This window comes from Salmo salar, chromosome ssa03 (assembly GCF_905237065.1).
Source record: "Salmo salar chromosome ssa03, Ssal_v3.1, whole genome shotgun sequence".
In the NCBI taxonomy this organism is placed as follows: Eukaryota; Metazoa; Chordata; class Actinopteri; order Salmoniformes; family Salmonidae; genus Salmo; species Salmo salar.
The window spans coordinates 557,215-789,714 of record NC_059444.1 but is presented as its reverse complement, the minus strand read 5'-3'; the positions used below and the strand labels follow the sequence as shown (position 1 = coordinate 789,714).

The following is a 232,500-nucleotide window of genomic DNA, read 5'->3' as shown; positions in this document are numbered from 1 at the left end:
TCACACATCTGATTATTAACCAAGGCCCCGTGTACACATCACACATCTGATTATTAACCAAGGCCCCGTGTACACATCACACATCTGATTATTAACCAAGGCCCCGTGTACACATCACACATCTGATTATTAACCAAGGCCCTGTGTACACATCACACATCTGATTATTAACCAAGGCCCCGTGTACACATCACACATCTGATTATTAACCAAGGCCCCGTGTACACATCACACATCTGATTATTAACCAAGGCCCCGTGTACACATCACACATCTGATTATTAACCATGGCCCCGTGTACACATCACACATCTGATTATTAACCAAGGTGCAGAGAAAATCTAACTATTCTCCAAGGTACAGAGTACATCTAACTATTTTCCAAGGCCCTGTGTTCACACATAACACATCTAACTATTCTGAGTGTCTGGGTAAACTATTCTGAGTGTCTGGCTAAACTATTCTGCGTGTCTGGGTAAACTATTCTGGGTGTCTGGGTAAACTATTCTGTGTGTCTGGGTAAACTATTCTGGGTGTCTGGGTAAACTATTCTGTGTGTCTGGGTAAACTATTCTGTGTGTCTGGGTAAACTATTCTGTGTGTCTGGGTAAACTATTCTGGGTAAACTATTCTGAGTGTCTGGGTAAACTATTCTGTGTGTCTGGGTAAACTATTCTGTGTGTCTGGGTAAACTATTCTGTGTGTCTGGGTAAACTATTCTGGGTAAACTATTCTGAGTGTCTGGGTAAACTATTCTGTGTGTCTGGGTAAACTATTCTGGGTAAACTATTCTGAGTGTCTGGGTAAACTATTCTGGGTAAACTATTCTGAGTGTCTGGGTAAACTATTCTGTGTGTCTGGGTAAACTATTCTGTGTGTCTGGGTAAACTATTCTGTGTGTCTGGGTAAACTATTCTGGGTAAACTATTCTGTGTGTCTGGGTAAACTATTCTGTGTGTCTGGGTAAACTATTCTGGGTAAACTATTCTGAGTGTCTGGGTAAACTATTCTGGGTGTCTGGGTAAACTATTCTGGGTAAACTATTCCGAGTGTCTGGTTAAACTATTCTGAGTGTCTGGGTAAACTATTCTGAGTGTCTGGGTAAACTATTCTGTGTGTCTGGGTAAACTATTCTGGGTGTCTGGGTAAACTATTCTGGGTGTCTGGGTAAACTATTCTGGGTGTCTGGGTAAACTATTCTGAGTGTCTGGGTAAACTATTCTGGGTGTCTGGGTAAACTATTCTGAGTGTCTGGGTAAACTATTCTGTGTGTCTGGGTAAACTATTCTGGGTGTCTGGGTAAACTATTCTGTGTGTCTGGGTAAACTATTCTGAGTGTCTGGGTAAACATCATCTAATATTTTTATGTGGATACTTTCTGTTTTTGATTTTGCTACTGTGCAAATATGTAAGTAATTCCACTGTACTGTTTACACATTCTGTATCCTTCGCATGTGACAAATAAACGTTGATTTTATTTGATATAGTGTGTGTTTACCAGAGACGGTAATGTGAAGAACAGCATGACCTGCACCAAAGTCAGATTAGGATCAAGGCCAAGGACTAGATAAACTGTATTTTAACCTGGAGTTGTTCCTTATTGTAAACTACTACTTTTACCACTTTTAGTCTTGTAATCTTTGGTTGTTTACTACACTGCTCACTCTGTTTAGCACATGGCCTCACATGTGAATCCTTAAAGAGATGGGTGGGGCTAAGGATTAACAGGATGTGAATGATGCTGAATGGGTGGAGACAAAGAGCTCTCCAGTAGTAGGAACCAAAACATTCAAGGGCCATTTTCTCAAAAGTGCAGTTACAAGTTTATCAACTTTCAAAGTAGAATTACTTTCCCATTGTACCTCAGATGCAGTGTATGATGTACAATTGTTTAGGTCTGAGTTTCTACTTTTATCCAATGTAAAAAACACAATTTCAAATTTTGCTAAATAAAACCAAATTGAGGAGGTAAATCACAGGTGTAGAATATTGTAACTCTGGAAAGGGTATGTGTCAATACGCTGACATATCTAAGCCTTTATATTTAGCATGAACAAATCCACATATTTTCAGAAATGTATCATATCTGTAGTCATTACCTGATCATTTACAGTGGGGGAAAAAAGTATTTGATCCCCTGCTGATTTTGTACGTTTGCCCACTGACAAAGAAATGATCAGTCTATAATTTTAATGGTAGGTTTATTTGAACAGTGAGAGACAGAATAACAATGAAAAAATCCATAAAAACGCATGTCAAAAATGTTATAAATTGATTTGCATTTTAATGAGGGAAATAAGTATTTGACCCCCTCTCAATCAGAAAGATTTCTGGCTCCCAGGTGTCTTTTATACAGGTAACGAGCTGAGATTAGGAGCACACTCTTAAAGGGAGGGCTCCTAATCTCAGATTGTTACCTGTATAAAAGACACCTGTCCACAGAAGCAATCAATAAATTAGATTCCAAACTCTCCACCATGGCCAAGACCAAAGAGCTCTCCAAGGATGTCAGGGACAAGATTGTAGACCTACACAAGGCTGGAATGGGCTACATGACCATCGCCAAGCAGCTTGGTGAGAAGGTGACAACATTTGGTTCGATTATTCGCAGATGGAAGAAACACAAAAGAACTGTCAATCTCCCTCGGCCTGGGGCTCCATGCAAGATCTCACCTTGTGGAATTGCAATGATCATGAGAACTGTGAGGAATCAGCCCAGAACTACACGGGAGGATCTTGTCAATGATCTCAAGGCAGCTGGGACCATAGTCACCAAGAAAACAATTGGCAACACGCTACGCCGTGAAGGACTGAAATCCTGCAGTGCCCGCAAGGTCCCCCTGCTCAAGAATAAATATACATGCCCGTCTGAAGTTTGTCAATGAACATCTAAGTGACTCAGAGGACAACTGGTGAAAGTGTTGTGGTCAGATGAGACCAAAATTGAGCTCTTTGGCATCAATTCAACCCGCCGTGTTTGGAGGAGGAGGAATGCTGCCTATGACCCCTAGAACACCATCTCCACCGTCAAACATGGAGGTGGAAACATTATGCTTTGGGGGTGTTTTTCTGCTAAGGGGACAGGACAACTTCACCGCATCAAAGGGACGATGGACGGGGCCATGTACCGTAAAATCTTGTGTGAGAACCTCCTTCCCTCAGCCAGGGCATTGAAAATGGGTCGTGGATGTGTATTCCAGCATGACAAGGACCCAAAACACAAGGCCAAGGCAACAAAGGAGTGGCTCAAGAAGAAGCACATTAAGGTCCTGGAGTGGCCTAGCCAGCCTCCAGACCTTAATCCCATAGAAAATCTGTGGAGGGAGCTGAAGGTTCGAGTTGCCAAACGTCAGCCTCAAAACCATAATGACTTGGAGAAGATCTGCAAAGAGGAGTGGGACAAAATCCCTCCTGAGATGTGTGCAAACCTGGTGGCCAACTACAAGAAACGTCTGACCTCTGTGATTGCCAACAAGGGTTTTGCCACCAAGTACTAAGTCATGTTTTGCAGAGGGGTCAAATACTTATTTCCCTCATTAAAATGCAAATCATTTTATTACATTTTTGACATGCGTTTTTCTGGATATTTTTGTTGTTATTCTGTCTCTCACTGTTCAAATAAACCTACTATTAAAATTATAGACTGATCATTTCTTTGTAAGTGGGCAAACGAACAAAATCAGCAGGGGATCAAATACTTTTTCCCCTCACTGTATGTATCTGCTGGGTCATGCAGCAAGACAATGTTCCTAAACACACAATCAAGTCTACATGAAAATGGCAAAAAAAGAAACACATTTGAAGTTTTGGAATGGCCAAGTCAAAGTCCAGACCTAATCCCAACTGAGATGTTGAGGCAGGACTTGAAACGAGCAGTTGATGCTTGAAAACCCACAAATGTCGCTGAGTTAAAGCAGTTTTGTATGCAATAGTGGGCCAGAATTCCTCCACAGTGATGTGAGAGACATATCAACAACTGTAGCATAACGTAGATTACAATCAATGCAGCTAAAGTTGGTTAAACCAGTTGTTGAATGTAAGTGAGCAATAACTGTTTCACACAGTTTGTGTTTTTTGAAAACTCAGGTTAAATGGATCTAATGTGAGGTTTTAGTTGAAGATCTGAAAACATTCTGTATAAAAAATATGCAAAAGTTGAGAAAATTAGAAAGGGGGCAAATACACAAACCCTTACTACACCCAGCTAACCCTAACCCTTACTACACCCAGCTAACCCTAACACTAACTACACCCAGCTAACCCTAACCCTAACTACACCCAGCTAACCCTAACCCTTACTACACCCAGCTAACCCTAACACTAACTACACCCAGCTAACCCTAACCCTTACTACACCCAGCTAACCCTAACCCTTACTACACCCAGCTAACACTAACACTAACTACACCCAGCTAACACTAACCCTTACTACACCCAGCTAACACTAACCCTTACTACACCCAGCTAACCCTAACCCTTACTACACCCAGCTAACCCTAACACTAACTACACCCAGCTAACACTAACCCTTACTACACCCAGCTAACCCTAACCCTTACTACACCCAGCTAACCCTAACCATTACTACACCCAGCTAACACTAACCCTTACTACACCCAGCTAACCCTAACTACACCCAGCTAACCCTAACTACACCCAGCTAACCCTAACTACACCCAGCTAACACTAACCCTTACAACACCCAGCTAACACTAACCCTTACAACACCCAGCTAACACTAACCCTTACTACACCCAGCTAACACTAACCCTTACTACACCCAGCTAACAGTAACCCGTACTACACCCAGCTAACACTAACCCTTACTACACCCAGCTAACACTAACCCTTACTACACCCAGCTAACCCTAACCCTTACTACACCCAGCTAACACTAACCCTGACTACACCCAGCTAACACTAACCCTTACCACACCCAGCTAACACTAACTACACCCAGCTAACACTAACCCATACTACACCCAGCTAACACTAACTACACCCAGCTAACACTAACCCTTACTACACCCAGCTAACACTAACCCTTACTACACCCAGCTAACACTAACCCTTACTACACCCAGCTAACACTAACTACACCCAGCTAACACTAACCCTAACTACACCCAGCTAACACTAACCCTAACTACACCCAGCTAACACTAACCCTAACTACACCCAGCTAACACTAACTACACCCAGCTAATACTAACCCTTACTACACCCAGCTAACACTAACTACACCCAGCTAACACTAACCCTTACTACACCCAGCTAACACTAACCCTTACTACACCCAGCTAACACTAACCCTGACTACACCCAGCTAACACTAACCCTGACTACACCCAGCTAACACTAACCCTAACTACACCCAGCTAACACTAACCCTCACTACACCCAGCTAACACTAACCCTAACTACACCCAGCTAACACGAACCCTTACTACACCCAGCTAACACTAACCCTAACTACACCCAGCTAACACTAACCCTTACTACACCCAGCTAACACTAACCCTTACTACACCCAGCTAACACTAACCCTTACTACACCCAGCTAACACTAACCCGTACTACACCCAGCTAACACTAACCCGTACTACACCCAGCTAACACTAACCCTTACTACACCCAGCTAACACTAACCCTTACTACACCCAGCTAACACTAACCCTTACTACACCCAGCTAACACTAACTACACCCAGCTAACACTAACCCTTACTACACCCAGCTAACCCTTACTACACCCAGCTAACCCTAACTACACCCAGCTAACACTAACCCTAACTACACCCAGCTAACACTAACCCTTACTACACCCAGCTAACACTAACCCTAACTACACCCAGCTAACACTAACTACACCCAGCTAACACTAACCCTTACTACACCCAGCTAACACTAACTACACCCAGCTAACACTAACCCTAACTACACCCAGCTAACCCTTACTACACCCAGCTAACACTAACCCTAACTACACCCAGCTAACCCTAAAATGGTCCAATTCACACACTTATCAAGAGAACATCCCTGGTCATCCCTACTGCCTCTGATCTGGAGGACTCACTAAACAGAGAACATCCCTGGTCATCCCTACTGCCTCTGATCTGGAGGACTCACTAAACAGAGAACATCCCTGGTCATCCCTACTGCCTCTGATCTGGAGGACTCACTAAACAGAGAACGTCCCTGGTCATCCCTACTGCCTCTGATCTGGAGGACTCACTAAACACACATGCTTAGTTTGTGTTGGAGTGTGAACCTGGCTATCCGTACATTAAAATAACAAGAAAATGGTGCCTTAATATAAGGAATTTGAAATTATTTATACTTTTACTTTTGATACTTAAGTATATTTAAAACCAAATACTTTTCGATTTTTACTTAAGTAGTATTTTACTGGGTGACTTTCACTTTTACTTGAGTCATTTTCTTTTAAGGTATCTTTACTTTTACTCAAGTATGACAGTTGGGTAGTTTTCCTACCACTGAGTGTGGTAGATAGGTCTCAGTTTGACTGAAAGGAAATTCACTTTCTACAGATAAGCACGTTAGCTATAACCTTCTATGTTTGGTTTTGGATCTGATCCCTTCACACCATTGTACCCACCCCCATCCAAACACCCTCTTACCCAGGGTAGTCAAAACTGTGGAGACATCCCAGCTCCAGGGATGCTTCCTCTGTCATGACATCACAGCTGAGGAGAGAGCATCTGGATTGGGGTGTGGAGCCATGAGTCTCCCCTAGCTGGAGTGGTGAGGGGAGCAGAGAGAGAGTTCAGGGAGAGGAGGAGGCTGGAGTGGTGAGGGGAGAGAGAGAGAGAGTGCAGGGAGAGGAGGAGGCTGGAGTGGTGAGGGGAGAAGAGAGAGAGAGAGAGTGCAGGGAGAGGAGGAGGCTGGAGTGGTGAGGGGAGCAGAGAGAGAGTTCAGGGAGAGGAGGAGGCTGGAGTGGTGAGGGGAGCAGAGAGAGAGTTCAGGGAGAGGAGGAGGCTGGAGTGGTGAGGGGAGAAGAGAGAAAGAGAGTGCAGGGAGAGGAGGAGGCTGGAGTGGTGAGGGGAGAAGAGAGAGAGTGCAGGGAGAGGAGGAGGTTGGAGTGGTGAGGGGAGCAGAGAGAGAGTTCAGGGAGAGGAGGAGGTTGGTGTGATGAAGGGAGAAGAGAGAGAGAGTTCAGGGAGAGGAGGAGGCTGGAGTGGTGAGGGGAGAAGAGAGAGAGAGTTCAGGGAGAGGAGGAGGCTGGAGTGGTGAGGGGAGAGAGAGAGAGAGTGCAGGGAGAGGAGGAGGCTGGAGTGGTGAGGGGAGAAGAGAGAGAGAGAGTGCAGGGAGAGGAGGAGGCTGGAGTGGTGAGGGGAGAAGAGAGAGAGAGTGCAGGGAGAGGAGGAGGCTGGAGTGGTGAGGGGAGAAGAGAGAGAGAGTGCAGGGAGAGGAGGAGGCTGGAGTGGTGAGGGGAGAAGAGAGAGAGTGCAGGGAGAGGAGGAGGTTGGAGTGGTGAGGGGAGAAGAGAGAGAGAGTTCAGGGAGAGGAGGAGGCTGGAGTGGTGAGGGGAGAAGAGAGAGAGAGTTCAGGGAGAGGAGGAGGCTGGAGTGGTGAGGGGAGAAGAGAGAGAGTTCAGGGAGAGGAGGAGGCTGGAGTGGTGAGGGGAGAAGAGAGAGAGGGAGAGAGAGAGTGCAGGGAGAGGAGGGGGCTGGAGTGGTGAGGGGAGAAGAGAGAGAGTTCAGGGAGAGGAGGAGGCTGGAGTGGTGAGGGGAGAAGAGAGAGAGAGTTCAGGGAGAGGAGGAGGTTGGTGTGATGAAGGGAGAAGAGAGACAGAGTTCAGGGAACAAGGGGAGACTCATGGCTCCACACCCCACTCCAGATGCTCTCTCAGCTGTGATGTCTCCACAGTTTTGACTACCCTGGGTAAGGGGGTGTAGATGGGGGTGGGTATAATGGTGTGAAGGGATCAGATCCCAAACCAAATGATGGCGTAAAAAAAAAAGGAAAAGCACACTGGCACTACACCACTGCCCCAACAGAAAACCGAAGGGAAAATAAAGTATGTTTAAATGTGAAGAAATGTTTTCCAATTGTCACATCCCTACCGTGGGCCTCTACTAGAGAGAGCTGTGCCAATGATGGCTGCAGGGTTGAGGATGACGTACTGCAGGGAGGCATGACAGCCCCAATGACCTCAGCACGGCCCTCTCCTAGAAACACCCTCAGGATACACAGACAGGGGGACAGGAGGAGACCCTCTCTATGAGGCCCAGCAGGACAGGAGGAGACCCTCTCTATGAGGCCCAGCAGGACAGAGGGACAGGAGGAGACCCTCTCTATGAGGCCCAGCAGGACAGGGGGACAGGAGGAGACCCTCTCTATGAGGCCCAGCAGGACAGGGGGACAGGAGGAGACCCTCTCTATGAGGCACAGCAGGACAGAGGGACAGGAGGAGACCCTCTCTATGAGGCCCAGCAGGACAGGGGGACAGGAGGAGACCCTCTCTATGAGGCACAGCAGGACAGGGGGACAGGAGGAGACCCTCTCTATGAGGCCCAGCAGGACAGGAGGAGACCCTCTCTATGAGACCCTACAGGACAGGGGGACAGGAGGAGACCCTCTCTATGAGGCCCAGCAGGACAGGAGGAGACCCTCTCTATGAGGCCCAGCAGGACAGGAGGAGACCCTCTCTATGAGGCCCAGCAGGACAGGGGGACAGGAGGAGACCCTCTCTATGAGGCCCAGCAGGACAGGGGGACAGGAGGAGACCCTCTCTATGAGGCCCAGCAGGACAGGGGGACAGGAGGAGACCCTCTCTATGAGGCCCAGCAGGACAGGGGGACAGGAGGAGACCCTCTCTATGAGGCCCAGCAGGACAGGGGGACAGGAGGAGACCCTCTCTATGAGGCCCAGCAGGACAGGAGGAGACCCTCTCTATGAGGCCCAGCAGGACAGAGGGGACAGGAGGAGACCCTCTATATGAGGCCCAGCAGGACAGGGGGACAGGAGGAGACCCTCTCTATGAGGCCCAGCAGGACAGGGGGACAGGAGGAGACCCTCTCTATGAGGCCCAGCAGGACAGGAGGAGACCCTCTCTATGAGGCCCAGCAGGACAGGAGGAGACCCTCTCTATGAGGCCCAGCAGGACAGGGGGACAGGAGGAGACCCTCTCTATGAGGCCCAGCAGGACAGGGGGACAGGAGGAGACCCTCTCTATGAGGCCCAGCAGGACAGGGGGACAGGAGGAGACCCTCTCTATGAGGCCCAGCAGGACAGGGGGACAGGAGGAGACCCTCTCTATGAGGCCCAGCAGGACAGGGGGACAGGAGGAGACCCTCTCTATGATGCCCAGCAGGACAGGGGGACAGGAGGAGACCCTCTCTATGAGGCCCTACAGGACAGGAGGAGACCCTCTCTATGAGGCCCAGCAGGACAGAGGGACAGGAGGAGACCCTCTCTATGAGGCCCAGCAGGACAGGGGGACAGGAGGAGACCCTCTCTATGAGGCCCAGCAGGACAGGGGGACAGGAGGAGACCCTCTCTATGAGGCCCAGCAGGACAGGAGGAGACCCTCTCTATGAGGCCCAGCAGGACAGGGGGACAGGAGGAGACCCTCTCTATGACGCCCAATAGGACAGGGAGACAGGAGGAGACCGTCTCTATGAGGCCCAGCTGGACACACAGACAGGGGGACAGGAGGAGACCCTCTCTATGAGGCCCAGCAGGACAGGGGGACAGGAGGAGACCCTCTCTATGAGGCCCAGCAGGACACACAGACAGGGGGACAGGAGGAGACCCTCTCTATGAGGCCCAGCAGGACACACAGACAGGGGGACAGGAGGAGACCCTCTCTATGAGGCCCAGCAGGACAGGGGGACAGGAGGAGACCCTCTCTATGAGTACCAGCAGGACAGGGGGACAGGAGGAGACCCTCTCTATGAGGCCCAGCAGGACAGGGGGACAGGAGGAGACACTCTATGAGGCCCAGCAGGACAGGGGGACAGGAGGAGACCCTCTCTATGAGGCCCAGCAGGACAGGGGGACAGGGGGACAGGAGGAGACCCTCTCCATGAGGCCCAGCAGGACAGGGGGACAGGGGGACAGGAGGAGACCCTCTCCATGAGGCCCAGCAGGACAGGAGGAGACCCTCTCCATGAGGCCCGGCAGGAAAGGGGGACAGGAGGAGACCCTCTCCATGAGGCCCAGCAGGACAGGAGGACAGGAGGAGACCCTCTCCATGAGGCCCGGCAGGACAGGGGGACAGGGGGACAGGAGGAGACCCTCTCCATGAGGCCCAGCAGGACAGGAGGAGACCCTCTCCATGAGGCCCTACAGGACAGGAGGAGACCCTCTCCATGAGGCCCGGCAGGACAGGGGGACAGGGGGACAGGAGGAGACCCTCTCCATGAGGCCCAGCAGGACAGGAGGAGACCCTCTCTATGAGGCCCAGCAGGACAGGAGGAGACCCTCTCCATAAGGCCCGGCAGGACAGGGGGACAGGAGGAGACCCTCTCCATGAGGCCCAGCAGGACAGGAGGAGACCCTCTCCATGAGGCCCAGCAGGACAGGGGGACAGGAGGAGACCCTCTCTATGAGGCCCAGCAGGACAGGGGGACAGCAGGAGACCCTCTCCATGAGGCCCAGCAGGACAGGGGGACAGGAGGAGACCCTCTCTATGAGGCCCAGCAGGACAGAGGGACAGGAGGACAGGAGGAGACCCTCTCCATGAGGCCCAGCAGGACAGGAGGAGACCCTCTCTATGAGGCCCAGCAGGACAGGGGGACAGGAGGAGACCCTCTCCATGAGGCCCAGCAGGACAGGAGGAGACCCTCTCCATGAGGCCCGGCAGGACAGGAGGAGACCCTCTCTATGAGGCCCAGCAGGACAGGAGGAGACCCTCTCCATGAGGCCCAGCAGGACAGGAGGAGACCCTCTCCATGAGGCCCAGCAGGACAGGGGGACAGGAGGAGACCCTCTCCATGAGGCCCAGCAGGACAGGGGGACAGGAGGAGACCCTCTCCATGAGGCCCAGCAGGACAGGGGGACAGGAGGAGACCCTCTCCATGAGGCCCGGCAGGACAGGAGGAGACCCTCTCTATGAGGCCCAGCAGGACAGGAGGAGACCCTCTCCATGAGGCCCAGCAGGACAGGAGGAGACCCTCTCCATGAGGCCCAGCAGGACAGGAGGAGACCCTCTCCATGAGGCCCAGCAGGACAGGAGGAGACCCTCTCCATGAGGCCCGGCAGGACAGGGGGACAGGGGGAGACCCTCTCCATGAGGCCCAGCAGGACACACAGACAGGGGGACAGGGGGAGACCCTCTCCATGAGGCCCAGCAGGACAGGGGGACAGGAGGAGACCCTCTCTATGAGGCCCGGCATGGAGCTTCATATTAACCTTTAAAAACCTCTTCATCAGTTAAACCAAGCAGACTACATTCCTTCCCCGTGGCTAAACACAGCCCTTTGGCCTATTCCTTTCATTTGGCCATTTCCTCAAATCTAAACCAATCAGATTTAACCTCTCCATGTCCAAGCGCTCCATACAGGGGATTACTTTCAGAAAACAGCTTCTTCGGAGCGGAAACGCCGCTGGCTGCATATTAGTTTTCCAGTTATCCATGTCTCTGATATTGCTTTCTCTCCATAGCCCATATTGACACAGCTGTCTGCAGGTCACAGGATTAAGGAGGAGCTGAGAGTGGAACAATGAGACTAAAACAGACTCTGTGTCTTCCAAACGGAGGTAATTTTCCCTGTTAATTATCTAGAAGGTCTAGGACCCAACACCCTAATTAATTAATGAATCCCTCCATCCATCCACCCAAGCAATACATGGTGCCAGGGGCCAAGCTTCCTGCCATCCATGACCTCTATACCAGGCGGTGTCAGAGGAAGGCCCTAAAAATTGTCAAAGACTCCAGCCAACATAGTCATAGACCGTTCTCTCTGCTACTGTACGGCAAGCGGTACCGGAGCGCCAAGTCTAGGTCCAAGAGGCTTCTAAACAGCTTCTACCCCCAAGCCATAAGACTCCTGAATATCTAATCAAATGGCTACCCAGACTATTTACATTGTCCTCCCCCTTTACGCTGCTGCTACTCTCTGTTTATTATCTTTGGATAGTCACTTTAACTCTAACTACATGTACATATTACCTCAATTACCTCGACTAACCGGTGCCCCCGCACATTGACTCTGTACCGGTACCCCCTGTATATAGCCTCCCCATTGACTCTGTACCGGTACCCCCTGTATATAGCCTCCCCATTGACTCTGTACCGGTACCCCCTGTATATAGCCTCCCCATTGACTCTGTACCGGTACCCCCTGTATATAGTCTCCACATTGACTCTGTACCGGTACCCCCTGTATATAGCCTCCACATTGACTCTGTACCGGTACCCCCTGTATATAGCCTCCACATTGACTCTGTACCGGTACCCCTGTATATAGCCTCCACATTGACTCTGTACCGGTACCCCCTGTATATAGCCTCCACATTGACTCTGTACCGGTAACCCCTGTATATAGCCTCCACATTGACTCTGTACCGGTACCCCCTGTATATAGCCTCCACATTGACTCTGTACCGGTACCCCCTGTATATAGCCTATACATTGACTCTGTACCGGTACCCCCTGTATATAGCCTCCACATTGACTCTGTACCGGTACCCCCTGTATATAGCCTCCACATTGACTCTGTACCTCCACACTGACTCTGTACCGGTACCCCCTGTATATAGCCTCCACATTGACTCTGTACCGGTACCCCCTGTATATAGCCTCCACATTGACTCTGTACCGGTACCCCCTGTATATAGCCTCCACATTGACTCTGTACCGGTACCCCCTGTATATAGCCTCCACATTGACTCTGTACCGGTACCCCCTGTATATAGCCTCCACATTGACTCTGTACCGGTACCCCCTGTATATAGCCTCCACATTGACTCTGTACCGGTACCCCCTGTATATAGCCTCCACATTGACTCTGTACCGGTACCCCCTGTATATAGCCTCCACATTGACTCTGTACCGGTACCCCCTGTATATAGCCTCCACATTGACTCTGTACCGGCACCCACTGTATATAGCCTCCACATTGACTCTGTACCGGTACCCCCCTGTATATAGCCTCCACATTGACTCTGTACCGGTACCCCCTGTATATAGCCTCCACATTGACTCTGAACCGGTACCCCCTGTATATAGCCTATACATTGACTCTGTACCGGTACCCCCTGTATATAGCCTCCACATTGACTCTGTACCGGTACCCCCTGTATATAGCCTCCACATTGACTCTGTACCGGTACCCCCTGTATATAACCTCCACACTGACTCTGTACCGGTACCCCCTGTATATAGCCTCCACATTGACTCTGTACCGGTACCCCCTGTATATAGCCTCCACATTGACTCTGTACCGGTACCCCCTGTATATAGCCTCCACATTGACTCTGTACCGGTACCCCCTGTATATAGCCTCCACATTGACTCTGTACCGGTACCCCCTGTATATAGCCTCCACATTGACTCTGTACCGGTACCCCTGTATATAGCCTCCCCATTGACTCTGTACCGGTACCCCCTGTATATAGCCTCCACATTGACTCTGTACCGGTACCCCCTGTATATAGCCTCCACATTGACACTGTACCGGTACCCCCTGTATATAGCCTCCACATTGACTCTGTACCGGCACCCACTGTATATAGCCTCCACATTGACTCTGTACCGGTACCCCCCTGTATATAGCCTCCACATTGACTCTGTACCGGTACCCCCTGTATATAGCCTCCACATTGACTCTGTACCGGTACCCCCTGTATATACATTGACTCTGTACCGGTACCCCTGTATATAGCCTCCACATTGACTCTGTACCGGTACCCCCTGTATATAACCTCCACACTGACTCTGTACCGGTACCCCCTGTATATAGCCTCCACATTGACTCTGTACCGGTACCCCCTGTATATAGCCTCCACATTGACTCTGTACCGGTACCCCCTGTATATAGCCTCCACATTGACTCTGTACCGGTACCCCTTGTATATAGCCTCCACATTGACTCTGTACCGGTACCCCCTGTATATAGCCTCCACATTGACTCTGTACCGGTACCCCTGTATACAGCCTCCCCATTGACTCTGTACCGGTACCCCCTGTATATAGCCTCCACATTGACTCTGTACCGGTACCCCCTGTATATAGCCTCCACATTGACACTGTACCGGTACCCCCTGTATATAGCCTCCACATTGACTCTGTACCGGCACCCACTGTATATAGCCTCCACATTGACTCTGTACCGGTACCCCCTGTATATAGCCTCCACATTGACTCTGTACCGGTACCCCTGTATATAGCCTCCACATTGACTCTGTACCGGTACCCCCTGTATATACATTGACTCTGTACCGGTACCCCTGTATATAGCCTCCACATTGACTCTGTACCGGTACCCCCTGTATATAGCCTCCACATTGACTCTGTACCGGTACCCCCTGTATATAACCTCCACACTGACTCTGTAACGGTACCCCCTGTATATAGCCTCCACATTGACTCTGTACCGGTACCCCCTGTATATAGCCTCCACATTGACTCTGTACCGGTACCCCCTGTATATAGCCTCCACATTGACTCCTTACCCCCTGAATATAGCCTCCACATTGACTCTGTACCGGTACCCCCTGTATATAGCCTCCCCATTGACTCTGTACCGGTACCCCCTGTAAATAGTCTCCACATTGACTCTGTACCGGTACCCCCTGTATATAGCCTCCACATTGACTCTGTACCGGTACCCACTGTATATAGCCTCCACATTGACTCTGTACCGGTACCCCTGTATATAGCCTCCACATTGACTCTGTACCGGTACCCCCTGTATATAGCCTCCACATTGACTCTGTACCGGTACCCCCTGTATATAACCTCCACACTGACTCTGTACCGGTACCCCCTGTATATAGCCTCCACATTGACTCTGTACCGGTACCCCCTGTATATAGCCTCCACATTGACTCAGTACCGGTACCCCCTGTATATAGCCTCCACATTGACTCTGTACCGGCACCCACTGTATATAGCCTCCACATTGACTCTGTACCGGTACCCCCTGTATATAGCCTCCACATTGACTCTGTACCGGTACCCCCTGTATATAGCCTCCACATTGACTCTGTACCGGTACCCCCTGTATATAGCCTATACATTGACTCTGTACCGGTACCCCCTGTATATAGCCTCCACATTGACTCTGTACCGGTACCCCCTGTATATAGCCTCCACATTGACTCTGTACCGGTACCCCCTGTATATAGCCTCCACACTGACTCTGTACCGGTACCCCCTGTATATAGCCTCCACATTGACTCTGTACCGGTACCCCCTGTATATAGCCTCCACATTGACTCTGTACCGGTACCCCCTGTATATAGCCTCCACATTGACTCTGTACCGGTACCCCCTGTATATAGCCTCCACATTGACTCTGTACCGGTACCCCCTGTATATAGCCTCCACATTGACTCTGTACCGGTACCCCTGTATATAGCCTCCCCATTGACTCTGTACCGGTACCCCCTGTATATAGCCTCCACATTGACTCTGTACCGGTACCCCCTGTATATAGCCTCCACATTGACACTGTACCGGTACCCCCTGTATATAGCCTCCACATTGACTCTGTACCGGCACCCACTGTATATAGCCTCCACATTGACTCTGTACCGGTACCCCCCTGTATATAGCCTCCACATTGACTCTGTACCAGTACCCCCTGTATATAGCCTCCACATTGACTCTGTACCGGTACCCCCTGTATATAGTCCACATTGACTCTGTACCGGTACCCCTGTATATAGCCTCCACATTGACTCTGTACCGGTACCCCCTGTATATAGCCTCCACATTGACTCTGTACCGTTACACCCTGTATATAGCCTCCACATTGACTCTGTACCGGTACCCCCTGTATATAGCCTCCACATTGACTCTGTACCGGTACCCCCTGTATATAGCCTCCACATTGACTCTGTACCGGTACCCCCTGTATATAGCCTCCACATTGACTCTGTACCGGTACCCCCTGTATATAGCCTCCACATTGACTCTGTACCGGTACCCCCTGTATACAGCCTCCCGATTGACTCTGTACCGGTACCCCCTGTATATAGCCTCCACATTGACTCTGTACCGGTACCCCCTGTATATAGCCTCCACATTGACACTGTACCGGTACCCCCTGTATATAGCCTCCACATTGACTCTGTACCGGCACCCACTGTATATAGCCTCCACATTGACTCTGTACCGGTACCCCCCTGTATATAGCCTCCACATTGACTCTGTACCGGTACCCCCTGTATATAGCCTCCACATTGACTCTGTACCGGTACCCCCTGTATATAGCACATTGACTCTGTACCGGTACCCCCTGTATATAGCCTCCACATTGACTCTGTACCGGTACCCCTGTATATAGCCTCCACATTGACTCTGTACCGGTACCCCCTGTATATAGCCTCCACACTGACTCTGTAACGGTACCCCCTGTATATAGCCTCCACATTGACTCTGTACCGGTACCCCTGTATATAGCCTCCACATTGACTCTGTACCGGTACCCCCTGTATATAGCCTCCACATTGACTCCTTACCCCCTGTATATAGCCTCCACATTGACTCTGTACCGGTACCCCCTGTATATAGCCTCCACATTGACTCTGTACCGGTACCCCCTGTATATAGCCTCCACATTGACTCTGTACCGTTACCCCCTGTATATAGCCTCCACATTGACTCTGTACCGGTACCCCCTGTATATAGCCTCCACATTGACTCTGTACCGGTACCCCCTGTATATAGCCTCCACATTGACTCTGTACCGGTACCCCTGTATATAGCCTCCCCATTGACTCTGTACCAGTACCCCCTGTATATAGCCTCCACATTGACTCTGTACCGGTACCCCTGTATATAGCCTCCACATTGACTCTGTACCGGTACCCCCTGTATTTAGCCTCCACATTGACTCTGTACCGGTACCCCCTGTATATAGCCTCCACATTGACTCTGTACCGGTACCCCCTGTATATAGCCTCCACATTGACTCTGTACCGGTACCCCCTGTATATAGCCTCCACATTGACTCTGTACCGGTACCCCCTGTATATAGCCTCCACATTGACTCTGTACCGGTACCCCCTGTATATAGCCTCCACATTGACTCTGTACCGGTACCCCCTGTATATAGCCTCCACACTGACTCTGTACCGGTACCCCCTGTATATAGCCTGAACATTGACTCTGTACCGGTACCCCCTGTATATAGCCTCCACATTGACTCTGTACCGGTACCCCCTGTATATAGCCTCCACATTGACTCTGTACCGGTACCCCCTGTATATAGCCTCCACATTGACTCTGTACCGGTACCCCCTGTATATAGCCTCCACATTGACTCTGTACCGGTACCCCTGTATATAGCCTCCCCATTGACTCTGTACCGGTACCCCCTGTATATAGCCTCCACATTGACTCTGTACCGGTACCCCCTGTATATAGCCTCCACATTGACTCTGTACCGGTACCCCCTGTATATAGCCTCCACATTGACTCTGTACCGGCATCCACTGTATATAGCCTCCACATTGACTCTGTACCGGTACCCCCCTGTATATAGCCTCCACATTGACTCTGTACCGGTACCCCCTGTATATAGCCTCCACATTGACTCTGTACCGGTACCCCCTGTATATACATTGACTCTGTACCGGTACCCCTGTATATAGCCTCCACACTGACTCTGTACCGTTACCCCCTGTATATAGCCTCCACATTGACTCTGTACCGGTACCCCCTGTATATAGCCTCCACATTGACTCTGTACCGGTACCCCCTGTATATAGCCTCCACATTGACTCTGTACCGGTACCCCCTGTATATAGCCTCCACATTGACTCTGTACCGGTACCCCCTGTATATAGCCTCCACATTGACTCCTTACCCCCTGAATATAACCTCCACATTGACTCTGTACCGGTACCCCCTGTATATAGCCTCCACATTGACTCTGTACTGGTACCCCCTGTATATAGCCTCCACATTGACTCTGTACCAGTACCCCCTGTATATAGTCTCCACATTGACTCTGTACCGGTACCCCCTGTATATAGCCTCCACATTGACTCTGTACCGGTACCCCCTGTATATAGCCTCCACATTGACTCTGTACCGGTACCCCTGTATATAGCCTCCACATTGACTCTGTACCGGTACCCCCTGTATATAGCCTCCACATTGACTCTGTACCGGTACCCCCTGTATATAACCTCCACACTGACTCTGTACCGGTACCCCCTGTATATAGCCTCCACATTGACTCTGTACCGGTACCCCCTGTATATAGCCTCCACATTGACTCTGTACCGGTACCCCCTGTATATAGCCTCCACATTGACTCTGTACTGGTACCCCCTGTATATAGCCTCCACATTGTCTCTGTACCGGTACCCCCTGTATATAGCCTCCACATTGTCTCTGTACCGGTACCCCCTGTATATAGCCTCCACATTGACTCTGTACCGGTACCCCTTGTATATAGCCTCCACATTGTCTCTGTACCGGTACCCCCTGTATATAGCCTCCACATTGACTCTGTACTGGTACCCCCTGTATATAGCCTCCACATTGACTCTGTACCGGTACCCCCTGTATATAACCTCCACACTGACTCTGTACCGGTACCCCCTGTATATAGCCTCCACATTGACTCTGTACCGGTACCCCCTGTATATAGCCTCCACATTGACTCTGTACCGGTACCCCCTGTATATAGCCTCCACATTGACTCTGTACCGGTACCCCCTGTATATAGCCTCCACATTGACTCTGTACCGGTACCCCCTGTATATAGCCTCCACATTGACTCCTTACCCCCTGAATATAACCTCCACATTGACTCTGTACCGGTACCCCCTGTATATAGCCTCCACATTGACTCTGTACTGGTACCCCATGTATATAGCCTCCGCATTGACTCTGTACCAGTACCCCCTGTATATAGTCTCCACATTGACTCTGTACCGGTACCCCCTGTATATAGCCTCCACATTGACTCTGTACTGGTACCCCCTGTATATAGCCTCCACATTGACTCTGTACCGGTACCCCCTGTATATAGCCTCCACATTGACTCTGTACCGGTACCCCCTGTATATAGCCTCCACATTGACTCGGTACCGGTACCCCCTGTATATAGCCTCCACATTGACTCTGTACCGGTACCCCCTGTATATAGCCTCCACATTGACTCTGTACCGGTACCCCCTGTATATAGCCTCCACATTGACTCTGTACCGGTACCCCCTGTATATAGCCTCCACATTGACTCTGTACCGGTGCCCCCTGTATATAGCCTCCACATTGACTCTGTACCGGTACCCCCTGTATATAGCCTCCACATTGACTCTGTACTGGTACCCCCCTGTATATAGCCTCCACATTGACTCTGTACCGGTACCCCCTGTATATAGCCTCCACATTGACTCTGTACCGGTGCCCCCTGTATATAGCCTCCACATTGACTCTGTACCGGTACCCCCTGTATATAGCCTCCACATTGACTCTGTACCGGTACCCCCTGTATATAGCCTCCACATTGACTCTGTACCGGTACCCCCTGTATATAGCCTCCACATTGACTCTGTACCGGTACCCCCCTGTATATAGCCTCCACACTGACTCTGTACCGGTACCCCCTGTATATAGCCTCCACATTGACTCTGTACCGGTACCCCCTGTATATAGCCTCCACATTGACTCTGTACCGGTACCCCCTGTATATAGCCTCCACATTGACTCTGTACCGGTACCCCCTGTATATAGCCTCCACATTGACTCTGTACCGGTACCCCCTGTATATAGCCTCCACATTGACTCCTTACCCCCTGAATATAACCTCCACATTGACTCTGTACCGGTACCCCCTGTATATAGCCTCCACATTGACTCTGTACTGGTACCCCATGTATATAGCCTCCGCATTGACTCTGTACCAGTACCCCCTGTATATAGTCTCCACATTGACTCTGTACCGGTACCCCCCTGTATATAGCCTCCACATTGATCTGTACCGGTACCCCCTGTATATAGCCTCCACATTGACTCTGTACCGGTACCCCCTGTATATAGCCTCCACATTGACTCTGTACCGGTACCCCCCTGTATATAGCCTCCACATTGACTCGGTACCGGTACCCCCTGTATATAGCCTCCACATTGACTCTGTACCGGTACCCCTTGTATATAGCCTCCACATTGACTCTGTACCGGTACCCCCTGTATATAGCCTCCACATTGACTCTGTACCGGTACCCCCTGTATATAGCCTCCACATTGACTCTGTACCGGTGCCCCCTGTATATAGCCTCCACATTGACTCTGTACCGGTACCCCCCTGTATATAGCCTCCACATTGACTCTGTACCGGTACCCCCCTGTATATAGCCTCCACATTGACTCTGTACCGGTACCCCCTGTATATAGCCTCCACATTGACTCTGTACCGGTACCCCCTGTATATAGCCTCCACATTGACTCTGTACCGGTACCCCCTGTATATAGCCTCCACATTGACTCTGTACCGGTACCCCCTGTATATAGCCTCCACATTGACTCTGTACCGGTACCCCCTGTATATAGCCTCCACATTGACTCTGTACCGGTACCCCCTGTATATAGCCTCCACATTGACTCTGTACCGGTACCCCCTGTATATAGCCTCCACATTGACTCTGTACCGGTACCCCCTGTATATAGCCTCCACATTGACTCCTGTACCCCCTGAATATAACCTCCACATTGACTCTGTACCGGTACCCCCTGTATATAGCCTCCACATTGACTCTGTACCGGTACCCCCTGTATATAGCCTCCGCATTGACTCTGTACCAGTACCCCCTGTATATAGCCTCCACATTGACTCTGTACCGGTACCCCCTGTATATAGCCTCCACATTGACTCTGTACCGGTACCCCCTGTATATAGCCTCCACATTGACTCTGTACCGGTACCCCTGTATATAGCCTCCACATTGACTCTGTACCGGTACCCCCTGTATATAGCCTCCACATTGACTCTGTACCGTAACACCCTGTATATAGCCTCCACATTGACTCTGTACCGGTACCCCCTGTATATAGCCTCCACATTGACTCTGTACCGGTACCCCCCTGTATATAGCCTCCACATTGACTCTGTACCGGTACCCCCTGTATATAGCCTCCACATTGACTCTGTACCGGTACCCCCTGTATATAGCCTCCACATTGACTCTGTACCGGTACCCCCTGTATATAGCCTCCACATTGACTCTGTACCGGTACCCCCTGTATATAGCCTCCACATTGACTCTGTACCGGTACCCCCTGTATATAGCCTCCACATTGACTCTGTACCGGTACCCCCTGTATATAGCCTCCACATTGACTCTGTACCGGTACCCCCTGTATATAACCTCCACATTGACTCTGTACCGGTACCCCCTGTATATAGCCTCCACATTGACTCTGTACCGGTACCCCCTGTATATAGCCTCCACATTGACTCTGTACCGGTGCCCCCTGTATATAGCCTCCACATTGACTCTGTACCGGTACCCCCTGTATATAGCCTCCACATTGACTCTGTACCAGTACCCCTGTATATAGCCTCCACATTGACTCTGTACCGGTACCCCCTGTATATAGCCTCCACATTGACTCTGTACCGGTACCCCCTGTATATAGCCTCCACATTGACTCCGGTACCCCCTGAATATAGCCTCCACATTGACTCTGTACCGGTACCCCCTGTATATAGCCTCCACATTGACTCTGTACCGGTACCCCATGTATATAGCCTCCGCATTGACTCTGTACCGGTACCCCCTGTATATAGCCTCCACATTGACTCTGTACCGGTACCCCCTGTATATAGCCTCCACATTGACTCTGTACCGGTACCCCCTGTATATAGCCTCCACATTGACTCTGTACCGGTACCCCCTGTATATAGCCTCCACATTGACTCTGTACCGGTACCCCCTGTATATAGCCTCCACATTGACTCTGTACCGGTAACCCCCTGTATATAGCCTCCACATTGACTCTGTACCGGTACCCCCTGTATATAGCCTCCACATTGACTCTGTACCGGTACCCCCTGTATATAGCCTCCACATTGACTCTGTACCGGTACCCCCTGTATATAGCCTCCACATTGACTCTGTACCGGTACCCCCTGTATATAGCCTCCACATTGACTCTGTACCGGTACCCCCTGTATATAGCCTCCACATTGACTCTGTACCGGTACCCCCTGTATATAGCCTCCACATTGACTCTGTACCGGTACCCCCTGTATATAGCCTCCACATTGACTCTGTACCGGTACCCCCTGTATATAGCCTCCACATTGACTCTGTACCGGTACCCCCTGTATATAGCCTCCACATTGACTCTGTACCGGTACCCCCTGTATATAGCCTCCACATTGACTCTGTACCGGTACCCCCTGTATATAGCCTCCACATTGACTCTGTACCGGTACCCCCTGTATATAGCCTCCACATTGACTCTGTACCGGTACCCCCTGTATATAGCCTCCACATTGACTCTGTACCGGTACCCCCTGTATATAGCCTCCACATTGACTCTGTACCGGTACCCCCTGTATATAGCCTCCACATTGACTCTGTACCGGTACCCCCTGTATATAGCCTCCACATTGACTCTGTACCGGTACCCCCCTGTATATAGCCTCCACATTGACTCTGTACCGGTACCCCCTGTATATAGCCTCCACATTGACTCTGTACCGGTACCCCCTGTATATAGCCTCCACATTGACTCTGTACCGGTACCCCCTGTATATAGCCTCCACATTGACTCTGTACCGGTCCCCCTGTATATAGCCTCCACATTGACTCTGTACCGGTACCCCCTGTATATAGCCTCCACATTGACTCTGTACCGGTACCCCCTGTATATAGCCTCCACATTGACTCTGTACCGGTACCCCCTGTATATAGCCTCCACATTGACTCTGTACCGGTACCCCCTGTATATAGCCTCCACATTGACTCTGTACCGGTCCCCCTGTATATAGCCTCCACATTGACTCTGTACCGGTACCCCCCTGTATATAGCCTCCACATTGACTCTGTACCGGTACCCCCTGTATATAGCCTCCACATTGACTCTGTACCGGTACCCCCTGTATATAGCCTCCACATTGACTCTGTACCGGTACCCCCTGTATATAGCCTCCACATTGACTCTGTACCGGTACCCCCCTGTATATAGCCTCCACATTGACTCTGTACCGGTACCCCCTGTATATAGCCTCCACATTGACTCTGTACCGGTACCCCCTGTATATAGCCTCCACATTGACTCTGTACCGGTACCCCCTGTATATAGCCTCCACATTGACTCTGTACCGGTACCCCCTGTATATAGCCTCCACATTGACTCTGTACCGGTACCCCCTGTATATAGCCTCCACATTGACTCTGTACCGGTACCCCCTGTATATAGCCTCCACATTGACTCTGTACCGGTACCCCCTGTATATAGCCTCCACATTGACTCTGTACCGGTACCCCCTGTATATAGCCTCCACATTGACTCTGTACCGGTACCCCCTGTATATAGCCTCCACATTGACTCTGTTCCGGTACCCCCTGTATATAGCCTCCACATTGACTCTGTACCGGTACCCCCCTGTATATAGCCTCCACATTGACTCTGTACTGGTACCCCCTGTATATAGCCTCCGCATTGACTCTGTACCGGTACCCCCTGTATATAGCCTCCACGTTGACTCTGTACCGGTACCCCCTGTATATAGCCTCCACATTGACTCTGTACCGGTACCCCCTGTATATAGCCTCCACATTGACTCTGTACCGGTACCCCCTGTATATAGCCTCCACATTGACTCTGTACCGGTACCCTATGTATATAGCCTCCACATTGACTCAGTACTGGTACCCCCTGTATATAGCCTCCACATTGACTCTGTACCGGTACCCCCTGTATAGCCTCCACATTGACTCTGTACCGGTAAACCCCTGTATATAGCCTCCACATTGACTCTGTACCGGTACCCCCCTGTATATAGCCTCCACATTGACTCTGTACCGGTACCCCCTGTATATAGCCTCCACATTGACTCTGTACCGGTACCCCCTGTATATAGCCTCCACATTGACTCTGTACCGGTACCCCCTGTATATAGCCTCCACATTGACTCTGTACCGGTACCCCCTGTATATAGCCTCCACATTGACTCTGTACCGGTGCCCCCTGTATATAGCCTCCACATTGACTCTGTACCGGTACCCCCCTGTATATAGCCTCCACATTGACTCTGTACCGGTACCCCCTGTATATAGCCTCCACATTGACTCTGTACGGTACCCCCTGTATATAGCCTCCACATTGACTCTGTACCGGTACCCCCTGTATATAGCCTCCACATTGACTCTGTTCCGGTACCCCCTGTATATAGCCTCCACATTGACTCTGTACCGGTACCCCCCTGTATATAGCCTCCACATTGACTCTGGTACCCCCTGTATATAGCCTCCACATTGACTCTGTACCGGTACCCCCTGTATATAGCCTCCACATTGACTCTGTACTGGTACCCCCTGTATATAGCCTCCGCATTGACTCTGTACCAGTACCCCCTGTATATAGCCTCCGCGTTGACTCTGTACCGGTACCCCCTGTATATAGCCTCCACATTGACTCTGTACCGGTACCCCCTGTATATAGCCTCCACATTGACTCTGTACCGGTACCCCCTGTATATAGCCTCCACATTGACTCTGTACCGGTACCCCCTGTATATAGCCTCCACATTGACTCTGTACCGTAACACCCTGTATATAGCCTCCACATTGACTCTGTATCGGTACCCCCTGTATATAGCCTCCACATTGACTCTGTACCGGTACCCCCTGTATATAGCCTCCACATTGACTCTGTACCGGTACCCCCTGTATATAGCCTCCACATTGACTCTGTACCGGTACCCCCTGTATATAGCCTCCACATTGACTCTGTACCGGTACCCCCCTGTATATAGCCTCCACATTGACTCTGTACCGGTACCCCCTGTATATAGCCTCCACATTGACTCTGTACCGGTACCCCCTGTATATAGCCTCCACATTGACTCTGTACCGGTACCCCCTGTATATAGCCTCCACATTGACTCTGTACCGGTACCCCCTGTATATAGCCTCCACATTGACTCTGTACCGGTACCCCCTGTATATAGCCTCCACATTGACTCTGTACCGTAACCCCCTGTATATAGCCTCCACATTGACTCTGTACCGGTACCCCCCTGTATATAGCCTCCACATTGACTCTGTACCGGTACCCCCCTGTATATAACCTCCACATTGACTCTGTACTGGTACCCCCTGTATATAGCCTCCACATTGACTCTGTACCGGTACCCCCTGTATATAGCCTCCACATTGACTCTGTACCGGTACCCCCTGTATATAGCCTCCACATTGACTCTGTTCCGGTACCCCCTGTATATAGCCTCCACATTGACTCTGTACCGGTACCCCCCTGTATATAGCCTCCACATTGACTCTGTACTGGTACCCCCTGTATATAGCCTCCGCATTGACTCTGTACCGGTACCCCCTGTATATAGCCTCCACATTGACTCTGTACCGGTACCCCCTGTATATAGCCTCCACATTGACTCTGTACCGGTGCCCCCTGTATATAGCCTCCACATTGACTCTGTACGGTACCCCCTGTATATAGCCTCCACATTGACTTCTTACCCCTGAATATAGCCTCCACATTGACTCTGTACCGGTACCCCCCTGTATATAGCCTCCACATTGACTCTGTACTGGTACCCCCTGTATATAGCCTCCGCATTGACTCTGTACCAGTACCCCCTGTATATAGCCTCCGCGTTGACTCTGTACCGGTACCCCCTGTATATAGCCTCCACATTGACTCATTACTGGTACCCCCTGTATATAGCCTCCACATTGACTCTGTACCGGTACCCCCTGTATATAGCCTCCACATTGACTCTGTACCGGTACCCCCTGTATATAGCCTCCACATTGACTCTGTACCGTAACACCCTGTATATAGCCTCCACATTGACTCTGTACCGGTACCCCCTGTATATAGCCTCCACATTGACTCTGTACCGGTACCCCCCTGTATATAGCCTCCACATTGACTCTGTACCGGTACCCCCTGTATATAGCCTCCACATTGACTCTGTACCGGTACCCCCTGTATATAGCCTCCACATTGACTCTGTACCGGTACCCCCTGTATATAGCCTCCACATTGACTCTGTACCGGTGCCCCCTGTATATAGCCTCCACATTGACTCTGTACCGGTACCCCCTGTATATAGCCTCCACATTGACTCTGTACTGGTACCCCCTGTATATACCTCCACATTGACTCTGTACCGGTACCCCCTGTATAGCCTCCACATTGACTCTGTACCGGTACCCCCTGTATATAGCCTCCACATTGACTCTGTACCGGTGCCCCCTGTATATAGCCTCCACATTGACTCTGTACCGGTACCCCCTGTATATAGCCTCCACATTGACTCTGTACCGGTACCCCCTGTATATAGCCTCCACATTGACTCTGTACCGGTACCCCCTGTATATAGCCTCCACATTGACTCTGTACCGGTACCCCCTGTATATAGCCTCCACATTGACTCTGTACCGGTACCCCCTGTATATAGCCTCCACATTGACTCTGTACCGGTACCCCCTGTATATAGCCTCCACATTGACTCTGTACTGGTACCCCCTGTATATAGCCTCCACATTGACTCTGTACCGGTACCCCCTGTATATAGCCTCCACATTGACTCTGTACCGCTACCCCCCTGTATATAGCCTCCACATTGACTCTGTACCGGTAACACCCCTGTATATAGCCTCCACATTGACTCTGTTCCGGTACCCCCTGTATATAGCCTCCACATTGACTCTGTACCGGTACCCCCCTGTATATAGCCTCCACATTGACTCTGTACTGGTACCCCCTGTATATAGCCTCCACATTGACTCTGTACCGGTACCCCCTGTATATAGCCTCCACATTGACTCTGTACCGGTACCCCCTGTATATAGCCTCCACATTGACTCTGTACCGGTGCCCCCTGTATATAGCCTCCACATTGACTCTGTACCGGTACCCCCTGTATATAGCCTCCACATTGACTCTGTACTGGTACCCCCTGTATATAGCCTCCACATTGACTCTGTACCGGTACCCCCTGTATATAGCCTCCACATTGACTCTTTACCGGTACCCCCTGTATATAGCCTCCACATTGACTCTGTACCGGTGCCCCCTGTATATAGCCTCCACATTGACTCTGTACCGGTACCCCCTGTATATAGCCTCCACATTGACTCTGTACCGGTACCCCCTGTATATAGCCTCCACATTGACTCTGTTCCGGTACCCCCTGTATATAGCCTCCACATTGACTCTGTAACGGTACCCCCCTGTATATAGCCTCCACATTGACTCTGTACTGGTACCCCCTGTATATAGCCTCCGCATTGACTCTGTACCGGTACCCCCTGTATATAGCCTCCACATTGACTCTGTACTGGTACCCCTGTATATAGCCTCCACATTGACTCTGTACCGGTACCCCCTGTATATAGCCTCCACATTGACTCTGTACCGTAACACCCTGTATATAGCCTCCACATTGACTCTGTACCGGTACCCCCCTGTATATAGCCTCCACATTGACTCTGTACCGGTACCCCCCTGTATATAGCCTCCACATTGACTCTGTACTGGTACCCCCTGTATATAACCTCCACATTGACTCTGTACCGGTACCCCCTGTATATAGCCTCCACATTGACTCTGTACCGGTGCCCCCTGTATATAGCCTCCACATTGACTCTGTACCGGTGCCCCCTGTATATAGCCTCCACATTGACTCTGTACCGGTACCCCCTGTATATAGCCTCCACATTGACTCTGTACTGGTACCCCCTGTATATAACCTCCACATTGACTCTGTACCGGTACCCCCTGTATATAGCCTCCACATTGACTCTGTACCGGTACCCCCTGTATATAGCCTCCACATTGACTCTGTACCGGTGCCCCCTGTATATAGCCTCCACATTGACTCTGTACCGGTACCCCCTGTATATAGCCTCCACATTGACTCTGTACCGGTACCCCCTGTATATAGCCTCCACATTGACTCTGTACCGGTACCCCCTGTATATAGCCTCCACATTGACTCTGTACCGGTACCCCCTGTATATAGCCTCCACATTGACTCTGTACCGTAACACCCTGTATATAGCCTCCACATTGACTCTGTACCGGTACCCCCCTGTATATAGCCTCCACATTGACTCTGTACCGGTACCCCCCTGTATATAGCCTCCACATTGACTCTGTACTGGTACCCCCTGTATATAACCTCCACATTGACTCTGTACCGGTACCCCCTGTATATAGCCTCCACATTGACTCTGTACCGGTACCCCCTGTATATAGCCTCCACATTGACTCTGTACCGGTGCCCCCTGTATATAGCCTCCACATTGACTCTGTACCGGTACCCCCTGTATATAGCCTCCACATTGACTCTGTACTGGTACCCCCTGTATATAACCTCCACATTGACTCTGTACCGGTACCCCCTGTATATAGCCTCCACATTGACTCTGTACCGGTACCCCCTGTATATAGCCTCCACATTGACTCTGTACCGGTGCCCCCTGTATATAGCCTCCACATTGACTCTGTACCGGTACCCCCTGTATATAGCCTCCACATTGACTCCTTACCCCCTGAATATAACCTCCACATTGACTCTGTACCGGTACCCCCTGTATATAGCCTCCACATTGACTCTGTACTGGTACCCCATGTATATAGCCTCCGCATTGACTCTGTACCAGTACCCCCTGTATATAGTCTCCACATTGACTCTGTACCGGTACCCCCTGTATATAGCCTCCACATTGACTCTGTACTGGTACCCCCTGTATATAGCCTCCACATTGACTCTGTACCGGTACCCCCTGTATATAGCCTCCACATTGACTCTGTACCGGTACCCCCTGTATATAGCCTCCACATTGACTCTGTACCGTAACACCCTGTATATAGCCTCCACATTGACTCTGTACCGGTACCCCCCTGTATATAGCCTCCACATTGACTCTGTACCGGTACCCCCCTGTATATAGCCTCCACATTGACTCTGTACTGGTACCCCCTGTATATAACCTCCACATTGACTCTGTACCGGTACCCCCTGTATAGCCTCCACATTGACTCTGTACCGGTAACCCCTGTATATAGCCTCCACATTGACTCTGTACCGGTGCCCCCTGTATATAGCCTCCACATTGACTCTGTACCGGTACCCCCTGTATATAGCCTCCACATTGACTCTGTACCGGTACCCCCTGTATATAGCCTCCACATTGACTCTGTACTGGTACCCCCTGTATATAGCCTCCACATTGACTCTGTACCGGTACCCCCCTGTATATAGCCTCCACATTGACTCTGTACCGTAACACCCTGTATATAGCCTCCACATTGACTCTGTACCGGTACCCCCTGTATATAGCCTCCACATTGACTCTGTACCGGTACCCCCCTGTATATAGCCTCCACATTGACTCTGTACTGGTACCCCCTGTATATAGCCTCCGCATTGACTCTGTACCAGTACCCCCTGTATATAGCCTCCACATTGACTCTGTACCGGTACCCCCTGTATATAGCCTCCACATTGACTCTGTACCGGTGCCCCCTGTATATAGCCTCCACATTGACTCTGTACCGGTACCCCCCTGTATATAGCCTCCACATTGACTCTGTACCGGTACCCCCTGTATATAGCCTCCACATTGACTCTGTACCGGTACCCCCTGTATATAGCCTCCACATTGACTCTGTACCGGTACCCCCTGTATATAGCCTCCACATTGACTCTGTACCGGTGCCCCCTGTATATAGCCTCCACATTGACTCTGTACCGGTACCCCCTGTATATAGCCTCCACATTGACTCCTTACCCCCTGAATATAACCTCCACATTGACTCTGTACCGGTACCCCCTGTATATAGCCTCCACATTGACTCTGTACTGGTACCCCATGTATATAGCCTCCGCATTGACTCTGTACCAGTACCCCCTGTATATAGTCTCCACATTGACTCTGTACCGGTACCCCCTGTATATAGCCTCCACATTGACTCTGTACTGGTACCCCCTGTATATAGCCTCCACATTGACTCTGTACCGGTACCCCCTGTATATAGCCTCCACATTGACTCTGTACCGGTACCCCCTGTATATAGCCTCCACATTGACTCTGTACCGTAACACCCTGTATATAGCCTCCACATTGACTCTGTACCGGTACCCCCTGTATATAGCCTCCACATTGACTCTGTACCGGTACCCCCCTGTATATAGCCTCCACATTGACTCTGTACTGGTACCCCCTGTATATAACCTCCACATTGACTCTGTACCGGTACCCCCTGTATATAGCCTCCACATTGACTCTGTACCGGTACCCCCTGTATATAGCCTCCACATTGACTCTGTACCGGTGCCCCCTGTATATAGCCTCCACATTGACTCTGTACCGGTACCCCCCTGTATATAGCCTCCACATTGACTCTGTACTGGTACCCCCTGTATATAGCCTCCACATTGACTCTGTACCGGTACCCCCTGTATATAGCCTCCACATTGACTCTGTACCGGTACCCCCTGTATATAGCCTCCACATTGACTCTGTACCGGTACCCCCTGTATATAGCCTCCACATTGACTCTGTACCGGTACCCCCTGTATATAGCCTCCACATTGACTCTGTACCGGTACCCCCTGTATATAGCCTCCACATTGACTCTGTACCGGTACCCCCTGTATATAGCCTCCACATTGACTCTGTACCGGTACCCCCTGTATATAGCCTCCACATTGACTCTGTACCGGTACCCCCTGTATATAGCCTCCACATTGACTCTGTACCGGTACCCCCCTGTATATAGTCTCCACATTGACTCTGTACCGGTACCCCCTGTATATAGCCTCCACATTGACTCTGTACCAGCACCAGTCATTTAGAGATCCTCCTGATGTGATGGAGGTAATTGTAATGGATAATTGCCTCTTGATTTTTTTCTTCACATTTTCAAACAGTCCATTTATATGTTCCAATGGGGTTATACATTTGGGTGAGTTTTTTCTCTCGCCTGAGTAGCCTCGTTTCACTGCCCAAAATAAAATTAAACCATCTAGTGTTCAGCAAAATAACAACCCAATGTCAAATACAGGTAGTCAAATAATCCAATCACATTAACCGTTACTCTCGCGGGAATTCCACTAACGGTCCGTATGTAGCCAAACGTAGCTGCTGCTGATGTTGGTATATGTACTGATGGAGCAAAAGCCATGACAGGGAGACATAGTGGAGTGGTAACGCACGTGCAAGCAGTTGCTCCAGACGTCACTTGGGTCCACTGCAGCATCCACCGAGAGGCTCTTGCTGCCAAGGGAATGCCTGACAGCTTGAAAGACGTTTTTGACACTACAGTGAAAATGGTTAACTTTGTTAAAGCAAGGCCCCTGAACTCTCGTGTATTTTCTGCATTATGCAATGATATGGGCAGCGACCATGTAACGCTTTTAAAATTGAGAGACGAGCATAAAGGTTTCTTTACTGACCGTAAATTTCACTTGTCTGACCGCTTGCATGATGACGAGTTTCTCACACGACTGGTCTATCTGGGTGATGTTTTTTCTCACCTGAATGATCTGAATCTAGGATTACAGGGACACTCCGCAACTATATTCAATGTGTGGGACAAAATTGAGGCAATGATTAAGAAGTTGGAGCTCTTCTCTGTCTGCATTAACAAGGACAACACACAGGTCTTTCCATCATTGTATGATTTCTTTGTGTGTAAATGAACTCCAGCTTACGGACAATGTCAAATGTGATTTAGCGAAGCACCCGAGTGAGTTGGGTGCGCAATTACGCAGGTACTGTCCCGAAACAGACAACACAAACAACTGGATTCCTTATTCCTTCTACATGAGCACCAATACGGTTTTGGCAAAAACTGCTCCCAGATATGGCTCTTTTGCAACTTGTGGATCAAATATTTACAGCCCTCAACAACATTGAATAAGCTCTCGGCATCTTTTTAGATTTATCCAAAGCGTTTGACATGATTGATCATGAAATCATACTTTCTCAATAGCATTATTACTGATTTCATGATTAAACATATAATTGGCTATAAAGTTGTGTTTATGTTAGAGAACAATGTGTTTATGCAAACAGCTGTGCTTCTACCAGGGCCAAGATATCCTGTGGTGTGGCACAGGGTTCAATACCAGTCTAGTTCTGATAGTGGAGGGTTAGTGGTGAGGGTTTAACCAGTCTAGTTCTGATAGTGGAGGGTTAGGGGTTTAACCAGTCTAGTTCTGATAGTGGAGGGTTAGGGGTTAGGGGATTTACCAGTCTAGTTCTGATTGTGGAGGGTTAGGGGATTTACCAGTCTAGTTCTGATAGTGGAGGGTTAGGGGATTTACCAGTCTAGTTCTGATAGTGGAGGGTTAGGGGTTAGGGTTTTACCAGTCTAGTTCTGATAGTGGAGGGTTAGGGGTTAGGGGATTTACCAGTCTAGTTCTGATAGTGGAGGGTTAGGGGTGAGGGTTTAACCAGTCTAGTTCTGATAGTGGAGGGTTAGTAGTGAGGGTTTAACCAGTCTAGTTCTGATAGTGGAGGGTTAGTAGTGAGGGTTTTACACGTCTAGTTCTGATAGTGGAGGGTTAGGGTTAGTGGTGAGGGTTTAACCAGTCTAGTTCTGATAGTGGAGGGTTAGGGGTTAGGGGATTTACCAGTCTAGTTCTGATAGTGAAGGGTTAGGGGTTAGGGGATTTACCAGTCTAGTTCTGATAGTGGAGGGTTAGAGGTGAGGGTTTAACCAGTCTAGTTCTGATAGTGGAGGGTTAGTAGTGAGGGATTTACAAGTCTAGTTCTGATAGTGGAGGGTTAGTGGTGAGGGTTTAACCAGTCTAGTTCTGATAGTGAAGGGTTAGTGGATTTACCAGTCTTGTTCTGATAGTGGAGGGTTAGTAGTGAGGGTTTAACCAGTCTAGTTCTGATAGTGGAGGGTTAGTGGTTGGCTATATAGTTGTGTTCATGTTAGAGAACAATGTGTTTATGCAAACGGATGTGCATTTACCAGGGCAAAGATATCCTGGCGTACCACAGGATTCGACAATTGGGCCTTTGTTATTCCTCATCTATATCAACGCACTTGCTGCTGGGTCTTCTACCGTACTTCACATTCTCTTTGCTGATGTTACCAACTCAGGCATGGCCACACTTTCTGAATGGTTCCAGATAAACAAATTATCTTCAAATTTTAAACAATCCAACTTTATTGAATTCACTAGTAAGTATAATAAATATCCTAACTCTATGCTATAGCTTAATTTACCCATATCTCATTTACTGTAATATTGTCTGGGCCAGAACATATGCCTCCTACCTACACAAATTACTCATCATACAAAATACATTTACAAGACTAGTCACCTCCTCTAATTCCCTGGCTCCATCTGCACCTTTGTTTAAGAAACTCAATATCTTGTCTATTTACGACATTAATGTACGCCAACTATGCACTTTCATCTACATATACTCATACCTCCCAGACAGTTTACCTAAACCCTTCAATGGATTCTTCCAGGTCCCAGTTTACCTAAACCCTTCAATGGATTCTTCCAGGTCCCAGTTTAACCTAAACCCTTCAATGGATTCTTCCAGGTCCCAGTTTACCTAAACCCTTCAATGGATTCTTCCAGGTCCCAGTTTAACCTAAACCCTTCAATGGATTCTTCCAGGTCCCAGTTTAACCTAAACCCTTCAATGGATTCTTCCAGGTCCCAGTTTATCTAAACCCTTCAATGGATTCTTCCAGGTCCCAGTTTACCTAAACCCTTCAATGGATTCTTCCAGGTCCCAGTTTAACCTAAACCCTTCAGTGGATTCTTCCAGGTCCCAGTTTAACCTAAACCCTTCAATGGATTCTTCCAGGTCCCAGTTTAACCTAAACCCTTCAATGGATTCTTCCAGGTCCCAGATAGTTTACCTAAACCCTTCAATGGATTCTTCCAGGTTAATTCTGAAATCCATATATTTAACACAAGACACTGCGATAACCTTCACCCTCCCCACTGATGCACCTGACATACTGAAGCCAATTGTCTATCAGATACAGAGTTACCATACTCTGAAATTCTTATCTTCACATTGCCAAAACATCATCTTCCCTCAATAACTTCAAGCGAAGACTGGGGGTCAGCCTGATGATCCAAACTACTCAGTAATCTCCTCCATGAAGACTGGGGGTCAGCCTGATGAACTAAACTACTCAGTAATCTCCTCCATGAAGACTGGAGGTCAGCCTGATGAACCACACTACTCAGTAATCTCCTCCATGAAGACTGGAGTTCAGCCTGATGAACCAAACTACTCAGTAATCTCCTCCATGAAGACTGGGGGTCAGCCTGATGAACCAAACTACTCAGTAATCTCCTCCATGAAGACTGGAGGTCAGCCTGATGAACCAAACTACTCAGTAATCTCCTCCATGAAGACTGGGGGTCAGCCTGATGAACCAAACTACTCAGTAATCTCCTCCATGAAGACTGGAGGTCAGCCTGATGAACCAAACTACTCAGTAATCTCCTCCATGAAGACTGGGGGTCAGCCTGACGAACCAAACTACTCAGTAATCTCCTCCATATAGCCTAACTCTGACACACTCACATTTATCAAAACAAATTTTAACAAATATTTGTGATTACTGATCAGTTAATTTGTACATTTACAATTAGTAGGTTTTGTTATCTGTTTTAACAAAGCTTTTTATTTTTGTACTTACAGTTGATAACACACTATAGTTTTGGCAAGTCGGTTAGGACATCGACTTTGCACATGACTCAAGTAATTTTTCCATCCTACACAGACATATGGCTGACGGCTTGCTTCACGCTTTGAGTCTGTACCTGATGTTCAAAAAAAAACAAAACAATGGATAAACACCAACAGCCATCATACCGCTCAGGAAGGAGACGCGTTCTGTCTCCTAGAGATGAACGTACTTTGGTGCGAAAAGTGCAAATCAATCCCAGAACAACAGCAAAGGACCTTGTGAAGATGCTGGAGGAAACAGGTACAAAAATATCTGTATCCACAGTAAAACGAGTCCTATATCGACATAACCTGAAAGGCCGCTCAGCAAGGAAGAAGCCACTGCTCCAAAACCGCCATAAAAATATTAGACTTCAGTTTTCAACTGCACATGGGGACAAAGATTGCACTTTTTGAAGAAATGTCCTCTGGTCTGATGAATCAAAAATAGAACTGTTTGGCCATAATGACTATCGTTATATTTGGAGGAAAAAGGTGGAGGCTTGCAAGCCGAAGAACACCATCCCAACCATGAAGCACGGGGGTGGCAGCATCATGTTGTGGGGGTGCTTTGCTGCAGGAGGGACTGGTGCACTTCACAAAATAGATGGAATCATGAGGCAGGAAAATTATGTGGATATATTGAAGCAACATTTCAAGACATCAGTCAGGAAGTTAAAGCTTGGTCGCAAATGGGCCTTCAAAATGGCCAATGACCCCAAACATACTTCCAAAGTTGTTGCAAAATGGCTTAAGGACGACAAAGTCAAGGTATTGGAGTGGCCATCACAAAGCCCTGACCTCAATCCCATAGCAAATTTTTGGGCAAAACTGATAAAGCGTGTGCGAGCAAGGAGGCCTACAAACCTGACTCAGTTACACCAGCTCTTGTGGGAAGCTTGTGGAAGCCTACCCAAAACGTTTGACCCAAGTTAAACAATTTAAAGGCAATGCTACCAAATACTAATTGAGTGTATGTAAACTTCTGACCCACTGGGAATGTGATGAAAGAAATAAAAGCTGAAATAAATCATTCTCTCTACTATTATTCTGACATTTCACATTCTTAAAATAAAGTGGTGATCCTAACTGACCTAAGACAGGGAATTTTTACTAGGATTAAATATCAGGAATGGTGAAAAACTGAGTTTAAATGTATTTGGCTAAGGTGTATGTAAACTTCCGACTTCAACTGTATGTATTGTATATAGTTTTTGGTGGTGTGGTTTTTATACAAGCCCCTGAGCTTCTAACTACACCTGCACACCGTTTATTTATTCATTTTTATCTGTATTGTTGTTGACCACTTGTTTTCTTTGGTGCAATTTTTTTTAACTACACAGTAACAAATCCATCCATTCATTCACCCATTCATCATCCGCAGTATAATACTGACCTGTCTCCCTGGCGTTGGTGTCAGTGCTCCTGGTCTTTAGGGTGGTGATGTCAGCAGCCTGTCTTTCCAGCATGGTGTTGACCCGGCTGACGTGGTGCCACAGCCCAGCGATGTGCTTCTCCAACCCCTCCTTCACCCCCCGCACCCTGGCCGACACCCCGTCCAGCTGAACACACACTTTCTCCAGGCGCTGGACACGCCCCTCCACCCCAGACACACCAGAGCAACGCTGAAGCACCTAACAAGAAGAAGAGCAATCTTAATGATGTCAATGAAATTACAACAAGATATCAACACAGATAACAGTGTTAACCACTAACTAATAACTGACCACTAGACTACTAGATAACTAACTGGTTAGTGACATAACAGACTACTAGATAACTACCTGGCTAGTGACATAACAGACTACTAGATAACTACCTGGCTAGTGACATAACAGACTACTAGATAACTACCTGGTTAGTGACATAACAGACTACTAGATAACTACCTGGTTAGTGAGATAACAGACTAATTGATAACTACCTGGTTACTGAGATAACGTACAACTAGATAACTACTTGGTTAGTGACATAACAGACTAATTGATAACTACCTGGTTAGTGAGATAACGTACAACTAGATAACTACTTGGTTAGTGATATAACAGACTAATCGATAACTACCTGGTTAGTGAGATAACTGATTACTAGATAACTACCTGGTTGGTGAGATAACGGACTTCCTGATAACTACCTGGTTAGTGAGATAACGGACTAATCGATAACTACCTGGTTAGTGAGATAACTGATTACTAGATAACGATTACTAGATAACTAACTGGTTACTGAGATAACAGACTACTAGATAACAACCTGGTTGGTGAGATAACGGACTTCCTGATAACTACCTGGTTACTGAGATAACAGACTACTAGATAACTACCTGGTTAGTGAGGCTGTCCAGTTTGGTTCTCAGCTCCTCCATCTGGCTGCTGCTGTTTCCCTCCACCTCTCCTCTGGGGACCGTTACACCCTCAGACGCACTCTGGATCCTGCCTGGACTGATGGTTGTGGCACCAAACCCACCTAACCCTTCCCCTGGCCTGGCCCCTGCTTTGACCCCTGCCCCAACCTGGCAGCAGGTGTTGTAGGTGGTGTTCATCCTGGTGAGGTCCTGGGTGTACCTGCTCAGAGAGTCCCCCAGCCCTGTCACTGCCCCCCCCAGACCCCCTACGTTGTCCTGCAGGATTACCATCCCCCTCTGGAGGTCCTCCACCGTCTTCACGCTCCACTTCTGCCCTGCCATTTGCCTGTCTATAATCTCCTCCAGCTCTCTCAGTTTGTCAGAGTTGACCGTCACATCCGTGTGGAGGATATCCAGGTCGTTACGACAGAGCTTCAGGTCCTTCACCACACTGTCCAGAACTACAGGGTGGGAGGAAGCTCCAGGGTTGGTGTTGGGAAACCCTCCGGTGTTAGGTCCTCCACCACAGCCGGTAGCACAGAGCTCAGCCACAGTGGTCACCTTGTCATCCAGACCCTGCAGAAGAAACTTGTTGTTGTTCAACTCAGCCTGCAGGAGAGAACAAAACAGAATCTGTTACCATGGACACATAACACACAAACACACTGTCATGTGCAGTGCAGCGCTCCTCAAGTGTACAATGGCTGGAGATGGAACCTAGGATCTGCAGTGCAGCACCCACAACGGCACAACGGCTGGAGATGGTACCTGGGAACTGAGACCAGCAGCCCTCCGGTTGCCAGATCATCTCCCACTTTCTATCACCAGGTCTGGGATTAAAACCAGCAACCCTCTGGTTGCCAGATCATCTCCCACTTTCTATCACCAGGTCTGAGATTAAAACCAACAGCGTTCTGAAAACTGGTCCTCCTCTACCCTAGTTGTCTACCTACAGTACCTGAAGGTCCACGCTCCTTCCTCCTCCAACAGGATATGACTCGTTGTTCATCTCGACCAGCATGGTGGTAAACTGGTCTTCCAGTACGTTTACTCGTTCCTCCAGCAGCTGTCGTAGCTCCGTCCCCTGCTCGGCTAGTGCCCGGGTCAGCTTCTCCTCCACGTAGAAACAGTGGACCTCAGCGTTCTGCTCTGTCACATTCAAACGCGCCTCTAACTCCTCCATCCGAGACCCCACCTCTCCCTCTAGTCCTAACCCCTCCATGTCTAACCCCTTTCCCTCTAGCTCCCCCCGTGGAGAGGACAGGTACTGCAGCTCATTGTCCATGCGGGCATTCAGGATGCGATGGGCCTCCGCCACACGCTCCAGCTCCCTCCACAGGTCAGATAGGTCACCATGCTGGACAGCTGGTAGGATACCTGGAGGCTGGTTATCCTGTCTAGCCAGGTCGGTCTGTCTGGCAGGGGCAGTTTGTCTAAGGCTGGGTTTGGGATCAGTCTGTCTGAGTGTCCGGCCGGGCTGGTCAGAGGCAGTGATGTCCAGTCTCAACCCCCTGATCTCCTCCTTTAGCTGCTCCTCCTTGTCCACCATCTCAGTCCGACTGAGCAGTCCTCTCTCCCGCTCCTCCTCACACCTCCTCTCCATCAACTGGATCCTTCCATCACAGGATTTCTGCAGCTTCTCCACCTCCTTCCCTATCCTCTCCTCTATCGTTCTCTCCATGCTGTCCTCCATGTTCTTCCTCAGGAAGCCCAGCTGCCTGTCCACGTATTTCTCTAGTAGCACCTCCAGGTCAGCGGGGGCTCCACCCCCAACAGGGTTAGGGTCAGGGTCTTGCTGTGTCTGAGAGGCATCAAGCAGCAGGCGGATATGACCGCTGTGTGAGGTCACGGTACCTCTCAGCTCCTCCAGAGCCTCCTCTTTACTCTTCAGAGAGGTGTTGACATCATCCAACCTGGCCAGGATCTTTTCCAGCCCCCTGTCCCCCTGGACTGGCCCCCTGGTGGCCTGGTGCCCGTCGATCACTGACCCCTGGTGGTTGTCTGATGGTACTGCGGCCTGCTCTATGTCGGGGGCGTAGACACTGTCAGGGGTCACAGGGCGGAGGTTGTTGAGCAGGGTGACCAGCATCTTGGAGGTGTCCTCTTGCAGGTCAGATCTCAGAGTGGAGCTAAGCCCAGTCATCGCAGCCTGCAGCGCCCCCACTGTTTGGGAGAGGCGCTGCACTTCCCCCTCCAGGAGACGCACCCTGTCTCTGTCTGCTCCTCCATGCCTCCCCTCGTACACCCCCGTCTCCCTCCTCTCTGGCCCTGAGACAGAGGACACAATTAAGTCAATACAACACATTAACACACATATACGAATCCATCTTTAAGAAGAGGATTGAGAAAGCAGCAACATGTCATGTTGTCAAGTATCTTACTCTGTGGGTGTCTGGTCTGTCCAGGGATGGATCTGGTCTGGGGGTAGAGTGGTGCTTCCCCAGAGTTTTGGGTCTGGTGGGGCTGTGACCCTGCTGTCACTGTCTGTCTGTTTGGGTACTGGGTTTGGGGTGGCTGTGACCCTGCTGGTACTGTCTGTCTGTTAGGAGCAGCCTTCAGCTCAGAGCAGTCTGGTCCCTGGTAACTAGGGCAACACCTCCACTCCAGGTCTGTCACCGTCTTATAGGCGATCTTATAGGCCGGCCGGAACCGCGTCCGATACCTGGGAGAGAAGGCAGGACAAACCTGTAAGTGCACATACACACACGCACGCACGCACGCAAACACACACACACACACACCACACACGCGCGCGTGCAGGCACGCACACACAAACACACAAAGACAAACACATGTCTTCAAAGTTTCTACTTAAGTCTATGACATTATTTCTCTTTTGATAATATAATCTTTGTTGAGAATATTACAAACTGATGCTAACCTTAAAAGGATAGACATGTTGCAAGCCCAACATCAGATGCAATCGTTATGGTAATGTAGGTGTAGGAGAGGATGAAACAGGGTCTGTGCCACCAGTAAGTACAGAGAGTAGCTTGGCTCTTGACTGGTCTAAGACACTGCATCTCAGTGCAAGATGCGTTAGGGTTAAGCTGCATCACATCCGGCCATGATTGGGAGTCCCATAGGGCGGCTCACAATTGGCCCAGCGTCGTCTGGGTTTGGCCGGGGTAGGCCATTATTGTAAATAAGAATTTGTTTCTTAACTGACTTGCCTAGTAACTAGATCCTTGACTTCCCAGGTGGTAAATGTAGGCAACAACACGTCTGCTACGCTGATCATCAACATTGGGGCCCCTCAGGTGTGTGTACTTAGTCCCCTCCTGTATCCCCTGTTCACCCACGACTGCGTGGCCAAACATGACTCCAACACCATCATTAAGTTTGCTGATGACACAACAGTGGTGGGCCTGATCACCGACAACGATGAGATGGCCTATAGGGAGGAGGACAGAGACCTGGCAGTGTGATACCAGGACAACAACCTCTCCCTCAATGTGAGCAAGACAAAGGAGTTTATCGTGGACCCATTACCATCGACGGGGCTGTAGTGGAGCAGGTCGAGAGTTTCAAGTTCCTTGGTGTTCACATCACCAACAAACTATCATGGTCCAAACATACCAAGATAGTCGTGAAGAGGGCACGACAAAACCTTTTCCCCCTCAGGAGACTGAAAAGATTTGGCATGGGCCCCCAGATCCTCAAAAGGTTCTACAGCTGCACCATTGAGAGCATCCTGACCAGTTGCATCACCGCCTGGTATGGCAACTGCCCGGCATCTGACCGTAAGGCGCTACAGAGGGTAGTGCGAATGGCCCAGTACATCACTGGGGCCAAGCTTCCTGCCATCCAGGACCTATATAATAGGCTGTGTCAGAGGAAAGCCAATAAAATTGTCTGAGACTCCAGTCACTCAAGTCATAGAGTGTTTTCTCTGATACCTCTTGGAAAGCGGTACCGGAGCACCAAGTCTAGGACCAAAAGGCTCCTCAACAGCTTCTACCCCGCACCCCTAAAAAAAACAAAAAAACATTTGTCACAAGAAATTTGCTTCCTGGTATACAGAAAATACCTGAAGCTTCCATAAAATACCTGAAGCTTTCAGAAAATACCTGAGCCCTGAAGCTTCCAGAAAATACCTGAGCCCTGAAGCTTCCAGAAAATACCTGATCCCTGAAGCTTCCAGAAAATACCTGAGCTCTGAAGCTTCCAGAAAATACCCGAGCCCTGAAGCTTCCAGAAAATACCCGAGCTCTGAAGCTTCCAGAAAATACCCGAGCCCTGAAGCTTCCAGAAAATACCTGAGCCCTGAAGCTTCCATAAAAATGGAACAGAAATGGTGCTTCACCAAACTGGAAGTCTTCCAACTACATTGGAAAGACAGTGGCGTTCAATATCAAAGAGCCCTCACTCCTGCTCGATCATCCTATTTTTCCAACCTATTTGAGGAGAACAACAACATTCCAAAATGTATTTTTGATACTGTCTCAAAGCTAACTAAAAAGCAGCGTCCCCAAACAGAGGATGGCTTTCACTTCAGCAGTGATAAATTCATGAACTTCTTGACAAAAAGATCATGATCATTTGAAAGCAAATTACGGACTCCTCTTTGAATCTGCGTTTTTCTCCAAAACTCAGTTGTCCTGAACTGACAGGACCTAGGATCAACGGAGACACACACATCCTGTATCTCTACGACACTGTTAGGTTCTAATTCTCAGAGTAATTAACTCAATGGACACTATGAAAGCTTAACCAAGTTTAATTCTTCCCAGAGGATCAATACAGCTGCATTAGACAAAACATGTTTCCACCACCACAAGTATATATACTCAAATGTAGGAACTCCTTCTCTCCAATCCTTACATCTATTATGGTTCGACAGGAAGACGAAGTAATAGGGTAATAAACCATAATTTCTCCCTTAAGGGGATCTGATCTGACCTCAACCCTTCATTTGCCTAATCCACAGATGTCCATCCGTATCCCCCATAGCGGTCCTGTGACTTCCTCCCGTCCACCCAGCACATTCCAAAACCATCTGGCTCCTACAGATAACCATTCACTTCTGATGTAAAAACAAGTCTCTAGGATAGCAAGGTTCCAAGTTTAACCCAGAATCCAACAACACATTCATTAAAAATAGTCACGGCCTCTAAACCTTCAAGCTGCATACTGGACCCTATTCCAACTAAACTACTGAAAGAGCTACTTCCTGTGCTTGGCACTCCTATGTTGAACAATAAATGACTCCCTATCCACAGGATGTGTACCAAACTCAGTAAAAGTGGCAGTAATAAAGCCTCTCTTGAAAAAGCCAAACCTTGACCCGGAAAATGTACAAAACTATTGGCCTATATCAAATCTCTCATCTCTTGGTGATGTCATTCGGAAACACAACTTTCACTGCTATGTGGACAACACACAGCTGTACATTTCAATGTAACATGGCGAGGCCACAGAATTTCCTACACTGGAAGCCTTTGTTTCGGACATAAGGAAGGGGATGGCGGCAAATGTTTTACTTTTAAACTCGGACAAAACAGAGATGCTAATTCTAGGTCCCATGAAACAAAGATATCTTCTGTTGGATCTGACAATTAATCTTGATGGTTCTACAGTCATCTCAAATAAATCTGTAAAGGACATCGGCGTTACTCTGGACCCTGATCTCTTTTGATGAACATAACGAGAATATTAAAGGACAGCTTTTTTTCCATCTTCGTAACATTGCAAAAAATCTGGAACTTTTGTCCAGAAATGATGTCAGAAAAGCTAATCAATGCTTTTGTGACTTCTGGATTAGACTACTGCAATGCTCTACTCTCCGGCTACCCAGATAAAGCACTAAATAAACTTCAGTTAGTGCTAAACACGGCTGCTAGAATCTTGACTAGAACCCCAAAAAATGTATCATATTACTCCAGTGCTAGCCTTTGGCTTCCTGTTAAGGCTAGGGCTGATTTCAAGGTTTTACTGCTAACCTACAAAGCATTACATGGGCTTGCTCCTATCTCTCCGATTTGGTCCTGCCGTACAGGACCAACTCTACTGTCCTGTAGAAACTATGCTCTACAATAAAAAAATACTTTACTCTACTGTAGAAACTCTTTAGGCTCGGCCCTAATTTATGTGCTCTCTGACACCTGGAGTTGGAAGACAGAGGACAATGCCAAAGGACTAGTCAGCCCTTCCCCCATCTGAGGGGCCAACTGTTTGCTTGCAGAGGACTACAGAGACGAAGTGGCTACTCTTAGCAAAGAGGTATCGAACCTACATAAACGACTGGGGAATCCACGCCCACCTACTTCCCTTTTTGTTCTACTCCAGTAGCTGGTCGCCTCTCTGGCCTGGTGGGAGTGTCGCTACTGTGTCGTCTCTCCACAGCCAACTGGCCGGTGCACTGCAGGGATCCCTCCCTGAAAGGGTCTCCCCCTTCCCTGAAATATGGAGTTAGTAGGATGCTTCTGGATGACTTAGTGGATGTTCCTGTTTTCGGCCCTGCCAACTATTTTTTTTACATTTTACATTTTAGTCATTTAGCAGACGCTCTTATCCAGAGCGACTTACAGTAGTGAATGCATACATTTCATTTCATACATTTTTTTTTTCTTCTGTGCCATGGAGGTACTTCACTCGTCGTCGAAGTCAAAAGCAGCGGCCTTTGGCAATAGGGGCTTCCTTAGTGGTGGGAAGCCCGGACCTGATACAGACTTCAAACAGCATCGCTGCCCTGGATACAGAGATTCCAGCAACTTCATCCCTTGGGGCTTCAACTTCGTGATCAGATCCGGAGGTACCTGTGCCTTCGTCCCCTGTTCTGTCTCCCTCTCCGGTGTCTTCTACGGTCAATGAGGCTCAGGAGGTACCTGCGCCTTCGTTCTGTCTCCCTCTCCGGTGGCTGCTACGGTGAATGAGGATTCATTGGTTATGGGAGGCTTCAACCGGGTGCCAAGAGTTGCAGCTGTGCGAGATGGCGGCTCTCGCCAGTCCTCGACGAGTCATCCTGAATCATATGAGGTGTAGGAATGGGCGTATTTCCTCTCCCATCTCGCCGGCTGTTCTTTTAGGCAGCTCTAAGGTACCAAATGTCTCAGTTACTGGAGAAAAAACATGATCTTCCCGAGGGAACAAGAACAGGATATTACTAGGTTCCCCACCGTCTACGTCAATACACAGAGGTTGATGCTGTTGCAGTCCATGTGGGATTTAATTCCATTAGGAATGGTAGCTCGGAATGGCTGAAACAGAACTGATTGGATCTCTGCTGGACACAAAAAAATATTCTATAATTTCTGTCTCTGTGCCCTCACTGGGTCGATGTAGTGAACATTTTAGCAGGCTACTAGCGCTTCACAACTGGCTACGTGACTACTGCAGCTCCATTGGTGTACCTTTTGTAGACAACTTTGACACCTAATGAAGCAGAGAATGCTCTATAAGGAGGATGGAATCCACCCTAATCATCTAGGTGCCTGGATCCTATCCAAACACTACATGGCAGCTCTGAGGCAAATGACTGATCAAATCACGCTCCTCAAAGGTATTTACTCCCATTAAATCACAGCGATATCATTCCACCACAGCTTCCCATGTTGATTGGGACATTGCAAATAGTAATTCCGTGCCTGTTAATTTAATTTCCATTGACATCTGTTAGCTCCTGGAAAGAATCCACCTATTAATAGTTTAATATCAAGCTATCGTTTTGCTACATGTGCTCATAAGCATAGGGGTATTGGAAACAGTAATCTTGCGCACATTGACCGGAATTCTACTATTAGAGCTGCAACTTTGAATCCAATCAGGAAGCCCACAGTGGCTAGCTCATTCAGTTCTATTGACTCACGCATCACCATGGATACTCCTGCTGTTTTTAAATCTCGCAGAGGGCTTGGACTTTTACATATAAAATGGACAAAGCCTCATGTCTGGGTGCATGACACTAGCCCATCTCAGAGACCTGGCTGAGGATGTTGACGTTGTGGACCAGAACATTTTCAGATGTGATAGATTAAAAAAAAGGGTGAGCATATAAGAGACTGATGGCATCATGGATAAGAGAGATCTACTCTGATGGCATCACGGATAAGAGAGATCTACTCTGATGGCATCACGGATAAGAGAGATCTACTCTGATGGCATCATGGATAAGAGAGATCTACTCTGATGGCATCATGGATAAGAAAGATCTACTCTGATGGCATCACGGATAAGAGAGATCTACTCTGATGGCATCACGGATAAGAGAGATCTACTCTGATGGCATCATGGATAAGAGAGATCTACTCTGATGGCATCATGGATAAGAGAGATCTACTCTGATGGCATCATGGATAAGAGAGATCTACTCTGATGGCATCACGGATAAGAGAGATCTACTCTGATGGCATCATGGATAAGAAAGATCTACTCTGATGGCATCACGGATAAGAGAGATCTACTCTGATGGCATCATGGATAAGAGAGATCTACTCTGATGGCATCACGGATAAGAGAGATCTACTCTGATGGCATCATGGATAAGAGAGATCTACTCTGATGGCATCATGGATCATGGACTCTTAGCAGGATCAGGCACTCTTAGCATATCTGTCCCCAAAATGTGTGAGCTGTTTGTTGCAAAAGTGGGCATAAGCCAAAAGATGTATATATTTATTGGCGCAGTCTACTGACCCCCAGCCGCTTCGGCGGAGGCTGTTGGTATTATTTCGGATAATTTAAAACCCTTATCTGGTATTTGAACTGGTTGTTAGGAGATCTTTCACATGTCTCAGATCAATTTAAGAATATCTGTCTTGAGCTATACTCAGCTGTTAACGAAACCCATTCGGACTATTGTAAAAAAAACTAAAGACCTTATCCTGACTAACCATCCCCATAAGTATTTGGTGTTTTTGCAAATGATATCAGCGACCACTGCCGTATTGCTGGCATTAGAGAACCTCTGACCCTGGTGTAGTTGTTAAGATACATCTAAAAACAATATGGATCTATATTATATTAATGATATTATTATTATCATCAAACTACTTCCTTAGCGCTATGACAGACTGTCAGTGATCCCTCTAAATTCGGGAAAAACAATTCATTCCCTGAAGCGGGGTAATTCCTCGACTTCCCTGCCTGGCCTAAGCAAGTAGTTTTAGACTCCTGCATCCTTACTGAAAAAGTGAAGATTTATGATGCTTTTAATCAGGATTTTATATCATCAGGTTTCCTATGTGAAAGAAATGGTAGTCATACTGGTCTTGGCCAGTCAGCTGTCTGTCCTTCCCCCATACAGCCTCCAGGTGTCTGTTCTTCCCCCATACAGCCTCCAGGTGTCTGTCCTTCCCCCATACAGCCTCCAGGTGTCTGTTCTTCCCCCATACAGCCTCCAGGTGTCTGTTCTTCCCCCATACAGCCTCCAGGTGTCTGTTCTTCCCCCATACAGCCTCCAGGTGTCTGTCCTTCCCCCATACAGCCTCCAGGTGTCTGTTCTTCCCCCATACAGCCTCCAGGTGTCTGTTCTTCCCCCATACAGCCTCCAGGTGTCTGTTCTTCCCCCATACAGCCTCCAGGTGTCTGTCCTTCCCCCATACAGCCTCCAGGTGTCTGTTCTTCCCCCATACAGCCTCCAGGTGTCTGTCCTTCCCCCATACAGCCTCCAGGTGTCTGTTCTTCCCCCATACAGCCTCCAGGTGTCTGTTCTTCCCCCATACAGCCTCCAGGTGTCTGTTCTTCCCCCATACAGCCTCCAGGTGTCTGTTCTTCCCCCATACAGCCTCCAGGTGTCTGTTCTTCCCCCATACAGCCTCCAGGTGTCTGTTCTTCCCCCATACAGCCTCCAGGTGTCTGTTCTTCCCCCATACAGCCTCCAGGTGTCTGTTCTTCCCCCATACAGCCTCCAGGTGTCTGTTCTTCCCCCCATACAGCCTCCAGGTGTCTGTCCTTCCCCCATACAGCCTCCAGGTGTCTGTTCTTCCCCCATACAGCCTCCAGGTGTCTGTTCTTCCCCCATACAGCCTCCAGGTGTCTGTTCTTCCCCCATACAGCCTCCAGGTGTCTGTTCTTCCCCCATACAGCCTCCAGGTGTCTGTCCTTCCCCCATACAGCCTCCAGGTGCCTGTCCTTCCCCCATACAGCCTCCAGGTGTCTGTCCTTCCCCCATACAGCCTCCAGGTGTCTGTTCTTCCCCCATACAGCCTCCAGGTGTCTGTTCTTCCCCCATACAGCCTCCAGGTGTCTGTTCTTCCCCCATACAGCCTCCAGGTGTCTGTTCTTCCCCCATACAGCCTCCAGGTGTCTGTTCTTCCCCCATACAGCCTCCAGGTGTCTGTTCTTCCCCCATACAGCCTCCAGGTGTCTGTTCTTCCCCCATACAGCCTCCAGGTGTCTGTTCTTCCCCCATACAGCCTCCAGGTGTCTGTTCTTCCCCCATACAGCCTCCAGGTGTCTGTCCTTCCCCCATACAGCCTCCAGGTGTCTGTTCTTCCCCCATACAGCCTCCAGGTGTCTGTTCTTCCCCCATACAGCCTCCAGGTGTCTGTTCTTCCCCCATACAGCCTCCAGGTGCCTGTTCTTCCCCCATACAGCCTCCAGGTGTCTGTTCTTCCCCCATACAGCCTCCAGGTGTCTGTTCTTCCCCCATACAGCCTCCAGGTGTCTGTTCTTCCCCCATACAGCCTCCAGGTGTCTGTTCTTCCCCCATACAGCCTCCAGGTGTCTGTTCTTCCCCCATACAGCCTCCAGGTGTCTGTTCTTCCCCCATACAGCCTGTAGTTGCCTCGATGGATGATCAGTCAACATCACGTGACATGGGAAAATGGTAGTCAGGGTTTTTCTTTTTGGCAACTCACAGAAACAAAAGTTATTGTTGGCTTATTAGCTATTGACACCAAGAAGTCATTAGAGGCTGACAATTTGAAGCAAACTGAAGTGGGTCTAGGGTGGAGGTGATATGATCCTTGACTAGTCTCTCAAAGCACTTCATGATGACAGAAGTGAGTGCTACGGGGCGGCAGTCATTTAGTTCCGTTATCTTTGCCTTCTTGGGTACAGCAACAATGGTAGCCATCTTGAAGCATATGGGGACAACAGACTGGGATAGGGAGCGATTAAATATGTCCATAAACACACCAGCCAGCTGGTGTGCGCATGCTCTGAGGACTAGAGATCGACCGATTATGATTTTTCAACGCCGATACACCTGTGTTAACGAGAGAATCACTGACATGATGTCAGCTGGTCCTTTAGTGGCAGGGCTGAAATGCAGTGGAAATGTTTTGGGGGGATTCAGTTCATTTGGATGGCAAAGAGGGACTTTGCAATTAATTGCAATTCATCTGATCACTCTTCATAACATTCTGGAGTATATGCAAATTGCCATCATACAAACTGAGGCAGCAGACATTGTGAAAATTAATATTTGTGTCATTCTCAAAACTTTTGGCCACGACTGTATTACATACACCTTTGACCTTTAAGGTTGCAGTGACAAATCAAATCAAAGTTTATTTGTCACATGCGCCGAATACAACAGGTATTCAACCTTACAGTGAAATGCTGAATACAACAGGTGTAGTAGACCTCACAGTGAAATGCTGAATACAACAGGTGTAGTAGACCTCACAGTGAAATGCTGAATACAACAGGTGTAGTTGACCTCACAGTGAAATGCTGAATACAACAGGTGTAGTAGACCTCACAGTGAAATGCTGAATACAACAGGTGTAGTAGACCTCACAGTGAAATGCTGAATACAACAGGTGTAGTAGACCTCACAGTGAAATGCTGAATACAACAGGTGTAGACCTCACAGTGAAATGCTGAATACAACAGGTGTAGTAGACCTCACAGTGAAATGCTGAATACAACAGGTGTAGTAGACCTTACAGTGAAATGCTGAATACAACAGGTGTAGTAGACCTCACAGTGAAATGCTGAATACAACAGGTGTAGTAGACCTTACAGTGAAATGCTGAATACAACAGGTGTAGTAGACCTTACAGTGAAATGCTGAATACAACAGGTGTAGTAGACCTTACAGTGAAATGCTGAATACAACAGGTGTAGTAGACCTCACAGTGAAATGCTGAATACAACAGGTGTAGTAGACCTCACAGTGAAATGCTGAATACAACAGGTGTAGTAGACCTTACAGTGAAATGCTGAATACAACAGGTGTAGTAGACCTCAAAGTGAAATGTTTACTTACAGGCTCTAACCAACAGTGCAATTTCAAAAAATATATATAAAAAAAACAATAATAAAAAGGTATTAGGTGAACAATAGGTAGGTAAAGAAATAAAAACAACAGTAAAAAGACAGTGAAAAATATCAGTAGCGAGGCTATATACAGTAGAGAGGCTATATACAGTAGAGAGGCTATATACAGTAGAGAGGCTATATACAGTAGAGAGGCTATATACAGTAGGAGGCTATATACAGTAGAGAGGCTATATACAGTAGTGAGGCTATATACAGTAGAGAGGCTATATACAGTAGAGAGGCTATATACAGTAGAGAGGCTATATACAGTAGAGAGGTTATATACAGTAGAGAGGCTATATACAGTAGAGAGGCTATATACAGTAGAGAGGCTATATACAGTAGAGAGGCTATATACAGTAGAGGCTATATACAGTAGAGAGGCTATATACAGTAGAGAGGCTATATACAGTAGAGAGGCTATATACAGTAGAGAGGCTACATACAGTAGAGAGGCTATATACAGTAGAGGCTATATACAGTAGAGAGGCTACATACAGTAGAGAGGCTATATACAGTAGAGAGGCTATATACAGTAGTGAGGCTATATACAGTAGAGGCTATATACAGTAGAGAGGCTATATACAGTAGAGAGGCTATATACAGTAGAGAGGCTATATACAGTAGAGGGGCTATATACAGTAGAGAGGCTATATACAGTAGAGGCTATATACAGTAGAGAGGCTACATACAGTAGAGAGGCTATATACAGTAGAGGCTATATACAGTAGAGAGGCTACATACAGTAGAGAGGCTATATACAGTAGAGAGGCTATATACAGTAGAGAGGCTATATACAGTAGAGAGGCTATATACAGTAGAGAGGCTATATACAGTAGAGGGGCTATATACAGTAGAGAGGCTATATACAGTAGAGAGGCTACATACAGTAGAGAGGCTATATACAGTAGTGAGGCTATATACAGTAGTGAGGCTATATACAGTAGAGAGGCTATATACAGTAGAGAGGCTATATACAGTAGAGAGGCTATATACAGTAGAGGGGCTATATACAGTAGAGAGGCTATATACAGTAGCGAGGCTATATACAGTAGAGGCTATATACAGTAGTGAGGCTATATACAGTAGAGAGGCTATATACAGTAGAGAGGCTATATACAGTAGAGAGGCTATATACAGTAGAGAGGCTATATACAGTAGAGAGGCTATATACAGTAGAGGCTATATACAGTAGTGAGGCTATATACAGTAGAGAGGCTATATACAGTAGTGAGGCTATATACAGTAGTGAGGCTATATACAGTAGCGAGGCTATATACAGTAGAGGCTATATACAGTAGTGAGGCTATATACAGTAGTGAGGCTATATACAGTAGAGAGGCTATATACAGTAGAGAGGCTATATACAGTAGCGAGGCTATATACAGTAGAGGCTATATACAGTAGTGAGGCTATATACAGTAGAGAGGCTATATACAGTAGTGAGGCTATATACAGTAGAGAGGCTATATACAGTAGAGGCTATATACAGTAGTGAGGCTATATACAGTAGAGAGGCTATATACAGTAGTGAGGCTATATACAGTAGAGGGGCTATATACAGTAGTGAGGCTATATACAGTAGTGAGGCTATATACAGTAGTGAGGCTATATACAGTAGAGGCTATATACAGTAGAGGGGATATATACAGTAGTGAGGCTATATACAGTAGAGGGTATATACAGTAGAGAGGTTATATACAGTAGAGGGGCTATATACAGTAGAGAGGCTATATACAGTAGAGAGGCTATATACAGTAGTGAGGCTATATAGAGTAGAGAGGCTATATACAGTAGTGAGGCTATATACAGTAGAGGGGCTATATACAGTAGAGAGGCTATATACAGTAGTGAGGCTATATACAGTAGTGAGGCTATATACAGTAGAGGCTATATACAGTAGAGGCTATATACAGTAGAGAGGCTACATACAGTAGAGAGGCTATATACAGTAGAGAGGCTATATACAGTAGATAGGCTATATACAGTAGCGAGGCTATATACAGTAGTGAGGCTATATACAGTAGAGAGGCTATATACAGTAGAGAGGCTATATACAGTAGTGAGGCTATATACAGTAGTGAGGCTATATACAGTAGCGAGGCTATATACAGTAGAGGCTATATACAGTAGTGAGGCTATATACAGTAGAGAGGCTATATACAGTAGTGAGGCTATATACAGTAGAGGCTATATACAGTAGAGGCTATATACAGTAGTGAGGCTATATACAGTAGAGAGGCTATATACAGAAGTGAGGCTATATACAGTAGAGGGGCTATATACAGTAGTGAGGCTATATACAGTAGTGAGGCTATATACAGTAGTGAGGCTATATACAGTAGAGGCTATATACAGTAGAGGGGCTATATACAGTAGTGAGGCTATATACAGTAGAGGGTATATACAGTAGAGAGGTTATATACAGTAGAGGGGCTATATACAGTGAGAGAGAGGCTATATACAGTAGCGAGGCTATATACAGTAGAGAGGCTATATACAGTAGAGAGGCTATATACAGTAGAGAGGCTATATACAGTAGCGAGGCTATATACAGTAGAGAGGCTATATACAGTAGAGAGGCTATATACAGTAGAGAAGCTATATACAGTAGAGAGGCTATATACAGTAGAGGCTATATACAGTAGAGGCTATATACAGTAGTGAGGCTATATACAGTAGAGGCTATATACAGTAGAGGGGCTATATACAGTAGTGGGGCTATATACAGTAGAGGGGCTATATACAGTAGAGGCTATATACAGTAGAGAGGCTATATACAGTAGAGAGGCTATATACAGTAGTGAGGCTATATACAGTAGAGAGGCTATATACAGTAGATAGGCTATATACAGTAGCGAGGCTATATACAGTAGTGAGGCTATATACAGTAGAGAGGCTATATACAGTAGAGAGGCTATATACAGTAGTGAGGCTATATACAGTAGTGAGGCTATATACAGTAGCGAGGCTATATACAGTAGAGGCTATATACAGTAGTGAGGCTATATACAGTAGAGAGGCTATATACAGTAGTGAGGCTATATACAGTAGAGGCTATATACAGTAGAGGCTATATACAGTAGTGAGGCTATATACAGTAGAGAGGCTATATACAGAAGTGAGGCTATATACAGTAGAGGGGCTATATACAGTAGTGAGGCTATATACAGTAGTGAGGCTATATACAGTAGTGAGGCTATATACAGTAGAGGCTATATACAGTAGAGGGGCTATATACAGTAGTGAGGCTATATACAGTAGAGGGTATATACAGTAGAGAGGTTATATACAGTAGAGGGGCTATATACAGTAGAGAGAGAGGCTATATACAGTAGCGAGGCTATATACAGTAGAGAGGCTATATACAGTAGAGAGGCTATATACAGTAGAGAGGCTATATACAGTAGCGAGGCTATATACAGTAGAGAGGCTATATACAGTAGAGAGGCTATATACAGTAGAGAAGCTATATACAGTAGAGAGGCTATATACAGTAGAGGCTATATACAGTAGAGGCTATATACAGTAGTGAGGCTATATACAGTAGAGGCTATATACAGTAGAGGGGCTATATACAGTAGTGGGGCTATATACAGTAGAGGGGCTATATACAGTAGAGGCTATATACAGTAGAGAGGCTATATACAGTAGAGAGGCTATATACAGTAGTGAGGCTATATACAGTAGAGAGGCTATATACAGTAGAGGGGCTATATACAGTAGAAAGGCTATATACAGTAGTGAGGCTATATACAGTAGTGAGGCTATATACAGTAGAGGCTATATACAGTAGAGGGGCTATATACAGTAGTGAGGCTATATACAGTAGAGAGGTTATATACAGTAGAGAGGCTATATACAGTAGAGGGGCTATATACAGTAGAGAGAGTATATACAGTAGAGAGGCTATATACAGTAGTGAGGCTATATACAGTAGTGAGGCTATATACAGTAGAGGCTATATACAGTAGTGAGGCTATATACAGTAGAGGGGCTATATACAGTAGTGAGGCTATATACAGTAGAGGGTATATACAGTAGAGAGGTTATATACAGTAGAGGGGCTATATACAGTAGAGAGAGAGGCTATATACAGTAGAGGGTATATACAGTAGAGAGGTTATATACAGTAGAGGGGCTATATACAGTAGAGAGGCTATATACAGTAGCGAGGCTATATACAGTAGTGAGGATATATACAGTAGAGAGGCTATATACAGACACCAGTTAGCCAGGCTGATTGAGGTAGTATGTACATGTAGATATGGTTAAAGTGACTATGCATATATGATGAACAGAGAGTAGCAGCAGCATAAAAGAGGGGTTGGTGGGTGGTGGGACACAATGCAGATACCTGGTTAGAAAGAGAGCAACAGATAGGTGGATAGCAACAGATAGGTGGATAGCAACAGATAAAGAGACAGCAACAGATAAAGAGATAGACTCAACAAGTAAAGTCCAGTAGTGGAACAGAGCTGTCTAACCATAACCCAACGCCAGGCCTCCTCCCTATCTATCTCACGGAAACTTGGGTTCAGGTTTCTCTGACCTGCCTCCCAGGAGATTCTGGGATTTCCAGATCATTTTCTGTCACGCAGAGAAAGGAGTTAGGGTTAGAAAAAGAAAGCAAAGGCATGAACTCTAATAGTTTACCAGTCCCTTTGTCTTTCTCTTTCTCACTCTCTCTCCCTCCATCTCTCCCGTTCTCTCTCCCTCCCTCCGTCTCTCCCGTTCTCTCTCTCTCTCCCTCCGTCTCTCCCGTTCTCTCTCCCTCCCTCCGTCTCTCCCGTTCTCTCTCTCTCCCTCCGTCTCTCCCGTTCTCTCTCTCTCTCCCTCCGTCTCTCCCGTTCTCTCTCCCTCCCTCTGTCTCTCTAATAGTTTACCAGTCCCTTTGTCTTTCTCTTTCTCGCTCTCTCTCTCCGTCTCTCCCGTTCTCTCTCCCTCCCTCTGTCTCTCTAATAGTTTACCAGTCCCTTTGTGACTCTCTCTCTCTCATTCTCTCTCCCTCCCTCCGTCTCTCCCTCCCTCCCTCCCTCCCTCTCCGTGTCTCCCTCCCTCCCTCTAAGTGTCTCCCTCCCTCCCTCTAAGTGTCTCCCTCCCTCTCCCTCCTTCCCTCTCCGTGCCTCCCTCTCACTCGCTCTCTCTCTCATTTTATTCCATGAAGTCATGACCGTTTGAGAACAGATTTCACAAGACAGAGGTGTACTCAAGGGGGTAAAACGTCAAATCGCCTTATTTAACTTCACTCCAACTATGTGTCTAAAGTGTATGTTGCAAAACAGTGCTGCCACAAGTTCCAACTTACAATAAAAACCATGACGTCGCTGTAAACATGAATGTCACAGTGTTATGGCAAGACCGAGGTACTTATTGTTGGAGCCAAAGCACAGAGAGAGAATCTGGCCCAACATTTTAATTCACGGCTAATAACGATAAAACACCAGGAAAAAAACCTAGGTGTTATTTTAGATTCTGAACTACATTTCGAATCACACATTAGGAATGTGACCACAATAGCTTTTTAACATCTGAGGAACATTTCCAAGGTGTGGCCGTTTCTCTCTCTCAGGCTGATACAGAGACACTCATCCATGCTTTTATTACAAGCAGGCTTGACTACTGTAATGCTCTCTGGTCTACCTAAGAAAGCTATTGGTCATCTGCAAAACATACAGAATGCTGCAGCGTGGGTAAAGACCGAGATCACTACATCGGTTTTAACGTCTCTGCACTGGCTGCCTGTCAGTTTTAGAACTCATTTTAAGATTCTTGTATTGGTTTTTAAATCAATCCACGATTGTGCAGCCCAATACATGTCAGACAGGCTTTTAAGTTATGTCCCCAGTAGGTCCCTCAGGTCCTGAAGGAGGCCAAAACTGAGGACATATTTAAAAGAAATCTTAAAACATATTTTTAGCTTTTATTTTCCTCTGGGTGCTTTTTAGTCATTCTGTTTGTGTCATTATTTTAGTTTTTTTAATCTTTTGTTGTGTAGTAAATATTTCTGCTTTTATTTTACATTGTTTTTAATTGTTTTTTTTCCTGTAAAGCACATTGCGTTGCATTTCATGACTGAAATGTGATGTATAACCCCATCAGTGGAACCTGGGATGTCCAGCTATGGTAAATATAACTGGAACCTGGGATGTCCAGCTATGGTAAATATAACTGAGTGGAACCCCATCAGTGGAACCTGGGATGTCCAGCTATGGTAAATATAACTGAGTGGAACCCCATCAGTGGAACCTGGGATGTCCAGCTATGGTAAATATAACTGAGTGGAACCCCATCAGTGGAACCTGGGATGTCCAGCTATGGTAAATATAACTGAGTGGAACCCCATCAGTGGAACCTGGGATGTCCAGCTATGGTAAATATAACTGAGTGGAACCCCATCAGTGGAACCTGGGATGTCCAGCTATGGTAAATATAACTGAGTGGAACCCCATCAGTGGAACCTGGGATGTCCAGCTATGGTAAATATAACTGAGTGGAACCCCATCAGTGGAACCTGGGATGTCCAGCTATGGTAAATATAACTGAGTGGAACCCCATCAGTGGAACCTGGGATGTCCAGCTATGGTAAATATAACTGAGTGGAACCCCATCAGTGGAACCTGGGATGTCCAGCTATGGTAAATATAACTGAGTGGAACCCCATCAGTGGAACCTGGGATGTCCAGCTATGGTAAATATAACTGAGTGGAACCCCATCAGTGGAACCTGGGATGTCCAGCTATGGTAAATATAACTGAGTGGAACCCCATCAGTGGAACCTGGGATGTCCAGCTATGGTAAATATAACTGAGTGGAACCCCATCAGTGGAACCTGGGATGTCCAGCTATGGTAAATATAACTGAGTGGAACCCCATCAGTGGAACCTGGGATGTCCAGCTATGGTAAATATAACTGAGTGGAACCCCATCAGTGGAACCTGGGATGTCCAGCTATGGTAAATATAACTGAGTGGAACCCCATCAGTGGAACCTGGGATGTCCAGCTATGGTAAATATAACTGAGTGGAACCCCATCAGTGGAACCTGGGATGTCCAGCTATGGTAAATATAACTGAGTGGAACCCCATCAGTGGAACCTGGGATGTCCAGCTATGGTAAATATAACTGAGTGGAACCCCATCAGTGGAACCTGGGATGTCCAGCTATGGTAAATATAACTGAGTGGAACCCCATCAGTGGAACCTGGGATGTCCAGCTATGGTAAATATAACTGAGTGGAACCCCATCAGTGGAACCTGGGATGTCCAGCTATGGTAAATATAACTGAGTGGAACCCCATCAGTGGAACCTGGGATGTCCAGCTATGGTAAATATAACTGAGTGGAACCCCATCAGTGGAACCTGGGATGTCCAGCTATGGTAAATATAACTGAGTGGAACCCCATCAGTGGAACCTGGGATGTCCAGCTATGGTAAATATAACTGAGTGGAACCCCATCAGTGGAACCTGGGATGTCCAGCTATGGTAAATATAACTGAGTGGAACCCCATCAGTGGAACCTGGGATGTCCAGCTATGGTAAATATAACTGAGTGGAACCCCATCAGTGGAACCTGGGATGTCCAGCTATGGTAAATATAACTGAGTGGAACCCCATCAGTGGAACCTGGGATGTCCAGCTATGGTAAATATAACTGAGTGGAACCCCATGAGTGGAACCTGGGATGTCCAGCTATGGTAAATATAACTGAGTGGAACCCCATCAGTGGAACCTGGGATGTCCAGCTATGGTAAATATAACTGAGTGGAACCCCATCAGTGGAACCTGGGATGTCCAGCTATGGTAAATATAACTGAGTGGAACCCCATCAGTGGAACCTGGGATGTCCAGCTATGGTAAATATAACTGAGTGGAACCCCATCAGTGGAACCTGGGATGTCCAGCTATGGTAAATATAACTGAGTGGAACCCCATCAGTGGAACCTGGGATGTCCAGCTATGGTAAATATAACTGAGTGGAACCCCATCAGTGGAAGCTGGGCTTTTTTTATTTCACCTTTATTTAACCAGGTAGGTCAGTTGAGAACAAGTTCTCATTTACAATGTAAATCTTTAGGGATCTCAGACGATACGAAAGAGAGGTTGAACAGACTGGTAATAGGGGTTGCAACAATTGCGGTGGATAATTTTACAAAGAGAGGGTCCAGATTGTCTAGCCCAGCTGATTTGTAAGGGTCCAGATTTTGCAGCTCTTTCAGAACATCAGCTATCTGGATTTGGGTGAAGGAGAAATGGGGGAGGCTTGGGCAAGTTGCTGTGGGGATTGCAGGGCTGTTGACCGGGGTTGGGGTAGCCAGGTGGAAAGCATGGCCAGCCGTAGAAAAATGCTTATTGAAATTCTCAATTATAGTGGATTTATCGGTGGTGACAGTGTTTCCTAGCCTCAGTGCAGTGGGAAGCTGGGAGGAGGTGCTCTTATTCTCCATGGACTTTACAGGGTCACAGAACTTTTTGGAGTTTGTGCTACAGGATGCAAATTTCTGTTTGAAAAAGCTAGCCTTGGCTTTCCAAACTGTCTGTGAATATTGGTTCCTAACTTCCCTGAAAAGTTGGATATCACGGGGGCTATTCGATGCTAATGCAGAACGCCACAGGATGTTTTTGTGCTGGTCAAGGGCAGTCAGGTCTGGAGTGAACCAAGGGCTATATCTGTTCATGGTTCAACATTTTTTGAATGGGGCATGTTTATTTAAGATGGTGAGGACAGCACTTTTAAAGAATAACCAGGCATCCTCTACTGACAGGATGAGGTCAATATCCCTTCCAGGATACCCGGGCCAGGTCAATTAGAAAGGCCTGCTCGCAGAAGTGTTTTAGGGAGCGTTTGACAGTGGTGAGGGGTGGTCGTTTGACCGCGGACCTATAGCGGATGCAGGCAATGAGGCAGTGATCGCTGAGATCTTGATTGAAAACAGCAGAGGTGTATTTAGAGGGCAGGTTGGTTAGGATAATATCTATGAGGGTGCCAATGTTTACGGATTTAGGGTTGTACCTGGTAGGGTCATTGATAATTTGTGTGAGATTGAGGCCATCTAGCTTAGATTGTAGGACTGCCGGGGTGTTAAGCATATTCCAGTTTAGGTCACCTAACAGTACAAACTCTGAAGATAAATCGGGGGCAATTAATTCACATATGGTGTCCAGGGCACAGCTGGGGGCTGAGGGAGGTCTATAACAAGCGGCAGCAGTGAGAGACTTATTTCTGGAAAGGTGGATTTTTAAAAGTAGAAGCTCAAATTGTTTGGGCACAGACCTGGATAGCATGACAGAACTCTGTCGGCTATCTCTGCAGTAGATTGCAACTCAACCCCCTTTGGCAGTTCTATCTTGGTGGAAAATGTTGTAGTTGGGGATGGAAATTTCAGAATTTTTGGTGGTCTTCCTAAGCCAGGAGGGATATAATAGCCCAGGTGAGTGAATTGAGTGAAACCCCATAAGAGGAACCCCATCAGTGGAACCTAGGCTACCCAGCTATGGTAAATCTAATGGTGTGGAACCCCATGAGTGGAACCTAGGCTACCCAGCTATGGTAAATCTAATGGTGTGGAGCCCCATGAGTGGAACCTAGGCTACCCAGCTATGGTAAATCTAATGGTGTGGAGCCCCATGAGTGGAACCTAGGCTACCCAGCTATGGTAAATCTAATGGTGTGGAGCCCCATGAGTGGAACCTAGGCTACCCAGCTATGGTAAATCTAATGGTGTGGAGCCCCATGAGTGGAACCTAGGCTACCCAGCTATGGTAAATCTAATGGTGTGGAGCCCCATGAGTGGAACCTAGGCTACCCAGCTATGGTAAATCTAATGGTGTGGAGCCCCATGAGTGGAACCTAGGCTACCCAGCTATGGTAAATCTAATGGTGTGGAGCCCCATGAGTGGAACCTAGGCTACCCAGCTATGGTAAATCTAATGGTGTGGAGCCCCATGAGTGGAACCTAGGCTACCCAGCTATGGTAAATCTAATGGTGTGGAGCCCCATGAGTGGAACCTAGGCTACCCAGCTATGGTAAATCTAATGGTGTGGAGCCCCATGAGTGGAACCTAGGCTACCCAGCTATGGTAAATCTAATGGTGTGGAGCCCCATGAGTGGAACCTAGGCTACCCAGCTATGGTAAATCTAATGGTGTGGAGCCCCATGAGTGGAACCTAGGCTACCCAGCTATGGTAAATCTAATGGTGTGGAGCCCCATGAGTGGAACCTAGGCTACCCAGCTATGGTAAATCTAATGGTGTGGAGCCCCATGAGTGGAACCTAGGCTACCCAGCTATGGTAAATCTAATGGTGTGGAGCCCCATGAGTGGAACCTAGGCTACCCAGCTATGGTAAATCTAATGGTGTGGAGCCCCATGAGTGGAACCTAGGCTACCCAGCTATGGTAAATCTAATGGTGTGGAGCCCCATGAGTGGAACCTAGGCTACCCAGCTATGGTAAATCTAATGGTGTGGAGCCCCATGAGTGGAACCTAGGCTACCCAGCTATGGTAAATCTAATGGTGTGGAGCCCCATGAGTGGAACCTAGGCTACCCAGCTATGGTAAATCTAATGGTGTGGAGCCCCATGAGTGGAACCTAGGCTACCCAGCTATGGTAAATCTAATGGTGTGGAGCCCCATGAGTGGAACCTAGGCTACCCAGCTATGGTAAATCTAATGGTGTGGAGCCCCATGAGTGGAACCTAGGCTACCCAGCTATGGTAAATCTAATGGTGTGGAGCCCCATGAGTGGAACCTAGGCTACCCAGCTATGGTAAATCTAATGGTGTGGAGCCCCATGAGTGGAACCTAGGCTACCCAGCTATGGTAAATCTAATGGTGTGGAGCCCCATGAGTGGAACCTGGGCTACCCAGCTATGGTAAATCTAATGGTGTGGAGCCCCATGAGTGGAACCTGGGCTGTCCAGCTATGGTAAATCTAATGGTGTGGAGCCCCATGAGTGGAACCTAGGCTACCCAGCTATGGTAAATCTAATGGTGTGGAGCCCCATGAGTGGAACCTAGGCTACCCAGCTATGGTAAATCTAATGGTGTGGAGCCCCATGAGTGGAACCTAGGCTACCCAGCTATGGTAAATCTAATGGTGTGGAGCCCCATGAGTGGAACCTAGGCTACCCAGCTATGGTAAATCTAATGGTGTGGAGCCCCATGAGTGGAACCTAGGCTACCCAGCTATGGTAAATCTAATGGTGTGGAGCCCCATGAGTGGAACCTAGGCTACCCAGCTATGGTAAATCTAATGGTGTGGAGCCCCATGAGTGGAACCTAGGCTACCCAGCTATGGTAAATCTAATGGTGTGGAGCCCCATGAGTGGAACCTAGGCTACCCAGCTATGGTAAATCTAATGGTGTGGAGCCCCATGAGTGGAACCTAGGCTACCCAGCTATGGTAAATCTAATGGTGTGGAGCCCCATGAGTGGAACCTAGGCTACCCAGCTATGGTAAATCTAATGGTGTGGAGCCCCATGAGTGGAACCTAGGCTACCCAGCTATGGTAAATCTAATGGTGTGGAGCCCCATGAGTGGAACCTAGGCTACCCAGCTATGGTAAATCTAATGGTGTGGAGCCCCATGAGTGGAACCTAGGCTACCCAGCTATGGTAAATCTAATGGTGTGGAGCCCCATGAGTGGAACCTAGGCTACCCAGCTATGGTAAATCTAATGGTGTGGAGCCCCATGAGTGGAACCTAGGCTACCCAGCTATGGTAAATCTAATGGTGTGGAGCCCCATGAGTGGAACCTAGGCTACCCAGCTATGGTAAATCTAATGGTGTGGAGCCCCATGAGTGGAACCTAGGCTACCCAGCTATGGTAAATCTAATGGTGTGGAGCCCCATGAGTGGAACCTAGGCTACCCAGCTATGGTAAATCTAATGGTGTGGAGCCCCATGAGTGGAACCTAGGCTACCCAGCTATGGTAAATCTAATGGTGTGGAGCCCCATGAGTGGAACCTAGGCTACCCAGCTATGGTAAATCTAATGGTGTGGAGCCCCATGAGTGGAACCTAGGCTACCCAGCTATGGTAAATCTAATGGTGTGGAGCCCCATGAGTGGAACCTAGGCTACCCAGCTATGGTAAATCTAATGGTGTGGAGCCCCATGAGTGGAACCTAGGCTACCCAGCTATGGTAAATCTAATGGTGTGGAGCCCCATGAGTGGAACCTAGGCTACCCAGCTATGGTAAATCTAATGGTGTGGAGCCCCATGAGTGGAACCTAGGCTACCCAGCTATGGTAAATCTAATGGTGTGGAGCCCCATGAGTGGAACCTAGGCTACCCAGCTATGGTAAATCTAATGGTGTGGAGCCCCATGAGTGGAACCTAGGCTACCCAGCTATGGTAAATCTAATGGTGTGGAGCCCCATGAGTGGAACCTAGGCTACCCAGCTATGGTAAATCTAATGGTGTGGAGCCCCATGAGTGGAACCTAGGCTACCCAGCTATGGTAAATCTAATGGTGTGGAGCCCCATGAGTGGAACCTAGGCTACCCAGCTATGGTAAATCTAATGGTGTGGAGCCCCATGAGTGGAACCTAGGCTACCCAGCTATGGTAAATCTAATGGTGTGGAGCCCCATGAGTGGAACCTAGGCTACCCAGCTATGGTAAATCTAATGGTGTGGAGCCCCATGAGTGGAACCTAGGCTACCCAGCTATGGTAAATCTAATGGTGTGGAGCCCCATGAGTGGAACCTAGGCTACCCAGCTATGGTAAATCTAATGGTGTGGAGCCCCATGAGTGGAACCTAGGCTACCCAGCTATGGTAAATCTAATGGTGTGGAGCCCCATGAGTGGAACCTAGGCTACCCAGCTATGGTAAATCTAATGGTGTGGAGCCCCATGAGTGGAACCTAGGCTACCCAGCTATGGTAAATCTAATGGTGTGGAGCCCCATGAGTGGAACCTAGGCTACCCAGCTATGGTAAATCTAATGGTGTGGAGCCCCATGAGTGGAACCTAGGCTACCCAGCTATGGTAAATCTAATGGTGTGGAGCCCCATGAGTGGAACCTGGGCTACCCAGCTATGAAATGTTTCCAGTGACGCTCTAATGATAAAAACAACAACTTTCATTTGATGTTGTCAGAGCCAGTGTTGTCATTCATTCTGTGGTTGATCAGTCATCCCGTCAGTCTCATTACTGGAATAAATGAGCTAATCAGAGTGGATTAATCATTGCTGTTCACTGGCTACCTCATACATTGCTGTTTTCTCCCTTCTGTCCTCCCTTTCCCTTACCCTTCTCACGCCTCCAGTGGACCTGAGGTGACTGAGTAGTAAGGAGCAACTCCACCTAGTTTCCATCACATTGCTGTAACATCCCCAGCCCTCTCAGATGAGAAAATAAGAGAAGGGAGGGAATAATATTCTATTATATCCCTTTCTCTCCATCCTCTACCCATCCCTCTCGCTCCCTCCTCCACCCATCCCTCTCTCGCTCTGTCCTCCATCTCTCTCTCTCTCCATCCTCCACCCACCCATCCCTACATTTACATTTACATTTTAGTCATTTAGCAGACGCTCTTATCCAGAGCGACTTACAGTAGTGAATGCATACATTTCATACATTTAATTTCATGCATTTATTTTTTGTTTTTTTTCTCTCCCATACCTCTCTGTCATCCCTCTCTCTGTCCTCCACCCATCCCTCTCTCCAAGGAAACTTACATCACTTGTTGCTCACAGTCTGGGTCGTGGTTTGGGCACGGTGCCACCTCAGGCTCCACAAAGCTCTCCACATTCCCCTGGACGGTACAGCTCACGTTCTTATGGACCACATATGCACACCAGTTCCTAGAGGGGGGAGGAGAGCGAGAGAGAGATGTGTAAGCAAAACATGTCATTGGTAACCAACCATCAGGCAACAATTCCAACCCTTCCAGGCTTGAGAAATAAGATACAAATAGTCTATTGTCTGATAGAAACAGTTGAGAAAAAAGACAGAGAAATAAAAGTCAGCATCTGTGTGGATCGTTTAGCTGTAGCTGACTGGTGCAGATAACCAGCCTATCACGTTACAGGGTGACTGGGGCAGATAACCAGCCTATCACGTTACAGGGGACTGGTGCAGATAACCAGCCTATCACGTTACAGGGTGACTGGTGCAGATAACCAGCCTATCACGTTACAGGGGACTGGTGCAGATAACCAGCCTATCACGTTACAGGGTGACTGGTGCAGATAACCAGCCTATCACGTTACAGGGTGACTGGGGCAGATAACCAGCCTATCACTTTACAGGGTGACTGGTGCAGATAACCAGCCTATCACTTTACAGGGTGACTGGTGCAGATAACCAGCCTATCACTTTACAGGGTGACTGGTGCAGATAACCAGCCTATCACTTTACAGGGTGACTGGTGCAGATAACCAGCCTATCACGTTACACCTCCAATTAGAATATCTACTGATTGACATGTGATTTTATCATTATGGATTAGAGCAGATGGTTGATACAGACAGGCTGCATCTGGAGTGAACCGTAAATGGTCACGTGTCTATATAACCAATCAGATCAATAGGACTGTAGATGTTTTCAAAGTGTGGAGACACAGACAGGCTGCATCAGAACACAGGTTATAATGCTGCAGCAAACAGACAAGACTAGACACTCTCAGTGGTCCATTATTCTCCATAACAGAACTCAGAAACAACTCAATGCAACAACTTAGTGATAAATAACTGCAGTAAAATAATTCAAAATGTAAACGTATATTGAATTCATTCAATGTAATCACATTTAATCTCTCCATTTCCTGCACTAATTTAAGAGAAAAAGTCCTGCGAAAATAAAATAACGATCGCAGCGACACAGAACACAACTCGTTTGAGGCAAATGGAAATCAATAAAACAGATAAACAATAGATACAAATAATAATTGACCTATTCCTCTGTGACTGTCGGTGTCTTGCGCCCTGGTACGCAGCTCCTTGGAAAAGGTTGTAGTTCGGCGGATTCTGTCCGTTGGTGACAGAAAAGTTGAAGAACAGAGAAAACAATGTCCATGTCACCCCGAAATCAGCTGCTCCCCACTTCATCGTAGACAACAGATTAAATTAACTACTACGGAACATGGACAAGAAAAGTTCAGATATATGGATTTAAAAAAAAAAAGTTGGTATCCTATGTGCGGCCGCCCGGTAACTGAGCAGAACGGGACTAAATTTTGGAGATCTCTTTGCGGGTCGCTGTTGACTCCACTGGAATGACGTAGCTGTTAGACTAGGGTTCACTCCTTTTCCCCTCCCAACCTCCCTTCCTTCCTTCGACCCCAGATCCCCCCTCTCCACCCCATGAGAAACAAACACGCCCCGAATTATCCGCAGCTTGTACTGTGTACACACACACACACACACACACGCTGGAACAGCGCGTACTGTGCCCTGCAGGCAGACTGTTACAAACGTTTATAGCATCTACCTTCTTGCTGTTGTCTGTTTCCAATAATGATTCTACCATGTTGTGTTGCTACCATGTTGTTGTCATGTGTTGTTGTCTTAAGGTCTCTCTTTATGCAGTGTTGTGGTGTCTCTCTTGTCCTGATGTGTGTTTGCCTTTTGGTAGGCCATCATTGTAAATAAGAATTTGTTCTTAACTGACTTGGCTAGTTAAATAAAGGTTAAATAAAGGTTAAAAACATCTGCTATCGGTTCTGTCACATTGAAGACCAATTACGTGCCTGATTTTATATCTTATATTTATTTAACCTACTAACTACGATTTAGTAATATCCCCTCTAATTTTAGTCATAGACTATTAGTCAAAATGATAAGAGTGAGTCAAATACATTTCCTGGGATGTCCTTTTCGCCATGCATTCCCTATGCTGCTGAATAGTGAATCAAACATCAGCTATATGAGTTCTCTAGACTGCTATCATGATGTTGAATTAGCCAATGAATGGCCAGGAATATTTAAGGCCAGGTTACTATATTGCACTGCACTGTCCAATTTACAGTAGCTATTACAGTGAAATAATGCAATGCTATTGTTTGAGGAGAGTGTACAATTATGAACTTGAAAATGTATTAATAAACCAATTAGGCACATTTGGGCAGACTTGATACAGCATTTTGAACAGATTCGATGGTTCAATGAATCAATCTAAAACTTTGCACGTACACTGCTGACATCTAGTGGGCAATATCTAAATTGGGCCTGGGCTGGAATAATACATAATACATTATGTTTATTTCTTAGTAAAAAAAATTTCCATATCTAATGTGTTATATTCTTCTACATTAATTTCACATTTTCACAAACTTCAAAGTGTTTCCTTTCAAATGGTATCAAGAATATGCTTATCCTTGCTTCAGGTCCTGAGCTACAGGCAGTTAGATTTGGGTATGTCATTTTAGGGCCTGAGCTACAAGCAGTTAGATTTGGGTATGTCATTTTAGGGCCTGAGCTACAGGCAGTTAGATTTGGGTATGTCATTTTAGGGCCTGAGCTACAGGCAGTTAGATTTGGGTATGTCATTTTAGGGCCTGAGCTACAGGCAGTTAGATTTGGGTATGTCATTTTAGGGCCTGAGCTACAGGCAGTTAGATTTGGGTATGTCATTTTAGGGCCTGAGCTACAGGCAGTTAGATTTGGGTATGTCATTTTAGGGCCTGAGCTACAGGCAGTTAGATTTGGGTATGTCATTTTAGGGCCTGAGCTACAGGCAGTTAGATTTGGGTATGTCATTTTAGGGCCTGAGCTACAGGCAGTTAGATTTGGGTATGTCATTTTAGGGCCTGAGCTACAGGCAGTTAGATTTGGGTATGTCATTTTAGGGCCTGAGCTACAGGCAGTTAGATTTGGGTATGTCATTTTAGGTGAAAATTTTCAAAAAGGGTCCTATCCTTAAGAGGTTTTAACATTGTTGCAGCCCTGGAGGCAGCACACATACGGGCTCGCAGGCACGCAGGCAGGCTGGCAGGCACGCAGGCAGGCAGGCAGGCAGGCAGGCAGGCAGGCTGGCACGCAGGCAGGCTGGCAGGCACGCAGGCAGGCAGGCAGGCTGGCAGGCACGCAGGCAGGCAGGCAGGCAGGCAGGCAGGCAGTGGTGGGAAAAGTACCCAATTATTATACTTGAGTAAAAGTAAAGATACCTTAATAGAAAATGACTCAAGTAAAAGGGAAAGTCACCCACTAAAATACTACTTGAGTAAAAGTCTAAAAGTATTTTGTTTTAAATATATTTAACTATCAAAAGTACATGCAATTGCTAAAATATACTTAAGTATCAAAAGTAAAAGTATAAATCATTTAAAATTCCTTATATTAAGCAAACCAGATGGTACCATTTTTTACATTTGTATTTATTTATGGATAGCCAAGGGCAAACTCCAACTCTCAGACATAATTTGCAAATGAAGCATTTGTGTTTAGTGGGTCCGCCAGATCAGAGGCAGTAGGGATGACCAGGGATGTTCTCTTCACAACTGTGTGAATTGGACCATTTTCCTGTCCTGCTAACCATTCAAAATGTAAAGACTACTTTTGGATGTCATGGAGTAAAAAGTACATTATTTCACTTCCTATCATCACTTCCTGTTAAACGCGGAACGAGGGAGAGCTCGGTTTGTTGTTTTGGAAAGTTTTGAAAGTCTATTGAAATAGTTTGGTTACTAGCCAGCTACCTTTTGAGTTTGGATCCCGTGACGTGATTGGCATCAGTTGCTGGGACCGCTACTATCTGTCCAGTGATTCTGCTGACCAAGGCCGGGTCTGAGGAGCTGTTTGGCGTAGTAGCTAGCCTAGCTGCTAGCTAGCTGCCTATCAAGCTAGCAGGGTTTTCGTGAGGGCTTGAATGCAACCTGTGACGCTGTGGGCCATTGTGGCTGGGACCGCGGAGGCTTGTGTCTGTCTAGATCCCTGCTGTTTGTTGTTGTTGTTTTCAATCTTCCCTCTCGGATCTCGCTAGCGGGATCAAAATCGACAACATCCGGTGAAGCTGGAATGCCCCAAATTCAAATGACAAAAGTGTAATATTAAACATTCATGAACATACAAGTGTCTTAAATATTTTAAAAGCTTAACTTTCTTGTTAATCCAACTGCATTGTCAAATTTCAAAATGGCGAAAGCATACCGTGCCATTATCTGAGGACAGCGCCCGACATCAAAATACTTTTTCAACCAGCACCGGCTTCACAAAAATCACAAATAGCGATAAAATAAATCACTTACCTTTGAAGATCTTCCTCTGTTTGCAATCCCAAGGGTCCCAGCTACACAATTAATGTTTGATAAAGTCCTTCTTTATATCCAAAAAGTCAGTTTAGTTGGTGCCATTGATTTCAGTAATCCACTCCTTCAACATGCATACAAAGGAATCCAAAAAGCTACCGGTAAACTTCTTCCAAACAAGTCAAACAATGTTTGTAATCAATCCTCAGGTACTCTAATATGTAAATAAACAATAATATTTCAAATGGAAAGAATGGTGTTCAATAGAAAAGGAAAATAACAAGGAGGGCGCCCTCGTTCTTGCGCGCCAAAAGTCTACCTGTCCTGCCTGATGAGAACACTTTGGATAAACTACAACTACTTGTTAGTTTTTCAAGAAACAAGCCTGAAACCCTGTCTAAAGACTGTTGACATCTAGTGGAAGCCATAGGAACTGCAATCTGGGAGCAATTGTTTAGTATATCCCATAGCATTGCATTGAAAAGGCCTGTGACCTCAAAAAGAAATTCTGGATGGATTTTCCTTGGGTTTTCGCCTGCCATATCAGTTCTGTTATACTCACAGACATTATTTTAACAGTTTTAGAAACTTCAGAGTGTTTTCTATCCAATGCTACCATTGCATATCCTAGCTTCTGGGCCTGAGTAACAGGGAGTTTACTTTGGGCACGTCAGTTATCCGGAAAATTCAGGATACTGCCCCCTAGCCTTAGAAGGTGACCAGCTAACCAAAAGGTGACCAGCTAACCAAAAGGTGACCAGCTAACAGGTGACCAGCTAACTCCAGGTAAAAATACACTTAATCTAGTCCTTGGCCTTGATCCTAATCTGACTTTGGTGCAGGTCATGTTGTTCTTCACATTACTGTCTCTGACAAACGCACACAATATCAAATAAAATCTAAGTTTGTTTGTCATAGGATACAGAATGTGTAAACGGTACAGTGAAATGGTTATTTTGCATAGCTGCATAGTAGCAATATCAAAAAGTTTCCAGAAAAAAATATTGTATAAATATTTTATAATTATTAGATGATGCTTACACAGAAATGTCTAAATTGATGGGTCATGTGAAACAAATGCTATAACCACCCCCAGCCACATCTAGCTAAGTGGATGGGTCTCTATTATCTAGACATGTTGGTGTAATACTATAGATGGCTGTAATCACCCCCCATCTAGCTAAGTGGATGGGTCTATATTATCTAGACATGTTGGTGTAATACTATAGATGGCTGTAATCACCCCCCATCTAGCTAAGTGGATGGGTCTATAATCTAGACATGTTGGTGTAATACTATAGATGGCTGTAATCACATCTAGCTAAGTGGATGGGTCTATTATCTAGACATGTTGGTGTAATACTATAGATGGCTGTAATCACATCTAGCTAAGTGGATGGGTCTATTATCTAGACATGTTGATGTAATACTATAGATGGCTGTAATCACATCTAGCTAAGTGGATGGGTCTATTATCTAGACATGTTGATGTAATACTATAGATGGCTGTAATCACCCCCCATCTAGCTAAGTGGATGGGTCTATTATTTAGACATGTTGATGTAATACTATAGATGGCTGTAATCACATCTAGCTAAGTGGATGGGTCTATTATCTAGACATGTTGGTGTAATACTATAGATGGCTGTAATCACCCCCCATCTAGCTAAGTGGATGGGTCTATTATCTAGACATGTTGATGTAATACTATAGATGGCTGTAATCACATCTAGCTAAGTGGATGGGTCTATTATCTAGACATGTTGGTGTAATACTATAGATGGCTGTAATCACATCTAGCTAAGTGGATGGGTCTATTATCTAGACATGTTGGTGTAATACTATAGATGGCTGTAATCACCCCCCATCTAGCTAAGTGGATGGGTCTATAATCTAGACATGTTGATGTAATACTATAGATGGCTGTAATCACATCTAGCTAAGTGGATGGGTCTATTATCTAGACATGTTGGTGTAATACTATACATGGCTGTAATCACCCCCCCATCTAGCTAAGTGGATGGGTCTATTATCTAGTCATGTTGGTGTAATACTATAGATGGCTGTAATCACATCTAGCTAAGTGGATGGGTCTATTATCTAGACATGTTGGTGTAATACTATAGATGGCTGTAATCACCCCCCATCTAGCTAAGTGGATGGGTCTATTATCTAGACATGTTGATGTAATACTATAGATGGCTGTAATCACATCTAGCTAAGTGGATGGGTCTATTATCTAGACATGTTGGTGTAATACTATAGATGGCTGTAATCACCCCCCATCTAGCTAAGTGGATGGGTCTATTATCTAGACATGTTGATGTAATACTATAGATGGCTGTAATCACATCTAGCTAAGTGGATGGGTCTATTATCTAGACATGTTGATGTAATACTATAGATGGCTGTAATCACATCTAGCTAAGTGGATGGGTCTATTATCTAGACATGTTGGTGTAATAATATAGATGGCTGTAATCACCCCCCAGCCACATCTAGCGAAGTGAAATGGTGCAATATTAAAAATAGAAAGTGTCAATATAAAAAAGAAAGAAAAAAAGTGTAAATGCCAGTAGAGAAAGAACAAAATAATATACAGTATTATACTAGTCCAATACCCCAGTCCTATACCTCAGCTCCAGACCTATACCCAAGCTCCAGATTTCCAGGCCAAGTCCTATACCCAAATCAATTTTTATTTGTCACACGCACCGAATACAACAGGTGTAGACCTTACCGTGAAATGCTTATTTATAAGCCCTTAACCAACAATGCAGTTTTAAGAAAAATAAGACTTAACCTGTTGGGGCTACAGGTTAGCAATGAACCCCGAGCCGGGATTGCTAACAAGGCTGGAAATTCAAAACATCAAAAATCTAATAATTTCAATTTCTCAAACAATCAACTATTTTACACAATTTAAATGATAAACATCTCCTTAATCTAACCACATTGTTCGATTTTCAAAGAGGCTTTACGGCAAAAGCATAAAGTTAGATTATGTTAGGACAGTACATAGCCACAAAAGTACAAACATCCATTTTCAATTCAAGGTCAGGCGTCACCAAAAGCAGAAACCAGCTTGAATTATGCACTAATTATGCTTCAAACAACTTTATAAAGATCGTTGACATCTAGTGGAAGCCGTAGGTGTTGCGAAATGAATCCTTTCTCACTATGGTATCTATAAAACAATGACACTAAATAGTACAGTCACAAAATGCAAATTTTTTTGGATCTATTTTTCACAGGTTTTTGCCTGCAATATGAGTTTTGTTATACTTACAGACACCATTCAAACTGTTTTAGAAAATTCAGAGTGTTTTCTATCCGAATGTGTTAATAATATGCATATCCTAGCTTCTGAGTTGGTGTAGGAGGCAGTTAAAAATGGGCACATATTTTTTTCAAAATGTCTCAATACTGCCCCCGAGCCCCAACAGGTTAAGAGATATATTTACTAAATAAACTAAAGTAAAAAATAGAAGAGCAACAATAAAATGACAATAGAGAGGCTATTTACAGGGGGTACTGGTTACAGCGAGTAGCAGCAGTGTAGGGGGTGCAAATAGACCAGTTAGCCATTTGATTAGCTGTTCAGAAGCCTTATGGCTTGGGGGTAGAAGCTGTTAAGAAGCCTTTTGGACCTAGACTTGGTGCTCCGGTACAGCTTGCCGTGCAGTAGCAGAGAGAACAGTCTATGACTAGGGTGGCTGGAGTCTTCAACAATTTTTAGGGACTTCCCCTGACACCGCCTGATATAGAGGTCCTGGATGACAGGAAGCTTGGCCCCAGTGATGTACTGGGCCAAATGCACTGCCATTTGTAGCGCCTTACGGTCGGAGGCCGATGGTGCAGCTGTAGGACTTTTTCAGGATCTGAGGACCCATTCCAAATCTTTTCAGTCTCCTGAGGGGAATAGGCATTGTCGTGCCCTCTTCACGACTGTCTTGGTGTGTTTGGACCATGATAGTTTGTTAGTGATGTGGACACCAAGGAATTTGAAGCTTTCAACCTGCTTCTCTGCAGCCCCGTCGATGAGAAGGGGGGGGGTGCTCGGCCCTTCTTTTCCTGCAGTCCACGATGATCTCCTTTGACTTGATCACGTTGAGGGAGAGGTTGTTGTCCTAGCACCACACTGCCAGGTCTCTGACCTCCTCCCTATAGGGTGTCTCGCCGTTGTCGGTGATCAGGCCTACCACTGTTGTGTCGTCTGCAAACTTATTGATGGTGTTGGAGTCATGCTTGGCCACGCAGTCATGGGTGAACAGGGAGTACAGGATGGGACTAAGCATGCACCCCTGAGGGGCCCCAGTGTTGAGGATCAGCATGGCAAATTTGTTGTTGAATACCCTTACCACCTGGGGGTGGCCGGTCAGGAAGTCCAGGATCCAGTTGCAGAGGGAGGTGTGTAGTCCCAGGGTCCTTAGCTTAGTGATGAGCTTTAAGGGCACTATGGTGTTGAACGCTGAGTTGTAGTCAATTGAACAGCCTTTCACGTAGGTATTTTTTTGTCCAGGTTGGAAACGGTAGTGTTGAGTGCAATAGAGATTGTGTCATCTGTGGATCTGTTGGGGTGGTATGCAAGCTGAATTGGTTCTAGGGTTTCTGCAATAATGGTGTTGATGTGAGCCATGACCAGTCTTTCAAAGTACTTCATGGCTACAAACATGAGTGCTACAGGATGGTAGTCATTTAGACATGTTACCTTGGTATTCTTGGGCACAGGGACTATGGTGGTCTGCTTGACTCGGCCAGGGACAGGTTGAAAATGTCAGTGAAGACATTTGCCAGTTGGTCAGTGCATGCTCGGAGTACACGTCCTGGTAATCCGTCTGGCCCTACAGCCTTGTGAATGTTGACCTTTTTAAAGGTCTTACTCACATCGACTACGGCGAGCGTGATCACACAGTCGTCCGGAACTGCTGGTGCTCTCATGCATGCTTCGGTGTTGCTTGCCTCGAAGCACGCGTAGAAGTAATTTAGCTCGTCTGGTAGGTTTGTGTCACTGGGCAGCTGGAGGCTGGTCTTTCCTTTGTAGTCCGTAATAGTTTGAAAGCCTTTCCACATCCGACAAGTGATGGAGCCAGTGTAGTAGGATTCAATCTTAGTCCTGTATTTACGTTTTGCCTGTTTGATGGTTCGTCTGAGGGCATAGCAGGTCGAAGCCCAGTCTGTTACTCCAGCCCCAAACCTATACCCCAGCTAAACCACAGCTCCAGTCCTATATTATTTTTCTAACAGTATTTTTATTGGAATTTCACAATTTTCACCCATATTAAGAGATACAACAACAAAGACAAAGCAAAAAAACAGCAACTTACACATACCTGCATATTTAAATATATATATACATACATACATAACACACACACACACACACACACACACACACACACACACACACACACACACACACACACCATCTTCCTCTCCTCGCTTGGCGCTTCGCTCACCCCATCCCCATCATTGCGTCTCTCAATACATACATTTTAAACAAACTAGGCGAAAAAAAAGCTCAGTTTAAACCAAGAAGTTGGGTTCCACACATGGAACATCCAGTGTAATTCTGAAATACATAGATCACCACCATTCTAAGACAATCCTTGCAGCATAATAGCTGATACCTGAGGTTCTAGATCATTTAGATAAGGTTCCCATACTTTGTAGAACTGATCTGTTTTAGAATGCAATGTACATGTCAGATATTTCAGTGGCACCCATTCAAATAGTATCTTATGCCAATCTTTAATAGAAGGAACCTTATCACTAATCCACTGTAAGAGGATGTTTTTCCTCGCTGCGAAGGTAAGGATGTTGTAAAGCCTCCTCTTACCCACCAAAGTAACATGCCTACTAGGGAGACCTAACAGTAAAGAAACTGGGTCCAATTCTAGATCGACCCCTAGAATCTTTTCAATTTCTTTGCAGAACACCAAACCAGTATCTTTGTATTTTGGTACATGACCATAAACAATGTGTTACGGTGCCTGAATCAGTTTTACATTTGAGACACTGAGGAGAGGAGGAAGAGGGGCTAAAAGCATGTCTGCGATTTAGGGATATATGCAATCTGTGTATTATTCTTAATTGAATTGCTCTAGTACGATTACATATAGATATTGTTTTTATCTCCAAATGTCCTCCCACATCTCCTCGTAAATTGCGACAGACAATTCTTTCTCCCACACTTGTTTCACCTTCTGTGTGTCGACAGCAGAAAAGGACCTTAAAGCATCATAAAACAGACTTACAGACATTTTCCTTTGTGGGAAAAAAAGCATTCTTTCAATGACAGACATATCAGGGTTGCCAATTAAGGTGGTGCTCTTCAGAATATAATGTCTTACTTGTAGGAATTGGAAAAAGTCCTGCTTTGGGAGTCGATATTTCTCAACCATCTGCTCAAATGACAATAAATCTTATCAGCAAATAAATAATTTAGTCTGCGTATGCCCTTATTAAGCCAAAAGTTAAAGCCATCATCCAGCAATCCTGGACCAAAATCTGGGTTGTTAAGAATTGGGGTAAGAGCAGAGGTTAGTTTGGACCTTCCCAAAAAACGTTGAACTGACCTCCATACTTTGAGTGTGTTAAGTGTAATGGGGTTATTGCAGTGATCTTTTACAGACTTGAAACTTGTGAAAAATAAAACATCCTGTAAAGGGTATTTTGAAAGAGAAGTCTCAATGTCTAACCAAATAGAGGAGTCATCATTTGTGATCCAGTCAGAAATATAACATAGATGGGCACACCATTTATAGAACCTGATATTGGGCAGATCCAAGCCGCCCATAGAACTTGGCAGCTGCAATATTGCCATCTTAAGTCTTGGCTTGCGTTTACTCCATATAAAGGAACTTAACCATCTATTTACATCCTTTATTACCTTATTGGAGAGTGATACTGGGATCATTTGGATTGGGTAAAGTAGTCTAGGTAAAATGTTAATCTTCAAGAGGGATATTCTACCCAACCATGAAATCGGAAGAGAGTTCCAGCGCTCCAGATCCTGTCTTATTGTATCAAACAAGGGAACAAAATTGGCTTTGTACATTTGCTGGAATTTAGGAGTTACAAATATACCCAGATACGTAAAACCTGAGGGAGACCATTTGAAAGGGAAGAGGGGGAGAAGTATTAGGTACAGAGTGAAGGTTACCAAGTGGCATAGCCTCTGATTTAGGTTAATCTTGTAGCCTGAGAATTTGCTGAATAATTCAATAATATTAATAAGAGATGTAATTGAAGTCTCGGGACTAGAGATGAATATCAGGACATCATCAGCATACAAGCTTATTTTATGGTGAACATCACCAATGAGCAGCCCCTGTATAGCAGGCGTTACCCTGATGGCCTCGGCCAGTGGTTCCATAACGAGTGCAAATTGGAGGGGGGACAAAGGACAGCCCTGTCTGGTACCTCTGTGTATAGAGAAGCTATTTGACCTTAGCCCATTAGTAAGGACAGCAGCCTGAGGATCATCATATAACATTTTCACCCATTTTATAAAGTTGTCCCCTAGACCAAATTTATTTAGAGCAAAGAATAGGTAAGACCACTCCACACGATCAAATGCTTTCTCAGCATCTAGGGAGAGCACAAGACCATCCATAGCACTTCGTTGGTAGGCTTGAATTACATTAAGAAGCCGCCTGACATTGTTGCATGACTTACGGCCCTTTAATGAAGCCAGTTTGGTCTCCTTTCACAATTAGTGGCATTGAGTCCTCTAATCTTGTGGCTAGAATTTTAGAAAGCAGTTTTCTATCCACATTCAGAACGGAAATGGGTCTGTTCGAGGGAAAAGACTCTGGACATTTTCCCTTTTTTGAGAATAAGTGATATGTTGGCTTCTCTCAGCATTTGAGGGAGCTGGTCGTTTGAAAATGAGTGGTTAAACATATCACGGAATGGCTCAAGAATCAGGCCATGGAACTCTTTATAGAACTCACTACAAAACCCGTCTGGTCCTGGGGCCCTACCATTTTGCAGATTCTTAATTGTGAACATTATCTCTTCCTCGGTAATAGGGGCATTAAGGAGAGACCTCTGTTCTTCGGAGATAGTAGGGAGCTCAATCTTAGATAAGAAGTTCTCCATTAACTTGGGTGCGTCATTTTATCAATTTATTTTCATATAAATGATTGCCATCAGGATCAGTAATAGTAGCAATTGACTGTGAGTCAGCTCTCTTTTTAGCTAGGTACGCCAAGTACTTTCCTGGCTTATAGCCATGTTCATATAGCTTTTGCCTGAAAAATAAAATTTTCTTTTCAGCGTCCTGTGATAGGAGAGAGTCCAACGTTGATCTAAGGACAGATATTTCCTTTAATAGGGCAGGAGTATGCGTTTTAATGTAGTCCTTCTCTTTAGTTCCTAATTCACCCTCTAACGTTTTTTGCTTTTCACGCTTTTTCCGCCTCTTAGTGGCTGTGTATGACATAATCAGACACCTGGCGTACGCTTCACAGGTTTCCCAAAGGAGCGAGGGGTTATCTGTTGATTGAGAGTTAATAGAGAAAAATGCTTTAAGCTTTGTAATAAAATATGATGTGAATGTATGGTCTTTAAGAATGGTTGTATTCAACCTCCAATGTCTTGACAGATTAAATGCCCCGTTGAGTTTTATGTCCAAGATCACCTCCGCATGATCAGATATGACTATGCTTCCTATCCTAGTGGATAAAACAGACTGCAAAGACGTCCTGGGCATAAAAAAGTAATCTATTCTAGTCTGACATCCATGAGGTGCAGAGAAAAAAGTGAACTCTGTTGGAGGGATGAAAAGTTCTCCAGACATTACCATACCCCAGATCTTCACAAATAGCTTTAAGTGACTTAGCTTGAGGAGAGAGTGAAGCTATACCGCTGGGAAGCTTATCAATGAGGGGGTTCAACAAACAATTAAAATCTCCTCCAACCACTGCAGTGTCTGTGAGTTTAATTCTGAAAAGTCTAGAAATAACTTAGTGAGGAAATCAGGGGGGTGGGCAGGGGGGCAGTAAATATTTATTATGGAAATGTACTGCCCTTGTAAAGTCCCATTCATTTTAACAAAACAACCAATTTATCTTTCACACACTTCAACACCTTAAGTGGTAGGTTCTTTTTCACAAGAATTGCTACACCTCTACTTCTGGATGTAAATGATGAGAAAAACACTTGACCAAACCCCCCTTGTTGCAATTTCAGATGCTCCTTATCATCCAGATTAGTTTCTTGCAACAGGGCAATATCAATATTTACTTTTTTCAAAAAGACAGTACCTTCTTCCTTTTAATGGGGTTATGGCTCCCTCTAAAGTTCTATGTACATACACGCAGTCAGTTACCTGCCATTGCACTTTGACCATTCAATATCCAGACTGAATCCTACTATAGAAATGGGGTGGTACCTTTCCCATGTGTTGAACTCTCTTCTATCTCACCGAGCATAAACAAACGACATGAACCCTGAACTCGAACTATACTAAACCCAAAATTAAACATGTAAAGATCCAAAAGAGGGTTTTCCCACTAGCTAACATGCAGGGGATTTCAACTCTCCAATGTAGACTCTTAAGTCCGCATTGCCACTCTTAACCTCATCCTTTAAATATATGGAAAGGAAAATCAATAGAAGAAGATTGAGATTCCTACACCTAAAACCAAGCCTGAGCACCCATATAGATTCACACATATCTCAGTCTGAGCTATAGTGGCAGTTACTTTAGCAAGAAAAATAATAAAGCTACGAATATTACTGAACAGGAGCACGTGAGAACTCACCCCACTGCTTCATGATCAGATTCAAATGAAAAGTTATCCAATGCTGCGGAGGTGCAGCTTAAAGTTATTTACCCGAGAGAGTCAATAAACACAGCAGCCTCTTCAGGGGTGTAGAGTTTTTTAGGCGATCCGTTGACCATAATCTTCAATGTGGCCGGGTACAGCAGTGCGTAGTCCATCTTCATTCTCTAGAGTCAAGCTTTCACCTCATCAAACGCTTTGCGTCTTCGTACAACCGCTGTGGAATAATCATTGAAGAATGAGACCTTTGGACCTTTACGTTGACTACTGTCAGAACCGATGTTTCTGGTCACATCCATGACACGCTGCTTGTCGGTGAAGTTGTGGAACTTTATAACCACTGGCCGTGGGCGCTGGTTGGGACCAGGTATCGGTGCTTTATAACCACTGGTCGTGGGCGCTGGTTGGGACCAGGTATCGGTGCTTTATAACCACTGGTCGTGGGTGCTGGTTGGGACCAGGTATCGGTGCTTTATAACCACTGGTCGTGGGCGCTGGTTGGGACCAGGTATCGGTGCTTTATAACCACTGGTCGTGGGTGCTGGTTGGGACCAGGTATCGGTGCTTTATAACCACTGGTCGTGGGCGCTGGTTGGGACCAGGTATCGGTGCTTTATAACCACTGGTCGTGGGCGCTGGTTGGGACCAGGTATCGGTGCTTTATAACCACTGGTCGTGGGTGCTGGTTGGGACCAGGTATCGGTGCATTATAACCACTGGTCGTGGGCGCTGGTTGGGACCAGGTATCGGTGCTTTATAACCACTGGTCGTGGGCGCTGGTTGGGACCAGGTATCGGTGCTTTATAACCACTGGTCGTGGGCGCTGGTTGGGACCAGGTATCGGTGCTTTATAACCACTGGTCGTGGGCGCTGGTTGGGACCAGGTATCGGTGCTTTATAACCACTGGTCGTGGGCGCTGGTTGGGACCAGGTATCGGTGCTTTATAACCACTGGTCGTGGGCGCTGGTTGGGACCAGGTATCGGTGCTTTATAACCACTGGTCGTGGGCGCTGGTTGGGACCAGGTATCGGTGCTTTATAACCACTGGTCGTGGGCGCTGGTTGGGACCAGGTATCGGTGCTTTATAACCACTGGCCGTGGGCGCTGGTTGGGACCAGGTATCGGTGCTTTATAACCACTGGTCGTGGGTGCTGGTTGGGACCAGGTATCGGTGCTTTATAACCACTGGTCGTGGGTTGGGACCAGGTATCGGTGCTTTATAACCACTGGGCGCTGGTTGGGACCAGGTATCGGTGCTTTATAACCACTGGTCGTGGGCGCTGGTTGGGACCAGGTATCGGTGCTTTATAACCACTGGTCGTGGGCGCTGGTTGGGACCAGGTATCGGTGCTTTATAACCACTGGCCGTGGGCGCTGGTTGGGACCAGGTATCGGTGCTTTATAACCACTGGCCGTGGGCGCTGGTTGGGACCAGGTATCGGTGCTTTATAACCACTGGTCGTGGGCGCTGGTCGGGACCAGGTATCGGTGCTTTATAACCACTGGTCGTGGGTGCTGGTTGGGACCAGGTATCGGTGCTTTATAACCACTGGTCGTGGGTTGGGACCAGGTATCGGTGCTTTATAACCACTGGTCGTGGGCGCTGGTTGGGACCAGGTATCGCTGCTTTATAACCACTGGTCGTGGGTGCTGGTTGGGACCAGGTATCGGTGCTTTATAACCACTGGCCGTGGGCGCTGGTTGGGACCAGGTATCGGTGCTTTATAACCACTGGTCGTGGGCGCTGGTTGGGACCAGGTATCGGTGCTTTATAACCACTGGCCGTGGGCGCTGGTTGGGACCAGGTATCGGTGCTTTATAACCACTGGCCGTGGGCGCTGGTTGGGACCAGGTATCGGTGCTTTATAACCACTGGTCGTGGGCGCTGGTCGGGACCAGGTATCGGTGCTTTATAACCACTGGTCGTGGGTGCTGGTTGGGACCAGGTATCGGTGCTTTATAACCACTGGTCGTGGGTTGGGACCAGGTATCGGTGCTTTATAACCACTGGTCGTGGGCGCTGGTTGGGACCAGGTATCGCTGCTTTATAACCACTGGTCGTGGGTGCTGGTTGGGACCAGGTATCGGTGCTTTATAACCACTGGCCGTGGGTGCTGGTTGGGACCAGGTATCGGTGCTTTATAACCACTGGTCGTGGGCGCTGGTTGGGACCAGGTATCGGTGCTTTATAACCACTGGTCGTGGGCGCTGGTTGGGACCAGGTATCGGTGCTTGAGGAACTTTATAACCACTGGTCGTGGGCGCTGATTGGGACCGGGTATCGGTGCTTTATAACCACTGGTCGTGGGCGCTGGTTGGGACCAGGTATCGGTGCTTTATAACCACTGGTCGTGGGCGCTGATTGGGACCGGGTATCGGTGCTTGAGAGGGATGGGCTCTGTCCAGCTTCACACGACCAGCCTTAGTGTCCATTTGTAGGTAGCCAGGGATCCATTCCTCAAAAGATTTTACTGAACGTGTCCCTTCAGAATTTTCCGGGAATCCCACAACACGGATATTGTATCTGCGTCTTCGATTATCCAAGTCGTCAATGTGCTCCACCATTTCGCGCACCTGTTTCTCAAGTGCTTTTATCTTAGTGTCCATTGATGTAGCTGAAGTTTCCACAGTAGCAATTCTTCCTTCCGCCTCATCCACACCCTTCACAACCCTCTGTAGTTCAGCTGTATGGCCTGCTATTGCTTCCAGGACCGTTCCTATCTTGACATTAATCACTTTAGTAATGTTATCCGTCATCCTTTGAATCACCAGGTCCCGTTGCGCCCGGATCCGCAATGATGTTAGCTTCGCTAACGTTAGCTAGCTCCTCCTGCACATCTACAGGGATGGTGGTTTTGGTCGAGTTCTTAGTAATTCTGTTGGGCATGTTGTCCGTAATTTTTGAGAAATAGCTGTCAAGACTCATTGTAGGATAACTTATTTAGCAAATTCTACCACTTTTTAAAGCTAGGAGATTAATGTAAAAATGTAAATTTACAAATGCCATCGGAGCTGAAACACAGTGTTCTCTCTACGGCGCCATTTTGTCCCCCCAGTCCTATATTTTTTATTTAACCTTTATTTAACCAGGAAAAGCCCATTGATACCCAGAATCTCTTTTTCAAGGGAGACATGGACAAGAAGGCAGCAACAATCAGTACATTACATAATTAAAACATACAACAATACAATACAACAACATGATCCAGCCTAAAAAAAAGCATTTACAATGCTCTGTAATAGAGTCTCCCATCAATATTTTAAATTCATTCAGTGGCACTAACATATATGGATGAAGCATGGATTGCAGACTATTCCATGCCTCTGGTGCACAAGAAGAGAAGGAAGGCAGTCTTGCCTAATACTGTGAATGTCCTGGGGACTTTAACCTCTCTAGGGTAGGTGGCACCAAATCGTCCCACCTACGCAACAGCCAGTCTAATCCCGTGGCGCGATATTCAAATACCTTAAAAACATTGGCGCGTGATGTTCAGAAAATTTATTCCCACCAAAACTGCCGGTGAATGTGCACATCAATTTACAAAAATACTCATCATAAACGTTGACAAAATATATAACAATTATTTAATGAATTATAGATAGACTACTCCTGGATGCAACCACTTTGTCAGATTTTAAAATAGTTTTACGGAGAAAGCACATTTTTCAATATTCTGAGTACATAGCTCAGCCATCACAGAGAGCTATACAGACACCCGCCAAGTTCGGGGCAACCTAAACTCAGAATTAGGATTAGAAATATTCTCTTACCATTGCTGATCTTCATCAGAATGCACTCCCAGGACAGCTACTTCCACCAGAAATGTTGTTTTTGTTTGAAATAATACATATTTATGTCCAAATACCTCCGCTTTGTTCGTGCGTTCAGAGCACTATCCAAAGGCATAACGCGCGAGCGCGGTACCAGAGACGAAAAGTCGAAATGTTCCATTACCATACTTAGAAGCATGTCAAAAGCTGTTTAAAATCAATCTTTATGGTATTTTTTACGTAAAATTGCAATAATATTCCAACTGGACAATAGTGTATTCATTCAAGGAGAAAAAGAAGGAACGTGCGCTCGCATCACCAATCCCTTTGTCCACAGGCAGTCCACTCAGTAACTGAACTCCTATTATCTGCCCAGTAACAGGAGAAGGCTGAAACAACTTTCTGAAGGCTTTTGACAGCCAATGGAAGCCTTAGCAAGTGCAACGTAACCCCACAGACACTGTAGTTTCGAAAGGGACTAGAAAGAAGAACTACAATTCTCAGATCCTCCACTTCCTGGTTGACTTTTTCTCAGGTTTTTGCCTGCCATATGAGTTCTGTTATACTCACAGACACCATTCAAACAGTTTTAGAAACTTCAGAGTGTTTTCTATCCAAATCTACTAATAATATGCATATTCTAGTTTCTGGGCCAGAGTAGTAACCTGTTTAAATCGGGTACGTTTTTCATCCAGCCGTGAAAATACTGCCCCCTAGCCCAGACAGGTTAAGAAGTTTTTTAACTGTGAGTTCACTAGGGATTCATAGACTTTGGCCAGGATAGGGAGTTTAGAGATAGGACAATAGTTATTAGTATCTGAGGGATCTCCACCCTTTAGCAGTGGAAGGACATAAGATGAATTCCAAATGCTGGATATGGAATTGGTCAAGAGACTCAATTTGAAAATGTGAGCCACAGGTTCAGTAATAATACCAGCTGCTATCTGGTCCAGGTTGTCTGGTCTTGCAGACTTTTTAGTGTCTATAGCCTTTAGTGCTTTATAGACCTCAGTATGCTAAACAGGCTCAAAGTTAAAATAGTTCACATGAGGGCCTATATCATAGTTGACTGTAACAGAGCTTACATTAGAGGCCTGGGCCCCACCATTATCAAAACTGAACCAGCAGATATGAAGTGCTTGTTAAAAACCCCTACAATATGGGCTCTATCCTTCACTTCATTAGAATCCATCATTAAATGGTCAGGAAGGTCAGAAGATACATTAGAACCTGACACTGATTTGATTAGCTTCCAGAACCTGGTAGGGTTGTTTAGGTTCTCTGTGACTGCATCTAAATAGTCATCTGATTTGATTAGCTTCCAGAACTTGGTAGGATTGTTTAGGTTCTCTGTGACTGTATTTAAATAGTCATCTGATTTGATTAGCTTCCAGAACTTGGTAGGGTTGTTTAGGTTCTCTGTGACTGTATTTAAATAGAAATCTGATTTGATTAGCTTCCAGAACTTGGTAGGGTTCTTTAGATTCTCTGTGACTGCATTTAAATAGTCATCTGAGTTGATTAGCTTCCAGAACTTGGTAGGGTTGTTTAGGTTCTCTGTGACTGCATTTAAATAGTCATCTGATTTGATTAGCTTCCAGAACTTGGTATGGTTGTTTAGGTTCTCTGGGACTGTATTTAAATAGTAATCTGATTTGATTAGCTTCCAGAACTTGGTAGGGTTGTTTAGGTTCTCTGTGACTGTATTTAAATAGTAATCTGATTTGGACTTCCTGATCAATCCTGTGAATTTGTTTCTTAGGGCTCTGAAAGAGCAAAGGAGCAAAAAAATAGCAATATGGGGATGAGGTAGTTGGGTGGGCTATTAACAGGTGGGCTATGTACAAGTGTAATGATCTGTAAGCTGCTCTGACAGCTGACGCTTAAAGTTAGTGAGGGAGATATGAGTCTCCAGCTTCAGTGACTTTTGCCGTTCGTTCCAGTCATTGGCAACAGAGAACTGGAAGGAAAAACGGCTAAAAGAGGAATTGGCTTTGGGGGTGACCAGTGAAATATACTTGCTGGAGTGCGTGCTACGGGTGGGTGCTGCTATGGTGACCAGTGAGCTGAGATAAGGCGGAGCTTTACCTAGCAGAGACTTATAGATGACCTGGAGCCAGTGGGTTTGGCGACGAATATGTAGCGAGGGCCAGCCAACAAGAGCATACAGGTCACAGTGGTGGGTAGTATATGGGGCTTTGGTGACAAAACGGATGGCACTGTGATAGACTGCATCCAATTTGCTGAGTAGAGTGTTGGAGGCTATTTTGTAAATGACATCGCTGAAGTCAAGGATCGGTAGGATAGTTAGTTTTACGAGGGTAGGTTTGGCAGCATGAGTGAAGGATGCTTTATTGCGAAATAGGAAGCTGATTCTAGATTTAATTTTGGATTGGAGATGCTTAATGTGAGTCTGGAAGGAGAGTTTACAGTCTAACCAGACACCTAGGTATTTGTAGTCGTCCACATATTCTAAGTCAGAACCGTCCAGAGTAGTGATGCTAGACGGACGGGCAGGTGCGGGCAGCGATCAGTTGAAGAGCATGCATTTAGTTTTACTTGCATTTAAGAGCAGTTGGAGGCCAAGGAAGGAGTGTTTTATGGCATTGAAGCTCGTCTGGAGGTTTGTTAACACAGTGTCCAAAGAAGGGCCAGAAGTATACAGAATGGTGTCGTCTGCGTAGAGGTGGAACAGAGAATCACCAGCAGGAATAGCGACATCATTGATGTATACAGAGAAAAGAGTCGGCCCGAGAATTGTACCCTGTGGCACCCCCATAGAGACTGCCAGAGGTCCAGACAACAGGCCCTCTGATTTGACACACTGAACTCTGTCTGAGAAATAGTTGGTGAACCAGGTGAGGGAGTCATTTGAGAAACCAAGGCTGTTGAGTCTGCCAATAAGAATGTGGTGATTGACAGAGTCGAAAGCCTTGGCCAGGTTGATGAATACGGCTGCACAGTATTGTCTTTTATCGATATCGGTTATGATGTCGTTTAGGACCTTGAGCATGGCTGAGGTGTACCCATGACCAGCTCGGAAACCAGATTGCATAGTGGAGAAGGTTTGGTGGGATTCGAAATGGTCAGTGATCTGTTTGTTAACTTGGCTTTCGAAGACCTTACACGGAACCCAAAACGGCTGCGCGCGTGCGCCATCGTGCATACATTTATTTTGTCCCGCTACACCAAACGCGATCACAACACGCAGGTTAAAATATCAAAACAAACTCTGAACCAATTATATTAATTTGGGGACAGGTCGAAAAGCATTAAACATTTATGGCAATTTAGCTAGCTAGCTTGCACTTTCTAACTAATTTGTCCTATTTAGCTAGCTTGCTGTTGCTAGCTAATTTGTCCTGGGATATAAACATTGAGTTGTTATTTTACCTGAAATGCACAAGGTTCACACACTACTCCGCCAATTAATCCACACATAAAACGGTCAACCGAATCGTTTCTAGTCATCTCTCTAGTCATCCCAGCTCCAGGCCTATACCCAGCTCCGGTCCTATACCCCAGCCCAAATCCTAAAGCAAAGCCCTGTCACCCAGCTTCAGTCCTTTTACCCAGCTCTCTACCCCAGCCCAATACCCCAAACCTACACCCCACACACCAGCCATATAGCCCAGCTTCAGTCCAATACCCCAACCCTATACCCCAGCACCAGTCCTATGCCCCAGCCCTATGCCCCAGCCCTATGCCCCAGCCCCATACCCCAGCCATATGCCCCAGCCCTATGCATCAGCCCCAGTCCTATACCCCAGCTCTATTCCCCAGCCCTATGCCCAAGCCCTGAACCCCAGCTCCAGCCCTAAACCCCAGCTCCAGCCCTATACCCCAGCTCCAGCCCTATACCCCAGCCCTATACCCCAGCTCCAGCCCTAAACCCCAGCTCCAGCCCTATACCCCAGCTCCAGCCGTATACCCCAGCTCCAGCCCTAAACCCCAGCTCCAGCCCTAAACCCCAGCTCCAGCCCTATACCCCAGCTCCAGCCCTATACTCCAGCTCCAGTCCTATACCCCAGCCCTATACTCCAGCTCCAGCCCTAAACCCCAGCTCCAGCCCTAAACCCTAGCTCCAGCCCTATACCCCAGTCCTATACCCCAGCTCCAGTCCTATACCCCAGCTCCAGCCCTAAACCCCAGCTCCAGTCCTATACCCCAGCTCCAGCCCTATACCCCAGCCCTATACCCCAGCTCCAGCCCTAAACCCCAGCTCCAGTCCTATACCCCAGTCCTAAACCCCAGCTCCAGCCCTATACTCCAGCTCCAGGCCTAACCCAGCTCCAGCCCTATACCCCAGTCCTATACCCCAGCCCTATACCCCAGCTCCAGCCATAAACCCCAGCTCCAGTCCTATACCCCAGCTCCAGCCCTATACCCCAGTCCTATACCCCAGCCCTATACCCCAGCTCCAGCCCTATACCTCAGCTCCAGCCCAATACCCCAGCCCTATACCCCAGCTCCAGCCCTATACCCCAGCTCCAGCCCTATACTCCAGCTCCATCCCAATACCCCAATTCCAGTCCTAACCCAGCTCTAGTTCTATACCCCAGCTCCAGCCCTATACTCCAGCTCCAGTCCTAATCCCCAGCTCCAGTCCTAACCCAGGTCTAGTCCTATACCCCAGCTCCAGCCCTATACCCCAGCCCTACACCCCACACACCAGCCCTATACCCCAGCTCCTATACCATAGTCCTATAACATACGCTAACCCCATTCCGTACAAATGTGCAAAACCGCGAATTCAAACGAGGCTGCAAAGAAAACTAATGGGACTGTAGCGACTGTGTTGACATCAACATCTGGGGTGTGAACTGCGTTTCTATTCAAGCGTTGATTGTCATGGTAATGGCTCTATAGTATTGGAGAAAAGTTGAAAAACTTGACCCCTCCGACGCTGAACGTTACATCGTGATGTGTCATGGCCTAACGTACAGCATAAAGCAACCAATTCTGTCTTACAACCACCAGGGGTAGCACTTCTCTCACCGTTTAAAAACAAGAAAGGGACAGGGACAGGGACAGGAACGGGGTAAGGGGGATACCTAGTCAATTTTTGCGTCATCACTGCAAGCTAGCATGACTAAAAAGCCACTGTTTACTTCGGAAGATCACTTTAGCACCGCCCTAAAAACCCGATTCAAATTTGACACAAACCTTCAAATAGGTATGTAATGACACATTATATAAACTCTTTATAGTGTTTTATTTACATTTTAGAGGCGATAAGGTGATAAGTTGGACAGATCGAGGGAAAAAGCCGTTTCCCCACACGACATCTCTCCTTCTCACAATCATGCAGTAGATTTCGCTTCCCCGCCCGCCATTTTTAAAAAGACCCGGTGGAGCTCATTGCCTTCTTGAATCATGCAGAGATGGGAATCATGAAGGTCTGGTCATTGATTTTATTGGAAAGGGGAGAAATTGTGCTTTACAATGGTATGGATATTACAGTTGATCTGGAAGTATTACGTTTTTTGGGCAGTAAAATAAGGTCAATTGTACGGACCAGCGCGATGTACAAAAGTGAGTTCGTTTACGTTACCCCAGCCCCAGACCTCTATCCCAGCCCTATACCCCAGCCCCAGTCCTATACCCCAGCCCCAGTCCTCTATCCCAGCCCTATACCCCAGCCCCAGTCCTATACCCCAGCCCCAGGCCTCTATCCCAGCCCCAGTCCTATACCCCAGCCCAGGTCCTATACCCCAGCCCCAGTCCTATACCCCAGCCCCAGCCTTATATTAAAGCCACAGTCCTATACCTCAGTCCTATACCCCACACCATAGTCCTATACACCAACTCCAGTCCTCTATCCCAGCTCCAGTCCTATACCCCAGCTCCAGTCCTCTATCCCAGCCCTATACCCCAACTCCAGCAACATACTCCAACTCCAGCCCTATACCCCAACTCCAGTCCTATACCCCAGCTCCAGTCCTATACCCCAGCTCCAGTCCTCTATCCCAGCCCTATACCCCAACTCCAGTCCTATACCCCAGCCCCAGTCCTATACCCCAGTCCTATACCCCAGCCCCAGTCCTATACCCCAGTCCTATACACCATCTCCAGTCCTCTATCACAGCTCCAGTCCTATATCACAGCTCCAGCCCTATACCCCACACCATAGTCCTATACCCCAGCCCCAGTCCTCTATCCCAGCCCTATACCCCAACTCCAGTCCTATACATCAACTCCAGTGCTCTATCCCAGTCCTATACCCCAGTCCTATACTCCAGCCCCAGTCCTATATCCCAGTCCTATACCCCAGCCCCAGTCTTATATAACAGCCCCAGTCCAATACCCCAGCTCCAGTTTTTATAACGTAGCCATGTATCCCAGCTCCAGCCTTATAACGTAGTCACAGTCTTATATCCTAGCCCTATACCCCAGCTGCAGCCCTATACCCCAGCTCTAGTCCTATACCCCAGCCCTATACCCCAGCTGCAGCCCTATACCCCAGCTCTAGTCCTATACCCCAGCCCTATACCCCAGTTGCAGCCCTATACCTCACCTCTAGTCCTATACCCCAGCCCTATACCCCAGCTGCAGCCCTATACCTCAGCTCTAGTCCTATACCCCAGTCCTATACCCCAGCTGCAGCCCTATACCCCAGCTCTAGTCCTATACCCCAGCCCTATACCCCAGCTGCAGCCCTATACCCCAGCTCTAGTCCTATACCCCAGCCCTATACCCCAGCTGCAGCCCTATACCCCAGCTCCAGTCCTTTACCCCAGCCCTATTCCCCAGCCCCAGTCTTATATAAAAGCCACAGTCCTATACCTCAGCCATATACCCCAACTCCAGCCCTATACCCCAGCCCCAGTCCTCTATCCCAGCCCTATACTCCAGTCCTATACCCCAGCTCCAGTCTTATATAAAAGCCCCAGTCCTATACCCCAGCCCCAGTCCTATACCCCAGCTCTATACCCAGCCCTATACCCAGTCCTATACCCAGTCCTATACCCCAGTCCTATACCCAGTCCTATACCCCAGCTCCAGTCCTTTACCCCAGCCCCAGCCCTATACCCCAGTCCTATACCCCAGTCCTATACCCCAGCCCCAGCCCTATATACCAGTCCTATACCCTAGCTCCAGTCCTATACCCCAGCCCCAGCCCTATATCCCAGTCCTATACCCCAGCCCTATACCCCAGTCCTATATCCCAGTCCTATACCCCAGCCCCAGTCCTATACCCCAGTCCTATACCCCAGCTTCAGTCCTATACCCCAGCCCCAGCCCTATATCCCAGTCCTATACCCCAGTCCTATACCCCAGCTCCAGTCCTATACTCCAGTCCTACACCCCAGTCCTATACCCCAGCTCCAGTCCTATACCCCAGTCCTATACCCCAGCTCCAGTCCTATACCCCAGTCCTATACCCCAGCTCCAGTCCTATACCCCAGCTCCAGCCCTAAACCCCAGCTCCAGTCCTATACCCCAGCTCCAGCCCTATACCCCAGTCCTATACCCCAGCCCTATACCCCAGCTCCAGCCCTATACCTCAGCTCCAGCCCAATACCCCAGCCCTATACCCCAGCTCCAGCCCTAAACCCCAGCTCCAGTCCTATACCCCAGTCCTAAACCCCAGCTCCAGCCCTATACTCCAGCTCCAGGCCTAACCCAGCTCCAGCCCTATACCCCAGTCCTATACCCCAGCCCTATACCCCAGCTCCAGCCCTAAACCCCAGCTCCAGTCCTATACCCCAGCTCCAGCCCTATACCCCAGTCCTATACCCCAGCCCTATACCCCAGCTCCAGCCCTATACCCCAGTCCTATACCCCAGCCCTATACCCCAGCTCCAGCCCTATACCTCAGCTCCAGCCCAATACCCCAGCCCTATACCCCAGCTCCAGCCCTATACCCCAGCTCCAGCCCTATACTCCAGCTCCATCCCAATACCCCAATTCCAGTCCTAACCCAGCTCTAGTTCTATACCCCAGCTCCAGCCCTATACTCCAGCTCCAGTCCTTCCCCAGCTCCAGTCCTAACCCAGGTCTAGTCCTATACCCCAGCTCCAGCCCTATACCCCAACCCTGTACTCCAGCTCCAGTCCTAATCCCCAGCTCCAGTCCTAATCCCCAGCTCCAGCCCTATACCCTAGCTCCAGCCCAGCCCAATACCCCAGCCCTACACCCCACACACCAGCCCTATACCCCAGCTCCTATACCATAGTCCTATAACATACGCTAACCCCATTCCGTACAAATGTGCAAAACCGCGAATTCAAACGAGGCTGCAAAGAAAACTAATGGGACTGTAGCGACTGTGTTGACATCAACATCTGGGGTGTGAACTGCGTTTCTATTCAAGCGTTGATTGTCATGGTAATGGCTCTATAGTATTGGAGAAAAGTTGAAAAACTTGACCCCTCCGACGCTGAACGTTACATCGTGATGTGTCATGGCCTAACGTACAGCATAAAGCAACTAATTCTGTCTTACAACCACCAGGGGTAGCACTTCTCTCACCGTTTAAAAACAAGAAAGGGACAGGGACAGGAACGGGGTAAGGGGGATACCTAGTCAATTTTTGCGTCATCACTGCAAGCTAGCATGACTAAAAAGCCACTGTTTACTTCATAAGATCACTTTAGCACTGCCCTAAAAACCCGATTCAAATTTGACACAAACCTTCAAATAGGTATGTAATGACACATTATATAAACTCTTTATAGTGTTTTATTTACATTTTAGAGGCGATAAGGTGATAAGTTGGACAGATCGAGGGAAAAAGCCGTTTCCCCACACGACATCTCTCCTTCTCACAATCATGCAGTAGATTTCGCTTCCCCGCCCGCCATTTTTAAAAAGACCCGGTGGAGCTCATTGCCTTCTTGAATCATGCAGAGATGGGAATCTTGAAGGTCTGGTCATTGATTTTGTTGGAAAGGGGAGAAATTGTGCTTTACAAAGTCCTATACCCCAGTCCTATACCCCAGTCCTATACTCCAGTCCTATACCCCAGTCCTATACCCCAGTCCTATATCCCAGTCCTATACCCTAGCTCCAGTCCTATACCCCAGCCCCAGCCCTATATCCCAGTCCTATGCCCCAGACCTCTATCCCAGCCCTATACCCCAGCCCCAGTCCTATACCCCAGCCCCAGTCCTCTATCCCAGCCCTATACCCCAGCCCCAGTCCTATACCCCAGCCCCAGGCCTCTATCCCTGCCCCAGTCCTATACCCCAGCCCCAGTCCTATACCCCAGCCCCAGTCCTATACCCCAGCCCCAGCCTTATATTAAAGCCACAGTCCTATACCTCAGTCCTATACCCCACACCATAGTCCTATACACCAACTCCAGTCCTCTATCCCAGCTCCAGTCCTATAACCCAGCTCCAGTCCTCGATCCCAGCCCTATACCCCAACTCCAGCCCTATACTCCAACTCCAACCCTATACCCCAACTCCAGTTCTATACCCCAGCTCCAGTCCTATACCCCAGCTCCAGTCCTCTATCCCAGCCCTATACCCCAACTCCAGTCCTATACCCCAGCCCCAGTCCTATACCCCAGTCCTATACCCCAGCCCCAGTCCTATACCCCAGTCCTATACACCAACTCCAGTCCTCTATCCCAGCTCCAGTCCTATACCCCAGCCCCAGTCCTATACCCCAGTCCTATACCCCAGCCCCATACCCCGGCTTCAGTCCTTTACCCCAGCCCAATACCCCAGCCCCAGCCTTATATAAAATCCACAGTCCTATACCTCAGCCCTATACCCCACACCATAGTCCTATACCCCAGCCCCAGTCCTCTATCCCAGCCCTATACCCCAACTCCAGTCCTATACATCAACTCCAGTCCTCTATCCCAGTCCTATACCCCAGTCCTATACTCCAGCCCCAGTCCTATATCCCAGTCCTATACCCCAGCCCCAGTCTTATATAACAGCCCCAGTCCAATACCCCAGCTCCAGTTTTTATAACGTCGCCATGTACCCCAGCTCCAGCCTTATAACGTAGTCACAGTCTTATATCCTAGCCCTATACCCCAGCTGCAGCCCTATACCCCAGCTCTAGTCCTATACCCCAGCCCTATACCCCAGCTGCAGCCCTATACCCCAGCTCTAGTCCTATACCCCAGCCCTATACCCCAGCTGCAGCCCTATACCCCAGCTCTAGTCCTATACCCCAGCCCTATACCCCAGCTGCAGCCCTATACCTCAGCTCTAGTCCTATACCCCAGTCCTATACCCCAGCTGCAGCCCTATACCTCAGCTCTAGTCCTATACCCCAGTCCTATACCCCAGCTGCAGCCCTATACCCCAGCTCTAGTCCTATACCCCAGCCCTATACCCCAGCTGCAGCCCTATACCCCAGCTCTAGTCCTATACCCCAGCCCTATACCCCAGCTGCAGCCCTATACCCCAGCTCTAGTCCTATACCCCAGCCCTATACCCCAGCTGCAGCCCTATTCCCCAGCTCCAGTCCTTTACCCCAGCCCTATTCCCCAGCCCCAGTCTTATATAAAAGCCACAGTCCTATACCTCAGCCCTATACCCCAACTCCAGCCCTATACCCCAGCCCCAGTCCTATACCCCAGCTCCAGTCCTATACCACAGCTCTATACCCAGTCCTATACCCAGTCCTATATCCCAGTCCTATACCCCAGTCCTATACCCCAGTCCTATACCCCAGTCCTATACCCCAGTCCTATATCCCAGTCCTATACCCCAGCTCTATACCCAGTCCTATACCCCAGTCCTATATCCCAGTCCTATACCCCAGCTCTATACCCAGTCCTATACCCCAGTCCTATACCCCAGTCCTATACCCCAGCTCCAGTCCTTTACCCCAGTCCTATACCCCAGTCCTATACCCCAGTCCTATACCCCAGCTCCAGTCCTTTACCCCAGCCTCAGCCATATATCCCAGTCCTATACCCCAGCCCTATACTCCAGTCCTATACCCCAGTCCTATATCCCAGTCCTATACCCTAGCTCCAGTCCTATACCCCAGCCCCAGCCCTATATCCCAGTCCTATACCCCAGCCCTATACCCCAGTCCTATACCCCAGTCCTATACCCCAGTCCTATACTCCAGTCCTATACCCCAGTCCTATACCCCAGTCCTATATCCCAGTCCTATACCCTAGCTCCAGTCCTATACCCCAGCCCCAGCCCTATATCCCAGTCCTATACCCCAGCCCTATACCCCAGTCCTATACCCCAGCTCCAGTCCTTTACCCCAGCCCCAGCCCTATATCCCAGTCCTATACCCCAGCCCTATACCCCAGTCCTATACCCCAGCCCCAGCCCTATATCCCAGTCCTATACCCCAGTCCTATATCCCAGTCCTATACCCCAGCTCCAGTCCTATACCCCAGCCTCAGCCATATATCCCAGTCCTATACCCCAGCCCCAGCCCTATATCCCAGTCCTATACCCCAGCCCCAGCCCTATATCCCAGTCCTATACCCCAGTCCTATACCCCAGCCCTATACCCCAGTCCTATACCCCAGCTCCAGTCCTATACCCCAGTCCTATACCCCAGTCCTATACCCCAGCTCCAGTCCTATACCCCAGTCTTATACCCCAGCTCCAGTCCTATACCCCAGTCCTATACCCCAGCTCCAGTCCTTTACCCCAGCCCTATACTCCAGTCCTATACCCCAGTCCTATACCCCAGCTCCAGTCCTATACCCCAGTCCTATACCCCAGCTCCAGTCCTATACCCCAGTCCTATACCCCAGCTCCAGTCCTTTACCCCAGCCATATACTCCAGTCCTATACCCCAGTCCTATACCCCAGCTCCTGTCCTATACCCCAGTCCTATACCCTAGCCCCAGCCCTATACCCCAGTCCTATACCCCAGCCCCAGTCCTATACTCCAGTCCTATACCCCAGTCCTATACCCCAGTCCTATACCCCAGCTCCGTAGAACAGTATGCTGTACAGAGGAAGCAACAGATGTCTCTCTGAGGACTAAGCCTTTAATTCCACCAAGGCTCTGGAGGGGTGACTACACTGTCTGTTAATACAGGCTAGCTGATAAAGAGGCTTATTGAAGTCATTCACACCACTCAGCTCTGAATCCTCAGCCATGCTGCACTTCACCAGGGGTTTGGATTCTGCCCTTGGTTATACAAAGGGCTCTTCTCTCAGGAATCTGCTACGAATGTTATGCGTCTATCAAACAGCCTCTTTGGATACATTGCGCAACAGTAGTTTGTAAAGAAGGAGTTTGTTTTGTGATATATGGGTCCTTGTTTGGACTAAAGCTGTCAGGGAAACCAACGGATATCTCACCTACAACAGACTAACATGCCACCAAAGAAAAAGGTAAAGTGTTTAGCGGTTTGTGTGTTTGTGTGTGTACAGGGAAGAATAGGATAATGTACCATCTGTTGTGTTGACTGTTAATCCCTTCATTTCTGTGTGAGTCCTTTCTGCATGGCTGCTCTGAAACATACAGGGGGACTGGGTCTATCTGAAACACAGGGTTAGGGTTACTGGGAGGAGGACTGGTCTATCTGAAACACAGGGTTAGGGGTTAGGGTTACTGGGAGGAGGACTGGTCTATCTGAAACACAGGGTTAGGGGTTACTGGGAGGAGGACTGGGTCTATCTGAAACACAGGGTTAGGGGTTAGCGTTACTGGGAGGAGGACTGGTCTATCTGAAACACAGTGTTAGGGTTACTGGGAGGAGGACTGGTCTATCTGAAACACATGGTTAGGGTTACTGGGAGGAGGACTGGGTCTATCTTAAACACATGGTTAGGGTTACTGGGAGGAGGACTGGTCTATCTGGAACACAGGGTTAGGGGTTAGGGTTACTGGGAGGAGGACTGGGTCTATCTGAAACACAGGGTTAGGGGTTAGGGTTACTGGGAGGAGGACTGGTCTATCTGAAACACATGGTTAGGGTTACTGGGAGGAGGACTGGTCTATCTGGAACACAGGGGTAGGGGTTAGGGTTACTGGGAGGAGGACTGGGTCTATCTGAAACACAGGGTTAGGGGTTAGGGTTACTGAGAGGAGGACTGGTCTATCTGAAACACATGGTTAGGGTTACTGGGAGGAGGACTGGTCTATCTGAAACACAGGGTTAGGGGTTAGGGTTACTGGGAGGAGGACTGGTCTATCTGAAACACAGGGTTAGGGGTTAGGGTTACTGGGAGGAGGACTGGTCTATCTGAAACACATGGTTAGGGTTACTGGGAGGAGGACTGGTCTATCTGAAACACAGGGTTAGGGTTACTGGGAGGAGGACTGGTCTATCTGAAACACAGGGTTAGGGGTTAGGGTTACTGGGAGGAGGACTGGTCTATCTGAAACACATGGTTAGGGTTACTGGGAGGACTGGGTCTATCTGAAACACAGGGTTAGGGGTTAGGGTTACTGGGAGGAGGACTGGTCTATCTGAAACACATGGTTAGGGTTACTGGGAGGAGGACTGGGTCTATCTGAAACACAGGGTTAGGGGTTAGGGTTACTTGGAGGAGGACTGGTCTATCTGAAACACAGGGTTAGGGGTTAGGGTTACTGGGAGGAGGACTGAGTCTATTTGAAACACAGGGTTAGGGTTACTGGGAGGAGGACTGATCTATCTGAAACACAGGGTTAGGGGTTAGGGTTACTGGGAGGAGGACTGGGTCCATCTGAAACACAGGGTTAGGGGTTAGGGTTACTGGGGGGAGGACTGGGTCTATCTGAAACACAGGGTTAGGGGTTAGGGTTACTGGGAGGAGGACTGGTCTATCTGAAACACAGGGTTAGGGTTACTGGGAGGAGGACTGGGTCTATCTGAAACACAGGGTTAGGGGTTAGGGTTACTGGGAGGAGGACTGGTCTATCTGAAACACAGGGTTAGGGTTACTGGGAGGAGGACTGGGTCTATCTGAAACACAGGGTTAGGTTTACTGGGAGGAGGACTGGTCTATCTGAAACACATGGTTAGGGTTACTGGGAGGAGGACTGGGTCTATCTGAAACACAGGGTTAGGGGTTAGGGTTACTGGGAGGAGGACTGGTCTATCTGAAACACATGGTTAGGGTTACTGGGAGGAGGACTGGGTCTATCTGAAACACAGGGTTAGGGGTTAGGGTTACTGGGAGGAGGACTGGTCTATCTGAAACACAGGGTTAGGGTTACTGGGAGGAGGACTGGGTCTATCTGAAACACAGGGTTAGGGGTTAGGGTTACTGGGAGGATGACTGGGTCTATCTGAATCACAGGGTTAGGAGTTAGGGTTACTGGGAGGAGGACTGGTCTATCTGAAACACAGGGTTAGGGTTACTGGGAGGAGGACTGGTCTATCTGAAACACAGGGTTAGGGTTACTGGGAGGAGGACTGGGTCTATCTGGAACACAGGGTTAGGGGTTAGGGTTACTGGGAGGAGGACTGGGTCTACCTGAAAAACAGGGTTAGGGGTTAGGGTTACTGGGAGGAGGACTGGTCTATCTGAAACACAGGGTTAGGGTTACTTGGAGGAGGACTGGGTCTATCTGAAACACAGGGTTAGGGTTACTGGGAGGAGGACTGGTCTATCTGAAACACAGGGTTAGGGTTACTGGGAGGAGGACTGGGTCTATCTGGAACACAGGGTTAGGGGTTAGGGTTACTGGGAGGAGGACTGGGTCTACCTGAAAAACAGGGTTAGGGGTTAGGGTTACTGGGAGGAGGACTGGTCTATCTGAAACACAGGGTTAGGGTTACTTGGAGGAGGACTGGGTCTATCTGAAACACAGGGTTAGGGTTACTGGGAGGAGGACTGGTCTATCTGAAACACAGGGTTAGGGTTACTGGGAGGAGGACTGGGTCTATCTGAAACACAGGGTTAGGGGTTAGGGTTACTGGGAGGAGGACTGGGCCTATCTGAAACACAGGGTTAGGGTTACTGGGAGGAGGACTGAGTGGATACCAACAAGTGTCGGCCAGAGGGATGAAAGAGTTTCTGATGTTGGTAGAGAAATGGAGACAATTGCAGATGTGTTGGCATTATCGAACTGCATCTCAAATTTCTTATGTGACAAATGCCAGCTCTGCCAATAATGTACATTCTACAGGGCTGTTCCAGTGTTGTATTACAGTCTACAGTTTAATTTGTTGTATTGCAGTCTACAGTTTACTGTGTTGTATTGCAGTCTACAGTCTACTTTGTTGTATTGCAGTCTACCGTCTACTTTGTTGTATTGCAGTCTACAGTCTACTTTGTTGTATTGCAGTCTACAGTCTACTGTGTTGTATTGCAGTCTACAGTCTACTGTGTTGTATTGCAGTCTACCGGCCAGTCTAATGTGTTGTATACAGACTACTGTGTTCTATTGCAGGCTACAGGCTGATTCTATTAACCTGAATAGGGCAATCCTCTTAGCGGTTAGGGTTGACTGGGCTTTAGACAGAGATGACTCCTCTTTTCTAGCAGAAATGGAGCAAGGTATCTAGAACATTCTAGCAGAAGAAAGGAAAGACAGGGAAGTGAAGAACAGTTATAACAGTGGAGCGAGAGAGGCAACAATGATGAGAACAATTGTAACGGTCGGATTAACATTGAGCTATGATGAAAAAGTGAATTTGAACAGATTGACAACTATGTATTCTAAATGGAAGATAGAAAACCTGCCCACTGCCTCAACACATAGGCTGGGATTCAATCAGGACTGCATTAGATTGCGTTATACAGCGTTTGACAATTAAAATGTATTTCCAATTAAGTCATAATCTGCAGAGTTTACCTTGAATGCGAACGAGCTAACATTGCCTTTAAAACCTGCACTGACAACAAGTGGTAACATTGCCTTTAAAACCTGCATTGTCTACAAGAGGTAACATTGCCTTTAAAACCTGCATTGTCTACAAGAGGTAACATTGCCTTTAAAACCTGCACTGACAACAAGTGGTAACATTGCCTTTAAAACCTGCACTGACAACAAGTGGTAACATTGCCTTTAAAACCTGCATTGTCTACAAGAGGTAGCATTGCCTCTAAAAACCTGCAGTGTCTACAAGAGGTAGCAATGCCTTTAAAAGCTGCACTGACAACAAGTGGTAACATTGCCTTTAAAAACAGCATTGTCCACAAGAGGTAACATTGCCTTTAAAACTTGCATTGTCCACAAGCGAGATCATATTGAATCCAGGCAATAACCCAGTGACATCACAGAAACTCTGTACAGTAAAACAGCCTAACTTTAACTCCATTACAATTTAAAGCGGCCCAAATCTAATTCTACATCCTGATTACAAACTGAAGAGGCCCTAGTCTAACTTTAAATCACGTCATCATTATAAAATAAAGTGGTCAAGTCTAATTCTACATTATATTATCATTATAAACTAAAGAGGTCCAAGTCTAATACTACATCCTGATTACAAACTAAAGCAGCCCAAGTCTAATACCACATTATATTATCATTCCAAACTAAAGCAGCCCAAGTCTAATTCTAAATCATCATTACACACTAAAGCGTCCCAAGTTGAATTCTACATTTGTATTTTAATTTATTATGGATCCCCATTACTCTTCCTGGGGTCCAGCAAAATTAAGGCAGTACATACAATTTTAAAAACATAACAATACATTCACAAAATACACGACACATTGTGTGTCCTCAGGCAAATACTCTACCACTACCACATATCTAAGGTGCAAATTCCATGTGTACATGTGTGTATAGTGCGCATGTTATCGTGTGGGCATGCATGTGTCTGCACTTATGATTGTTTTACTTCACAGTCCCTGCTGTTCGATAAGATGTATTTGTATCTGTTTTTTAAATCTAATTTTACTGCTTGCATCAGTTACTTGATGTGGAATTGAGTTCCATGTAGTCATGGCTCTATGTAGTACTGTGCGCCTCCCATAGTCTGTTCTGGACTTGGGGACTGGGAAGAGACCTCTGGTGGCATGTCTTGTGGGGTAGTCATGGGTGTCCGAGCTGTGCGCCAGCAGTTCAAACAGACAGCTCGGTGCATTCAACATGTCAATACCTCTCATAAAAACAAGTAGTGATGAAGTCAATCTCTCCTCTACTTTCAGCCAGGAGAGATTGACATGCATATTATTAATATTAGCTCTCTGTGTACATCCAAGGGCCAGCCGTGCTGCCCTGTTCTGAGACAATTGCAACTTTCCTAAGTCCTTTTTTGTGGCACCTGACCACACAACTGAACAGTAGTCCAGGTGCTACAAAACTAGGGCCTGTAGGACCTGCCTTGTTGACAGTGCTGTTAAGAAAGCAGAGTAGCGCTTTATTATGGACAGACTTCTCCCCATCTTAGCTACTGTTGTATCAATATATTTTGACCATGACAGTTTACAATCCAGGGTTACTCCAAGCAGTTTAGTCACCTCAACTTGCTCAATTTCCACATTATTTATTACAGTATTTAGTTGAGGTTTAGGGTTTAGTGAATGATTTGTCCCAAATACAATGCTTTTAGTTTTAGGTATACTAACTGCAACTCTTTGGTAAATGTTGCAGTCATTTCAGTTGCTGTAGTAGCTGACATGTATAGAGTTGATTCATTCGCATACATAGAAACTTTACTCAAAGCCAGAGGCATGTCATTATTAAAGTTTAAAAAAAGTAATGGGCCTAGACAGCTTCCCTGGGGAATTCCTGATTCTTCCTGGATTATGTTGGAAAGGCTTCCATTAAAGAACACCCTCTGAGTTCTGTTAGACAGGAAACTCTTTATCCACAATATAAATCACACCATCATTACAAACTAAAGCAGACCAAGTCAAAATTACATCATCATTACAAACTAAAAAAAGGATCATTCTAATTCTACATCACATCATCATTCCAAACTAAAGAGGCCCAAGTGTAATTCTACATCACCATTACAAACTAAAGCTGCCCAAGTCCAATTCTACATCACATCATCAATACAAACTAAAGCTGCCCAAGTCCAATTCTACATCACATCATCAATACAAACTAAAGCTGCCCAAGTCCAATTCTACATCACATCATCAATACAAACTACAGCAGCCCAAGTCTAATTCTACGTCACATAATAAACAGAAACTAAAGAGGTCCAAGTCTAATTCTACATCAACTCATCATTACAAACTAAAGCATCCCAAGTCTAACTCTGACTCCCTTTCTCTCTCCAGACCCTAAGGGACTTAGATGGTCATGAGGAGAGGAATGCCCAGGTCCAGTTGGAGAAGGCCAAGGTAGGCCCCAATCTAACTACCTCGATCCCTTGTTTCTATCTCCTTCCTTACTTGGTCTCAGAGCATTTCATATTATTCTGTACGTAAATCTGAGACATTAAATCTGGTATTCTAGGTATTAATTTGTGGATGTCCATTATCCATTCGTAGGATATGTTGCGAATTGCAAAACCTACAGTATGTTACGTATTTGCAAAATGTATGCTATGTTTTGAATTACAATTTGTTTAGTCTAATGTTATCTAGCTGGCCAACATTAGCTTGGCCAGGAATTAAGTTTAAGTTTAGGAGTTAGGTTAAAGGGTTAAGGTTAGGGGAAGGGTTAGCTAAAAGGTTTAAGGTCAGTGTTAGGGGAAGGGTTAGCTAACATGCTAAGTACTTGGAAAGTAGCTAAAAATGTGTAACTAGTTGAACAGTTATTAGCTAAATTAGCTAAAATGCTAAAGGTTTCCATGATGAAACTCAAATAAGCAATCTTTGGGTAGCTAGATGTTCACCTTATTCGCCCACCCATCCACCCTGACCAACCACCATTCTTTCCCTTTTTTATTAATAAAGGTATATGTTATGTAACCATATCAAACGTAACATATCATACTAATTTGAATATACCTGATTTACGTTTGATTATGTTACGTCTACTCAGAGACCAGGCTGCCTCCCCATGTTCTCTCTTCTCTATGTTACCAGTGCAAGTCTGTTGTCTTCTCCGTTACCAGGACAAGTCTGTTGTCTTCTCCGTTACCAGGACAAGTCTGTTGTCTTCCCTGTGTTGCCAGTGCAATTCTGTTGTCTTCTCTGTTACTAGGACGAGTCTATTGTCTTCTATGTGTTACCGGTGCAAGTCTGTTGTCTTCGCTGTTACCAGTACAAGTCTGTTGTCTTCGCTGTTACCAGTACGTCTGTTGTCTTCGCTGTTACCAGTACGTCTGTTGTCTTCTCTGTTTAACCAGTACAAGCCTGTGGCGTTTGCTGTGCGGTGTAACTTCTATTACATACCGGCAGACGACGACAACATCCCAGTACCAGGCCAGGCTGTCACCTTCGAGGCCAGAGACTTTCTACACGTCAAAGAGGTTAGAGTGTAACCCTTAACCCCTAACCTTTAACCCCTAACTCTATGATAGTGATGATGATGATAATAATGATGATGGTTATGGGGATGCATCACACTCCTCTCTTTATTCATGTCTTGTTTAGTCTGATGTTATGTTTTGATTCCTGTTTTTTTGTAAAGCACATTTGGGTCCTTTGAAAAGCGCTAAATAAGTCCCATGTATTATTATTATTAATAATAATAATAAATCCAGTTCCCTGCCTGCCTTGTCTGAACAGAAGTTTAATAGTGACTGGTGGCTTGGGCGTCCGGTGAAAGAAGATGGAGTGGTGGGGTTCATACCCAGTCCAACCAACCTGGAGACCATCCTGATCAGGAGAGACGTCCAGGCCAGGAAAGCTGCCAAAGCTCTGGCCAGGTACACAGCCATAATCCTGATCCTGACCCTTGACACCCTAACCCTGCTGGTAGCTACTGGTACTGTGCTTCTACACCTGCATTGCTTGCTGTTTAGGGTTTTAGGCTGGGTTACTGTATAGCACTTTGAGATATCAGCTGATAAAAAAAGGGCTTTATAAATACGTTTGATTGATCGATTGATTGATACTGCTACTACTACTGCGGATACAATTACTACTACTGATGCTTCTACTACCGCTGCTACTACTGCTACTACTGCTGCTATTACTACTAGTACTACTACTACTGCTACAACTACTACTAATACTAATGCTGCTAATAATATGTATGCTGCTACAACTGCTGCAACTACTACTGCTGCGACTACTGCTACTACTATTACAACTACTAATATTACTACTGCCGCCACAACTACTACTACTACTACTACTACTACTACTGCTGCTATTACTACTAGTACAACTAATACTACATATACTACTGATGCTACATCTACTATTGCTACTACTGATACATCTACTATTACTGCTGCTGCTAATATTACTGCTGCTACTACTGCTACTACTACTGTTGCTACTACTACTGCTACTACTGCTGCAACTAGTACTACTAATGCTACATCTACTTCTGATGCTACTACTACTACTACTACCACCACTACCACTACCACTACCACTACTACATCTACTACTGCTGCTACAACTACTAATGCTATTAATACTAATAATACTGCTGCTACACATACTACTACTGCTACTACTACATGTACTACTACTGCTGCTATTACTACTAGTACTACTAATGCTACATCTACTACATCTACTACCACTACTACTGCTGCTACATCTACTGCTACTACTACTACTACTACTGCTACTACTACTACTACTACTACTACTACTTATGCTACTACTACTGCTGCTACTACTACTACTATTTCTGCTACATCTACTACTACTGCTACTACTACTACATCTACTACTGCTGCTACTACAACTACTACAACTTCTGCTGCTACATCTTCTACTACTACCACTACTACTACTCCTACTACATCTACTACTACTGCTGCTACATCTACTACTACTACTACTGCTACTACTGCTGCTACTACTACTACTACTACTACTACATCTACTAATACTACAACTGCTACTACTATGACTTATATTACTACAACTACTACTGCTTCTACATCTACTACTACTGATACTATTGCTGCTACATCTACTACTACTACTACTGCTTTTGCTACATCTAGTACTGCAACTACTACTACAACTACTACTACTACTGCTGCTGCTACTACTACTGCTGCTACTACTGCTCCTACTAATACTGCTGCTACTACTACTACTGCTAGAGCGACTACTACATCTAATACTGCTACTGTTAGTACATCTACTACTACTACTACTACTACTACTACTACTACAGCTACTACTGCATCTACTACTTATACTACTACTACTACTACTACTATTACCACCACTACTAACACTGCTGCTGCTACTACTCATACTAATAATGCTTCTACTACTGCTTCTACTACTACTGCTGCTGCTACTACTACTACTACATATACTGCTACTATTGCTACTAATACTATTGCTGCTAATGTCATTGCTGCTTCTGCTACTACTAATGCTGCTACTACTACTACTGCTGTGGCTGCCACTACTACTACTACTACTACTACTACTACTGTCACTACTACTTCTGCTATTACTACTATAACTACTATTATTACTACTAATGTCACCACTAATACACTCCTACTGTTGATACTCAAATCAAATCATATTAGTCACATGCTCCGAAATACAACAGGTGTAGACCTTATTGTGAAATGCTGAATACAACTTACGAGCCCCTAACCAACAATGCAGTTACATTTTTATGGGATAAGAATAAGAAATAAAAGTAACAAGTAATTAAAGAGCAAAATAGCAATAGTGAGACTATATACAGGGGGGTACCGGTACAGAGTCAATGTGTGGGAGCACTGGTTAGTAATGAGGCTATATACAGGGGGTACCGGTACAGAGTCAATGTGTGGGTGCACCGGTTAGTAATGAGGCTATATACAGGGGTTACCGGTACAGAGTCCATGTGCGCGGGCACCGGTTTGTCGAGGTAATATGTACACTACCGTTCAAAAGTTTGAGGTCATTTAGAAATGTCCTTGTTTTTGAAAGAAAAGCACATTTTTTGTCCATTAAAATAACATCAAATTGAACAGAAATACAGTGTAGACATTGTTAATGTTGTCAATGACTATTGTAGCTGGAAACGGCCGATTTTTTTATGGAATATCTACATAGGTGTACAGAGACCCATTAGAAGCAACCATCACTCCTGTGTTCCAATGGCTCGTTGTGTTAGCTAATTAAAGTTTAATCTAGAGGCGAAAGAAACGCACACCTATTTAGCGAGGTGCTGGCTAGCGGAGTGGAACACTTGAAAATAAAGGAGAGCCGCACACTCTAGGAGCTCAGATGCAAAAATATGTCACTGTTTTCGTCGGTAATGGAGGACAAAAACGCAGCTGGTATGTGTACGCTCATCTTGACGTTTATTAACTTTCCAAAATGAACACCAAAATAACAAAACAAGTGAACGACCGATATACAGACAGTCTGGCAAGGCACAAGGCTAAACACAGAACAATCTCCCACAAACACACAGACAAACACACCCAACTAATATAGGACTTCCAATCAAAGGCAACACCACACAGCTGCCTTCAATTGGAAGTCCACCCCAATTAACTCTACATAGAAACACACTTACTAGACTACACATAGAAATACATAAACATAGACCATAAACCAAAAACCCGGAAATACTAAATCAAACACCCTTTTTCCAAAACACCACCCCGGACCACATAAAACAAATACCCTCTGCCACGTCCTGACCAAACTACAATAACAATTAACCCTTATACTGGCCAGGACGTGACAAAATATATATGTCCAACGTTTTGACAGACACACTGTCTTCATCAGGGTATAATGAAAAACACATTTACATTACATTTTAGTCATTTAGCAGACGCTCTTATCCAGAGCGACTTACAGTAGTGAATGCATACATTTCATTTCATGCATTTATTTGTTTTTTGTACTGGCCCCTCATTTATATAATGTCAAAAGATACACACAGGTGTCTTTAATCATGGCCGTGTGTGCCCCGATATCATTGGTTAATTCTCATGTCTTAAAATAGCATACAAAAAACATAAATCGATAGCGTACGATCTTAGTTACAATTTGGCTACAGAAGCCTACAAACATTTACAATAGCAAAATCACAATAATCACAAGAATGGCTTCAGATCAGTCTACGTTGAGACCAAAGGGTGCAAGGCTCTTTAAATTATAAATCCAGGCAGCCTCTCGTTTTAACAATAAATTATCAAGGTCACCCCCTCTCCTAGGGAGGGTGACATGTTCGATGCTGATATAACGTAGAGACGAGGTTCCTCTCTCCTAGGGAGGGTGACGTGTTCGATGCCAATATAACGTAGAGACGAGGTTCTCCTCTCCTAGGGAGGGTGACGTGTTCGATGCTGATATAACGCAGAGACGAGGTTCCCCTCTCCTAGGGAGGGTGACGTGTTCGATGCCAATATAACGTAGAGACGATATCGAGTGGTTTTCTTCCAAAAGTTGGGCCCCAACTGGGTAAGTCGAGTTTTTGGTGCTCTAATGGTGCTACAATGCTCCGAGATACATACTTTTAATTTGCGCTTTGTTTTACCCACATAATTTTTAATGCTAGGACAAGTTATAAGATAAATAACTGCCTTAGTGGAGCACGTGATAACACCTTTGATTGGGATCTGTTTCCCTGTTTGGGGGTGTTTGAAAGATCTACATTTATAAGTGCCATTGCATTGAGCACAGCCATTAAACTTGTAGTTTCCATCCAGTAGGGGGCGCAAATAGACGTTGTGCAGGGATATCTTGGGGTGGTAAATTAGAGTTTACCAATTGATCTCTGAGGTTTCTGCCCCGCGAGAATACGACCAAGAGAAGGTTTCAAAACACATTACTGATACTGTGCCAATGCTTGTGAACGATTCCCTTAATTTGTTCAGAGCACTTTGAATAGCGGGTAGTTAGAATGCAAGAATGCTCATTTTTGCGAGACTGATCTTGAAAAAGCTCATGTCTCGTTTTGTTTTGAATTTTCTCAATGGCAATATTAATCTGACCATTTTTGTACCCCCTCTCCTTGAATTTTCTTTGCGTCTCAGCCATATTTCTGTCAAAATCTGATTGTTTTTTACAAATTCTTTTGATTCGACAGAAATGGCTGTAGGGCAAACATGTATCATTTTAAAAGGCTAATTGATCATTAGAAAACCCTTTTGCAATTATGTTAGCACAGCTGAAAACTGTTGTTCTGATTAAAGAAGCAGTAAAACTGGCCGTCTTTAGACTAGTTGAGTATCTGGAGCATCAGCATTTGTGGGTTCGATTACAGGCTCAAAATGGCCAGAAACAAAATACTTTCTTCTGAAACTCGTCAGTCTATTGTAGAGGATCTGAGGACCCATGCCAAACCTGTTCAGTCTCCTGAGGGGGAATAGGTTTTGTTGTGGCCTCTTCACGACTGTCTTTATGTGCTTGGACCATGTTAGTTTGTTGGTGATGTGGACACCAAGGAACTTGAATCTATCAACCTACTCCACTACAGCCCCGTGTGTGAGAATGGGGGCGTGCTCGGCCCTCTTTTTCCTGTAGTCCACAATCATTGTCTTGATGACAAAGGAGATGTGGTAGGCCTGATCATTGTCAGTGATCAGGTCTACCACTGTTGTGTCATAGGCAAACGTAATGATGGTGTTGGAGTCGTGACTGGCCATGCAGTCATGAGTGAACAGGGAGTACAGGAGGGGACTGAGCACGCACCCCTGAGGGGCTCCTGTGTTGAGGATCAGCGTGGCGGATGTGTTGTTACCTACCCTTACCACCTGGGGGCGGCCCGTCAGGAAGTCCAGGATCCAGTTGCAGAGGGAGGTGTTTAGTCCCAGCGTCCTTAGCTTATTGATGAGATTTGAGGGTACTATGGTGTTGAACGCTGAGCTGTAGTCAATGAATAGCATTCTCACGTAGGTGGCCCTTTTGTCCAGGTGAGAAAGGGCTATGTGGAGTGCAATAGAGTTTGCATCATCTGTGGATCTGTTTGGGCGGTATGCAAATTAGAGTGGGTCTAGGGTTTCTGGGATAATGGTGTTGATGTGAGCCATGACCAGCCATTCAAAGCAATTAATGGCTTCAGACGTGAGTGCTATGGGTCGGTAGTCATTTAGGCAGGTTACCTTAGTGTTATTGGGTACATGGACTATGGTGATCTGCTTAAAAAATGTTGCTATTACAGACTCGGACAGGGAGAGATTGAAAATGTCAGTGAAGACACTTGCCAGTTGGTCAGCGCATGTTCGCAATACAGTCTTCTGGAACAGCTGGTGCTTTCATGCATGTTTCAGTGTTATTTGCCTTGAAGCGAGCATAGAAGTAGTTTAGCTTGTCTGGTAGGCTCGTGTCACTGGTCAGCTCTCGGGTGTGCTTCCCTTTGTAGTCTGTAATGGTTTTCAAGCCCTGCCACATCCAACAAGCATCAGAGCCGGTGAAGTACGATTCGGTCTTGGTCCTATATTGACACTTTGCCTGTTCGATGGTTCGTCGGAGGGCATAGCGGGATTTCTTATAAGCTTCCAGGTTAGACTCCCTCTCCTTGAAAGCGGCAGCTCTAGCCGTTAGCTCAGTGCGGATGTTGCCTGTAATCCATGGCTTCTGGTTGTGGTATGTACGTATGGTCACTGTGGGGACGACATCATCGATGCACTTATTGATGAAACCAATGACTGATGTGGTGTACTCCTCAATGCCATCAGAGGAATCCCAGAACATATTCCAGTCTGTGCTAGCAAAACAGTCCTGTAGCTTAGCATCTGCTTCATCTGACCACTTTTTATTGATCGAGTCACTGGTGCTTCCTGTTTTAATTTTTGCTCGTAAGCAGGAATCAGGAGGATAGAGGATAGAATTATGGTCAGATTTGCCAAATGGAGGGCGAGGGAGACCTTTGTACGCGTCTCTGTGTCTGGAGTAAATGTGGTCCGGGGTTTTTTCCTTCTGGTTGCACATTTAACACTTACATTTTAGTCATTTAGCAGATGCTCTTATCCAGAGCAACTTACAGTAGTGAATGCATACATTTTATTTTGTACTGGCCCCCGTGGGAATCGAACCCACAACCCTGGCGTTGCACACACCATGCTCTACCAACTGAGCCACAGGTGGTGCTGATAGAAATGAGGTAAAACAAATGTAAGTTTCCTGCATTAATGTCCCCGGCTCCTAGGAGCGCCGCCTCTGGGTGAGCGTTTTTTTGTTTGCTTATGGCGGAATACAACTCATTCAATGCGGTCTTAGTGCCAGCTTCAGTCTGTGGTGGTATGTAAACAGCTATGAAAAATACAGATGAAAACTCTCTTGGTAGAAGGTGTGGTTTACAGCTTATCATAAGAAACTCTACCTCAGGCGAGCAATAGCTAGAATCTTCCTTAGATATCGTGCACCAGCTGTTATTTACAAAAATACATATAGTCCGCCGCCCCTTGTCTTACCTGACACCGCTGTTCTATCCTGCCAGTACATCGTATAACCAGCCAGCTGTATGTTGATATAGTCATCGTTCAGCCACGATTCCGTGAAGTATAAGATGTTACAGTTTTGAATGTCCCGTTGATAGTTTTAGATAGTGTGGTCTACAGCTTACCGTTGGTAGTTTAATCTTCCGTGTAGGTCGTCTATTTTATTTTCGTTTGCTAACAGAATGAATGGAAGGAAGTGGTGGTTTATTCGATCGCCTCCAAATTCTCAGAAGGCAGCCCGCCGTTTGGCCCCTTTTTCTCCGCCTTTTCTTCACGAAAATCACGGGGATCTGAGTATATCATTCACGTCCGGCTCGTCAGGATCGTTAAAGGAAAAAAAGGATTCTGCCAGTCCGTGGTGAGTAATCGCAGTCCTGATGTCCAGAAGTTATTTTCGGTCATAAGAGTAGTGGCAACATTATGTACAAAATAAGTTAAAAAATAAGTTACAAATAATGCAAATTAACGAACAAAAGATACTCTTCTCCAATGCCATCTTAACTACCACTACTGTTTGTATTACTACTACTACCACTACTACTGCCACATCTTCTACTACTGCTGCTGCAACATCTACTACTACTGCTGCTAAATCTACTACTACTACTACTACTACTGTTACAACTACTACTACTGCTGCATCTACTACTAATACTAGTTCTGCTACATCTACTACTACTACTAGTACTGCTACTACTGCATCTACTATTATTACTGCTAATACATCTACTACTACATCTACTACTATTACTGCTGCATCTACTATTACTACTACTAGCACTACTGCTACTACTGCTGTTGCTACAGGTACTACTACATCCTTACCTGCTGCTACTACTGCTACTGCTGCTACTACTTCCACATCTAAATATGTTGCTGCTACTACTACTACTGATACTACTACTACTACTACTACTACTACTACGACTACTGCTACTACTACAACACCTACTACTACTACTCCCACTGCTACTACTACTACTGTCACTACTACTTCTACTTTTACTACTATGACTACTATTACTACTACTATTCGAGCAAGGGTTACCTTCCAGAGAGACTTTAGAAATTGTAACATTCTCTGTTTCATGGAAACATGGCTCTCTCGGGATATGTTGTCAGAATCGGTTCAGCCTCCGAGCTTCTCCATGCATCGCGCCGACAGAGATAAACACCTCTCTGGGAAGAGGAAGGGCAGGGGTGTATGCTTCATGATTAATGACTCATGGTGTAATCATAACAACATACAGGAACTCAAGTCCTTCTGCTCACCTGACCTAGAATTCCTTGCTATCAAATGCTGGCCATATTACCTGCCAAGAGAATTCTCGTCAGTTATCGTCACAGCTGTGTACATTTCCCCTCAAAGAGACACCTAGATGGCCCTCAAGGAACTTCACTGGACTATGTAAACTTTATTATGTATGTATTTATTATGTAAACTGGAAACCATGTATCCTGAGGCTGCATTTATTGTAGCTGGGGACTTTAACAAAGCAAATTTGAGAACAAGGCTGCCTAAATTCTATCAGCATATTGATTGCAGTACGCGCGGGGGTAATACACTCGATCACTGCGACTCTAACTTCTGCGATGCATACAAAGGCCTCCCCCGCCCTCCCTTCGGGATATCCGACCACGATGCCATCTTGCTCCTACCGTCTTATAGGCAGAAACTCAAACAGGATGTACCAGTGACTAGAACCATTCAACACAGGTCTGACCAATCGGAATCTATGCTTCAAGATTGTTTTGATCATGTGGACTGGGATATGTTCCAGTCAGCCTCGAAGAACAACGTCGATCTATACGCTGACTCTGTGAGTGAGTTTATAAAGAAGTGTATAGGAGATGTTGTACCCACTGTGACTATTAAAACCTACCCTAACCAGAAACCGTGGATGGATGGTGGCATTCGTGCAAAACTGAAAGTGCGAATGCCGCATTTAACCATGGAACGAGGTCTGGGAATATGGCTGAATATAAACAGTGTAGTTATTCCCTCCACAAGGCAATCAAACAAGCAAAATGCCGGTACAGGGACAAAGTGGAGTCGCAATTTAATGCCTCAGACACGAGACGTATGTGACAGGGACTACAGGAAATCACGGACTACAAAATGAAAACCAGCCATGTAACGGACACAGACATTACGCTTCTAGACAAACTAAACACCTTCTTTGCCCGCTTTGAGGATAAGACAGTGCCACTGTTGCGGCCCGCTAATGAGGACTGCGCCCCCCCCTCCTTCTCCGGGGCCAACGTGAGTAAAACATTTAAATGTGTTAACCCTCGCAAGGCTGCTGGCCCAGATGGTATCCCTAGCCACATCTGCAGAGCATGCGCAGACCAGCTGGCTGGTGTGTTTATGGACATATTCAATCACTCCCTATCCCAGTCTGCTATCTCCACATGCTTCAAGATGGCCACCATTGTTCCTGTACCCAAGAAGGCAAAGATAACTGAACTAAATGACTACCACCCCGTAGCACTCACTTCTGTCATCATGAAGTGCTTTGAGAGACTAGTCAAGGATCATATCACCTCCACATTACCGGCCACTCTAGACCCACTTCAGTTTGCATACCGCCCCAACAAGTCCACAGACGATGCAATCACACTCCACACTGCCCTATCCCATCTGGACAAGAGGAATACCTATGTAAGAATGCTGTTCATTGACTACAGCTCAGCATTCAACACCATAGTACCCTCCAAACTCAACATCAAGCTGGAGGCCCTGGGTCTCAACCTCGCCCTGTGCAATTGGGTCCTGAACTTTCTGAGGGGCCACCCCCAGGTGGTGAAGGTAGGAAACAACATCTCCACTTCGCTGATCCTCAACACTGGGGCCCCACAAGAGTGCATGCTCAGCCCCTTCCTTTACTCCCTGTTCACCCACGACTGTGTGGCCATGCACGCCCCCAACTCAATCATCAAGTTTGCAGATGACACAACAGTAGTGGGCTTGATTACCAACAACAACGAGCCAGCCAACAGGGAGGAGGTGAGGGCACTCAAAGTGTGGTGTCAGGAAAACAACCTCTCACTCAATGTCAACAAAATAAAAGAGATGAAAGTGGACTTCAGGAAACAGCAGAGGGTACCTGCTGAAGTGCGTGCTACCGGTGGGTGTTGTAATGCTGACCGGTGAGCTGAGATAAGGCGGTGCTTTACCTAGCAAAGACTTCTAGATGACCTGGAGCCAGTGGGTCTGGCGACGAATATGTAGCAAAGGGCCAGCCGAAGAGAGCATACAGGTCGCAGTGGTGGGTGGTATATGGGGCTTTGGTGACAAAACGTATGGCACTGTGATAGACTGCATCCAGTTTGCTGAGTAGAGTGTTGGAGGCTATTTTGTAAATGACATCGCCGAAGTCAAGGATCGGTAGGATAGTCAGTTTTACGAGGGTATGTTTGTCAGCATGAGTGTGTCACGCCCTGACCATAGAGAGCCATTGGTTCTCTATGGTGTAGTAGGTCAGGGTGTGACTAAGGGGTGTTGTAGGTAATATATTTCTATGTTGGTGCTCTTGGTATGGTTCCCAATTAGAGGCAGCTGATGTTTGTTGTCTCTAATTGGGGATCATACTTAAGGGTTCCCTTTTCCCACCTGCTTTGTGGGATATTGTTTTTGAGGGAGTGCATGTTGCACCTCAGTACTGCACGGTCATTGTTTGTTTCTTGGTTTGTTTTAAGTTTCACTAAATAAAGATGTGGGACTCCAATCACACTGCGCCTTGGTCCGTCTCTCCACACGAGCGTGACAGAGTGAAGGAGGTTTTGTTGCGAAATAGGAAGCAGATTCTAGATTTAATTTTGGATTGGAGATGCTTAATGTGAGTCTGGAAGGAGAGTTTATAGTCTAACAAGACACCTAGGTATTTGTAGTTGTCCACATATTAGTGATGCTGGACGGGCAGGCAGGTGCGGTCAGCGATCGGTTGAAGAGCATGTATTTAGTTTTACTAGCATTTAAGAGCAGTTGGAGGCCAAGGAAGGAGTGTTGTATGGCATTGAAGCTCATCTGGAGGTTTGTTAACACAGTGTCCAAAGAAGGGCCAGATGTATACAGAATGGTGTCACCTGCGTAGAGGTGGATCAGGGAATCACCCGCAGCAAGAGCGACATCATTGATATATACAGAGAAAAGGGTCGGCCCGAGAATAATACCCTGTGGTATCCCCATAGAGACTGCCAGAGGTCCGGACAACAGGCCCTCAAATTTGACACACTGAACTCTATCTGAGAAGTAGTTGGTGAACCAGGCGAGGCAGTCATTTGAGAAACCAAGGCTGTTGAGTCTGCCGATAATAATACGATGATTGACAGAGTCGAAAGCCTTGGCCAGGTCGATGAAGACAGCTGCACAGTACTGTCTTTTATCGATGGCGGTTATGATATCGTTTAGTACCTTGAGCGTGGCTGAGGTGCACCCGTGACTAGCTCAGAAACCCGATTTTGCATAGCGGAGAAGGTACCGTGGGATTCGAAATGGTCAGTGATCTGTTTGTTAACTTGGCTTTCGAAGACTTTGGAAAGGCAGGGCAGGATAGATATAGGTCTGTAACAGTTTGGGTCTAGAGTGTCACCCTCTTTGAAGAGGGGGATGACCGAGGCAGCTTTCCAATGTTTAGGAATCTCGGACGATACAAAAGAGAGGTTGAACAGATTAGTAATAGGGGTTGCAACAATGGCGGCGGATAATTTTAGAAAGAGAGGGTCCAGATTGTCTTGCCCAGCTGATTTGTACGGGTCCAGGTTTTGCAGCTCTTTCAGAACATCTGCTATCTGTATTTGGGTGAAGGAGAAGCTGGGGAGGCTTGGGCAAGTAGCTGCGGGGGGTGACGAGCAGTTGGCTGGGGTTGGGGTAGCCACGAGGAAAGCATGGCCAGCTGTAGAGAAATGCTGATTGAAATTCTCGATAATCGTGGATTTATCGGTGGTGACAGTGTTTCCTAGCCTCAGTGCAGTAGGCAGCTGGGAGGAGGTGCTCTTATTCTCCATGGACTTTACAGTGTCCCATAACTTTTTGGAGGTTGTGCTACAGGATGCAAAGTTATGTTTGAAAAAACTTGCCTTTGCTTTCCTAACTGACTGTGTATATTGGTTCCGGACTTCCCTGAAAAGTTGCATATCGCAGGGACTATTCGATGCCAATGCAGTACGCCACAGGATGTTTGTGTGCTGGTCAAGGGCAGTCAGGTCTGGAGTGAACCAAGGACTATATCTGTTCTTAATTCTACATTTTTTGAATGGGGCATGCTTATTTAAGATGGTGAGGAAATTACTTTTAAAGAACAACCAGGCATCCTCTACTGACGGAATGAGGCCAATATCCTTCCAGGATACCCGGGCCAGGTCGATTAGAAAGGCCTGCTCACTGAAGTGTTTAAGGGAGCGTTTGACAGTCTGGACCCGTACAAATCAGCTGGGCTAGATAATCTGGACCCAATCTTTCTAAAATTCCGCCGAAATTGTTGCAACCCCTATTACTATCCTGTTCAACCTCTCTTTCGTATTGTCTGAGATCCCTAAAGATTGGAAAGCTGCCGCAGTCATCCCCCTCTTCAAAGGGGAGACACTCTAGACTCAAACTGTTACATACCTATATCTATCCTGCCCTTCCTTTCTAAAGTCTTCTAAAGCCAAATTACCAAATAGATCTCTGACCATTTTGTATCCCACCGTACCTTCTCTACTATGCAATCTGGTTTCCGAGCTGTTCATGGGTGCACCTCAACCATGCTCAAGGTACTAAATGATATCATAACTGCCATTGATAAAAGACTGTAGTCCGGGGGGAGGCTTCAATAACAGCGGTACTACAGTCTGAAGACAGACATGTTTAAGTGGGTGCCACTGGGCGAGCGTTGGCTGTTGGTAAACACCCAGGATCTGTGCTGACTCCCGGGGCTGGTAGGTTCGTCTCAAGCGTGACAAAGCTGTTTGATGGCTGGATTGGATAGATGAAAGGTGGCCAGACTGCCCCGATCTCCTACGCCTTGTGAGTGTCCAGTCTCCCGTGGACCACGGAGCTGAACATCTGTCTGTTGGATTGGTACAGATCAACACTGCCCTGCTCAGACAGCTTTGCTATAGGAGGCATTTAAAACTGAGATTCAGTTTGCCTGGGTTACAGCAAGATTGGTGTACTTAGAAAGCAGCCGAGCTAACAGCTGGAGGATCTTTTCCCTTATCTGCTTGATGTGGTGCATATAGGGCAGCACTTATCTTCAACTTGTGACTCTGTGGAAATCATTTCACACCAGAAGCATTTATGCCCAGCTGTGGATAAAAACACAGGTTGGCTAGCACTGCTAGCATTAGCCTGTTCCGTTTTCATGATGGCTAGCAGCTAACTGCTACTTAACAGGAATTCGGGACACAAACTTGCGGTCCCAGCCATGACGGCTGACTGCGTCGAGGAAACCGTAGCAATACTTTAGCTATGATTAAAAACGATTTAATGAAAACTATTTCATAAAAACAACAAACCAAGTGTATATGGTGCACTTTTCTGTTGCATGGTTTGATGATGTCTATTGTGTGATGATGGACACACATCTCCTCTACTACTGCGCTGCTACTACTACTACTGTTACTATTATTATTACTACTACTACTACTATCACAACTACAATCACTACTACTATTAGTAATGCTATTACTACTACTACTGTTATTATTACTACTACTACTATCACTACTGCAATCACTACTACTATTATTAATGCTATTACAACTACTACTGTTATTACTACTACTACTACTACTACTACTACTACTACTGCTACTACTACTACTGCTATTACTACTACTACTACTACTACTATTACTGCTACTTCTACTATCACCACTATTATTACTATTGCTACTGTTACTATTATTACTACTACCATCACTACTAATATCTCTACTACTACTGTTATTACTACTACTACTACTACTACTACTACTACTACTGTTACTATTATTACTACTACCATCACTACTAATATCTCTACTACTACTGTTACTATTATTACTACTACCATCACTACTAATATCTCTACTACTACTGTTACTACTACTCCTATTACTACTATCACCACTACCACTATTACTACTAGTACTACTATTACTCCTAAAATTATTACTACTACTACTTCTACCAGTATTACTACTATGACTACTACCATTAATACTACTATTCCTACTACCATTATTATTACTACTACCATTATTTCTACTACTACTACTACCACCAGTATTAGTACTATTACTACTACAATTTGTAGTACTATTACTACTACCAGCATTAATGCTATTACTACTACCATCATTACTACTATTACTACTACCAGTTTTACTACTATTACTACCACCATTATTACTACTACCACCACTACCATTATTTATACTACTACTACTACTACTACTTCTATTACTTCTATCATTATTGCTACTATTACTCCTGATCTTATTACTACTGTTACATATGCCACTACTACCAACTTTACTACTACCATTATTACTACTATTTCATATACCACTACTACTACCTTTACTACTACCATTATTACTACTATTACTCCTACTAGTATTACTTAAAATACTGCTGCTGCTGCTGTAATAGAAATGACTACGATGACTAAGATGAGTTCCTCACTTTTCTTCTTTCAGTAAAGCAGCAGTTTCTCAAGACGCGAATAAAAAGTACACTCCTCCTTCAACTGGTGAGGTTTTATTTACTTTTAGTGTTTTAATTCATTGATGGCTGCATTATTGTATTTCTTCTGCTTTTATTAATTGAAACGTGAATTGTTACTGGAAGTATATTTCATTGAAATGTGTATTATTGTTTCTAATGGTTAGGTTAGGTGTAGTATTGTGGCTGTTAGGGTTAGGTGTAGTATTGTGGCTGTTAGGGGAGGGTGTAGTATTGTGGCTGTTAGGGGAGGGTGTAGTATTGTGGCTGTTAGGGGAGGGTGTAGTATTGTGGCTGTTAGCGTTAGGTGTAGTATTGTGGCTGTTAGGGGAGGGTGTAGTATTGTGGCTGTTAGGGGAGGGTGTAGTATTGTGGCTGTTAGGGGAGGGTGTAGTATTGTGGCTGTTAGGGGAGGGTGTAGTATTGTGGCTGTTAGGTGTAGTATAGCATGAGCATGATGGAATGCATGTTTTCATTTCTGTCTTCTTTCTTTCCGCAGTTGCACAAGCTCAAAAGAAGTCGGTAAGTGTGTTTGTATGTTAGTGTTATTTTCATGCCTGTCAGCGTAATAATGGTTGGCTTTGGTTAAAGCTCAATGTGAAAATCACCTTGTTTGGAAGTACATAACACACTCCCTGCTTCTCGTCATGAGCTGTCAGTCCCTTACCGAGAACCACACACTGGATGCACATTTCACATTCAGACTCCAACTGCTGACGTAAACAGCGCTGAGTGCAGTGTGCTAATGCTTACATGCATACTAAATTCCCCTCCTATCTTGACATTTCTATCCAAATGTGTGCTGATCAACAGTGCCAAACTAACGACTCTGTCATGCATTGCACGGCCATTGCAGTGGCGCAGCTCTATAGGTGGGGAGACCAGTATAGGGGTCCTGACCAGTATAGGGGTCTATTTTGTTATTATAGTTTGGTCAGGACGTGGCAGAGGGTATTTGTGTGTGTGTGTGTGTGTGTGTGTGTGTGTGTGTGTGTGTGTGTGTGTGTGTGTGTGTGTGTGTGTGTGTGTGTGTGTGTGTGTGTGTGTGTGTGCACGCATGCGCCCCTGACAAGACTGTTTTGTTGTCTGTTCATAATTTTCGTGTTTTGTTTTGACTTATTAAAATGAGCATTCACGTTCCCGCTGCATTTTGGTCTTCATCCTACGACAACCGTGACAGTTGGTACCCAGCCAGGCGCTAATGCTTCTCCCCACTGAATGAATGACAAATGGGCAATAATTGGGCACCTAATTACACAATTGAATTTAAAATAGGCCTAACTGAATGAGGGGGAAGAGGTTGATTTAATTTAGAAAGATAAATGTGACTCACCGCCTTGATTCGGTCTTATGTAGCAAATTATATATATTTTTTTTAATTGCAAAAAAGTAGAGACTCAGAGCTACAAAATGGAATGTTATAAACTACAGTTGTCTCAAAACTCCCTGATCTTCTCAAAAAGATCAGTTTGTCTAGTTGTGTCCAGTCCAGGTGGTGCTTGTACAGGCAGACCATCTATGGGAGGAAGGATGTCAGCATTGCGCAGCAGCTGAAACCTGGTCCTGACTGAGTCCGAACGCTGCTTGGAGACAACATCAGGCTCCAGAGCATCAAAGCTGTAAAACAGGAAAATAGACAAATACATTGAGAAGACATTACAACCTTGCATAACATCAATTGACCTCCTAAGTTCAGAAAACAAGAATAACCTCATACAATGCATGAAAATGATATTCACCTGAAGTGCTGGTACTGCTTGATCTGTGGCAGCGGCCTGAAGTATGGAGTCAGGAGGTGTTGCTAGCCGTAGCTTTCCACCAGCACCGTACCATCCTCCAGTCCAACCGGCTGTAGGATATTACCCCTGTCATTGTGCTGTCCTTCACAACACCAGAAATCTCAGACAAAGTGTTCACTCTGTATAAAGGAGGAAATGTTGAGCAAAATCAAAGCTGTAATGCATCCTGATGTCTGTCCTTGCTGGTTCAGTAGTTCCCCCCCAGAGAAAACTGCAGGTCTTGACAGGTGGTCTTGCAGTCAACAACCATCTTCTGGTAGACAGATCGCCACAATACTACACCTAACCCTCACTCTGAACCAGCAGGAGATGCAGGTACTGCTTCTTCAGCTTGGCTGACTTAACAGCTTCTGACAGATCTGTCACTACTTCTGCCGAAGTCGGTCCCTCTCCTTGTTCGGGCGGCGTTCGGCGGTCGACGTCACCGGCCTTCTAGCCATCGCCGATCCACTTTTCATTTTCCATTTGTTTTGTCTTTGTTTTACACGCCTGGTTTCAATTCCCCAATTACATGTTCATTATTTAACCCTCTGTTTTCCTCATGGTTTTTGTGCGTGATTGTTTTATGTATGTTCGGTCCGTTATTGTGGGCTCGGTATTAAGACATGTTATTGGAATATTTGAGTAAAGTTACTTGTGTTACTCATCTCCGCTGTCCTGCGCCTGACTCCTCCGCACCAGCTACACCCAGACCACTACAAGATCTGAAGACCTGATAGTTGTTCCTCTGGCACTGCCAGCACAGGTCTGTCCTGGGCTTAGTGCTTGAGATGAGGGGCAGCAATTTCTTCCACAGATTCCTGAAGGAAACACCCCAACTTCACGTACCTCTGGAAAATACAGAAATTATGTGAGATCACTAAAAGTAGTGCCAATCATGTTGGAGGTAAGTTTAATTATCTACGTATGTGTTGTTTATGCTTTACATACCAAGTGTTGTCATCGATTGCATGTAGAGACGCCACACCACTGCTTTTTTAACATTACATGGCAGCAGCTTTTTGCATTATCCTCTGCATAGTTGTTGATGAAGTTCACCACTCGCTGCAAGTCCTCATGCTTCAGGTGTAACCTGTGCTTGCTTGGGCCGGCTTCCTTTTTGATGGGAGGCATTAGACCATTCTCCTTGTATGACTGGTGGAGGAGAGACAGGTGTGTTCTACAGGTGTGTTCTACAGGTGTGTTCTACAGGTCTTTTTGATGGGAGGCATTAGACCATTCTCCTTGTATGACTGGTGGAGGAGAGACAGGTGTGTTCTACAGGTGTGTTCTACAGGTGTGTTCTACAGGTGTGTTCTACAGGTGTGTTCTACAGGTCTTTTTGATGGGAGGCATTAGACCATTCTCCTTGTATGACTGGTGGAGGAGAGTCAAGCGTGTTCTACTGATGCTGAAAACAAATTCCAGATAGAAATATTTTGTCATTATTATCATTATTATACAATAGATAGCCGTAATCACCGTCAGACAAACCTGGCTAACTTGATGGGTCATGTAATCATCTGGCGAGGTGGAGTCTTTTGTTTAGATATGTAGCTAGCTAAACAATTAACCATAATTCCAACCCATAGAATACTAGCAGTACTGTAACGTGGGTCGTCTAAAGGGGACCAAGGCACAGCGTGTATAGTGCTCATAATTACTTTTAATGAATATACTTGAATAAAACAAAAGACCAAAAACAGTTCGGTGAAATACACTAAACAGAAAACAACTACCCACAAAACCCAGGAAGAAAAACCCATACTTAAATATGATCTCCAATCAGAGGCAACGAGGATCAGCTGCCTCCAATTAGAGATCAACCCAAACAATCCCAACATAGAAATAGAAAAACTAAAACTAAAACATAGAAGTAGAAACAATAGATAAACCCAAAACACCCCCCTGTCACGCCCTGACCTACTCTACTATAGAAAATGACATCTTACTAGGGTCAGGACGTGACAAATACAAACTGATTGTTATAGCTAGATAATGCTAAACAACCAGGTTCAATGTTCGTTAGCTAGCTGACATTAGGCTATAACTAGCAATGCAATGGCTTTCTGGGATAATATTACTACACAGATCATACACGTAATGTTAGCTCGCAAGCCAGCCAGCTAACGTTAGCTTTAACTTGCAATAAAAACAACTTTGACAAAACTAGAAATGTATAATATCTGAAACTGTCACTAGACTCTTACCCGTATACATGGATAATCACAGCAGACTGCAACCCATTTCATTAAATTAGACGTCCTGTGTTGTTTCCGTTTTGTTTGTACAGCATGCTTGGCCCGTTGTTGTGTCAAGTCCCTCTGGTTCACACTGACCATGTGCAAGGCCATAATAATTATCAGATCTCTCTCTCTCTCTCTGTCATGGTTGCCCTTAGTTTGAAGATGTCAGCTGCAGACAGGTGTTTTATACAACAGCCTACTGTGTTCTCGTTTCAACTCCCTCTCCATTTGCAATCAAACTTCAGAATTGTATTAATATCCTTATCATACTCTGCTTCCACCAGGAGTTCCATGGATTTTAAAACTCTGTAAACTTCTTCCATGTTTGCCGTTTCTTCCCCATCATAGTCATTTACATTTTAGTCATTTAAAGAGAAGAGCGTCTGCTAAATGACTAAAATGTCAAATGTAAATCATGGATTTCCTCATTGTCTGATTCAGAGTCAGAGCAGCACATGTTATAGACAGAAGGTAATACATGGCAGACCAATCCGAACTCATCTCTCGGCATGTCCAGCCCATTCATTATCTCAGCCAATCATGGCTAGCGGGAAGGTTCCTGTATTTTTCCGTGGCTCAACCAACTAGGCTCATAATTTAACAAATGTATTGGTATTTACAGATGCCATACAACTTTGTTATTAAGGCACATGAAAGTTCAGACGTTCCAGAAGGCATTTCTGCCAAAAAATGCATTTTGATAAAAATAAAAAAAAATAAACATTTAAATGCCTCTGCTGTGAAGTTGTGACATGTGTTAGGACCTGGCTCGTAGATCGTAACAACAAAGGGAGTCAACACATGACGTAAATGTAATAAGGAATACATGTATTAACAAAATAATAATAAATACAAAGATGTAACTTAATAAGCTGTGGACGTCTATATGATCAGTAGTGTATGCAGTGCAGTGTGTAGATGAGTGGAGAGAGTGTAGTCTGGTGGAAACAGACCAACAACCAAAAGGTGGAGGAAGTCAGCCTGCCAATCAGGGAAGAGAGACAGTGTAGTCTGGTGGAAACAGACCAACAACCAAAAGGTGGAGGAAGTCAGCCTGCCAATCAGGGAAGAGAGACAGTCTTGTCTGGTGGAAACAGACCAACAACCAAAAGGTGGAGGAAGCCAGCCTGCCAATCAGAGAAGAGAGACAGTGTTGTCTGGTGGAAACAGACCAACAACCAATAGGTGGAGGAAGCCAGCCTGCCAGTCAGGGAAGAGAGAGAGTGTTGTCTGGTGGAAACAGACCAACAACCAAAAGGTGGAGGAAGCCAGCCTGCCAGTCAGGGAAGAGAGACAGTGTTGTCTGGTGGAAACAGACCAACAACCAAAAGGTGGAGGAAGCCAGCCTGCCAGTCAGGGAAGAGAGACAGTGTTGTCTGGTGGAAACAGACCAACAACCAAAAGGTGGAGGAAGTCAGCCTGCCAGTCAGGGAAGAGAGACAGTGTTGTATGGTGAAAACAGACTAACAAACAAAAGGTGGTGGAAGCCAGCCTGCCAATCAGGGAAAAGAGAGTTGGCTGATGTGTCACCCAACTGGGCGAAGTCATGACAGGGGTAAAAGCTGTTAAGAAGACTTTTGGAGCTAGACTTGGCGCTCTGGTACAGCTTGCCGTGTGGTAGCAGAGAGAATCAAATCAAATCAAATGTATTTATATATCCCTTCTTACATCAGCTGATATCTCAAAGTGCTCTACAGAAACCCAGCCTAAAACCCCAAACAGCAAGCAATGCAGGTGTAGAAGCACGGTGGCTAGGAAAAACTCCCTAGAAAGGTCAAAACCTAGGAAGAAACCTAGAGAGGAACCAGGCTATGAGGGGTGGCTAGGAAAAACTCCCTAGAAAGGCCAGAACCTAGGAAGAAACCTAGAGAGGAACCAGGCTATTTGTATTTATTTTATTTTTATTTATTTCACCTTTGTTGAACCAGCTGGGCTAGTTGAGAACAAGTCCTTTATTTAACCAGGTAGGCAAGTTGAGAACAAGTTCTCATTTACAATTGCGACCTGGCCAAGATAAAGGAAAGCATTTCGACAACATACAACAACACAGAGTTACACATGGAGTAAAACAACATACAATCAATAATATAGTAGAAAAATAAGACTATATACAATGTGAGCAAATGAGGTGAGATAAGGGGGAGGTAAAGGCAAAAAAGGCCACGGTGGCAGAGTAAATACAATATAGCAAGTAAAACATTGGAATGGTAGATTTGCAGTAGAGGAAAGTGCAAAGTAGAAATAGAAATAATGGGGTACAAAGGAGCAAAATAAATAAAATAAATAAATACAGTAGGGGAAGAGGTAGTTGCTTGGGCTAAATTATAGATGAGCTATGTACAGGTGCAGTGATCTGTGAGCTGCTCTGACAGCTGGTAATTAAAGCTAGTGAGGGAGATAAGTGTTTCCAGTTTCAGAGATTTTTGTAGGTCATTCCAGTCATTGGCAGCAGAGAACTGGAAGGAGAGACGGCCAAAGGAGGAATTGGCTTTGGGGGTGACCAGAGAGATATATCTGCTGGAGCGCATGCTACAGGTGGGTGCTGCTATGGTGACCAGCGAGCTGAGATAAGGGGGGACTTTACCTAGCAGGGTCTCGTAGATGACCTGGAGCCAGTGGGTTTGGTGACGATTATGAAGCGAAGGCCAGCCAACGAGAGCGTACAGGTCGCAGTGGTGGGTAATATATGGGGCTTTGGTGACAAAACGGATGGCACTGTGATAGACTGCACCCAGCTTGTTGAGTAGGGTATTGGAGGCTATTTTGTAAGTGACATCGCCGAAGTCGAGGATTGGTAGGATGGTCAGTTTTACGAGGGTATGTTTGGCAGCATGACTGAAGGATGCTTTGTTGCGAAATAGGAAGCCAATTCTAGATTTAACTTTGGATTGGAGATGTTTGATGTGAGTCTGGAAGGAGAGTTTACAGTCTAACCAGACACCTAGGTATTTGTAGTTGTCCACATATTCTAAGTCAGAACCGTCCAGAGAAGTGATGCTGGACAGGCGGGCAGGTGCAGGCAGCGATTGGTTGAAGAGCATGCATTTAGTTTTACTTGTATTTAGGAGCAGTTGGAGGCCACGGAAGGAGAGTTGTATGGCATTGAAGCTCGTCTGGAGGGTTGTTAACACAGTGTCCAAAGAGACTCACCAGCAGCAAGAGCGACATCATTGATGTATACAGAGAAAAGAGAGTCTTGTCTTTAAAATGGTGTAAAATAGTCATATGTTTGAAAAATTGAAGTTTTTGTATTTTTGAGGAATTTGAAATTCGCGCCACGCCCATCATTGGCTATTGGAGCAGGTGATCCGCTAGCGGAACGTCTAGATGTAAGAGGTTATTAACAGAGTCAAAAGCTTTGGCCAGGTCAATGAATACGGCAGCACAGTATTGTTTCTTATCGATGGCGGTTACGTTGTCGTTTAGGACCTTGAGCGTGGCTGAGGTGCACCCATGACCAGCTCTGAAACCAGATTGCATAGCGGAGAAGGTGCGGTGGGATTCGAAATGGTCGGTAATCTGTTTGTTGACTTGGCTTTCGAAGACTTTAGAGAGGCAGGGTAGGATGGATATAGGTCTGTAGCAATTTGGGTCAAGAGTGTCCCCTCCTTTGAAGAGGGGGATGACAGCAGCTGCTTTCCAATCTATGGGAATCTCAGATGAAACGAAGGAGAGGTTGAACAGGCTAGTAATAGGGGTTGCAATAATTTCGGCAGATAATTTTAAAAAGAAAGGGTCCAGATTGTCTAGCCCGGCTGATTTGTAGGGGTCCAGATATTGCAGCTCTTTCAGAACATCAGCTGAATGGATTTGGGAGAAGGAGAAATGGGGAAGGCTTGGGCGAGTAGCTGTGGGGTGTGCAGTGCTGTTGAATGCAGTAGGGGTAGCCAGGTGGAAAGCATGGCCAGCCGTAGAAAAATGCTTATTGAAATTCTCAATTATAGTGAGCTTATCGGTGTTGACAGAGTTTCCTAGCCTCAGTGCAGTGGGCAGCTGGGAGGAGGTGTTTTTATTCTCCATGGACTTTACAATGTCCCAGAACTTTTTAGAGTTTGTGTTGCAGGAAGCAAATTTATGCTTGAAAAAGCTAGCCTTGGCTTTTCTAACTGCCTGTGTGTATCGGTTTCTAACTTCCCTGAAAAGTTGCATATCACGGGGGCTGTTCGATGCTAATGCAGAACGCCACAGGATATTTTTGTGTTGGTTAAGGGCAGTCAGGTCTGGAGAGATCCAAGGGCTATATCTGTTCCTAAGATGGTGAGGAAGGCGTTTAAAAAAAATAACCAGGCAAAAAATAACCAGGCTATGAGGGGTGGCCAGTCCTCTTCTGGCTGTGCCGGGTGGAGATTATAACAGAACATGGCCAAGATGTTCAAATGTTCATAAATGACCAGCATGTTCAAATAACAATAATCACAGTAGTTGTCGTGGGTGCAACAGGTCAGCACCTCAGGAGTAAAATGTCAGTTGGCTTTTCATAGCCAATCACTTGAGAGTATCTCTACCGCTCCTGCTGTCTCTAGAGAGTTGAAAACAGCAGGTCTGGGACAGGTAGCACATCCGGTGAACTGGTCAGGGTTCCATAGCCGCAGGCAGAACAGTTGAAACTGGAGCAGCAGCACGGCCAGGTGGACTGGGGACAGCAAGGAGTCATCATGCCAGGTAGTCCTGAGGCATGGTCCTAGGGCTCAGGTCCCCCGAGAGAGAGAAAGAAAGAGAGAAAGAGAGAATTAGAGAGAGCATACTTAAATTCACACAGGACACTGGAGAAATACTCCAGATATAACAGACTGACCCTAGCCCCCCGACACATAAACTACTGCAGCATAAATACTGGAGGCTGAGACAGGAGGGGTCAGGAGACACTGTGGCCCCATCCAATGATACCCCCGGACAGGCAGAACATAACCCCACCCACTTTGCCAAAGCACAGCCACCACACCACTAGAGGGATATCTTCAACCACCAACTTACCATCCTGAGACAAGGCCGAGTATAGCCCACAAAGACCTCCGCCACGGCACAACCCAAGGGGTTGCGCCAACCCAGACAGGAAGACCACGTCAGTGACTCAACCCACTCAAGTGACGCACCCCTCCTAGGGACGGCATGGAAGAGCACCAGTAAGCCAGTGACTCGGCCCCTGTAATAGGGTTAGAGGCAGAGAATCCCAGTGGAAAGAGGGGAACCGGCCAGGCAGAGACAGCAAGGGCGGTTCGTTGCTCCAGCCTTTCCATTCCCCTTCACACTCCTGGGCCAGACTACACTTAATCATAGGACCTACTGAAGAGATGAGTCTTCAGTAAAGACTTAAAGGTTGAGACCGAGTCTGCGTCTCTCACATGGGTAGGCAGACCATTCCATAAAAATGGTGCTCTATAGGAGAAAGCCCTGTCTCCAGCTGTTTGCTTAGAAATTCTAGGGACAATTAGGAGGCCTGTGTCTTGTGACTGTAGCATACGTGTAGGTATGTACGGCAGGACCAAATCGGAAAGATAGGTAGGAGCAAGCCCATGTAATGCTTTATAGGTTAGCAGTAAAACCTTGAAATCAGCCCTTGCCTTAACAGAAAGCCAGTGTAGGGATGCTAGCACTGGAGTAATATGATCAACATTTTTTGTTCTAGTCAGGATTCTAGCAGCCGTATTTAGCACTAACTGAAGTTGATTTAGTGCTTTATCCGGGTAGCCGGAAAGTAGAGCATTGCAGTAGTCTAACCTCGAAGTAACAAAAGCATGGATACATTTTTCTGCATCAATTTTGGACAGAACATTTCTGTTCTTTGCAATGTTACGCAGATGGAAAAAAGCTGTCCTTGAAACAATCTTGATATGTTCGTCAAAAGAGAGATCAGGGTCCAGAGTAACACCGAGGTCCTTCACAATTTTATTTGAGACGACTGTACAACCATCAAGAATAATTGTCAGATTCAACAGAAGATCTCTTTGTTTCTTGGGACCTAGAACAAGCATCTCTGTTTTGTCCGAGTTTAAAAGTAGAAAGTTTGCAGCAGTCCGCTTCCTTATGTCTGAAACACAGGCTTCAAGCGAGGGCAATTTTGGGGCTTCACCATGTTTCATTGAAATGTACAGCTGTGTGTCATCCGCATAGCAGTGAAAGTTAACATTATGTTTTCGAATGACATCCCCAAGAGGTAAAATATATAGTGAAAACAATAGTGGTCCTAAAACGGAACCTTGAAGAACACTGAAATTTACAATTGACAAACTGATATCTTTCCGACAGATAAGATCTAAACCAGGCCAGAACTTGTCCGTGTAGACCAATTTGGGTTTCCAATCTCTCCAAAAGAATGTGGTGATTGATGCTATCAAAAGCAGCACTAAGGTCTAGGAGCATGAGGACAGTTGCTGAGCCTCGGTCTGACGTCATTAAAAGGTAATTTACCACCTTCACAAGTGCAGTCTCAGTATTATGATGGGGTCTAAAATCAGACTGAAGCATTTCGTACACATTGTTTGTCTTCAGGAAGGCAGTGAGTTGCTGCGCAACAGATTTTTCTAAAATGTTTGAGAGGAATGGGAGAACAGTCTATTTCTAGGGTGGCTGGAGCCTTTGACAATCTTTAGGGTCTTCCTCTGACACTGCCTGGTATAGAGGTTCTGAATAGTCAGTAAGCTTGGCCGCAGTGATGTACTGGGCCATACGCATTACCCTCTGTAGCGCCTTGCGGTCAGGGGCCAAGCAGTTGCCATACCAGGCGGTGATGCAACCAGTCAGGATGCTCTCGATGGTGCAGCTGTAGGACTTTTTGACGATCTGGGGACCCATGCCCAATCTTTTCAGTCTCCTGAGGGGGAATAGGCATTATTGTGCCCTCTTCACGACTGTCCTGGTGTGTTTGGACCATGTTAGTTTGTTGGTGATGTGGACACCAAGGCACTTGAAGCTCTCAACCTGCTCCACTACAGTCCTGTTGATGAGAATGGGGGCATGCTCGGCCCTCCTTTTCCTGTAGTCCACAATTATCTCCTTTGTCTTGATCAAATTGAGGTAGAGGTTGTTGTCCTGGCACCACACTTCCAGGTCTCTTACCTCCTCCCTACAGGCTGTCTCATGCATGTCAATCTCTTCTGGCTCAAATTAAAGGAGAGATTGACTGCATCACTACTTGTTTTTGTACAAATTCATTCTTGTGGGAGCTCCTCCTATAAGAGTATGAATTAGGCTGTTTGAGAAGGTTTGAAAACCTAAGTAACCATCTTACACATTGTTTGTAGCACAATAGATTGACTTACATTAGCTACTGTAGTAGGTAAAAGATGTGTGCTGGAAACCCTTGGTAGAGCATTGGGTGAAGTAGGCATTGTGGTGCTCCTGAATTACCTTTATTTTTCGGCTTCAGAACAATGTCTACATAAAACATAGTTAATTGTTTTAATATATACTGTGCTTGACAACATTCTCAATTACAAACATTGCCAGCATATAACATTGTGCAAAACAAATGTTGTACTTCATTAAAATACTATGTTTTAAACTCATAAGTTTTCATCTCTGTGATGCATTGGGCCAATTCTGCAGCTGCATTGGTTTCCTCTTCCTGTATCTGATTGGTTACTTCCTGTTTAATGTGTTGTGATTACTGTAGGGGGAGCAGGTGGCAGCCTATGACGTGGTTCCTACCATGCGGCCTGTGGTGCTGATGGGGCCCTCACTGAAGGGCTTAGAGGTAAGTGGCCCCTACACACACTACCGAGAAATAACCTGACAAAGATCCTTGCACGATAAAAATGTTTGTTTCAACTGGTGTAGACTTTACATTGAAATGCTTGCTTCTGAACCTTTCCCTACAATGCAGAGTTAAAAACAAATAATAATATATAAAATAGAAAATAACATGAGCAATAAAATACACAAGAGTGGAGCTATATACAGGGATCAATGTGCAGAGGTATGAGGTACCCGAGGTTGGTATGTACATGAAGGCAGGGTAAAGTGACTAGGCATCAGGATAGATAATAATAAGGTATTTGAGGTAGATATGTACATGAAGGCTGGGTAAAGTGACTAGGCATCAGGATAGATAATAATAAGGTATTTGAGGTAGATATGTACATGCAGGCAGGTAAAGTGACTAGGCATCAGGATAGATAATAATAAGGTATTTGAAGTAGATATGTACACGCAGGCAGGGTAAAGTGTCTAGACATCAGGATAGATAATAATAAGGTATTTGAGGTAGATATGTACATGCAGGCAGGGTAAAGTGTCTAGACATCAGGATAGATAATAATAAGGTATTTGAGGTAGATATGTACATGCAGGCAGGGTATTGCGTATTTTGTTTTTTTTATATACAATTTTTTACATGATCAGCTCAGGAAAGGTTGTGTGTTAATACATACAGCCGGGTAGAACTACTGGATATTAGAGCAATGATAACTCACCAGAGCTACCAGTATTACGACCAGGAATACGACTTCCCTGGAGCAGAGCCTTTGTTCACTCTCCCCAGAGTAATTGAACTTATTCCAGAGGCCGACCCAAAACATCACCATCGGAGGAGAGGCTCTCGAGGCGGCCTGTTGGTTCGACTTATGAGGTGCGAACACCACCCACAGCTTCCGAGTATATTACTCACAAATGGTCAGTCTTTGGATAAGAGAGTTGATGAGCTTAAAGCAAGGATTTCTTTCCAGAGAGACATTGGGGCCTGTAACATACTTTGTTTCACGAAAACATAGCTCTCTCGGGATATTCTGTCGGAGTTGGTAAAACCAGCAGGATTCTCATTACATCACACAGACAGGAATAAATATCTCTCCAGGAAGCAGAAGGGCAGAGGTGTGTGTTTTATGATTAATGACTCATGGTGTAATTCTAGGAACATACAGGAGATCAAGTTCTTCACCTGACCTAGAATACCTCACATACATATCACCATATTATCTCCCAAGAAAATTATCCTCCGTCATCGCCACGGTCATTTACATCCTACCTCAAGCCGAAACCTCGACGGCCCTCAAAGAACTTCACTGGACTTTATGCAAACTGGAAACCACATATCCTGAGGCTGCATTTATTGTAGCTGGGGATTTTAACAAAGCAAGTCTGAGGACTAGGCTGCCGAAATTCTATCAACATATCGGCTGTCCTACTCACGCTACTAAGACTCTCGACCATTGCTATTCAAAATTCTGGAATGCTTACAAGGTCCTCCTCCGCCCTCTGTTCGGCAAATCTGACCACGACTCCATCTTGCTCCTCCCGTCCTATAGGCAGACATTCAAACAGGAAGTTTCCCGTGCTTCGTACTATTCAACGCTGGTCTGACCAATCGGAATCCATGCTTCAGGATTGTTTTGATCACGTAGACTGGGATATGTTCCGGGTAGCTTGCGAAAATAATCTAGACACATACATGGATATGGTGACTGAGCTAATAAGGAAGTGTGTAGGAGATGTAGTACCCACTGTGACTATTAAAACCTACACTAACCAGAAACCATGGCTAGATGGTAGCATTCGCGCGAAACTGAAAGCGCGAACCTCCGCATATTTAAAACTTCTTAGGGCTCCTTATTTCTCAATTTCCGCCTGAATGACGTGCCCTAAGTAAACTGCCTGTTGCTCAGGCCCTGAAGCCAGGATATGCATATAATTGGTACTATTGGAAAGAACAATTTGAAGTTTGTGGAAATGTTAAAATAATGTAGGAGAATATAACACAATAGTTATGGTAGGAGAAAATTCAAAGAAAAACTTACCGGAAACTTTTTTTTTTTCAGAGACCATCCCCTTAGAAAGTAAAGTAAAAGGTCATGTTGAAAATTAGCTTCCTGGATGGCTTCCTATGGCTTCCACAGGGTGTCAGCCATCTATGTCCAAAGTTTCAGGCTTGTAACTTCCAAAACAAATAAGAAATAACAGTTTTAGTACAGGGACACAGTCTTGAAAATCCGTGATTGCGCGCACCATGAAGACAGGATGCTCCTGCTAAAATCGGTCTCCTATTGAACATACTTCTTTCCGTAAGAAATATTATTACATTTTAGGGTATCTGGGGAGTAAATAGAAAAGTATTTTGACTTGCTGAAACAAAGTTTAGGGGTAGATTTTTGGATTCCTTTCTCTGCATGTTGAACGAGTTGATTACTCAAATCGATGGCGCCAACTAAACAGACTTTTTGGGATATAAAGAAGGATTTTATCAAACGAAACGACACTACATGTTACAGCTGGGAGCCTTTGGATGACAAATCAAAGGAAGATTTTTTAAAAGTAAGTGAATATTTAATCGCTATTTGTGAATTTATGAAACCTGTGCCAGTGGAAGAATATTTTGATCTGGGGCGCCGTCCTCAAACAATTGCATGGCATGTTTTCGCTGTTATCCTCTCTAGGCTAGGCGGGACGAATTCGTCCCACCTACGTAACAGCCACTTGCAGCCTGTGGCGCGATTTTCAAAACATTAAAAATCCTATTACTTCAATTTCTCAAACATATGACTATTTTACAGCTATTTAAAGACAAGACTCTCGTTAATCTAACCACACTGTCCGATTTCAAAAAGGCTTTACAACGAAAGCAAAACATTAGATTATGTCAGCAGAGTACCAAGCCAGAAATAATCAGACACCCATTTTTCAAGCCAGCATATAATGTCACCAAAACCCAGAAGACAGCTAAATGCAGCACTCACCTTTGATGATCTTCATCAGATGACAACCCTAGGACATTATGTTATACAATACATGCATGTTTTGTTCAATCAAGTTCATATTTATATCAAAAACCAGCTTTTTACATTAGCATGTGACGTTCAGAACTAGCATACCCCCCGCAAACTTCCGGGGAATTCGCTAACATTTTACTAAATTACTCACGATAAACGTTCACAAAAAGCATAACAATTATTTTAAGAATTATAGATACAGACCTCCTCTATGCACTCGATATGTCCGATTTTAAAATAGCTTTTTGGTGAAAGCACATTTTGCAATATTCTAAGTACATAGCCCAGGCATCACGGGCTCGCTATTTAGACACCCGGCAAGTTTAGCACTCACCATAATCATATTTACTATTATAAAAGTTTGATTACCTTTTGTTGTCTTCGTCAGAATGCACACCCAGGACTGCTACTTCAATAACAAATGTTGGTTTGGTCCAAAATAATCCATCGTTATATCCGAATAGCGGCGTTTTGTTCGTGCGTTCCAGACACTATCCAAAATAGTAAAGAAGTGTCGCGCGCATGGCGCAATTCGTGACAATAAAATTCTAAATATTCCATTACCGTACTTCGAAGCATGTCAACCGCTGTTTAAAATCAATTTTTACGCCATTTTTCTCGTAGAAAAGCGATAATATTCCGACAGGGAATCTCCTTTTCGGCAAACAGAGGAAAAAATCCCAAAGGCGGGGGCGGTCGGGGTCACGCGCATAAGCCCAGAGTCCCTTGATCGGCCACTTGAGAAAGGCGATAATGTGTTTCAGCCTGGGGCTGGAATGACGACATTCTGTTTTTTCCCGGGCTCTGAGCGCCTATGGACGACGTGGGAAGTGTCACGTTAGAGCAGAGATCCTTAGTAAATGATAGAGATGGAAAAGAAGTTCAAGAAATGGTCAGACAGGCCACTTCCTGTAAAGGAATTTCTCAGGATTTGACCTGCCATTTGAGTTCTGTTATACTCACAGACACCATTCAAACAGTTTTAGAAAATTTAGGGTGTTTTCTATCCATATGTAATAAGTATATGCATATTCTAGTTACTGGGTAGGAGTGGTAACCAGATTAAATCGGGTATGTTTTTTATCCAGCCGTGTCAATACTGCCCCCTAGCCCTAACAGGTTAAAGCTACTCTAAATCGGACAGTTCAGTTAGATTATAAGACACTTATATGTACCTAAGTGTTTAATATCCATAATTTTTATGATTATTTATTTGAATCACCGGAAGATGTCCCTTTAGCAGGACGCCTAGCCCTAAGAACCATGGCAAGGTGTAACGGCCGTCGTCAGAATTAGACCAAGGTGCAGCAGAGGATGTGTTCATCATTAGAATTTTAATTCAAAAAACAAGAGAACACTACAAAAATGAACAAAACCGACAGCAAACAGTCCTGTTAGGAAAATACTCAAAACAGAAACAATTACCCACAAAACCCAAAGGAAAAACATGCTCCTTATGTGTGACTCCCAATCAGCAACAACGAGCTTCAGCTGTGCCTGATTGGGAGCCACACACGGCCCAAAACAAAGAAATACAAAAACATAGAGAAAGGAACATAGAACGCCCACCCAATGTAACACCCTGGCCTAACCAAAATAAAGAACAAAAAACCCCTCTCTATGGCCAGGGCGTTACACAAGGCGACTGGTAATATGGCAGAATATAAACAGTGTAGTTATTCACTCCGCAAGGCAACCAAACAAGCTAAACATCAGTATAGAGATAAAGTGACTGAGCCGTGAATTCAATGGCTCAGACACAAGATGTATGTGGCAGGGACTACAGACAATCACAGACTACAAAAGGAAATCCAGTCACCGAGACCGACATCTTGCTTCTGGACAGGCTAAACACATTCTTCACATGCTTTGAAGATAACACAGTGCCACCGACGCGGCCTGCTACCAAGGATTGTGGGCTCTCCTTCTCCGTGGCCGAGTAAAACATTTAAAAGTGTTAACCCTCACAAGGCTGCCAGCCCAGACGGCATCCCTAGCCGCGTCCTCAGAGCAGGTGCAGACCAGCTGGCTGGTGTGTTTACGGGCATATTCAATTTCTCCCTATCCTAGTCTGCTGTCCCCACATGCTTCAAGATGGCCACCATTGTTCCTGTACCCAAGAAAGCAAAGATAACTGAACTTAATGACTATCACCCCGTAGTACTCTCCTCTGTCATCATGAAGTGCTTTGAGAAACTAGTCAATGATCATATCTTACCTGCCTACCTTACCTGCCACCCTAGACCCTAGACCTGCCTACCTTACCTGCCACCCTTTGAGAAACTAGTCAATGATCATATCTTACTTACCTACCTTACCTGCCACCCTAGACCCACTTCAATTCGCTTACCACCCCAATAGATCCACAGACGATTCAATCGCCATCACTCTGCACGCTGCCCTATCCCATCTGGACAAGAGGAATAACTACAGTATATAAGAATGCTGTTTATCGACTATAACTCAGCATTCAACACCATAGTACCCTCCAACCTCATCATTAAGCTTGGGGCCCTGGGTCTGAACCCCGCCCTGTGCAACTGGGTCCTGGACTTCCTGACGGGCCGCCCCCCAGGTGTTGAAGGTAGGAAACATCACCTCCACTCCGCTGATCCTCAACACAGGGGCCCAACAAGGGTGCGTGTTCAGCCCCCTCCTGTACTCCCTGTTCACCCGTGACTGCGTGGCCAAGCACTAGGTACAATGATAAAGTAACTACACAAGACAAACAAAACGATCACAGATAACAAAAAATACAGCAGCAGATTGTTACATTGACACATAAGTTATTCCCCTAACAGCACAAGAACTTGCATTACCCGAAGCAGTTACAAGCAATACAAAAATAAAAATCCTCCAATAAATGTTTAAAATGGGCAAGGGGGACAAGAGTCTTAAGTTTAAGTTTAGTCTGCCGGCTATTCCATAAGCAAGGAGAGTAACAGGAAAAGGCATCCATAACCAACTCTGTGGAAATCGCATGGGCCTCAAGTGTAATCCATGCTTGAGACCTGGTTTTAGGAATTATAATTATAATGTTGATGAGTGATGATAAATAAGAAGGTAGTTTATTCAGAAGTGCTTTATAGACAAACACGAGAGCATGTTGTTCTCGTCTCACGGACAGCGAAGTCCAACCCACATTTTGATATAAAACACAGTGGTGAGTTCTGTAGCTAGCACCCGTAATAAACCTAAGTGCGCAATGATAAGTAGCATCCAGCGATTTAAGTGTTGATGCCATAGCATGCATGTAAATAATATCCCCATAATCTATAACAGACATAAAAGTAGCTTTCACAATTTGTCTTCTATTTGTAGAGGACAAACATATCCTGTTTCTATAGAGGAAGCCTAGCTTGATTTTTAGCCGTTTAGAAAGTTCATCAATATGCATTTTAAAAGACAATTTATCATCCAACCATATCCCTAAGTATTTATATTTATTTTTTATTTCACCTTTATTTAACCAGGTAGGCCAGTTGAGAACAAGTTCTCATTTACAACTGCGACCTGGCCAAGATAAAGCAAAGCAGTGCGACAAAAACAACAACACAGAGTTACACATAAACAAACGTACAGTCAATAACACAAAATAAAAATGTATATACAGTGTGTGCAAATGTAGAAGAGTAGGGAGGTAGGCAATAAATAGGCCCTAGAGGCAAAATAATTACAATTTAGCATTAATACTGGAGTGATAGATGATTGTTATTTTAAACTTTATTTAACTAGTTAATAACAAATTCTTATTTTCAATGACAGCCTAGGAACAGTAGGTTAACTGCCTTGTTCAGAACTACAGATTTTTACATTGTCAGCTCGGGCAACCTTGCGGTTACTAGTCCAACGCTCTAACCACTAGGCTACCTGCTCCCCAGTATCTCTACTTGCACATGATGATGTGCAAGTAGACATACTGGGGTGAAAAAGAGCAAGAGGGTAAGTTATAATATGGGGATGAGGTAGTCGGGTGTGCTGTTTACAGATTGGCTGTGCACAGGTACAGTGATCGGTAAGCTGCTCAGACCTGATGCTTAAAGTTAGTGAGGGAGATATAAGACTCCAGCTTCAGAGATTTTTGCAATTCGTTCCAGTCATTGGCAGCAGAGAACTGGAAGGAAAGGCAGGCAAAGGAAGTGTTGGCTTTGGGGATGACCAGTGCAATGTACCCGCTGGAGTGCGTGCTACGGGTGGATGTTGCTATTGTGACCAGTGAGCTGAGATAAGGCGGGGCTTTACCAGGCAAAGACTTATAGATGACCTGGAGCCAATGGGTTTGACAACGGATATGTAGTGAGGGACAGCCAACGAGAGCATACAGGTCGCCGTGGTGGGTAGTATATGGGGCTTTGCTGACAAAACGGATGGCACTGTGATAGACTACATCCAGTTTGCTGAGTAGAGTGTTGGGAGCTATTTTGTAAATGACATTGCCGAAGTCAAGGATCGGAAGGATAGTCAGTTTTACGAGGGTATGTTTGGTGGCATGAGTGAAGGATGCTTTGTTGCGAAATAGGAAGCCGATTATAGATTTAATTTTGCATTGGAGATGTTTAATGAGTCTGGAAGGAGAGTTTACAGTCTAACCAGACACTTAGGTATTTGTAGTTGTCCACATATTCTAAGTCAGAACCGTCCAGAGTAAGTGATGCTAGTCGGGCGGGCGGGTGCAATCGGCAGCAATCGGTTGAAGAGCATGCATTTAGTTTTACTAGCATTTAAAAGAAGTTGGAGGCCATGGAAGAAGAGTTGTATGGCGTTGAAGCTCATTTGGAGGTTTGTTAGCACAGTGTCCAAAGAAGGGCCAGATGTATACAGAATGGTGTCATCTGCGTAGAGATGGATCAGAGAATCACCAGCAGCTACAGCGACATCATTGATATATACAGAGAAAAGAGTATTGAACCCTGTGGCACCCCCATAGAGACTGCCAGAGGGCCGGACAACAGGCCCTCCGATTTGACACACTGAACTCTATCTGAGAAGTAGTTGGTGAACCAGGTGAGGCAGTCATTTGAGAAGCCAAGACTATTGAGTATGCCAATAAGAATGCAGTCATTGACAGAGTCGAAAGCCTTGGCCAGGTTGATGAAGACGGCTGCACAGTACTGTCTTTTATCGATGGCAGTTATGATATTGTTTAGGGCCTTGAGCGTGGCTGAGGTGCACCCATGACCCGCTCGGAAACCAGATTGCATAGTGGAGAAGGTACGGTGGGATTCGAAATGGTCGGTGATCTGTTTATTAACTTGGCTATCGAAGATTTTAGAAAGGCAGGGCAGGATGGTCTTTAACAGTTTGGGTCTAGAGTGACTCCGCCTGTCACGTCCTGGCCAGTATAAGGGTTAATTGTCATTGTAGTTTGGTCAGGACGTGGCAGAGGGTATTTGGTTTATGTGGTTCGGGGTGGTGTGTTTGTTATAGGGGATTTGATTTATGTATTCCGGGGTTTTTGGGCACTGTTCCTTGTTTATGTATTTCTATGTTGATCTAGCTCGTTGTATGTCTATGTTTGGTTAATTGGGGTTGGGACTCTCAATTGAAGGCAGGTGTTGTCTATTTGCCTTTGATTGAGAGTCCCATATAGTAGGGTGTGTTTGTCTCTTGTGGGAGATTGTTTTGTGCTTGTTGAGCCTGCCACACTGTTGTTAGTTGTGAGTGGCATTTATTGTTTTGTTTTTTCAGTGGATGCTTTACTCTTTTTGTGAATTAAAAGAATGAGTATCCATATACCCGCTGCATTTTGGTCTTCCCTGCAACACCACGACGAATTTTGTGACACCGCCTTTGAAAAGGGGGATGACTGCAGCAGCTTTCCAATCTTTAGGGATCTCAGACGATACGAAAGAGAGGTTGATTAGGCTAGTAATAGGGGTTGCAACAATTTTGGTGAATTATTTTAGAAAGAGAGGGTCCAGATTGTCCAGCCCAGCTGATTTGTAGGGATCCAGATTTTGCAGGTCTTTCAGAACATCAGCTGTCTGGATTTGGGTGGCCAGCTGTGGAAAAATGCTTATTGAGATTATCGTAGATTTATCGGTGGTGATAGTGTTTCCTTTCCTCAGTGCAGTGGGCAGCTGGGAGGAGGTGCTCTTATTCTCCATGGACTTTACTGTGTCCCAAAACTTTTTGGAATTAGTGCTACAGGATGCAATTTCTGTTAGAAAAAGCTAGCCTTTGCTTTCCTAACGGTCTGTGTATATTGGTTCCTAACTTCCCTGAAAAGTTGCATATCGCGGGAGCTATTCGATGCTAATGCAGTACGCCACAGGATGTTTTTGTGCTGGTCTAGGACAGTCAACCAGGCATCCTCTACTGACAGAATGAGGTCAATATCCTTCCAGGATACCCGGGCCAGGTTTATTAGAAAGGCCTGCTCGCTGAAGTGTTATAGGGAGCGTTTGACAGTGATGAGGGGTGTTCGTTTGACCGTGGACCCAGTGCACAAGCTGGCAATGAGGCAGTGATCGCTGAGATCCTGGTTGAAGACAGCAGAGGTGTATTTAGAGGGCAGGTTGTTCAGGATGATATCTAAGAGGGTGCGTATGGTTACGGATTTCAGGTTGTACCTGGTAGGTTCCTTGATGATTTGTGTGAGATTGAGGGCATCTAGCTTAGATTGTAGGACGGCCGGGGTGTTAAGCATGTCCCAGTTTAGGTCACCTAACAGTACAAACTCTGAAGATAGATGGGGCGCGATCAATTCACATATGGTGTCCAGGGCTCAACTGGGGGCTGAGGGGGGTCTATAACAAGCGGCAACGGTGAGAGACTTGTTTATGGAAAGATGGATTTTTAAAAGTAGAAGCTTGAATTGTTTGGACACAGACCTGGATAGTATGACAGAACTCTGCAGGCTATCTCTGCAGTAGATTGTAACTCCGCCCTGTTTGGCAGTTCTATCTTGTCGGAAAATGTTATAGTTGGGGATGGAATTTACAGGGGTATTGGTGGTCTTCCTAAGCCAGGATTCCGACACGGCTAGGACATCCGGGTTGGCGGAGTGTGCTAAAGCAGTGAATAAAACAGAAGGAGGAGGCTTCTAATGTTAACATGCATGAAACCAATGCTTTTACGGTTACAGAAGTCAACACATGAGAGCGCCTGGGGAATGGGAGTGATGCTGGGGGCTGCAGGGCCTTGGTTAACCTCTACGTCACCAGAGGAACAAAGGCGGAGTAGGATAAGACTACGGCTAAAGGCTATAAGAACTTGTCATCTAGTGCGTTCGGAACATAGAGTAAAAGGAGCAGGTTTCTGTGCGTGGAAGAATAGATTCAAGGCATAATGTACAGACAAGGGTATGGTAGGATGTGAGTACAGTTGAGGTAAGCCTAGGCATTGAGTGACGATGAGAGAGGTTTTCTCTCTAGAGGCACCATTTAAGCCAGGTGAGGTCACCGCATGTTTGGGGGGTGGAACATAAGAGCTAGCTAAGGCATAATGAGCAGGGCTGGAGGCTCTACAGTGAAATAAGGCAAAAATTACTAACCTAAACAGCATTAGACAAGGCATATAGACATTAGGGAGAGGCATGAGTAGCCGACAAATCATAGGGTCCAGTGAGTAGCTAGGCGAGCTGGAGGCACGGCGGTTCAGACAGCTAGCAGGCCGGGGGACGTCGCAACAAGAGTCTGTTGTAGCCCCCTCGGACGGTTACATAGTCGTGATGGATCGGCAGGGCAGCAAAGGGTCAATTGGCAGAAGAGTTATTGAAGCCCAGGAATAATCTGATGGAATTCTTTGGCTACCCGGGAGAAGGGCCTAGCTCAAGGCTAGCACCAGGCTTATTTATTTTACCTTTATTTTACCAGATAAGTTGACTGAGAACATATTCCTATTTACAGCAACGACCTAGGGAATAGTTTCAGGGGAGAGGGGGATGAATGAGCCAATTGTAAGCTGGGGATGATTAGGTGGCCGTGATTGTATGAGGGCCAGATTGGGAATTTAGCCAGGACACCGGGGTTAACACCCCTACTCTTACGATAAGTGCAATGGGATCTTTAGTGACCACAGAGAGTCAGGACACCCGTTTAACGTCCCATCCGAAAGACGGCACCCTACACAGGGCACTGCCCTGGGGCATTGGGATATTTTTTAGACCAGAGGAAAGAGTGTCTCCTACTGGCCCTCCAACACCACTTCCAGCAGCATCTGGTCTCCCATCAAGGGACTGACCAGGACCAACCTTGCTTAGCTTCAGAAGCAAGCCAGCAGTGGGATGCAGGGTGGTATGGGAAAGAAACCCCCTCGGACAATTACGTCGGTAGACCAGTCGTGATGAATCGGCGAGGCTCCGTGTCGGCAGCAAAGGGTCCAGGCCAATTGGCAAAAGAGGTAATTAAAGCCCAGGGATTGCTTGATGGAATCTTTTCAGCTAGCCTGGAGATGGGCCTAGTTTGAGGCTAGCTCCAGGCTAACTACTAGCTAGTAGCTAGCTGCAGAAGGGGGTCCCGGTTCAAAAGTGTAAAAATAGCAGATCCATACCCCATTGGGTGGGGCGGGTTGCAGGAGAGTAAGTTCAGTCCGTAGATGGAAAATGAGATTTAAAGAAATAAAATAATAAAAAATGAAAATAATACAAATATATACGAAGAAAAACGATTTGTACAAGGGACGGGACAAGACAATCAAAACAGACATCCCCACTGCTACGCCATCTTGGATCTCTTATATGCAGAGACCTGATTAATTCATCTAAACCCGTAAGTGCAAGTGTATTTTCGACCCTATTAAAAATCATAAAATGTGTTTTCTTTGCATTTAAAGCAAGTTTCAGCTGTATAAAAGACCTTGTAATTTCTTAAAATATTTCTCCAATGTTGGTAATGCTTGGTCAGCCGTTGAAGCGATAGAGTACATGACAGTGTCATCAGCATATACATGAATTTTACACTTATCTCATCACCGATTTTGTTTATGTAGAGAGTGAACAGTAATGGACCAAGTATAGAACCTTGTGGGCACCCCTTTAACCAACTCCAATGGCTTCGACTGGATGCTGTCGACTCTAACAGCCTGAAAAACAGCTTCTATCTCAAGGCCATCCGTGATTGTCTGTAGGCCCTGCCGCATACGTCTCGTGTCTGAGCCATTTAATTGCGACTCCACTTTGTCTCTGTACTGACGTTTGCCTGTTTGATTTCCTCACGGAGGAAAGAACTACACTGTTTGTATTCAACCATATTCCCAGTCACCTTGCCGTGGTTAAATGCAGTGGTTCATGCTTTCAGTTTTGTGCAAGTGTTGCCATCTACTCTTTGGCCATAATGACCATCGTTATGTTTGGAGGAAAAAGGGGGACAATTGCAAGCCGAAGAACACCATCCAACCGTGAAGCACGGGGGTGGCAGCATCATGTTGTGGGGGTGCTTTGCTGCAGGAGGGACTGGTGCACTTCACGAAATAGATGGTATCATGACAATGGAAAATTATGTGGATATATTGAAGCAACATCTCAAGACATCAGTCAGGAAGTTAAAGCTTGATTGCAAATGGGTCTTCCAAATGGACAATGACCCCAAGCATACCTCCAAAGTTGTGGCAAAATGACTTCAGGACAACAAAGTCAAGGTATTGGAGTGGCCATCACAAAGCCCTGACCTCAATCCCATAGAACATTTGTGGGCAGAACTGAAATAAACGTGTGCGAGCAAGGAGGCCTACAAACCTGACTCAGTTACACCAGCTCTGTCAGGAGGAATGGGACAAAATTCACCCAACTTATTGTAGGAAGCTTGTGGAAGGCTACCCAAAATATTTGACCCAAGTAAAACAATTTAAAGGCAATGCTACCAAATACTGAGTGTATGTAAACGTCTGATCCACTGGGAATGTGATGAAAGAAATAAAAGCTGAAATAAATAGATCTCTCTACTATTATTATAACCTAAGACAGGGAATTTTTACTAGGATTAAACGTCAAGAATAGTGAAAAACTGAGTTTAAATGTATTTGGCTAAGGTGTATGTAAACTTGTGATGGAGGAGAATCTAAGGTAACATACATGTGATGGAGGAGAATCTAATGTAACAATGTACATGTGATTAATGGTGTTTCTGTGTGATCCTAGGTAACAGACATGATGCAGAAAGCACTCTTCGACTTTTTAAAACACAGATTTGAAGGGAGGTGAGTCCTACAGGTTGTATCAACTGTGGATTTGACAATAAATACAATATACATCATGTTTATCCAAACATTTTAACTTCAAATAAAATATCACGCTTGCTCTGTATTTCTCAGAATTACTATAACTCGTGTGACTGCAGACATCGCTCTAGCGAAGCGATCCATACTCAACAACCCCAACAAGAAAGCCCTGATGGACCGCTCAAACACACGCTCTAACCTAGGTAAGGTATCGGTTAACTATCTAACCCCAGCCTTAACCCTCTAATCCTCTAACCCCAACCCCTTAATCCTAACGGTGTCATGGTAACTAACCTAGGTTAAAGTATGGCCTAACACACCTTACCACAGGAACTAACAGTCGCTAACCTCACCAGAAAATATAACAGTTAATTTCCCTTTTGTTTGTCTAGTGCCCTGTGGGTCATAATGTTCGCTAATAATGTACTATGCTGACTGGCTATTGATCAGTTGCATGCACAGAAGATTATTGTAGATTTGGGGTTGGGTCTCAAAATAATCAGAACACTTACAGCTACCATACTTTACAATACAATATTATAGCAACCATATTTTACAATACAATATTATAGATACAATACAATATTATCGGCCAGGATTAAAAAATAAATATTACACCCAATCAGAACAGGTTTATGTTGGGGTAATGCCCATATCCATTCAAATAAGGTTTATATCGGGGTAATGTCCATATCCAATCAGAACAGGTTTATGTTGGGGTAATGCCCATATCCAATCAGAACAGGTTTATGTTGGGGTAATGCCCGTATCCAATCAGAACAGGTTTATGTTGGGGTAATGCCCATACCCAATCAGAATAGGTTTATATCGGGGTAATGCCCATACCCAATCAAACCAGGTTTATCGGGGTAATGCCCATATCCAATCAGAACAGGTTTATATCGGGGTAATGCCCATACCCAATCAAACCAGGTTTATATCGGGGTAATGCCCATACCCAATCAAACCAGGTTTATATTGGGGTAATGCCCATAACCAATCAGAACAGGGTTTATAATGAGGTAATGTATCATACCACATCAGAACAGGGTTTATATTGAGGTAATGTATCATACCACATCAGAACAGGGTTTATAATGAGGTAATGTATCATACCACATCAGAACAGGGTTTATAATGAGGCAATGTATCATACCACATCAGAACAGGGTTTATATTGAGGTAATGTATCATACCACATCAGAACAGGGTTTATAATGAGGCAATGTATCATACCACATCAGAACAGGGTTTATATTGAGGTAATGTATCATACCACATCAGGTGAATGCACCAATTTGTAAGTCACTCTGGATAAGAGCGTCTGCTAAATGACGTAAATGTAAATGTAAATGTAAACATCAGAACAGGGTTTATAATGAGGTAATGTATCATATGTATCATATCCCGGTCCACCTGTCACCAGAGGGCAGCAGAGACCGTCCTAGAGACATTAATGACACTCAGTCTGTCCAATTTACTCATCATGATTTCCCTGTTAAAAGACGTTTTCTGTTGTCCTTTGCAGAAGCTTGAATTATATTCTATGTTCGTTTGTTTCCTGAGTGAGTTCGAAACTTAGTGTTTGTTGGTTTTTCAAGTGTACTGTGATCTTGCGGTTTCCGTTTCTCAGTAAAGTATTATGTTATGTTACACACCCAATCAGGACAGGGTCTACAGTATATTGACTAACCCTAAATGTACAGTAGTGGGAAAGTAATTTACTTGGTTCTCTACACCCTGTCCCTCTCCTTGCTGTCTGTTTCCAGATACTGCTGGTATGTACAATACTACTAATATAATATAATACATAGACTGTGCTGTCCTGTAGACTGTGCTGTGTATAAACCCTACCACTAGTCTACCTGCAGACTGTGCTGTATATAAACCTTACCACTAGTCTACCTGTAGACTGTGCTGTATAGAAACCCTACCACTAGTTTACCTGTAGACTGTGCTGTATAGAAACCCTACCACTAGTCTACCTGTAGACTGTGCTGTATAGAAACCCTACCACTAGTTTACCTGTAGACTGTGCTGTATAGAAACCCTACCACTAGTCTACCTGTTGACTGTGGTGTATAGAAACCCTACCACTAGTCTACCTGTTGACTGTGCTGTATAGAAACCCTACCACTAGTTTACCTGTAGACTGTGCTGTATAGAAACCCTACCACTACTTTACCTCTGTACCAGGCGTTTTCAAAGTCTGAGACAGTGCAGAGGATGTATGTCATATTTTTAAGATACATTTCTTCCATTCTTTTGTCAAATAAATAGTTGCACTGAAATTGTTAGAAAACAACTTTTTATTTTTGGACAGTCAGTTCTGATTGTAGGCATTATTAATCTCCTGTTCCCACATTTGGGCTAAAATCATGCTCTGCACACCTTAATTAACATGCAACTGACTTACCAAAAATATTTCATCAATAAAAGTGCTTTCAGAATATCCAGATAATCATTATTCAGTCGAATAAAGTTACTTTCTTGTTTTAATTATACATGTCATTGCCCTTTTAAGAAGCCATTTTTCTTTATTTTACTAGGCAAGTCAGTTAAGAACAAATTCTTATTTTCAATGATGGCCTAGGAACAGTGGGTTAAATGCCATGTTCAGTGGCAGACCGACAGATTTGTACTTTGTCACCTCGGGGATTTGACCTTAAAACCTTCTGGTTACAAGTCCGATGCTCTAACCACGAGGCTACCTGCCGTCCCTTTTAAAAAGCCATTTCCCTTTTAGAAGCCAGTGCCCTTTTAAGAAGCCATTGCCACTTTTAAGAAGCCATTGCCACTTTTAGAAGCCAGTGCCCTTTTAAGAAGCCAGTGCCCTTTTAAGAAGCCAGTGCCCTTTTAAGAAGCCAGTGCCCTTTTAAGAAGCCATTGCCCTTTTTAGAAGCCAGTGCCACTTTAAGAAGCCATTGCCCTTTTTAGAAGCCAGTGCCACTTTAAGAAGCCAGTGCCCTTTTAAGAAGCCAGTGCCACTTTAAGACCTCTGTTGCATTATTGCCCTAACCATGCTAGAAACTCCGTTTTTAGTTGCCTTTTTTAAATGATGCAACTCTTGCAATTTTAGGAGTTAAGAAATAAACGTGTTAGCTCTGGAAAGCCCCTTTTTAAATGTAGCCATAGAAACAGCTTTGGGTTCCCGAGTGGCGCAGTGGTCTAAGGCAGTGCAAGAGGCATCACTACAGTCCCTGATTTGATTCCAGGCTGTATCACATCCGGCCGTGTTTGGGAGTCCCATAGGGCGGTGCACAATTGGCCCAGCGTCGTCCGGGTTTGGCCGGGGTAGGCCGTCATAGTAAATAAGAATTTGTTCTTAACTGACTTGCCTAGTTAAAAGGTTAAATATGTGTTTCCCCCGTGATTGTAACTATAAACAGGCTTTATATTAATTCATTACTGGAGAACTGAATACAGTTTGACTTGTCTTTCCTTTCACACATTCCTTGAAACTCTATGGCACACCCAAGGGAAGTGTCTCACACTTTGAAAACCTCTGCTCTAGACTGTGCTGTATAAAAAGACACAGTAGATGTGATCAATTATCTTGTAACATTTACCGTGAGGGAAAAAATTATTTGATCCCTTGCTGATTTTGTACGTTTGCCCACTGACAAAGAAATTATCAGTCTATAATTTTAATGGTAGGTTTATTTGAACAGTGAGAGACAGAAAAACAAAACAAAAAATCCAGAAAAACGCATGTCAAAAATGTTATAAATTGATTTGCATTTTAATGAGGGAAATAAGTATTTGACCCCCTCTCAATCAGAAAGATTTCTGGCTCCCAGGTGTCTTTTATACAGGTAACGAGCTGAGATTAGGAGGACACTCTTAAAGGGAGTGCTCCTAATCTCAGCTTGTTACCTGTATAAAAGACACCTGTCCACAGAAGCAATAAATCAATCAGATTCCAAACTCTCCACCATGGCCAAGACCAAAGAGCTCTCCAAGGATGTCAGGGACAAGATTGTAGACCTACACAAGGCTGGAATGGGCTACAAGACCATCGCCAAGCAGCTTGGTGAGAAGGTGACAACAGTTGGTGCGATTATTCACAAATGGAAGAACTGTCAATCTCCCTCGGCCTGGGGCTCCATGCAAGATCTCACCTCGTGGAGTTGCAATGATCATGAGAACGGTGAGGAATCAGCACAGAACTACACGGGAGGATCTTGTCAATGATCTCAAGGCAGCTGGGACCATAGTCACCAAAAAAACAATTAGTAACGCACTACGTAGTGAAGGACTGAAATCCTGCAGCGCCCGCAAGGTCCCCCTGCTCAAGAAAGTACATATACATGCCCGTCTGAAGTTTGCCAATGAACATCTGAATGATTCAGAGGACAACTGGGTGAAAGTGTTGTAGTCAGATGAGACCAAAATGGAGCTCTTTGGCATCAACTCAACTCGCCGTGTTTGGAGGAGGAGGAATGCTGCTTATGACCCCAAGAATATCATCTCCACATTCAAACATGGAGGTGGAAACATTATGCTTTGGGGGTGTTTTTCTGCTAAGGGGACAGGACAACTTCACCGCATCAAAGGGACGATGGACGGGGCCATGTATCATCAAATCTTGGGTGAGAACCTCCTTCCCTCAGCCAGGGCATTGAAAATGGGTCGTGGATGGGTATTCCAGCATGACAATGACCCAAAACACACGGCCAAGGCAACAAAGGAGTGGCTCAAGAAGAAGCACATTAAGGTCCTGGAGTGGCCTAGCCAGTCTCCAGACCTTAATCCCATAGAAAATCTGTGGAGGGAGCTGAAGGTTCGAGTTGCCAAACGTCAGCCTCGAAACCTTAATGACTTGGAGAAGATCTGCAAAGAGGAAACCAGGTGGCCAACTACTAGAAACATCTGACCTCTGTGATTGCCAACAAGGGTTTTGCCACCAAGTACTAAGTCATGTTTTGCAGAGGGGTCAAATACTTATTTCCCTCATTAAAATGCAAATCAATTTATAACATTTTTGACCTGCGTTTTTCTGGATTTTTTGTTTTGTTTTTCTGTCTCTCACTGTTCAAATAAACCTACCATTAAAATTATAGACTGATCATTTCTTTGTCAGTGGGCAAATGTACTAAATCAGCAGGAGATCAAATACTTTTTTCCCTCACTGTAGATATGTCAGGGCTTGTTTAGAAGGGTTAGGGTTTGTTTAGAGGGTTAATTGTTGGAGGTATTAGTGTCCACCATGCTCCATGTCTCTGCAGCCCAAATCCAAGGGGAGGTGGAGCGGATCTTTGAGCTAGCCCGGAGCCTACAACTGGTGGTGCTGGATGCAGACACAGTGAACCACCCAATACAGCTGTCTAAAACATCTCTGGCTCCCATCCTGGTCTACATCAAGGTCTCCTCCCCCAAGGTAAGGTTCCACACAGCTGGGTTAGTAAAGGTTTTATACAGCTGGGAAATTAAAGGTTCTATACAGCTGGGTTAGTAAAGGTTCTTTATAGCTGAGTTAGTAAAGGCTCCTCGCAGCTAGGTTAGTAAATGTACTTCACAGCTGGGTTAGTAAAAGGTTCTATAAAGCTGTGTTAGTACATTTGTTATACAGCTTTGTTAGTAAAGGTTCCTCACAGCTGGGTTAGTAAAGGTTCCTTACAGCTGGGTTAGTAAAGGTTCCTCACAGCTGGGTTAGTAAAGGTTCCTCACAGCTGGGTTAGTAAAGGTTCCTCACAGCTGGGTTAGTAAAGGTTCCTCACAGCTGGGTTAGTAAAGGTTCCTCACAGCTGGGTTAGTAAAGGTTCCTCACAGCTGGGTTAGTAAAGGTTCCTCACAGCTGGGTTAGTAAAGGTTCCTCACAGCTGGGTTAGTAAAGGTTCCTCACAGCTGGGTCACTAAAGGTTCCTCACAGCTGGGTCACTAAAGGTTCCTCACAGCTGGGTCACTAAAGGTTCCTCACAGCTGGGTCATTAAAGGTTCCTCACAGCTGGGTCACTAAAGGTTCCTCACAGTTGGGTTAGTAAAGGTTCTATACAGCTGCGTTATTAAAGGTTCTATATAGCTGGGTTAGCAAAGGTTCTACACAGGTGGGTCAGTAAAATATTCTATACCACTGGGTTTATACATTTTCAATACAGCTGGTTTAGTAAAGGTTCCTGACATCTTGGTTAGTAAACGTTCTACACAGCTAGTTTAGTAAAAAGATTGATGCAGCTGGGTTAGTGCATTTGCAGTACAGCTGGGTTAGTAAATGTTCCATACAGTTGGGTTAGTAAAGGTTCCACACAGCTGGGTGAGTAAAGGTTCCACACAGCTGGGTGAGTAAAGGTTCCACACAGCTGGGTGAGTAAAGGTTCCACACAGCTGGGTGAGTAAAGGTTCCACACAGCTGGGTGAGTAAAGGTTCCACACAGCTGGGTGAGTAAAGGTTCCACACAGCTGGGTGAGTAAAGGTTCCACACAGCTGGGTTAGTAAAGGTTCCACACAGCTGGGTTAGTAAAGGTTCCACACAGCTGGGTTAGTAAAGGTTCCACACAGCTGGGTTAGTAAAGTTTCTAAAGAGTAAAGGTTCTACACAAACTCCATACAGCATCACACACAGCCCCAACGCTAGAACACTGCAACGATTCAATCCACGTCATCAGAATGCGCAGCTGAACATTGTATGCTGGTAAACACTCGGTTTGATTGAAACAAAACCGATATTCATTAAATACGAATACAGAACTTGTTTTTGCATGGATTCGACGACGCAGTTCTTCTCCTGGAATCCCGCTTAACAGGCAGGTTGAAGCCTGCTTGACTGAGACGCTAAGCTGTTAGCCATCAAGCTAACAAAGTTGGTACCAGATGAGTTTTGTAATGGAGCCCTCTTTGTCTGGAGAGGTAAATGAATGGTTCCAGCGCTGTAGGAGCTTTATCTACTGCGGGACAAACCGGATCACTCGGAGTTCCATTGCGGCAATTGTTTACTTGCCGAGGATTATAGGCTTGAGGTGGTTTCATTGATAACGCAGATTGCCAGCCTACGTAAGAAACTGGGGAAAACTCAGAGTGGAATGTTTACATTTTCTACGCTGGTGGCTGGACGGCGTTCGCTTGTTGGATGCATCTCCGCCTTGTTGTTTGTTGTTATCTGACTGGCCGGTGTTGCCCGGAGCTCCCCCATCTGATAGCGGAGTAGAAGGAGCTCAGCAAGAGGAGCAAGACAATCAACAATGGTCGCATGTCACGAGCCTTGGAAGCCAAAGAGACTTCCCGCAAAGCAATCTACACTCCCAACGAGAGGCCCGGAGAGCTGTACAAACAGCGAATAGTTTTGCCGTCCTGGAGCCTGATCTTCCTGCACCTTTGTCGCTGGGGGTGCCTGTATCTGCGATCGCAGTGCCTACAACTACGAAGTTGATGTCGACAACCTTCCGTTCCTGCTCTGGATCAAGTGGGGCTTCTCCATCTGTCGGAGGCCTGCCACAGGCGTCGGGAGCAACCGGTTCAAGTTATCCTGCCTTACGCCTGTCCATAAAGGGTTCTCCGAATCCTGAGAAGCGTCGGAGTTGCCGGATTTCCTTGTCCTTCTCGCCAGCCGTGATTCTGGGCAGCTCCATGGTAAGAAATGTGACCGTTCCTGGTGAAAAAACAATGTCTTATCCCGGAGCTCGAGTAAATTACATTACTAAGCTGCTCCCGAATGTATTACGCCAGGACATGGAAATCAATTCTATCAAAGTCCATGTGGGTTTTAATGACATTATGAGGGCAGTTCTGAACAGTTGAAACTGGATTTTAAAGAGTTGATTGACTCTCTACTAAACACTAACAAAAGACCCATCACATCTGGCCCTCTAACATCTCTGAATCGTGGCATTGAGTGCTTTAGCAGGATTCTTTCACTTCACAACTGGCTATGTGATTATTGCAGCTCAATGGGTGTAACTTTTGTTGACAATTTCGATACCTTTTGGGAACAAAACGTGTTTTATAAGGAGGGTGGGATCCACCCAAATCATGTAGGATCCTGGATCCTTTCACAGCATTATAAGGCTGCGTTGAGACCATGACTCCATTTATAACAATGTGCGCTGAGCGTCGGGAAGCAAGTTCAGGGAGTGAATTCATTTAATAAATAAATTAACAAAACAAGAAACACAAACAGCGCACCGAAATGAAACAGCAACAATGACGAATGGGGATGAAACCAAAGGGAGTGACGTATAAAGGGCAGGTAATCAAGGAGGTGATGGAGTCCAGGTGTCATTTTGCGCGTAATGCTGGTGACAGGTGTGCGCCCTAACGAGCAGCCTGGTGACCTAGAGGCTGGAGAGGGAGCACACGTGACACCATTTTGTTGCTCCCAGCCTATAGACAGAAACTAAAACAGGAAACGCCCGTGCTCGGGTCTATTCAATGCTAGTCTGACCAATCGGATTCCACGCTTCAAGATTGTTTAGATCACGTGGACTGGGATATGTTCCGCATAGACTCAGACAATAACCTTGACGTATACGTTGACTCGGTGAGCAAGTTTATTAGCAAGTGCATCAGTGATGTTGTACCCACTGACTATTAAAACCTTCCCTAGCCAGAAACCGTGGATAGATGGCAGCATTTGCGCAAAACTGAAAGCGCAAATCCCCGCTTTTAATCATGGCAAGGCGACTGGAAACATGACTGAATACAAACAGTGTAGCTATTCCCTCTGCAAGGCAATCAAACAAGCTAAGCGTCAGTACAGAGACAAAGTAAAGTCGCAATTCAACGGCTCAAACACAAGACGTATGTGGCAGGGTCTACAGTCAATCACGGATTACAAAAAGAAAACCAGCCCTGTCGCGGACATTGACGTCTTGCTCCCAGACAAAGTAAACAACTTCTTTGCTCGCTTTGAGGACAATACAGTTCCACTGACAGGGCCCGCTACCAAAGCCTGTGGGCTCTCCTTCACCGTGGCCAATGTGAGTAAAACATTTAAATGTGTTAACCCCCTTCAAGGCTGCCGGCCCAGACGGCATCCCTAGCCGCATCCTCAGAGCATGCGCAGACCAGCTGGCTGGTGTGTTTATGGACATATTCAATCAATCCTTGCTTCAAGATAGCCACCATTGTTCCTGTTCCCAAGAAAGCTAAGGCAACTGAACTAAATGACTATCGCCCCATAGCACTTACTTCTGTCATCATGAACTGCTTTGAGAGACTAGTCAAGGATCATATCACCTCCACCCTACCTGATACCCTAGACCCACTTCAATTTCTTCACAGACAACGCAATCACCATCACACTGCACACTGCCCTATCCAATCTGGACAAGAGGAATACCTATGTAAGAACGCTGTTCATCGACTACACCTTGACCCTATCCCCTCCTCTCTTCTCCAGACCATTTCCGGAGACCTTCTCCCCTACCTCACCTCGCTCATCAACTCATCCTTGACCGTTGGCTACGTCCCTTCCGTCTTCAAGAGAGCGAGAGTTGCACCCCTTCTGAAAAAACCTACACTTGATCCCTCCGATGTCAACAACTACAGACCAGTATCCCTTCTTTCCTTTCTCTCCAAAACTCTTGAACGTGCCGTCCTTGGCCAGCTCTCTTGCTATCTCTCTCAGAATGACCTTCTTGATCCTAATCAGTCAGGTTTCAAGACTGGGCATTCAACTGAGACTGCTCTTCTCTGTGTCACGGAGGCTCTCCGCACTGCTAAAGCTAACTCTCTCTCCTCTGCTCTCATCCTTCTAGACCTATCTGCTGCCTTTGATACCGTGAACCATCAGATCCTCCTCTCCACCCTCTCCGAGCTGGGCATCTCCGGCGCCGCCCATGCTTGGATTGCGTCCCTACCTGACAGGTCGCTCCTACCAGGTGGCGTGGCGAGAATCTGTCTCCGCACCACGTGCTCTCACCACTGGTGTCCCCCAGGGCTCTGTTCTTGGCCCACTCCTATTCTCGCTATACACCAAGTCACTTGGCTCTGTCATATCCTCACATGGTCTCTCATATCATTGCTATGCAGATGACACACAATTAATCTTCTCCTTTCCCCCTTCTGACAACCAGGTGGCGAATCGCATCTCTGCATGTCTGGCAGACATATCAGTGTGGATGACGGATAACCACCTCAAGCTGAACCTCGGCAAGACGGAGCTGCTCTTCCTCCCGGGGAAGGACTGCCCGTTCCATGATCTCGCCATCACGGTGGACAACTCCCTTGTGTCCTCCTCCCAGAGTGCTAAGAGCCTTGGCGTGACCCTGGACAACACCCTGTCGTTCTCCACCAACATCAAGGCGGTGACCCGATCCTGTAGGTTCATGCTCTACAACATTCGCAGAGTACGACCCTGCCTCACACAGGAAGCGGCGCAGGTCCTAATCCAGGCACTTGTCATCTCCCGTCTGGATTATTGCAACTCGCTGTTGGCTGGGCTCCCTGCCTGTGCCATTAAACCCCTACAACTCATCCAGAACGCCGCAGCCCGTCTGGTGTTCAACCTTCCCAAGTTCTCTCACGTCACCCCGCTCCTCCGCTCTCTCCACTGGCTTCCAGTCGAAGCTCACATCCGCTACAAGACCATGGTGCTTGCCTACGGAGCTGTGAGGGGAACGGCACCTCCGTACCTTCAGGCTCTGATCAGGCCCTACACCCAAACAAGGGCACTCCGTTCATCCACCTCTGGCCTGCTCGCCTCCCTACCTCTGAGGAAGCACAGTTCCCGCTCAGCCCAGTCAAAACTGTTCGCTGCTCTGGCACCCCAATGGTGGAACAAGCTCCCTCACGACGCCAGGACAGCGGAGTCAATCACCACCTTCCGGAGACACCTGAAACCCCACCTCTTCAAGGAATACCTGGGATAGGATAAAGTAATCCTTCTAACCCCCCCCTTAAAAGATTTAGATGCACTATTGTAAAGTGGTTGTTCCACTGGATATTATAAGGTGAATGCACCAATTTGTAAGTCGCTCTGGATAAGAGCGTCTGCTAAATGACTTAAATGTAAATGTAAATGTAAGCTCAACCTTTAACACCACAGTACCCTCCAAACTCGTCATTAAGCACGAGACCCTGGGTCTCGACCCCGCCCTGTGCAACTGGGTCCTGGACTTTCTGACGGGCCGCCCCCAGGTGGTGAGGGTAGGAAACAACATCTCCACCCCGCTGATCCTCAACACTGTGGCCCCACAAGGGTGCATTCTCAGCCCTCTCCTGTACTTCCTGTTCACCCATGACTAAGTGGCCATGCACGCCTCCGTGGACTTCAGGAAACAGCAGAGGGAGCATCCCCCATCCACGGGACAGTAGTGGAGAAGGTGGAAAGTTTTAAGTTCCTTGGCGTACACATCACGGACAAACTGAAATTAATTTGTTAGATTACTTGTTGGATATTTCTGCACTGTCGGAACTAGAAGCACAAGCATTTTGCCACACTCACATTAACATCTGCTAACCATGTGTATGTGACCAATAAAATTAGATTTGATGACTCAAGGCCAGCTAATCTAATCCCTACCATTGTGACTCAGAGTTGTCATAATGATTCAGCAACTGTCCATTACAGCAGGGGCGTCAGTAGACACAATATAAGTAACCTAATGGATGTCCTTTTAACTGCCTTGAATGCCTCTACTGATCCTACAGCTATTGTATGCAGTAATCACGTGCCTATGAACCAGAGTTATACTGTTAGCACTGAGCCAGTGTGCCCTAGGAGGAAGTCCACTGTGAGCAGCTCACATGCACTAACATAAATAACATGAGCAGATCTACTGCTGCTAAGCTTCCCAGTAAAGCAATGAAAGCAAGTAATCATCCCAGAAGAAACGTGCTCAAAATATCCCATGTAGCTTGAGAAACAAGGTTCATGAAATCAATAATTTGCAAGAAACAGATGACATTCATATTCTGACATACAGTTGAAGTCGGAAGTTTACATACACTAAGGTTGGAGTCATTAAAACTTGTTTTTCAACCACTCCACAAATTCATTGTGAACAAACTATAATTTTGGCAAGTCGGTTAGAACATCTACTTTGTGCATGACACAAGTAATTTTTCCAACAACTGTTTACAGATTATTTCACTTATAATTCACTGTATCACAATTCCAGTGGGTCAGAAGTTTACATACACTAAGTTGACTGTGCCTTTAAACAGCTTGGAAAATTCCAGAAAATTATATCACAGCTTTAGAAGCTTATAATTGGCTAATTGAAATCATTTGAGTCAATTGGAGGTGTACCTGTGGATGAATTTCAAGGCCTACCTTCAAACTCAATGCCTCTTTGCTTGACGACATAGGAAAATCAAAAGAAATCATCCAAGACCTCAGAAAAAAAATTGTAGACCTCCAAAAGTCTAGTTCATCCTTGGGAGCAATTTCCAAAATGCCTGAAGGTACCACGTTAATCTGTAAAAACAATAGTACGCAAGTATTAACATCATGGGACCACGCAGCCGTCATACCGCTCAGGAAGGAGACGCGTTCTGTTTCCTAGAGATTAATGTACTTTGGTGCAAAAAGTGCAAATCAATCCCAGAACAACTGCAAAGGACCTTGTGAAGATGCTGGAGGAACAGGTACAAAAGTATCTATATCCACTGTAAAATGAGTCTTATATCGACAATCTGAAAGGCCGCACAGCAAGGAAGAAGCCACTTCTCCAAAACGCCATAAAAAAGCCAGACTACGGTTTGAAACTGCACATGGGGACAAAGATCGTACCTTTGGAGAAATGTCCTCTGGTCTGATGAAACAAAAATAGAACTGTTTGGCCATAATGACCATCGTTATATTTGGAGAAAAAAGGGGGAGGCTTGCAAGCCGAAGACACCATCCCAACCGGGAGGCACGGGTGTGGCAGCATCATGTTGTGGGGGTGCTTTTCTGCAGTAGGGACTGGTGCACTTCACAAAATAGATGGTATCATGACGATGGAAAATTGTGGATATATTGAAGCAGCATCTCAAGACATCAGTCAGCAAGTTTAACCTCTATGGGCTATGTGGGACGCAAGCGTCAACAAAACAAACCCAATCAACAAAAGGTGAAATATCAAGAGCGCCAAATTTGAAAACAATTAAATGTCATAATTCAAAATTCTCAAACATACAACTATCTTACACCCTTTGAAAGATAAACATCTCCTTAATCTAACCACGTTGTCCGATTTCAAAAAGTCTTTACGGCAAAAGCATAAAGTTAGATTATGTTAGGAGAGTACATTGACAATAGCTGTGTGTAATGTTTTATCAATTCAAAGACAGGCGTCACCAAAAGCAGAAAACCAGCTAAAATGATGCACTAACCTTTGACAATCTCCATCAGATGACACTCCTAGGACATTATGTTAGACAATGCATGCATTTTTTGTTCTATCAAGTTCATATTTATATCCAAAAACAGCATTTTACTATGGCGTTGATGTTGAGGAAATCGTTTCCCTCCAATAACCGCCAGTCAAGCAGCACAACAAATTAAATAATTACTATTCGAAAACATTGGTAAAATATTATATTGTCATTCAAAGAATTATAGATTTACATCTCTTGAACGCAACCGGATTGCCAGATTTAAAAATAACCTTACTGGGAAATCACACTTTGCAATAATCTGAGCACTGCGCCCAGAAAAATACGCTTTGCGATACAGACTAACCGCCATGTTGGAGAGATCTAAAATCGAAAATACTATGTAAATAATCCATTACCTTTGATTCTCTTCATCAGATGTCACTTCCAGGAATCCCAGGTCCATAACAAATGTAGTTTTGTTTGAAAAATCTCATAATTTATGTCCAAAAAGCTCTGTGTTGTTAGCACATGATCTATGCCAGCCGGACTTCTCGTCATGAATGAGGGGAAAAAAAATATTTACGTTCGTTCAAACGTTGTGTAGCATAAATCATTAGTGCCTTTTTTAACCAGAACATGAATAATATTCAAGGCGGACGTTTGCATTCTCTTTTAAAACGTTTTGGAACGAGAGTACCCAACATGAACTCGCGCGCCAGAGTCTAATCGGCCACCACTGTTCCAAGGCTCTTGTTCGTTCAGTTCTCACAGTATGAGACTCAAAACACTTTCTAAAGACTGGTGACATCTAGTGGAAGCCATAGGAAGTGATCAAACATTAATAAGCCCCTGTGTGTTTCAATGGCATATGCTTAAAGGTAATTCAACAAATCAGGTATCCACTTCCTGTCAGAATTTGTCTCAGGGTTTTGACTGCCATATGAGTTCTGTTATACTTACAGACACCATTCAAACAGTTTTAGAAAATTCAGAGTGTTTTCTATCCAAAACTGAACAATAATATGCTTATTCTAGCTTCTGAGTTGGTGTAGGAGGCAGTTAAAAATGGGCACATATTTTTTTCAAAATTCTCAATACTGCCCCCTAGCCCCAAGAGGTTTTAAGCTTGGTCGCAAATGGGTCTTCCAAATGGACAATGACCCCAAGCATACTTCCAAAGTTGTGGCAAAATGGCTTAAGGTGTCACGTCCTGACCAGCAGAGGGAGCAATTGTATTTGTTTTGGTCAGGACGTGGTAGGGTTTTTGTGTGTTAAGTGTTGTGTTGGTGATTGGACTCCCAATTGAAGGCAGGTGTGTTGAGTTGCCTTTGATTGGGAGTCCTATATAGTAGTGTGTGTTTTTCTTTGGGGTTGTGGGTAGTTGTTCTTGCATTGCGTTTTGTGTGCCTGCAAGGCTGTTCCTGTCGTGTGTATTGTTTTTTGTCCGGTGGATGCTTTACTCTTTTTTTGAATTAAAACTATGAGTATCCACATTCCCGCTGCGCCTTGGTCTTCTCTCCATGACGACAGTTGTGACATAAGGACAACAAAGTTAAGGTATTGGAGTGGCTGTCACAAAGCCCTGACCTCAATCCCATAGAACATTTGTTGGCAGAACTGAAAAAGTGTGTGCAAGCAAGGAGGCCTAAAAACCTGACTCAGTTACACCAGCTCTGTCAGGAGGAATGGGACAAAATTCACCCAACTTATTGTAGGAAGCTTGTGGAAGGCTCCCCGAAATGTTTGATTCAAGTTAAACATTTTAAAGGCAATGCTACCAAATACTAATTGAGTGTATGTAAACTAATGACCCACTGGGAATGTGATGAAAGAAATAAAAGCTGAAATTAAATTATTCTCTCTACTATTATTCTGACATTTCACATTCTTAAAACAACTGACCTAAGACAGAGAATTTTTACTAGGATTAAATGTCAGGAATTGTGAAAAACTGAGTTTAAATGTATTTGGCTAAGGTGTATGTAAACTTCCAACTTCAAACTGCATCTCTGAAACTCACTTAGATAATACCTTTGACGATTCAGTGGTAGCAATACAAGATTAGAACATTTATAGAAAAGATACAAATGCCAATGGTGGAGGTGTTGCTGTTTATATTCAGAACCACATTCCTGTAAAGATTAGAGAGGATCTCATGTCAAATTCTGTTGAAGAAATATGGCTACAGGTTCATTATGTGGAAATTGAGCAAGTTGAGGTGACTAAAATGCTTGGAGTTACCCTGGATTGTAAACTGTCATGGTCAAAACATATTGACAGTAGCTAAGATGGGGAGAAGTACAGTATGTCTATGATAAGGCACTGCTCTACCTTCTTGACAGCACTGTCAACAAGGCAGGTCCTACAGGCGTTAGTTTTGTCGCACCTGGACTACTGTTCAGTCGTGTGGTCAGGTGCCACAAAAAAGGACTTAGGAAAGTTGCAATTGTCTCAGAACAGGGCAGCATGGCTGGCCCTTGGATGTACACAGAGAACTAATATTAATAATATGCATGTCAATCTCTCTTGGCTCAAAGTGGAGGAGAGATTGACTTCATCACTGCTTGTATTTATGAGAGGTATGGACATTTTGAATGCACTGAGCTGTTAGTTTGAACAACTGTGGTAGTGGTGGAGTAGGGGCCTGAGGGCACTCAGTCTGAATGTATTGTAATGTTGTAAAATTGTATAAACTGCCTTAATTTTGCTGGACCCCAGGAAGTGTGGGGATCCATAATGAATAGAAATACAAATACAGCTGGGTTAGTAAAGGTTCTATACAGCTGGCTTAATAAAGTTTATAAACATTAAAGATAGGTTGTATATGTTATTTTCACCCTCCGTCTTTTCTGCTCTTCCTCTCTACCTCTTGTCTTCTGTTGTCCAGGTGTTATCAAGGCTGATCAAGACCAGGGGCAAGTCTCAGACCAAGCATCTCAACGTACAGATGGTGGCTGCAGACAAGCTGGCCCAGTGCCCAACGGTGAGAGTAACCTAATCATAACAACCATAACCCTACCATAATAACCCTAACCCAAAGCTTATCCTCCCCTAACTGTCCCAGTATCCCATGTTGAGAGTAACCTTAACCCTAACCATAATACCCATAGGCATAACCTAACCGTAATAACAATAACCCTATCCCAAACCTTACCCTCACCCTAATCAGCCCAGTGCCCCACAGTGAATCACCTTAACCCTATCCCAAACCTTACCCTCACCCTAATCAGCCCAGTGCCCCACAGTGAGTCACCTTAACCCTATCCCAAACCTTACCCTCACCCTAATCAGCCCAGTGCCCCACAGTGAATCACCTTAACCCTATCCCAAACCTTACCCTCACCCTAATCAGCCCAGTGCCCCACAGTGAGTCACCTTAACCCTATCCCAAAACTTACCCTCACCTTAACCAGCCCAGTGCCCCACAGTGAGTCACCTTAACCCTATCCCAAACCTTACCCTCACCCTAACCAGCCCAGTGCCCCACAGCGAGTCACCTTAACCCTAACCCAAACCTTACCCTAACCAGCCCAGTGTCCTTTTTGTGAATTTTCTATATGACCATGACAGTCTGATAACCAGCCTGAGTGTATGTTGATTCTACCGGGATAACAGATGGTATCTGCTATTTGGTTTTTGATCCTGTATGTATCATGGCCAACTCTCAGCTAAGAACTTTTTAACTTCTCATTCCATTTTAAATGTGCACCAATTGTCAAAATGTAATCAAATCAAATGTATTTATAAAGCCCTTTTTAAATCAGCAGATGTCACAAAGTGCTATACAGAAACCCAGCCAGTATGAAAAAAAAAAAAGTATGAAATGTATGCATTCACTACTGTAAGTCGCTCTGGATAAGAGCGTCTGCTAAATGACTAAAATGTAAAATGTAAATGTAAAACCCCAAACAGCAAGCAATGCAGTCTGGTTTTTAACCTGGACACACTTTTAACCATTACTTTGTCATTCAAAGGTTGACTGAAATAGACCTGGATCAGGCTTCTTGCAAGTGGTTTGAGAAGGATCTGTCAGACAGGATGTGATTTCTAAAGGTGTTAAATGTAATGTCCTGGATATTACACAATGTGGACTACAGGGGTCAGTGTTGGGACCAATTTCTTTTTACTCTTTATATATACTGAACAAAAATATAAATGCAACATGCAACAATTTCTAAGATTTTACTGAGTTACAGTTCATATAATGAAATCAGTCAATTGAAATAAATTAATTAGGCCCTAATCTATGGATTTCACATGACTGGGAATACAAATAGAAATTTGTGGGTCACAGATACTGTACCTTAAAAAAAGGTAGGGGCGTGGATCAGAAAACCAGTCAGTTTCTGGTGTGACCACTATTTGCCTCATGCAGCACAACACATCTCCTTTGCATAGAGTTTATCAGGCTGTATGCAGGCCATGGAAGAACTGGGATATTTTCAGCTTCCAGGAATTGTGTACAGATCCTTGCGACATGGCGCCGTTCATGCTGAAACATGAGGTGATGGCGGGGGATGATGAATGGCAGGACAATGGGCCTCAGGATCTCATCACGGCATCTCTGTGCATTCAAATTGACATCAATAAAAATGCAATTGTGTTCATTATTCGTAGCTTATACCTGCCCATACCATAACCCCACTGCCACCATGGGGCACTCTGTTCACAACGTTGACATCAGCAAACCGCTCGCCCACACAATGCCATACACATTGTTGCTTTATTCCGGGATAATGTAGACCGCCCAGACTTTCAATGTAGCAACTGTTTGCTTGCAGAGGACTACAGGGGCAAAGTGGCTACTCTTAGCAAACATGTAGCAATCCTACACAAGCTACTGGGGAATCCTACACAAGCTACTGGGGAATCCTACACAAGCTACTGGGGAATCCTACACAAACTACTGGGGAATCCTACACAACCCACTGGGGAATCCTACACAAGCTACTGGGGAATCCTACACAAGCTACTGGGGAATCCCACGCAAGCTACTGGGGAATCCTCCACAAGCTACTGGGGAATCCTACACAACCCACTGGGGAATCCTACACAAGCTACTGGGGAATCCTACACAAGCTACTGGGGAATCCCACGCAAGCTACTGGGGAATCCTCCACAAGCTACTGGGGAATCCTACACAAGCTACTGGGGAATCCTACACAATCCACTGGGGAATCCTACACAACCCACTGGGGAATCCTACACAACCTACTGGGGAACCCTACGCAAGCTACTGGGGAATCCCACCCAACCTACTGGGGAATCCCACCCAAGCTACTGGGGAATCCCACACAAGCTACTGGGGAATCCTACACAACCTACTGGGGAATCCTACACAACCTACTGGGGAATCGTACACAACCTACTGGGGAATCCTACACAACCTACTGGGGAATCCTACACAAGCTACTGGGGAATCCTACAAAAGCTATTGGGGAATCCTTGCCCACCTACTTTTTCTTTCTCTTCCAACCCAGTAGCCAGACGCCGCTCTGGCCTGGTAGAAGTGTCACCGCCATGTCGGCTTTCCACAGCTGACTGGCCAGTACTCTGCAGGGATCCCTGCCAGAAGGGGTCTCCCCCTTGCCTGGAGAATGGAGTTGGTGGGATGCTGGTGGCATCCTTGTCCCGTGGGGCTCAGTTGGTAGAGCATGGTGCTTGCAATACCAGAGTTGTGGGTTTGATTCCCACAGGGGACCAGTATGATAAAGAAACGTATGAAAATGTATTCACTTGCTATTGTAAGTTTCTCTGGATAAGTAAAAAAAATTCAAATAAAATGTAAAGGCTCCTGGATGACTTGGTGGAAGTTCCTGCTCTTAATCCTATAAACCAGCCATGGAGCTGTGTCACTTGCCATGGAAATCCTCTGGCAAAAGTGATCTCCTTGGAGATGTTAAGCCTGGATTGGACAGAGACTAGAAACAACTTTGCTGCACTGGATCCACAGGCTCTGGAGGCTTTTGATTCAAGATTGGATCTGGAAGTTCCTCTGTTCTGTCTTCCTCTCTGGTGGCTTCTAATTCGGGTTCCTATCCTCAGGGCTCAAACCCTCATCAGACCGTGAGGCTGTCTGAGACTCCCGCCTGTTCATCATCCACAATGGATACTGCAGCTGGCTCTGGTCCATCGGGCCCCACCACCCTTTGGTCCTTGAGGGGATTGCAAAAGAACAGCCAAACCTCCTCAGCAGTTGCACCGGCTGTCGTCATCGGCAGTTTTATGATAAGAAACATCCTGGTTCTTGGTGGAAAAACTCAGTGCTATCCTGGAGCACGAGTGCAGGACATTACAAGGCTGCTCCCAACCATTCTGTGATGCTGTTGTAGTCCACGTGGGTTCAAACAACATTAGGAGGGATAGCTCATAACTTCTGAAATTGGATATTAAAGAACTGATTCTAGAACTGAAAGATTCCAAAAAGGGGGAAATTATTTCAGGTCCGGGACCATCATTTGGCTGCGGGTTTGAAAGATCCAGCAGGCTGCTGGCATTACACACCTGGCTAAAAGATTACTGTAGCTTTGTTGGAAATACTTTTATAGATAACTTTGAAGTCTTTTGTAAACAGAAGATGATCTACAGGAATTGATGGAGTCCATCCGAGTAATATTAGCTCCTGGACTCTGTCCATGCACTTCAAGGCTGTGTTGAGACAATGACTTATCAATGATCCAAGCCCAGCTCAGATAAACCCTACCATTGTGTCGCTGAGTTGTCATAATGAAAGCTGAATTACTTGATCTAAAGTGCAGAAGTATGAAGAATAATATTTTTAGAATGGGAATAAAGGAAAACTATCATTCAACGGAGGAAAAAGTAAGTGTTCATGAAACGTAATCTCAAGATGACGGATGAACAGTTTTTCAAAGGGCTCACCATTTTTTCGGTGGCAGAGGGGAGGGAAGGCCCCGTCCGATCGGAGCAGTGCTAACTCATTACAAAATGAAGATTACGTTGTTACAACAGGGTAAGGAACTGAAGAACACACCGTTCTCTATTAACCTCCCTGGGCAAGGGCCAGTGGAATGCTATAACTTCAATTTCTCAAACATATGACTATTTTACACCATTTTAAAGACAAGACTCTCATTAATCTAACCACATTGTCCGATTTCAAAAAGGTTTTACAGCGAAAGCAAAACATTGGATTATGTCAGGAGAGTACCCTGCCAAAAATAATCACACAGCCATTTTCAAAGCAAGCATATATGTCACAAAAACCAAAACCACAGCTAAATGCAGCACTAACCTTTGATGATCTTCATCAGATGACACTCCTAGGACATTATGTTATCCTCTTACATCTAGGCGTTCTGCTAGCAGAACACCTGCTCCAATATCCAATGATAGGCGTGGCGCAAATTACAAATTCCTCAAAAATACAAAAACATAAATTTTTCAAACATATGACTATTTCACAGCATTTTAAAGACAAGACTCTCCTTTATCTAACCACACTGTCCGATTTCAAAAAGGCTTTACAGCGAAAGCAAAACATTAGATTATGTCAGCAGAGTACCAAGCCAGAAATAATCAGACACCCATTTTTCAAGCTAGCATATAATGTCACAAAAACCCAGAAGACAGCTAAATGCAGCACTAACCTTTGATGATCTTCATCAGATGACACAGCTAGGACATTGTTATACAATACATGCATGTTTTGTTCAATCAAGTTCATATTTATATCAAAAAACAGCTTTTTACATTAGCATGTGACGTTCAGAACTAGCATACTTCCAGGGAATTTGCTAACAATTTACTAAATTACTCACAATAAACGTTTACAAAAAGCATAACAATTATTTTAAGAATTATAGATACAGAACTCCTCTATGCACTCGATATGTCCGATTTTAAAATAGCTTTTTGGTGAAAGCACATTTTGCAATATTCTAAGTACATAGCCCAGCCATCACGGGCTAGCTATTTAGACACCCGGCAAGTTTAGCACTCACCAATATCAGATTTACTATTATAAAAGTTTGATTACCTTTTGTTGTCTTCGTCAGAATGCACTCCAAGGACTGCTACTTCAATAACAAATGTTGGTTTGGTCCAAAATAATCCATCGTTATATCCGAATAGTGCCGTTTTGTTCGTGCGTCCCAGACACTATCCGAATGGTAAAGAAGGGTCGAGCGCATGGCGCAATTCGTGACAAAAAAATTCTAAATATTCCATTACCGTACTTCGAAGCATGTCAACCGCTGTTTAAAATCAATTTTTATGCAATTTATCTCGTAAAAAAAGCGATAATATTCCGACCGGGAATCTCCTTTTCGGCAAACAGAGGAAAAATCACAAAGACGGGGGCAGCCAGGGCACGCGCCTAAGCCCACAGTCCCTTGATCGGCCACTTGAGAAAGGCGATAATGTGTTTCAGCCTGGGGCTGGGATGACGAAATTCAGGTTTTTCCCGGGCTCTGAGCGCCCATGGAAGACGTAGGAAGTGTCACGTTAGAGCAGAGATCTTTTGTAAAAGATAGAGATGGCAAAGAAGTTCAAGAAATGGTCAGACAGGCCACTTCCTGTAAAGGAATCTCTCAGGTTTTGACCTGCCATTTGAGTTCTGTTATACTCACAGACACCATTCAAACAGTTTAAGAAACTTTGGAGTGTTTTCTATCCAAAGCCAATAATTATATGCATATTCTAGTTACTGGGCAGGAGTAGTAACCAGATTAAATCGGGTACGTTTTTTATCCAGCCGTGAAAATACTGCCCCCTAGCCATAACAGGTTATACAATACATGCATGTTTTGTTCAACCAAGTTCATATTTATATCAAAAAACAGCTTTTTACATTAGCATGTGATGTTCAGAACTAGCATACCCAACGAAATCTTCCGGTGAATTTACTAAATTACTCACAAAATACTTAGTTATTTTAAGAAATATAGATACAGAACTCCTTTATGCAATCGCGGTGTCAGATTTTAAAATAGCTTTTCGGCGAAAGCACATTTTGCAATATTCTGAGTACATAGCCCGGCCATCACGGCTAGCTAATTTTGACACCCACCAAGTTTGGCCCTCACCAAACTCAGATTTACTGTAAAAAAAATTGGATTACCTTTGCTGTTCTTCGTCAGAATGCACTCCCAGGACTTCTACTTCAACAACAAATGTTGTTTTGGTTCCAAATAATCAAGTTATATTGAAATAGCTCCGTTTTGTTCGTGCGTTCAAATCATAATCCGAAGGGTGACGCACGAGCGCATTTAGTACTTCGAAGCATGTCAAATGCTGTTTAAAATCAATTTTTATGCAATTTTTCTCATAAAATAGAGATAATACTCCAACCGGGCGACGTTGTATTCATTCAAAGGCTGAAAGAAAAACATGGAGACTTCTCGTGACCGCGCATCTCCAGTGTCACTGTCCCCAGGCAGGCCGGTAACAAACAGAGCTGCTGTACTTAGCCCAGAGACTGCAGACCTCTCATTCCACTTGCTGGCACCTTCTGAGAGCCAATGGAAGCCTTAGAAAATGTCACGTTACAGCACAGATGCTGTATTTTCGATAGAGAGGCTACAGAAGGACAATAAATTGTCAGACAGGGCACTTCCTGTATGGAATCTTCTCAGGTTTTGGCCTGCCATATGAGTTCTGTTATACTCACAGACACCATTCAAACAGTTTTAGAAACTTTAGTTTTTCTATCCAAATCTACTAATTAATCTACTAATTATATGCATATTCTCGTTTCTGGGCAAGAGTAGTAACCAGTTTAAATCGGGTACGTGTTTTATCCGGCCGTGCAAATACTGCCCCCTAGCCCCAACAGGTTAATGTTGTTACTTCGACGTTGTCTGCATCTGGGTCTTACCTGAAACGTGATAGTACGAACTGGCTATGACTGACCCATCAGACCCGGGCCAGCTGCGCAATGCCATCTCCTCCCAAGGAGCCACCATAGGTAGACACAAGGTAGACACAAGCTTTTTAGACTTATGGAAGGGGTCCAAACGTTGGCTGAACGCCATGACCATTGGACATTTTGCTGGAGCAATTCCGAGGGTTGTCTGGGAGGCAGCCTACCATGGTGGTAACCTCACAGCCCCTCAGTAACTCAGCTGTTTGCTGACTGGGCGTTCCGGGACCTCAAACATAGCTTCACCACAGCTCCCATCTTGGTTCATCCTGACCCTTCCCGTCAGTTTGTGGTGGAGGCTGATGCTTCTGATGTAGGAGTGGGGGCGGCCCGTTCTTCCCTGGACCTGAAGCTTCATCCCTGTGACTTCTTCTCCCACTGCCTCAATGCCAAGGAGAAAAACTATGATGTTGGGAATTGTGAGCTTCTCGCAGTGAAGATGAATTTGGAGGAATGGAGGCACTGGATGGAAGGGGCAGAACATCCGTTCATTGTGTGGCCCGACCGCAAAAACCTGGAGTATCTCCGCACCGCCAAACGCCTCAACTCCAGGCAAGCTAGATGGGCCCTGCTGTTCACACGGTTCACTTCTCCCTCTCATATCGGCCAGGATCCAAGAATGTCAAGACGGATGCACTGTCCCGCCGCTATTGCCCCACTGCTATTACCCCGGAGAAAGGCAGGGCAGGATAGATATAGGTCTGTAGCATTGGGTCTAGAGTGTTTCCCCCTTTGGCAGCTTTCCAATCTTTGGGGATCTCAGACGATACGAAAGAGAGGTTGAACAGGCTAATAATAGGGGTTGCAACAATTTCGGCTGATCATTTTAGAAAGAGAGGGTCCAGATTGTCAAGCCCTGCTGATATGTCGGGGTCCAGATTTTGCAGATCTTTCAGAACATCAGCTATCTGGATTTTGGTGGAGGAGAAATGGGGGAGGCTTGGGTTGCTGTGGCGGGTGCAGGTCTGTTGACCAGGTTAGTGGTGGCCAGTTGGAAAGTATGGCCAGCCGTAGAAAAATGCTTATTGAAATTCTCAATTATTGTGGATTTATCGGTGGTGACAGTGTTTCCTATCCTCAGTGCAGTGGGCAGCTGGGAGGAGGTGCTTTTATTCTCCATGGACTTTACAGTGTCCCAGAACTTTTTGGAGTTTGTGCTACAGGATGTACATTTCTGTTTGAAAAAGCTAGCCTTTGCTTTCCTAACTGCCTGTGTATATTGGTTCCTAGCTTCCCTGAAAGGTTGCATATCGCGGGGGCTCTTTGATGGTAATGCTGTACACCACAGGATGTTTATGTGCTGGTCAAGGCCAGTCAGGTCTGGAGTGAACCACGGGCTATATCTGTTCCTGGTTCTACATTTTTTGAATGCGGCATGCTTATTTAAGATTGTGAGGAAAGCACTTTTAAAGAATAACCAGACATCTTCTACTGACGGCCTGCTCGCTGAAGTGTTTTAGGGAGCGTTTGACAGTGATGAGGGGTGGTCGTTTGACCGCAGACCCATTATGGACGCAAGTAATCAGGCAGTGATCTCTGAGATCCTGGTTGAAGACAGCAAAGGTGTATTTGGAGGGCAGGTTGGTTAGGATGATATCTATGAGGGTGCCTGTGTTTACGGATTTGGGGTTGTACATGGTAGGTTCATTGATAATTTGTGTGAGATTGAGGGCATCAAGCTTAGATTGTAGGATGGCCGAGGTGTTAAGCATGTCCCAGTTTAGGTCACCTAACAGCACGAGCTCTGAAGATAGATGGGGGGCAATCAATTCACATATGGTGTCCAGCGCACAGCTGGGGCAGAAGGTGGTCTATAGCAAGCAGCAACGGTGAGAGACTTGTTTATGGAAAGGTGGATTTTTAAAAGTAGAAGCTCAAATTGTTTGGGCACAGACCTGGATAGTAAGACAGAACTCTGTAAGCTATCTCTGCAGTAGATTGCAACTCTGCCCCCTTTGACAGTTCTATCTTGTCGGAAAATGTTATAGTTAAGGATGGAAATGTCAGGGTTTTTGGTGGTCTTCCTAAACCAGGATTCAGACATAGCTAGGACATCCAGGTTAGCAGAGTGTACTAAAGCAGTGAATAAAACAAACTTAGGGGGGAGGCTTCTAATGTTAACATGCTAACATCAGTTCCATGTGGCTCAGTTGGTAGCACATGGTGTTTGCAACGCCAGGGTTTTGGGTTTGATTCCCACGGGGGACCAGTACGGGGGGAAAAAAATTTTTAATTATGAAATGTATGCACTCACTACTGTAAGTCGCTCTGGATAAGAGCGTCTGCTAAATGACTAAAATGTAAACATGCATGAAACCAAGGCTTTTACGGTTACAGAAGTTAACAAATGAGAGGGCCTGGGGAATGGGAGTGGAGCAAGGCACTGCAGGGCCTGGATTAACCTCTACATCACCGGAGGAGTAGGATAAGGGTACGGCTAAGGGCTATAAGAACTGGTCGTCTAGTACGTTCGGAACAGAGAGTAAAAGGAGCAGGTTTCTCGGCGCGGTAGAATAGATTCAATGCATAATGTACAGACAAAGGTATGGTAGGATGTCAATACAGTTGAGGTAAACCTAGGTATTGAGTGATGATAAGAGTGACAATAAGAGAGGTTTTGTCTCTAGAGACATCAATTAAACCAGGTGAGGTCACCGCATGTGTGGGAGGTGGGACAAGAGGGTTAGCTGAGGCATATTGAGCAGGGCTGGAGGCTCTACAGTAAAATAAGACAATTATCACTAACCAAAACAGCAATGGACAAGGCATATTGACATTAGGGAGAGGCATGCGTAGCCGAGTAATCATAGGGTCCAATGAGTAGCTGGATGGGCTGGAGACATGGTAATTCAGACAGCTAGCGGGCTGGGGCTAGCAGGCTAGCAGAAGAGCCTTAGAGGGACGTCGCGACGGAAGAAGTCTGTTGTTGTAGCCCCCTCATGCGGTTACGTCGGCAGACCAGTCATGATGGATCAGCAGGGGTCTGTGTAGTAAAAGTGTCCAGGCCAATTGGCAAAATAGGTATAGTAGCCCAAGAAAATTGACTGATGGACAACTTCAGCTAACAGTCCGGTATGCTCTAGACAGCTAGCGGGCCGCTCTGAAATCGGAGTAGATAGCTAGAGCGCCTTCTTCACCATACTGTCTGTGTTGGTGGACCATTTCAGTTTGTCTGTGATGTGTACGCCGAGGAACTTAAAACTTTCCACCTCCTCCACGGAGTCCTGTCGATGTGGATAGGGGGGTGCTCCCTCTGCTGTTTCCTGAAGTCCACGATCATCTCCATTGCTTTGTTGATGTTGAGTGAGAGGTTATTTTCCTGATACCACACTCACAGAGCCCTCACCTCCTCCCTGTAGGCTATCTCATTGTTGTTGGTATTCAAGCTTACTACTGTTGTGTCATCTGCGAACTTGATGATTGAGTTGGATGCGTGCTTTGCCATGCAGTCATAGGTGAACAGGGAGTGCAGGAAGGGGTTGAGCACGCACCCTTGTGGGGCCCCAGTGTTGAGAATCAGTGAAGTGGAGGTGTTGTTTCCTACTTTCATCACCTGGGGGCGGCCCGTCAGGAAGTCCAATTGCACAGGGCAGGGTTCCGACCCAGAGCCTCGAGCTTGACGATATGTGATATGATCCTTGACTAGTCTCTCAAAGCACTTCATGACGACAGAAGTGAGTGCTACGGGGCGATAGTCATTTAGTTCAGTTACAGGGACAATGGCGGCCATCTTGAAGCATGTGAGGACAGCACACCAGCCAGCTGGTCGGCACATGCTCTGAGGATGCGGCTTGGGATGCCGTCTGGGCCGGCATCCTTGCGAGGGTTAACACACTTAAATGTCTTGCTCATGTCGGCCACGGAGAGGTATTATTAAAGGTATTATCTAAGTGAGTTTCAGAGGTTGTCAGAATATGAATGTCATCTGTTACTAGCATGTTATTGATTTGATGAACCATGTTTCTTAGGATACATATGTTCATGTGGGCTATTTTTAGCACTTTTCTGGGATGCTTGCTTGTTTTAATTTCTTTACTTGGAAGCTTAGCAGAAGTAGACATGCTCATGTTTGTTGTGTTTGAGCTGACATCCTACTAGGGCACACCGCCTCAATGCTATGAGTATAACTGGTTCACAGGCCCATGATTACTGCATAAAGTAGCTGCAGGATCAACAGAGGCATTCAGGGCAGTTAGAGGGACATAAATTAAGTTACTTGCATTGTGTCTGCCAACACCCCTGTGATAATGTACATTATCTGCAGCATTATGACAACTCGGCGACACAATTGTAGGGATTAACTGAGTCCAGGAGCCAAGATGATTTGGATGGACTCCATCATTCCTGTCGAGCATCTTCTGTTTCCAGAAGGTGTCAAAGTTATCTATGAAAGTGATTGCAACAGAGTTACAGTTACAGGTGTGTCATGCCAGTAGCTTTTGAAACCCGCTTTTTGGAATGTTTCTGTTCTAGAATCAGTTATACTGTATCAGTCTGTATCAACCTACATCAATCTGTACCAGTTCGTATCAGCCTGTAGCACCCTGTATCCATCTGTAGCAGTGTGTATCACCCTGTATAAGTCTGTATCACCCTGTATTGGTCTATCAGTCTGTATAAGTCTGTATCACCCTGTATTGGCCCATCAGTCTGTATAAGTCTTTATCAGTCTGCATCACCCTGTATCACCCTTTATCCCCCTGTATCACCCTTTATCCCCCTGTATCAGTCTCTATCACCCTGTATCAGTATGTATCAGTCTTTATCAGTCTCTATCAGTCTGTATAAGTATGTATCAGTCTGCATAAGTCTGTCAGTCTATATTAATATGTATCACCCTGTATCAGTCTGTATCACCCTGTGTCAGTCTGTATCACCCTGTACCATACTAGCAGTCAGTATCAGTCTGTATCACCCTGTATCATACTAGCAGTCAGTATCAGTCTGTATCACCCTGTATCATACTAGCAGTCAGTATCAGTCTGTATCACCCTGTACCAGTCTGTATCACCCTGTATCACCCTGTATCATACTAGCAGTCAGTATCAGTCTGTATCAGTCTGTATCACCCTGTATCATACTAGCAGTCTGTATCAGTCTGTATCAGTCTGTATCACCCTGCATAATACTAGCAGTCAGTATCAGTCTGTATCAGTCTGTATCACCCTGAACCAGCCTGTATCACCCTGTATCATACTAGCAGTCAGTATCGGTCTGTAGCAGTCTGTAGCAGTCTGTATCAGTCTGTAGCAGTCTGTATCACCCTGTATCAGTCTGTATCACCCTGTATCATACTAGCAGTCTGTAGCAGTCTGTATCACCTTGTATCACCCTGTACCAGTCTGTACCAGTCTGTATCACCCTGTATCATACTAGCAGTCAGTATCCGTCTGTATCCCCCTGTATCGGTCTGTATCACCCTGGTCTATGCCTCTCCATGCTGAATCTGTCCTTGTTATCTGAGATTACGTTCTTTCTTTCCATCCTGCCTAAATCATGCTCCTAATCAGAGATGTGCTTGATTTGATTATCAGATAGTGTTATTTGAAGTAACTGGTATCCAAGGGGACTGGTAAAGCAGCAGCAGTGACATGGATTCAGTCTGAATGACACTAACACCCTGTCTGGCCTGCAGGAGATGTATGACGTAATATTGGATGAGAACCAGCTGAGTGATGCCTGTGAGCACATAGCTGACTACCTAGAGGCCTACTGGAGGGCCACCCACCCCCCAGAAACAGAACCTGTTAACCCCTTACTGGAGAAGCTGGCAGAGAACACTCTGGCTACCAGCCCTGCTCCTAAGGTAACCCTAAATCTAACCATAACCAACCTCAACCCTAAATCTAACCACAACCCAACTTCACGTTAGAACGCCACCATAGTAAGAAGAACATAATTATAATGTCGACATCGTTATAATGTCAACATCGTTATAATGTCAACATAGCAATGTCACCGTAGTTATAATGTCACCATAGTTATGTCACCATAGTAATAATGTCACCATAGTAATAATGGCACCATAGTTATAATGTCACCATCGTAATAATGTCAACATAGTAATGTCAACATGGTAATGTCACCATAGTTATAATGTCACCATAATTATAATGTCACCATAGTTATGTCACCATAGTAATAATGGCACCATAGTAATAATGTCACCATAGTTATGTCACCATAGTAATAATGTCACCATAGTAATAATGTCACCATAGTAATAATGGCACCATAGTTATGTCACCATAGTTATGTCACCATAGTAATAATGTCACCATAGTTATAATGTCATAGAAGTTAGAACGTCACCATAGCTGTACTCAAACTCCTGTTTTCATTTTCATCATGTGTCATTTCTTCTCCTTCTTTACTAATATCCTGTGGGAAATACCAGAAGTGAGACATCTTTTTCTGGTGAGTCACCACGTAGACACCATCTACCGTCTACACCATAGACACACATATAAACACCATATATACCCCATATATACACCATATGTACACCAAATACAGTATACACCATAGACACACCATATAAAGTATACATTATATACACACCATTTACACACCATATGTACACCATATACACACCATTTACACACCATATACAATATACACCATATATACAGTGCATTTGGAATGTATTCAGACCCCTTGACTTCTTCCACATTTTGTTACGTTACAGCCTTATTCTAAAATGTATTAAATCGTTTTTTCCCTCATCAATCTACACACAATACCCCATAATGACAAAGCAAAAACAAATGTATTCAAAATAAAAAAATAAAAGGTCACATTTACATAAGTATTCAGAACCTTTACTCAGCACCTTTGGCAGCGATTACAGCCTCGAGTCTGCTTGGGTATGATGCTACAAGCTTGGCACACCTGTATTTGGGGAGTTTCTCCCATTCTTCTCTGCAGATGCTCTCAAGCTCTGTTAGGTTGGATGGGGAGCATCGCTGCACAGTTTTTTTTTATGGTGTCTCCAGAGATTTTAGATCAGGTTCGAGTCCGGGCTCTGGCTGGGCCAGAGCTCCTGCGTTATCTTGGCTGTGTGCTTAGGGTCGTTGTCCCGTTTGAAGGTGAACCGTCCTGAGCGCTTTGGAGCAGGTTTTCATCATAGATCTCTCTGTACTTTGCTCCGTTCATCTTTCCCTCCATCCTGACTAGTCTCCCAAACATCCACACAGCATGATGCTGCCACTACCCTGCTAGACCGTAGAGGTGGTGCTTGGTTTCAATAGGCCAGAGAATCTTGTTTCTTAAGGTTCGAGAGTCCTTTAGGTGCCTTTTGGCAAACTCCAAGTGGGTTGTCATGTGGCTTTTACTGAGGAGAGGCTTCCATCTGGCACTCTACCATAAAGGCCTGATTGGTGGAGAGTTGTAGAGATGGTTTTCCTTCTGGAAGGTTCTCCCATCTCCACAAAAGAACTCTGGAGCTCTGTCAAAGTAACCACCGGGTTCTTGATCACCTCCCTGACCAAGGCCCTTCTCCCCAGATTGCTCAGTTTGGCCGGGCAGTCAGCTCTGGGAAGAGTCTTGGTGGTTCCAAACTTCTTCCATTTAACAATGGATGCCACTGAGTTCTTGGGGATCTTCAATGCTGCAGAACATTTTTGGTACCCTTCCCCAGGTCTGTACCTTGACACAATCCTGCCTCAGAGCTCTATGGACAATTCCTTCGACCTCATGGCTTGATTTTTGCTCTGACATGCACTGTCAACTGTGGGACCTTATATAGACAGGTGTGTGTCTTCCCAAATCATGTCCAATCAATTGAATTTACCACAGGTGGACTCCAATCAAGTTGTAGAAACATCAAGGATGATCAATGGAAACAGGATGTACCCGAGCTCAATTTCAAGTCTCATAGCAAAGGGTCTGAATAGTTATGTAAATAAGGTAATGTCGGTCCGGGCGGCGAAGGTGGAAATCACGGATGATGTTGGAGTCCAGAATGTACTGCACCAGAACCCAACACCCCTCTCAGTCCACCAGATACTGGACCCGGCCCCCATGACGTCGGGAGTCCAGTAGGGATCTGACAGCATACGCCGGGCCCCCCTCGATGTCCAGGGGGGGTGGAGGTGTGTTGTGGGGGACAGCATCAGCTAGGGGACAAGGAACCACCGGCCTGAGAAGGGAGACATGAAGAGGGTGAGATATGGTAGTGACAGGGTAATTGTAACCTGTATGTCACCTCATTGACCCTCCGGAAAACCTTGAATGGCCCCACAAACCGGGGGCTCAGTTTCTTGCAGGGCAGGCTGAGTGGGAGGTTCCTGGTAGAGAGCCATACGCAATCCCAGGATGGAACACAGGGGTCTCACTGCGGTGACGGTCTGCCTGCTCCTTCTGATGGACGGCACGCTGGAGTCAAGTGCGCATTGTTCCACACCTCCTCTGCGCGCCGGAACCACTCATCTACTGCAGGAGTCGCGGTCTGGGCCGGGGTTCACAGGGCCAGGGCCGACTGGAAACCCAACACACTGGAAGGGGGTCAACCCAGTGGAGGAGTGATGTAGAGAGAGTTCTGGGCGTACTCTGCCCAAGGAAGGAAACATGCCCACTCACCCTGCCGGTCCTGACAGTGACTCCTCGACTCCGTCGTAATTCCTCATTGCTGGCGACAGTTTCTTGGAGAAGAGAGCACAAGGATACAATTTTAGTGGGTCCCCCTGTCTTTGTGACAAAACTGCACCCACACCCACCTCCAATGCACCTACCTCAACCGCAAAAGGTAGCGTGGGATCTGGGTGTTTTATCAGGGGGGCAGAGGTGAAACGCCCCTTGAGGAGATGAAAGGCCTCGTCGGCTGCTGGAGACCAAACCAACCTACGAGGCCCACCCTTGAGGAGGGAGGTGAGAGGGGTGGCGACGGCACTGAAGTTCCTGATGAAGAGGCGGTAAAAGTTGGCAAACCCCAAAAACCATTGTAACCCCTTTGATGGTGGTTGGGACTGGCCATGACCTTACCGTATCTAACTTCTTGTCCTCCATCCTCACTCCCTGTGGGCTGATTTGGTAGCCCAAGAAGGAGACAGCCCTCTGATGGAATTGGCACTTCTCCGTCTTGATGAACAGGTGGTTATCCAAGAGGTATTCCAGGAGTACTCAAACGTGAGCGATGTGATCCTCCAGGTTGGTCGAGAAGATCAGGATGTCATCGATGTACACAATCACTTGACATCCGAGCATGTCCCTGAACACCTCGTTGACAAATGCCATGAACACTAACGGAGCATTGGCTAAACCAAAGGGAATAACCAAGTACTCGTCGTGACCAGACATCGTGATAAACGGCGTCTTCCACTCATCGCCCTCCCGTATGCAAATTAAATTGTAGGCACGCAGGTCCAGTTTGGTGAAGAACCGGGCCCCGCGGAGCTGCTCGATGGTACCGATACTTCGTGGGGATGTCATTGAGTCCACAGTAATCGATACAAGGGTGTAAACCTCCCTCCTTCTTGGCCACGAAGAAGAAACCAGCCGACGCAGGGGACGTGGACCTGCAGATGAAACCCTGTTGGAGCGCCACTTGAATGTAGTCCTCTGCCACTGACAGAGGGTAGATGTGTCTGCATGGAGGTGTAGCACCAGAAGACAGGTCAATGGCACAGTCCCAGGGGCGATGAGGAGGGAGACAGGTAGTGCGGGTCTTGGAGAATACCTCCCTTAGATCCTGATATTCCTCCGGGATGTTGGGCAACCACAGGACTCTAAACCGACGTGGAACCACAATGGACAGGAAAACAGGTCTTCCGGCATTCAAGTGACCAGTCAATGATTCTCATCCTCAACCATGAGATGATAGGGTTATGGAGCTGGAATCCACTAAAGCTGTAGACAGGGCATGAGGGACAGTCAGCCAGAGTGATGGTTACTAAAAACAGTCTAACAGGAAGAGCAGTAGATGGAATACTCACTCCTGGTACAGGAGATGTAACATCACGTGACCGTCCCTCTGCTCTAGTGGATCCCGGATTCTGAAGTAACGGACACAGCTGGCGTTGTGCCCTCCTTGGCCACAGTACAGACAGAGCCCCAGCTGCATCCGTCTGCAACGTTTCGCCGTGGGAAGGCGTGTGACCCCTACCTCCATGGCTTCAGGCTCTGATCCCGAACACTCGCCAAAGGAGGGAGAGAAGCGATGTAGATGCCTACGCTACCGGAGGAGGTTATCCAGACGGATGGCCATCGCAATGAGTGCATCCAGGGTGAGGTTGTCATCTCGGCAGGCCAGTTCCATCTGGACCTCCTCACGCAGACCTCTTCTTAATAACGTGCTGATCGCCGGCTCATTCCATCCACTGGAAGCTGCTACTGTCCGAAAGGTCTGATTCCCCTGCTGGAGCTGCAGACACTCACCTCCCTCTCTGCCATCCGCGGGATGATCAAAAATACATTTAAAAAAGAGCCATGAACCCCTAATAAGACTCCTCCTCTCCTCTCTCCCAGGCGGCTGTAGCCCATTCCAATGCCAGCACAGTCAGCAGAGAAATCACCGTGGCCACCTTAGACCTCTTGGTGGTGGGAGCTCCCATCTGATGTGTGAAATAGAGGGAGCACTGAAAGAGGAAGCCACGGCATTTGGATGTTGTCCAGTTATATCTCTCCAGGAGGGATAGATGGGCATCGCTGACCTGAGCGGGTTGCTGAATGGGCTGGTGTGCTGACTCGTTGGGTAGACTGGCTCTATAATATCCTCCACTGTTGAGACGTTGTAGACTGCGGAGAACCTCTTCAATGGTCATCCCCAGTTGAGCCAGCTGATCATAGTGTTGACGAAGAAGGTCACCTTGTTCATTGATCGTCCGGTTGTCCTGCTGCTTCCATATTTTAAGTTGGTAATGATAATGAATGTATGTAATGTAACTGTAATGATGGGGCGGTGAGTCAGAAGCAGGTGCAACATTTTAATAAAACAATAAAACCACGAACACGTCACTAACATAAGGCAGAACGCCGATACACCAACTGGTGAGTGAACCTGGGCGAGTGACATATAAAGGGGAGGAAATGATTAAGGTAATGGAGTCCAGGTGTGGGTCATAATGATTTACAGGTGTGCGTACTGATTAATCCCAGGACCGGTGGTTAGTACTCTGGCGACGTCGTACGCCCGGAGTGGAGGAGCAGGAGCAGACGATGAGTGAAGATGTAATGTGTAATTGTATTTGTATTTATTATGGATCCCCATTAGTTCCTGCCTAGGCAGCAGTTACTCTTCCTGGGATCCAGCAAAATTAAGGCAGTTTATACAATTTTAAAAACATTGAAATACATTCACAGATTTCACAACACATTGTCTGCCCTCAGGCCCCTACTCCACCACTACCACATACCTACAGTACTAAATCCATGTGTATGTGTGTGTATAGTGAGTATGTTATCTATGTGTGGCCAAAAGTAATGCAATCCGCCCTGGCATGCTGCCAATTATCTTCTGGGCCACATTCTGACAGATGGAAGCCCATTCTTGCATAATCAATGCTTGGAGTTTGTCAGAATTTGTGGGTTTTTGTTTGTCCACCCGCCTCTTGAGGATTGACCACAAGTTCTCAATGGGATTAAGGTCTGGGGAGTTTCCTGGCCATGGACCCAAAATATCTATGTTTTGTTCCCCGAGCCATTTAGTTATCACTTATGCCTTATGGCAAGGTGCTCCATCATGCTGGAAAAGGCATTGTTCGTCACCAAACTGTTCCTGGATGGTTGGGAGAAGTTGCTCTCGGAGGATGTGTTGGTACCATTTTTATTCATGGCTGTGTTCTTAGGAAAAATGATGAGTGAGCCAACTCCATTGGCTGAGAAGCAACCCCACACATGAATGGTCTCAGGATGCTTCACTGTTGGCATGACTGTAACGGCTGTCGTAGAGAGGGGACCAAAGCGTAGCGTGTTGATTGCTCATGATGAATATTTATTACAAGTCAGAACACTGAAGAAAAATTAACAAAGAGAAAACGAAAGCGCACAGTTCTGTCAGGTACAGAAAACTAAACAGAAGACAACTACCCACAAACACAGGTGGAAAAAAACCCTACTTAAGTATGATCTCCAATTAGAGACAACGAGGACCAGCTGCCTCTAATTGGAGATCATCCCCCCAAAAAACATAGAAATAGAAAAACTAGAACCTAAACATAGATATACAAAACATAGAAAACCACAAAACACCCCCTGTCACGCCCTGAACTACTCTACCATAGAAAATAACATCTTACTATGGTCAGGATGTGACAATGACACAGGACTGATGGTAGCGCTCACCTTGTCTTCTCCGGACAAGCTTTTTTCCGGATGCCCCAAACAATCAGAAAGGGGATTCATCAGAGAAAATGACTTTACCCAAGTCCTCAGCAGTCCAATCCCTGTACCTTTTGCAGAATATCAGTCTGTCCCTGATGTTTTTCCTGGAGAGAAGTGGCTTCTTTGCTGCCCTTCTTGACACCAGGCCATCCTCCAAAAGTCTTCGCATCACTGTGTGTGCAGATGCACTCACACCTGCCTGCTGCCATTCCTGAGCAAGCTCTGTTCTGGTGGTGCCCCGATCCCGCAGCTGAATCCGCTTTAGGAGACGGTCCTGGCACTTGCTGGACTTTCTTGGGCACTCTGAAGCCTTCTTCACAACAATTGAACCGCTCTCCTTGAAGTTCTTGATGATCCGATAAATGGTTGATTTAGGTGCAATCTTACTGGCAACAATATCCTTGCCTGTGAAGCCCTTTTTGTGCAAAGCAATGATGATGGCACGTGTTTCCTTGCAGTTAACCATAGTTGACAGAGGAAGAACAATGATTCCAAGCACCATCCCTCCTTTTGAAGCTTCCAGTCTGTTATTCGAACTCAATCAGCATGAGAGAGTGATCTCCAGCCTTGTCCTCGTCAACACTCACACCTGTGATAACGAGAGCATCACTGACATGATGTCAGCTGGTCCTTTTGTGGCAGGGCTGAAATGCAGTGGAATTTTTTGGGGGGGATTCAGTTCATTTGCATGGCAAAGACGGGCTTTGCAATTAATTGCAATTCATCTGATCACTCTTCATAACATTCTGGAGTATATGCAAATTGCCATCATACAAACTGAGGCAGCAGACTTTGTGAAAATTAATATTTGTGTCATTCTCAAAACTTTTGGCCATGACTATGTGTCTGTGCCTATGATTGAGTTGCTTCACAGTCCCCGCTGTTCCATAAGGTGTTTTTTTATCTGTTTTTAAATCTGATTCTACTGCTGCATCAGTGACTTGATGTGGAATAGAGTTACATGTAGTCTTCACTCTATGTAGTACTGTGCTCCTCCCATAGTCTGTTCTGGACTTGGGGACTGTGAAGCGACCTCTTGTGGCATGTTTTGTGAGGTATGCATGGGTGTCTGAGCTGTGTGCCAGTAGTTTAGATAGACAGCTCGGTGCATTCAACATGTCCAATACCTCTCAGAAATTCAAGTAGTGATGAAGTCAAGTTTTCCTCCACTTTGAGCCAGGAGAGATTGACATGCATATTTTTAATATTAGCTCTCTGTGTACATCCAAGGGTCAGCCGTGCTGCCCTGTTCTGAGCCAAATGCAATTTTCCTAAGTCCTTTTTTGCGGCACCTGACCATACGACGGAACAGTAGTCAAGGTGCGACAAAACTAGGACCTGTAGGACCTGCCTTGTTGATAGTGTTGTTAAGAAGGCAGAGCATCGCTTTATTATGGACAGACTTTTCCCCATCTTAGCTACTACTGCATCAATATGTTTTGACCATGACAGTTTCCAATCCAAGGTTACTCCAAGCAGTTTAGTCATCTCAACTTACTCAATTTCCACATTATTTATTACAAGATTTAGTTGAGGTTTAGGGTTTAGTGAATGATTTGTACCAAATACAATGCTTTTAGTTTTAGAAATGTTTAGGGCTAACTTATTCTTGCCACCCACTCTGAAACTAACTACAGCTCTTTGTTAAGTGTTGCAGTCTTTTCAGTCGCTGTAGTAGCTGACATGTATAGTGTTGAGTCATCCGTACACATAGACACTCTGGCTTTACTCAAAGCCAGTGGCATGTCGTTAGTAAAAATTGTCACAATCTTCCGAGAACTTGAAAACAACATTTATTTAGTTTTGACCGTATGAAATCAGTAAGGGCTTCCTGCACAACCACAAAATGGAACTGTAGGCAGGTCAGCAGAGGTATTTTTTATATATATATATATATATATATATATATATATATATATATATTTTTTTTTCACCTTTATTTAACCAGGTAGGCTAGTTGAGAACAAGTTCCCATTTACAACTGCGACCTGACTAAGATAAAGCAAAGCAGTTTGACACATACAACAACACAGAGTTACACATGGAATAAACAAAACATACTCAATAATACAGTAGAACAAAAGAAAACAAAAAGTCTACATACAGTGTGTGCAAATGAGGTAAGATAAGTAAGTTAAGGCAATAAATAGGCCATGGTGGTGAAGTAATTACAATATAGCAATTAAACACTGGAATGGTAGATGTGCAGAAGATGAATGTGTAAGTAGGAATACTGGGGTGCAAAGGAGCAAGATAAATAAATAAATACAGTATGGGGATGAGGTAGGTAGATAGATGGGCTGTTTAAAGATGGGCTATGTACAGGTGCAGTGATCTGTGAGCTGCTCTGACAGCTGGTGCTTAAAGCTAGTGAGGGAGATATGAGTCTCCAGCTTCAGAAATTTTTGCAGTTCGTTCCAGTCATTGGCAGCAGAGAACTGGAAAGAAAGACGACCAAAGAAGGAATTGGCTTTGGGGGTGACCAGTGAGATATACCTGCTGGAGCGCATGCTACTAGTGGGTGCTGCTATGGTGACCAGTAAGCTGAGATAAGGCGGGGCTTTACCTAGCAGAGACTTGTAGATAACCTGTAGCCAGTGGGTTTGGCGACGAGTATGAAGCGAGGGCCAGCCAACGAGAGCATACAGGTCACAATGGTGGGTAGAGTATGGTGCTTTGGTGACAAAATGGATGGCACTGTGATAGACTGCATCCAGTTTCCTGAGTAGAGTGTTTGAGGCTATTTTATAGATGACATCTATATAGGGTCGCCTGCCCGGCTGGTGGGCGACCCTGGCTGCGCCCCGCTGGTGGGCGACCCTGGCTGCGCCCGGCTGGCAGGCGACCCAGGCTGCGCCCGGCTGGCGGGTGACCCAGGCTGCGCCCGGCTGGCGGGCGGCTCTGGCGGCTGCGGACAGGCGGGCGGCTCTGGCGGCTCCGGACTGGCGGGCGGCTCTGGCGGCTCTGGCGGCTCTGGCCCAGGATTCACCAGGCTGGGGAGACCCACTGGAGGCCTGGCCCGAGGAGGAGGCACAGGATAGACCAGGATGGGGAGACCCACTGGAGACCTGGTCCAAGGAGGATGCACAGGATAGACCGGGCTGTGGGGGAGCACTGGAGTTCTGGTGCGTAGGCTTGCCACCCCTACTCCAGGCTGAATGCCCACTCTTGCCCGGCACGGGCGGGCGCAGGCATAGGACGAACTGAGCCCTCCCAGCGCCCCGGAGACAAAGTGCGCAGAGCCGGCGCAGGATAGCCTGGACCGAAACGGCGCAGTGGAGACAATCCGCCCTGGCTCGATGCCCACATTCGCATGGCACTTGCGGGGGGCTGGCCTATAGCGCACCGGACTATGACCGCGCACTGGAGACACCGTGCGCTTCACAGCATAACACGGTGCCTGACCAGTACCACGCTGCTTCCGGTAAGCACGGGGAGTTGGCCCAGAATTCCATCCTGGCTCTGCCACACTCTCCATATGCCCCTTTTGGGGCTGCCTCTCGTGCCTGTTGCGCTCTCTTGCCTCATACCATCGCCTCTCCGCTCTCGCTGCCTCGATCTCCCACTGCAGGCGGCGATACTCCCCAGCTTGAGCCCATGGTCCTGCCCCGTCCAAAATTTCCTCCCAAGTCCAGGAGTTCATAATGCTCCTCTCTTGGTGCTGCTCCTTCCTCCGCTGGTGCAGCGGAGGATGTGTTCATCTTAAATGAATTTATTCAAGAAAGAACACGTTAGACAAAAAACAAGAAACCGACAGCCAAACAGTAATGTCAGGTGCAAACACTAAACAGAAATTATTCAACCACAAACCCCAAAGGAAAAACAGGCTGCCTATGTATGGCTCTCAATCAGCAACAACGACCTACACCTGTTCCTGATTGAGAGCCATACACGGCCGAAACAAAGAAAACCACCAACATAGAAAAAGAAACCTAGAACGCCCACCCATGTCACACCCTGGCCTAACCAAAAATAGAGAACAAAAAACCCTCTCTATGGTCAGGGCGTTACACTGGAATTTTCCAAGCTGTTTAAAGGCACAGTCAACTTAGTGTATGTAAACTTCTGACCCACTGGAATTGTGATACAGTGAAATATAAGTGAAATAATCTGTCTGTAAACAATTGTTGAAAAAATTACTTGTGTCATGCACAAAGTAGATGTTCTAACCGACTTGCCAAAATTATAGTTTGTTCACAATGAATTTGTGGAGTGGTTGAAAAACAAGTTTTAATGACTCCAACCTTAGTGTTCTATTACTGTAACTCAACTATAGTGTTCTATTACTGTAACTATAGTGTTCTATTACTGTAACTATAGTGTTATATTACTGTAACTATAGTGTTATATTACTGTAACTATAGTGTTATATTGCTGTAACTATAGTGTTATATTGCTGTAACTATAGTGTTATATTGCTGTAACTATTGTGTTCTATTACTGTAACTATAGTGTTCTATTACTGTAACTCAACTATAGTGTTCTATTACTGTAACTATAGTGTTCTATTACTGTAACTCAACTATAGTGTTCTATTACTGTAACTATAGTGTTCTATTACTGTAACTATAGTGTTCTATTACTGTAACTCAACCATGCATATTGCTAATTATCTTAATTGAGTTAGATAAACATTTTAACAGGCTAAGTGCATAGTCTTCTTACAAGTCGTAGGTAATGCGTTTATAATATACACATATCAAAAATTACTGCCCATTACAATGATTTTCATTTGTCCGTGTATGATGATGATAATGATGACGATGAGTATGATTGTTATTATGTTTTTTAATCCCAGGATGGAGAGAGAATTAATAAACCATCTGCGATGAAGAGGAAGGGTTCCCATGACAACCAGGCTGACGAGCACCCCCAGCCCGCAGAGCAGAGAGGAGAAAGAAACACCTCTCAGACCATCACATACCCACCACCACCCTACAAACCCCCCTCCTAAACACCCTAACCACCACCACAACTGCAGGACAGAGCCCCACACCCAGCCCCAGTGGAAAGAGAATATCCCCATCCTGGACAAAGATCACTGCCAGTTGAAGAGGAGCGGGAGGAGGAGCACTACAGACCAAGACAATGTCTCACAGAGACCACACCACCATCACCACCCCCACCCAAACCACAACACCATCACCACACCAACCCCCCACCCAAACCACAACACCATCACCACACCAACCCCCCCACCCAAACCACAACACCATCACCACACCAACCCCCCCACCCAAACCACAACACCATCACCACACCAACCCCCCCCACCCAAACCACAACACCATCACCACACCAACCCCCCCCACCCAAACCACACCACCATCACCACACCAACCCCCCCCACCCAAACCACACCACCATCACCACACCAACCCCCCCCACCCAAACCACACCACCATCACCACACCAACCCCCCCACCCAAACCACACCACCATCACCACACCAACCCCCCACCCAAACCACACCACCATCACCACACCAACCCCCCCACCCAAACCACACCACCATCACCACACCAACCCCCCCACCCAAACCACACCACCATCACCACACCAACCCCCCCCACCCAAACCACACCACCATCACCACACCAACCCCCCACCCAAACCACAACACCATCACCACACCAACCCCCCCCACCCAAACCACAACACCATCACCACACCAACCCCCCCCACCCACCCAAACCACCACACCATCACCACACCAACCCCCCCCACCCAAACCACAACACCATCACCACACCAACCCCAAAATGACTATGCTGCTCCTGTTGCTATGCACTAACAGCAAGACAGAAACCTCTCAGTACACAATATCACTCTGGTATTACCGAAAACCTAATCATCTGCCGAACCCTAAACCAGGGGTGGGCAAACCTTTTGGCTCGAGGGCCACATCAGGATTTAGAAATTCAACGGAGGGCAGCACAGATTTCTTTTTACCAATTTGTTCATCAAAATCAATTTGTGGGCCAGAAAAAGTGCAGTTATTTGAAAATATATAGGTCCATTATAATTTCTACATAGTTTCAATCTAGTTTTCGACATTCAAGTGTTCTGGATTGTTTTTATATATGTTCGTAATTTATAGCTCCCTTTTTCGTGATTACGATCTAGTCTCATCGCTGCAACTCCCCAACGTGCTCGGGAGAGGTGAAGTCCGAGTCATGCGTCCTCCAAACCTCGCTTCTTAACACCTGCTTGCTTAACCTGGAAGCCAGCTGCACCAATGTGTCGGAGGAAACACTGTTCAACTGATGACCGAAGTCAGCCTGCAGGTGCCCGGCCCGCCACAGAGAGATGCTAGAGCGCGATAAACCCCAGGCTGTAGTGACACTGCAACACTGTGATGCAGTGCCTTAGATCTCTGCACCACTCGGGAGGCCCTGGAGGGGTTTTCTAATCCAAAATAATAATTTTCTGCCGGAGCGAGGGCCATAGTTTGCCCGCCCCAGCCCTAAACCTTAACCCTACTGAAACTGTTCATTTAGAACTGATCTTGTTCACAATTTAATTGATATGATTATCTCTTTAACTATAAAGGGACAATGCTATTTTATACGCCCTCCATTCTGAAAAGGCACAGAACATAACATTAAAATATTTAAAATATAGTCTTCCTCAACTTCATACTTTTATTATGAAGAGTTGTAGCATTCTGACTTGGTAATTAGCTTTTGACTACTGGATCAGTTCTAGAGCTTTGACTACTGGATCAGTTCTAGAACTTTGACTACTGGATCAGTTCTAGAGCTTTGACTACTGGATCAGTTCTAGAACTTTGACTACTGGATCAGTTCTAGAGCTTTGACTACTGGATCAGTTCTAGAGCTTTGACTACTGGATCAATTCTCAAGCTTTGACTACTGGATCAGTTCTAGAGCTTTGACTACTGGATCAGTTTTAGAGCTTTGACTACTGGATCAGTTCTAGAGCTTTGACTACTGTGTAATGTTCTGACATGATTCATAGCTTTGACTACTGCGTCATGTTCTCACTTGGTTCATAGATTTAACTACTGTGTAATGTTCTCACTTGGTTCATAGTTTTGACTACTGGATCCATTATGACTTGTTTTAGTTTTGTTGACATGTACTCTGAAAAGTTGTGTGCACAGTTGGACTCAGAAGAATCTTTGTTAACCTAGCAGTGGATACAATCACATGCAATTTCAAATGCATCTCGTCAAGTTAACAAACAAGTAATCAGATGGTAATCATCTACAACATCGCAGATGTCATCAGAGGATTCATTAGCCTACCTAGCTAGTAAGCCAGCGAGGCAAGGTAAAACATCCCAATTAGAGCTTGATAAAGCCAGAAGAATAATAGCTGTGTTCAACATAGCTATAGCAGTCAGTTTTGCATGATTTCATGGTCATCTCTCACTCACTGTTAATATTGTCAAGGTCCCGTCTAGCGTCATCTGTCCTGCTACAGAGCTTTTTGGTACAGGGATGCCACACATCACTTGAACATGACGTCTGTTTGTAAACAAAAAATGGGTCTATAGATACATTGCCTATATAGTATATGTCTATATATTGTTTTATGATGGATATTACATGCATCAACATGTCATTCAATGTAGCTTGAATACATTCCTTGATTCCTTGATATTCATTCCAAGTGGAGCCAAAGTATTAAGTTTGGAAATCCACCTGCATTCGGCCGCTTTCCTCTGGCCTGTGGTCCAGGTGGATTTCATCTCCAGACCGGTAATACGGAGGGAGGTGGTTGGGTGGGTTTGAAAATGTTGGACCGGGTGGGTTTGAAAATGTTGGACCAGGTGTGTTTGTAATATGTTTTTTCCAATTGTGTAGAGGTGCTGTTTGAGGGTTGTCAAAACTGTGTGACCGGTTTCTCCTATATAAATGTTATGGCATAGTGTGCATGTTATGGCGTAGACAATATTGGTGCTTTGAATGGTCATGAGTTGTGAGATAGGACTGGAGGTTTGTGCATGTGGATTTTGAATGTGTGAAAGTTGTCTATAATACTGTTGTTCAATGGGTAGATTAGGAGTGGGTTTATTGGAAAATTGTGCAAAAATGAAGAGATCCCTTAGGTTGGGGTTTCTGCGGAAAGCTGATATGGGTCTAAATTCCTGGAGTGGGGGCAATGTACGTTGTGTTTGGGTGAAAGCGGCTTTGAGTCTGGATTGAAGGAGTCTGTTTACGTCAGAGAAGGTGCTGATGATCGGTATAATCTGGGGTTCTGTGTCTGTTGGGGGAATAGGAACAGGGGGTCTGGGAAAGGTCTGAGGGTGGAGGACAGGGATAGGATGGGGGGTATAGGGACACGGACCCAGAATCAGGAAAGGGTTAAGAATAGGTGTGGGCTGTTCGCCCAGGTCAGGAGTCAGTGCCTGGTCCAGAGTTCTGCAGAGAGTGTTAAGGTTAGGGATAAGGTTGGGGTTAGGGATAAGGTTGGGGTTAAGGTTAAGGTTGGGGTTAAGGTTAAGGTTGGGGTTAAGGTTAAGGTTGGGGTTAAGGTTAAGGTTGGGGTTAAGGTTAAGGTTGGGGTTAAGGTTAAGGTTGGGGTTAAGGTTAGGGTTAAGGTTAAGGTTAAGGTTGGGGTTAAGGTTAAGGTTAGGGTTAAGGTTAAGGTTGGGGTTAAGGTTAAGGTTGGAGTTAAGGTTAGGGATTGGGGTTAAGGTTGGGGTTAAGGTTAGGGTTAAGGTTGGGGTTAAGGTTGGGGTTAGGGATAAGGTTAGGGTTGGGGTAAAGTTGAGGTTAGGATAAGGGTGGGGTTAGGGTTAGGATAGGTTAGGGAAGTCCTCCTATGTGTCTAAGTGTCGACGGTGGTGAAAAAAAGGCCATCAGAGAGAAATTCGCCCTCGGAACCATCTTCTCCTGCTGATTAGCCAAGTGTCCACCCCGTGTTCGTCTGTCGTTAGGTCCTGGATGTTTTCGTTCGTCAATTCGTTTAAGAGTAATTCCCTTCCAGGATCCTTACTATAAAGCGATTGCCATGTATTCACATCTAGCTGGTGCTGTCGCGGCGTGCTTGGTGTAGGATCAGGCAACATGGTTGAGTTGCGTACCGTGTGCGGGTCTAGTGTCTCAGTTGCTTGCCATGTGTCCATACCGATATGATCCGTCATTGAGTTCAGGTGGTTTGAGCAGACAAAAACCCAGAAGGTGAACCTTTTCTACGGTTGTCATACATTCACTCTTTGAGCTCTGTCCATCGTCCTCGTAGATACATACTTGGTTTAGGGCCAGGCAAAATCCATAGAGGGCTGCTCCCTTCCAGGAACCCAGCTTCCCAGTCGGTTGCCATGTGTCCATCCCAAGCATGTCAGTCAGTTGGCCTTGAGAGTTTGAGCAGACAAAAACCCAGGAAGTATAACCTCCTCTACGGTTGTCATGCATCCACCCCAAGTGTCAGTCCTTCGTACTCAGTGGTTCAGATGGCAAGAACTAGTGAGGCCACTCCCTTCCAGGATTGTGGGTCCCCATAGGGTGTCATTCTTAGCCAGTGAGTTATTGTCGCTATGTTGTTCAAGTCTTGTAGGATCAGTATGAGTGAGACGGGGCCGGGTGTCCGCAGAGTGTCCGACGAAGCAGTTTTTTTTTAAAAATATCTGACGGATCCTCTTCCCCGTCACACTGCACCTGGTCTCCCTTCCAGGTTCCGAGGCCCCAACCAGGTTTCGAGGCGCTGAGTCCATTTCACCAACACTCCATCGGAGACATCAAGCAGCACCAGCCGGTGCTGGCGGTTCGCCTGGCTGAACTTCCCGACTCACTCTGTCAAGGTACTGAATCAGCAGGCCAGTGGCTTACAGGGTAGCTCTGCCGGGAGCGAATGCGTGTCATTGGCCGCTAGTCAAGCCCTGCATACTCTTCGGTGAGAGTGTCTGGTAGTACGGATTTGCGTAGGGCAGCATCTCTTTGATAGAGCGTCTTATCCCATGCATGAATCCAAGGTGCACTTCAACTCTGGGCCCCTCGGAGCAGCGGGGGTGAGGGTCGCGTGAAGGCCTTAAAGATGTGGTTGAAGGGTAGATTTGGAGAGGGGAAGACCCTCCATCCAGTCCCATAGGCATATTTGGAAGGCCACCTCTTTAACATAGTTTGCAACCTTTAGTGCTAAGATTTGGATGGGCCTGATTTGCTAGGGAGGCTCAGCCCGTTGGCAGGTGTCAAGGGACCGAAGGTTGGAGGAGTGTTTAGGTCCTAACGGTCGTAGGGTTTGTTGGTGGGTTGTAGAGTGGATTTCTTGAGGTGTTGGGGGTGTCCACGTGGTGGGGTTCATTGGTAGATTGGTGAGTGGGTAGGTGGGAGGGTGTTGGTCGATATGGTGTTGAGACACAGGAGGGTTGTCGCCTCAGCATGCGCGTTTGTTGCTCCCACGGTGGCTAATGACGATGGGGTCCTGCCGTTACGTCCGCCCCTTGTCGTACAGCTTGTTGAGTGAAGTGTAGAGTCGGTTGAATTGATGTGATGGAGTGGTAGTGCTGTTGGTCATGTGTGTTATCCCTCGTGGAACCTGTTCAGCGTGGAGTGTTGAGGTGCTGGGGGCCCAGCTCCGCCGCGTCTCGTCCTTCGCCGTTGTGTGTGGAGCTATGTAAAACTCAAATTAAGGAGATAATACATTTCTAATTAAGAAAAAAGTAGCCAAAAAGAGGCCCTCCTGAAGTCCATTGCGGATCCTGCCTTCCTTACAGCTGCACAACGGAACTAAGAGGGTCCACGACGCATTTCTGCCTTAACTCGGTTTCATCAGGTAGCAGGGAGATAGAAAAGAAAAATGCAAAAAAGTGCAAAAAGTCGTTACTGGGGGTTTAACCGTTCCTGACTGTAAAAATGTGTGTCTGTATGTGAGAAGGTGTAGTGTGGTGCTCTTTGCCCCCGTCACAGTCCTCGTTGAATTTGTGGAGAGATGTGTTGTCTGTTGTGCCTCTGTGAAGTTATGAGAAGAGTGGAGAGGTGTACTGCTCCCCTAGTGCTAGGTGGGCGTAGCCCAGGTGGTGCGGGCCATTCTGATTGGTCCGTTGTGTTGCTATGCCGTGTGGCAGGAAACTGGTTTTGGGGTGAGGGGTTCAGGTAAAGGTGAGGGGTTGAGTGGGATGGACTTAAAGTGATGAAGGGTTAGAGTTAGGGGTAGGTACACATGACAATAACATAATAGTGACACAACAAGACAAAAGCCCAACACTGTAATAGCACAAGGACTAGAAACATTATTGGACACAGATAAACATACAAAGGGTAAGAGAGTTGAAATCACAATACATTGTGAAAAGAAGACAAGACTTGGGAATATAAGGTCACACACATATATACAGAGACACATACACACAGGGAGAGAGAGAGAGTAAGAGAGGGAAAGAGAGGGGGAAGAGGGAGAAAGAGAGAGGGGGGGAGAGAGAGGCACCCACACATACAGTTGAAGTTGGAAGTTTACGTACTCCTTAGCCAAATACATTTAAACTCAGTTTTTCACAATTCCTGACATGTAATCCTAGTAAAAATTCCCTCTCTTAGGTCAGTTAGGATCACCACTTTATTTTAAGAATGTGAAATGCCAGAATAATAGTAGAGAGAATGATTTATTTCATCACATTCCCAGTGGGTCAGAAGTTTACATACACTCAATTAGTATATGGTAGCATTGCCTTTAAATTTTTTAACTTGGGTCAAACGTTTCGGGTAGCCTTCCACTAGCTTCCCACAATAAGTTGGGTGAATTCTGGCCCATTCCTTAGACAGAGCTGGTGTAACTGAGTCAGGTTTGTAGGCCTCCTTGCTCGCACACGCTTTTTCAGTTCCGCCCACAAATGTTCTATAAGATTGAGGTCAGGGCTTTGTGATGGCCACTCCAATACCTTGACTTTGTTGTCCTGAAGCCATTTTGCCACAACTTTGGAAGTATGCTTGGGATCATTGTCCATTTGGAAGACATACTTGCAACCAAGCTTTAACTTCCTGACAGATGTCTTGAGATGTTGCTTCAATATATCCACGTAATTTTCCTCTCTCATGATGCCATATTTTTTGAGAAGTGTACCAGTCCCTCCTGCAGCAAAGCACCCCCACAACATGATGCTGCCACCCCCGTGCTTCACGGTTGGGATGGTGTTCTTCGGCTTGCAAGCCTCCCCTTTTCCCTCCAAACATAACGATGGTCATTATGGCCAAACAGTTCTATTTTTGTTTCATCAGACCAGAGGACATTTCTCGAAAAAGTACAGTCTTTGTCCCCATGTGCAGTTGCAAACTGTAGTCTGGCTTTTTTATGGCAGTGTTGGCTTCTTCCTTGCTGAGCGGCCTTTCAGGTTATGTCGATATAGGACCCGTTATACTGTGGATATACTTTTGTACCTGTTCCTCCAGCATCTTCACAAGGTCCTTTGCTGCTGTTCTGGGATTGACTTGCACTTTTCGCACCAAAGAACGTTCATCTCTAGGAGACAGAACACGTCTCCTTCCTGAGCGGTATGATGGCTGCATGGTCCCATGGTGTTTATACTTGCGTACTATTGTTTGTACAGATGAACGTGGTACCTTCAGGTGTTTGGAAATTGACCCAAGGATGAACCAGACTTGTGGAGGTCTACACATTTTTTTCTGAGGTCTTGGCTGATTTCTTTAGATTTTTTTCCATAATGTCAAGCAAAGAGGCATTGAGTTTGAAGGTAGGCCTTGAAATACAGCTACACCTCCAATTGACTCAAATGATGTCAATTAGCCTATCAGAAGCTTCTAAAGCCATGACATAATTTTCTGGAATTTCCAAGCTGTTTAAAGGCACAGTCAATTTAGTGTATGTAAACTTCTGACCCACTGGAATTGTGATAAAGTGAATTATAAGTGAAATAATATGTCTGTAAACAATTGTTGGAAAAATTACTTGTGTCATGCACAAAGTAGATGTCCTAACCGACTTGCCAAAACTATAGTTTGTTAACAAGAAATTTGTGGAGTGGTTGAAACACTTAGGTTGGAGTCATTAAAACTAGTTTATGTAAACTTCCGACTTCAACTGTATGTATTAAACTAGTCTAAAGAAGGCCAGTTTTATTGCTTCTTTAATCAGGACAACAGTTTTCAGCTGTGCTAACATAATTGCAAAAGGGTTTTCTAATGATCAATTAGCCTTTTAAAATGATAAACTTGGATTAGCTAACACAACGTGCCGTTGGAACACAGGAGTGATGGTTGCTGATAATGGGCCTCTGTACGCCTATGTAGATATTCCATTAAAAATCAGCTGTTTCCAGCTACAATAGTCATTTACGACATTAACAATGTCTACGCTGTATTTCTGATCAATTTGATGTTATTTCAATGGACAAAAAAATTTGCTTTTCTTTCAAAACAAGGACATTTCTAAGTGACTCCAAACTTTTGAACGGTAGTGTTCATTTATTGTGGTGAACAAACATCAGTTTGGCCTGAGTGATGTGGATGGGTAGCCAGGGAATGGCCTTGGCACATAAAAAATACTTTTGCAAGACAAACATCTTTTCCTGCAACTCCTGGGAACCCTGTACATATGTGAGGGCTGATCGGGCCCTCTTTCAGCTCCAGATGACAAAACCAGCACACACTCCCAGAGGTTTGCAGGTCTGCCAACTGCTAACCATTCATTTTAATCAGAGAAATATCCAATAAACCAAACTGTTGCTTTAACTGTGAAGGTACTTTAATGCGCACAATCCTCAAATAAAATGGAGCATACATAAAATAAACAATGTATTTACATTGTGTCTAATGTGTGTGTGTGTGTGTGTGTGTGTGTGTGTGAGGGAGGCATGTTTTTCAACTCAGAAAAAAGCATAGAATTTCCTCAAACTGTACACATTAAGCAATATTCTTCTACAATATTATCAATCACACTTTGATTTGATAGATATTTAGGGTAATTATGTTGATATTGAGAATGGATATGAAGGAGTAGATATCTACAATCCTAAAATAAAACAGAGCAAACATTAAATAAACAAGTCATTTCAATGTATTTACATTGTGGATAATGTGTGTGTGTGCATGTTTTATTTCTCCTTGTCAGCCATCCATCTCTGCTGTGTCAGTCTTGATAGGCCCAGTGTCTTCTGGGTAAGGCTGTCAGGTAGTGGTGGAGTACATGGCAGATCTGAAAGAGAGATGCACAAAGTGACAGTAAATACACAGCTCAACAACATGTCTGTGTGTACATCTGTTGGTGTAAGTGAGCATACAGTGGTTGCTCCACTAAAAATGTTGCAATTATGCTGCCGGACTTGGAGTTAATTTGTGGTTTAGTACGATACCCTGCTTCACCACTTCATTGCTCCAGACCACCACAAGGGGGAGTTAGAGACCTGATTATGCTTTTGGGTCCTACTGTGTCTCTAACTGACAATGAATGGGCAACATAACCCTAAATAGAAACTGATAAATGTGCAGCACTTCAGTATTACTTACTAAACCTGTTGTTACACTAAGGTTTTTATTATTTTATTTTGTTAGGATAGTTTTGCTCTTCCTGTAGTACCACTCCCGACCGGTCGCGTTGTACAGCGCCTGAGTGGCTCAACTGTCTAAGACACTGCAGTATTGCTACAGATGCTGGTTCAATACCTGTGCCGGCCTCGACTGGGAGACCCATGAGATGAATGTTGGTGTTTGGTTTCTCTCCTTCTAAAAACAGAAATAAATCATTCTAAATAACAAACTGCCTTTATTTACAAATTAGTAACAATGTCTCACCCCATGTTCAAGACTGGCTTTTTTCCTCGCTCATTTTACATTATTTGAAAAACGAAATCTCCAAAGTATTGTTATTATTTAAAACAAAGCGATTATTATTATTAATTTAGAATGATATAAAAGCCTGTTGGATAATCCCACAGATATATTATTAACGCTGTTATTAGCATGACAATATATATTGGTCATATTGGTCATGGCTCCCGAGTGGCTGGCAGTTCTCCAGCTGTATCCACTGAGATAGCACAATGGGATTTCAGTTCTGTATCCACTGAGATAGCACAATGGGATTTCAGTTCTCCAGCTGTATCCACTGAGATAGCACAATGGGATTTCAGTTCTCCAGCTGTATCCACTGAGATAGCACAATGGGATTTCAGTTCTGCAGCTGTATCTACTGAGATAGCACAATGGGATTTCAGTTCTCCAGCTGTATCCACTGAGATAGCACAATGGGATTTCAGTTCTCCAGCTGTATCCACTGAGATAGCACAATGGGATTTCAGTTCTCCAGCTGTATCCACTGAGATAGCACAATGGGATTTCAGTTCTCCAGCTGTATCCACTGAGATAGCACAATGGGATTTCAGTTCTCCAGCTGTATCCACTGAAAGCGAGCGAGGTTCAAGGCACGAGAGCAGGGGGCACGGGATGGGCTCCGCGCACAGAAGACAGACCTAGCCCATGGGGAAGGGAGGAGGGAGAGGGGGTTGACCCCCGCCACACTGGGTAGCACCTAGCAACACTAAGGGGCATTGCATTTATAATGGCTCTGACTAGGGAAACGTTCCCGCTGTTCTAAGTAGATGGACAATAGACTTCCTAGATGGAGGGAAGGGGGAGAATTCTATCTTCAAATGGATTTATAAGTTCAAGATAATCAAGGACAGCAACCTCCCGAGCCACTGCCTGTTCACCCTGCTATCATCCAGAAGGCGAGGTCAGTACAGGTGCATCAAAGCTGGGACCGAGAGACTGAAAAACAGCTTCTATCTCAAGGCCATCAGACTGCTGTTTTCAACTCTCTAGAGACAGCAGGAGCGATAGAGAGGTGTGTTAGCCATCACTAACATTGAGTGGCTGCTGCCAACATACTGACTCAACTCAAGCCACTTTAATAATGGGACAATTGATGTAATCAATTTATCACTTGCCACTTTATATTATTTATATTAGATAATGTTTACATAACCTACATTATTCATCTCATATGTATATACTGTATGCTATACCATCTACTGCATCTTGCCATCTTGATGTAATTAGATGTATCACTAGCCACTTTAAACAGTGCTACTTTATATGTTTTCATACACTACAATACTCATCTCATATGTATATACTGTACTCCATACCATCTATTACATCTTGCCTATGCCGTTCGGCCATCACTCATTTTATATATTTTTATGTACATATTCTTATTCATTCCTTTACACTTGTGTGTATAATAAGGTAGTTGTTGTGGAATTGTTAGGTTATATTACTTGTTAGATATTACTGCACGGTCGAAAACTAGAAGCACAAGCATTTCGCTACACTTGCATTAACACCTGCTAATGTGTATGGGACATGTGTATGGGACAAATAAATTTGATTTGATTTGATATAAAAGAGTGAAAGAGACTGGTTTTTACATCAGAAGTTAATGGTATCTGTAGGAGACAGATGGCTGTGGAATGTGTTAGGGGAGGCGGGTGGAGATCTTCGGATTAGGCCTCAAGGGGGTTGAGGTCAGGTCAGTTTCCCTTAACTAGCTGGCTGGCTCGTTATGTGACGTGTGTGATCTTACACGTTGTTTACCTAGCTAGGTTCATTGTTTACCCATTGAATATGGCCGGTGTCAGTAAACATCTGCAAAAAAGCGTAATGAAGTTGTTGCCAGCAGAGCTGGTTAGGCTGTTTTCATGTTATCCAGAGGTAAATAAATCATCAGTCAGAGCATCAAGTGTGCGCTCAGAGAGCAAAACAAGTTTATCAACTTTCAAAGCAAATCAAATCAAATGTATTTATATAGCCCTTCTTACATCAGCTGATATCTCAAAGTGCTGTACAAAAACCCAGCCTAAAACCCCAAACAACAAGCAATGCAGGTGTAGAAGCACGGTGGCTAGGAAAAACTCCCTAGAAAGGCAGGAACCTAGGAAGAAACCTAGAGAGGAACCAGGCTATGAGGGGTGGCCAGTCCTCTTCTGGCTGTGCCGGGTGGAGATTATAACAGAACATGGCCTAGATGTTCAAATGTTCATAAATGACCAGCAGGGTCAAATAATAATAATCGCAGTGGTTATAGAGGGTGCAACAAGTCAGCACCTCAGGAGTAAATGTCAGTTGGCTTTTCATAGCCGATCATTGAGAGTATCTCTATCGCTCCTGCTGTCTCTAGAGAGTTGAAAACAGCAGGTCTGGGACAGGTAGCACGTCAGGTGAATAGGTCAGGGTTCCAGCATGTCTGGGACAGGTAGCACGTCCGGTGAACAGGTCAGGGTTCCATAGCTGCGGGCAGAACAGTTGAAACTGGAGCAGCAGCACGGCCAGGTGGACTGGGGACAGAAAGGAGTCATCTTATCAGGTAGTCCTGAGGCATGGTCCTAGGGCTCAGGTCCTCCGAGAGAGAGAAAGAAAGAGAGAAAGAGAGAATTAGAAAGAGCATACTTAAATTCACACAGGACACCGGATAAGACAGGAGAAATACTCCAGATATAACAGACTGACCCTAGCCCCCCGACACATAAACTACTGCAGCCTAAATACTGGAGGCATACAGGAGGGATCAGGAGACACTGTGGCCCCATCCGACGATACCCCCGGCCCTGTCCGGGGGTATCGTCGGAATTATCCAATATAAAATGATCCAATATAAATGATCCAATATAAATGATCCAATATAAATGATCCAATATAAAATGATCCAATATAAATGATCCAATATAAATGATCCAATATAAATGATCCAATATAAAAAACACAATTTCTAAATTTGCTACATAAGACCGAATCCAGGTGGTGAGTCACAAATGACTCAAATTGAGTAACAATGTGAAGAGAGTGGTAGAGGAAGATGGGTACAGGGTGAGGGATCCTGATAGGATGAGTAGGCAGAGACCAATAGAGTGGGATAGGAATAATATGTGCTTCAGTAAAGTGGGTTTCTTAGTATTCATAGTTGTTAACTGCTGAAATAGAATGTAGGTCACAGAAATAGAGGTTGTGGTGGCAGCTGTAGAGAAATACTTGGTATTGCAAGGTTTTACTGCAGAATATTTTAAATAGTGAAATGTGGAGAGTTTCATGAGGGCTAATAGTTGGCAGGGTCATTTTCCTTTTTCCCAATTTTGTATTACCGGACGTTCATGTCGGTAGGCTGTGACTGGCTCCACACTCCAATACATTAGGTGGCAGTGTATGCGCCTAAAAGTTGGCTACGATCCGCCAACCCAATCCCAAAGAAGAAGGTGTGGTTTACCATTTTTGACATTTACATTTTAGTCATTTAGCAGACAGAGCGACTTACAGTAGTGATCGAGAGTACTGCTTTATTGTGTTACCGGCGCTTTTCTATTACCGATCAATATGGATAGGCGAAAGCGTTCCAGAGAAGATTTACCGACCGCTGACAGTGACCATTTCAAAACCCCGGAGCAGAGCGTTTATACCGGGTTGTCGCGGGACGGGGACTTAAGGCAGTGGGATGTCGAGGACACTTGCAGATACCTGCGTCAGGAAGGTCTCGGGGCATGGGAGGAGAAATTCACAGGTTCGATTGTTGTGATCACTGTTTTGCATGTCTTCTCTAACTAGCTACATACACATGATATTTGACAGATCACTGTTTTGCATGTCTTCTCTAACTAGCTACATACACATGATATTTGACAGAACACTGTTTTGCATGTCTTCTCTAACTAGCTACATACACATGATATTTGACAGATCACTGTTTTGCATGTCTTCTCTAACTAGCTACATACACATGATATTTGACAGATCACTGTTTTGCATGTCTTCTCTAACTAGCTACATACACATGATATTTGACAGATCACTGTTTTGCATGCTAAAATCAAATCAAATTGAAAAAAAAACAGTGAAATGCTGAATACAACAGGTGTAGTAGACCTCACAGTGAAATGCTGAATACAACAGGTGTAGTAGACCTCACAGTGAAATGCTGAATACAACAGGTGTAGTAGACCTCACAGTGAAATGCTGAATACAACAGGTGTAGTAGACCTTACAGTGAAATGCTGAATACAACAGGTGTAGTAGACCTTACAGTGAAATGCTGAATACAACAGGTGTAGTAGACCTTACAGTGAAATGCTGAATACAACAGGTGTAGTAGACCTTACAGTGAAATGCTGAATACAACAGGTGTAGTAGACCTTACAGTGAAATGCTGAATACAACAGGTGTAGTAGACCTTACAGTGAAATGCTGAATACAACAGGTGTAGTAGACCTTACAGTGAAATGCTGAATACAACAGGTGTAGTAGACCTTACAGTGAAATGCTGAATACAACAGGTGTAGTAGACCTTACAGTGAAATGCTGAATACAACAGGTGTAGTAGACCTCACAGTGAAATGCTGAATACAACAGGTGTAGTAGACCTTACAGTGAAATGCTGATTACAACAGGTGTAGTAGACCTCATAGTGAAATGCTGAATACAACAGGTGTAGTAGACCTCACAGTGAAATGCTGAATACAACAGGTGTAGTAGACCTCACAGTGAAATGCTGAATACAACAGGTGTAGTAGACCTTACAGTGAAATGCTGAATACAACAGGTGTAGTAGACCTCACAGTGAAATGCTGAATACAACAGGTGTAGTAGACCTCATAGTGAAATGCTGAATACAACAGGTGTAGTAGACCTCACAGTGAAATGCTTACATACGAGCCCCTAACCGACAATGCGGTTTAAAAAAATACGGATAAGAATAAGAGATAAAAGTAATAAAGAGGAGCAGTAAAAAAATAACAGTACCGGTTAGTTGAGGTAGTATGTACATGTAGGTAGAGTTAATTAAAAGTGACTATGCATAGATGACAACAGAGAGTAGCAGTGGTGTGGAGAGGGGAGGGGGGGGCAATGCAAATAGTCTGGGTAGCCATTTGATTAGATGTTCAGGAGTCTTATGTCTTGGGGGTAGAAGCAGTTTAGAAGCCTCTTGGACCTAGACTTGGCGCTCCGGTACCATGTGGTTGCAGAGAGAACAGTCTATGACTTGAGTGGCTGGAGTCTTTGACCATTTTTAGGGCCTTCCTCTGACACCGCCTGGTATAGAGGTCCTAGATGGCAGGAAGCTTGGCCCCAGTGATGTACTGGGCCGTTCGCACTACCCTAAAGACTAATTTACATTGTCCTTTGAACTATAGTACCCTAGCTAGGCCAACTACAGTTGAAGTCGGAAGTTGACATACACTTAGATTGGAGTCATTAAAACTCGTTTTTCAACCACTCCACAAATTTCTTGTTAACAATCTATAGTTTTGGCAAGTCGGTTAGGACATCTACCTTGTGCATGACACAAGTAATTTTCCCAACAATTGTTAACAGACAGATTATTTCACTTATATTTCACTGTATCACAATTCCAGTGGGTCAGAAGTTTACATACACTAAGTTGACTGTGCCTTTAAACAGCTTGGAAAATTCCAGAAAATGATGTCATGGCTTTAGAAGCTTCTGATAGGCTAATTGACATCATTTGACTCAATTGGAGGTGTACTTGTGGATGTATTTCAATGCCTACCTTCAAACTCAGCGCCTCTTTGCTTGACATCATGGGAAAAATCAAAAGAAATCAGCCAAGACCTCAGAAAAAAATTGTTGACCTCCACAAGTCTGGTTCATCCTTGGGAGCAATTTCCAAACGCCTGAAGGTACCACCTGTGCAAACAATAGTACGCAAGTATAAACACCATGGGATCACGCAGCCATCATACCGCTCAGGAAGGAGACGCGTTCTGTCTCCTAGAGATGAATGTACTCTGGTGCGAAAAAAGTGCAAATCAATCCCAGAACAACAGCAAAGGACCTTGTGAAGATGCTGGGGGAAACGACATAACCTGAAAGGCCGCTTAGCAAGGAAGAAGCCACTGCTCCAAAATCGCCATAAAAAAAGCCAGACTACAGTTTGCAACTGCACATGGGGACAAAGATCATACTTTTTGGAGAAATGTCCTCTGGTCTGATGAAACAAAAATAGAACTGTTTGGTCATAATGAGCATCGTTATGTTTGGAGGAAAAAGGGGGAGGCTTGCAAGCCGAAGAACACCATCCCAACCGTGAAGCACGGGGGTGGCAGCATCATTTTGTGGGGGGTGCTTTGCTGCAGGAGGGACTGGTGCACTTCACAAAATAGATGGCGTCATGAGGTAGGAAAATGTGGATGTATTGAAGCAACATCTCAAGACATCAGTCAGGAAGTTAAAGCTTGGTCGCAAATTGGTCTTCCAAATGGACAATGATCCAAAGAATACTTCCAAAGTTGTGGCAGAAAGGCTTAAGGACAACAAATTCAAGATATTGGAGTGGCCATCACAAAGCCCTGACCTCATTCCTAATTAACATTTGTTGGCAGAACTGAAAAGGCGTGTGCAAGCAAGGAGGCCTACAAACCTGACTCAGTTACACCAGCTCTGTCAGGAATGGGCCAAAATTCACCCAACGTATTGTGGGAAGCTTGTGGAAGGCTACCTGAAACGTTTGACCCAAGTTAAACAATTTACAGGCAATGCTACCAAATACTAATTGAGTTTATGTAAACTTCTGACCTTCTGGGAATGTGATGAAAGAAAAAAAGCTGAAATAAATCATTCTCTCTACTATTATTCTGACATTTTACATTCTTTAAATAAAGTGGTGATCCTAACTGAATTTTTACTAGGATTAAATGGCAGGAATGGTGAAAAACTGAGTTTAAATGTATTTGGCTAAGGTGTATGTAAACTTCCGACTTCAACTGTACGTATTGTATATAGTTTTTGGTGGTGTGGTTTTTATACAAGCCCCTGAGCTTCTAACTACACCTGCACACCGTTTATTTATTCATTTTTATCTGTATTGTTGTTTTCTTTGGTGCAAAAACATTTAACTACACAGTAACAAATCCATCACCTCCAGTATACTACTGGTCTGAACATTAACATGCATCGCTTGCGGTACGGTTTTGGAAGCATAGCAGGGAGAAATAATTGTTTAAAAAAAAAAGGGTTGTGGATAGGGTTCCCACACGGCCATATTTCGTATACATGTGGGTTAACCCTAACCCGTATACATGTGGGTTAACCCTAACCCGTATACATGTGGGTTAACCCTAACCCGTATACATGTGGGTTAACCCTAACCCGTATACATGTGGGTTAACCCTAACCCGTATACATGTGGGTTAACCCTAACCCGTATACATGTGGGTTAACCCTAACCCGTATACATGTGGGTTAACCCTAACCCGTATACATGTGGGTTAACCCTAACCCGTATACATGTGGGATAACCCTAACCCGTATACATGTGGGATAACTCTAACCCGTATACATGTGGGATAACCCTAACCCGTATACATGTGGGATAACCCTAACCCGTATACATGTGGGATAACCCGTATACATGTGGGTTAACCCGTATACATGTGGGCTAACCCGTATACATGTGGGTTAACCCGTATACATGTGGGTTAACCCTAACCCATATACATGTGGGTTAACCCTAACCCATATACATGTGGGATAACCCTAACCCATATACATGTGGGATAACCCTAACCCATATACATGTGGGATAACCCTAACCCATATACATGTGGGATAACCCTAACCCATATACATGTGGGATAACCCTAACCCATATACATGTGGGATAACCCTAACCCATATACATGTGGGATAACCCTAACCCATATACATGTGGGTTAACCCATATACATGTGGGTTAACCCTAACCCATATACATGTGGGTTAACCCTAACCCATATACATGTGCACATTTGGGGAACTGATAGTATTTCTGATTTGCTTATCGCACCACCACCTGTGGAGCTTCTCAAAGTAATGTTTTCTTCACCTCAAATAGCAAGCAAACAAACGTCTGTTTTTACATCCATTGAGAATTACAATAGTTCCTCAATGTATTTTAAAAATCTTTCCAGCTCTCTTCCTTTCATTATAAAATATGCCTACCAGATTACTTCTTATCAGTGCTTGACTTGGACTGAAATAGGTTCTGGTACTCATTTTGGGTGCTGGGACTGTTTATATTGAGGTGCAGGAGCTCCACTATACTTTTGAGCTGATATTCTATAAGAGGAAGAGGAGCTCAAGCAATAGAACATTTGAGGTGCCGGTACTCAGCTCTGGGGAGCTCCTGTGTCTTTCCTCTTTCTCCATTCACCCAGTTAGTCAGACTCCAGGCACCAACCACACCAGGAATTCTCTTCAGGTATTAAATCTGAACATCTGTCGTCACCCCTGAGATGACTCCTTTGACGGGCTCTCTACTCCGAAGTTCAAAGTACAAAACTTTTGTTGTCCGGATTATTTTATTAAGGCCCACTGCAATGAATCAAAATAAGACCACTCTTGGTCACTCTGACAGTCTTGACTTTTCCCAGCACACACTTCACTATTTTCAACACCTCAAGTGGGTTTCCCAAATACTGTATGCATCCTTACTCAACAAACGCATCCCAACAGGAAGCGATTCGTTACCATTCATAGACGTATCCTTCACTCCAATTTTTGACAATTTCTTTTTTTGTTCCAGTTTGACACTACTGTTGTCCATTCAGAACATTAATCTTCATCAACCTTTGCTCGACGTGCTGCTTGATTCAAACTCAGCATTCACTTCCACCATTTTCCCCATCAGCCATCAGACTACAACAGAATAGTCTACCTGTGCTAATTAGCTAGCTGTGTCTCGAAACACCTGTGTGTAACCGGAAGACGGACACCACAAACATCTTGTTACTGAAAAATACTGCTGCAACTCTGTTAAACAGTGTCCAGTAAGTCTGTATTAAACAGTGTCCAGTAAGTCTGTATTAAACAGTGTACAGTAAGTCTGTGTTAAACAGTGTCCAGTAAGTCTGTGTTAAACAGTGTCCAGTAAGTCTGTATTAAACAGTGTCCAGTAGGTCTGTATTAAACAGTGTCCAGTAAGTCTGTATTAAACAGTGTCCAGTAAGTCTGTATTAAACAGTGTCCAGTAGGTCTGTATTAAACAGTGTCCAGTAGGTCTGTATTAAACAGTGTCCAGTAGGTCTGTATTAAACAGTGTCCAGTAAGTCTGTATTAAACAGTGTCCAGTAACTCTGTATTTTGATGTGATATGAAAGTACTGCCTGCTGCAACTCTGTTAAAACAGTGTACAGTAAGTCTGTATTTTTCAGTTGTGAAATTATTTTGATGTGATTTATGTTTCTAGAACCGTATCGCAATCGAGAATCGATTTACGTTTAGATGGAGTATTTGGCTGTTTTGGGTTCCAGAGCCAATTCAACCTTTTAAACTGAACATATAAGGTCCTTGGACTATAAGCAGGGTGGGAAATTAACACCAGCCACCAGCTAAATGTTAGTACATTTTGGCATTGGCAGGTAGAAGGTCTAATATTTCCATCCACATTGGCAGGTGGTCACACAGCGCATTTCTGAGAATATTTTTGGGATCCAAAGCCCATTGTGTGTGTGTGTGTGTGTGTGTGTGTGTGTGTCAGCTCTGTAAGAGAATATTTTCAACATTACGGTGGTGAAAATGGGGTGGGGTGCAGCATAGGTTCAAACAAGAGAGTGAAATATGGAGACCTTGCCGGCTGGAACACACACTGATATCCACTACTGTCTGTCTCGATCTGTTGCGCTCTTTTCTTTGAAATCACTTTCAATCAATTTCACAACCATTCAGTAAGTGTTTTAACATTACAAAACATGTGCATGCATTTTCTGTGATTTCTTTATGAATTTTGCCCCCCAAAATGTGTCTGGTAAAATTTGGGCATCCACCAGCCACTACTGTTGGTAGACCAAAAAGTACATTTCCCACCCCGACCATAAGGCTTCTTTAATCCATTATTGGGCTAAGTAACCACCCATCCATCCCCCATCACAATCTACCCTCCTTACTTTCTCTATGGTATCTGTTAGTGCCCAGCATCAAGGTTGTTCCAGCCAAATAACTGAATTCATCTGATGAAGAAGAAGGTTGGTAGACTTGCACACAGGAAAGATGATCTGTCCTTTTTGTTTGGTTTTCCCCCACACAGAGCAACAGATAACAGGAGTGGGGTTACGATACCTCACAGAGACACATCTGGAGAATATGGGCATAAGGTATGTGTGGTGTGGTTTCAGTATGGGGTGGGGTCATTTCCGTGTTCCAATCTAATGTGCACCTTCTAATTTTGGTTGATTTGTTGTGACATATTTCTCTTAGTCAATTTCTTGAGGATTGTGATGTTCTGATTTTGGTGTCATGATTATGAACTGACTCTCTCTCTCTCTCCTCAGGCCTCTTGGCACACGGCTGCAGATTCTGCACTGCCTGAAGAAGCTGTGGCAGATTGCAGCAGAGGCCAAGGTAACACAATAGAGGTTTTAGAGGCCCTCTTGGCTGCAGAGACCAAGGTAACACAATAGAGGTTTTAGAGGCCCTCTTGGCTGCAGAGGCCAAGGTAACACAATAGAGGTTTTAGAGGCCCTCTTGGCTGCAGAGGCCAAGGTAACACAATAGAGGTTTTAGAGGCCCACTTGGCTGCAGAGCCCAAGGTAACACAATAGAGGTTTTAGAGGCCCTCTTGGCTGCAGAGCCCAAGGTAACACAATAGAGGTTTTAGAGGACCTCTTGGCTGCAGAGACCAAGGTAACACAATAGAGGTTTTAGAGGCCCTCTTGGCTGCAGAGCCCAAGGTAACACAATAGAGGTTTTAGAGGCCCTCTTGGCTGCAGAGCCCAAGGTAACACAATAGAGGTTTTAGAGGCCCTCTTGGCTGCAGAGCCCAAGGTAACACAATAGAGGTTTTAGAGGCCCTCTTGGCTGCAGAGACCAAGGTAACACAATAGAGGTTTTAGAGGCCCTCTTGGCTGCAGAGCCCAAGGTAACACAATAGAGGTTTTAGAGGCCCTCTTGGCTGCAGAGCCCAAGGTAACACAATAGAGGTTTTAGAGGCCCTCTTGGCTGCAGAGCACAGGGGACACAATAGAGGATTTAGAGGCCCTTTTGGCTGCAGAGCCCAAGTGTTGCTCTTTTAATCTGAATTTTCTGAAATTCTACACATTTTACTATGGGTCAGAAATACCATTTTAAAGTTTAAAGCTAGTTTCCTGCTGTTCTACATATTTGTCATTGTGCTGAGAGAAAAGTTGCAGTTTCAAAGTTAATATCCTGCAATTCTACACACTTTGCCATGGGGCTGAGTTAACATTATGCCTTGTTCTTATGCTATCTGAGTGACTCAAACATTATAACAAAATACATGGAGGCCCCAACATTTCAGATTCTCCCTGATTTGTCTATTTTTTATTTTGGTGATTGTTAGTTCTTAAATATGATCTTATTAAAAAACAATATTGCTCCACTGTCTTTTCTACATACTTTATATCTGGTTTTAGTCATTTAAGTTTACACTGAAAACGTTTGACCATCCTGAAAATGATTAGCAAAAGGGGAAACATTGACTTTGAGCCCACATAGAGAGACTGACGGACAGGGAGAGAGAGAGAATAATCCATGGGAGAGAAAATCACCTCAACCACATTGTACTTCATTTAATTTATTTATTTATTATGGTGAAAGAAGTAAAACACCCTGAGTAATAGCTGTTTTTCTATTCCATCATGTTCTCTATTCCCTGTTTTATAATGTTTTTCAATTCTATTGCAAGTGTAATGACCCTACTCTACCCACGGCCACATAACTAGAGATGCACCCTTTTCTATTCCAGAGAGGGAACAATAGAGGAATAGTAGTATCAGCACTAAGATGTATTATTGTCTCCTGTAGGTGTTTAATGACCCCATCCATGGACATATAGAGATGCATCCTCTGTTGGTCTGTATCATCGACACCCCTCAGTTCCAGAGGCTCCGCCACATTAAGCAGCTGGGAGGAACATACTTCGTCTTCCCTGGAGCCTCCCACAACCGCTTCGAACACTCCATAGGGTATGTAGGAGTGTGTGAGTATGCACTAGCGTAGAGTACAAGTGTGGGTGCCTGAACACTCCATAGGGTATGTAGGAGTGTGTGTAAGTTTGCACTAGCATAGAGTACAAGTGTGGGTGCCTGAGCACTTCATAGTTTAAAGGTGTGTGGGCTTGACCTATAGAGGGTGTGTACACCTTTTTAAATCCATGATGCAGAGTGTAATGCGCAAATTGGGATTTAGTCTATGTGGTTTTAGAGGCGCTACCCTGCATTCAAAGTGTTTGTGTGGTGTCAGGAAAATAACCTCACACTCAACGTCAGCAAAACAAAGGAGATGATCGTGGACTTGAGGGAGCACCCCCCTATCCACATCGACGGGACAGTAGTGGAGAAGGTGTAAAGTTTTAAGTTCCTCGGCGTACACATCACGGACAAACTGAAATGGTCCACCCACACAGACAGCGTGGTGAAGAAGGCGCAATATTCAACCTCAGGAGGCTGAAGAAATTTGTCTTGTCATTGATTTGAACAGGCACAACAGAAAAATCCTTTTCAGCCTCTTCCTTAAGCTCTCAGTTCCCAGTGGTTACCTAGCAGGTTTCATGAGTTGGAAAATGGTTGTTATGGTTGTTGTGGTTGTGTGTTTCAGGGTGGGTTACCTGGCAGGTCTGCTGGTCCAGGAGTTGAATGAGAGACAACCAGAGCTCTTCATCTCCCATAGAGACATATTGTGTGTCCAGATCGCCGGTCTCTGTCACGACCTGGGTGAGTCTCACACACACACACACACACACACACACACACACACACACACATATATATATATATATATATATATATATATATATATATATATACACACTTTTTTCAATCTTACTGTCTCATAAATGTGATATCTCTCACTCTCCAGGTCATGGTCCTTTCTCCCATATGTTTGATGGGATGTTCATCCCTAAAGTGCGTCCAGAATCTAAGTGGAAGGTAAGACCTTTCTTTCCTCATTCTGTTTCTTTTTCGCTCTCCATGTCTGATGTTTGTGTCTATATCTTCCTGTGTTTGCTCAAAAATGTGCAGGTCACCTGTATTTGTGTGTACGCTCACCTTGTGTGTGTTGCAGCACGAGGAGGCGTCCCTGGCAATGTTTGACCACCTGGTGCGTGAGAACGCCTTAGAGCCGGTGATGAAGGAGCATGGCCTGGTCCTTCCTGATGACCTGGTCTTCATCAAGGAGCAGATTGCTGGACCACAGAACACTGTCCTTCTCAGCCAGGGAGTAAATCAGCCAGCCAGTGAGCCGGTTAGTCAATCAATCAATTTAAGAATCATGTAGGCGTGGGTTCGTTTCCCCACTTCTGACACCGATGGTAACAGAGACCGCCCGAGCGGTAGAAGTTTCGGTGAAGAGGCCCAAAGATGACGATAACAAAACAGAAAATATAAATTGGGGGTAAACTGAATAAATCAAATCATAGTAGAGCTCTCAAATGAAACCAGACCTCAATCAACGCCTGAAATCCGGCAGCATGCCATTCTGACCCTTGTTGCCTCCTCACTGAAACCTTCACCGCTGGGGCGGTAAACGTTACAATCATCTATCAGCATCAATCAGTCAACAAACATCAATCAATATTACTTCATGAATATGATTTATTTATGCTTTCTAGCAGTTAATTGTCTACGGGTTGAATTTAATTTGGAGTTTCATGCTCGGTTCTCACAGGATTCTGAGTCTGTTCTTTTTCTCTTCACAGTGGCCATATAAGGGCCGACCAGAGAAGAAGTCCTTCCTCTATGAGATTGTGGCCAACAAAAGGAACGGCATCGACGTGGACAAGTGGGACTACTTCGCCAGGTGAGTCCCCCAGTTGGAGTTTATCCCTTTTAGAAACTATGATCATTTCTGGAGTAAGCTATATTAGAGATGTAACAATACATAGGACCATTGGAGTATATTAGGAAAATAGTGCACTATGGGCAACTTTTCTTAAATTATCTTCAGGGCCTAAAATGAACAACTGCCAAATGCGGGTAGATTTTGGCATTGGCAGGTAAGATGTCTATTTCACCAGCCATGTTGGTGGGTGGTCAGGGCTCCACAGTGCGAGCATTTCACTCGCATTTGTGAATAAAAAGTATGATCACATTTACAGTGAGGGGAAAAAGTATTTGATCCCCTGCTGAATTTGTACGTTTGCCCACTGACAAAGAAAGGATCAATCTATAATTTTAATGGTAGGTTTATTTGAACAGTGAGAGACAGAATAACAACAAAAAAATCCAGAAAAATGCATGTCAAAATGTTATAAATTGATTGGCATTTTAATGAGGGAAATAAGTATTTGACCCCCTCTCAATCAGAAAGATTTCTGTCTCCCAGGTGTCTTTTATACAGGTAACAAGCTGAGATTAGGAGCACACTCTTAAAGGGAGTGCTCCTCAGCTTGTTACCTGTATAAAAGACACCTGTCCACAGAAGCAATCAATCAATCAGATTCCAAACTCTCCACCATGGCCAAGACCAAAGAGCTCTCCAAGGATGTCAGGGACAAGATTGTAGACCTACACAAGGCTGGAATGGGCTACATGACCATCGCCAAGCAGCTTGGTGAGAAGGTGACAACAGTTGGTGTGATTATTCGCAAATGGAAGAAACACAAAAGAACTGTCAATCTCCCTCGGCCTGGGGCTCCATGCAAGATCTCACCTCGTGGAGTTGCAATGATCATGAGAACGGTGAGGAATCAGCTCAGAACTACACGGGAGGATCTTTTCAATGATTTCAAGGCAGCTGGGACTATAGTCACCAAGAAAACAATTGGTAACACACTACGCCGTGAAGGACTGAAATCCTGCAGCGCCCGCACGGTCCCCCTGCTCAAGAAAGCACATATACATGCCCGTCTGAAGTTTGCCAATGAATATCTGAATGACTCAGAGGACAACTGGTGAAAGTGTTGTGGTCAGATGAGACCAAAATGGAGCTCTTTGGCATCAACTCAACTCGCCATGTTTGGAGGAGGAGGAATGCTGCCTATGACCCCAAGAACACCATCCCCACCGTCAAACATGGAGGTGGAAACATTATGCTTTGGGAGTGTTTTTCTGCTAAGGGACAGGACAACTTCACCGCATCAAAGGGACGATGGACGGGGCCATGTACCGTCAAATCTTGGGTGAGAACCTCCTTCCCTCAGCCAGGGCATTGAAAATGGGTCGTGGATGGGTATTCCAGCATGACAATGACCCAAAACACACGGCCAAGGCAACAAAGGAGTGGCTCAAGAAGAAGCACATTAAGGTCCTGGAGTGGCCTAGCCAGTCTCCAGACCTTAATCCAATAGAAAATCTGTGGAGGAGCTGAAGGTTCGAGTTGCCAAACGTCAGCCTCGAAACCTTAATGACTTGGAGAAGATCTGCAAAGAGGAGTGGGACAAAATCCCTCCTGAGATGTGTGCAAACCTGGTGACCAACTACAAGAAACATCTGACCTCTGTGATTGCCAAAAAGGGTTTTGCCACCAAGTACTAAGTCATGTTTTGCAGAGGGGGTCAAATACTTATTTCCCTCATTAAAATGCTAATCAATTTATAACATTTTTGACATGTGTTTTTCTGGATTTTTTTGTTGTTGCTATTCTGTCTCACATATGATTTGGAACAGTATTTGCAAATGTACACAGCTTGTCCTTCTACATTAGCTGCAGTGAAATGTCTCCACACATCAGATAGTGCCTGTGGCCTTTTCCTGTGAAGATTAGAAAAACATGAGTAAAAGAACAACAAATACAATTCCATATACAGATAAATAATTAAGTAGTTAGATTAAACAACTCATTTGTCAGATAAATGTTTTAAAATGAAACATGTATGAAAACAGCTGAATTAACAGGCTCAAGCTAAAACCCACATAGTAGCAATAACTAGCAGAAATTGTTAACAAGTTAGAAATGATTTAAACACACTTTGATGTAGGCTACTATTTACTAGTTAACCAAAAATAATCTGTCATAAAATATATTCACCCCACCCAGTATTGTAATCAAAACTTACCAGAAAGCATGTAGTCCTTGGCTCAGACAGTGTAGTAGTGTGGGCTCAATAGCATCTCATTAGAGTACCAGATCTTGAGAATCAGCTGTACATGTGATGGAAGAATGCACTGTGCATGCAGAGGGTTGCAATTCCATTGAATTGGGGATAGTTTAACCAAAATATGCCACAAGACCTAGAATTGCCTAATGTGTATCCCATAAAAAAGGTTCACTGTTATAAAATAACTTTTTTTTAATGAATTTAAGCAAAATTCCCGGGCTTAACTTCCCATGGAAAAATTCCGGGAAAGTTTCCGACCCTTTGCAACCCTAGTCTCGAGGAAATGCATAAACATTTACATTTTGTTTAGTGAGATCTTTTTTTTTACATAAATGACAACAAGAACATTGAAATTATTATTTATTTTTATTTTTAAACAACATTTTAACATAATGGATACATCAAAAACAGTTTGACAGGTAAAGGAAAACCCAGACAAAACCAACAGAGACTCCCTCACTTTCTCACCCCACAGGGACTGCTTCCACCTGGGTATCCAAAATAACTTTGACTACCGTCGCTTTCTCAAGTTTGCCCGTGTGTGTGAGGTGGACGGGAAGAAGCACATCTGCACCCGAGACAAGGTAAATGCTTCAGCTTGGCCCTCGATTACACCTCCCATTCATTCCCTTCATTTATGTTTTCCTTCAACTTTTCATTATTGGTAAAGTAGTTAGGGATTAACCTAGTTTAGTGGTGATATCCATGTGTGTTGTCCACATACAGGAAGTGGGTAATCTGTATGACATGTTCCACACACGCAACTGCCTGCATAGAAGAGCCTACCAGCACAAGGTGGGCAACATCATAGAGACAATGTAAGTACTCTCACCTCAGCAGGTGTTTTAATATAGGTAACTGCCAAAATAGAGTAAACACCAACACAGTATCTTAATAGGCTGTTGGGCCACTACGAGCCAGAACAGCTTCAATGCACCTCGGCATAGTTTCTAAGTGTCTGGAAGTCAATTGGAGGGATGCGACACCATTCTTCCACAATAAATTCTATCATTTGTTGTTTTGTTGATTGTGGTGGAATATCCCATAAGTGTTCAATTGGGTTGAGATCTGGTGACTGAGACAGCCATGGCATATGGTTTACATCATGTTCATGCTCATCAAACCATTCAGTGACCACTCATGCCCTGTGTGTGGGGGTATTTGTATCTTGTATTTATTATGGATCCAAGGCGGCGGCTACTCTTCCTGGGGTCTGGCAAAATGAAGGCAGTTATACAATTTTAAAAACATTACAATACATTCGTTACAGAATTCACACCGAGTGTTCAGGCCTTTACTCCACTACTACACATCTACAACACACTGAGTGTTCAGGCCTTTACTCCACTACTACACATCTACAACACACTGAGTGTTCAGGCCTTTACTCCACTACTACACATCTACAACACACTGAGTGTTCAGGCCTTTACTCCACTACTACACATCTACAACGAAAAATCAGTGTTATCTTGTGTATGTGCCTATGTTTGTTACTTCACACTCCCCGCTGTTCCATAAGGTGTGTTTTTATCAGCTGTTTAAATCTGATTCTCCTGCTGCATCAGTTACCTGATGTGGAATAGAGTTCCATGTAGTCATGGCTCTATGTAGTACTGTGCTCCTCCCATAGTCTGTTCTGGACTTGGGCACTGTGAAGAGACCTCTGGTGGCATGTCTTGTGGGGTATGGATGGGTGTCTGAGCTGTGTGCCAGTAGTTTAAACAGACCTCTGGTGGCATGTCTTGTGGGGTATGTATGGGTGTCTGAGCTGTGTGCCAGTAGTTTAAACAGACCTCTGGTGGCATGTCTTGTGGGGTATGTATGGGTGTCTGAGCTGTGTGCCAGTAGTTTAAACAGACCTCTGGTGGGGTATGTATGGGTGTCTGAGCTGTGTGCCAGTAGTTTAGACAGACCTCTGGTGGCATGTCTTGTGGGGTATGTATGGGTGTCTGAGCTGTGTGCCAGCAGTTTAGACAGACAGCTCGGTGCATTCAACATGTCAATACTTCTCGGTACCTTCAGCTTGTCAACACCTCTTACAAAAACAAGTAATTAGGAAGTCAATCTCTCTTCCATGAGATTGACATGCATATTATTAATTTTAGCTCTCTGTGTACATCCAAGGGCCAGCCGTGCTGCCCTGTTCTGAGCCAACTGCAATTTTCCCAAGTCCCTCTTTGTGGCACCTGACCACACGACTGAACAGTAGTCCAGGTGCGACAAAACCAGGGGAAGAAAATGTCTCAGGTTTTTGCCTGCCAAATGAGTTCTGTTATACTCACAGACACCATTCAAACAGTTTTAGAAACTTTAGGGTGTTTTCTATCCATATATAATAAGTATATGCATATTCTAGTTACTGGGTAGGATTAGTAACCAGATTAAATCGGGTACGTTTTTTTATCCAGCCGTGAAAATACTGCCCCCTAGCCCCAACAGGTTAACAGCATGCCACTGCCTTTACTCAAAGCCTAACCCTAACCCTTTACTCAAAGCCAGTGACATGTCATTAGTAAAGATCGAAAAAACAGCTGCCCTGGGGAATTCCTGCTTCTACCTGGATTATGTTGGAGAGGCTTCCATTAAAGAACCCCCTCTGTGTTCTGTTAGACAGGTAACTCTTTATCCACATTATAGCAGGGGGTGTAAAGCCATTATAGCAGGGGGTGTAAAGCCATAACACATACGTTTTTCCATCAGCAGACTATGATCGATAATGTCAAAATCTGCACTGAAGTCTCACAACACAATCATTTCCTCATCAATTTCTCTCAGCCAATCATCAGTCATTTGTGTAAGTGCTGTGCTTGTTGAGTGTCCCTATGAGCGTGCTGAAAGTCTGTCAATTTGTTTACTGTGAAATAGCATTGTATCTGGTCAAACACTATTTTTACAGAAGTTTACTAAGGGTTGGTAACAGGCTGATTGGTCGGCTATTTTAGCCAGTAAAGGGGGCTTTACTATTCTTAGGTAGCGGAATGACTTTAACTTCCCTCCAGGCCTAAGGGCACACACTTTCTAGTAGGGTCAAATTGAAGATGTGTCAACATCATCCCCTGTTATCCACAGTACTTCCATCCAAGTTGTCAGACCTCAGTGGCTTGTCATTGTTGATAGACAACAATAATTTGTTCACCTCTTCCACACTCACTTTAAGGAATTCAAAAGAATAATTATTGTTGTTTCATAATTTGTCAGATATACTTGGATGTGTAGTGTCAGCGTTTGTTGCTGGCATGTTATGCCTAAATTTGCTAATCTTGCCAATGGAAAAAAATCATTAATGTAGTTGGCAATATCAGTTGGTTGTGTGATGAATGAGCCATCTGTTTCAATGAATTATGGTGCTGAGTTTGCCTTTTTCCCAGAATTTAATTCAATGTGCTCCAAAGCTTTTTACTATCATTCTTTTATTTTATTTATCTTGGTTTCAAAGTGTGGTTTCTTCTAACCAAACCCTGAGAGACATGATATCTGGATCCATGTTAAACTAACCTCTAACCCAATCCTGAGAGACATGATATCTGGATCCATGTTAAACTAATCTCTAACCCAATCCTGAGAGACATGCTATCTGGATCCATGTTAAACTAACGTCTAACCCAATCCTGAGAGACATGATATCTGGATCCATGTTAAACTAACCTCTAACCCAATCCTGAGAGACATGATATCTGGATCCATGTTAAACTAACCTCTAACCCAATCCTGAGAGACATGATATCTGGATCCATGTTAAACTAACGTCTAACCTGAGAGACATGATATCTGGATCCATGTTAAACTAACCTCTAACTCAATCCTGAGAGACATGATATCTGGATCCATGTTAAACTAACCTCTAACCCAATCCTGAGAGACATGATATCTGGATCCATGTTAAACTAACCTCTAACCCAATCCTGAGAGACATGATATCTGGATCCATGTTAAACTAACCTCTAACCCAATCCTGAGAGACATGATATCTGGATCCATGTTAAACTAACCTCTAACCCAATCCTGAGAGACATGATATCTGGATCCATGTTAAACTAACCTCTAACCCAATCCTGAGAGACATGATATCTGGATCCATGTTAAACTAACCTCTAACCCAATCCTGAGAGACATGATATCTGGATCCATGTTAAACTAACCTCTAACCCAATCCTGAGAGACATGATATCTGGATCCATGTTAAACTAACCTCTAACCCAACCCTGAGAGACATGATATCTGGATCCATGTTAAACTAACCTCTAACCCAATCCTGAGAGACATGATATCTGGATCCATGTTAAACTAACCTCTAACCCAATCCTGAGAGACATGATATCTGGATCCATGTTAAACTAACCTCTAACCCAATCCTGAGAGACATGATATCCCTCCCAAGCTTCATTATGGACCCCTCATGTCTCCTTTGTAACTAATGTTCCTATACTCTGAGTATAACAATGTTCAACGTTTACCCCAGGATCCAAGAGTGTGCAAAGCTGTCATCAAGGCAAAGGGCGGCTACTTTGAAGAATCTCAAATATAAAATATATTTTGATTTGTTTAATATTTCTTAATTTTGATGTCTTCATTATCATTCTACAAAGTAGAAAACAAAGGGAAAAACCCTGGAATGAGTAGGTGTGTCCAAACTTTGGACTGGTACTGTATATCTGTTTTATTTCCTATCTTTTATACATTCATACAGGTTCTCAGAAATTTCGTTTTTTTTCTGCTGTATGTTATATGTTGAAAATGAGATGTTATATTGTCTTTTTTCAGGATCACAGAGGCCTTTATCAAGGCGGACCCCCACATCCAGATTCAAGGTTCAGGGGGAAAGATGTTCACCATCTCCACAGCAATAGACGACATGGAGGCCTACACTAAACTCACTGGTCCGTTCAACCCCATAGAAATATAAAGTGTACAATGGCTCTGGTCTGTTCTACTTACCCAGACAACCAGAGCTTTGAGAGTTTTATGCGTCAAGGCTGTCCAAACAGGCTGGGTTTGCCATACCTGTTTTTTTTGTGTGGTACATTCCTGTCCATACAATTACTGCTGGCTTTGGTTTGCATGATTACCTATCATCTTCCCACGCTCCTTATCACCTTGTCTCTCCCTCTCCCCTGTCTCTCTCCCTCTCTCCTCCCTTCCCCTGTAGACCATGTGATTGAGCAGATTCTGTACTCGTCGTCCTCTGAGCTGGCTGAGGCCAGAGAGATCCTCCAAAACATCACCTGCAGACGCCTCTACAAGTGTGTGGGAGAGACACAGGCTGAGAAGCGCGTGGAGGTTTCACAGGTGTGTGTGTGCGTGTGTTTGGAGAGAGGATATCCTTCCAGGGCTTACTAGCGGAGCTTTCTACGAGATTCATATTATGTGCCTCCAGGGGCGAAAATCTGATATCCACTTTGGAGGGGACAATTACATGAGATTTTCTCAAGAGCCATTCCTGAGGGGGACACCAAAAGTAGTGCTGTAACACATAGCCTACATTGTAATATGGTAAATGTATATTGAGGAACCAAAGAAATAAGGTGTTTGCCGTACTCCTAACTACCGGTACCCAAAACTACACAACTAATCACAACAGCAATACCATTGCCTTTAACAAATCTTAGTTCAGTCACCAGTTTAAGTTGAGAGTGGGGGTATCCATGGCATTTTCCAATTATGTTCCTATTTTACAAGTCAAACAAATTGAGAACCTTTCATAATGTTGCCAAACAAAGACTCAACAAACTTACCTGAGACTCCCTGTCTCTGCCAGTCTGTCCCTGCATATCTGTCCCCAACTCTGCTATCTGTGTGCCATCTGTTGCCTGCTCTGCCTAATGACATCATTGTGAAACATTTCCATTAGAATTTCATTTCTTTCTTATGAACATTTTATCAACTAGTCTGAGATATTAGGCTACTAGGGTTCTTACTTTGCGTTTTGGTGTATTGAAAAATACTCTGATGTCCGTCTTTTATTTTTCTGCCATTTTTCTACCTGGCTGGCTGGCTGGCTGGCTACACACACAGTGTGTAGGTTATTTACAGTAGGAGATGGGCTTCTATCATCTTCAATCATTCTATTTGGGCTTCGATCTAAAAGGTAGCTAGCAAATGTGAAACAGATTAAAATGACAAGAGTTGACAGCTGTATGAGTTCACCATTTACACAACATATGCTGCAACCTTTTGTAATTTTAATAGTTTGTTTCATATTGGCTGGCTTCCAACAATAGCTGAATTTGCAAAGCTAGCGAGCACCAATTCAGTTTCAGTGGTGTTTGCTATAATCTTTGCTACCCGGGTTAAATAAAGGTGAAATAAAATAAATAAATAAAAGTTCCCTTGCGACAATTTAGCTTTTGCAACGAGACCATTAAATATATTTAAGACAATGGTAGAAGAGAGTGTAGTTCTGTTCAGTTTGGACTTCAGTTTATCGCTAACCTTATCACAGGGACTTTGAAGCAGTAACTTACATCATCTGCATGCTGATTCCATCTTTGACGAGGCCACATAAATGGAATTGGTACTAGCTAGCTTAATAGTTAATATTTGCGCGCTAGCTCTGCATATTCAGCTAGTGTGTGTGCACGCGATTGACTGGATGAACCTCACGGCAGTTACGTGCATTGAGTGCCTTTCAGACAGTAGATACGACCTCTCTGTTACCTAGCAAGCTAAGGAACTGGCAATGGATCAAACCATTGTGAGGCAAAGGGCGGGGGTGTCGCAATCTTTTGAAACTTAAAAACGCGCTATTAAGTGTCTATAATCAGCACAATTGCTTTCATTGCGTATTATGAATATTATTTAAATGACATAGTTATGTTTCAGTGATATATTGGGGGGGACAAATCATATTTTTCCCAGGATGGGGGGGTCGTGATTTCCGCCCCTGTGTGCCTCTCATCCTCGTCTTCTCTTCCCCCAGGAAAAGCTCCTGGACTGGGCAGGCTGTGTGGCGAGGTCCAGGCCTCAGAATGACCTTCAAAATGTTACTCTGCAGCCAGGGGACTTTGTTGTCCATGTGAGTGTCCAGTCTTTTCACCTCAATCAGGGAACTGATTGAATACATTTTACCATACCATCCCCCCCGCCTTCTCTATAGGTAACCCTTTGTTACCAGTTGCTCTGTTGAAAATGGGTATCTCTTTGCATGTCCATCTCTCCTCCCTATCTTTCTCTCCATCAGATCATCAACATGGACTGGGGTATGAAGGAGAAGAACCCCATCAACAACATGCGTTTCTACTGTAAGAACGACCCAACCAAAGCTTACCAGATCAGCAAGGACCAGGTCACTACTTCAATGCACTTACGTATACCTATTTTAGAATTATCCAATAATCTTTGGAGCTTGGAAACATGATATAAGGCAATTGTTGTTCCTGTAGGTGTCCAAGCTGCTGCCAGAAAGGTTTGCTGAGCAGCTTATCAGGGTCTACTGTAAGAAGACTGATGAGAGGACCATGGAGGCAGCTAAGAAGAACTTTGTCCAGTGGTGTATGGATATGAACTTCTCCAAACCTCAGGTCAGGAGGCCTCGCTCTTTCCTTTATATATCATTTTACCTCAAGCTTTTAGCGTTTTTACATTGTGTGGGGAAGATGACAGTGCAAGGCCAAGCCAGCTAGCTATCACTATCTTACCTGCACCACACAGAGTATTTTCCCAATGTTTAAAATTTACACTGGTATCCCTGTGTGTTTGTGTTCACATTTGTTTAGGATGGAGATGTGATTGCACCAGAGCTCACCCCTCTTAAGGCAAGCTGGGCACACAACAATGACACTGAGGATAATGAGGGGAGGAAGAGGCTGGGCCACTGAGGATAATGAGGGGAGGAAGAGGCTGGGCCACTGAGGATAATGAGGGGAGGAAGAGGCTGGGCCACTGAGGATAATGAGGGGAGGAAGAGGCTGGGCTGCAATCAATGATGACCAGACTCTTTTAAGAGGAAGATGAGAAACAACAGAGAATCCTTCTGTTTACGGCAGTGGTTACCAATCATGGTCTTTGAGGGCCACAGGGTATGCAAGGTTTTGTTCCAACCCAGCACTAACACACTTGGTTCAGCTAATCTAGGTCATTAAGATGAACTGACTAGCTGAATCAGGTGTGTTCACGATGGGTTGGAACAAAAGCCTGCACACCCTGTTGCTCCCTAGGACCAGGGGTTGGTGACCACCACCTCAAGAAAATGTGAGTCAGGCTTTCGAAAGAAGTCACTTTACTCAGGGTTCTGTTCACTCTGATTCAGTTTTCCAGGGATTAGATCATGTAGTCTTTCTTTTATTTACTTTTGATGTTTTATTTCAAGCGTACATTTTAGGTTTGGTTATCTTAACGTTATGCTATTTCATGATAAGATAAGTGTAGGAGTATGTGAGTATACATACCTGTTCTCCCAGGCTATGCATGTTGACGTGCCACTATCACACATGGCTCTTTCAGATAGCCAAGCAACGACTTTTACATATTTATCCATCCTGGTGGAAGTTACTCTTTGGACAATCATGCTTTACCTTGTAATACTCCCAAAGCTGAATGGGAACTTATCCTTGGTGTTATATTGATCAACATGCAAACAAACAGGTAACCGTTGTTTGTGTTTCAGGGCATTGTCTTTCTTTTATGCATGGTTTCTACGCTGTTTTAGTTGTTATATACCCAGCTACCATAGTTAGCCTGGTCATGCATATCTACAGTATCTAGACTAAAGTAGGAGTTGGCTAAGCACATACAGATCAAAGATCAGGGTACAATGTAGCTTAATTATCTTCAGAAAAGCCACCACTTTAACTGACAAACAATGTTAAGTTATCATATTATCTTTGTTTTCATCCATGTACCCTACTGAGGCAAGCAGCTATCTGTCTAGTGTTTGGTATCATTTGGGAGTCTCGTTATCTTCATTTAAACAACATGAACACAATGTTTACCCTAAAGTCTGCCTCGATGAGCCCACAGCTGTTGATCAGACAGACATGTTTGTTGATTTAAGTTATGCACTTTGTTTTAAATAAATAATATAATTTTGAATGAAAGACTAATGAGGTGGAGAGTCTCACTTTTTGAAGGGTTTTGTAATACAGAATGTAACCGGCCACATCTGCGAAATACAACCCTCTTCTCTGCCTGGCTATCTGAGTTCTGTTTCCTTAGAACTTTGTGTAGAAGACAGCTCTAGCATCCTGAATCCTCAATTTAACCATTATAGGGGTGAACAGAAAACAAATCTCGGTTAACCCAGAACAAAAATCTTGCGTTATTTGATCAGCTGCGTGATTTAGTTCTGGGTCCATACCTATTAGAAATTGGGAGTTCCGGTTTGCGAAGTCTCCACCTCACAAAAGGAAACTCTCAGCCGTAAACCAGATGTAACCTGGATATAGACGTTCCATAAATCGGCATGCGAAAGTGAGTAGATTACCTTGAAAACAATGGTCAGGCATCTTGGACGCAGTTTCCAGTTATTATTCCTCAGTGGAATTACTGCTGCTCCTTATACCAGAGACGGAAGAGGAAGCTGAGACATCCGACTCAATGTTTTCTGATCGGGGCGGGGCCACTCTGGTCTGCTTATTGCCCCTGACCCGCAGAGGTATCCCTGTGTGCTAACACTTACACAGACCGAGACCTTGGGGGGGGTCTATGGTAAACGGCTTGAGTCGTTCATCTTAGGTTATACTATGCATTCCATCCCGTTGTGAGAGGGTCAGTGCTGTCTGGGTTCCTTGGGACATTCCTACCCTAAACCTTAACCCCTAACCTTAACCCTTACCTTAACAATGCTGCTCGCTCAATAGGCCTATTTGGAAGTTGATAACTTGGTAGCCTACAGACAGAATAATCTTCTCTTTTCAGCAGGATCCATTTGCTTTCCAACCTGCAATTGTATTTGAAATATTGCGAAAGCCCTGTTGTAGCTGCATCACTGACAGATTTGCCACATGTTCCCAACTTGTAGGCATGCCTTGTGATTGGGCTACACACAATCCACAGCTATTTTTTTTAATATAAGCTATTGATCCTCTCTGGCTAAATTACAGGCCTACTCCTGGTGTAGTAATCTGAATGATTTCATTTCTTTCTGAACAGACAGAAGTAATCTATCACTTAGGCAAATGTATTTTAATGTATCGGGTGCTGCACCAACTCAAGCACCCTTCCTGCGGGGCTATGATTCTATAAGGAAATAAATGATTAAGTGCAACTGCTGGAGAGATAAGAGTTGCAGGCTCGTTTCTATCAGAGCAGAGAGAGAGGGAGATTATAGAAACTGAATCTCCTAGTTCTCCCACCACAGCAATGGCCACTCCTTGGTCTATATAAAGTTGTGGCCAAAACTTTTGAGAATGACATAAATATAAATTTTCATAAAGTCTGCTGCCTCAGTTTGTATGATGGCAATTTGCATGTACTCTAGAATGTTATGAAGAGTGATCAGATGAATTGCAATTAATTGCAAAGTCCCTCTTTGCCATGCAAATGAACTGAATTCCCCCCCCAAAATTCCACTGCATTTCAGCCCTGCCACAAAAGGACCAGCTGACATCATGTCAGTGATGCTCTCGTTAACACAGGTGTGAGTGTTGACGAGGACAAGGCTGGAGATCACTCTCTCATGCTGATTGAGTTTGAATAACAGACTGGAAGCTTCAAAAGGAGGCTGGTGCTTGGAATCATTGTTCTTCCTTTGTCAACTAGGGTTAACTGCAAGGAAACACGTGCCGTCATCATTGCTTTGCACAAAAAGGGCTTCACAGGCAAGGATATTGTTGCCAGTAAGATTGCACCTAAATCAACCATTTATCGGATCATCAAGAATTTCAAGGAGAGCGGTTCAATTGTTGTGAAGAAGGCGAAGGGCAGCAAAGAAACCAGCAAGTGCCAGGACCATCACCTAAAGTTGATTCAGCTGCGGGATCAGGGCACCACCAATACAGAGCTTGCTCAGGAATGGCAGCAGGCAGGTGTGAGTGCATCTGCATGCACAGTGAGGTGAAGACTTTTGGAGGATGGCCTGGTGTCAAGAAGGGCAGCAAAGAAGCACTTCTTTAACCTCTATGGGCTAGGTGGGACGCTAGCGTCCCACCTACGTGTGCACTCCATCAACAGCCAGGTGCGATTTCAAGAGCGGCAAATTTGAATCCAAATAAATTCAAAATTCAATTTTTCAAACATATAACTATTTTACACCATTTTAAAGATAAACATCTCGTTAATCTAACCACGTTGTCCGATTTCAAAAAGGTTTTACAACGAAAGCAAAAAATTAGAGTATGTTAGCAGAGTACAACAAGCAGTAGTAATCGACACCCATTTTGTCAAGTCAAAGACAGTGTCACCAAAACCCATAAGACAGCTAAAATGAAGCACTCACCTTTTATAATCTTCATCAGATGACAACCCTAGGACATTATGTTATACAATGCATGCATGTTTAGTTCTATCAAGTTCATATTTATATACAAAAACAGCTTTTTACATTAGCATGTGATGTTGAGGAAATAGTTACCCCCGCAATTAACCGGGAGTCAAGTCGCTAACATTTTACTAAATTATAATAATTAAAATTAGAAAACATTTAAAATATTATATTTTTTAAGAATTATAGATACAACCTCCTCTAACGCAATCAATATGTCCGATTTTAAAATAACCTTACTGGTGAAAGCACATTTTGCAATATTCTAAGTACAGAGCCCAGGAATCACGCGCTTGCTATTTAGACAGACGTCAAGTTTAGATCTACCAAAATCGATATTTACTATGTAAAAAATTCATTACCTTTGATTGTCTTCATCAGAATGTCACATCCAGGTATCACAGTTCAATAACAAATGTTTGTTTTGTTCAAAAAAGCTCATCGTTATATCCAAAAAGCGCCGTTTTGTTAGCACATGATCTAAGCCAGCCGGACTTCTCGTCATGAACGAGGGGAAAAAATATATTTACGTTCGTTCAAACATGTCAAACGTTGTGTAGCATAAATCATTAGGGCCTTTTTTAACCAGAACATGAATAATATTCAAGGTGGACGAATGCATACTCTTTTATAACGTATTGGAACGAGGGTACCCAACATGAACTCGCGCGCCAGGTGTCTAATGGGCCATCATCGTTCCATGGCTCTTGTTCGGTCAGATCTCCCTCCAGAAGACTCAAAACACTTTGTAAAGGCTGGTGACATCTAGTGGAAGCAATAGGAAGTGCCAAAATATTCCTCAGCCCCTGTGTTTTTCAATGGGATAGGTTTAAAGGTAATACAACACATCAGGTATCCACTTCCTGTCAAATGTCTCAGGGTTTTGCCTGCCAAATGAGTTCTGTTATACTCACAGACACCATTCAAACAGTTTTAGAAAATTTAGGGTGTTTTCTATCCATATGTAATAAGTATATGCATATTCTAGTTACTGGGTAGGATTAGTAACCAGATTAAATCGGGTACATTTTTTTTATCCAGCCGTGCAAATACTGCCCCCTAGCCCTAACAGGTTAAAAACACATTGGTTGCCCTCCCTCCCATTCACCCAACACTCACAGACCACATACAATCATCCACCTCTCCTAACCTTAACCTCAATCCTACTAGGGTTTAGGGTTAGGTTTAGGGTTTAGGGGTTAGGTGGTAGGGTTAGGGTCAGGGTTAGGGTAGGGTTAGGGTTAATCCTACTAGGGTTTAGGGTTAGGTTTAGGGTTTAGGGGTTAGGTGGTAGGGTTAGTGTTTAGGGTTAGGGGGTTAGGGTTTTAGGGTTAGGTTTGTTAAGGAATCCACAAGGTCGATCTGATTCCTTCAAGCTAATTTCGAGACCAGGGGGAGGGTTGGGGTTAGGGGTTAGGGGTTGGGGTTAGGGTTAGGGGTTAGGGTTGTGTTTGTAAGGAATCCACAAGGTCGATCTGATTCCTTCAAGCAGAGACCAGGGGGAGGGTTGCACTCTGCTTGCCGAGGAGTCGAGGGGTCCGGGCACAGATCCGCCCAGGTTGTAGAACCCTATAGTTTCCGACTTTAGTAGAGTTGGTTTTGGGGTGCGTTGGTTTTAGGTGTCTTCATCCTTGGGCTTTCATCCATTTTAAGTCCAGTTAGGGGTTAGGGTTAGGGGTTAGGGTCAGGGGTTAGGGTCAGGGGTTAGGGTCAAGGGTAGGGTTAGAGGGTTAGGGTTAGGGTCAGGGTTAGGGTAGGGTTAGGTTTCTAGTTTTGAGTCGGTTGATCCACTTCCATCTCTGACACATGGAAGCCGAAGGGGGAAGGGGAATGGGTGCACAACATAGCATTGACGCGCGGGCCAGGGGGGGTCCGGGAGCACCCGGCCAAAGTTGTAGACCCCATTGTTGCCCACTTGTAGAAATGCCCTAGGGTTTGTTGGTTGGGCTTAAAACCGTCCGTCCGTATGGTTAAGGGATGGTTAAGGTTAGGGTTGGGGTTAGGGTTAGAATGGTTAAGGTTAGGGTTAGGGTTAGAGATGGTTAAGGTTAGGGTTGGAGTGGTTAAGGTTAGGGTTAAGGTTGGGGTTAGGGTTAGAATGGTTAAGGTTAAGGTTAGGGTTAGAGTTAGGTTTAGGTAGGTCTTTCAAGGTCTGTTTGTCAACGGAAGTGGAAAGCATAGGTTAGGGTTAGGGTTAGAGAGGTTAAGGTTAGGGTTAAGGTTGGGGTTAGAGTTAGGTTTAGGTGAGTCTTTTCAAGGGTCTGTTTGTCAACGGAAGTGGAAAGCATAGTTCAATCTAGGAGTTACTCCCCATCGGATCCTTCTTTTTATCTCCACGTTGTCTATGTATTTACTCCATGTCCATCTGTCTCTAGTCCTGGATGTTTTCATTCATAAGTAAAATTTGAGAGTTATTCCCGTCCAGGATCCAGGAATTATCCCATGTCTAGTCAAATCCAGCTGGTCTGTTTTGGGTAAACTCGACGTAGGATCATTTTATTACATTTTTACATTTTAGTCATTTAGCAGACGCCTTTATCCAGAGCGATTTACAGTAGTGAACGCATACATTTCATTTCATGCATTTTTTTGTTGTTGTACTGGCCCCCCGTGGGAATCGAACTCACAACCCTCTCTACGGTTGTCATGCATCCGCCCTTGGAGTTCCGTCCCGCATCCTTGTAGATACATGGTGGGTTCAGGATCAGGCAAACTCCTCGAGTTGCGTACCGTATGAGGGTCCGGTTTCTCGGTTGGTTGCCATGTGTCCATACCAGCCATGTCAGTCTGTCACGCTTGCGAGTTTTGGCAGACAAAAACCCCAAGGAGGAAACCGCCTATACGGCTGTCATGCATCCGCCCCAAGTGTAGTCCTTGGTCAATCCAGTGGTTCGGGTGGCAGTGACCCATGGGGCTACTCCCTTCCAGGATCGTAGCGTTCCAGTTGTATGTCATCCCTAGACAGTGAATTTATTTCATAGTCAAAAGGTCAAAAAGTGGTTTGGCTGTCCAGGCTGAGTACGGCAGAAGGAGGGGTCCCCCAGTGAAAAGTTGCTTTGTGGGATCCAATGCTCCGCCAGACATCATCTGAGCACCCCAGGGATCTCCCGGCCCGGGGATAATTCCAGCGGCACCGCCCACCTCCCAAAGCACCTTTTTACTTTATTTAAAAAAAACTCCCACCACACTCAGAGAAAACACGCGCTACTGGACATACTACCAATCCAATTCTAAATTGGGGTAGGTAGTCGTCCAGCGCGGTACGTGAGTCTTCATTGGACGGGGCGGAGATGTTGGCCTATTGGTCTGCACAACAGGACCTGGAGAGGTCCCGAAGGAGACCGGTCTTTCCACCTTAACCGGCAGTCTCATTCAGGGCGTGGAAGGGCCTATGTTGCTTAGGAAGCAATCGCTGCGGGGGAGTCCCCTGGGTCAGGGTCCCCAGAGTAGTTGGAGAAAAAATATTTCTCGTCCATTGGGGGTGTAGGTGGGTATATATATAAAAAAAAATATATATATATACACAAAAGGAAGATGGTAGGTTGGTGAGAGGATATTTTTGGTGGGTCCGTGGTCACGGTAACTCTGAAATGTTATTAAAGATCTATTTTTATGGTCCTAATGACCCCCTTTTTTTGTGGGATGTGGGGTTTGGGTTGTGTATGTGTAGTATATGTCCGGGAGTGCCTTGTTGTTAAAGTTTGGGTGATGATCCAGCTTGTGGTAGTGGTATTAATATCCAAAGGGAGGTTCGAGATCCATCCTAAGGCTGTAGGTCCCGGTGAGATTCTTTGGTTCTTTGCGGGAGCTTTAGAGACGGCTGCGTACCAAGATATCCCTCAGGTTGGTATTTCTTTTGAATGCCAGAATGGGTGTGTGGAGAGGGAGTAGTTGCTTTGAGAGTAGCCTCTTCTTAAGTTTAGTCGCCACCTGACAGCTTGGTGAGTTGTAGGTAATGATGATTGGTATGATTTTGTTGTTTTCTTTGGGTTTGCCTCTCCATGAGTGTGTCCTGAGGTTATGTTTTGCTTTGTTAAGGGCTGTGCGGGTATATCCTCTTTTTCTTCTTAAAGCCTTGGAGAGGGTGTGAGTTGCAGTTTTAAGGTCTTTTGGTTGAGTGCATATCCTTTTGTATCTCAGGAATTGAGATTTTCAGTATGCCTCCACTGGTGTGTGGAGGGTGGAAGCTGGTAGCATGCAGGAGGGCATGTGTGTCTGTTTTCTTGAAGTACATTTTTGTATCCAATCTGCCTTTCTTGAGAAGGTTGGGTCCTTTGTAGGTTATGGTATCCAGGAAGTGTACTTCAGAGCGATTTATTTTGTGCGTCAGGTGGATGGAGGGATGGTGGTTATTTAGGATGGCAGTGAATTATAAGAATTCTTCTACGCTCTGTTTCCATATGCCCCATATGTCATCCAGGTATCGGTAGAAGCGGAATGGTTTGAGTTGGCATAGGGGGTAGACAGTGTTTTCCCATTCTGCTAGGTAGATGTCTGCGTAGGCCGGTGCAAATCTTTTATCCATTGCCACTCCTTTTACCTGTAGATAGGTGCTGCCGTTGAATTCAAAGTTGTTGTGCTATTTCAAGAAGACGTAGGAGGTGATGATCTGGTCTTCCTGGTTGTGGGTATCGTAGTAGATAGGTTCTTACTGCTGCGAGGCCTTGTTCCACTTCAATGTTGTTGTAGAGGCTCTGGATGTCCATGGTAAAGAGGAAGTCTTCCGTGGTTACAGGTGTGTTGGCAACTTTGCCGAGAATGTCGGAGGTGTCTTTGATATAACTATTATGTTTTGATGCCAATGGGCGTAGGTGTATATCGATCCATTGTGATATTCCATATGTTTCGATAGCACAATCCGAGATGATCCGTCTCCCTGGTGGGACTTCGAAGGGGAGAGGCCAAGAGAAGGGGTCCTTATGGATTTTCGGAAGTAGGTAGAAGCTCCTGCTTCTAGTGGGTTTGTAACCTGTGAGGTAATCCTGTTGTCTGGAGGTGATGTGATTCTTGCGTTCTAATTGTTTTAGTTCTCTTCTTATGAGTGCTATCCAATGTTAGATGATGTTGGGGTGTTGTAATTGGATTGCTGAGTCTCATGAGTCTCTGTACGTAGGTAAAAATATTGGTCCTGGCAGGGGTAAGATTCATCCGGTGTGGGATGAGTTTCTTGGTATGTTGTAGCCTGAAAATGTGGCTCTGTACGTAACGGAGACGACGTATTCACAGTGAGACTCGGTTGCCAGTCAAAACTTTTTTCGGCTGACCCCTCTATGCGTCTCCTCTTAAAAGATGTAGAGGGCTTAAATGAGTGTTTCTGCCCCGTCTAAATTTTTGGGCCTGTTTTGTGGTGCTCTTGTATCGACGTGGTAGAAGCGTTAGAGTCCCAGCTATGTCGTGAATCTTCCATGTTATGTGTCCCTGTGTAAAACTCAAAGTAAGGGAAAAGAAAAGTACAAAGTAAATAGGTAGCCAAAAGGAGATACCTCTGACGTCCGTGTGGATCCTGCCTTCCTTACAGCTACACAACGGATCTAGAGGTATCCCAGCCACGACGCGTTTCTGCCTTACTCGGCTTCATCAGGTAGCAGGGAGATGAAAGGTAAAAGTGTGCCAAAATGTGCACTCGGTCGTGATACGGGAAAAAGCCGTTTTGGACCGGAAAAATGGTTTATGTGTGTGTGTGTGTATGTGGGTGAGTGTCGTGGAGGTTGAGACTCTATGGTCTGAAGTTCGATGAAGTATCGTGATGATTGCAAAAGGGCGTTGATTCGTGGGAGTATAAGCTCCGTGATGAAGGAATCCCCCCCAAAAAGGCCGTGGACGCAAGGATTGAAACGGGTTGAAGATATCAAAATTCCGGGTGTAGCATGAGGCTGGTGCCTGGTGGTTTAGTAAGAAATGGTGGTCCAAAGTGAAATGTATTCGCTGGAAGTTGGAAGATCAAAATTGCATGTTGTCCAGGTGCAAGTGTCTTCAAAAAGTTTTTCCACCCAATGGTGCTGAGACTGAGGGATGCTCTTCTTTTATAGGAAAGGAAGGGGGCGTGGTCACAAGGTGAGTGAAATCCTATTGGTGCATGAGGCGTGCATGCAGCGTACATGTGAGGGGTATGGCCATGATCATCCAATGAGATTGCTGCGTTGCTTTAGATGAAGGGTCTTTAACCTGTTCGTGTTGGTAGAGGCCTCCTCCGTTGATTTCTATGGGGAATTGTATGGGGTGGTAGCCCCTTGCATTTTGGGGTACCATTTGCGTTGTGGGTGTCCGAGAGGTTCCGGGTGAATTGCAGAAAAGACTAGAAGTCCGAAGGGTTAGAATGAGCCATTCGGGAAGTTCCTGTGATGTGTAGAAGGTGGTGTGTTTGACCTCTGCTCTGCCATTGACTTGTATGTTAACGTGGAGAATGGTCGGCTCCGGTTTAGGGATTTTGGCTGTAAAATCCCATGTGGAATTCTGTGGGTCCAGAGGGGGGTGGATGGTAGAGTGGACATCTGTAGGTTATAATGGATTTGTAGTAGGAGGTATGTGGTATCCGACAGGTCTGGTTATGGGTCTACCATTATAGTTGGACAGTTTTTCCTCCGCTTATTGGAGTAGCGTCACTTGGAGGCCGTATTACAGTAGGGTGCGATGTGCAGAGAGAGGTTGTATCCATGGTATTTTTTCCTTTGTGATGCTAAAGATCTTGATCCTGGTTTCATTTTTAAGGGGTAATTGTAGGTTGGGGTCCCAGAGAAGTGTTCCCTTTTAAAGATTTAAAAGGTGCTTTTTATCGTCTTTGCTGATGCATTTTAGCGGAGTTGGTATTATCGTGTTCAGCTGCATTAGGGTTCCCGTAATTGCGGTTGAGTGTCCCGTTTTGATGTGTTCAAATCCTCTTTGAGGAATGGGAAGTATGGGCCCGAAAAAACTTTTTGAGGTATTTCCAGTAATATTTTCATCCGAAGTTGATCCTACCCATCCTATAAGGGGGATACTTACCTGGGGTGAATATTGATACTTACCTGGGGGGGGGCACCGGTGTTGAATACTGATACTTACCTGGGGGGGGCACCGGTGTTGAATACTGATACTTACCTGGGGTGGGCACCGGTGTTGAATATTGATACTTACCTGGGGTGAATACTGATACTTACCTGGGGTGGGCACCGGTGTTGAATATTGATACTTACCTGGGGGGGGGCACCGGTGTTGAATATTGATACTTACCTGGGGTGGGTTAGGGTTAGGGTTAGGGTTGGGTTAGGGTTAAGGTTAGGGTTAAGGTTAGGGGTTAGGGTTAGGGGTTAGGGTTAGGGGTTAGGGTTAGGGTTAGGTTTGAAAAAAAACAGACGAATCTGATATGCACTGGCACAGGCAAAACTTTAAATAAATGGTAAAACCATAGTATAAAATACCTTAATTAAAAACAGGGGAGGGAGAAGAAAAAAAAGGGGGGGAGGGAGGGGGGAAAAAAATACAAATAAAAAATAAATAATAAAAAGATTGATAAAAAGATTGCCCGGAAAATAAAGCCTGGGTTCACAACCCGAGATGCAATCCCTAAGGGATAGAGGCCAAAACCCAAGGTCAACACAACAAACCTGAAATTAGGATGGTCATAAAAGTCCAGAGGTTGGAGTTCGGCACGCCAGCTCCAAGAGTTAGGGCCAGACGAGGGGATATAAGGGTCAGATAAGGGGGTATGAGGGGTTAGATGAGGGGGTATAAGGGGTTAGATGAGGGGGTATAAAGGTTAGGGTTAGATGAGGGGGTATAAAGGTTAGGGTTAGATGAGGGGGTATAAGGGGTTAGATGAGGGGGTATAAGGGGTTAGATAAGGGGGTATAAGGGGTTAGATGAGGGGGTATAAAGGTTAGGGTTAGATGAGGGGATATAAGGGTTAGATAAGAGGATATAAGGGTTAGATGAGGGGTATAAGGGGTTAGATGAGGGGTATAAGGGGTTAGATGAGGGGTATAAAGGGTTAGATGAGGGGGTATAAAGGTTAGGGTTAGATGAGGGGGTATAAAGGTTAGGGTTAGATGAGGGGGTATAAAGGTTAGGGTTAGATAAAAAGGTATTTAGGGTTAGAACTAAAGGGATGTAAGGGTTAAATAAAGGGATATAAAGGGTTGAGGTTAGGGTTAGATAAGGGGTTATAAGGGTTAGGGTTAGATAAGGGGGTATAAAGGTTAGGGTTAGATAAGGGGGTATAAAGGTTAGGGTTAGATAAGGGGGTATAAAGGTTAAGGTTAGAACTAATGGGATGTAAGTGTTAAATAAAGCGATATAAAGGGTTGAGGTTAGGGTTAGATAAAGGGGTATAAGGGTTAGGGTTAGATAAGGGGGTATAAAGGTTAGGATTAGGTTAGGGTTAGATAAGAGGATATAAGGGTTAGGGTTAGAAATAAGGGGATGTAAGGGTTAAATATAGGGATATAAAGGGTTGAGCTTAGGGTTAGATAAGGGGGTATAAAGGTTAGGGTTGAATAAGGGGGTATGAGGATTAGGGTTAGATAAAGGGATATGAGGGTTAGGGTAGGGGTTAGGTAAGAAAGGTGCAGAGGTTGAGGTGAAAGTGAAAGATTAGGGTTGGGACCTGAGAACTGGGGCTTGGAGTTAGAGTTAAGATCAACCCAAGAATCAGGGTCAGATATAGGGTCTAGAGGTTAGGGTTAGGCATGAGGATCTATAAATTAGGGTAGATAATTAGGATTTTAGAATTAGGGTTGAATATAAGGGTCTAGGATAGGGAATCAGGATTTCGAGGAGTAGAATTTCAGGAGTGGGGAACCGCCCGACAAACACACAAATAAAAAGTACCGATACAGGGCAATAATAAGTGCTACTACACAAAGGCAAGACCACAATAAACGGATCAACGTCCCACACTGAGTGTAAAAATAAGTGCTATCAAATTCAGATAAGTGCTCAAAAAAAGTAAAATAAAACCACGCCACACTAAAAGATACAGAAAATTAATATACATAAAATAAATACCATCATAAATGCTAAAAAAGCATATAAAAATATATATAAATCATAAATAAACGATTAAAAAGAGACATAATTAAGTATAAAAATAAATGCTTTGATAAATAAATAGACAAACATACCCCACTAAATATACAAGTGCTTTCAACTCAAAATAAGTGCTATGGGGGTATATAAAAAAGATAAGGTAAGACCACGCCACAATAAATAAATAATAATAACATAAATCTAATCATATAAATAAAATAAGTGCCATAATATTAATAATAAGTGCTTGAAAACATATATAAAAAATAAATAAATAATTAAATTATTTGGTAAACTAACATTTATCTTGCGCGGTTCTCCCACAGCCCCCCACTATCCTATCCCCCAACCAAAAACTCCACTCATCCAACCCCACCAGAGATGGCACCTCCCACCAGGTAAATAAGCCAGAATAAATTTAATATTTTTCATTCAGGCCCTTGGGATCTATTGTTTGGAGGCGCCCAATCCAAATTCTTTCCATCCCCTGTCGTTGTTTCCTAGACCAGCCCCCGTTTGTCTCCAGACCAAAGATACTCAAATGATCAATTGCATGTAGGCTAAAATGTAAATACAACACAGTGCTCTTATTACCTTTAGCCATATTGTATAGGTGTTGTTTTAGTCTAGCCTGTAGTGCATTCTTGGTTTCTCCTATATACATCTTTTGGCACAATTTGCACTTAATTACATAAATCAAGTTTACCGTTGACAATTCGATTCTCTGTCTTATAGGGAACCCCAAGCCCGAGAAGGCATTAGTAATATATTTTGGTCTCTCCAGATATTTTTCCAATTTGTTGGGTACCTCTTTCGGCCGGAAGGCAGAGTGGACTAATTTATCCCCAAGGTTTTTATTTTTCCTATATGCTGAGATTATTCTACAATTCAACAGCCCATCCACCGCTTGTTGCGCTTCCCGGAAGTTAGACCTCAACGTCCTGCTAAATCCACCCAGACTCCCAGAGTATGTAGCAACAAATGGTATCAGATTATGTGTTTCTGCTGTTTTATTGTAACCTTCTTCCATTCCGAATAATTTTCCTACCTCTGCTTTTATCTCCCTAAGGAAACGTTTTGAATATCCCCGTGGCCTCAAAGCTTCAAAAAGAATGGTTGTTGCCTCCTCCACATGCTCACCCAATGTACAAATTCTGTTGAACCGGATCAACTGGGATTTAATTATCCCTCTAAAGGTATGTTTTGGATGATAACTTGCCTTATGTAGCAAAGCATGCCTATCTGTCTCCTTAAAGAAGACTTTAGTAGCCAATGATTTAGTCTGCCCCTCAGAAGGTACAAAGAAAACCTGATTGTCTAAAACTCTAGTTTGTCTCTTTGTATATTGTGGGATATTGTAATTGCAGGATGATGTGTATTTAGGGATTCCAAGAAACACTCAAACTCCCTCATAGAATTCACCCAAATCCCAAAGATGTCATCCAAATACCTAAGATACAAAGAGGGGAGGGTCTTACACTTCACAAACACTGTCTCTTCCAAAAACACATATATAAGTTGGCAAAGGCTGGGGCAAACTTCTTCCCCATGGCCGTTCCATGGATCTGAAGATAAAACTTATCATTAAAATTAAAATCATTCCTCAAAAACTCAACTCCAACAAATCTAAGATTTCTTTATCCGGGCGCTGAGGGTCAGGAAACCTATCAAAGGCCCGTTTAACTGCCCGCAGTCCCAAAGGGGTATCAATATTTGTGTATAGTGAGTTGATATCTATTGAAATAAAAACGCCCCCAATGGTAGTTCAAGACCTTTAAGTTTACCAACAAAATCATATGTATCTTTTACATAGGAAGCATGCTTCTGTGATAGTGGATTGATGAAATAATCAATATATTCAGCAATTCGATATGATTCCGATCCACAGTCACTAACAATTGGGCGTCCACTAGGGATCTGAAATGGCACCGACCACTCTTCCAAAGGTTTATGGATTTTTGGGAGGAGATAAAATTGTCGCGGTCTAGGTACATCTGGGCCCAGAAGATAGGTATATTGCTTTGAAATGATAAACTTTTTTTCAAGCAATTCCAACAATATCATCTTAATCATGTTTTTGGTTTCAGATTGAATAGAGTGATCTAATGCAACATAATTTTTCGGGTTATTCAGTTGTCTGTTAGCTTCCAATAAGTACTGTACTCTATCCATGATTACAATATGTGATCCTTTATCTGCAGGCTTAATAACTATATTCCGGTTTGACCCCAACAATTTAATAGTGTCTGACTCCGATACCGTCATATTCCCCCAGTTACCGGCCCAGGTCGGAAGCGCCTAAATGCCTCGAGATCCTTCCTAATCAATGTTTAGATGGATGGAGATATCGATTGTATTCTGGGTTCCCAAACCGAGGGATCTGTAAACGGTACAAACGGAATGTCAGTATCATAATTAACCTCTTGGGGCTAGGTGGGACGCTAGCGTGCCACCTGTGGTGCACTCCATCAACAGCAGGTGCATTTCAAGAGCGGCAAATTTGAATCCAAATAAATGTCAAAATTCAAACTTTTTCCAAAAATACAACTATGTTACACCATTTGAAAGATAAACATCTCCTTAATCTAACCACGTTTTACGATTTCAAAAAGGCTTTACGGCGAAAGCATAAATTTAGAGTATGTTAGGACAGTACATTTACAAGAGTTGTGTGTAATGTTTTGTCAAGTCAAAGACAGGGTCACCAAAACCATAAAACCAGCTAAAATGATACACTAACCTTTTACAATCTCCATCAGATGACACTCCTAGGACATTATGTTAGACAATGCATGCATTTTTTAGTTCTATCAAGTTCATATTTATATACAAAAACAGCGTTTTACTATGGCATTGATGTTGAGGAAATCGTTTCCCTCCAATAACCGGCAGTCAAGTCAGCGTCAGAAATTAAATAATTAAAATTAGAAAACATTGTTAAAATATTATATTGTCATTTAAAGAATTATAGATTTACATCTTTTGAACGCAATCAACTTGCCAGATTTAAAAATAACCTTACTGGTGAAATCACACTTTGCAATAATCTGAGCACTGTGCCCAGAAAAATACGGCGTTGCGATACAGACTAGACGTCATGTTGGGGAGATCTAAAATCGAAAATACTATGTAAATAATCCATTACCTTTGATTCTCTTCGTCAGATGTCACTTCCAGGTATCACAGGTCCATAACGAATGTAGTTTTGTTCAAAAAAGCTCATCATTTATGTCCAAAAATCTCCGTCTCGTTAGCACATCGATGTAAGCCAGCCGGACTTCTCGTCATGAACGAGGGGAAAAAATATATTTCCGTTCGTTCAAACATGTCAAACGTTGTATAGCATAAATCATTAGGGCCTTTTTTAACTCAGAACATGAATAATATTCAAGGTGGACGAATGCATAGCCTTTATAACGTATTGGAACGAGGGTACCCAACATGAAGTAGCGCCAGGTGTCTAATGGGACATCACCGTTCCATGGCTCTTGTTCGGTCAGATCTCCCTCCAGAAGACTCAAAACACTTTGTAAAGGCTGGTGACATCTAGTGGAAGCAATAGGAAGTGCCAAAATATTCCTAAACCCCTGTGTCTTTCAATGGGATAGCTTTAAAGTCAATACAACACATCAGGTATCCACTTCCTGTCAGAAAATGTCTCAGGGTTTTGCCTGCCAAATGAGTTCTGTTATACTCACAGACACCATTCAAACAGTTTTGGAAACTTTAGAGTGTTTTCTATCCATATATAATAAGTATATGCATATTCTAGTTACTGGGTAGGATTAGTAACCAGATTAAATCGGGTACATTTTTTTTATCCAGACGTGCAAATGCTGCCCCCTAGACCCAACAGGTTAAAATGATCCAACAATTTCAGCCTCCTATGATATATGTGTAAGTCCCTACGAAGCTCCATCCGGTCTAAAATTCCGGGAGTGGGGATAAAAGACAATCCCCGTTCCAATACATTTCTTTCTATCTCAGAAAGCATATATGAGTGCGAGAGATTAGTAATGTTTGAAGGTGGAGCTGTATTAAAGCACTGTTCTCCCCTTACCTGTTTAAATTATCCAACTAAAAATTTAAGATGGTATGTCCTGTTTCAGGTGTCCAATGTACTGGGTCCCGTGGCAATGTGTGAAACCTAAGTTTACTAATCTCAGGTAAATAATTACATTGCTCTAGGATCCTTCGATTAAGTTGATCCAAGAGTGACTGTTGCTGTTTTTCCAGTCTATCTGAGTAGTTAATAATAGGCACAGAGTATTGCATTAGGAAATGTACTTTCTGCCACTTTCAACAGTTGTTGTAGTTGCTTCCAGGAGGTCAACGCCAGCTGTTTCAACAGGCAGTTGTTTAGCCCTCCTGATAACACCACCTTCTCCACTGTTGGATGTTCTAGTTTTTCTACTACTCCTTTTAAGTGGTGGAATGTAGCCCCAGGGAAGCCATCTGCTTGCACTCTGGAATCGGTAAACCCAGGTATCCGTGAAATATTAGAGTCTCCAATTATAACAATTGGTTTTCTAATTGTAAGTTCCCAATCCAAAATGTTCCTGGTAGAATTTGGGTGTCTAACTGGTTCAAGGTTAATTGATCCCGGCCTCCTAACAGGTAAATTAATCACCGGGATAGAGGAGGAAGAGGAGGAAACCCCTGGGTAGGCTTCGGCTGATATGAGTCCCACTATTTTACTCTTACCTCGGCCAAGAGGAGAAGTCCCCGAGGGGAGTAACAGCGGGGAAACCGGAGCGGCGGTAAATTGGGACCGCCCTGGGGGCTCAGACAAGGACGTATTCAGGAAAAGTTCAGTTTTGTCGTCACTTATCATCATCTGTTCCTCCCCCTCTAGGTTCCCAATCGCAACCTCACACGGGTCCCGCTCCCCTCCAACTCCAGGTTCCTCCTGGCCAGAGTCAGACAGAGGCAATAGTATTACTCCATTGTAGGACAACATTGCTATATAAGAACCTCTCAGGGCCATTAACAAGAGCCTGCCTCACCTGTGTTTGTTTTCCAATCTCCACCCCCCTTGGGACCAACTCTATTGTTAATGGATCTCCAGCCAATGCTTGGGGTCTAGGGGAATATGTTTCAGCCATAACCGAGATAGTTTTCCCCCTCTGGGAGACTGAATCCAGCTCTAAAGCTGGTAGACTTGGGGGCATCCTAAGGGTGCTCCTCTTTGGTCCGTTCTTAGCCCCACCCTTAACTAAACCACTTGCTGGACTACCATTTCCCACTCCCACCACATTACTGGGGGCTGGAGACAGGACACCCGACAAGGGCGGGAAGGCCTCCATAGTCAATTGGCCTGGACCTACCACCTCGCTAGCACTTGCCTTTGGGAGCATAGCCTGTAACGTTGCCACTGAGGACTCTAAACTTAAGTCTACATCTTACCCTTGCCCAAGAAACCGCTCGATCAAAG

General features: G+C 45.2%; 3 protein-coding genes across 7 annotated transcripts in view; 2 read left to right on the top strand and 1 right to left on the bottom strand.

The window, feature by feature from the left end:
• LOC106595984 (EMILIN-2) overlaps positions 1–64,865 on the bottom strand; it is a 79,360-nt gene extending 14,495 nt beyond the window's left edge. For both annotated transcript variants that reach the window (XR_006769028.1, XM_045714353.1), the window contains exons 1-6: positions 64,537–64,865; positions 63,321–63,446; positions 39,804–40,084; positions 38,381–39,690; positions 37,402–38,031; positions 36,475–36,712 (exon numbers count right to left, since the gene is read on the bottom strand). Coding sequence is in view for 1 of the 2 variants with exons in the window: in XM_045714353.1 (XP_045570309.1) it covers positions 36,475–36,712; positions 37,402–38,031; positions 38,381–39,690; positions 39,804–40,084; positions 63,321–63,446; positions 64,537–64,691 (2,740 nt within the window). In the remaining variant the exon portion in view is untranslated. The remainder of the gene's footprint in view (positions 1–36,474; positions 36,713–37,401; positions 38,032–38,380; positions 39,691–39,803; positions 40,085–63,320; positions 63,447–64,536) is intronic.
• Positions 64,866–93,421: 28,556 nt separating this feature from the next.
• On the top strand, positions 93,422–180,813 carry cacnb2b (calcium channel, voltage-dependent, beta 2b). The gene is made up of 15 exons (XM_045714329.1): positions 93,422–93,681; positions 99,469–99,531; positions 100,485–100,607; positions 100,867–101,051; positions 115,344–115,396; positions 115,868–115,890; positions 127,005–127,085; positions 140,171–140,229; positions 140,344–140,453; positions 142,020–142,028; positions 145,479–145,630; positions 156,378–156,473; positions 169,009–169,179; positions 169,771–169,790; positions 180,490–180,813. Exons 1-14 carry the CDS (start codon positions 93,664–93,666, stop codon positions 169,774–169,776), a joined length of 1,149 nt encoding a protein of 382 aa, XP_045570285.1. The 5' UTR covers positions 93,422–93,663; the 3' UTR covers positions 169,777–169,790; positions 180,490–180,813.
• A 13,036-nt stretch (positions 180,814–193,849) lies between these two features.
• On the top strand, positions 193,850–215,685 carry LOC106591291 (deoxynucleoside triphosphate triphosphohydrolase SAMHD1). 4 transcript variants are annotated; one of them, XM_045714356.1, is made up of 18 exons: positions 193,850–194,158; positions 200,675–200,741; positions 200,919–200,988; positions 202,411–202,571; positions 203,203–203,318; positions 203,464–203,534; positions 203,671–203,850; positions 204,305–204,405; positions 207,120–207,228; positions 207,371–207,462; positions 211,409–211,524; positions 211,794–211,933; positions 213,564–213,659; positions 213,825–213,929; positions 214,027–214,164; positions 214,360–214,428; positions 214,463–214,516; positions 214,551–215,685. In XM_045714356.1, the coding sequence occupies exons 1-17, from the start codon at positions 193,975–193,977 to the stop codon at positions 214,493–214,495; spliced, it is 1,848 nt and encodes a 615-aa protein (XP_045570312.1). In that variant the 5' UTR covers positions 193,850–193,974; the 3' UTR covers positions 214,496–214,516; positions 214,551–215,685. The 4 variants fall into 4 exon arrangements, 3 of the variants coding, with proteins under 3 accessions (XP_045570312.1, XP_045570311.1, XP_045570310.1); XR_006769029.1 differs by having other exon boundaries at positions 214,360–214,516; XM_045714355.1 differs by having other exon boundaries at positions 214,463–215,685.
• The last annotated feature ends 16,815 nt before the right edge of the window (positions 215,686–232,500 follow it).

Bases quoted from the DNA above. Each gene is read 5' to 3' on its own strand.
- LOC106591291 (XM_045714356.1), top strand. From the start codon at position 193,975: ATGGATAGGCGAAAGCGTTCCAGAGAAGATTTACCGACCGCTGACAGT. The intron at 211,934-213,563 runs GTGTGTGTGTGC...CTCTTCCCCCAG, and splicing joins AGCGCGTGGAGGTTTCACAG to GAAAAGCTCCTGGACTGGGC. The intron at 213,930-214,026 runs GTCACTACTTCA...TTGTTCCTGTAG, and splicing joins ACCAGATCAGCAAGGACCAG to GTGTCCAAGCTGCTGCCAGA.
- cacnb2b (XM_045714329.1), top strand. The intron at 115,891-127,004 runs GTAAGTGTGTTT...TGATTACTGTAG, and splicing joins CACAAGCTCAAAAGAAGTCG to GGGGAGCAGGTGGCAGCCTA. The intron at 156,474-169,008 runs GTGAGAGTAACC...TCTGGCCTGCAG, and splicing joins AGCTGGCCCAGTGCCCAACG to GAGATGTATGACGTAATATT.